At 41.6% G+C, this 288,358-nt stretch overlaps 14 protein-coding genes and 1 long non-coding RNA gene across 28 annotated transcripts in view; 5 read left to right on the top strand and 10 right to left on the bottom strand.

Moving 5' to 3' along the window:
• The window catches only part of grm8a (glutamate receptor, metabotropic 8a), a 224,992-nt gene extending 218,464 nt beyond the window's left edge, over positions 1–6,528 (bottom strand). Inside the window, exons 1-3 of one of the 4 annotated variants that reach the window (XM_058625895.1) lie at positions 6,452–6,515; positions 5,952–6,314; positions 1–505 (exon numbers count right to left, since the gene is read on the bottom strand). The exon at positions 1–505 is cut by the window's left edge and continues 284 nt beyond it. In XM_058625895.1, coding sequence (XP_058481878.1) covers positions 1–256 — 256 coding nt within the window. In that variant the 5' untranslated portion in view covers positions 257–505; positions 5,952–6,314; positions 6,452–6,515. Of the gene's footprint in view, positions 506–5,951 lie in introns of all 4 variants that reach the window. The other 3 variants (XM_058625894.1, XM_058625897.1, XM_058625896.1) reach the window with 3 other exon arrangements.
• Positions 6,529–8,293: 1,765 nt separating this feature from the next.
• On the bottom strand, positions 8,294–32,434 carry znf800b (zinc finger protein 800b). 8 transcript variants are annotated; one of them, XM_058625133.1, is made up of 13 exons: positions 32,024–32,433; positions 24,101–24,194; positions 22,328–22,438; positions 20,735–21,059; positions 16,833–16,928; positions 15,700–15,843; positions 13,820–14,000; positions 13,536–13,719; positions 13,249–13,411; positions 12,673–13,037; positions 11,209–12,450; positions 10,649–10,756; positions 8,294–10,271 (listed from the first exon to the last, which is right to left on the bottom strand). In XM_058625133.1, the coding sequence occupies exons 3-12, from the start codon at positions 22,382–22,384 to the stop codon at positions 10,655–10,657; spliced, it is 2,859 nt and encodes a 952-aa protein (XP_058481116.1). In that variant the 5' UTR covers positions 22,385–22,438; positions 24,101–24,194; positions 32,024–32,433; the 3' UTR covers positions 8,294–10,271; positions 10,649–10,654. The 8 variants fall into 8 exon arrangements, with proteins under 8 accessions (XP_058481116.1, XP_058481118.1, XP_058481121.1 ...); XM_058625135.1 differs by lacking the exon at positions 32,024–32,433 and adding an exon at positions 31,254–31,575; XM_058625138.1 differs by lacking the exon at positions 32,024–32,433 and adding an exon at positions 30,296–31,184.
• A 7,631-nt stretch (positions 32,435–40,065) lies between these two features.
• On the bottom strand, positions 40,066–73,829 carry atxn7l1 (ataxin 7-like 1). Of its 2 annotated transcripts, XM_058625976.1 has the most exons (13): positions 73,673–73,829; positions 73,090–73,158; positions 66,560–66,664; positions 56,957–57,080; positions 55,062–55,251; positions 53,927–54,390; positions 50,201–50,283; positions 48,300–48,538; positions 47,349–47,562; positions 46,148–46,269; positions 44,984–45,523; positions 43,833–44,082; positions 40,066–43,461 (listed from the first exon to the last, which is right to left on the bottom strand). In XM_058625976.1, the coding sequence occupies exons 4-13, from the start codon at positions 56,970–56,972 to the stop codon at positions 43,444–43,446; spliced, it is 2,136 nt and encodes a 711-aa protein (XP_058481959.1). In that variant the 5' UTR covers positions 56,973–57,080; positions 66,560–66,664; positions 73,090–73,158; positions 73,673–73,829; the 3' UTR covers positions 40,066–43,443. The 2 variants fall into 2 exon arrangements, with proteins under 2 accessions (XP_058481959.1, XP_058481960.1); XM_058625977.1 differs by lacking the exon at positions 56,957–57,080.
• Positions 73,830–75,769: 1,940 nt separating this feature from the next.
• Positions 75,770–86,617, bottom strand: sypl1 (synaptophysin-like 1). The gene is made up of 5 exons (XM_058626239.1): positions 85,682–86,617; positions 79,323–79,441; positions 78,819–79,023; positions 78,527–78,718; positions 75,770–77,952 (listed from the first exon to the last, which is right to left on the bottom strand). The coding sequence occupies exons 1-5, from the start codon at positions 85,751–85,753 to the stop codon at positions 77,821–77,823; spliced, it is 720 nt and encodes a 239-aa protein (XP_058482222.1). The 5' UTR covers positions 85,754–86,617; the 3' UTR covers positions 75,770–77,820.
• A 4,728-nt stretch (positions 86,618–91,345) lies between these two features.
• On the bottom strand, positions 91,346–113,676 carry nampt1 (nicotinamide phosphoribosyltransferase 1). The gene is made up of 12 exons (XM_058624045.1): positions 113,594–113,676; positions 112,067–112,208; positions 105,909–106,065; positions 103,103–103,206; positions 101,296–101,424; positions 97,061–97,219; positions 96,575–96,711; positions 94,410–94,635; positions 94,187–94,306; positions 93,963–94,103; positions 92,829–92,963; positions 91,346–92,187 (listed from the first exon to the last, which is right to left on the bottom strand). Exons 2-12 carry the CDS (start codon positions 112,118–112,120, stop codon positions 92,074–92,076), a joined length of 1,476 nt encoding a protein of 491 aa, XP_058480028.1. The 5' UTR covers positions 112,121–112,208; positions 113,594–113,676; the 3' UTR covers positions 91,346–92,073.
• Positions 113,619–146,953, top strand: gsap (gamma-secretase activating protein). The gene is made up of 32 exons (XM_058624046.1): positions 113,619–114,054; positions 114,878–114,948; positions 116,548–116,604; positions 117,704–117,773; positions 118,071–118,118; positions 118,250–118,338; positions 119,389–119,458; positions 119,534–119,583; positions 119,948–120,058; positions 120,493–120,549; positions 120,630–120,676; positions 120,884–120,969; positions 121,476–121,553; positions 121,639–121,725; positions 122,434–122,526; positions 122,647–122,815; positions 123,892–124,021; positions 125,764–125,833; positions 126,505–126,584; positions 126,727–126,807; positions 127,185–127,301; positions 129,057–129,112; positions 130,166–130,197; positions 132,104–132,165; positions 134,306–134,401; positions 138,579–138,649; positions 138,913–139,007; positions 139,987–140,106; positions 142,561–142,622; positions 144,610–144,714; positions 145,270–145,366; positions 146,822–146,953. Exons 1-32 carry the CDS (start codon positions 113,967–113,969, stop codon positions 146,920–146,922), a joined length of 2,646 nt encoding a protein of 881 aa, XP_058480029.1. The 5' UTR covers positions 113,619–113,966; the 3' UTR covers positions 146,923–146,953.
• Positions 146,954–152,834: 5,881 nt separating this feature from the next.
• ccdc146 (coiled-coil domain containing 146) lies at positions 152,835–207,214 on the bottom strand. 2 transcript variants are annotated; one of them, XM_058625202.1, is made up of 24 exons: positions 207,166–207,214; positions 207,028–207,081; positions 205,919–206,121; positions 190,519–190,601; positions 188,920–189,135; positions 186,070–186,127; positions 183,920–184,002; positions 183,647–183,740; positions 183,482–183,555; positions 182,358–182,585; positions 182,145–182,234; positions 181,682–181,778; positions 179,987–180,079; positions 179,353–179,520; positions 178,899–178,987; positions 177,749–177,913; positions 177,546–177,621; positions 176,945–177,093; positions 176,634–176,862; positions 167,049–167,159; positions 166,826–166,963; positions 166,125–166,250; positions 156,343–156,465; positions 152,835–153,483 (listed from the first exon to the last, which is right to left on the bottom strand). In XM_058625202.1, coding segments are annotated over exons 2-24 (2,907 nt in total). In that variant the 5' UTR covers positions 207,029–207,081; positions 207,166–207,214; the 3' UTR covers positions 152,835–153,270. The 2 variants fall into 2 exon arrangements, with proteins under 2 accessions (XP_058481185.1, XP_058481184.1); XM_058625201.1 differs by having other exon boundaries at positions 207,028–207,179.
• Positions 195,879–205,755, top strand: fgl2a (fibrinogen-like 2a). Its single transcript, XM_058625204.1, has 5 exons — positions 195,879–196,683; positions 197,453–197,657; positions 202,043–202,262; positions 203,355–203,525; positions 203,620–205,755. The coding sequence occupies exons 1-5, from the start codon at positions 196,105–196,107 to the stop codon at positions 203,933–203,935; spliced, it is 1,491 nt and encodes a 496-aa protein (XP_058481187.1). The 5' UTR covers positions 195,879–196,104; the 3' UTR covers positions 203,936–205,755.
• Positions 207,215–227,864: 20,650 nt separating the features above from the next.
• On the top strand, positions 227,865–250,492 carry lrrc17 (leucine rich repeat containing 17). 2 transcript variants are annotated; one of them, XM_058624852.1, is made up of 5 exons: positions 227,865–228,188; positions 236,994–237,369; positions 238,560–239,061; positions 246,323–246,478; positions 249,148–250,492. In XM_058624852.1, exons 2-5 carry the CDS (start codon positions 237,100–237,102, stop codon positions 249,582–249,584), a joined length of 1,365 nt encoding a protein of 454 aa, XP_058480835.1. In that variant the 5' UTR covers positions 227,865–228,188; positions 236,994–237,099; the 3' UTR covers positions 249,585–250,492. The 2 variants fall into 2 exon arrangements, with proteins under 2 accessions (XP_058480835.1, XP_058480836.1); XM_058624853.1 differs by lacking the exon at positions 227,865–228,188 and adding an exon at positions 228,202–228,339.
• A 977-nt stretch (positions 250,493–251,469) lies between these two features.
• LOC131456488 (ras-related protein Rab-19-like) lies at positions 251,470–255,355 on the bottom strand. Its single transcript, XM_058624854.1, has 4 exons — positions 254,571–255,355; positions 253,192–253,375; positions 252,031–252,134; positions 251,470–251,939 (listed from the first exon to the last, which is right to left on the bottom strand). Exons 1-4 carry the CDS (start codon positions 254,763–254,765, stop codon positions 251,766–251,768), a joined length of 657 nt encoding a protein of 218 aa, XP_058480837.1. The 5' UTR covers positions 254,766–255,355; the 3' UTR covers positions 251,470–251,765.
• Positions 255,356–256,761: 1,406 nt separating this feature from the next.
• LOC131457232 (tetraspanin-8-like) lies at positions 256,762–263,322 on the top strand. Its single transcript, XM_058626148.1, has 9 exons — positions 256,762–257,054; positions 258,367–258,432; positions 259,430–259,543; positions 259,632–259,706; positions 259,853–259,951; positions 261,427–261,513; positions 261,620–261,679; positions 261,787–261,870; positions 261,946–263,322. The coding sequence occupies exons 1-9, from the start codon at positions 256,971–256,973 to the stop codon at positions 262,048–262,050; spliced, it is 774 nt and encodes a 257-aa protein (XP_058482131.1). The 5' UTR covers positions 256,762–256,970; the 3' UTR covers positions 262,051–263,322.
• Positions 263,323–263,367: 45 nt separating this feature from the next.
• On the bottom strand, positions 263,368–268,328 carry LOC131457233 (tetraspanin-8-like). Its single transcript, XM_058626149.1, has 9 exons — positions 268,066–268,328; positions 266,170–266,235; positions 265,937–266,053; positions 265,785–265,859; positions 265,256–265,351; positions 265,005–265,100; positions 264,866–264,913; positions 264,513–264,596; positions 263,368–263,909 (listed from the first exon to the last, which is right to left on the bottom strand). The coding sequence occupies exons 1-9, from the start codon at positions 268,123–268,125 to the stop codon at positions 263,826–263,828; spliced, it is 726 nt and encodes a 241-aa protein (XP_058482132.1). The 5' UTR covers positions 268,126–268,328; the 3' UTR covers positions 263,368–263,825.
• Positions 268,329–270,573: 2,245 nt separating this feature from the next.
• LOC131457086 (tetraspanin-8-like) lies at positions 270,574–273,710 on the bottom strand. The gene is made up of 7 exons (XM_058625884.1): positions 273,610–273,710; positions 273,459–273,533; positions 273,230–273,322; positions 273,002–273,097; positions 272,864–272,911; positions 271,724–271,807; positions 270,574–271,422 (listed from the first exon to the last, which is right to left on the bottom strand). Exons 2-7 carry the CDS (start codon positions 273,519–273,521, stop codon positions 271,330–271,332), a joined length of 477 nt encoding a protein of 158 aa, XP_058481867.1. The 5' UTR covers positions 273,522–273,533; positions 273,610–273,710; the 3' UTR covers positions 270,574–271,329.
• A 5,251-nt stretch (positions 273,711–278,961) lies between these two features.
• LOC131457277 (uncharacterized) lies at positions 278,962–280,389 on the bottom strand. The gene is made up of 3 exons (XR_009239998.1): positions 280,297–280,389; positions 279,460–279,522; positions 278,962–279,154 (listed from the first exon to the last, which is right to left on the bottom strand). It is a non-coding gene; the product is annotated as an uncharacterized LOC131457277 (long non-coding RNA).
• Positions 280,390–281,333: 944 nt separating this feature from the next.
• On the top strand, positions 281,334–288,143 carry pus7l (pseudouridine synthase 7 like). Its single transcript, XM_058623505.1, has 10 exons — positions 281,334–281,416; positions 282,265–283,102; positions 283,709–283,868; positions 283,956–284,178; positions 284,759–284,857; positions 284,962–285,043; positions 285,190–285,355; positions 286,049–286,175; positions 287,119–287,172; positions 287,520–288,143. The coding sequence occupies exons 2-10, from the start codon at positions 282,298–282,300 to the stop codon at positions 287,853–287,855; spliced, it is 2,052 nt and encodes a 683-aa protein (XP_058479488.1). The 5' UTR covers positions 281,334–281,416; positions 282,265–282,297; the 3' UTR covers positions 287,856–288,143.
• Positions 288,144–288,358: the final 215 nt, after the last annotated feature.

The following is a 288,358-nucleotide window of genomic DNA, read 5'->3' as shown; positions in this document are numbered from 1 at the left end:
AACGGTGGATGCCCTTCTCCTTTTTCAGCTCCCCGCAGGGCGTGCCGCGGTCGCCGCGGGAGTGGACGGGGAATAATCCTCCAAGGATGATGTCCCCGTCGAGACGGATGGAGTGGGCGTACTCGGGTGCCGCCTGCGGGTCTGTGGGGATCCGCTGAGGGGAGGCCAGTTGGAGGCAAGTGGAGAATGCAGCCACAAGCACGAAGATGACCGAGCTAGACTGTCGGGGGGAAGCTGGGTTACACTGAGGCTCCATGATCACAAAAAACAAGAATTACAAAGGTGATCTTGAGGAGGGTTTTTAGATGTAAGAATTCCAAGATGCTAGAGAGTTCCTATTCAAGACCAAATGGAGGGGTAAAGGACCCCGGGCGTGGAGCTGGCCGAGCCCCAAGAGTGAATCATATTCCAGAGATTTTCTTTTGGGCAGAACTAGAAACCGATGATGGAGAAACCTGGTTGGAGCGTAGAACCTGTAATCCACAAGTCACATCCTCGGCAGAGCCTGTTGAAGAAAGACAGAGACGATGTGATGGGTATGCAAGGATGTACGGTCCACCTGACAAACATGTAAAACTAATCGTGGGCGCAGCAGACGTGCAGCCAAGCATGCTAAAGCATAACACGCGTGTTCATTCGTCTGCATGCACTCACATGTGCGTAGTCTTCCCGGGAGACCCTGTCAGAAAACTCGCACTTAAGTCATTTCATAATTGAAAACTCAAAGTCTGTCAGTTTTGTAAACGCCTCGACACGTCTCTTGGCCTATTGACGAGTCGGAACAGCTGTTTAGACGACAGCCCGGGAGCACGGGCGAGCTCCTCGGGATATTCTCACACAAAAAGGTGCAGACGACCTGCTGCAGCGGAGATGTGGAAGAGCAGGAGGGAGGGAGGGAGAAAGGTAGGACGTAGACAGGGGAGCAGGAGGTGAGACGGGAAAGGGAAACAGGCAGCGTGAGGAGGAAACAGAAAGAGCAAAGAAAAGTCAGAGAGCGAGCAAAGCCTCGGAGAAAGTGTGTTGCATCATTTAAACACCTGCTGTTGCTGCTGCAGCCAAGTGAGTACACTTCATCCAGCACACACCTGGAATCCCAACAGGGAGATAGAATGTTAAATGTGGTTTCTTTGCATTAGCATTAATAAAACGGGGGACCAAGCGTAACTTTTCATTGGTCGTCATTTGAGGCCATTCGTTGACTGATTTTCCACATCTATATTGTGAGGCAACAAAAGAGTCTGAGAAAGGATGTTATAATTAACATTTTTAACACTACAGATGTAAATACAACCTTAAAATAAACCCTTAATTAATGAATTAACAGCCAACATTACACAGTCAGATTATAATGCATTCGAAATACTTAACTCTCTCAAAATGTTCCCAAATTTTGGACCTTTTTACCCGACATACTATTTGATAAACCTTGTAGTAAACACTGAAGTGACTTTGCAGCGTGACCACACTTCCTGTGTCAGCCCTTTCAAATTAAAGCCATGCATGGTTCAGCCAAATAAGTAGCCAGTGTAATTTTAACTCCTCTCCTCTGCACACCCTTGTTTTGCTTCCCCTCTGTTCGAGACATTTTTGAGAGGGGTTCTGCTGCTTTTTTTTTTTTAGTTCTGTTAACACACAGCATTTGTGACTCATAGCTGCGGCTCACTGTGTTCGAGTAACTCTGCTGGCTACCCCAGTGTGTGCTACAATGTGCATTATTGAGTCGGTAGCACACACTGGCAACAAACCAATAAATCAAACCAAAACAAACTATTTTTGCAGTCTACAAATGAAAATATAAATTGTTGGCCGCACCAGGGAAGCCAGTATTTCAATTTTCAATGCATATTGCCCCTTAAATATGCGATTACACGCACTGCAGGGAGACTGAGCCTCTCTATCTCTGGTGGTACAGTAAGAATGGCACGCTCTGCTCTGCTCACTGCTGCTTAACGTGCACATTAAGCAGCCACGGCCATGAAGGGTTTGAGCCAGGTTGGAAAATCAGTTGTGACAAACCTCATAGTTCGTATATGATACAAGTGCTAATGTGTTTTCATTAGCCGGGTCCCGGGGGGGATTTTGTTTTTTCCTCATTTGTCTCCCCTGATCCCTGTGTATATTTATTTATTTATTTATGCACAGAGACTTTTCAGAGGTGGGCTCATTGTTGTATGCGGCGTTAACATTTTCCCTCAAATTTGCTTCTTACAAAACACAGCGTGACTACTTTTGTCAGTATGGCGCCTGTACCTTTTAGCATTCAGCTCGCAGTAATCACGTAATGGCTGCTCATCGAAGGTGAATTTGAATGGGGAGAATTACGCCAAATATCGCATAAAGCTCAGCGCCATTAAGTGTTATTCAGGGGTTTTTGGTCGACGTTTATTTCATTATGCTGTTCAGACCATTCTCTGACGTACTGTGGTAAGGTGCCTCAATTTGGCTAATTAGTTACTCTTTCCACCATGTATTTTCCCTTAACAAATAATTTCTTAGTGCATTATAACATTTCCTCTTATAGTGTATTATCCCTTACAAAAAAAAAAACACAAGGCACATGAAAAGTCTGAAAATCTACTGAAAATTGACCCATTAAGGCATGTAACCTACACGTCAGTGAGTCTTGGCTATAATTCAAGTTGCTATAACAACCCACTCATTAAACATCCAGTTTGTGACATTTAAGAGGGTTTAAGAGTAGAAATGTAAGAAGTATGTTTGTATAAGTGTGGAATGGCTTCAAAAGCCTCACAATAAGCATTTTTTGATGTACTGTGAGGCTAATTTAACTACTTGCTAAATGCTAGCTCGTATCAAGCTACGAGCTAGCATTTAGCTTTTATTACTAGAATAGGGGTAGAATTTTTGAAAAATTCTGCTACCCAACCTCAGTTTCCCTGGAGTTGATTAATTAATCTTCATTAAAAACATTTTTTCTTACATGCTCACCAGTGACAGTTGGTCCGAGGCTTGAAACTGAAAGGCTAATTCCGCACTCATAGAGGGACTGGACCTCATTCCCAGAATGTAAACAGTGTCAGCCATCTTTGCTAACAGTTACGCTAACAGGAAGTGTCACTGCTGGGCACGTCACAAAGAAAAGAATGAAGATTTTTCTCAAGTATTCCTTTAAGCGGGTATCCACTGTCACGTGCGAGGTTAGTGAAAGGGTTAGACATTGGAAAGGGCGGTTATGTTATTGGTCAAATTGGATTTAGGATACCAAGAGGCCTGATTTCTGTGCGTGCTTCTTCTCTCCCTCTGTTTATGTGCAAACGCACGGGTCAGAGTGAGGTGAATTTGTTTTTGCATCACTTAAAATGACACTAAAATGATACCTGCATTATTACCTGATCTGTCTTGGAGGAAGAGTTTGCAAACAGAGGCCGCCGGCTTATTACCCCCCCCCAGAGGCTCACTTAATTGGTTAATCCAGCACTGCTGTTATCTCGCCGCATGTGATCATAACCATAATCCTTAGCTGCAACAATTCCATCACATGTAAGACACTTATTCAAAGCACTAAACTCATTACTGTTATATTTTATTTTTAAAGAAGGCAAAAGAAAAGCTGGCTCTCCGTAAAAAGCAAATCACGACATCAAAAACTTTTTAACTTATCTAATTTCACCCACAAGGGCCACTAACAGGTTTCAAGCTCAGATCTCATCACAGCATGAGCCCCCCTCTCGCTCTGTCTCTATCTCCTGCCGAATCCATTTATAATTCGATTCTGTCCCAATTAATTCATCAGTTTTTTCTCCACTTGAAATGGAATTAGGTCAAAACCACTCATTCACAACCAGAGCCACCGCTATGATTAAAACCCCTGCTTTATATAGGTTAGGAAGCCCTGATTCATCTGCTTACAGGCTGCAATATTGTTTATTCAACACTTTTTCCCCCCTCGGAGTCAGGCTCCATTTGGCTCACGCACAGAAGGGGGTTCAAATGAGGCTTGGGGTTCCTGTTATTAAGCCTGACTACATGCAGTTATTGGATTAATATCTGCTTCTTATTATCCGACAAGACTAATTGGGTCCAACTTGACTCCCAGAGTCAGGTTCAGGATCGTCATGTCCCCCAGGGTTTGCCACTTATCTCGTCTTCCCGGCTCGTGATATTTAGCAGAAATTGGATCTCCCGCGCTGATTTAAGCCGACCTAATGGAGATCTTAAATCACATGGGTGCGCGTTGTTTTTTTTACAATTTAAAAGACAATTAAAGGGCTGTTCTCGAGATGTTGCTATGAACGCAAACACCTCAAGAGGGCGGAATAAGAGACGTGTGAACGCGTCGTGACTGGAGTGAGGCCCCCGGGGTTTTTAAAGGTTCAACATCTCATTTATCTGCGCTGATCGGGAATTATCACTTTTTTTCCAGGGGAAATGAAAACGCAGGCGTCCTCGTCGCCTGCACGATCATACACCTGCTCCCGGGGGGGCGTTCTCATTCTTTGTGTTTATCAAAAGGTTAAAAAAAACTGGTGCTCCCATGTGGCAGCATGACGGGAAGTCGGCAGACGTCTCTGAAGAAGAAGAAGAAGAAGAAGAAGAAGGTGGCTCTTTATACTGCAGTGACTGTTGGAGGAGATGATGAAGAGGAGGAGGAAGGCTGGACCCAGGTGGCCGCAGCCACCTCATCGTCAGTCTTTTTAATTCACACCCACGGCTTCTCCTAATTATTACTCCCCGGTTTTACCTCCTCCCCTGCGCTTACACCTGGCCTCCTACGTCCCCCCCCTGCTCTGTCGTCATCTCCTCCCTCGCTCTCTCTCTGTAGTCTACAGGGAGTGTGCTGCTCTTTTCAGAAAGTGATAGGCCCGTTCCCCCACCCTCCTCTTCCCTCTTTAAAAAGGAGGAGTTCCTCCGAGTCCCCCCCCCCCCACCCTGTCAACGATTGCATTCCCCCCCTTTAAGAGTCTCTCTCTTTTTCTCATCTATGATTTTAGCAAAATCACGGTCCAAATACACACTTGAGATGAACTTCCCTCAGTGCAGTCCCTGCTACTCCCTTACCTTAACCATCACAACTAAAAGAATAACCCTTACACCAAGTCTTAACACATGCACAGCTCTTTTAAAAAGGGTGTGACAGAATGTGATGACCCCCGCTTTAGTCTAAAAGGGTCCTCGCAAAGATATACACACACACACACAGAGAGAGTGATACACACATGCAATGCAGATGCCATCATTACTGACACTCATCTCCACTGGAACTTGAAAACAGCACTGAAACTAAAATGGATTTTCTGTCTTTTGGAGCCACGCGACTTTCACTCGTGTCACAAACGCAAAAGAACCTTTTCTCATCGTTTCCATTCATGAACACAGCGTCGTAAAAATCCCACCTGGCAACATCACAGTGACAGATGACACAAATGTGGCTCACCAACATGCGTCTTGAGGAGAAGGGGAAAAAAGAGGCAGCCCACATATAGGACTATCTATGAGATCAAAGTCCTGGGGTGTATATATCAATATATATATATATATATATATATATATATATACACATATATATATGCTCATTATGCAGCTTTAGAGGCTTCTTCTCCGAGCAGCCACAGCACTGGTGGCATCCTGGTTGCACCCTAATTAAGACAGTGCCATCCACAGTGGAAGCACAGAAACACCAGTGATGTCTTTGAGGAGTGGGATGGGGGTGTGGGGGGCGAGGGGGGAAGGGGGGAAGTGGGGAGGCAAATTAAGGACCTTGTTTCCTCACATCACACAGGATCCAAGTTAAAAATACAAAACAAAACAAAGAGAGTTAAAAAAAATCATCGTTTGAATCCCCACAAGAGATGAGGCAAAGTGACACCGTGCTCCAAAAAAATCCATCACCAGAGGAATGTGAGGGCGCCACAAGCAACAGCTATAAGGGTCAGGGTGGATTATTCTTTAGATTAATAATAATAAAGGGATTGAAAGAAGATGAGATTTACCTCACGAGATCAAATCCATCCGGCTGTGTGTGTGTGTGTGTGTGTGTGTGTGTGAAGAAAGGTGAGAAAAAGAAGCTCCGTCTCCAGCCGGAGTCTTCAGTCCGCCTCGGGCAACTTCCTTGCGGAGCTCAGCAGTTTTTATTTTCCTCCTTCTTCTTCTTCTTCTCCTTTCTCTCCCCCCCTACCTCCACAAAAAAAATCTCTGTCCTCCAGGAGTGAGATTGTTTCCCCCCCCTCCCAGGAATATTAGACCATCCGCAACCCGGGGACGTGCGCGGAGAAGAGAGACGTGGAGGCGATGTTTGGAAAGTGCTCCGTCGTGACGAGCGCGGCTGATTTTACTGGTGGAAATATCTCCAAACCCTGCACTTGTTTAAGGAGACAATGGGGAGAGAGAGAGGGAGAGAGAGAGAGAGGAGAGGGGGGAGAGAGAGAGCAGAGGAATTCATCATCACACGCGCACACCATCGGTCATGAGCAGTAACGTTGATTGGACCCACCTGCCGTTCTCACTCACTGCGCTCTCCGCGCTCTTTGCGCATTCTGCGTAGTGCGCTCGAGCTCCTCACGCACGGACGCGCGCGTCCTCTCTCTCTCTCTCTCTCTCTCTCTCTCTCTCTCTCTCTCTCTCTCTCTCTCCCTCACGCAGCAGTAGCAGCTCCTCCGTGTGTCGCTGCTGCCGAAAAAGGGACAACTCCACTCCACTCCACTCCACGGGCCAGTGCCAGATCGTGGCGCGCACACGTGCCAGGAATGAACGCAGCCTCACTCGCCAAATCACTTCCTAATTGCGCCAGCGCGCTGCACCCATTCAATCAAGTTGATTACGAATCGATGTGGATCGATACGGTTTTCACAATAGAGGGTTTTTTGTGTGATTTCAACACGTTAATACAACTCCTCAGAATTTGCCCGCACAGGCGTTGCGCGCCTCTCTCTTAATTGTCTCAACTTCAATCCATTTTTAGTGCGCACATTGATTCCCCTTGTAAAAACCACATCAGCGTGACTTTGTGTGTGTGTGTGTGTGTGTGCGCGCGCGCGTGGAATTAAATAAATGAAGCGCATCCCATCTGCTGTGCAATAACAGTTTGATCAGCTGTGCGGGCTGAGAGAGAAAAAGCAGGCAATCGAAACAGACCCGGGTTGTCCCTCATGTGTCAGAGAGTGTGTGTGGGGGGGGGGGGGGAAGTGAGCGCAACATGTCCCAGTTGTGTGGCTTTGCAGAGAGAGGCCACGGTTCGCTGGCGCGGTGCAATGGCGCCACTTTGTGGCAATTGACGTGTAAGTGCAACTGTGGAGGGGTCAGGAGGCCAAATCATAAGCTTTTTTTAAACTACATGAGAGGATAAGTGGTGCATTAGACTTGATATAAGCTATATATGTATTATGACCAATTTGGATTGTTATTATATGAATATAAGGATTCAATTGAACCCCAAATTACCTGCAATTTCTTTATACATCAAGTACTTTAACAAATACTTTATTTTTCTTATGTATTATGTATATGACAAGTTAATTCTTTGTTTATGTAAAGCCAAGGAACGATAGGGAGACATCATGCAACTATTCCCACCTCTCATATCTAATGTTTAATTAAATTTACTTTATGTACCTTGAGCTATACTGTAACAGCGATCATGCTTATTAGCCGAACACTTAAAAAGGGACACACCACGCTCCATCAAATACAAAGTACTTTTACAAGTTTTGATGTACGACTTTAAAGCTGCAATGCAGTTTTCATACATTACGGTACATTTACGTTAATTGTAGCAGTGCCTTGCTGCATTACTGCTTCCTTCACGTCTGTTTCCGACACTGTTGCTTTTCTAAATCTCTGGGGAAGAGACGGATTACGTCGTAAATGAATGAGCAGAGAGGCCAACGTCACAAAATAATAGCTTCTCTCATTTCGTATATTGTACAAAATAAAAAAGAAACAGACAGCATCATTCTTCAAACAGTATACATTTAGTCAACAGCTGTACAAATATGTGGTTTTAAGCTGTTAATGAATACTTTATTCATATAAAAAAAAATACATATATATATCTATCTATATATATATATAAAAGCTGTGCTTGTCACAACATAAATCCTTGCCTTTCTCTTTGAGACGTCGACGGAGGCAGTGACGTGCCGCGGCGCAGGAGAACGCATGTGGAACGCAGAGTAGAATTCTCGGAGAAAAATAAGTGAATATGTTAATGTCCCAAGGAAGCAATTTGCGTCACGGGCAGATGAAATCCCCTCGTGAAAACACAGTAAACAAACATGACTGATGGAAGTGTCGTGGCTGAGGTGCTGGTGGGAGAACAAAAAGCCAGACTCGTCAGTGAGGTTTGAAGCAGTACATTTTTATTTAAGTGGTTGGGTTCGACATTCTCGTCACATCTCAAAAGGTTCCTCTCGCGTTTCTCTCTAGGATGTGAAGCTAAATAACAGATTACAACTAATGAGGAGGGAAATGGCTACGTTAAATTTGACAAAAACACAAAAATCCTAAAGAGTTTCTTGAGGTTCGATTCGCGTTCTCTTCTCGTCACGTTTCAACAAGGCGTCCTCCTTCAAAAGGAATGAGATACAAAAGAAAAAAAAAACGACAACTAAACTTGCCTCAGTGTTAAACAGTGACCGAGTCGGACATGTTCAAAGCATAATGTCAACCAACGCTTAAGTACAAGCCAGTAACTACTGCGACTAATAGAACTATCATCATTTATACCATCCGTTTTAGGATGAATCCATATGTACATGTTTTTCAAGACTGACACGCTAGCGTTTTCAGTTATAAAAATAAAGTTTGGTCTTTCCTCCGCTCCTCGTTTTTTCCTGCTTTTGTTCCATTTCATGGCTTCCGATCGTTTGAACATTTAAGACATATCTACTGTACATTTGGTCTGCCTCTGGGTTCAGTCCAGCTTCTCTTCATGTGCCAGTGTTTTTTCAAGACTACCTCAGGAGGAACTGATGTTTATAAATTATATTGGTAAAGACAAAGGGGAAAAAGGCTCCTGCAACATGTCATTGTGAATGGAACAAAACACAAAAAAAGTTTAATGTAAACTTTTGAACGGGGAAAAGTGACGCGTTCATAGGCAGGCGGCTTTCTAGTTTCTGATCAGTTGGCACTTAATGATCAATATTAGCACCGTAAATAAACAGATTCCCCCCAAAAGCCACGGTCAAATCAAAACTTGTTGCATCCGCTGCTGCTGCTGCTGCTGCTACGTTAAGTGGAGACAGCCATGTCCAAGTGGTCATTTTAAATTATTACTCCGATTGGGAGACACAGTACAGTTAACACTTTGTGGTCCTTATGCTCTCATATTTGTGATTTTCCAGTTATAATGGTTTCTGATTTCAAAAAGCGACATAGCTGATAAACCAAAGATGACCTCGTCTGCAAATATAAGCTTTCGACCACGGATTACTCCTCACGACGTGTGCCGAGACGTCGTCCCTGCTGACTGAAACACAGTAGATAACACCAGTGGATACTGGGAAAATTAAAAACAGATGTGTAACACCTTGGATTCTCCCTTATTTTGATCAGACCCGATTTAACCATCTAGGCTGATGAGCGCAATAAAGACGAGACAGCAGGTCATTAAATAAGACTCTTAGCATAATGAATGTTTTAAATGCAGACGGAAACTGTGAGGAAACATTTGACGTAGACGTTCAAACTCTAAGGCACGCAGCTACACTGACGGGGGGGGGGGGGGGGGATCACTGTGAGAAAGCAGGACGTGAAAGTGGAGTAATCGATTTTCTGATCATCTAAGCAAAAGGGATTCTGTTTCCTTCATTAATTAATTAATAGACATAACAAATTAAGATTAACTGGTCTGAAATTCTACAAACAGAAGCTGAATGTGGCTTCTGCTCTGATTCACTCACTCTTTCACACACTTCTACACCATCATCTTTTTCTACAGATGGTTTTACAGAGAGCAAAGCGGTTCGCGTTAGTCGCCTGCATACGCATCTATATTTACATACTGTCGAAAGTAAATACGGACATGTGCGACAGTTGCAAGCAAACTCTAAATGGATAGCAGCGCCGCCGTGGATTCACCGTGAAAATGCACAAAAGAAACATCGTTCCCGACAACATATTTGGTTCTTAAACAATAGGAGGAAAACCCTTCACACGTACTTCGGCCCTGTCCTGCTTCATTGTTCCTCTTGTTTGTTTCCTCCATCTCTGGTCTCTGCTACATCCATTCATCCATTGTTTTTTTTTCTCTTTCAGTGTTTTGAATCTTTCCTTCATTGTTGGGGGCTCGGTCGTCCGTTATCGCCAGCAGACTGTGAGTGGAGAGAGAAGAGAACAAGATGAGGGGAAGAAGAAGAAGACAGTACAGTGTGTAAGGGAAGGAAGAGGTAATTAATGAGGAGGGAGACAGGCCGACGAGAGAGGAAGACTTCTAATGAGCAGAATGAAAGATATAAGTGAAAGGAAGAATGGAGTAAACGCACAATGGTTGTGGTTTCCTCATCTCAGCTCGAAGAAATGGACATATGCACAAACACACACAAACACCCGCACACCGGCGTGTCTTTAGGGAGTCTGAATACTCTAAACAAATAAATCCAGTGCAGAGACAGAGGGGGCGGGAACAAACAGTGAGAGGAGAAGTAGACGGCAGTGGTACTGCAGGTAAAAAAAACATCTATATTCTTACACTCTTTCACCAGATCAGAGATTTGGAGCGGGTGCTCACTCCTTTCCTCTTGTTGGCTGCTGCTGTCGTTGCATTGCGATGGCTTCTCTTGTGAGACTCCAGATAGAGCTGACACAAAAAAGAAAAAGAAGAAAATACATATGCGCTCATTATGCAGATACTTGCTCGTCTCTTTAGCAGTTTCACCGTATGTATTATAACAAAGCAATAAAAACGGAGATATTTCAACCATTTACTGATTTCTTAACATATTAAAATGAGCTGTGTTTGTTTGTTTGTTTTCAAATGGCAAAAAAGCCCTCACTCACATGTGGTGGTAGAGGTCTCTCTCTGTTTACAGCATGCTGCGCGCATTCTTTAAAGCAGTTATACCATATTTAGGACTTATTTATCTTTATGCAATATCTGATTCAGTTCTTCTGGCCAGTATCAGACTGATATGAATCTACACATCTCCAATTTAGAAAGAAAATAAGGCAAACAGTATATGGCAGCAGAACATTTGAGGTTTTTGTTTATTATGAAGCAGAAATTGAAATTTCAAATAAATATATAGATACCTTCTTTGCAAAAGCTCGTCCACACTGGTCACACGCATGGAGGGAGAAATTCTTGGTCACCCTGACCTCGGTGGAGGTCGTCCCCGTGTTGCTGCTCTCCGACTGTGCGTCGTGTCGCCGCGTGTGCGGCGCTTGGTTGCTGGGCGATGAGGTGGAGGTGGAGGTGGATGTGGAGGAGGAGGAGTTGCGTAGGTGCGTGTGTTTTTCACTGCGCCGGGTCAGCGGCGGGCTGGTGGGGCGATGCTGGTGGCTCTGCTGTCTCTCCTGCTTGCGGGTGACGGGAGGGGACGGCGTAAGCGGCAGCGGTGGGACGTCTTGCTGTTTTCGGGTGGCTGGGGCGGTAGGGGGTGCGGAGGACGAAGAGGAGGGGGTCGCCGAAGAGGAAGTCGGGGCCGCGGCGGAGCCTTCTTGTTTGCGTGTGACGGGTGGAGAAGGACAGGGGGACGATGAAGAGGTGGGACGTCCGTTGACTTCCTCCTTCACGCTGGCGCTTGTCCTCTTGTTGGGACTCGAGCTGTTGAGCACCGCCTCGGCGAGCCTCTTCACCGCCCGGCTCTCCAGTTTGGGCATGATCTTGGCGAGGTACGTGGACGACTTCTTGTGGACGACGGTCACGTGACGCAGGACGTCGCGCTTGCGCCGCGACTCGTAGCGACAGAGCGGGCAGCGGTAGAACTTGATGAAGATGTCGTTGCCGTCTGTGTGCAGCTCAATGTGCTTTGTCAAGTTCTGCCGTGAGCTGAACTGTCGCTTACACAGCTTACAGAACAGCTGCTTGAAGTCAAAGCCCACCGAGAGCTTGGGGATTTTGGTGGTGACGGCTCCGCTGCACACACCTCCCCCGCGTGAGGAGGACGACGAGGAGGACGACATGGTCTTTGGGCTCTGCGGTGCTTCCTCTTCCTTCACCTTCAAGGAGTTTTGAGCCACAGAAATACCTTTAGTCGTCCCAGTGCTGTCACTCGGAGACGGGGCAGAGCTGCTGTCACTATCCTCCTCCTCGTCATCGTCATCTGAAGGCTCTACTGCCTCCTCCTTCACTCGGATGCTGTTGCTTGGGCCTACGTTGGTGCTGCTGCTGCTGACAGACGGAGCTACTGGAGCCGCTGGAGCTGCTGGAGGTGCTGGAGGTGCTGGAGCCGCTGGAGCCGCTGGAGCAGCAGGGGGTTGTGTGGCAGCAGATCTGTTACTTTTTACACTGTATACTTTGTGGACAATACGCATGTGTCTCTTCAACATGAGCTGAAATACAGAGATAAAATTAAAAATTATAACATCTTTTAAAATGACATAAAGTACATCCATGCAAGTGTGTGCCCACAAATTCTGCTTTTGCATTTGGCTCATTTGAAAACCCAAAGACTAAAGCAACAGTTAACAGTTAAAACAGATAAAATAAAAAAAGTAACTAGAGGATGATGAGCTAGATGAGCTCTGAAATGCAACTAGTGACAAAAAACCAACCTGGGAGCTGTAATTCCTCTTGCAGAGCGTGCAGCGACACGAGACCGGGTTTGCCTGTGGAGTGGCAGGCGGCTGACTCTGAGGTTTGGCTTGGTTTTGGTTTGAAGATGCCGGTTTAGAGTTCAAAGTGGCGGACTTGGAATTTTGGCCACGTGTAGGCGAGGAACTGCTGCTCTTCTTGGGTGGCGTGGCCTCCACGGGCAGGGGCTGGCCCGGCCGCGGGGCCACGCCGGGCGAGTTGGTGTCCCTCCGCAGACCGCGGTGCACCTCGTCAAAGTGACGCCGCACGTTGGCTTTGGTAGCAAAGGATTTGAGGCACACTGGGCAGGATTTTCCGGTCGGTGTGCTGAGAGTCCTCGGCCGACCTTCAACATCAACAAGAATAATTATGATTTTTTTAAGTCAGTATAGTACTGAAAAGCAAAACTCAAACGTTTGTGTACCAGTTCCTCGTGACCAACCATTATATGCGAGTATAAAAGCTCTTTTCAGCATAGTTTCACCATCTTTCTCGTCAGTATGACGACTTATGTGATATCGGGTGTTAGATATGTGTTAGAATGTGTGACCATTTACCTTTGACCATAGAGAGCAGGCTTGTGGGTACTGTGCGTGTCTCGGTGAACTTCCGGAGCTCCTCGAGTTTGGTCTGGTGCATCTTGCGACAGTGACGCCTGATGCTGCGACGCGAGTTGAAGTCCTGACCACACAGACAGCACGAGATTGTCACGTCGTCGACCTGACGGAGGAGAGACAACAACGGATGGGTGAGAGACTGACGGACATCAACGTACGAGGCAATAAAGAAAACAAGGCTGATAAAAAAAGAGAATCGTGCGTCGTTTTCTCGTCCGGTCACCCACCCCGCTCGTGGAGCCCTCATCTTCTGGCTGTGGCGGCTCGTCTTTAGTTTCCTCCTCGCCCTCCCATCTCCTTTGTCCCTGGTTTTGTGCAGGGCTGCCGTGGCTCTCTGTTGCACCTCGCTGGTTCGCCTGGTCCCCGCTCTCCACTGCCTCTCCTTCCCATGCTACTGGACTCTGTCTGGCACTGTAAAGGACATAGATGGTGTATAAGAAGAGTTTGAAAGACAAACGTTTGGCTAAAGCACACTAAACTTCACAAATGATAAGCTCATTATACCACTGACCTGGCTGTGCGTGATGGATATCTTGTTAGCTCATCCTCTGTGCTAAGGTACTGGAACACGGCCTTGGTAGTGGTCTGAATAGGCTCCAATCGGACGACAAAGTCCGGTCGCTCGGCTCTGGGATATATGGCGTCCAGTAAATCCTTCATGGCTGCACTCTGCCTGTCCTCCCCAGAAGAACCTAGTGAAAAATAACAAACAAACAAACATTTTATCTTTCAAAGAAACATAAAGTACCGGTAACCTCAATTATGTTGAGTCCCACATCCAGAAAGCAATATTATATTTTCTGTTCAGTTCATGTTTTGAGTTATCTTTTTGGCTGCTGAGAATTCAGTCCATTTAAACTGGCAAATTCGGTCCAGCTCGCATTTGTATGGATACTTGAACTCTGCATGTTGTCTGAGCTACTCATTGCTACTCAGTGTGTCCTTTGGACTGGATTTGATGACAAAAAAAACCCCTCAGTAAACAGCAATGCAACATCTTAGCAGTCATGTCATAGCGGTTGCCTGTTTTTTTTCCTTTTATCAGTTACTCAGCAGTGGTCTGGGTTTAAGGATTGAAGTTTTCCCTTAAAAGTATGAAATATTTAGAAAATACAAGGTTAATCCTTCTATTAACAGAGCGACAAAACATTTTTCTTCTATTTTTCTGCTCTGGTTCATCACAACATGAGCTTTTTTGACTGTATTTGTCCAATGTTAGGCCTGGTTTGTGAACATTTAGTATTTCAAAAACATGTACGCGTACATTAAAAAAAGACATTTATCAACATCTCAGCCGGTAACTGACTCTTGATTGAGAAAAATGAAGTCACTGACACAAGAAACAACTTAATTAAGACCACAAGCAGATGTGAAGGGGATTGTGATATTGTGCTTTTTCAGAAGCGATCATTACAGAGGATGAAAGTGAGCAGAATATGAAGACATTGATTCCTCCTTTAGTGGTAGGAGAACAAAGGAGAGTCAGGTAACCTAGAATTACAGGACATCTGCTAGCCTTCATCCTCGCAGAGTCCCCGACCATTTCCAAGCAGCAATAAAGACATGAACACATACTGCGACAGATAAAACACAAATGGCCCAAGATCAACAGCAGCTTCCGTTGCAACGTGAGGGAAGAGCAGAGTGGGAAACTGCACTTTCTGTGAGAGGACTGATTGATGGACTGGAGATGTCACAGTGTGCATGTGATTTCATGTGTGAATGTTTTGTGTGAAGGGAAGAATGGGGTCTGCATACAGAGAAAAGAGGTAAGAGGAGAGGAATAAGTAGGAGACAGATGATGTGCAAGATAAAATAGAAACCCCGGAGTGAAAGAATATGAAGTCAAATGGAGAAACACCTCAGGAAGGTTTAGATTAATCAGTGATTCTGTGCAAAGGTCAGCCCCTGCCTGGGTTTTATACTTTCTATATCCACGTGACATAAATGTCTTCATTCCCCCTCATTTCCACAGTGGTTTGCATACACCAGACCCTACAACTCCAGTCACAAAGGCTGTATTATACCATAAGGAGCTGATTATGACACAGTGTAGTTGGTGGCGTGATCTTGTTTTGGTCAAAAGGGACAACAAAGAATATGACAACCGTGCACACTTGCTAGGTTACTGTAACGGAATGTGAAATTGAGCACAAATGTGTGGAACGCTAGACTGACATGAACAGGACCGCAGGCATGTACACACACCTGTGAAAATGTGAAGCAGCTCTCCACCAGTTTTACTTTAGTTTAGTCTACGGGCGTTTGTGTGTTTTGTTTTGTTTTGTTGTTTTTTATCTTTCATGTGTTTCTGCTTTGATTTCAGGACTTTAAAGAGCAGGGCTGTGGTTAGAAACATGTGTGCTGATGCTAGTACGCGGCATTACTGACCGTCTGGATCGGGCAGCCGCGACAGGCAGTAGTACTCTTTGTGCGTGATGAGGTTGGGCAGGCCGCGGAACAGACTGCGGCACATTCTGCACTCAAAAATGGTGTCCACCTCTTTCAGCAGCATGTGCCTCAGCTGACTGGTGCCTGCGGGACAAAGATAAGCAGCGATGATAAGCAAGGACATATAACATGTACCTACAGGATACTGTAAAATGTCATTAAACTCCTCATTATGGAAATGTTACAAAGAAGCCTTGAGAAAGGGAGCGTTTGCATCACCTTGCTGTCATGTTCCACTTAGCAATACTGATGACCTGATGGCTCCAGGCTACCTTGGCTTTTTGAAGGCATGTTCTTTCATTTAAATTAATTTAAATTTCTCACCCTCCGAGGCTTCTCTCCAACATACAAAAGAATCTACAGTACATAACAAATGGTGAGAGATTTGTCATTGCGGGGGTTCAGCAGTGGAGCAGAGCTGATCGTTTAAATCTGCCATAAAGTTGCTCAATCTCAGTAAAGTGTCTTTTAAGTAGAGGCAGCACTCTCACATGTACCACAGAAAAATAGAAAATACCAGTGCACAACATAACATTATGTCCCTGACTGGAGAAGCTCAGCTCGCTGGAGCTCTGGACGTCACGCTAAACTTAACACAGCTGGCTCGACGCGCGTGTAGTCATATATGCAATGAGACCAACGGGAGCAGTTAAAATAGCTGTGGTGCTTTTACATGCCTCCATGGCCACTATAGAACACAGGAATAAACAAATGTGCTGCAGTGTTAAGATAATGTAAATGCAAAGCAAGCATTTCTCCGTATTATTTTACATCTAAATAGCAATCAACCATGGAAGGGCAGTTTTTGTAAATCAGCTAAAAACATGCGATACTAGTGATGGACTGCTACTGACAGGCAATTCAGATTTTTGATAAATATTTTTTTCAATTTCTAACAGAGCAAAGAAAAATGTACACATAGGCAAAACCTTGCGAAATAACTTTTAAAACAAGTCACCGACCAATCCAACAGCCAAGCAGCCGTGAACTCAGTCATCACTTTCAAAAAGAAAGGAACAAAAAGTATGACGGGAAATAAAAAAGACACAGAGGAAAGAGGCACAGACACACACCTGAGCGGAAGCATTCGATTATCTGCTGAATCCCAGACTTTGAGGTGTGCAGAGGCTGCTGGAGCAGTGGAGGATCTCCTGGCTCAGTACAGACACCTAGAGATGGGAAAGAGAGCCGGCATATAATTACATTAGAGCGGGAACATCTCTGAGAAACACAGCATCACATGGGGAATTCCAAGGACCTGCAAAGCTGGGTGCTTAAAGGGGTACGCACAATCAGAGTTGGACAATAAGGTCAGTATGAGACAGGGATTCATGCTGACCTAATTACCTTGTTGCACACGCACACACACAGAGATTCATCGCCTTTTCCTTTTCTTAACTGTATCAAAGATGTGAAGAGAAACAAAATCAAATCTGTGATGTTTCTTCAGGCGACTGAAGCTAAACGGAGGGGTCTGTTGAGCATCACGTCCGGCAAGTGATGCAGTCTGATTCAGTTATGTCGTGTCGTTTTTTTGCATTTGAGATTTACCAGAATAACTGATCCTTACTGTCCCAGTTTTTGGCAGCCTGCTGTTGAGGCGTCTCGCACAGCGGGATCAGCAACTAAACAGGCGGAAATTCTTTAACTGGTCGACAGAGGGACGTCAAACTCTGGGTGACAGCGGGAATCCAGTGGGAAGAACACAAACTGTGGCGTTTTTTTAAAAGATATCGTGCATTACTACAAAGAGAGGACTCAAGGCTGTGTGTTTCTCTTTTTTTAATTAACAATGTTAAAACACAGAAGTGTTTACTGTGTCACACTCTTTTTTTTCCTTTACTGGCAGTCTATGCTGAATCTTGCCACGATGATGACTTCACACTATGACATGACAAAGCTATTGCCATCTGGCCCTACGCGTCCCACGGTGTAGTCCGAGCAGGATTTAGTGTTCCAAACTGTACTACTGTGGTGAGCTGAAGTCGCCCTGTACCACTTTGTGGAAACACAGCTTTGGAAAAGTCACAGTGTGGTGTGACAGAGGCGGGTTGATGGCAGATTGTTGTGCTCAGTCCAACAGTGGTCAGAGCCGGCATCACATCCGATATTTGAGTTTGGGTGTCACAAGGAACTATTTAATCAGGAGTATAGAAGGGAGAAAAAAATGGTGTTGTTTACTTTGATTGTCTTATTTTGGACTAATCTTGTATGTCTAATTTTGTTTTGTATACTGATCTCACGCAAATACTTTAGTTGACCTCAACCACCAAAGGCTGCAGGCTGAGCTGGAAAAGGGCAATCCTGATGACAACAGGGATTTAATGTTGTGTTTGATAAGCCACACCCACTGACACTTTATTTACTTACTTTATTTACTATACGTATATTAAGTCTGAAATAAACAGCACTACTCAGATCGGACTTATACAAAATAAAAAATGGCATCATGTTATTTTCATCCAAACCTTTCACCACTAGGAATAAAATACTGCATATAACAGATTCATAAAGAAAATATATAATAAAAGACCAAAACCCGAAGCACATTTTTTACTTTGAAAATAAAAATATAAGCTAAGTATGCCATTAGGGTGTTCTTTTTATTCATTGATCTCTGCCAAAGACCTTTACTTTTCCTTTGTATAAAACATTAAATATAAAATAACAGGAGGGGTCTTCGGTTCTTACATTATTGATGCAAGCAGAAGATGTGATCTGCCTGCGAGATGAATTGCAGGAAAGTAAAGAGCCCTCATTTTACCCGATTTCTTTTTACTTTAACAACTTGGTTTTTATATCAGCACTGTGAAAAAACACAGCGCATATTTCATAGAAATGGGAATTAAAGAAGAAAGGAGAGGTAGGCAGCCTAAAGAGGGAAGCCAATTGCCCCCACAAACGTCGCCGCACGCCCTGTAATCACCTCAAACTTTTATGTCTGCCATTATACTGATGTGAAAGAAGGTAAGATCATTTCTTTTTTTGTTAAACTCCAAAGAAAACACCGTCAGTGTGACAAAGCTGTGACAAATGCGTATGGTTTGTTCCGCGCTGAGGCGCTCACTTCAATTACAGCCACCGCAAAATACAATTTATTTTATTCAAGATGTAATATTCTCAGAGTAAAATGCCATGTTTTCATAATTTTACGACAACATGTGGTGATCATTGCTTATTTAGTTTTTTAACCAAACACATTTTTGCTTTGCTTTGTTATTCCCAAGTTCTAGTGACGCCTGGTCAGAAAACAAGACGAGAAGTTGAGACCTTGTGTGTTTTAAGCTCCACTGGCCCCAAACATGCTTGAATGCACCATCACAAGAGACACCCTGCTGCACGGTTATCAGTGCAACATTGCCAGTTCGTGTGTGTCTGCGTGAAGGTGAGTGAGAGACAGACGGAAGACAAAATGCTTAGCAGACAGACGGACACACCCAGCGAGAGACAGACAAAAGGGGGGGCTAGACATGTGAATGACACCCGTGTAAGAGGTTTTGACAGAGAGTGAGATTGAGATTACGTTTTAATGTGTGATAGAATCCGTTTTCCTCGTGCCCATCCCCCGACGGCTCTCCCAGGCTAACGGCTACAATCCCAGTAGGGAAAGTCAGTGACCCTCCGACCTTCACACCCTCCCTCGCAAGAGGGGTCAGAGGTCATCCAATCAAAAACGTCAGTCTAAGGCAAACGACTTCTTTTGACTGTGAGTGGTGCTACTATGTTCAAAAGTTAGAAATGAACTGACAACATTGAAATTTTCCAACTTCTTCAGGTCTCTTTTTAAAAGGAGAACGTAGATAGAAGCCACAAAGACCGAAGAGGCAGAGATGAATTTGAGCAGCAGAGTAAATAAGAAAGGTTAGAAAGAGAAAACGCACACAATGGCAGCTTTGTAGTACATTTTAACATCCAATTACAACGACTGCTGGGCTGTCATGTGAGCCGATCTCAACATGTGGTTTCATTAAGGACAGTCATTCAAAACAAAACAGAAATAATCAGAATTTACTTAAAAAATATCTTTGATTTTTTTTTTCTTCTTCTATTGATTTTGTCAATATAATCTGAATCTGAAAAACACCAGTAAGTATAAATCATAAAGGAATTTCTTGAGGTTAGGGGTTAATGATGATTGCCCTTTATTGAATTGAGTCAGTACAAGGGGCAGTTTTCTGAAGACAAATTAAGACCAATTTCCTATTGCATTAATGAGCCTGCTCTAAATTCAATGGTTATACAAAAGTTTGATAGTCTAGACTAACCAGTGAACAAGAGGGCCACATGTGATTGGATCTGGATTTCACCCAGTCTCAAATAAACCAGTTGTCTGTGTGACTTGGTTTGTCTACCACCATTAAAGGGGGAGAGTTTAAACTGCACAGGGTCAGAGGACGTCAGCTCAGAAGGTGACGGTTAATGCGTCCTGAGGAGAGATTGTGTTCATGCATGCCCGGGAATGTGACCACACGCGTCTCTAAACCACCTCCAAATGTGTTGTTTTGGTGATCTTGTGCTGATCTGAGGAAGCATGCAGGATGCACTGGGTGTGTTTCGACCTGGACACAGCACTGTCCACATGTGGTCGGTTTGCCTTAGGATGGAAGATTTGAACGGGGGGGGGGGGCATAATTTAAAGTTCATAAAAAGGCTCTTGCAGTGAAGCTACAACAGAGACCTGACAGCTGGCAGCTGGCAGCTGACGGCTTTAGCCTGTAGGTCTGGACTTGTTTAAATGCACTTATTGTAAGTCGCTTTGGATAAAAGCGTCTGCTAAATGACATGTAATGTAATGTAATGTAATGGACTTTGACCATTTAGTTGTATTTTAGAGACACTGCCTTCAACTTTTGTGCTCATGCTTCTGAAATTTTCAGTAGGAAGCAACTGCTGCAACTGATGGAAAAGTGAAACCCTGCTGTTCGTGGATGAATAAAAACAGCAGGTGGTTCAAAAGGGAGAAATATGTACTGACCTGTGTTATGACTATAGTTGCTGGCACTGGTCTGCTGAAGCTGCTCCTCAGTCTGGCAGCTCTGGTCTCTGGTCTCAGTGGTGGTGCCCCCATGGTGATCGGGCTCAGGTAGCAGAGGGGGAATGGGTTTCCACAGACGCTTGGCCTGGGCTGCAGAGTCTTGAAAGTCCATCGGCATTTCCGTCTGGTCCCCGTTCTCGGACTGAGCAGTTGTCCGGAGTTGGGCTTGGTCTGAGGACTGGTCTCCTCCTTGGGGCTGCTCTTGTGTTGCATGCTGAGTCTCTGAGTGGAACTGGTCATCCTCCATCTCTGCCTGACCACCACTCTGCGGGAGCAAAACCATTAATATAGCATTGGCTACAGAAACAGGACAACAAAACGGCTGCCGGGAAATAAATATCAACATAGGAAAGACATTACTCCGATTGTTATGTAAATGTTATGTTGTGTCATTTAGATGTAGAATTTTTCAATTACCCCCTTTTTTAAGAAAAGGACACAGTTCCCCACTGATAAATAAAAATGTAATGGCTAATAATTATCAATAGAAAGAAAAAAGGTTGCGTCCTCATTTAAAAATAAGGATAATTTCATAAGGGGGCGTGTTGCTGCCATGTCTCCTGAGCATGCAGAGACATTGCAGAGGGACATTAACCTTGTCCAGCGCAGCCACCCTTCAGCAGATACGTGACCCCACATCAGCACTTTAGTGTTTACACTTTTCATCCGTTTGTGCAGAGTGTGATTTGAGAGGACTTGTGTCTCTTGTTCAGACCTATTTGTTTCTCTAAGTCCCCAATCTATTCTCCTCTGCCACCCACCAATATATCCTAATTTGCTCTGTCTATGTCAGACTCACTCCTTGTGTCCCCTCCTGCCCTTGAGGAGGGATAAACGACTTCAGCGCTCAGGACAAGTGGGCCACTTGGAAACCATGTGAGCCCCATCCGTACAACACAAACAAACACGATGCATACCATGGCATAAACAAATATACATGCTCAATGAAGCCGTATGATCAGTGCAACACACATACACATAACCTGTAACAACCAGTGAAATGGTTTTAACTGAAACGAGTGACTAATGGTCCTGTGCGTAACCTCACTGAAAACATGTTTCTTTGTCAAGAAAAGACGCAAAAAATCATTTATAAATCACTGTTAATAAATGACAATTTTTGGAAATCAGTGCAGCTGATGTCGTTTTATTTTTGGTCGATAAATGTGGCCGATTCTGTATATTTCTGCATATTTAAAATAGAAAATAATAAAATAATACTTAAATATTGAATACTCAAATCAAGTAATCAAAAACTAAACGTATGACAGCTTCTTAGAACATGTGTACATTTGTATTATCCAAGAAACAACTAATTTTCACTTAATATAAAGTGGAGTGGCTACAAATTTCAGTTTCATGTGCTCATTGAAAGCATAGTGTATGTTAACCTAGAACAAAGAACAATGGTATGTGGGTGCTGGAGTTCTCACACACACAGAATTGTTTTCCACACTCCGACAGTGAATATGAGACAAACTGGACAACAACATCAAGGCATTCTTGTCTTTTTTGTTGTTTTTTGTTCAGTACCTGTCTGCGGCGACAGTGAGAGCTCTTCCTCCCAGACGACTTCTGGACCTTCACCATGATGCCAAGACTGGCTGCTGCGCCACGCGTTCACTACCAGCTCACACCTGTAACCTGCAACAACAGCCCACATAAGCCTCACACACAGGACTGCACTCACTGTGTTATTAAGACACACAAGGCTTGTTTACATCTGTAGCAAAGCATTGTTTATCAGATTTCATAGACATGAGAAATGACAGAGGTAGAGCATAAGGCACCAGTGCAAGATCCTGCTCTCGGATCCCCTTGATTCAGCCGTTGACATCCGCAAAAGAAAACAAAATGACCCTCGAAAATTGACAAGTAAATGTGCAAGTCAGAGGAAAACCACAAAACAGACAAGTACATTTGCATGTTGGTGAGCAAGTACTTCATATTATTTGGGATAAGCTGATACAAATCACTGGGTAGGGTATCAGTAAAATGTCTGCCACACTGCACAAATTATGTCAGCTCTGTGGAATTATCTTAAGACGCTGAAACGACTTCAATAATAAACAGTGCATCATTTCACTGTGTGATGTTGTGGCTCGTTTATTTTATTATTTGTCTATTTTCCTCTAAGTGGGCTCATTTTCCAAAAGACTCCATTCTATTTAAACTGAATTCTTCTTGCAATCAGCAGAGGGAACCCCTAATGGCTAGTCACTATATTATTATTTCCTGGTTGGCAGGAAAACCCGGGAAAAAATTTATGTTTTCTTTTAAAAATGTCATCTATGATTGATACCCCAGGTTGTGATATGAAAACAAGACAAAAAGGTGCTATCAAGCCATTCCTGATCACAACACTGGCACGCAACACTGTAATTAATGTACAAGTAGGCAATAAGAACATTATTTTTAGATATTTCTTTTACTCTGCTCGCCTCACATGTTTCAATTTACAAATACAAAAAGTAACTAATTAAAAAGATGCTGCTAATTATTCATCACACATCCACTAGAACACTGCCAACATATAAAACCCACAGGACATTTCGACACTGATATTTCTAGTTAAAACATGTATAATGCATTACGAGGCACGCGGCACACATCTCACCCGCTGTGAAGTGCTTAGAAACCATCAGGCCACAAAAGGATATCTAAATATAACACACACAACCACATATTTTAAGGTCATGTAAACGCTTCTCTCAATGTCTAATTTGGTTCCTGGTCCATATTTGCTGGCAGGACAATTCGACTAATGTTAGATGCACTATTATTCTGCATTACACACGCACTGTCTCTGTGTGCATTCATAATGAATACCTTAATGGGTATATAGAGCAGCTTAGAGTGAACAGGAGCACTGTTGTTGCACATACACCACTTTCCATTTTTCTTTTCTCTGGAACTGTATGCAAACAAGTGTTACGGTTAACACACAACACATACAGTATATACACAGCACCAAGTCCATGAAGCTTCCTCATTACAGTTCCACGGACACAGTCTTGATATGATGAGCCAGTGCACATGCATCACTGTTGATGAGGACACTTAACTAAAAGCATGTGCCCTGTCTCATGTTTTATGTATACTATAGCATTGATGATGAAATAACATTTTGTTGGTGCCCTCTAGTGGCCGTCTAAGATAGACATTTTTGATCAGATAGACTGGGCCGCAGCCACCTGACACCTCATCCGAGCACATTTCCACTGGCTTGGCAGAACATGTATGAGCAGAACTGTGGCATGCTGAGCTGCCGTCATTTTTTTTATGATTCCCCGTCTTTTGTGATACCTGTGATTGCAGACTTGTGACAGGTGCCAGAGACAGGTGCTGGGGATGACACGCTGTGGAGATTTGGAGCAAGCACACAGCAAAACAACGGGGACTGAATAAGAGAAAGGGAAATAATTGATTTTTGATTAGAATAAATATAGGAATCAGGAAATTTGACAGAAAAGGAAAGAATGACTCACAATTTCCTTTGCAGAGGTTTAACCTTCACCTTCTGTTAAGTGCTTTAATACTGACAGTGACAAATAAGTGTGACTGTGATCTCAACACCTCCATCATAGCCGTTGCTGTCCTTTGTATTTCGACTAATGCTCCAGCAGAGGGAGACAAAGCTTCCACTCATCAAAGCACATGTTTTTTTAGTTGAAAAGTTGTTGTTGTCTTTTGGGTGATGTCTCCAAACGACAGGTCATGAAATAACAGCAACAAACAAAATAGACAACAGCACACGAGTGGGTTACCCCAACACAACACACGCACTACTGGAACACAAAACCGGGTAATATTTCACAACTTCACCAAATTATCTGCCAGGTCAGACTGCTCTATTGATCGGAAAATGTAGAACTTTGCAATGTGACAGCTGTGTAAATCATGTTATCACACAGGTATGAAACTACACACAAAGCCATCACTGTAATTAGAGGCAGCTTTGAAGGAAATTTAAAGCAAACCCACCTGAATTCTGTGATCCCTGAGTGAGAACTAAACAATGGTGAAGAAGATTTGTTTCATCTAGATGTTTTAATTTCTGGGGCATATTTAAATCACAGTGGCAAATGATTTAACTATCACAACAAATGCACCATATAGCAATATCAATCGTATTGAAACAACAATACGTGTTGCATAGAAAGGAAAGCCAGGTGTAGCCATTTTTCCTAAGTGCATGATAAAACAAATAAAACATGTGAGCCACTATTTTGACATTAAACCATAAAAACAGGACATTATACGATTTAAAGCACCAGATTCGGGTTGCGATCGCACTTTAAAGTGCACAGTTTGTTCCCAGAGATTTTCTGTCTTCTAAAGTCAGATTAACCATGACCCTCATGTGGAGGATAAAGCGGTAGACAATGAACGAATGAATTTGCAAATAAAGTCAGATTAGGGACAATTCTGTCCCTCTTTATTTAGCACAGAGAGGTTAAAGTAGAAGCTAGAGTAGATTTACCTTTGAGGACAGTAACATTATGTCACATGTATTTTACGCAGGCTTCTCTGCGGCCTCCTAACAACAGGTGCAGGAAAAACAGAGAGCATCTATGAATTAGAGGAAGACACAGGTGAGATGCTGCCGGTGCAGTATAAACTGGACCCTTTATAACTCATTTCTTGACTCAGGTGTTGTCTGTTGAGATTAACTGTTTTTACAATAGTTAATTTCAAACAGCGCTGTTAGATTGAACATTATTTATACTCGCGCAAAATTAAAAGCAGGCATAATGATGCATTATGCACCGTCCCAGGTTCTATTTATATCAGAGAGGGGAGATTAACACTAGTCATTACCCATAACAGGAAATCTGGATCCTACCAACAAAGTAATGGAACGGTTTCATTTAAAGACAGTGATTTAATTTTTGTTGATATAATACTTAAAGTCATTAATTATCAAAATCAATTGGACCTTTTTTTTAACTCTTCTGTCGAAGCAAATCTGTCAATTAAGTCTCTCCACAGTCTATACAAATACATAACGGCCATAGCTATGGATGTGAGACTCTGTGAGGCCCTGACGACTTGTTGAATGTGTTTCACCTAATGCATGCTGGGATGCAATCTGGAATTCTGAATGGGAATAAAATGTAATGTGTGGGTGAGTAATTTCAGAAATTAGTTTTACACAGGAAAACTATGAAAAAAATAGCTTTATCTTGAGATTTTGAGACGCATTTAAGTGCACCATGGCATCTAGAAGATTACAAATCACAACTCCAAAAAAAAAAAAACTACCCCTAGTCTAATTACATTGTGAGGAGTGTTTCATTAAAACTTGACAAGCAGCAGTCTGCTGGAGCTGACCCAGGCTTTAAAACCCCTGTGTGGACAATTGTCTGAGAACATATAAGGTACACCACTTCCTTAACTCACTTTTAAAAAGGGTCTCTGTACACTGCCGATGTTTAAAATAAATATTATCCAGCCACAAGTGTGGTTACAATACACTCCCTCACTAACATGAGGGATTCTCCCGTTTCTGTGCAAGTATTGACTCCCATTCTGACTCAGGCAATCATAGAGAAGGTGTCCTGGGAATTCAAGGATAGAAGTTAATAAACAACTGTTGTTGAGAGGAACACTGGAACAATTGATGAATACTGCAGAAAATGAATACAAGCCTCTTTTTAACAAATATAAAGGTGAGGAAACACCAAAATGCCGTGGGGGGCATCTGTGGAAAACAAAATCTGAGAATCCCCAAAACAAATTATTTATGGCTACAACTAAAAAAGTCAGTCATTATCTTCTCCCTCTGATACAGCCCCCGAGGCCACTGCCAGATAACTGAACCAGCTTCATGAAGCCACATTTTACCAGACATACAAATTCTCAAAGTCCTGAAACTATTTTCAAAGACATGTCATTTTCAGTTAAAAAAAAAAAAACAACAAGCTGACATCAATTTCTCAGAAATTTCAAATTTCATCTCACAGAATAATCCACAGTAAACTAATTCTGTTCAGGCAAACCAAAAATAGATTTCATAAAATGTTTCCCATTTGATAACCTGTCTTCTTTAGGAAAATAACTTTTCTTTTAGAGGGAACAAATGTCAGAAATCCAATTCAGAAGAGCTGAACTTTCACTTTTGGGAAACGTCACATTCTTTGCTGTCTATAATAAGTAAACACTCCCTTGTGTATCATCCTATAATAGCGTGAATATGGAGTATTTACAGTATGTATATGTCAAAATGTCTGCATATAATGAGTGACGGCAGTTCCTGCCTCCTCATAGTGATTTCCAATGGCTGCATAGATGCGGTCTGACAGGACTTCCTCTTAATAGAGGGACTCCACACACTAAGATTGTGCTGACTGCTCACGGACAAACCAGCGATGCACTTGACCACATGAGAGGATCAGAACAGAACAATAATGTGGCCTAGTGACAGAGTCCCCAGTTCTTCAAATAAACCTTTTTGTAAGAATTTCCCTGCACAGTATTCTTGGAGATAGAGCTGCATTTGCTGGTGTAGAATGTTACATACTCGACTGAGACGTATACAAAGATGCAGGTGCAAAGTTCGGCTCAACATTTAAAACACATGCTTCAGGCAAACAAAGATCAGGACGTTTAGCTGCAATGTTGCATGTCCATAACTCAATCTCATCTAACCTGCCAGGCAAAATGAAAAGCACCCAATTACGAAAGTTGAGTGTTTGAATAAAAGTTCGTTTAACAGGACTGATGTTTGGCTTCCTGACTCGTGCGAGTGCCAAACACAAGTCAAACAACACTCGAGAATGTTAAACATGCTTGACATACAGTAGCTAATTGGTGCATTTTGGCTGCTGTAAAAATAAATGAAGTATAAATAAAAATGGGGAGGAGCAAATCACGTAAGGAATTTCATTAGTAGCACAACCTGCAACTGTGACGCACCATGTTCTCACATTATTTCACATAGAAATACAACAGCCGGTTCTCAGTGTAACTATGTCATATGACTATACCAGGAAACTCCCAGACTGTTACTCCTTGCAACAACACACAATTCTCTGCAGAGATTTATCTACACATGGGAGAAGACGCACGTGCACACACACACATCCACATTTCTCTAACATACAGAAACAGAGTTCCGTCTCCTTGACAACATCACTTGGGTTTTGTCTATATTTTGTTGCTCATTAAAGTTTACTGTGCTTAAAAAAACAACGTTTTCATAGCTGCAATAAGTGCCGCGTGTTTTATCAACAATCACTTGCATCACCCAGTTAAATCTACACGGTGGGTAAACAAGAGTTGGATGGATGAGTGCCAAAAAAGAAAATTACCATTGAATCTGAAAGTGATGTAGACACAGACAGTGGGCATTTCCAGGCCAAATGTGGAAGTGCAGCATGTGATTATTTAAAATTAAATCTCTAAAATGACATACAACACATAAAAAAAGAGAAAGCAACGGATCACTTCCTGGTTTGCAGGTAGTTATCTAGCTAGTTGACTAAATTATTGACACTGATTTTGTTGCCTTTTTTAACGACTGGCAGGCAGGTTAATGGTTTTGTTGACAGACTTCACTTGCGCATTCACCTGATGAGCTGACGCGGTGACTGAACACAACGATGTGTCATTACACAGACTGTAATAAATATGCTGACTTGAACTGTTGCAACCGCTCTGGTCAGAACTAATAAAAACCTAGGAAAACGTAATCAAGGACAGGAGCGAGGCAGAATTTGAATGTTGTTGTTTTACAAGGGAAATAATATAATAACGTCAGGTTTCTGTAACCCCAATCCACGCGAGAAGAAATAACTAAAAAACTTCAAATAAGAAGATTCGGTCCGCTTCAGTCCACCTCTGTTTTTATTTTAGTTCCTTATAACCTACTTTTTTCCTCTTTTTTTCTATGCTCATGTCCTAGATATCCATTCATATTTCTCCTCAAGGTTGGACTGGCCATTACCACTGTAAGAGTTACTTGTGCAATGAAGGTTGTTAGGGATGGGCTGAACCTGATCTGATTATTTCACTTTCAAAAACACGGGGTGAACCAGGTTCTTGTCAAAACCCAATGAAAAATATGTTTCCAATCAATCACGTACTAAAATAACAAGTTCAAAGCTGCACCAAGCTGTGCAGCAATTTGGGAACCTTAAATGAAGAAAATAAAAAATAATGGTCACAGTAGCCACAGGTCCACCTGCTGCCATCTGGACTAAATTTACACCTTGGGGAAGTCGTTTCCAAAAAGACTGAATCTGGATCCACAGATGGGTCGCCAAATAAATGAGCATAATTTCGCCCCAGTCTTTTAGTTAAAAAGTTAATATATACCAGTATAAACAATCAGATATCTAGTTAATGTCACCAAAAATGATTTATTTAACATGTACATTATGTTTTCAATAACACATTTATCTAATCAATTAATCAAACAAACACACACAACAGTATATCTCTTGAATATAACTGGGTCACTTATTCAAAATAAACATTAGGTGTTTTAATAAAAAAGGCAGTAAAAAGAGTCAGAAACTTTACATTACTGCACAAATTCGGTCATGATTTATACTGTGAATTGTGGTGTGATGGTTTAAAAGAGGGTACCTAATAAAAAAAAGTAAAAAAAAAAGTTTGGGGATAAGAGTCTTTTTTTATCACCGTTCTATTTAAGTACAGGAAGAGGACACACCAAATCCAAATTAAACTAACAAGTATATGATGTGGAGGATAATTTTCCTCAGTATCAACATAACAAATGCTGTATACACTGTGCAAATACACAGTACATAAACACAACATATCATTTTATATTTGCCCTTCAATTTGTTAAATGTGTCTCTGTTTAGTTGTTTTTCTGTCCATAAAAGGTTTAATCTCACAATGAACTGGTTTGTTCAACTTTCCTTCAGGACCAAAAGTCAATCTTTAACTATCTGACATGTTATTGTGATAATTACAGCTATCGACTGTTCATGAAACTGACACTTTTCATCACGTTATCTTTTTGGCAGCATCAACCATGCCCTACATATAACATATATAAGCTAAATACAACTAAGCCGATACATGATTAATCCTCGCGATGTCGCCTCGGACTGATTTTGACGTCTGTAAATATGAGCTTCCTGAACTCCAGTGGGTGAAACTAACCCATGTGCCCAAAAGCGCAACAGCGACAAAATCCAACGTTCGTGGATAAAACGCCCTGTGCTTATCTCCAAACCACAAACGCGTATAGCGCTCTGTCCGTGCAACAAACACGACGCGAGTGTCCAACCAATGTTCGAACCATAATCGTGCCTCACTCTCTGCGCTGTTAATAAAAGCTTTACGGTCACATCATCATCACAGTCCGGTGGAAAGACATTAATCCACGCGTGAGCGACTCCACAGTGGCCACATGGACCGAGCACCATGAGGGACGCCAGGACGGATAAACTCCTCTCCCCGTGGCCTGTAGAGAACCTTCGGCAGGTTTAACCAGACTGTGTGTGTGTGTTCGCATCCACTTACGCATCCCTGGCAGTGAGCTGGAAACGCAACCATCCCGAATAAGCGAGGCGGTCTTCCGCGTTTGACACACGGAATCCCAAGTCGGTGCACTACAGGAGAGTGGAAGCGCACGGCGATTGTTGCCGCCCGAGTCCCTGTCTATTGGTTCCCTTTCAGCTGGGGCAGCGTCAGCACACACACACATACACACAGTCTCCATTTGCAACTCCATCGCCCCCCATGGGCGTGCGAGGCCGCGGGCTGTGACGCAAATGGCACTGGGTGATTTGCAAATGACATATCTACCCAATTCAGTGCCGTCGCGACAGAAACGGGTCCATTTCAGATATTACACACGTAATGATCCATCCGATGGTGGGTGACGGGTAAATAAAGGCTGATGAGCAGTTTGCTCTGCGAGGATGCGGTTGCATAACTCAGGAAACTTAATACAAATGTGCACGGAGTCAGTGATGTGCTGTATCCGTGGCTGATGTTTGTTTGTTGTTTCGATTTGATCGTAACGGCCTGCACCGTGACGCTCGGCGCACCATCGGTGCTCGACTTTTGGCCAAAGGAGGAACCAAACAGAGCGAATGTGCAGCAGGAGCAGAGTGGCCTCGCTGTGGTGGATGTGTGGTGGCCAGTGCTAGGACGCATGCACGTCGCTGACGGGGAGAGACAGGACAGCCAGAGAGAGTGGGACTTAAGGACCGCATTCACAGACCATAAAAGGGCCCACATGAATACTATTGTGCTCTTTTATCCAAGACTCCCCAACTATTTACAAAAGGTTGGCCAACACACACAAAAAAATATCGCGGCGAAATGGTGGCGGCGGTTACAGCAGCTGCCACTGTGCTCTCTGCGCAAAGCAGCAACACAATCATTGCGCAGCGCCGGACTTCCCCAGTTTTGTGCAAACTATGTGGTTCGTCCAAAAGACTTTTGTTTATTATTTTTATCTCATTCAGCCTACCTCGTCTGGCAAAGGCAGCGAACCAGCGCGCAGGGCAGTCGCCGTTCTCATGGCACGATTTGCATCGCCCCCATTATCCCCGAAAATCTCCTTTTACACGGTTATATTGTCAGACTAAAACGCCACTATTTTGAGCAACAAAGGGACAGCTTAACGTGATCAAAGGAAACGCTAAGTATAAAGTGCACCTTTCAAGCTGTAACAGAGAGGCCCCTCGCAACGATTGCAGCGTGGAAGTGGAGTGCGGCGTAAAAACGAGCTAACCCGAATAAAATACACACAAAGACAAGGTGCAGCACACCCATAAATGCGTCCATCACCACTCTGGTAATAACATTAAACCATCCCCGGTCATCTAGATTAGCCTAAAGCCGCGGAAGATGGCATTATTGTGAATGTAAAACGCTGCGTTTTGCGGCTCCGTGCCACCTTTTCCAAGAAGCAGCTTGGCGCACAGGACCGGTGACCCTTCCATCTTTGCGCGTCCTTCTACCGAGCGAAATCGCCAACTATCTCATATTTGGTAATTTACTGTTGAATACAACACGTTGCAGTAAGCGATTTGATCTTAAGGGGCCTAAACGCCACACGGAAAGGCTGCTACAAGTCTCTGAAACTATTCCTCTCCCCACCGCGGCCAAGCAGAAACAAGAGGGCGATGACGCCATTTTCTGCAAAAACAACCATGCTCGTGAAGCCAGAGCGAAGGTGGTTTCGTCCGCTCCGCAGCCATCCAGCCGCACCAAAACGCTTTAAAATCAGGTCCTTACCTTGGATCTCGTTGATGGGTGGTGGAATCGTGTGTTTAAAGGGGCTTAACTGCAAACCCGAGGCTACTTCGTGTCCGGTGATCGTTTATTTCGCCTCCCAGCGTCCCCGGTTCACTCTGAACAAGTTCCTCTGCGAACCGCTGTCTTTGTGCACCCAGAGGAGACTCAGCATTAAACCAGGCTCTGCGCAAAGGTGCACCCGCTATGTCCAATTCTAGCTGAAAATGCCGTCAATCAATGGCGACATCGCGAGAAAGGGATAGAATAAGACCTATTTTAATGAACCAAAGTTTTATATTTATCCAACTTTTATCTACAGGCCACAATTATAGCGCTGTTTTGTCGCCCAAAACGCGCAACTGTGTGAGCACACACAGCTCTCCACGAGTCCACAACGCAAACGCAAAATGAAGCAGGGGTGGTCACACCTTCCCAAAACTTAACGCAGCTGACAAAATACTTTTTATGATGAAATTTATTCAGACGTTTACCTCATCGCCAGAGAAGAGTCAACTATGGGTCGTATTTACTGTGGAGTGTTCGGAAATAAAGATGTGTTTTATTCTGGTTAAAATATTAAGTGGCTGTAGCCTATATTTGTTATCATAATAAATAAAAAAACACACATTTAACTACTGGCTCATACTTGGTAACAGTTTCTCCACATTCTCCTCACACACGAATCTCCTTTTGCGTGATTTATGGAAGAAGTTTATGATATTTAACTGGTCAAACATCACTTCCCACACTATACAAATAAGCACATTGAAATCCATGTGACTCATTTTACTGGTCATTCAATGAAGACCCTCCAGGGAGCCTTAATCGAAACTTTAGACAACTGATTAAGATAAAGTTATCTTTATAAATGCTGCCTCAAGTATTCACAACCCAAAGATAACTTATTGTATGTGAAAGACACAAGTGCAAATGAATCAATGAATATCCGATTAAACCTGAGATATATTGATTATATTGTTAGCTCAATAAATTAGCACATTGTTATACTTTACTTACAGTATGTGTACATGTATACATCATGCACCAAATGAAGTTGTGCTTTATTTATCAAATTATCTACTGGAAATGCCATGTTTACATATTAAAAAGTAACAGTAAACGTCACTAGATTGATAAGAAATGTAAATAGCATGCACACATTTGACAATTTGTTTATCTTACAAAAGTGAGTCCCATATAAAATGTGTGCGAACCACAGTTTAAGTTATGTGCCTTACACTCAAGTTTAAAAAAAATTTAAATAATATTCACGTGTTAAAACGTGTCTAATGCACTTTAATTTACTAGCTATACATTTAGCTAATGGCTAACTTGTTAGCTTAGCAAAATTATTTCATCAAATGTTTAGCCTCACTTACTTTCACTACTACTTTTTCACTACAACGTTTAACATATTTAAAACTAACAAAACAAAGTCAACTATGAAAACACATAGTGTATTGTCGTTTTATGTCATAAAAATTACAGTTGTGGGAATGTTTCTGGCCAACAAATACAACTTTATGCCATTTCTCATCAAAGCTAGTTAGCTTACCTTCAAAGGCCCAGCAACAGCTGCAAGCATAAAACAGCTAGATTAGCATTATTATTATCATTATTATTATTATTATTAGTGTTATAATTATTTTTCACAATGAGGGGTGGCATAACAATTCATCTAATCTACAGTTTTATTGCGTTAAAGCACAGTATACTGTAATGTACAGTCATTGTTTATGAAATTAGTAACTTCAGGTTAAAATATAAACTTAAAAACAACCTTATACAAAGATAGCAAACCCTTACCTTGTTTCCGAATGAATAATCTTAAGTAGACTTAAGTAATGTAAAATAAAGAAACTATAACAACAGCTGAATTAAGCATGAAACAGACTAAAGCTAAATTACCTGACTTACTAACTGATATTAAGGTAATTAGTGCCAGCTGCATAGTTTTTGGGTCTGTGTGACAAAACCAGCACAATATATTTTTTGGTATGTAGTCTGGTAGAATTTGGATTACATTAATTTAATTATATATATGTTAATTATATATGTATATATATATGTATGTATGTATATATATATATATATATATATATATATTTTCCATGTCTATAATGCAGCCAATAGTGGTCCACTCGAGAAGGGACCTTGGATAGGAAAGTGAAAAATAAACTTTGGTAACTAGCTTTTTTATTTATTTATTTTTTCCAATGTTTGTTGTCCTCTTCCCCTCCATCCGACAGTTTAATAATAACAGGTTATGTTACACAACAAAAATAATAATAGTATAAAGTCAGTATTAAACTTTTTGATGAAAATAAATATAGATATTTAGTTATTTAAAGGAAGTTATCAAGTTTTTGGAGAACTCACATTTACAAGTAATAACTGATCAATTGCTTTAAAAAAATAATAATTATGACCCAATGTAGATCAGCGGTTGTCAAACTTTTTATATCAAGAGCAAAGTCAGCTACACTTTTCACAGGAGGGAGATTTATTAGCAATACGATCATTTGCTCTCTCATCATCTTCCTCTTCCTCACATATTCTTCAGACACTGGTAAAGTGAAATATGATTAAGCTGGAGCGAGAGATAAGGTGACTCTCATTGTTATTTGTTTCATTTTCAACGCACTCAAAGCAAAATTCCACATACCCTGGTATATACAGTAGAACAGAATTTAGAATTTCCTCTAAAGTACCACCAGAGGTAGCTTGTGTACCACTGGTGGTACACGTGCCACCGTTTGAGAGCGATGGACGTAGATAATTAAAAAATGATAATTAAAAAAAAAAAAAACATTGGGGCAGAATAATCAGGGCAACCAATTAATCAGTCTACCTCTTATGGGAGCCCCTGGTCCGTAACAGCGTTAGAAGCTTTCTCTGAAGAATGTCACCATTAGTGGGAAAACTGAGGACCTGGCAACCCGAGCGACCCCATACAATGGCACCTGAGAAAGTGAGGAGTTTAAAAAACCCCGGAGGCTGTGGTCAGTAGTGTGAAAGAGAGGAGGAGGCAGAGACGGTGTTATTATTGATGAGAACATGAGGTGCAGGGTTCATGTGTTCAACACTGTGACGTGACTGATTTCTAAGAGTAAAACATGGACTTCAGTGGGATAATAAGCAGCCAAATAATGACATCCAAAAGTATTATGCATTTCTGACCACATTAATAAGGACATGCAGTCCTATGGAGTAACACACAAATAACACACATCGTAGTATTGTTATTCATACTTTTGAAGGCCTGAAAACCATCTACCAAAACAAAAACACAGACTAACAATAAATGATTTCTTTTTATTCATTAACAATTTGTGCTTTTCTTTAAAAAAAAAAAAATGCTTTATCTTAAATCAATTACCCTTGTGGTTATATAGTTGTCCTATATTGTGTGTACACACAGCTCCATGTTTTAGACACTAAAGCATGTGTTGGGAAAACAATATTAGCCAAAAGCCTCTAAATGAAATGAAGTAAATCCAATAGACGTCCCAATGAGACTACTATACTTGTCAGGGTCGAACTCTGTAAGTGTATTTAAGAAGAAAATGTCCCACTTATGCAAAGCCAATAAACAACTTTACGCAGAAGAGGATGACATTTTAATTTGGACGTGTTGACACCTGTTGTATCTTTGGCTTAAAATCTTAAAATCAGTCCAATAATAAGAAAAACACTAAAGTTCCAAATGTTTTGATGGGGAGGAATCTATAATCCCTACCAGTTTTTTTTCTCTCCCTTTGGTCTCACGAGAGCTCCCAACAAAAGGTGCCCACCACTATCGCCTATGCACAATTAACTAAAGCACTAAAGCATTATTCCATTATCATAAGAATGCTGTTTGCAATGGGGGAGAAACTCCTCAGCATTCATGGACGTGACCGAATGGAACCTAGAGCTTTTATCTTCCCTGGGTACATGCGGGCTGCATTTATCACACCGCACGGCACGGTGACACGTATAGGCCACTTTTGTGCATAAATAATTTGTTTACACTGGTAATTTAAAAAGCCTGTTTATAATTATTGCACGGGGGGGGCTACAAGTGGGCCTTGTTTGGAGGGAGGTGTGGTCAAAATTTGACCTCTATTATTATTATTATTATTGTTAGTTGGGACTTTTCAAGAGGGATCCAAATAAAAATAAATTATAAATCTGAAACTTACTTCCCAGTGTTGCCAGGCAGGCTTCTTATTCTGAATTCAGAGGTCGACCTGTGCAGCAATCACAGCTGCTTGTAACTGCTGCTTGATGAGATGATGGGTCGTGTTAGAGGTGTATCTGGCCACAAGGTGTCAATGTTGTAGGGATTTTTTTCTGTTTTACTTTACTTTTTTACATCGCCCTGTCAGTCATTTCATTCAGCTCCATTCATGTAAAGAGCACCACAGAGGGCGATGGGTAGGAAGGAACAGCCTGCTGGATGTCAGGCTCAAATACATCTAATTGGATGCCGTGATTTGTCTGCAGAGTGGTGATATATGGCAGCGGCAGCCATCTGTGCGTGTGACAGCTATAGCCGGTTCGACATAGATGTGTGTAATTTTAGACTGAACACACCGGGTTCCAAGTAAAAGCGCTGTGACTTCCATATCCATGAAAATATAATCAGAATTAGTTTCTTGTGTTCAAGTGAATCACTTTCGATTCAAAATTAGGGCCCACGCACCCTTAGTGGTACTAAAATCTCTTTAAAAAGCAGATCCGTAGCTTTTCCACTGTTCTTAGCCCTCCCTTGGTGACATAATATGCTCTGTGCACAAGCTTCATTTTAAACACAATCAGAGTTATAGCTCCTGTATTGCCTAGACAGAAAGAAGTAAATGTATGTTTTAGGGCTGAACAATTTACTTTTAAAAGAAACAAATGATTGACGCAGCCAACTTTCTTTCACTTTTAGGTTTTTTCTGACTTCAGGTTTTTTCTTAACCTTAGTCCTGTTATCAAGTTATCTTGCCTCTTCCTGTCAGTTTCGAAACCTCCACTCTCTCATAACAAGGCACGATATCAAAAAATGACACGCGCAGCAGTTCTTCATCTCTTGATTATTAATACTAATTGTATTTGCCTCTCTGAGACACCCTCTCTCTGGGGTCTACGGTCACATATAACTCAGTCCTGAGGACAAATTAGGCACGAGCACTTGCATGGACGTTATGAATGACTTGCGCTGTCTGGAAAATGGATGTCAAATTCATTTTGACATCATCATTACTGGAGACAGTTGCCGTTAGTGTCATTACAAAACTGTTAAAAAAACAAAAACAAACCAGGTAATGACAAATCAAAAGCTCAGGAGTAAGTGAATGTGTGTGTTGTGCTTTGGGGCAATTTGTGGACTGACTGGATGAAGCGGTGATGAATTCTCTAAAGCAGGTTCTCCACTGTTAACAACAACAACATAAAACCAGAGCTCTAAAGAGATAAAATGTCCCCGACTATCAAGACACAATCTTTTGCTTTCGGAATCAATATCTTACTTCAAGGTGTTGTATATTTACCACAAGTTTTCGTTGTGTGATTCAAATGCTGCATTACAAGCCATTAAGCTACGTAAATAGATGATAAAGGGTGCAATAAATGGAATCACTTTGTTCTCACAAGCATCGGGGGGGGGGGGGGGGGGGGGGGGGGGGAAGGCTCCCCAAAGCTCGCTTGATTTTTCACCCAATTACATGCTCCACAAAATGTGTTTCTGGCTTCATTTTCTTCCCATCATAGGTAATTTCCTGCGGGCTTCAGGAGTCAAGAGAGCAAATGGTGGGGTTTTTTTTGGTGTATGTTCACAGAAGCTCGAGCTGGACGTTAACCTGGAAAGTCATCCTGCTGTGGAGAAGATGACGCTTTCATAGTCACGGGTCTGTGTTCAAAGTTCGCTAAAAACCACGATCCACAGTCAATCCTGTGCACACACACACTCACACTTTCTGTAGTTTGTACAGAGATCAGCGAGGCTATTCAGGAAGTAAGAATAGAAGGAATAGCCACCTGTGGGCGACTCTAGTGTTGGAAAAAAAGAACTTACGATTGACTGGAAGACTGTGGGAAAATAGTAATACTTTTTGTCCCCTGAGGAGTTAAAGGTTGCGGGTTCAGGTCCTGCCTTACTGTGTTGTGTGTGTGTGTGTGTGTGTGGATTTTCTTCGGGTTCTCCGGTTTCCTCCCACAGTCCAAAAACATGCTGAGGTTTGCCAATCCTGGTCCTCCGGCACCATTGTCCTACATGTTTAAAGCCTGCCCCACACTGGAGGATAACTGGCGGGATTCCGGTCACGATCTGGCACATCCGACAATCGCAGGTGCCTTCCGATTTTCATCTGATTTTAACAGATTATCCGGCCAAATGATCCTGTAGTGTGAGGGATCAACAGACGTGATTTTAACGTCATGGGACGCAGCAGAGTCTTCCCAGTTTCAAATCAATGTAGGTATCGTTTGGGGGGGCATGGGCAGAACCCCCGCAATAACCACTGAGAGCGAGGTGACCCGGGAAATGGACGTTGCATACTCTTGTTAACAGCTATTAACTTAATGGCCCGCCTCCATGTCTGTTTATATTCTGAAATCACATTAAATCACACCAGTTTCTGTGATATCCCAAATCCCTGGAATCTCCAAGTGTGTCGTCCTGTGTCTTGACTGGACCGTCTGGTCTGTGCTTTTTCAGGATTCAAACGTTGAATATCGTACGTTTTATAAAATCAAGTCAGCTTCAAAAAACCCTCTAGCGTGGGACAGGATTTAGATGTTTTCCCCTGCTCTAACACACCAGATTCAAATAGTCAGCTCGTCACCAACAGGGACAAATCTAATACATGTAGGACACGGGTCCGCGAGGGCCAGGGTCGGGGAACACTGGGTTAATTGAACACTCTAACTTGCCCACAGGTGTGACTGCGTTTGTCTCTATATGTTGACCCCTGCGATGGACCGGTGACTTTTGCCCCTACGTCAGCTGGGATCGGCACCAGCAGTCCCGCGAGCCTCATGTGGAGGATAAAACGGTAGACGGCGAATGAATGAATGAATGAATGAATGTTCCAATTTAGAGGCAAATGGATGATAAAGCGTCCACACGGTTGTAGTGGTTGGCACTGTTGCCTTTGCAGCAAGAAGACCCGGTTGGAACAAGGGCCTTTCTGCATGGAGCTTCATCGTCCAAAAACATGCAATATGGGGATTAGGCAAATTGGACACTCTAAATTGAAAGTGAGTGTGAGAGTGGATGGTAGTTTGTCTCTATATGTGGCCCTGGGATGGACTGTGATGGATCTGTCCAGGTTGTACCCCGCCTTTCCACCCTATGTCAGCTGACACTGGCACAACGCCCCTCGTGACCCTCATATGGAGGATAAAACAGTAGAAGATGGATGGATGGATGACAAAGGTAAATCGCCAATCAATTCTTATGTTGCTACTTGATCTAGTACGGTAGAAAGTAGTAATACAGTTGCGGGACTAAATCAACAAGCCAGGGAACCCCTTCTGTGTTCAGGGTTTATCCTCTGTGCACCATGATTAGCTGAAATATTATGGCAATCCATCCAAAAAATGGACACAAACCTTTGGCAAAAGGACTCAGAAGTGTCAACCTGCCTGAGGCTTTAAAGAAAAGGTGTGGAGATTACCACTGTCAGTATGACTGATCCTCTTCATCCACAGGTTCAGCGCAGCAGACCATCCGATATCGCCGTCACTGGAATCGGGCTGCTGAGAAAAAACAAACAAAAGAGTCAAATCTTTTGAACCCCTGTCAGACTTTGGCTTGGAGGCCGTTCTCCAAGCATCCGGTAAAATTTAAGCAGAGAAATGTGTCAACAACACATATACACTGACAACTCATGAAAAAGCTCTGTTCTCTCTCTCTCTCTCTCTCTCCTCTCCGGCAGCAGCAGAAAAACATGTCAGACAGCAACGACGGCTCCTGTCGACAGAACATATTCAGCATGTAGAAATATGACAGAAAACAGACAGTCAACGGTGGGACTTCCCTTCAAACTTAGCAGCGCAACAGCGAGACAACATCCACTTTCAATCATTTAATAAAAGCGTGAATATAAGACCGTTTCTTTTTACAGCAAGTGTTAAAAGTGTTTGGATAGGAAATGTTTTTTTGTTGTTTTTTTCTTGTGATCTGAACGCAGAGAGACTGAATTAAAACCCAACATGTTTACAAAGTATTTGTCAGACATTCAAAAGTCACCACAGTTTTGATCAGATACAGAAAAATAATGATGATAATAATAATAACATTGTGCTGGTTTAGGAACCTTCCCGCCAAGAATATATTTAATGTTTAACTTCTTTTTTTTTACTACTGACGCCATCCTTTAAAAATATAGAGACAGATTCATATCTCAAATATTTATATAAATAGAAATTGATTAAAGTAGCGGGCTTTCTTTGTGACAAAGTGCGACGACAAAAGAGAAAGGGGGAAGGTTTCAAGAAGAGAAGAGTCAATACCTCTATAGTTTCAAAGCGACAACAAAATGTACAAACATCCATGAGCTTCATCTTAGTTTTAGCTGCAACCAACTGTAACTTTCTCATTCCTATTGCTATCAACACTGAGTCAGAGAACGTCTCCTTAGTGCAACGAGATCACAATCTTTGATGTGTCACGCGAACACACCGAGCTGGATTTTCGATTTATTTTCTTTCTGCCTGTAGGGCAATGCGAGAGCCACCTACTCTCAAGGAAATCTGCTGGTCTTTGATGGTCGAGTTTAACATGTGTGAGCGTCCACAGGTGGCAACAAGCTTCAAAACAGAGGGAACGAGTAGGGGGGGGGGGGGAAAGACATTTACACTGTGAAGTACCATGTGCATCAACAGGGGAAAAACAAAGATCACACACTCAGTGTCGCTGAACTGATCCCAAATAACCCAAAACGGTTAGACGTCACCAATCAGGCTCTGAAGACAATTCAGATTTGAATGTTTTAGGGGGGAAAAAAAACAGAGTAGAACCACAAGCAAACAGGAACGTGGGGCCCTTTATAATAAAACCATAGGCTGGTTTCACAAAACCAATTAGATTACATCAGACGCACATTGTATAGGTGGCATGAACTAGAAAGAGCATTCCCTGAATAGTCACTGTGGGAATTCAGATACATCAGTCTTGAATTGAATACGCTTTCAGTACAAAAATTGATTTTCTGTCCAGTGGTTAGTTTTTCTGCCTGACCAGAAAAGAGGAACCGCATAGGGTTCAGAGAGAGGTTACTTTCCAATGTTTTTTATACAGTTAATCTTCCTAACAAAAAATATTCTTTAGAAAGACTTAAACGACGAGAGAGGTCGTAAATATCCCGATCAGCACACGAGCGTCGAGCCCCCGACCTTGTGCTTAAGAGGACGACCTCCACCTTCCGACTTCCTGCAACAAACGACCACTAGAGAGTGCATTAAAAAAATAAATCAGCACGTCAATCGCATTTCTATTAAAGTGTGGCGTCTAATGCACATAGGAACAATTTTAAAAATTGCATAAAGTATTGCAAAATGGCTTCAGAATTAAGTATTTTTTAAATGGTTACTTTGTTTTGGAAAGTCTAAGCAGCAAAAGACACCTGACCGACATGGTTCCCTGCGTTTACGGTACAACTTCCTGTGAAAATAGAACATTCGACAACACTAATCTAGGAGAGCAGCAGCATATAGTACAGAGTAAGTCTGGAGTTGGGACACAGAATGCAGGACGCAGATGGAAGCTCTCGAGAAATGGATGTGGACCTTGAGTGAAGATTTGACTTTTAATTAGAGCTGGGCATAAATATTGGATCATTTTATTACTAATTTGTTTATAAAACAGCTTTTAAGGTGGTGGCAGCAGCAGCAGTAAGCGCTTAGTGAGTGGCATCACATGTGTTTGCAGAAAGGATGAAATTCAAGAGGTTTCTTGAACTAATCTCGGAGCTGCTCTTCTAATTTTAACACAATGTAGATTCCGCAGACTTCATGAAATTTACCAGGGTCTTTGAATGCATCTCGTTAGCGACTTCTATTTTAGAGAGTTTAGAATATTCAACGAATAATCCCTTTTTTTTCTTCTTTCTTTCTTTGTTTCGTTTGAGATACCATCCCTAATTAGAACCACAGGTTGTTGTCATTTAGCCAACACAGTCTATAAAATGACTTAAACAGAAACCACAGTTTGTGTTACAATCAGCCAACGTGTGCGAGTCGAAACACGCTTAATCTCGGAAAGTTTTGAGAAACCAGACCATTCTCATCAGTTTCATTCAACGCAGGCGCAAGAGGTAAAAAAAAAAAAAAAACATTCCCTCTTCTAGTTCATATTCCATAAAAGGGCACACAATATTAATAAATACAAAAATAATAACAGATATGTACACATTGTATCATAATACTTCTTCAAATTGCCAAAGAAATTTGTTTTTTTTTCCTTTGCTCAAAATGACTCAAACCTTAATAGTCCTTTAGAAAACAAACATTTTAAAACATAAATTATCATACAAAAAACATCCAACACCATCGTAAAATCATAATTCCTTTTTGGGTGCAAGTCCTGACACATATTACTAGTTACAAGTTACTTGCAACATTTAAAGCAGATTTAATATATATATATATATATATATATATATATATATATATATATATATATATATATATATGTATATAGATACAAATATATATAAAAAATCTTCGAATCGAGTCACACTTCTTCCTGTTATTGAAATTGCAATGCATGATGATGCGGCTCCGTTTGTTTCCTCCCCCTCCCTCGCGTGAACAGGTCCTCGTGCGGCTGTGGAAACGCTCTGGAGTCAAGGGGTGGTAAGTGCACTTTGAATACAGGCATTCTGGGATGGATATGGAAGGAGAAACAGGAAAAAAAAAAAAAAGGTGGAGAGAAATGCTGTTGTCTCCTCCATCATTGAGGAGGAGATAAAGACAAAAGGGGGTAGCATAGCTGAGATCCGAGTTCTACAGTAGTCGTGTCAGTTAAGTCCTTCAACTATATATCTCCCAGAAAAGAATCAGAATGATTCCAGAACACAGGCAAAACAACCAGAAAAGAGAAAAAAAATCTGATTGTTTTTTTTCTTTAAATTACTCCTCAAAAAATATAGTGACTTGATTTTTTTTTTTATAGGCGATTTTCCCTTTTCATCCGTGAAGTTTCCTTTGGATGCCACTTGTCTTTTATTTTGAAAAAAACACATCGAACACAGCGGCACACGGTAGCATTCCATCAAAGCGATCCACACTCAAGGAAAGGAAGTGACTGCCGCGCCGTGCCGCCCCCGTGAGTGAAAATCTCCAGAGCCCTGATGTCACAGCGATGTTCGCGGAACAGTGGTGAGATTGAAGGTCGCCAACAGTGATGAACCAGCTGCCCAACGTTCTGTCCAGGAAACAGGTTCTTGTCAGTGATGCAACTTGGCCTGTGAAGAAGAGGAGGACAGATTTAATCACTGGCTTTCATTAAATGTGTTTTGTTTTTTTTTGTCACAGTTTTTAATACGGAACAATACATGAAACACTTTTACAAATCCCAACACAAATGAAGAAAAGTTGAAACAAATTAAACAATTAAATTGTGAATGAACTAGTACTTATTTTGAAAAGCGAGGTTGAAAGGAAGTGGTGCTATATCAGATTGATTGCCTATTGTTTATGAATAAGATCGAACCAAAACAGTATCGGTACAATTTGTTTGTTTGTTTGTTTTTGTGGATTTTCACGTTTTATAAAAATAATGGTTTGCGCCTCCAGGCCACTGTAGACACTCCCATACAAAAAAACAAGTACCGACCTGTCGCGGCGATTCAGGTCCATATGTCAGTATGCCCCCAATGTCATTTCCTTTACCAAAGAGGCTCTCCAGATCGCCCGGCTTGCTCAGCTTGCCGGTCTTTCCTCTGTAGGAACTCGGACTCCTCCTCTTCCTCCCCTCCACTCCTCCCCCATAAGCCAGCGGTGCAGAGGGCGGAGCCAGGGGCTGATGGGCTGCGGAGGCAGGCTCTCTGGATGTGTATGGTACACTGGTGCTGCCAAGACTGCGACTGGACCAACAGAGGAGGGAACGTGACGTTAGTGACACGACATCAGCTCAACCTTCAATGTACAGTAGGATAGGACTGAACAATTAATCGAAATTTGAGCGAAACTGCGATACAGCTTACTACAATTTTCAAATTGCAGGAGGCGCAATATTTGTTCTAGCCAAAAGGTGTGTCAAAATATCATTTTAGATGAATTATTGACTTGATCTATACACATCTTATTCTACAGACTGAAGAAATACTTTGTTTCTCACAGAGCAACACAAATATCACACATGAATCCTTTTAAATATGTTTTTTGAATGAAAATAAGAACGTACTGTACATATTTATTCAAAATTGTTCAGCCCTACAGTAGGAGCTAATTTTATAGGAATAAAATTGCCAGATTTAAGCGTGTTTTATATTTTAGGGGAAACACCTGTCTTCATAGCCGAGTACCATCCTCTCTGCTCTCACACACACACACACACACACACACACACACACACACACACACCACTCTCTCCGTCATCTTTCTCTGCACACTGGACTATAGTCGTAATTTCCTTCAAAACCGTAAAAACAGCAGCAATAAAAATGGATTTAGCATTTTAAATGAGCACACTATACTCTTAAATAAACTTTCACAAAACTACTGGAAAAAAAGTGACTTCATCTTGAAGAAGCAAGAAACAGCAACAAAACTTCGACAAAAGGTCCTAGAATTCAAATCTGTGAAGAAAGATGACAATTTAAAAGATATTTAAAAAATAGAGATTAATGTAAAATATTTCATTCAAATGCTCTTAATGAAGCTCTTTTTCCCCATTTTATTGAGTGTATTTTGTCACTATCGATCTGCCGCTGAAAGCAAATTACAACATACTGTGATTCACATTTCTGACAGTCCATGACCCACCTGCTCTGCGAGTTCAGGCTTTGGGATGCGTCAGATCTCGACAGCCAGTCATCTCCGCCGTGCCAAAGCCCGCTTCCTCCGCCGCGCTCCACTCCCTTTTTCTTGAACGGGGAGGCAGCGGCAGCGGCCGCTCCTGAACTTTGTAAAGTAGGATGATAGCTGCTGCCGTTCCTCTTGTGATTATCCACAGTCAAACACAAAGACGGCGGAGGAGAGGAAAGGGAGGAGGAGGAGGAGGAGAAGGAAGAGTTCTTTCTCTTCTTAGATCCTACGTCGGAGTCCTCCTTGTCTTTGGATGGGCGGCTGGTTTTATGGGCGCTGTTACGGGCTTTGCCCGGTGTAGAAAAGGGGGCGTGGGCTTGGACGCACAGCACACCGGCTGTGGACTGGGTGGAGCTGGCGGTACAGGACAGGGAGTCCGAGGGGGAGGCGAGGAGAGGAGAAGCGACAGATGTGGGAGACGAGGTCTGCTGAGGAGGGACGGAGGAGGTACCAGAGGAGGAGAGGGGGAGGAGGCTGTCGGAAGCCAGAGGCACTTTCCTAGAACCCAAAGGAATATTAACAATATAAGTTTATTACTTTATTAATAATCAATGCCCTGTATTCTACTTAAGAGTGCTTTTTTTAAATGAACTATTCCCTATTCACGTCTGCCTTTTTTGGTTTAATTCTTTTTGTGTAATTAAAGATTAAAACCTTCTGTTTTAAGAATTTTCTTTCTTTAATAAAACAAGTTGGCCTACAATAAACATTTATACTCTGATGTAATTTCTTCAATATAACAAAGATCATATACATATATTGATATAGTGTCAAATGACTCATGAAACAAGTGTTTTATGTCCATAAAAAAAAACAACACAATTTGTCCTTCGTTCTTTCTTTCTTTAACTCTTGTTATCTTTGATTATCTGATATTTGACTGTGATAAATATCAATATCAGCTGATTTAAAGCTGAGGAGATTATTTTACTTTTGCTTCTTAAGCATGTAGTATACAAATAAGTAGTTTTGAACAAAAATGACCTAGAGCAGGGGTTTTAAATGCAGGTTGACAAACCATTGGAACCCAAAACACAAATTTTATTGATAAACCAGTTATGCATGATATTTAAAACATTAAAAGGTTGAATAAAAAGCATCTCCTGACCCTGTTTCACTCACCTCCACATCTGTGCATTGAGGTGTTTCTCCACCATGCTCTGCAGCGCCAGCCTCATCCTGTCCCATCGCCTGTCAAACACGTAGTGGCCACGTCCCAGGAGCCGGCTGCTGTATACGCAAAACTGGAGGGAGGAGGAGAAGGAGGAGGAGGAGGAGGAGGAGGAGTGACGAGAGCGGCGGGAAGTGGGAGAGTGATGGAGAGACCGGGAGGACGATGTGGCAGCGGGGAGGTGAAGAGAAAGGAAGTAGAGGTAGACAGAGTGATTAAAGAGGACGAGAAGGGCACAGTGAAAGGATGACGAAAAGACAGGGAGGGAGAGGAGGAGGGCAGGATGTGAAATGAATGAGTTGTCAAATGACAGAAAAAGAGAGAGAGGGAGAGATGAAAGAGAAAGGGAAAATGATGAGATCGTAAATTACACAAAGAATGCTAAAAATCTATGACACCGGTCCGTTCTCTTCGCTGAGGCGAAGTTATATTTATTTCGGCCGAAAACTTGCTCCAAAACAAGAAGTTGCAACCGATTTGTCCGGTGAAGTGACGAAGAGTAATTCAAGTGGTGGACACAAAAAGGAAATCAGACAGCCTTCATTTGAGTATCTTTTGGCCTTGTATGAACAACACGACATGTTTTTCAGAAGCTGTAACTCTGCACTGAGGGGATCAGATTTGACTGAAAACTAAAATCGATGGAAATGTCGAGAAACACGAGAAAACTGGGGCGACTGTGGTTGCATCAGGTGATAAATAAATCATGGACACTCAATTGGAATAGAGTTGCATTTCAGACAATGGGAAATGTTTGGGAAAATTTGGCCAAAATTAGCCACCGGTTGCTTGGCAACCTCTGCGGGTGACAGATAGGCAGATGACACCCACTTTGCTGGTTTCATACATTGTTATTTGTTACTGATTAAACACAATGTGCGACTGATCCAAGCTTTCAATGATTTGAAAGGTGTCAGACGATCCATTTTTCTGAGTTACCTCCGAGACAAAGTAACATCGTCTCCTCTGCTCCTTCTTTGAAATAACAACACTGGATATAAGGAACTGCTGCTGGGGCGGAACACAAACACAACAACTCCTCTTAATGCCGTTTAAAAAGCAAAACCTTGCGAGGCAAAATTGGAAGATACTGCCTGAAGGGCCCTCAGGTTATGGACCATGAAAATGTCTAAAAGCAGACGTGGTATTTACCCCTAAAGGCTGCGGGTGGCGATTAGAGTAGAGAACGGCAGGTCGGTCCGTGTCGTCTGGAGTCTCAGCCTCTCCCTCATCGCTGGAAACCCGACTTTCGTCTCCCGCTGCCGTCACCCAGCTGAGAGGGGATAGCTCGGGGTTAGCGGCCACAGCAGGGGCCGGTGCTGGGGGCACAGAACTGGAGGTGGCGTTGACGTAGCCCCCCGGGACCCTGGAGTGGACATATTAGAAAGATAGCAGGGTGAAGGTGACACATGGTAAGTGCTGATAGAGGTGTAAGGAAACAAACGGGGACGAAGATAGACATAAATGGAGAGGGAGATTGATGTGGAGACACAGAGAAGAAGGATCATGCTGCATGAGAGACGAGCATAAATAAAAGAGAAGTGAAAGAGAAAACAAAAGATTAATGTGGACGACAGGAGGCTGGAGAGGTGTGCGGCGAGGAAATGGAATGAAAAGGAAATGAAAAACAAACAGAGTGGAGAACAAAGACAGAGAATGAGAAACAATGTGACAGAAAACTCGTGTCATATCAGCCCTGTCATATCACTGCGAATGTCCGCCAAGGCCACAGAACCCTAAATAACTTCCTTTCTCAAACAAGGGATCGTATACTAAGTGGAAAGAGGAAATTAGTTTCTCATTTCCTTCCATGTGACAAGGGCAGATTTGACATCCTTCTGCTATTGTTTCTCCCTCCCTGCACGCTTGTTTACAGCACCCCCTGGTGGCAAAACGTCACAATCATGGATGGAGCAGCACTGCCCACGAGTATGTCAGGATGGCACAGTAGGATAATGAGCGTTTGAAAAAAACAGAACTTTCGATACTAAGAACCACAAAATGAGATGGAAATCACCACAGAAAAAGGTTTTACTTTCTAAATGATATCGACTTTAAACGTAAAAACATCCTGTGCAATCCTGTGTCGGTCCGCTCTCCTACCTCGGTATGTGAGCGTTTGCCAGCCGAAGTTTGAGCGTGGACAGAGGGCGACCGTTGGGGCAGCTAGGCTTGCTGGGACTCTCCTGTGTAGCGGTAGTCTGGCCGCAGCGTTCCTTCGCTCCCTGCACGCCTTCCCCGTCCTTCTCCGTCTCTTTCGCTCGTCCCTTGTGTTCCGCCAGGAGGATGTTGAAGTGTTTCCTGCGACCGGGGACGGCTCGTCGGTGGGTTAGCGAGTGAGTCTGTGACGAAAAACGGGAGAAAAAAACAAGGTTCAACAATGTGTTTTGTAAAAAAAAAATATATATATTTTATATATATATATTATATATTTATATATAATATATAAATATATTATAGTATATATAATATTTTTAAATGTAAAACAAAGCGAAAAAGTTCTTGTTGTTTATAGGTTGTTATGCTATTAAGCTATGTTATTTTTACTGGTCCGGCCCACTTGAGATCAAGTTGAAAACCCATAAATGAAAAATTAAATATAGGCAACAAATTGTATAAACAACCAAATACTATATAAATATAATGAACTATCCCAGTTCTATATACTATAAAATATAAGGACTGTTCCCATTCTATGTCACCCATAACAGTTGTTAGAAAACCTCATATAATCATCCATATGCCTCTTCATAAAAGTTAGTTTGTACATCCTTTTAAAACTGTTTATTTATTTTTATTTGGACTGAAACTGTTGCACAAAAAGATTTTGTTTTTGATTTTGTTTACAGATATTTGGTTCTTTCGCGTGAGAGTTTGGAAACAAACGATGGACCTTTGCATCTTTTGCACAGTGTGCGTGTCTTAGGCAGGCAGAACTGCTCGTGGAAAGAAAGCGGCTTGGTTTCCTGCACTCATTTATAGGTTATATTAAGTCTAAGAACCTCTTTGTAAACTTTAAAAAATGAGAATACGCGTCCTATACGGGATTTTTGACGAAACCTGCAAAGCTGAAAAAATGTGACATTTAGATTTTAATGCGTTTTGGCAAATATCTCCAATGATGACATAACAGCACTAGGAATATTACTCGTAGTATGTACATCATCTAAAAATCAAGGACATAATTAAGTAGCTGAAAAAGTGTAAGGCCAGCACTTCCAACTATAACTCACATTTACTCTTGTGTGAGGAAAGTAAGAGAATAAAAATAAGCCACTGAAAGTGCAGCAAAGAGCAGGTGGATGAAAGGAGAGATTACATGGAGCGATATGTCCCGGTATTTAAAAATAACTTCACCCACACCCTGACACGGCCACTGCACACTGTTTTACTCGTATTCTTTTTAAATAGAACATATTTTTATAGAGACAAACTGTGGTAGAGCAAATATTGTTTATATGTTTACAAATATTGAGATTCTGGTGCAAAAGGTGCAAACTTAAATTGTAGCCTTCGCGATACGCAACACTGTGTTGATTCAAATCCAATTTTCTCCTAAACCAATTCACTAACAGAACGGGGTAGGAAGGAACATAGACGCAGCTATTCTCACGGATCACTCTGAAAAACATAAACACACTGGTCTAGAGCATCGCTAAGGACTTAACAACCAGTTTGAAGTAATTAGTAAAGATTGCTTGAGGTAATTAAAGGACAGTAAAATTAAGTATTGCTGCAGGAAGACATTGCAGCCTTGTCGCGCGTCTATAATTACCTCGGTAATACTTGAGCACCAATTGATAAGTGAACAGAAATCACGGGGAGTCATACGGCCGCGATGCCCTTTAATATAATTACTCACATAAACAAACAAAGCTGACTTCCTGGCGAGACGGCCTCAGACAGGAAGCAGGAAGACGGGTCAGAAACTGTTATTGTCGTTGCGGCCGCCGCCACAGAAATAACACGTGGGTGGGCAATGGTGCGTGTGTTTGCTGTCTTACCTTGCAGGTGAGAGACCGCGTGCAGGGTCGTTTGGTCTCTGGATCCTGGACTCCACAGTGCTTGTTGGGATCAAACACTCTCCCTGTGGAATATACACACACAGATATGACTTCACAACAATATTTCCCAGCTGCTACAATGATTATACATATATATATATAATATATTATATTAACCACAGACGTTCCAAAAAAGAACTCCCCTTATGAAGTCTGAAGTTTTGCCATTTGACAGTCGCAATGAGTGGGTGAGAATATCGATTTGGCGATATATCTTCATCCTTTCTCGTGCAATACGGTAATCGATACACTCGTATATGACGTGCTTTATCATCTATTTTCCTACTGAGGAACAGCTAAAATCAGCCACTGACACCATTAGCTCCTAAAGAAAATGTTTACAGATGCTGTAAAACGAGTGAGAAATAGGCTAATTCCCCCCACAGACTTGTGCTTTCTCTGCACCTAGAAGAAATGGCACGACTCTTCATTTCTCAGCGTGACGGAGCACTGCGACGCATTCTCATTTGTTTTAGTTTACTGTTCCGATTTGCTAGTGTTTACTGTTCACTCTCACAGCTCTAATCAGCATAGTTTCCAGACACAGTGAGCAGCTGTTGTCAGTAAAAGTTTAAAAAAAAAAAAAAAAAAAAAAAAAGAAGCTCACTACCTGCACATTAGTAAACAGCAGAGAAACACAGACAGGCAACTGGTGAGCACACAGTGGGGTAATTTCCCTCAGGAGTCTGAATTTAGATACTCACAAGCGTGAATATTGCATCACTCAACATGACTCATGTTGAGAAACATGACAAAGTTGCACACATCATGGATATAGCCGTTTTGTTACAAGTTTACCAGATAAATGAAAACATGAGATTCTCAACTGCCCACCACATTAGTTATTGCAGGTTTCCTGAAAGTAGACAAAGTAATAAAAAGAGACTAAAACAGTGAACATTTAAATAGTAAATGATATGGATTATTTAAAATGGTATTAAACACTTCATGCTGGGTTTTGTTTAAGCAGGTTCGTAAAGTAGTGTCTTCAGATTAGAGTCCTTGAATCCCAGACGTTGGTGAGTAAATCATTGTTATTTTGTAAAGCTCCAGTGCAGAACCTCTATCTCCACCTGTGAATTTGTGGTCTGTGGGCTCAAAGACCTATGACCTAGTTTTCTCTCCCCAGCCCCCACCCTCTCTCTCTCTCACATACATAGAGTGGGTGAGAAAGAGATGAGAAAGTCTTGTGATGTGTGTTTCTACTGTAATTTGGTAAGTAATACGCTGTGCATCCGTCCTTAAAAGCATTATTTCTTCATCCGGGAAAGCGAATTGGAGCTGCATGGAGGTCGGTAACAGCAGCAGCTGTGATTGGCACATGGATTGCTTGATTTAAGTGCAATTTTCAATATCTCGCAATCTTGCAAGAATCTTTCCGTCCCACTATATAAAGCATCATACCAATAAACATAGAGAGTTGTGTGGAGCTGACAAACTCAGGGGCCGTCCACACGGAAACGGCTTTAGGTGAATATGCATACTTGTTTTTGCTGGAGACAGACAGACGTTTTAAGGGACCGGAAAAATCTAAAAAAGCCGTCAGTATTATATTATAGTATATTATACATATCACTAGAACACTTCCTGGCTTTAGAGATTCCACACTCAGGGGTGAAAAAAGTGGCGCCGGAGGTCTGTAAAGTTGCTAAATATTCACACGGAAACGGCACAAATTGTAAACTTAAACAAGCAGACATTATTTCCCTTTCTTCCCCTGGCTCAGTTCATTCTGTGTCGGTTTCTGTTATTATAGCTAATGTTTACAACGTCTTCTTCTCTGTTTGCTTCTCAGCGTTTTAAGTATTTCCTGAAACGATGCCGAACCTTTTGAAGATGGCAAAGAAAAGAGATTGTTTACGTTTTCGTGCCGTTTCCGTCTGGACGTGGCCTTAATCAACACAACAATACATGTTATGCACACGCTGCCTCAACTAATAAATGACAAATCTAAGTGGAGACACCAACGCATTTGAAACCAAAGATGGACCTTTGTTACTTAAACTCCTCCAGCCAACAACAACCTGCAGTCAGCAGGTTATCTTAAACAGTGTTGCTGTCAGAGGGCTGTAATCTTGTGCTGGCCCTTTGCTATAATCCCTGTAATCTTTCTGTGTTTGAGGTACGAGTCCAAAGCTACTGATGGACATGGAGTGGGGCAGGAAGACACAGGCGAATGTGCAACTACTACACAGAACTTGTAGATATAAACAAACTCTCATGCTTCCTAAAAAGTTCACACAGCGACTTAAAAACGGAAGTGGACAGAAGAGAGAGAGTAGGACGGGTTTGTGTGGTGTGTTGTGAAGACACTGATGATAGAGGGGAAATCTAATAAGACAGACCGCAAGAAGAAGATGAGTGAGAAAGACGCTCATGATGAGCAGCGTGAGACCTCCAGACTGAGACATCAGTGCGTGAAGTAAATCAAAGCCGAATATGAGAGTCTGTGTGAGAAAGGGAGAGGAGGAGGTCAGGGCTGGAGGTGGAGAGTGAGAGGATGATAAAAAATAGAGACGCAGGAGGTGGGGGGGAAATCTCTCAAGAAGACGAGCAGCTTCTTGGCAGTGGGAGCGCATGAATTAGAGGGTGTAAATCAGACACTTTGAGCACAGCGAGACGTGGCGCAAACGATGAGACACGGGAGAGGAGGAAAGACGGATTAGAGAGACAGCCATAGCCTTTAGCATTCATCACAACTCTCTGTAACGAGAATGTTATGCATATTCTTAGGTCTGAGTTTGAGATGGTGAGAAAAAAGTTGAAATGTAAGAATGAAGCTGTCAGCAGAGAAACTGTGGGGTTCCTCAAGGCTCATTGATGACGCCACTGCTGTTTTTACCATTCTGTACATTAAACACACATATGGCACTTTTCTACGATACAGTTCTAGCACAACTTGGCATGACACGGCTTGACTCTACCCAATTTTTTTTTTTCCGCTTTTCTTTTCAGGATAGTACCCGGTGATTGTTTTGTAGTACCTGCTCTGGCGTGGTTGGAAGCGACCTAAGCCGATACTTAAATGTGACATCAACGGATTTGCCTTCCACTGTATGGCAGACAGTGTCATCACTGGAAGAGTCATGAGCCCGATGTTCCGACACGGGAATCAAACCGAACAGTGCCGAACTGTAGATCAAGTAAAGAGACTTAAAAAGATCCTGAAAACATGCGTTAATCACCAATATTAAGCGAGGAAATAAAAAAAAATAAAAAAAGTTTGGTGTATTTAGTGAAAGCACTGCCAAATCACAAACCCCTTGCTATGACGACACTGCCCACACTGAGGAGGTACTATGGAATAATGGTAAGCGACGTGCCTGATAACCAAACCGTGTAGAGTCGAGTCGAGCCGAGCCGGGTAGTGCTAGAAGTGTACTGTGGAAAAGCACCGATATTTTCTGACAATACAAACAGTTCAATCCTGTCTGTAGCTGCACATTGAGGCTGTGAAATGTGTGTGTCTACATGAATTTAAAGTAGTTAAATTAAATTAAGTCGGAGGGCTCTGTCTTATACCCGATGCAAAGTTGTGTGCAGCGTCGCCACGGAACACATACAAATCCCTCAGCGACGGGTTCTTGCTGCAACCGCAGATGATCTACAAGCAGGTGCACCTCCACAGAAGAGAATCATTGAGGGATACTATTTCAAAGAACTAACCTGACAGTCTCCTGTGTGACTTGGAGGACGCCTTCGTCCCGTTCTGTTGTTTCTTTTCCAACGGCGAAGACGACAGTATTGACGATAACGACGACGCGGCGCCAGATCGCTGTGAAAGCAAAGTTGACGGGGAGGGTTTCCGGTCGAGCGTGGAAGGAGAAGGCGTGGACGACAGCTGTCTGTCCAGGGGCGACCGCGACGGACTGGGCCTCCTGTCCAGAGAAGACGGAGGCGTGGCGGAGCGCGGTGTGGACGGCCCACTGCTGCTGCTGCTGCCACGGCCATTCGTGAGCTTCTCGCCGGAGCGCTGAGAGGCCGGGGGAGTGAGGGACGCGGGTTTGAGGGAGGACGACGGGGAATAGGAGGAAGACGAGGAGGGAGCGGGGGTGAGGCGCACTTGGGACGTCGGGTCACCTCGACTGAGGCAGGGCATCTTCTTGAGGCTTACTACTGGAAGAGACACGCTGAGGAAGTAAAGAAAGAGAGAAAGTGAGGGTCAGTATTGTGGAGATATTTTAAGAAAAAATATTAGGGATGTTGAACTTTTTACTGATATCCATTTTCATTTTCACATTAAGAACAAGAAAAGACATCGAGCAGCACTGGCCCCCATACTTTAACAGATATAGCGGAAATGTCAATAGTTTGGGTGAAATATCCAAGTGCATTAATCTTTTTTTTTATAAATATTTCGATTTGAGATGTAAACTACACACAAATATGAAGGACAACTTAAAGATATGAACTGTTCATAACTGTTTATGGGTGATTAAAAAAATATCAATTAAATAGTAGTCTTATGACTTGCTAATTGCGGTTTAATTAATTGTTCAGCTCTAATTATCACATAAAATAAATATGCGATGTAGAGGATACTCTGATACAAAAATAGATGAAAACAACTAACAATTAAAAATATAAAAAAATAATTTAAAAAAAGCTTTAAAAAAAAATATGACTAAAGGAGCTTTAAAATAAATATGGAGGTTTATATAAAACCCACATAAATGGAACAAAAATGAGTGCAATAACTATAAAATTACAATAAAACAGTGACACAAAATATCATAAAATGAAATGGTAAAAACATGGATGCTGGAACTGAAAACGAGAACCACCATGCATGTGCACCCACCATGTTTTGTTCCGCGCCCCCTTCGGCGGATAGACGGCGAGCGGTGCCTTGCTGAAGCGGGAGTGAGGGAACTCTTTCGGGACCCTGAAGGCCAGCGTGTCCCCGGGACTGGGGGCCACTGCTGGCGGCGCTTTGGGCTTCATGGGGACCAGCGGGCTGCGGGAGGGGAGGGGGGAGCCATGGCGTTTCTCTGCAACAGATAACACTGTTAGCATATCGCTGTCTACATATGAAAACCTTTAAACCTGTTGATGTTATTTTCAATGTATAGTATATATTATATGAAGCCTTAGGAAGTAATTTACTATAGTTTTTCATTGTTTGATTTCTTGCTCATACAGGTCTCACTGGAAGATTCACTCCCTTTAATAAAAGAAGGTGTCATATAATCTCATGTGGGATGTGGCACAGAAATAAAAATGAACTAACAAACAAAGATTCTTTATCTATTCCTAATTATTTTAAGGAGATGAAAAAAAAAAAAAAATATATATATATATATATATAACAAAGAAGAAGTGTAAAGGGTGTAGGCTGAAGCTTAAGCTTACTCACACCTACTCCTCTTACCTCACTCAATAAGAAGTTTAAAAACAACAACAGAAATGATGTGAGCTTTTGTCAGTGGTAGTTTTAACATAATTATGTCCATAAACTTAAATATTTAATAGTCTATTGCGAGATTAAATCAATGTATTCAGTTCTTTTTAGCATAATCAGTGTAGGAATGCGCAACTAACAGCAAACTAAATGAAAATCACAACACAACTGATTATTTAATAAAGAAAAAAATGTGAGGCAAAACAAGATTTTGCAGGAATTTAAAGGCCCGAAAATATGGCCAACTCTTATGAATGGGATATAATTATTCATGAATAATGAGAGTTGAGTTTTAAAAATGATCAGTCATACAAATTATGAATTATTTCGGAAACGCTAAACTGGTCAAAATAATTGCAATATGATTATTATTAATATTTTCTTAGTCAAAGTAATCCACATTTGACTGACAACTGAAAATGATTTTTAACATTTATATGCACATCTTTGGTTATTTTCCTCTTAGATTATACCAACTTTCCCTCATTTAAACAACCTCGTTAGTTACCGTTAGTTCAATTTAAGTGTGTGTGGTATCATGAATAGCTGACGTAACTAACGAATAGCGAATAGGTAACGTAGTAAGAAAATTGGATTTGCGTTAATTATATGTAAATCATAAATGGAACTTGAGTCACACAGTTTAGCAATAGATTTTGACTTATAATGGATCGTCTATTTTTACACCCAAGCCTTTGTTTTCCAGCACTGTTTCAATTTAATCTAAATTATTTCATATCTTCCTGTGCACAATGTCCTTATAGAATGCATTATATTAAACCAACGCAGTCCTTTCTCTGTACTGAATCCAGGAGGAGATCAGCGAGACGTGCGAGGTCACACAGATGTATGACAGAGACACACAATTAAGAGATTTATTCTTAATCTTAATTATACTCAATCCTGTAGTGCTAGAAGGTCATTTTTGGAGCCCATTGGCATCTTAGCACCTGATTAAAGTTGTGAGTAATGCAGTGTGGTATTTAAACCAACTTTTCTTTCTTTCTTTTCGTTTACCCTGCTTATGTAGGTGCCAGATGGCTGCGTTGTAAAATGGGAAAGAAATTGTGTGCCAGGAAAACAAAGAGGAAGAATGAAGTATTTACAAATCAATGAAATGGACTTTTACTCATTAGCAGCTTCTCTGATAGTGAGTGAAGTGAAAGGATGCTAAGACTCATAAGGAGGGAGGGAGGGAGGAAAAGGTGTGTGTGTGTGCGTGTGGTGGGGCATGTCACAAGGCTGTGGGGGGAGAGTTTTTACGAGGAGAGGAGAGGAGAGGAGCTGACACTTACGGTTCTTGCTATGCATGTCTTTGCAGGGTGCAGGGTGGGGGAGGGAATGGGAGGGGTGGTGGTGGTGTGGTCCAGGACTGTTTGTCTCTCTGTCTGTCTCACAGGGAAACTACACCCCAGCTACCTGGATGGAAAACAGAGGGGTTGAACACGTCATAAACACATAGATAGGAGGCGGGGGAAACACCCAGCGCTCGCATACAGTAAAGGCGGTGTTTTCATGGCAGCTAATAACGGAGCAGACAAAATAGGTGTGTGGCGCTCTCTCTCTAACCAGCAGGTTCAACAGCTCTGATGGAGATTTAGGCGACGGGGGGAAAGCTGGTGACAAGAGCAGCCACTGTGGTTACCCCGAGTTTCCTTTTCCGCTGATAAGAGGGAACGCTGTGAAAAGTCATGTGTGCAATCACGCCGGCCCTTCTAAATTTAAACGCTGCGTCACGTCCGCTGCAAAAACCACACATGCATGCAAGCGCGCTCCTGCAGACTCCTACACCAATTGGTGACAAATATCCAAATATTCCACCGTCTGTCTGTAAACATCTTCCTTTTTTTTTTTCTTCTCAGGCCCTGCCTTAAAATACTTACAAGAGAGTGTGATGTGTTCACGCCAAAGTCTAATTAAAAACAACTCTGTGATTCAACTGCACACACACACACACGCACGCACACACTCAGAGGCAGACACAGAGAGACAGTACATACAAAATCATTAATGGTCATTAAAGTGCTAAAAAAAAAAAGGGTTAAACCACCCTTATGAAGGTGCTTTATTTCTATCTTTATTCAGTAAACAACAAACTAAAGTTCACAGATGTCACCTGCAGTGCTTTCTTGTCTATTTTCCCTTCTAAATGTGAACATAATTAACAAAACTCACACCACGTTATACTGAAGATAACAATGATACATAAAAGTCTACAAATTATAACAACACACACTAAAATAGGAGGGAAAATGTAAAAAAAAGGACAAAGTTTTAAGGGAAAAAAGCTAGAAAATAGCGAGAGCTGCGGCAACATATAGTGTACTTTCTTGAAAATGCATGTTTATTATTTATTTTTATCTTTATCTTTACTGTCTTTGCTGCTCTGACAATGTAAATTTACTACTAATAAAAGACTATCTTATCATATCTTATAAATGACAAAAAAAGAGAGCGATTAGATTAATCCTTTATCTAAATTATACAGAAGTCAAAACTTATCAGGTCCTGCCAGGACTAATAATTTATAAGGCTATTTCATTCAATCAATATATACACAAAAATCCTGATCATCATTAGCAACAATAATTATACTTAAATAATAGTACACTTATAATATTAGCAATATCGTCATACTTATATAATTTACTCAGCTGAAACTGAAAATGTTTACTTTCATTATTAATCAAGTAAAAAGGTAAAAGCCCATCTTTTCCCCATAGACTTCCATTCAAATTGAGTTTTTTTTACAACCAGTAAAGTCGCCCTCTGGTGGTTATTCAATATATTTTTACGAACAGCACTGACGTTCTAGGGAGAACTGGAAAACTATACGTCCACTTTTTTGACGTCCACTAATAGGACATTAAAATAAAAACTATTTTGATTTGAATGAATATGCGCCACTCCTCAGAACATCTGTAATATAATATAATCAAACTACTAATTAAAGTAGTACAAAAATGTGATTCTTTATTCAGAAATTAATTCGATAGTAGGCCTGGGATTAATACGCTTTTGTCCTGATTTGATCATATCATGACACTTGGGTGACGAAAGATTTGTGATGTGATTTATTGAGATGATTGAGATGAGATATGATCTAGAACTGCAATTTTCTTTCCCTCCTTAAACCAAAATTGCTTTAGCTTTAGCAACTCAGTATTAAAACAAAATAAAATAAAAAAGAATAAAATGCAGGGCCGGAATGAGCAGAACCTCTAAAAGTGGACACGGCACGAACTGAAACATGCATGGATCACAGACAACACTAATAAAGACATCTTCCAATACTTTTACATTCTGTTCATCAAGTGAGGAGAAATATCACAATTTTGGAGCTGAAACTGATTTTTAAAAATGTGTTCTGTGTAGAGCTGCAACTAACCAATATGTTTATAATTGATTAATCTGTCGATTATTTTCTCGATTTATTGACTTGTCCATTCAACGTTAAAAAATGCTGATGTTCTCAAATGTCTTGGTTTGTCCACAAATCTTGTTTTAATCATGAAAAAAGCTTCAAACCGATTAATCATTTATCAAAATAGCTGATTAATCGAGTAATTGTTTCAGCTCTAGTTCTGTGCAAAAGGACCACCACAAATACAGTAAATGTTTCAAATCAGTCAACCTGTAATTATTGAGATAAATATAGAGAATTAAAGTTTTTATTTTGTTTTTTTTGCTACCCGAGTGAAAGCTAGGGCTGCAACTAATGATTATTTTCATAATAATCTCTTCTTGTTGACTGATTACTTTATGGAGCAAAAAAAAAAACACATTTAAGAAGCTGAAAGATCTGAAAACTTGCTTTAATTCCTTAATAACAATTAATCGATGATCAAAATAGTTGATGATTCATTTTAATTGATGAATCATTGCAGCTCTAGTGATAGCTGAACAAACCAGTCTCTATAGTGTGGATTTATTCCAGGAAATGAAATTGTCATCGTCACTGACTGACGTGTGTCTCACACTGCAGCTAAACAACTATGTGTGTAAGTGAGTGTAGTGACCGGCTGTTAACAGCAGTATGAAACACAGAGCTGAGCAGAGAACAAACTGATCTACTCCACTGTGTGTTTGCTCAAGACTGCACACGTGCACAACATAAAGTGTGCTGCAGGTGATGGAGGCAGTGTGTGTGTGTGTGTGTGTGTGTGTGTGTGTGTAGTTTGTGTGCACGTTGATGTTGTGCAAATACACAACAGGTGAGTGTGCGTGAGCATCGGTATGGTATGTGGGCGATTGCACGCCCGGTATGTTCACGTAAAGGCTGGAAGTACAGTAAAACGCACGCACAGCAGAGTGCGGACGTCGCTGAACGTCTATGTGCAGAATGTAAAGAAAAATGGCTGCACGCACGCACACACACACACACACACAAAGTATAATTTGCATATGTGAGCATGTGCAGCGGCAGGTGTGTAAATAGGCCAGTGGAAGCAGAGGCAGCTGTATTCACAGGAGTAGGATCAAAGTCCAGTGCCACATTCACAGGTATGCGGCGACAAAGCGCTCACACGTTAAATCACACATTATTTCACAAGTTAACACAAAAGGACCCACATCATTATAATCAACTGCACCGCTCCACGGGGGATGCTGCATGCTGGGGGAATGTCTATATGTAGGACTGAACTGTCAGGGCATTATTTCAGTGCCACAATTCCAGCCAATCAGTGACTGACTGACTCTGTGTGTGTGTGTGTGTGTGTGTGTGTGTGTGTGTATCATCAAGTCAAATCGCTAGATAGACACCGAATGTGCAATTCTCATGAAGTGCATTTTATATATAGGGGTGGGAATCCGTCAGAATCACTGGATTGGATGTCGGACAGATAAAAATGTAAGATCTGAGACAATCCAAAAATCCTATATATCATATTATTCACTATGTACAGACTGTAAAAAAATGTCATTAAAAACGGTTACAGTTGGAGAATTATGTCTTTGTGAGTTCGGTATCGGACACAAAAACCTGGTATCGTCCTGTCACAATATACAACGCGTGCAATTTTAGATTGTTTTTCCCTTAATAGTTGGTGCAATTTTCATTTTTCTGATTTATAATCTGTACTTCTAGTCTTTAACGAGATAAAGCTGCACAAAATGTCATTGTACCTGTGTGTCATGACAATACAATTAATTTGTTCATTCATAGTACTGTGGGAAAGCTATAAAAGACTTTCAGTTTCACCTATTAGGGGTGGGAATCACAATACGATATGTTTACGCAATGCATGGTCCCCGGTACCAATAATATCGCGATTCTGTGAAAATCAATATTGCAAGACATATAGCGATACATCGCGATATCTGTCTAACTGAAGAAAAATGTTAACGTCCGTGAGAAGTTCAAAGTGCAGGATTTCTCTATTTATTTACAACCTAGAGAACAAAGTGCATAAAGTCTATGTATTTAGCGTGGATGGGGCATCTCTTCACATAGCTTTCTCCAGTATTATCCCACTGTAAACTCCCTCTTCTTCTGCCAGGTAACTTCCAGCCCAAGTTCCCCCCCCCCCCCTTCATTCGAGCAGCGCCGCCACGAGGTAGCAATAATGAACTGATTCTATTGATTCAGTTAAACTGAAAACTGGTGGTGACTCCGCCCACCTTGAGGTACTATATTGTAAAGGAAAACAAAACAAACCGTGTTGGCGAGGCGAGCTGGGACCATGTAGTGGAAACACAGCATTAGTAACAAAATGCAGCAAATCATTGATTTAAATAACATATAAATAATGTTAGAGCAGTCAAAATCTAGTCAAAGCTATGCCATTCTGGTAGTCTGGTAGTCATTCGGCAAAATTAAAGCACTAAATCAAACGCTGTATAAATTATTGGCGAGCAAAAAGTATTTATCCATTCACAACACAATAAAATGTAATTTACAACTTGTGTTTTTTCTGAGATATATTGTGTTTTGACAGAGAACTCCTCGTACCGATTTACAGTCCACGGACAACTGCCCAAGGCAAGGTCACTAAACCTCTCAACCACAAGGGCACTACTCTCACTACTAAGCTCTCCTCCTGCCTGTTGTTATGGCGATGCCGAGAGGGCCAAGCCGGCTGCCAATTGGCTGCCGTCTCATCCTGTGGGCGGGGCCGCCGCTCGATGAGGAAGCGGCGGCTCTCAGAAGCTCAGCTGGGTTTGTTTACATTGAGAGAGCACCGGGGGACATGTCGGAGAGGGAGAGAGGAATGTGAGGACGTTTGGAGAAAATGTCTATGAGGAGTCCACAGAGATATTGATTCAGTTAAAGTGAGTCAATAACCACAAAACAGGGAACGGAACAGTACACTGGAAGGAAGGAGGAAAGGAGGCATTCTCGTTTAAGTACTACTGCAAACATGAGGAGTAAAGTGGAGTGCCTTCAGCACGCTTGAGAATTTTCTCACAGGACATGTGTTTGTTGTGTAAAAGTAAGAGGACACATTTACAGGTACTACATTATTTCCTTATGTATCACAATTAGAGTTTTTAGATCATGTCCCCAGTTCATCAAGTACTAGTTTGGTCCGTAAAAAAAATGTGCTCAGTTTCTAAGATTTCTTTGTCAAATGAAGCGACGGAACAGAAAATATTCACATTTAAGAAGCTGAAAAATCAGAAAGCTTGTTGTAATTATATAAAAAAACAACCTCTAAAACAAATAATTGATGATCAAAATAGCTGATGATTGATTTTGTAATAGATGAATCATCAATGAACCGCTGCATCCCTGCAATGATTGTTAAATTCATTGTTAATTTCTCCTGTTTGTGAATCAAAAACTCAATTGTTACTCGATTACTAAATTAATCTACTTAATCTCTTTCGATTATTAAATGAATAAGTTCTGGTTGCTTTTCCAGGTTTGAAAAGCACTGATCCACATTTTTCTGGATCAAGTGATGACTTAATCGATTAATCGATTATGAAAATAATCAGCTAAGGGAGTTGGAGGTTATTTTTAACGTAGATTCATTGTTTCATTGTTTTCTCAATATTTTGTTGTTGTTGTGATTGGTGGTATGAGAGAAGTGGAGATGTAAATGCAGCTGTCACTACAGCCTCCTGTACTATTTTGTGGTGTTACTATCAGATCCTTTAAGTGTCCATTTTACCACATGACAGTACAGCAAAACAAGAGAATGACATCATATATTACTCATAAAAGAAGCTGAAAAATAAACCCCAATTGCAAGACAAACACCTCATAATATGAGCAACAAACACTTGTGGTGTGGAATTACCTCTGAAAAGGGAACACAAAGATTTGCCGACCTCGACTGCGTCAGACCTCGACTAATCCACCACTACAGAGAGGAGTTGCAAGACGAGTCATGAGAGTCTGACAGACACTCCCACACCACAGCAGCAACACGACCCTTTCAGCATGCGCTCCACACTCGCGCACACAGCAGGGAGAGGTTAACAGAAAAGTAAGGAAACCACTTCAGATGAGAGAGCGGGAATAACGTGTGAACATGCCACAGAGACCCTATTAACACAAACAGAAATGCCTTTAAAGCATAACTTATTCACATATACAACTCTAATCAACCCCCTACTCTATCATGTTCAGTGAAAGGAAAATGGCATCAATTACAGCAGCTTTAAAAACAAATGACATGTGAAATCATGCAAGCTTAACTTGTTTTGGGGGGGGGGGGTGTCTTTATAAACACCCTGGTCTGTCAATAATGGGCTTAAATGTGCACCCACAAGCATTTTCTCTCTTTACAAGCTCATTTTAGAAAGTGTGGCACTAATGCTGCAACTATGAGGGATTTATACCACATCCCACTGGGGCCATTTACGCTAAGAATAAACATGTTGGCCTTGATTTAAGTACATTTCAATTAAAAAAAAGTCCTTTAAATGCATCTGATGTGTAAAATCATATGTATATAAAGCGTTTTGATGAGGTTTTGTGGAGCTACTTGCAAGATATGTATAGCAATAATAGAAATGAAGTAATGTTTATTCATGATTTCAACTCAAAAACTCAATCATGCAGATTCAAACACGACAAGGGTAAAAAAATGCTGAATGTTTCTAAACTTAAGAAAGCCTCGCTACACCTCTCAACAATGTCTCGACCAGACAGCAAGAAAAACAAGTGTCTGAAACCGTAGCCAGGGTTGAAACATACGATGGTAGGGCTGAAATGTTTCGATTATGGATTACTAAAACGGGGGCTGTTATTCTGAAAATAATGCTTTTAATTTTGTAACAGTGTCTGACTTCCTGTCCCACTCACCATCCAGCAATGCAGGAAAAATACAACACAGGCACTCGGTGGAATCCAAGGATCAAGCACTCAGCGTGAGTAAAGATGTATACAATAAACAATCATTTGAGGGTTTGTTTTTTTTTTGGTGCAATAAATTCCATTTGTTTCAAGTTATCGCTTGAAATAATCGATTCTATTCAATTTCTATAATGGAGCAGGCTTATTTGGTGGGGCAGTTTGTGTGTTAAGAGCATCTTCAATTTTTTCCAGTGTCAGAAACTGGGTTTGCATAACATGTTTTAAATGTTGAAGGTCGGGGGTTGTCCATATTTTACATATATCCCCTCTATGTGATGACCACTACGGAAAGCTGAGCAGCAAACTTGGACGTGTGTAACTAGTAGCCACTGACCCCTGAGGCTGACACCCCCCCACCACCACCACCACCCTTAAATCCTGTGCATATACATCTATGCAAGTGTCTATATGTAAAGCTCCAGTGCTGATTTGATGTGCATTTCAAGCATGAGTGCAGACGGCGTGATAAGATACGAGCACCGATAGCACAAACGAGGCCAGAGAATAAGACTGTTACAGGGTCAGCAGGGTCACAACTTTTAAAGAACCCTCGTGGAGAAGAATGGCAAACGTACTTAGGCTTGATGGGAGAGTGCAACAATCGGAGGAAATGCATAAATCAACCTAAGAATGTCTTGACGGGGGGGGCAATTCCTGGAGCATCGTTCATGGCGTGATGAAGAGTAATTGGCTATGTCATGCATCAAATTTAAGAATGAAGTCACTGAATCAACCTTAGTAAGTGATTTCTGGCCACTGTGATGCAGTTACAATGCTTGTAAAGTTGTAAAACAAAAAACCAACGCAAAGCAATAACTTTTTTCCAAGTCTGCACCAAGCTTGGCCCGATCGACCACTACAACGGCTGCTTCTAATAATTTCAGGAATTTCGATATGGTGAGCTCTCCAGAATGTTCTACTCTTGAGAGTGTTTGTGTGTGTGTGTGTGTGTGTGTGTTTTAGACCTGTTGTTACCTGACTCGATGTGTGTGTCTGTGTGTTACAGCAAGCAGAAAACGCTGCCAACAAAAGGGGGGGGGGGGCACCAGAGCAGGGACAAAACAACAGGGGCTGCCAAGAATGTATGTGTGTGCGTGTGTGTGTGTGTATTAGACAACACCACTGACCTCTTTCTGCTGAGAAACAGAAAGTGGAAAAAGTGTGTGTGTGTGTGTGTGTGTGTGTGCGTGCATAGATCTCCTCTGGCCTCTCTCCTCTCATGTGTGTGCGTGTGTTCATTAAGCATGACCACGTGTCGTGCACCCTTGCCCCACCCCGGCAGACGGCTGAGGCCAGTGCACGTGCTGCCAACAGACGGAAGCAGCAGCTAGTGGGCAGATGTGAGCGCGCTCAGTGGAGCCATAATCAAAAACAAACGAGACAAAGACTCGGAGGAACGGAAGTTGGATTCTACTCCTGGAGATGAATCCATACTGTAACTATCTCACATTTTCATTTATTGAATCAAACTTTTTTTTGACATCTACAACTCGGGCGACATCTTCACAAGATCATTTCATTGCAGAGTTGAAAATGAGAGACAATCACTCCTTCCATCCTATCAAACTTGCGGGGAACGTTCACATTCAAACCTTAAAAAAACCTTTCAGTTCAAAACACACAGCCTGAACTCCCATCAGAGCATCTGAAATAATTATTGCAACGTCCAGCAGATGATTTTTTTTCTTAAAAGTTGTTTATCGAGACGAGCAGCGCAAGAAGAGTTCAACCTCGCAAGACGAAAGGATTGTTGTCTGGCGGTGCCAACACCCCCGTACAAGAAAATCCAGACTCTCGCACTACCAGATCAGTGGCGTCCCCGTCTATCTCAAATAAGCTCTTGAAAACCAAGCTCTTCCAAGAGCATCTTCTGTCCTAGCGCTTACATTACCCCCCTCCCCTGCCTTCTCACGCTCTGTCAGTCCAGTGTTCCTATCTAGTGGATTTCTTTACAGTTCTAGCACGACTCGGCTTGGCTCATCTTCGCTTTGCTTTTCCATTAGGGATAGCACCTTGTAACTGGTGCTTTTTTTCAGTACCCGCTGTGGCGTGGTTCCAAGCGAGCTGAACCGATACTAAAAAGTGATGTCAACACACTGCTGGCCACTGAGTCCGGCACAAAAATCTAACCGAACAATGCCGAACTGTAGATCAGTTAAAAAGCCTTAAAAAAATCCTGAAAATATGCTCATCTCCAACATTAAGCAAGGACATTTCTAAAAATCTCAATATTTCTCATCTTTTCAGTATAAACTAAAACTCTGTAGGATCAAAATCAGCTGAAGAGTTGCTTGGAAAGAAAAATTCTGCTTGTATTTAAAAAAAAGACCCATAATTGCTTGAGAAAAGCCTCTGCACACAGTGCTACATTTAGTCAATTATTCTGTGAATTATTTAGTGTGTTTCAGCTGCCGTCAGTCTGCTGGATATTTGGGGTCTAAAAAAAAAAAAAAACACACCGTGGTTGTTCATGTGCAGGACGAATGGTGTTGGATGTTTTCAGGTAACTGGACATTGCACAAATTTAACTGACGCCCCAACACACAGTACCGTGCACGACGATGAGCGGACGGTTCATGCCGTGTCTTACCGTAGTGCGTGAGTATGCCCTGAGGGGTGACCACCTTATCGCAGACATGGCACACAACGAGAGAAAAATCGTCCAGTGCTGGAAACTGGCTGTAGACAAACATCTCTGCAACAGACAAGAAGCGAGAAAAAAGACAGAATCATTAATATCAGAAATGAGTTCAACATTTTTTTTCCTTTCAAACTTGGTAGAATTATACATATTTAAAACTGAAAATTGCATTTCAGTGAAATATTTAGGGATTATTTATTTATATACATTATTGGCACGATATCAGCAGATATTGGCTTTAAAATAGATTATCAGATGTCGGCAAACAGACCAAGATGTGCCGATATGACTAATGACTACAACAGTGGGCTAAATAGGCTAACTCCTTGACTCCTTTTATTTTGCTCAGTTAAATAGATGTATATCTACATCTGCTGTTGGATGAATATGCAAAATATTATCAATGAAACTCTCCAAATTCCATAACTCAATCTCGTCTTCACGCGGAAATAACTTTAGTTTATTAAATGTATGTGTATCAGGGATTCTTCGGCACGTTACAAAAATAACCGCAAGGACTGTATGTTAGCGAGTAAGTCACTCACGTGGAACATTATTAATGTTTATCTCCATTCGGGACGATCACAATAAAATAAACGCCATGCGATTACGTCGCGGATGTTGAACAAAAATATGTTCATCTCTGCGAGAGGAAAGATAAACACAGATGCAGTGTTTGTCCAAAAACGCAGGCGAAATCTGAAATGCCGTCTTAAATATTTACATTTCAACAGGTTTCTCGGCAGTAAAAGATGAAAGATGACTTTGTAAAATGAGCCGCCGCTGCTGTGGAACAAAGAGTCTGGAAACACCGTTGGCAGGTCAACAAACGCGTTTTCAAACTCAAAAAGCTGATCAGCATCACCGCAAGTATGTGTGTGTGTGTGTGTTTTTAAAAAAACAACAAACTATGAGCTGCTACAAAAAAAAGACATTTTTTATTTTTTCTGGCAAATTCCAGAGAATAAAATAGAAGTTCAGTGGGAGTATTTAAAAAAAAAAGAAAGAAAGAAGCAAAAAAGAACACAATTTCCTCTGCATCTGCCAATTCTAATGCAAACAAAGTGTGCCGCCTATTTCGTTTGCTTGTGTACGTGTGTCTGTGTGTGTGTGTGTGTGTGTGTCAGGCCAACTGTCAGAGTTTGCCAAAAGACTGACAAGGCGGAAAATGGAACTACAAAAACAATCACTCACTGGTGAATAAGCATGTTAGGAGCTACTAAAAAAAAGTCCATCACTGCACCCTGATTACACCCGGAAAAAACAAATGAACAGCGAATTAGCTTTAGGACGAAGTTGCTTGACAACGTAAAGCGTTTGAAAGTGGCACAGACAGAGACGCGTTGGCCCGAAGTAGCACAGCAACTGTTACAGAGGCACAAAACCAAAAAACAGAGTGAGGAAATGAACCCGCAGTCAATCATCATAGGTGGTATTTAAGAGCTTTTCAGCGACGACTGTGCAAGGGGAGGCACGTTCTGCAAACAACTGCCGCCGAGTTTGGAAGAGAGGCACAACACGAGAGACGGTAAACAAGCTTATCACATCTGGCTGGAGAATCCAGAAACAAACCAGTGTCTTGTTTATTACAAAGAAGCCTCTGATACAAATCTGGCTTAAAATACAAAATGGTACAAATCAGTGCCAGGTTTTTGAGTTGTTTTTTTTTGAAAAGGGGACTGAAACATTTTTTTTCTAACATTTCATCACCAACATCCGTGTTAAAACAACAAGGAAAAACTAACAAGCTTTCCTTTTTTTTGGTCACAATCTAATCTCCCCCAATCATCAGAAAGTGGTTTTGACTACAAGCCAGGGAGAAAACTGAAATCCTTCCAGGGAGACTTTATTATAACAGGCAATAAAATGGCTTCGTTGACAAATCGCAGACGGTGAAACTACAATTACTTGATCGAGCGTCTACAAACGAGTACATTCTCCAGGATCTCGCAAAACATCGCCATGGCAACAGTTAACACACATTCAACCACCGCGGGCAGAATGTGCCTGACGACCAGCTCTGAACATGTGGATAACAAACAGGATGAATCACAAGGACGGATGTTTGCATACATGTGTTGCGAGTGCTGGCATCATCCAGTTAGACTAAATATATATATAGGTACTGATATCGTTAGATTGGAGGACTGAATCGATTTTAAAATATCAGTCTATAAAGCACTTTAGACCAGGGGTGTCAAACATACGGCCCGCAGGCCAGAACCGGCCCACCCGAGGGTCCAATCCGGCCCGCAGGATGAATTTGTGAATCTAATCGTAATGTCATATACTATATTTTTCAGTTCCAGATACCTGACTAAATGTTTTGTTCCACTGTAGATCCACTGTGATCTGTAAGGTGCTATGCACATGTGTAAATGGTAAATTGCCCCAAATATCTAGAACAAACTCCTAGATGAGTTTGTGCGTCAGCTAAATCAATTCAGTCTCTTAAATCTATCGTGAATACCTGCCTGTTTGACACCATGTTGAAATTAAACTGCTGCACCACAGCCATGACTGCAACTGTCTTTCTTTTAATATTTTCTTCCCCTCTTTCTTTTACCTCTCAATTTAAGTGTTTTTATTGTGTTTTATTATGCCTTTTATATCTTTAAGGCTGCGGCCTCTGCTGTATTTCTCCTTCTTTTTATTGCAAAGCTATTTGAAGTGTGCTATATAAATAAACTTGCCTTGCCTTATTTAAACAACAGATCTGTACATGATAAGCTCATTCCAAATCAATAATCACACGTCGTCAATACGTATGTGTATTAACTACGCTAAAGCAAAAAAAGTACACTTTGTGAATAATATATACTTTTATAAAGGAAAGAATTTCATTTTGGCTTCAACTATTTCAGCACAAACAGCATCAGAATGACTAAATTAGCAACGTCTGAGTGGTTTCTTCCTCGATCCCCGGGTCTGTGTGGGTTGGTCCATTGTGGCGCCTGCGTTCCGTCGCCACAATGTCTGATCCGACATTGCAATTTCAGTTGGATAACGACAAGAAAGATCCTTTCCTTGCTTTTTAGTACATTTATCCTCCAAGCATGTTAAATTAAATCATACTTTACAGGGAATTCCTTCTCTGATCTGCCTGTTTTTGTTTAATTTGCGTGTTCTTACCGTGCGTGCGTGCGTTTTCTCCGACTTCCTCCCACAGTCCAAAAACATGCAATATGGGAATTAGGTAAACTTCCAGGGACTACTTTCCAGGGATTCCCATTCTTTATAGAAAGAGGAAACATACAAATAGCAACACTGCTTATTCCTAACGGGATGGGGTGAGAGAAGCAGTCGCTCAAGTCAAGTCAGGAGACAAACACATAGATACAAGACATCACGGTGTACACCGAACAACACTTTCTGCCAAAACGGACTCATGATCAACAGATAATGAGTGCACTTGGCTGCCAAGTGAGTAAACACGTCATAGAAACTCACCCGCCACTTTCTTAATTACACCTGTTCGACTGCTTCTCAACACAAATACCCAATCAGCCGATCATATGGCATCAACGTGGGCTGCTGCTGAAGTTCAAACCGAGCATCAGAATGAGGAAGTCGGTTGATGCGAGTGACTTTGAATGTGGCGTGGGACTACAAAGCACAACCCTCTCCAGGGTTTTCAGAGAAAAGTCCAAAATAAAAAAACAGAGAGAGAAAATATCCACTGAGTGGCAGTTCTCCGACCTCTGGCATCGACAAGACATTGTTTGCCCAGAGCAGACTGACCAGACTGGTTTGAAATAATAGAAAGGCAACAGTAATCTAAATAACGACTCCTTACACTAAAATAGGGCTGAGTGGTATGGGTCAAAAATGATATCCTGGTATCATTTGGCTGCATGGTGATTCACCGTCTATTTTACGTCATATTTAAATAATCGGAATTTGCACATTTGTGAATCGATTCAGAATCGATTGCATTGAAGAATCGATTGCTTTTTCCCCCACCCCAGAAGTCCGCAGTGGGTACAACTCCTGTTATTCTATTAGCTGTCATGTGTACCTAATAAAGTGGACAAGGAGTGTCGGTGCCGGAGAGATCGAGAGCGTAGTCCCAAAAACAACAACAATGTGTGCCAACCTGGCTGCATGCACTGAGCTGTCACGTGAGTAAACACACGTACTGTCTGTGACTTTATTCAGAGCGGATTCTCAGGTTTGTAAAGTGTGAAGACTGAGCGTGTACGTGTGTGTGTGTGTGTGTGTGTGTGTGTACGAGTGTACGTGCATATCACGCTCAGCAGGCTTTAGTGTCGTGTTACGGGCAGATCAGCAATTCTGCAAACACTGTTCCAGTCTGGCTCTGAAAGAGGAAGATGAGGCATGTGAGTGAGAGCGTGCGTGTATGTGTGTGTGTGTGGGGAATGAGGGGGTGAGAGGCTGGTATTCGACCAGTATGAGTGAGAAGACTTTCCCCGGCTCAGTGTGTGCGTCAGTGCGTAGCTACGAGGGCTGTGGCGAAGCTCAGAGTTTTAGTGATGACTCAAGCGCGTTACTGTGCTCCTGTGGGAACCTGAACGTGGTGAGCTGCTGCGGAGGAACTCCACTGGCTCTGTCCCTAGGGACGCCGTGCTGGGGAGGGGTGAAGGAAACCCGCTCACTGCTACCCAATATCTCATTGATATACTGTATACACTTACACATAATGCAAACCTATTATTTTTTTAACAACTATTAACAGTGCAAATAATTAGTATTATAGCTAGGAGTACTAACTTGTTTTTTGGATGAAATGAAAATACATACAGTACAAGCAACTAAATCAAAGTCCTTCTAGTAGTATGCTATAATTAGAAGATGTACCACTTCAATGAAAATAATAGTACAGACACCGATGACGCCCTTGGCTGGGATTCTGTTTTCAGGATAAAAAAAAATGATTTTCTTTCAACAAGTCTGACACTTATGCAGTGCAAAGAAGTGCAGCTTTTAAGAGCCTGCCTGTTTGAATGAAAGCCTTTTATGAAAGCCTCCAGAAGAGGAAAGGAAAAATGAACTTGCTACGAAAGAAAACTACAACCACTAAAGTGGTGTACAAGGGCTGCTGAGTACTTTCATTAGTGATTATTCTGTTGATTCTTGAAGAATTTGTGAGTAGTTTGGTCCATTAAATTGCCATAAAATAAGGCCTTAAAATGTTATTTTCCCCAAAACTCAAAATTGCTCAGTGTTTATGATTTATTTGTTATGTGGGCAAAGAAAGCAGAAAATATTCACATTTAAGAAGCTTGTTAATTGACTGATTGAGGAAGAGAGACCGTGAGCGGCAATAATTACATTTAAGAAGCTTTTTATCATTTAAAAAAAAAGTGATGAAGTTTGCCTAATGTTGGGAGACAGTAAATAGCATTGACTTGTATATTGCTGATTAAAAAATGAAAGTAAAAGTATGTTTTGGGTTTTGATGGTGATGGGGGGTTGTTCTATGTTGGTCTGCTCAAGCCTGATGTAAATCCACCTTCCAGGGTTCTAGGAAATTAAGGCTAACTGTAGGCATTTGTCATTGTTTTCTGCAAATTTCAATTGATTAAAAGAGAGAGAATAATATTTTTCAGCCCTGGGAACAGGGATAAAATAGTTGTATCAACTGAAATGCAAAAAAGAAAACTGTAGATGTAGTCATGGCTGAGCAGACGGAATCAACTTGGCTCACGTTACAGTTGTAAACAAAAGGATGCAACAACTATTTCCCGGTTAAACTTGCTCTCATTGATTATTGTGGGGTTCTGCTCACGGCACCAATTGCTGTTCAGAACCAGGAAGACGCTACAGATGCTACAGGGCCAATTATCCTCTAGTGTGGTGCAGGCTTCAAACATGTAGGACAAGGGTCCCCGAGGACCAGGATTGGGAAACACTGAATTTAACCTCAGCATGTTTTTGGAAACAGGAGAACCAGAAAAAAAGGTGGGAAGGTTGCCGGTTCAAGTCCCCACTAGGTCAAGGACTGGTCATTGTTAATTGAAAACCTAAACTGGCCCCAGCATGGGAGTCCACATCCAGAGTATTCCCATAAACCGAAAGAGGAAAAGAAAATATGGGAAAGGGAACTTGACTTGTAACCGGAAAGTCGCTGGTTCAAATCCCCACCTGGCCAAAAAGGGCTGGGGTACCCCTGAGCAAGGTACCCAACTCCCAATGCTCCCTGGGCGCTACTCAGTGTGGCAGCCCACTGCTCCTAATTCTAGGATGGGTCAAATGCAGAGGAATACTTTCCCTTAAGGGGATTAATAAAATTAAACTTTAAGATAGGTATATTATAAAGTGCCTTTGTAAGCTGTGCTGTTTTTGTATGTTTCTTTCTTGGAGTAGAGTCTGCTGGTTAAATAAAGAGGAACACACTGACCACTCTCATGTGCACAAAAACAACAACATTCAGCCATAACAGCGTGGCTCTGTCAGCCGTAGGTTTCCTCACTACAATGATGATACAGTGATGGTGGTGATGGTGTAAACTTCCTTACCTTGTGTGCTGAGCTGAACGGCTTCTCTGTGGCAGTGGAGCTCTTTATCACCCGAGGACGAGTCTGAGTCTGTGTGAACACGAACAAACACAAACAGCCACTTTAAAAACATCTACAACAACAACAACAAAAACAACCAGCAGGCAGCATTCACTCACAACAACAACAACAACAAACTTTGGGGCCATGCGTGCAGCCATGCTGCAGCACTCTGTTTAGCATTAGCTTGTTAGCGCCTGCGCTGGCTTCCTAAATCAAGTGGAGCTGTCAAAGCTAACAAACTTACAGCTGGACACTTGAGGAGGATTATCGCTGCCGCACGCGTCAAAGGCAGCGAGTCCGTGCTGCGTCGCCTGCGCGCGGCTGTCGAGAGCAACAAGCTCGTGAATGTTTCATATTGTGTGGTAATAGTAATATTTTTTGACAGTTACTCCGCTGCGCTCTGACAGACAGACAGGCGGTCAGACAGACAGACAGGCGGACAACCTGCCTGCTTTCTCAACTCAATCACAGACAGTTGGGACCACGCACTTCCCGACAGTTTGGCCGCGAAAACAACAACGTTAGCGACGTACGAACTTACTGTCAACGGGACGTAATTCACTTGCACGGACGAAGGAAGACCAAGGCTCGCAGATGAAGCTATCCGGACTTGGTATTTGGCGATCCAGTGTCGCCATTGCTCTTCCTTCTCGTAGCTTTGCTGCGAGTCTCTCTCTCTCTCGCAGCGAGCGAAAACCGAAAGAACGAGCTATGGTGACGTCGTTTTCGGCAGTCTTCGAATCGGCTCGGTCGTAGTCGGAGGGTTGAGAGGTTGTTGAGGGAGGGAGGATAGTCTGAAAATGTATTTCCTTCTTTCCTTCAAAACAAATAACTAATTAAATAATATTATTTAATGAATACTTCATATATCTGACACAGATTCTATCTATCTATCTTGGACACTGAGCAAGTGTTCAGGGCTTTTGAAGACATTTTCACTGTCCATTGTTTATTTTTGGTGTCTCTTTGGCCAAATATGGATGACAATTATGTCTAAAGTCTATAAATTATATAAGACTATATAGACTTTATGACATAAAATCCATAAGACTGTATATCAAAATGGAAGATAGAGATGTTTATTGGAATTTGTGGACTTTCCACCTTGAAGTCACTTTAGCAGATGTATCAGTTTGAAATACATTGAAAAAATAAAAATCAAACAGGTACTGTAACAGGTTTTTGGCTGTTAAATGAAAGCCTTTCTTATGTGTCTTTTCTAAAATGACTATTTGTGGGAATAATCAGTCCTTAGTTTAAATAATCCAGTGTATGCATAACATCCAACAAGCCAAGTTGAAGTTGTACAAGTTCGAACACTACAGTAAAGGTAATAAAATACACTAGGCTGGAAAGAAGATGATACAGAACTCCACACAGACTGAAAGGATGAATAGAGAATCCAAATCATTAAATCCACCTGAATTCATCACGTGTTTCATCAGTTGTTTATGTGATGCGAAAATGATCCTCTGACATTTGGCTTCTCCACTTGACTCAAGTCTGGCAAGCACATGGCACCACAATGACCTCTTGTGGCTGGAAAGACGACCTACAGTACACGGTGCAAACTTGATGTCAACTGATCCCTTCAGTCGGCTCTATGGTACACTTGTGTCATAATTATTTGTACGAATCACAACAATGACAACTGAGCGAAACGAAAGGCTGGAGAGATATGTATCACTTTTTGTTTTCCCCCCTCAAAGGTTAACATGTGCATAACAAATATGAAGATAATGAACAAAAGCGCTGTCCAACGAATTACGAGGTAATAAATCATTTGTCTCGTCACAGTGACAAGAAAAATAAACCGATTAAGACGCACGCTTTGGTAAATGTCATACCTTGAAAAAACACATTAAAGATTTCAAAATAACAAAGCAACATTATTACCAGTAATGAAAGTCTTTAAATGCTTAAGCAGCATGGATAAGGTAGAAAATTAAAGTAAATGAAGTCATACGAACTAAAGTATATAAAGAATAGAATAAACTATTTGGGTAGAAATAAAGATTTGTGTATGACCCCAGCACTTCTTCTTCAGCACTTCTTCTTCTTTAGGTGAATCAGGGGAGAAAACCACAGAAGGGAGGAGGAGGAGATTCAGAGGAAGTGACAGCAAAGAAATGATAAGATATGTTTAGCTTGTAGTGATGAATGCAGGTCAAAAACACACAGATGCACATAAGTCACAAACACACCTCAATTTATAACCTGTGCTTAAAACCAGGGCCTCCGTCTTTGACATACAGACACCCATATTTATCATTTTTTTTGTCCTCGCTCTCTCTCTTCTCTTACACACACACACACACACACAGACACACACACACACACACACACACACACAGCGAGAGAGGATGACTCAACCACAATGTTCTATTTGTTCCACACAGAGTGATCACTGGAGTCACAGGACAAATCAGAAAGTCAAAGAAAAATCCAGGAAATCTTTTTGTCATTTCATAACCTCCCTCCTTCACAAACAACAGCCTCTGTTACTCACTTTATATAATATCTGTGCGGTTTGGTATTCAACCAGATCAGTAAACTTCATGGGATTTTAAGAAATCCCATGAAGCTCTTGTGCAGCCACACACAGATTTGCATGTGGACAACATGTTCACAAAGGAGATGAATGGAAAAACAGTTCACTTTTATTGAAAAAACAATGTCACAGAGTGTATGTACTGATGTCTCTCTCAAATAAGACAGGTTTGGCAGGTACATGCATAGGAATCATTGACAAATACACATTTTTAGCTGGGAAATGATTCCAGGAGTGCAGCGGCATAACCAGTACACCACACACACTATTGTTGTTTCATTTATGTTTGTCTTTCAGCCAAAGTTAACACCACCCAACATACAACGAATCATAGTAACATTCTACATAATTGAATATGAAAAATAAAACAGAATAACACCAGCTCAAACTTTGGTAGCCTAGAGAAATGAAAAAGAAAATGTTGCATTGGCAGAAAAGTGTCTGTTTAAATTCATAATTCAAAAGTTACAACAATATTAAACATAATAATATAAAAAAAAGGATACAATCAAGCAAGAATGTATTGTTTCACTGGTACTTTGGTAGACAAAGGCTGAATTAATCACCGCCAATCACGCCTTTGTTGTGGCTTCACACCATCACAGTGCTTCAAACGACACCAGAAAAACTAATTATATAGCATAATGATAGTGTCTTCAAGTTCAAGTCTTCAAGATCTACTCATTGACGTCATCTCTACACTCATTCGATAAATGAATAATCCTAAAGTTGTCACGCGTCGTCATTTCCACGTCTGATCATCACCACTGTAGCAAATGTACTCGATGTCAGAGAGCAAATGACGGAAAACAAGTATTCGAGTGAGTCACGTGTGCTTCATATATCAGGTGCAAAGAATATTAATTTAACTATCTTTCACATGTAGGAAATGTAAAATATTCTAAAAAAGAATAGACTTGCAGTTATGAGTATCAGCCTCTGTATTAACCTGAAAAAAACCTGGTTGCGGAAGAAATTTCAACAACATATATTTTGCTCCAATGTGCATGGGTAAAAACGTGACTTTAAAGTAAAATAATGAGTATGTGTATAACGTATAATGAATGTGACAGACGGTATTTAAAAGTCACAATGCAGCTGAAAAGCTTGTGACATTTGGTCACAGTCTGTGCATTGATCGCTGAACAAAGCATAAGGCACCATCTTGGAATAGTTGTAAAAAGACACATGTGAAAGGATTTCACACAAAATTGCATTAGTGTTGCTGTATTATTATTATTATGTGGTAAAAAAAAAAAAAAGGCACATGTGAGGACATTGAGGGGCTTCATAAAAAATTGCTAGTAGGAACAAGTTCAGCTTCAACTTCAATGGTTGCAAATTAGTTTTATTTGTGAATTTACATCATCACTGCCGGGTCAAATGATGTTGAAGTTGTAAAAGCTAATGTTGATAAGTGCTAATAATTAAACGTGGGTTTTTATTGACTGCGTTTGGCGTTAGTGGGAGTAACACAAGACAAAGGTGAACTCGTCTCCTTCATTTTTCACCAAAGTCTGGCGTCATTTCTGTCGCAAACAACAATAATAACGAGTGCTGTCATCTTTTGGCCGTTAGCATAGCAGTTAGCTATGAAAGCCTTTTAGCAAACATTACGTTTTACAATTTGAGACAGTGCTCAGTATTTTTTTCATCTTACTGCTTCATTCATTCAGTCAGTCATTCATTCATTCATGCTGCAGTTGTGGTCACATTTTTAGTAGAAGAGTAGAATTTAAGTAGAATTACTAAGCGACAATTAGCTTGTCAGCATGCTAATTTCAGTGGAAATCTCTTGAACAAAAGTCAGAATTCTGGGATTCAAGTCAGAATTGTGACACTTTTCTCAGAATTATGATATTTTTAAAAATGTAATCCTCTAGTATGTAATGAATGTGCAAGGAATTATATGAAATATAGTTATTTTGGGTCACACAAACACCACATTATCTCCGTGTCTGACCGGTAGAGCAGCTGCTGTGCTGATAACGTTCAAATAAGTTTTTCAACTGCTCATTGAACAATTTATCCTTCATTTTGTCTGTCTTCATTATGTTTTAGGAGTGTGCGTGTGTGGTATTTGTATGTAATTGTGTATGTGTTTTTTTGTGTGTGTATTATCCTATGTGTGCTATGTGTTAAATGGGTGCAGGGACCTGCTGCCTTCCCGGTCCAGATGGGGAGGAGAACTTTTGGGAGTGCCAGCGAGTCTCCTTGTAAACAAACCAGGCGTTTCCAGCCCACACAAACATGTTGAGGTAGCCAAACACCTGGAGGAACACAGAGAACAAAACATGAGTTTAAGAACACTACAGAACACAATTTATTAAAAGGAGGATGTCAATCAAAGCCCCATTTATCAGTGCCGTGTCCTGTTTGTCTTGTGTTGCATAAAAAAGTGTCGGTCCAATGCCACAATCAGGGGTCCTTATATTATATTTGTCATTCAAATGTTTTTCAATCATATATTGTACATAGAAAAGTGCACTTAACCTTCCCGTTTGCCAGTTAGGGCCAAAAGAATGTAATCTTTATTAATATATATAATAATAACCATCAGGGAGCCACTAAAGATGTCCGTTTGAATGGAAATCTATGGGAAAATTAGCCCACAGACTTCACACTTGACTTATAATGTCAGTTCCTGAGGAGTTAATGGTCTTGACTGCTAGTTTTAGGTCATCTGCGTCAGCATGTGATGTCAATTGTGTAAATTATGTATGATTCTTATGTCATTTTTTTTTAAATCAGTTTATCACACAGCTCACTCAAGAGTCACAGCTAACATGCGTGAAATCAGCGGACTTTCCCTTTACTCATGAAAGAGGTTTCCTTCCGTCTCACCACTGAGATGTTGAGGGTTCGCATGTTGGCGAACTCCGTGACCTCACAGGTGACGTTGCCGCCCTTGCACTGCGGCAGCGCGGCGCTGAGGCCGTCGGTGTTTGTGGCGTCTTTCACGTTCTGCAGACCCTTCGCCCAGGCGGATGAACACACCAGCCACAGGAAGACCAGGACGGCCGTGAGCACAAAGTCCTGCAAAACAACCACACGGAGCTCAGCTTTCCACATAGACACCGTTTAGTTTTTTCGTTGTTTTTTTTTTTTTTTGCTGGAAAATAAGATCAAGACTCACAAAAATAGGTCCAAAGTCAGAGTCCTTGTAGACGTGCATGTAGCCTAAATAAACCAGCAGAGCCACCATGCTGTACAGGAAGCAGACGACAGCGATGCCCACAAAGAACTCAGCTGCCGAGGTGGAGTCTCCAACGATGTGTGTCGTCATGACGGACTGGTTACAAATAGTGGTGTTTCCCTCAATGAGTGGCACTTGGCTTAACCTGGCCACAATACAAGATGGAGGCAGTTAGAATGGTTAATTATTCAATGAAACCCTCGTGATTTCAGAGTCTTGGAAGCTTCTTCTGATAATGATTCCCAACAGGCTGGAAAAAATGTTTCTGTCCGCAGTTCAAAGTGCTTTATCACAGTCCTTTTCATCTCTCCATCTCCTCAGCCTCATCCTTCTTCATCGCAGTTTCAGTAATTATTCAACCCTCCTTCTTCCTCTCTTCATTTCTGACACGCTGTACACTGCGACACGTAACAAAATAAGAACGGAAAGTGTTGAGATTCTCACCTAAATGGATAGTGGAACTCGGCATTAAGAGTTTCATTCTTGCCGTCGCCGCAGAAGATCGATAAAATGTTCCTCCCGGAGAAACCGCCACAGCTTCCGAAAGCGAATATGGCCGTGAGCTGTTTGGACACGGGAGAGAACATGAGAGAGAGACGAGGGAACATTAAGAAGCTTTGTTCAACAGAAAAAACACACTGAATAACATCTTTTTGTAAGTAAAAACCAGAACAGGAACGCTCAATACCATTTTATTGTGTCTGTGTTTATAAAGCATTTATATCATATGGATTTTATTGGATTTTGTCCAGTATTGGAGATTTGGAGAGTTGGAGAGTTTCAGGATCTACAGTTCAGCATTGTTCAGTTTGATTCTTGTGTCGGACGTCGTGCTCGTGACTCTTCCAGTGACGACACTCTCTGACCAATCAGTGGCCGGCAGTCTGTTGATGTCACATTTCGGCTCAGCTTGCTTGGAACCTCGCAAGACCAGGTACTAAATAAAAACCCCACCAGGGACCAGGTACTATCACTAATGAACATTGGGGGTGAGACTGCAGATTCCGACAAACAGAGGTCTCTTCTCTTCAGCTCACCTCTATGTCAAGAAACTATGGTGGCCTTTGGATACCAGAAGGGATGTTGTTGTTTTTTTGCATAATAATCTTCCACTTCAGAATGCAAAACACATGCTCTGGCTGTTTTGTCCTCTTCTGTTGCTATAACACACAAAATGGCAGCCTCTGTTAAGCAAGGTCCTTCCCTAAAATACATAAAAAGGCTTATTTTGGGAGTATGAAAACCCTCCTAATGTTACACACAGGACCTTTAATCCACAAGTTGTAATACTAATATCCACTGATAAGCACTACAGCAATACAAATATAAAACAACACATTCAACATAAATCATCTAACGTGTTTGGATGAGTGTTCTCTGGACTGCTGTCCCGCATGGCTTCACTAACGTCGCCATTCACCTCTCGGAATTCTTTCTCCGCTGCGGCAGGAAAAGCATCTGATTCAGCGTGTAGACCGTGTGACACTAATACTCCCAACACGCACTAAATTCCTTTCGTCAGGGTGACTATGACGAGGCTGAGCCCTCGAACTGCCATCCAAGAAACGCCGATCATATAATCATAATAATTCAGCTGGTGTCTGGCTCCCGGCCCGGACTCTCACTGATATCATCTTACCGGTAAAGATGATATGCCATGGAAATCTCTCTTTTTTTCACACACACACACACACACGGATACGGTCTCTTAACCTCAAAAAACACGACTTTTGAACAGCTGTATTTCACACAGTTGGACGAGGTTCTCGTTAAAACCCTCCGAAAAGCTGACTTTTTGTTTTTTCTGTTGCCCATCGATCAGACACAAAGTTACTTCACTCAGCATCCACTCGCCTTTTAGCCGTTTACCATGTCTTCAGGGAAATGTGTGGCTCTTTAGCTTGCTAATTGCCACAAACAACCCCATCCATATTTGATCAATTATCAATTCTCTGTGAAGAATACACAATTAGAGCTAAAACCAAAATCCGACTGTGTTAAACAGATATCATATTTTCAGTAATTAGTTGTAATTTATTAGTGGTTTGTTTTTACGGTACAATTCAGTATAATAGTTACTTAACTTGAAGATAGAGTGACTAAATTGCAGCCTTGTATCTTTTGCAAATTGACCAATTGTTCAGTTGTTTTTTTTTACAATTAAATATCCCCCATTAATTCATGTAGACTCAATCGCAGTGTTTAGCCTGGTTCTACATCTCAACGTGATTGGATAAGGTCAGCTGCATTGTACATATTTTATTGTAAAATCAATAATAAAAAAGCGATAAATCGCCCGTCCGGTCAAACGAGTTACAGAGAGCAACTCCTCTGTTCAAACCACAACACAGTGAACCAAAAAGACCTGAGAAATTTCTGTTTTTGTCAGCAGAAAAATGCACAAACCGACTTCAAAAAACACGCAACAGAGGCAGCTTTACACGTCGCCTTGGCTCCACATGTGCACACATTACAGTACACTGTACGCCCCCACACACCTTGAGGCATCTCCCCAGATGTCACTAGTTGCAACCACTTCCTGTCGTTCTGGCTACACACACACACACACACACACATACACACACACACACACACACACACACACCACAATAACCTACTTCTGTCACATTCCTGCTAGGAAGGTCACTGTAACGGCCGGCCCGGCACCGAAACGCACCACGTCCACATTGAGATAATAACGTTTTTTACACTCACTGTCAGACGAGGGGTTTTCAGTCCACTCCAGATGCAGTGACTCGCGGAGGCTTCCACTGCTCAGGCCTTTATCTCAGGAATCGCAGACATATCTAAACGTCTGCGTACCAAACATTCCTGACACTGGCAAATTAAATCAAATGCAGTCTCTCTCACAATCTAGCTGTGAGACAGAGTCCTGACTTTGCAAGTACTTGGAATAGGCAAAGGTTAAAGCTAAATAAATTAATTTAACATAATATATGTTTGGTTATGTTATCTGAAAATGGGCTGTGTCAAGCAAAACTATCAGACCTGACTGAGGGAGCGTTTGCGTGTATATGCTGGCAGTACAGGGGTGGGTGGGATAACCCTGTGAACCCTGTTTGCTGATGGTTTGAATGAAGATACAGTTGAGATGCAACAAGGAGGAGAGAAAGTGTTACTGAACAGAGTGTTTGCTTCCAGTTCAGGCTGCGACATCTATTTTGATAATCGGTTAATCAGTTTAGGGTTGTTGTTTTTTCAATCATTAAAACAAGCTATCTGATTTTTCAGCTTCTTAAATGTGAATATTTTCCAGTTTCTTTGCTCCACGTAACAAAGAAATCGTTAAAACTTAATTATTTCGGACATTCTAGAACGGGTTTGAGAAAGTGATCATCGTTTTCGGACAGAAAAAAAAAATCGACAGAATAATCCATTATGAAAGTAACGCTAGTTAGTTGCAGCCCTACTTCCGAGGAGGGAAAGTCCTCCTGTCATCTGACCTCGGCTGTTTCAAGAAAAATAAATATCTGCAACCAATCTAAAATCCTTGCATAGAATCAGACTTATCAGCAGCCTTGACGTCACTTCTTACACTAAGGGCACTGAGTCCAGGTCAGTCTGACCAAACCTCCAAAAACCAGTGGAATGTGCGCTCATTTTAGTCTCCTCCACAATCCTTGCAGATCCGACTCTCCCCGTTTTGACAGCGACATTGTCACAAGTGAAGAAAAAAGGGAAATAAACAATAATATTCAATATAATATAATATAATTATCAGTTGCAGCATTTGTTTTTTTCCAAGCCCTACTTCCTGTTTATTACAGTACATTCTAGATCATATCTAAGGTGTTTTGAGTGTTCGGGCCAAGCCAGTCATGTGCATCGCCATTTATAAAGTCCTAACAGTGAAGCTCCCACACACACAACCTCACATTTTAACTGACCTATAATGTCCATTTAAAATGGAATAAACTGATGTAAAACGTGAACGCTACATTTTTGTGTTGTTATCTGAAGTTTTTGAAATGACATTCTTATCCTCTTCTTTGGTTATCATGTTGTAATTGCATCTTAAATGTTTGTATCTCCAGATGGATTGTTTATTCCTCCTGAAACCTGGACTTAAACCATATACAGTAATATAAGGTAAAACTACAAACCTGTTCATTAAATATTAATACCAACTGAGCTGCATTATTGAAATGACATCATTAATATTGTTAACTCACCTGAAGGAACAGTACGTATGCAATGTACAATTAGGCCTTTGTACAGATTTGATTATGAATTATTATGCGCACGATGAAATTAAATGTTTTTCTTTTAAATCCTCTGTATTTATGCCTGTTTTTGTAATTAGCAAAGTGGTGCAGCTATTGTTCATCAGGCCCCTTATGCAAATGAATCAAAACTTGTGGAGCGATTTAATAATGACGAATGTGGTCATTAGTGCTGCTGTGTGGGTGATGACCCCAGTGTTAAAAGCGAGGGAGAGATTTCTTGTTAAATTAGGGGTTATGGACACTCATGTGCTGCTTTTCCACTACATGGTCCCGGCATGACTAGACTTGCCTCGGCATGGCTCAACTCTACACAGTTTGGTTGGTTTTCCATTACTTTATTACCTCCTCAACGTGGACGGAGTCATCACAGCACGGCTGCGTGAAACTGCCATGACTTCACACAAACTAGTGACTGGTAAAGCAGTTGTTTTTCAATGTAATGAATCATTAGAATCAGTTCATTAAAAAGACTTGTTCAGTACTTCTATCGCCTCGGGCAGCAGTCGCTGAGTTATCGCCATAAAAAAAGGGCTTGTTTTTGCCAAAAAATGGCTTGGATTGTTATTGTAAGAGTCTGGCAACATTACCAAGGGTGTAGGTTTGGTTACAAGACTGGCGGGGACACACTCTGAACAGCACATCTCTCTCTCTCGTCTCCTCTGTTACTCGGGGCTATGTTTCTAATCGGATGTGATGCATTCATCGACGCTCGTAAAATCCTCTCCCTCTCCTCTCGCAGAATTCGTGCACACGTTGCACACATTGCCCCATCTCTAAAATTGATCGGTACAATCTGGCTTTCTCCAAATATTGGTCCCCGCCGTCCATATGCAAACCTACGCCCTTGCATATTGTTAACTACTGGACCAAATATGACACTTTTTGTCAGTACTATTCACACCCACACACCCACATTTACTATAAACACAGAGCCCAGGTCGCAAAGTGCCGGAATTCCCCTTTAACCATTGTAACTAAATTCCTCAAAACCCAAACCGTAACCCTCAAAAACTTCCTTTAAGGTGCGACAGAACGTGAGGACCAGCCCCAAATGTCCTCACTCCCTTAGGTTTATAAGATTGTTTTGGTCCTCACACTGACAGCCAGACAAGAACACACACACAGTCAGATCGCACCATAAGTCATCTGACTCAGAACAAGGCTCTGTGTGTGTGTGTGTGTGTGTGTGTGCGCTTGCATTTGTTACCTCTTAAGGGAGCACTGACCTGGTCGTCCTCACCGAGACTAAAACCTGGTCCTAATGAGGCAGAAGCTCATTGCTGAGGAACTGGTTAAGTTAAGGGCTGAGATTTGAACTGCGGTTATGGTTAAAGTTAGGGATAACGCTTTGTTTATGCTGAATGAATGAATGAATGAATGAATGAGTGTGAATTGGTCCTTGTGTATTTGTAAGGACCGAATATCTTATAAAACACAAGAGGACATTTTGGGAAAGTGAGGACAATTTGACTGCTCCTCAAAGTTCCGTCACATCCTTAAAACAGACTGCTTATGGGTTAAGACGTGGTTTAAGGTTTAGGTCAAAGGTCAGGCATTTAGTAGTGATGGTTAGGGTGAAGGTTGAGGGGTTAGGGGAAAGCGTTACGTCTCACAAAGAATGCTCTACAAGAATGTGTGTTGCAAGAAAATAGAGCAGCTGAGAGAAAGTAACTGAGCTGCTTTTACCACACACTGGATTCCTCTGACCCAGTTTTGAAGAGAGAGAGAGAGAGAGGGAAATAAATTAGCCGGACTTTTCACAAGAGAAACCTCTGAGTCTGTCTGTCTGTCACAAACTGCGAGTGCATGAGTGTCAACATGTGTGCAAGGAGTTATAAAACGTCAAGAGCCAAGAGTGCGGGAGTGAATAATTGGTGAGGGATGCATTAATCTGTAACCGTGTCCTGTGAGGGGCAGCTGCACAGAAGTGGACTCACTGGAGCCGACGCCAAAACCGTAACACTTTATTTACACGTTTAAGATCTTTTTAAATCTAATTTGAGGAGGCAAATGGAAGAAAGCAAATCATTCATTCATTCATTCATTGACGGGTCACATAAGGTGAGCTGTCCCCTGTCCAAAGAAGACAAATCCAGTCAAATGCAACTAATAGTGTTTCACAAACCTTAAAACTTACAAATGAGCAAATAAAACATTTGGGGTTTTTTTAACATTAAAAGAAGCTGAAATCATAGATGTTGTTCATGATTGCAGGACAAGTTATGGAACATTCATACTGAGGCTGAAGGGTGAGGATAAAGGATTTATCCTGCATGTTTTATTCCCTAAATAGAGACTAAATGTGTGCATTTTTATTAATTGTGTAAGATCTGTTAGGCTGTAACTGTAGTAGAGAACTTTATGTGAATGTGAGATGAAGTTATGCTCATAAGTATCTATATTTTTAACTCATTTTATGAAAGAAAAACGCCTCTTTTCCAATGTTCCTCAGTGGTGATAAAGAGAAAATCCAAAAGGACCAAGGAAAGGACTGAACCTCCCTGTCCTCTGGGTATGACACACACACAAACACACACGTATATTTCAATAACGTACCCACTCCACCAGTTTGACGAAGCCCAGCGGCTCCTTCAGCGGCGACAAGTTGAGTCTGAATCCGGTCATCATGGCTGTGCGTCTGATCCACGCAAGAACAAAAAACACCCTAATCCAGTTCTTCCCAAACTGTGGATGTATGGTTGCTCCAGCAAGGAGGAAAGAGAAGGAGCAGGGGGAGGAGGGGGGGGGAGTTGTCTGGTAGAGTGACGTGGGTCTAAACTGCTGCTAACGCTGCAAGAAATGACCACACTGAGATTTTTAAAGTCGGATTACAACACAAACAAATGTGCTGAGTGACTCAAATCTCAACACTAAAGGCAGATTAAACTACTTACCGCTTACTTTACCTACTTACTTAAGTACAGTTTTAGCAGCAAATGGAAAAGGAGGTTAAGAGGTTAGGAGTTTTGTTTTTTTTGCAGTGTAGCTTCTTGAGAGAAGGCTCGAGTTCCTTGTGCGCAATTACGCAGGAAATAAAGCGCGTAAAATGTGCCAAATTACGCGTGAGCGGAGCGGGCGTCATGTACGTGAAGCTGCAAGGGAAGAATTATGGATTCTTTTTTTTTCTTTCTTTTTCAATAAGCTTAATAAGGAAATAAATAAAGCGCTTAAAAAAGTAACATCCGTGCAAATGATGATGTAGCATTTACGGTTAAACCAACTTTTAGACAGCAAACTGGCAACGGAAGTGCCCTGCTGACTTTTCATTGGATCCATCCGTTAGAAAAAAGAAGCAGCTCTGCCTCCTCCTCGCTGAGTTTGCAGTTTCCTGTGTGCGCCGCCGCCTTCCTCCTCCTCCTCCTCTCTCCCCGTTTCTGCTGCTGCTGCTGTTGTTCACGCCACAGTCTCATGACTCTCGATCCGCCGCGTAAACCACGGATTCTCAAGATTCTTTCAGCCAGACAAGGAAAAGAAAGATTTCAGGTTCACCTCAAAGGCCAAACGGATGCAGCCATGAGCCGAAGTTTAACTGCTTTCCTTTGTTCAACAGACTAAAAAAAAAAAAACTGTCTCTTGCTCATTTGATTCATGCTCATTTGACAGAGCAGAGGTTAAAGGGGCAGAAACTCTGGTTTGGTTTGTCAAGTTAAAAAAGAAAAGAAAAGGAAAAAGACTTTAAAACAAGAATATTATGATGATATTTCACATAATTTCAAAAATAAAAGTATTTTGTGAACTCCTAACTTTATATTAAGTGGTGAGTTTAAGATTTAAACAGTACAACCTACCAATTAAGATATATTTTAGGTTGCTATAATTATTATTTTTAGTCCTTTAAAAAGGTAGTGTGTGTAGCAGTGAGGAAAACTTATCAACAGAAATTCATTTTATAAAACCATTAGGTTTTTTCCTATATGTATGTAATTGCTGTAAAATAAGATTCATTTTGGTTTCCATTGCTTTAAAATCAGATATATTTTTGTGCTGATCTTTTGCAAGGACCTTGTTTTACCGTCATCTTGTGCTGCCACCGTTCAGGCCACCATGGTTCCCTGATGTGCATGGAAAAGGAGGCGGTGAGCGAATGAGTCCCCACTTTGTCATAGTCTGCAGCCTCACCAGCAGGTGTCACTAATTCTTACAAACTGGACCTTTAATGTTTTAGCTAATTATTTATTATAGAAACTCTTACAACTAAAAAACAAGAAAACATTCACATGTAAGAAGCTGAAAAATCAAAGAAACTGGAAAATATTCCCATTTAAGAAGCAGAAAAAGGGAACAATAATATGTACCAGGCAATACGTTAAAATAACTCTTTAAAATAACTCTCTTTACGAGCTATATTCATAATATGAGAAAAGTGGTGGATAGCATTTAAAAAGCTGAAAAAGCATAGAAACTAGAAAATATTCCCATTTAAGAAGCAGAAAAACATAAGAAACATTTCTAGCATTTCTACTTCTTTTTTAGGTTTTAAGAGTTTCCTGGATAGAGACACAGTGTGCAAACAAGTGTACAATTAGAAGTTCATACTCACCCTGTAACGTCTTAACAGGAAACTTTTAAAGAAATCACACTTCCACAGACGTAAGTGTTACGGGTATTTAATTTTTGGATACATGTTTTTTTTTTTTTTTTTAAATGAGTACTGGACGTTTACCTGGTCAAATAGAGACACAATATTTCCATCATTTAAATAAAAAATACAACACTTTTAAACTGAGAGGGTGTCTCTTTAATCAGTGTATCGTCGACAACTATAGCAAGTTTTGTTAGTTCAAATATCAGTTGTTGTTGGGAGAGAATTTGGGGGATAACCGACATATACATACAAGTGAAAGAACAACAATAACGGGCGGGGGGGGGAGTATGCACTAACACTTTCATCCATAATGCATGCATGCATTCATTCACTCTCTCTCTCACACACACATACACACACACACAGAAGCTTTACAATCACAAAAACAGTCACACTGCCAATTCAGTCGAGCAGATTTGGATATTTTCTGTTGGTACAAAAATGGTAATTTAGACAATGATAATAATAATAATAATAATAATCATAATAATAATAATAGTAGTAGTAGTAGTATCTGGTGTGGTGGTCTTCCCCGCCCTTGACCCTCTACTTTCAGTCCGACGAGTTGCTTTATGTACAAGTGAGAAGGCAGTAAATGCCGCACTGGTTTGTGTAAAATAAGGATATTTTTCTGGCATCATTTTTCGTTTTCTCCGTTTGTCATACAATATGAAAAACCTCTGAGGTAAGAACTGAGAAAGTATCAAAACTGTAAAATCAAGCACCCCCGCCACCGTTTGGAAAACAAAAACAATTTTTTTTAAAAAGAAAAAAAGAGGACAACTGCGTTTACTGGAAATGAGAGAGAAACAGAAAAGGAAAATATAAAACCGGAGGCGTTCACCCGCTTGGTTTGAGTTAGAGCAGGTCAGTCTGAGTCAGTGTCGTCACATTTGTCATCAAAAATAATTAAAAATCACACAAAGCCAACATGGGTGAGGAGGGAAAGGAACAAAGTCACCGTCACTAAAAATGGACGCAGCAAAGCGTGGAGTGAGGCGACAGAGGGTAAGGCTGACCAAATAATCAAAACCACAATATGGCCAAGTGTAAAAAGACACTGCGATTATACGATTCACGATAAAGACGCGCGACAAAAACAGCCTTGTGGTGAAATTCTGAGATGAGAAACTTGTGTTTTGTTCGCCAACAAAACTCCGAACGTAGATTTTTGTGAAAATGACAATTAAGGCAAATATGATGAGCTTTACGAATAGGAATTGTATCACAATTCGCGTTGGGTGACGTCGAGGGGCAGGTGCAACGCCTACATAAATGTGAATGTTTATGTGTTTATGCTAAGGTCATCTCTAGTGGAGGCGGCAGAGGCATCCACGAACAAAGGGGTTTCCAATTTGGACGCTAAATATCGGGATCACCGATATTGACATTCATTGCTTAGGGGATCTGGACAGTTTTCATAATCGATCAATCGGTCGATTATTTTCTCCACTAATCCTACTACTTAGTTTTGGTCCGTGAAAATGTCAGATCTGCATTTACCAAACCTGGAAATGATGACGTCCTCAGACGTCTCGTTTTGTCCTCAACCCAAAATTATAGTGATAGTGATTGGGATTGTTGTACAAAATCTGACGGATTAAAAACCAAATGTGTTGCATTACCTACTGCCTCTTTAGTTTGCCAAAGCGCAGCCCAGCCATGATTGTTTTCTCCTCAAGAGGTTTTTGCTTTTTTTGTGATGTCACCAAGTCCTCGCTCTGCTTAAGTCCCTCCACGTTCTGCAAGAGAAAAAGAAGACAAACGCGGCAGTGCGACTGAACTCCGTTTACACCTGCAGCGTGGATCCTGTGCCGTCACCGCGCACGGCCACACTCCCACAGTCACATCTGTTTAAATGTGTTTTCTGCTTTGCTTGTAAATTAAAGGCAGTGATTATTTAGCGACTGCCGCAAAAGCGCAGCTGGAACACGGCGTCGTCATTGTCACTGCCGCGAGGGAGGAAAACCCACGACGTCTGCGTCCTTTTAAGGGAAGAAAAGGCCGGTAAAGTCAAAAAGGGAAGATTCACTTATTCAACAAGAACATTACGACACAATCCTTTAAAAAAAGAAAAAGAAAAGGACACAACAGTTAACACACTTCATCCGAGGAGGAGCGACGTACAGTGCTGTGCAAGAGTCTCGGGGAAAGCCACACCAGCTTTGTTGATTTTATGTCAAATTCAGTGATCGTTGGCATGTATGTTGAAATGATGCGACTGAAAGTTGGTCTTGTATATATCAAAAAGCGAGTTCATCTACAAGCGGTAATAGACCTGTTTTTTCACAGCAGATGTTTTTCCAACATGAAATAGTAGGACAAACCCCCCATTTCCCCAACTTGTTTCGATAGAGTGATGAGCAACAATTACACTGCATGGTCATTGTAGTTGATAAAACATAAAATCTGACTTCTGCACAGCACTGTATGCAGTCTTCAGTGAAACACACACAAATTAAGGTTTCAAGAGAATTCGCCATCATGACAACACAATCCAAAACTTTCACTCTCCCCCGTCAACTAGGAACAATTTAACTGTATTTTCATTGTGACTTTGACAGAAATTGATTAAAAAGTAAAAAAAAAAAAAGAAAAAAAAAAAGGTCTCCTTTATTATTCCGGAGCATCTCATCGATAAATTACACCTACATGCATATGAACACATTTTAAAATTTAGTATAAGTAGAATCAATCACTGAGGTCCCTCTGTGAGCGTGTTTAGGGATTTCTGTCGTTTACAGAATCATTTAACCGGATCGTTTACAGAACTGCAGAAATGCACGAATGACTAGGGCTGCACGATAATATCGTCGAACGACAGTTGAACTGCGATCGTCATTTTCCCCCAACATTCTGAACATTCACATGTTTCCTCCACCATTTATTTGGAGCAACACTTTTTTCTTTCAGGTCAGTGTGTTTTCAGCACGCCTCTCCGTCCTTTCTTTCCTCTCCTTTCTCCCTGCCCAGTTCGGTATCTCGTGTGTGAACGGCGGTCACTTGGACATTGTTTACCTCAAGTCGGGTAAACGACAAGTTAAACACGTCTCAAATTGTAAAAACCAGGACTGTGGGGACATCCTTTATTATACATGACATACTTCTCTCTTTCTCTCTCTCTAGGTGCCATATCCAAAAGGCCACCTGATGGTGAAGTGGGATACTACAGGACCCTGACACGCGAGTATACCAGGGTCCGAGATATTCGACGCACAATGCTGAAGTTTACCAAGGCCTTAAGACGTGGGCGATCACGGTGTGCCACAACTCTCTGTCCTTAGCCCTAACATAAAAGTACCAAAAAAATGTTTTAATGTACTTTTTGTTATATTTCAATAGGTAACAAAACCGTCCATCCATTCATCTTCTACCGCTTTATCCTCCACATGAGGGTCCCAGCTTGACATAGGACGCCAGTCCATCACAGGGCCACATGGAGACAAACAACCACCCACTCTCACACCTACGGTCAATTTCCCTAATTGGCTCAAACACTCTTAATTTAGTCCAGAGTGATATCGTCATCGCGTGGTTCCCTAATATCGTGCAGCCCTACTCATATCATCTCATGTACCGGAGTACGAGTAAAAACATACTCCTCTAATACTTATTTGTACTCTGGCCATAGAGAATGAATTCCTTCATAAGAACATCTTAAAAGTTTCTGTGTCACCATGATATCACCCCCCCTCCCCTGCATCCTTCACATACAAAACAAAAAAGGTATGTAGATTCAGACATGATTTTTTTTTTCTTCTTTTCTTAACAGCTCTGTACACAATAGATGGGCATATTTTTTTATTCCCCCATATCTCTCATTAAGTCTAACCGTGTGTTCACGCCTCATGCAGCTGCCAGGGGGAAAGAAAATATATCTATATAATCACACCTACAATCATATTTCATTGGCTTTTGTGTCGGCATGAGAAAGTCGGCTGACACACACTGCACATCAGCAGCCACTCCTCTTTATGTCGCAATATGTCCAGCTTTATCAGTGCAACATGCCGCACTTCAATTAAGGGGCAGCGGCGTGGAGGCGTGAACTCGCGGTTAATCCAATTCGGAAATCAAATCATCGCACTCTTCCTCTCTCTTCATTCGCTCACACATTTCAACCCCTCCCATGCTTGTTAACATTTACAAACTCCTACCCCTTTGCTGGAAACCGACCGAAGAGTGAAGATTGTTCCATTTTTCTCAGGCTGTTGGGGGACATTTCAGACTTTAAGAGTGAGGTTGTAATAGCGGTGCACGCTACCTTCATTTTCTGGGGACGACGTCAGAGGTCAAAAAAGTGAAGGGAGGAGAAAGGGAAGGGGGGATGGGGGGGTGTTGGAGGCTTAGCAGTGCTATACACTCACTGCAGAAGCTCCTCAAGCTCGTTCTCTTTGAGCTTAGCATTGTCTCTGACTTCATCAAATGTGTACGTCTTCACAATTTTGCCGTTCTGAAAGACTGTGTGCAACAGGTCCTGGGGTGGGGTGGAGGTGGGGGAGCAAAACAAGGACAGAAATGGGGGGAAAAAAACAGAAGATGTTTAATCTCACAAAACAGACATAGTGTAAATGTTGCAGAGCTCCGGATTAACTTTTTCATTTGGGTTCAACCAGTTAAGAAGGGTTGCTATTTCTCATATACATTAATAAATGATTGCAAACAATCCGCGTGTTCGTCATGCAAAAGTATCGGTGGAAGCCGTTCTCATCCACACAGAGCTCCCGAAGTAAACGTTGAAACTCACAAAGTTGTGTCCGGCTCAACACAATAGATGATGTGAACACAGCATAAGATGCTTCCCTGCTCCAACACACCTGATTCCAATAGTCAGCTAAAAGCATGTCAATGACCCATTTATTCGAATAACGTGTGTTGGAGCAGGGAAACGCCTACAAACATGCAGGGCAGTGGGTCCCGAGGACCATGATTGAGAGACACTGCTCTAAAGCGTCTGTATATTCAGGGGCAGGCTGTTGACAGCACTCAAAAAGAGTCACTTGCTTCATTTTTATTCTTCAGTTGTGTGATTATAACTGTGATGAATTATCATGCTGATTGTTTCCGACTTAAAGACACTTCTAGAAACTAAGGCATCCACTAGGCTGCCAAACTCACCTCGCCGTACTCCTCCAGGTCTCCCTTGCCTTCCTCCAGAGTGACAAAGTCTCCACTCTGCGTCCGGTGAAGAGACAGGCGTCCTTTCTTTGACCGCTTGTTGGGGTCTGCCACCGGATCCTTGAACACGTTCACCTTTAAAACACAGATGACCAATGAAACAACTGGCCAATGACACATAGCGCCTGCATTCTTCGACATAGGGAGCAACAGGCAGATGTGGTTGCTGTAAATTAAGAATGCTTTCACAAATGGCTCACTCTGTATATTGATAAAAACAAACTATTAGATTTCTAACAAGAAAAATCAATATTTGGCATGACCACACTTTGCCTTCAAAACAGCATAAATTCATGCATTACTATATTAAGGTCAATTATACCAAACAGGTGCTAATAATCATCATTCTCATATGTACTGTAGGTTAAAACTCAGGCATTATGTGAAACAGAAGCAGCTGTGTAGGAGGCTTAAAAGAGGATGCAGAACAGTCAGACCCTGCTACCAAGGTGAGGGTGTGGAAGAGAGCCAAAAAACAACAACAAAAAAAAAACATGCCGCCATCAGCTGCTATTGTGGACTACAGGAATTAGTAATGTCTGTAGCAGAGGAGAAACATGTTTAAAAAATATCCTCCGTGTCTGGGAATACGTTGCTACACAACTTGCTGACCATCGTTAGCTTTATGACAGTAACAGTAAATTCCAATCTCTTCCAAAATCTCATAGTTTAAGTGTGCCCTTGAAACATCTCCGTTTGAAGGGCAACTCTTACATCTTACTCCTCTCCCTAGACAAGAATCGTCACAAAACTACAGCTACACATGAATATGCAAAAATGGAAGCGGGGGGCTGAGTTGAAAACACTGATGAAAAATGTGCAAGTGAAAGGTGAGAACGCTTTTGCTAAGCTTTACTTGTTATTCTTAATGTGTTCTCCAGTTTTGTAATTTTGCCTTTCGCCGTATGTCAGTAGAGATTGGCACAGCACCCCCCCCCCCCCGAGACCCTCATGTGGAGGATAAAGCGGTGACAGATAGATGGATAGATGGATTGGCTCCATCTTGATCACATTTCCCTTAAAAAAGAGATTTTGCTCTCAAGGGACTCAAGGGAAACAAAATACAGTGCTCACCCCCAGTCCATTTGTGACCACATAGCTGCATTTAAAGGAACAGTTGAGCAGATCTCTGGTCAGTTTCTGCAGCAAAGCCCCTCCAGAGCCGAAGGCAATGTTCTCAATGGACCACTTGTGTTCTTTCATGCCTTCCACTATCTGTAAAAGAGATGGACACAAACAAAACCCATCAACGTGCGTACGGGTCACTTGTGGTGACCGGTGTAAACCGCAGCTCATACCTCTTGCAGCGTGTTGATATCAACTCCGTCTCCTTGTATGACTCTGATGTACGGAGGGAGAACCTTAAAACCTTTGGCGTTCTCCGCTGGAATAAACTTCTTACCCAAGATCTCCAAAACCTGAAGGAAGAACAAAAAGGGGGGAACAAAGAGACAGGGGAGAATGAGTTTTAGCTAGTTTGCCGAATTTGTCTTGAGATATTTCGTTAAAAGGAAAGCTCACCTTCAAAACTGTATCGAGGGGGTTTCCCGAGTCTGGTCGAACGACTAGCGGCGCATCAGCACTGCGCTTCTCTATGAGCGCCCGTAGGTCTTCTCCCCAGATCTTCTCGCAGGCGTTGTAGATGTCATAGCTGTCGCTGACTATGGACACAGGCACGTTGGGAAACTGCTTGATGATGTGCTCAAAGGCGTCTTTTTCATGGTCCTTTCCCCACGCTGTGATAGTACTGTGGAGAGAGTTATCGATTCATTTGTGCGAAAATTGTGTGAATTCAAAATAAACAACAGAGGAAACAGAAGTGGAACAAAATACTGGGTAAAAAAAAAAAAGAGGGAAGAAAGAAGAAGACACCAAGAAACAGGAAGACAAAGTGAATAGAAGCAAAGGCTGGTTAAAGGTCAAATCCATCCATTTATCTGTCCTGCTAATCCTGGACAGGTCAAGTAAGGTAAAAGTAAATTTCCACAACATTCATCCAAGCATAATGCTACAGACTGTCCAGAAGAGGGCAGTGCACTCCTAGTTTTCCATACAGTGGCTGGGATTTACTCTTGGACATGCAACATAGAGGCAATTATTTGCAATTATTTAAAAAAAGTTTTAATGGAACCTAATTAGAAACAAGTTATATCAGGATGCGGAGTAGTATATATCAACAACACTGTGCCGTACAACCTGTTTGAAGCTACCAACTAATGGGCTTGGTTAAAATACTATTGAACACAAACAGACACAGATGCTGCTGGGTTTGTTTTTAAAGGAGATACAGATTTAACCATTTACTTGGAACTAAATGGAGTTTTTAAATGCCCATTTATAATCATCAAATCTGTACATGTTTATACAAGTTGTCATTTTCCCTTAACGGGCATTTGTGCTGCACCAGACGTGTACGGATTCAAAAGTTTTCCACACAAGAACTTTGAAGGTGACACACCTCGACTCATCCTTCCCTTTACCCTTTTTTTTCCCCTACATCAAAAAATCAAAGAGGAATTTCACTGCGGCTCCTCCCTTTGAAGGTGGAAACCAAAGGGGGGGGCTGTTACATAATCGTTACTATAACAACTACTACCATCATCCCATAATGCATTGGTGCGGGAGAAAGAAGGGTGCACTAGTGCAGCAGTAATGGCCCTGGTGGCGAGGAAAAGGCGGCTGTGTACATTAGAGCATAACAGAAAGGGAGAGATTGTGTGTGTGTGTGAGTGAGAGAGAGGGCAGGATAAAGGCATCCGGGAAATTAAAAAAAAAAAAGAATATGAGAGGGGACATGCACGTCAAGGCAGTGGCCAATGAAAACACTCTCTTCTGGCCAATCACACATTCACAAACCGAGTTCTGAACCAGTTAGAGTGAGAGTGAACAAGCTCTAATCAGAGCAGCAGATTACCAGCAATGTCAGACAAATGCCTGGTGCGTCCAGCCATTATTTGCAGAGAGTTTTCTATTCTGGAGCTCAGTTTTGGTTCGTAGATGAACACAGCTACTTTCAGGGCTGCCTCTTAGACAAAATGGCAAAAACACGAGCAATGAATACAGGTCGTCCTATGCTCATTACTTGTGCTGTTCACAAAAAAAAAATCAGCAGCAGCCCAAACATTGTATACCACAGTGATGAGCACTCTGGCAGACTTCCAAATTCACTTGGAGGTTTTTACGTGAATGATGGTGTCATAATTAAACTCTCATCTGATGCCATAAATCATTTAACTGGCTTGGATACAGCACCACTTTTATGAACTGCTCCATACTAAATTATGTATGAATTGTTGTATCACGTGAATTGCATTGTATTTTGTGTCATGTTGTCTGTGCGGTCATAAGTAATTGTACTGTATTGTCTGCTAACCTGCCAAGGGACTACAGCAGCTATTAGCAGCGTCTTCTAACTCTGGCATATTTACATGTGTACTGTATACTGATCTTCGTCAATATGCTCTGCCCCTTTTAAATAGCATTAAATACATTTAAGTGGGTAGTGAACCACTGCCCTAGATCGTACTGAAAACAGTATCATTACATCTTCTACAAAGCCAGGAAACACTGCATGGCTGAAGGAAAAATATGCTAAATGGGGGGATGTTCAGTCTCTGATCAAGGACAAAACTTCCATAAGCGGAGTGGAATAAATCAAATATTAAGAACAGTGTGTGTGTGTGTACCTGTGTTCCGCTGCAGGCACTGAGAAGCCCGGCACTGGGTCCTTGGTGCCGTAGTACTTCTTAATGACTCCGATGCCTGCAACTGTGTCGGTGCCCTTGAAGTTGACCAGATGGGCGGAGGCCCCGATGCCTGCAGTCTGGCGGTTACAGGAGACACAAAGATGCATTTACACATTTTGCATGTCATTTACGGAGACTAAACTAAACTTGAAGTCCTCTTAAAAGCCTTTTATCTGAGCGGTAACTGAAAATCCATCATGTAATTTGGTTAAAAAAGGTCCAGGGAAAGAGAGTAAGTGCTCAATGAGTAAGGATTGGTCTGCCAAAATACAATTTCCAAGGTCCTAGAAGTAGCGTGAGAAATGTTTTATAGAAAGCTCAGGAAAGGCTGAGTTGAAGTAAAAAAATGAATTTTAAAAGCTGGTTTGCTTCAAAAAACATCCACTATATTCACAATATATTGTGTAAGTATATAAATAAAGACACCTCTTGTGAAGAGACGCCCCTGTAGCCAAAGTCGTGGAGTTTATACTCCAATCCGTCTAAGATCCCAGCTGTCTCTAAGAGGTACTTGGCAAGGATCTTCTTCTGCTCTCTGGAGTTTGTCGCCACGGTTATGGGGTACCAGATCTGAACCAGGATGGTCTGAAGGGGAAAAATAAAAACAAAAAGCATCGTTCAGTTCATTGCATTTTTTATGTTCATTTTAGAGATAAAGTTATGTGTATGCAACAACAAAACTTGGAATCAAAGTTCGAGTCCAGTAAAGATCAGACCAGTGAATGTCTGGTCTAATGTTCTGCTTATCCTGGTACTAAAGCCCTAAACCAACAGACTCACAGGGATGAAAGAAAAGCTGCTCTCCAACTCTGGGAAAAATACATTCCTCAATAGCTGCATGTCCACTGTGGACCAGACTCATACATCTCAAAATGAAAACAAGTGGCTTATCTGTACTAACCACCGCCATGTGGGAAGATTTATGAAAATACTCATTCCATAACGTGAAGTGTACAGAACTTATGCATTTGGTTCCAGAGCCATGTCAATGTTTAAATGAACAATTTGGTAGCCGATACGGAGACAGATGTTTTATATGTTTTATTTTGTGGTAGAGACAAAAACAAAATCTAGAAGATAATTTAATCAAATCATCATGTTTGTTATTTATCATCTTCTTTGTTGACGATTGGCTGATAATCAGCAAGTGAATATAGGCCAATAAAAATATGCAGCTCCAGTGGCATGAAAGCTAGTGAGAGCCATGCGGGTTTCACAGTGTGTTGAGCAGCTAACGAGATGCATTTTAAGACCGTAGTAAATGCCATCGCTTCTGCATTGTCCACAACATGTTGAGGTTAGAGGAGTGGCTTCAAGATGCATTCAAGAAACCTCATAAATTTCACCAAGTCACTTTGGTTTCTTTTCAATGGAGCCATGAATAGCTGCCTTAACTGATCAACTTTTAATAATCAAACTGATAATTAAATATTCATGCCCATCCCTTGTGGATACTGGTCACACTTGGTTGTGCTGGCCGACATTTTGTTATTTACCTAACACCACCTGAATGTATTACATTTCCTGCAGTACAAAGTCAGGTACTGTTAAGCCGGGGTAAGCATGGAGAACGTGTTTGGTGTTTACTTAGGCCCGTTCGGGTTTGGACAGAAAAATGTGGGCCTATTTCCTAAACAAAATTTTGCATTTAAATCATAATGCCATCAATGGATTACATCCAAAGAAAGGACTATGAAGCAACAGTGTCTGAAAAATGTCATGAGACATATACTCAATGTACACACCCTGAGCTTCATAACAGCCAAGTCTTTGAGTAACAAACCTGGTTTACAGTCCATTAAGACAAGCATGACAAACATTCAAAACAGCAGGATGTACAGCCATGTTATCATCCCCCTAGAGTTAAAAGAGTAGCTCAGAAATAGCCTTATAATACTACGCAGTGAGTGTTTTAATGTTGTAACCCTGAGCAGGTCACATGCCCCCCCTTAGACTAATCATAATCTAAACCACAATAGAACTCGTGACTGCCAGAGCAAGGCCAGTGTCCACAAGAAACAAGGTCATGTGGTCTTCACCTTATCTGCATGTTGACCTTTCTACAGAGTTAATGTAATAATATTGAACTACAGTGTACAACTACTATAAAATGATTCAACCTGCATTCATTTTTTTTTCTCTTGAAGTGCTATTAAGTCAGTTTTATTGAAATTATTATGGAATTTAAAAGGCAATATGATCATGACACTGTGGGGGAAATGGGACAGGACGATAAAGGCAACACAGAGGACTAACAGTGCACACACACACACGCACGCACGCACGCACGCACGCACGCACGCACGCCAGCATAACTCCTAGGTCAATGTCCCAGAACAAAATGGAGGGAGATGAGGAACAACAAAGAAAATAAAGGGGAACACATCGTATGAAAAGAATGGGGTGAGGTACAGGTGGAAAAAAAGGAGAATATGATCATGAAAAAGAAATGCTACTGACTGACAGCGGGGGAAAAAAAGGGAAGAATGAGATACAGCGAAAGAGAAATGAGATTGACCTTATGACGCAGTCCAAGGACACCAGGCTAATTTTAAATCAGCCATGAAGAATGACTGTGCATGCGTGTGTGTGTGTTTACAAGTGTATTTATATCAGCCGTGGAATGAAGTGAAGTGTGTATGTGTGGTGTACATGCAAATCCACCAGGGCATGGTGAGTGTATGTGTTTGTGATATCAAAGTGTTCTTGTCTGCTCTATGTCCCAACAGTTTCTTTTAATGAAGGGTAATATTGTTTAATAACCATCAAAGTTGAGAGTGAGTGCATCACATTATTCATCCAAAATCAATTTAAAGGCAGTGAACATTAGGCTAATACAGTGAGATGAGACGGCAAGTTACTGGGCACAGTAAATTAATTTAGTTTTGCCGAGTCACTGCCGTCAGTCTGTTAATGCAGTAATAAGTTCATGAGGTGTTTCTGATCTCAAGGATGTCTCACACTATGCAAAAGGATCAGTGCTGGAGAGGGACAACTGCAGAACTGCTTTCTGCACGTTATAAAAATCCACTTAACCTTCCCATTTGTGGGTTTTCAGTGTATATTGACATGGCAATCAGAGTTTTTGCCTTCAACTGACAGTTGGGCATAGTTTTAAAAAACACCTATTTGCATTCTTGGCCAACGTTACAGTGGATGAGCTCCATATCACTCTGGCTGGCCGGTGTGGAGAATATGAAGCTGGAGCCAGCAGAAGCTTAGCTTAGCATAGCAACAACGACAAAATGTGTCAGGTAATTTACAACATGAGCAACACATTAAGCAAGTTGGTTTTTTTTCAACGGTTTTAACCGCCTTCTAATAGAACTCTGATCTCATGGTGATGATATGGAAGGCATGGACAAGACATGCTTGGCATTCGAGTGGTTAAATCATGAGAACCCTGGTGCTAAAGGCCACAGAGGCTAACACATTTGCAAACTAGCATGCAAATTAAGCCAACACATCAGTGCCTGATCCGTTTTCTCCTAAATGGTCAATGGGTGTTGAGAAGAAGTCATTTGCGTGCAACTTTATGACACAATGCCCTTCTCCCTTGAGTAACATCTGTAAACATTTTTTCTGAGGAGTTTAGGGTCTCAATCACTAGTTATAGGTCTTCACAATTAACTGATTATTCAATTAAACAAGAATGATTTTGATATGTATGTGTACATTTTAAAAGGGCAAAAAACAACAATAACAAATCATTAAAATGGGAAAATAATCGACAGATTACATAATGAAGATAATTATTAGTTGCAGCACGTCTTGAATGGAGCATTTAGTGAATTATAGACCTATATAGAGGAGTAAAATAGTTGAAGCACGGTACAAATTTGCTTAATGTGTGTATGTTTTAAATAACAAAAACATGCATAAATGGGGAGGGTTGGATCAGGAAGGGCATCTGGCGTAAAAACCTTTTCCAAAACAATATAATAATGATCCACTGTGGCAGCCTCAAAAGGGAGAAGTGAAAGAAGACAACGAAGAAGATATGGCTGTAAATGACTCATTAAATTATGCACACATTTGCGATTTGGGTCATAATAGTTTAAAAAGTGTGTCCCTCTTCTGTTTAAAAAAACAAACAAAAACCAAGATGGCGCTGGCCAATGTGTCAAATTGTGACATTTACCCTGCTACAGTTTTAAAGCGAATCAAAATGCACGGAGAATGAATTTGAGACGCATTCTTAATTGCTTCAATAAAAGTGATTATAGACCAGATAGATACACCTCGGGACAGCATTCAAACAACAGTGACAGCAGCGAGCCGTGCATCTCTCCGCACCGATCGAGAAACAAGTCGTGACATGAACGTAGCTTGCAGAGATTTAAAAGAGAGATAAGAGGCATCATTGGGCCTGCTGCCAAGCTTAATAGTTTACGGCTCACATAAACCTGTGAGGTCTCCATTGTCATAAAAAGAGCATAAATGTAGATTAGATTTTTGTCTTTAATCAATAATCAAATAAAACAAACCATTAAATCTCTCTGGTACACTTAGCGATGCTATTGTAGTAGAAATATGAGCAGGACATCCAATTTTTAATTATGAGGAAAACTACAATGGCCTCACAAACTCCATGCCCAATGATTGTAACTCAATACTAGAAAAAGAAATCAGCATTTGCTAAAATAAGAAGGAAAACTCACCTCCACCCAGTTTGTGAGCCAGTAGCATTCAGGGTCTGTGCTCTCCACAGTAAATAAAACATTACCCCGAGGAATGACACTGCCCTCTGGCACTGCCTTGATTTCAATGGGCAGGTGTCCGTTGTATTTCTGGAAAGACAAGAGACACACATCGACAACTATTACAGCTATACAATGTCATTGTTTCTACCGACATGACAAACTTCACCCGTCATCGGGAATGTGTTTCAGACCCAATGAGAACACATAGGACCTCTTGCATTTGGAAACCTCTATTCGAGAAAAACGTGACGACTGGATTAAAGAAAGCAAATTTTCATGTAGGAGATAACACCTGCAAAACTGATGAGCACATGCATGCTGGATGTGAGCTGCAAGCGTGTTGGTTTGCATATTTTTACAAAAAACAAAGCTGACAGATTGACGACTGAAAGGTTTATCGACACTTGTCCTCACTTGGCAAAATCCTTTCGTCAGAACAGAGCGCTGTGCTCTCTCCAAGGTGCTGAAACAGCACCTCTCAATAATCCATTACGATGAGGTTCATGAATCGGACTTGTACCAAATATGTTTCCAAGTTAGGCAATTCTGTCCTCCGATGTAAAAAAACCCACCGCATAGCGAATGTGGTTTAGATTTTTCTCATTAATTCAAGCAGGTTGTCAGGTGTGTGTGTTGTAATGACAGGGATTGCATCACAGGAAGCACTTGCGAGCCGTCGCGATCATTGTGACACAGCGGTTACACTCTCACATCCATCGCAAAGTCACCGCAAAAAAGAAAAAAAAGTTAAGATAAGAAAGCTTATCCTTCAGACCCTTTGTTGCTTTTGAGTGATTTCACAGACAATAATCATTTATAAAGAAGAGGCTCAGCTGCTTAAGCTTAGACTTTGCGTTTCTCTGCACCAGAGTCTCTGTCATTCTTAACTTCATGATTTAATTTGAACTTTAAAAAGCAGACAGGTCTGAAGGGACAGGAAGTATTCTGACTTGTTTCTCCCTGCACATCACTGTAAAGCACAGGCAAGAACGGCTCATCAGTTTAAAATCTGGTTCTGTGTCAAGTTGGCTGAGCTTTTTTATTTTAAATTGCCGTTTATTTACGGTCATTAACAGTGTGTGAGGGAAACAAAGTGCAGCTTGTACTAACTGGTTATTATCACAGCAGTATCAACGTTTTTTACAAATTTAAATAGTTACTTTTGGTTGATTGGTTCTCAGCTCTTGCTACCATGCAACACACTCCCTTGTATAGGAGGAGATTGGAGGCATGAAGTGGATTGGAGCCATCAGATTGCAGAATGAAACTTCCCTCTTCACAGGCCGACTGCACTACACTGGGATATCTTCATGACTAACGACTCTACACGCACAAAACAAATATTTGCCTAGATTTTTTTTCACCTCCGACAAAGTCAAAAATGTTGGAATGTGATTTTTAAAATGATTTGTGTCACACATTCATGAGTGTGAAACAAACACCCTAACTTTGTTTTGTACCGTTCATGTTTGGGTTTTGAAACTTTCCCTTCAGGGCTGTATATTCTACACCTTTAACTATCCGTACACATTCCTTTGTTAATGTGGACAAAGGTTTTGTCTTACTCATGTTAAGCATCTAATAGATGCTTAACATGAGCAGGTCCTGGCAACTGCATACCTGGTTATTATACCTTTTAAGCTTCTTCCACAATAACTACAGTACTCTGTGTGACCCTCCCTTGTGACAATCGTTAAATTTTTCAGAACAGTAGAATGTCACCGTAAAAAAATAAGGGTTCCGTGCACTCTCAGCGGTCCCTTACCTCCAAAATGTAAGTCCAGCCTTTCACGTTGAAGACATCATCCTGGAAGTGTTCTCTGTATACTTCCTTCGCCTCCTGGATCTTCTCTGGAGTCACGACCTTTCCTGTAGTGGAGAACAATGGAAAGGAGTTACAAAAAAGAAATGTTGCCGTATAACACACCGAAAAGGCACTGGAATGTGTTTCGACTGTCCAGTGTGGTAATTAAATTAGAGACATCCTGTGCATGCTGACAAGGCACACACATATTTGTTTCTTTTCAGGTTTTCCTAGTTTCTAGAAACAGGGTAAACCACAAAATGAAAACTGGAGTTTTCTGAAAACGCATGTGTTTCAGACCCGATGAGAACGAGCTTCACACAACACTGAAAAAAGATGACATCTTACTCGTTACAAGAGATTATTTTTAATTGAGAGTATTTTATACAGTCACTCATCCTTCAAAGAATTTGGTAAGTCTCGTATAATCTGCAGAGGGCCAGCATAACATCTCCTGCAGTCGCACAAGGAATAAATTCACGATGGCAGAGTTGTTAGCTTCTCCTGACATCTTTATTGCCAAAATGAATCACGGGAGGAAAAACCTGTCAAATGCAGACAGGTTTTTGTTCAAACGAAAGAAAGTAATTCACTACAGTGTCTCAGTCATATGAGTAGTGGACACGGCACAGTGTCAAAGGACATTCAACTAACAAAGACTGGATGTCAAATAGTTTTGGGAAACTATGAGAAAATGGTAGTTAATAACTGTTCACTGGTAGTTGGTGGATATATATATATATATATATATATATATATATATATATATATATGCTCCAAAAGAGCAAGAACAATAACAACTTTTCTGTAAATGTCCATGTTTTCTTTACTACTCCTCAACTGAACTGTGATCAACTAGGAGGTGATATCACTCCCAGTCCCAGTCTCCAATGTTTTGAACTGCTTCAGGTTGCTGGTGTACATATTTTACATGTATCATGTTTAATGTAAGACTATCCAGGTGACACTCCGGTTATTGTGAGGTCTCTTTTTATATCTCGTGTGGAGAGTTTATGTCAACAGAGGCTCAGCAGCTCGCTTTCACTATGACTCTTTATATAAGAAAACATCATAATGTTCTCCACTACACTTCCTCTTTAACTAAGTTAGAGCCGTTTTTGAAAGTCCCAAAAGAATCGAGCTGCACACTTTTGGTTCCCTACGTTCAAGGATGCATCTCTAATAGTTGGCCTTATCGTTGAGCTCAGAGGGACGCTCGGTGCAGACAGCTTGCGTTGCCTCCCCCAAGAGGGTGAAAGAGCAGCTGTGCTTTTGTCTTCTCTCCCTCTGTCTTACCCTTGGTTCTCCATCTCCCCGGCACCTCTGCTACTGCACCATGAAATCCTCTTAAGGGACAGGAGAGAGAAGCATTCTTCCTTTCTTTTGCCTCCTCATTCTCTCACTTTTTTCTCATGCTCCTCTGAATCGCACCGACTTCAACGTTCACCTTTGCTAACTTGAGTTACTTGGGAGCATCTAATATATATATTGCAGGCGTTGTACTTTGCCTCATTTCAGACTTTTCCCATATTATTTCTTTTCTTTATAACCTTTGACACCCGGCTACGCTCCGTTAAGTCTAATCAATATAAAGCACATTTCCACCTTGTTTCTTTAAGGGAGTAAAAGGACTGTTGCTGTGGGCCACAAAAGTGTGCACCTTCCCTACTGAAGAGTCCTTGAGCAACACACTAAATCACTGGGCAGGTGACCCTGTGCTCCGACCTTCCTCTGAAAGAGGGGGGGAATAAAAAGCGGAATATCAGTACCGCAAGGTTTCCACAAAGCTCGTACTGTCAACTTTCTATCTACGCTTGGTAATATATCAAATGGGTATATGTCCCGATTATAAACTTAAACCCACTGGACACAAATAAAGACAGATTAAAATGTTCACTGCCCACAGTATGATATAATCCAAGCATCATTTTAGTCACAGGGTTGAGTCAAAACACATTATTTACTCAACAGCCCCGAGGAGCTTGTATCAGAACGGGTGGCTTCATAGTATCAAAGACTACAAACTGCCAAGTCATTCAGTCTTGGCAGCAAGTGGAGCTCGTACTGGGTTGAAGGTCAAAGCATCAGCTTTCTGATAAAGGCTTTCATTAACTGCTCACATGGCACATTACAAACTACTGAACAGTTATACAATTTCTAAATTTAAAATTGTATCACTGAGGAAGGCTTTTTTTTGGCAGAAATGGAACATACAGTAGTACCCATAACTAAGTGTGTACATGTGTAAAATCACTTTTGTGGGTTTTTGCATTCATGAAATAAGCCTTTTATTTGTTCTTGAAGCAAGGGCGTTGCTTAACGTAGGCTGTCTACAACAGCCTGAATGGACAAACACATTTTACATAGGAATTAAAATATTTCAAATAGGTCAATATTGCAAAATATTCAACAAAAAAAAGCCAGCTAATTATAGATTAAATTGTTCTCTGAGCGTAAGTAGTTGAAACCAGTGTTAAAACATTGAGTTTTTGGTTTTTTTGGCCATAGTAAGTGTGTTTGGACAGTGTTTGACATTATATCAATACATTTTACCGGTTTGTTAAATTGATATTGAAGTACTACAATATACTCTATATTGTTATTCAATTATTGCTCAGCACAATTTTCATCTTTTTGACGCAGAAGCTTCAAAAAGGAGTGAGCAGACATTTCTCAACTATTTGTTAGTTCCTCCTCTTCTGCAGGCTCACCATTACATGGCACAAATTCGTACACACCGGTCCTTTAAATCGGAGACAGTACTTACCTTTTAGGTACTTGTGGAGGATGTACTGTAGGCCGTAGAAGACGGTTTTGTCATATTTGACTTTTCTGCTTTTGGTGGGGTCTGTCCTGTTCTCGCGGCACTCAAAGTAGGAGTAGACTTTACTCGTATTGGGCGGATACTGTTTGTAATGTGTTACCTGGAGAAACAAGGGAGACATTGAAACACTTTAAAATGCTGGCCTGGGAATTTATTTAAAATGAACAACCAGATATGGGTAATAAGAGACATCCACAAACTAAAGCAACTTGATATAAATTCCTAATCGTCCTTTGCTCTCAGTGAACTGGTCTTAACAATGTCAATGTATTAAAAGAAATAAGCTTTTGCGTTCACCTTCATTTTTCTGCATGTGAAAAAGGGTGCGTCCATTTCCTGCATAAGCTTTGTTTGATGTGCAGGATTACGTGAGGTTTAACCGTTCATACCTTTTCAGTCAACCAGGTTTTGTGGTTGGATTAGCATTGCAAAACCCCTGGATCTCTTTTGTAAATGGTGACATTCCTCTAAGATTATATTAAAAATTTGTTTATAACACAGAGAAGCATAAACAGCAAATTTCCCTCTTTGTTTTTGAGCCGTTTTGTGAGTCACAAAAGTAATGACAAGACAGTTTTATTGTGAAAATCAAATCAAAAGAGTCTAAGGCTCCAGTCGCTCACTGCTTACCCATTCAGTCCAGACAGCTATTCAATAAATTTTTAAAAGACATGCCATTGTAGGATTTTATCTTTGATAAAAGCAAACATTGAGAGTTCAGCAAAGGACACAACAATCAATCTATTGCGTACAATAAAATACTAAAAACGTCACAATAGGACTGTTCTGCTCACTCAGACATGTTCTTTATTGTCCGTCTACTGTGTCGTTATTGAAAAAAAAAAACGTGAACAGAAACGCTGACAGATAATCAGAGTGACAGAAACCTGTCGAGGCAGGTTTGACACAAGCACAGAGATTACACTGGTGGTGTTGGAGAGACTACACTTTAAAGACACAAACCCAAAAGGAAAAAAGAGACAGCGTCCACTCAACTGTGGCCATCCGGCCATCAATTAAACCCCAAATGAACCCAAGGATTGTCACACTTGGGGGAATTTAAGACTTTAACCCCCATCACAGGGCCACTTTCATCCACTGAACATGTCCGTTTTGGCATTAAAAGACTGGACTAGGCAACTAATGACTGTGTGGCTACGTGTGTTTGTTTGTTAGGTGAGCAACCAAGCTGCCAATCAAGTCACATGATATAATGTAATGCTAAAAACATACAGCAGTAACACAGTTCCTTATTTAATTTTATTGCAGTTTGTGATAATTCAGTTTCAATAGCAATTTTGTGTGGATATGAGAGAGATTATCAAGGAATTTAAAGCTTTTCTCCATCTACATATTTTTAAAATCAGAAATGAAAAAGATTGGTGGTGCTTTCAGTGCAGGAACTCCCTGTGATCGTGCCATATTTTCCTGTTCATTATTCTTTTATACATCTCATGAGACTAACAGACTTACACACAGGATACACTAGATATTAAAAGACTGATCTTGCCATTTCATTCAAATTCAAATGAAGACTGACCCGGCCCGAAACGTTATCCACCATTAAGAATTCTGGCCCTACAAGAGCTTAAAACGGGTAATAAGGTTGATGAGATAATGATAAACGTTCAATAATGACACTGTAATCTAATAAGTACTCTCTCTTTCGCTTTCAACAGATGAGTAATAGATAAAGAATGAAAGGGTCAAAAGGATCCCACAAGAGACAAGTTTACTGTAATAAATACAAAGCATTAATTGGGGCAGAAAAATAGGACAGGGGCTCCTCTTTCAGGTAAATGTCACACCATTGTAGAAGAGAAGAGAAGAGAAGAGAAGAGAAGAGAAGAGAACACAAATGTCATTGAACGTCTCAGTTTCTTTGACCCGTCCTCTGTCCTTTCCTCTGGGCTTTCGTGGACTCAAAATAGAGACACACACAACATGACACTAGGCCAGACTAAGTGTGTGTACACATTCATTGGTGCACATGCTGATGTTCACTAAAAGCTTATGTATGACATCCTCCCTACTCTCGAACATAATCACATACAAGACCAGTCATAGAAACCACATTGAGACCTGGTATCAACATCCGTTCAGAGAGATCCGATCCTATGCAGTATCAATATAATTTATGGATCATTATGTATACACACATACATATATATATATATATATACACACACATATATATATATACACACACACACACACACACACACACACATATACACATATACACATATATATATATATATATATATATATATATATATATATATATATATATATATATATACACACACACACACACACATACACACAATATATAATATGATATAATTTTTGCTCTCCACTAAAATATTAAACCTAAATCCTCTGCACGATAAAAGCATGATGGTGGTGAACTGATTTAGATAACACCTACAATTTTATTAGACAATAACGCACTGCACATACTGTATGAGTGGAGACCAGTGTAACTGAAAGCTGGTATCACCCAGCAGGTGCCTGGTGACACCTGTAAATTTCCACTTGCATAAACAGGTTGCGTCTCATTAATATACAGCAGAGTCTATAAAACAGCAGTAATGCTCATTCTTTCACCATCCAGCCTTCAAGTTTTTACTTTTGTGCCTCAGACAGGAGATTGTTGTGGAAGCCAATTCAAGACCAACATAAAGAAATTCTTATGTGGCCACAGACATAGATCATTTCCAGGTGCCGTCTCTCTTTCCAAGCAGACCAAAATCTGGAGTATGCAACAGCTGTTAGTGTAGCAACCTCCTTAATGGGTCAATCTCATTTCATAAATGTCACAGGACCAACCCTCAATCCTCCACATTCTGCTCTTTAAGAGTAACCACTTCCAATAAAATGGACCTGGACCTCTGCCTATTTGCTCACTGTAATTTCCTCTGGATTCTGGTCAGGAAATATTAAATTTTATGGCAACATACTTATGTTGCTTTAGCACCTGTGCGTGCAATGACATGCTGTACACCTCTGCCCTGTATTTCCACATAATAGTCATGCTCAGCTTATTTCTTTTTGTGTCAAACAGACAAAAACATGAAAACACACAAACACACAGGTGCAGCATGATTTTAATAATGGCCTGCAAACAAAAGTGTGTGCCTCTGGCTGGTCTGCAAGTCAGTCCCCCTTCTTTGCTTTCATCATTCCTATTCTCTTTGCTAAAAGGTTATCACTCACTCATGAATGGTTAAGATAAAACAGTCTGTTCTTAGTGAAGTCACCAAACACAGCAAACAAAGAGCGAATGACATAGGAACAACTGATCTTGCATAACTCACTAGTCTAGTTGACCATTTGTGTCCAAAGAGACAATAACAGCAACTTCAGCCTGGCATAGCAACACAGGTGCACTTCGCCTGACAAAAACATGATATGAAATTTGATCACAGTCAGTTAAAATATACTTTGTCCTCTTTACCCTCATTTAACTGAGCTTTGTTGTGAGCTGACTTGACTACTGCTATACTTCTGCATAAAAAGAAAAATCAAAACAAAAACTAAACACAGACATCTTCCAATTGTCACCGAGTACATCTAATGTACCATAATGGAGGAAGTTGTTTTTGAGTAATTATGAAACTCATTTCCCTCAAAAAAATCTTTCCCTATTACCACAAAGTCTGCATCATATGACTATGACCAAGTGCAAATAAAAAAGCCTTAGCTTAATATATTGGTATTTTTTTTAAAGCTTAGTGTTAGATTGTTCCACAAAAATCCACATTGTTTAAAAGCTACAGCTATGGAAGTTCCACACTGGCACTTTCAACAACATTACTGAAATAAATTAAAAGGCAAATGCAAACAAAATACGTATAATTAGCTGCGTCATAACTATATTAAATACGTATACATATGGTTTGGGTGCAAATGTCTCACTTAGCGACAGGCAACATATTTTTACATATATTTACTTAGATTTTTCCAGGCAGGTAATAGTCATCGACATCTACATTCTGCATGCAACTGTATTACAATGACATTACCTATATCAGAAAACCAGTGTGTAACCAAAGTGACACAACGTCATTCCAGTTATTTTAATTGAGCCATGGATACACACCACGAGTGGGCTAAAGCCCTTTTCCTTAACCACCTTGTGACCACCCAAGGCTAATAAACAGTGACCACTCGCAATCAATACTGTGTGCAGTGCGTGTAAAGCTGAGGTCTTCACAAAAACTCAAAATCTCAAAACTCAAATCCCTCCCAGCACAAGAGAGCATGATAGTAGATGCAGTTTCATTACAATAGAACACATCAACCCAATGGTTGATGGGTTATTAAAAGGTTAGTAACCCATCAACCCAATACATATATAGTATGATCTGTAGAAGTTCAACCCCCTATTTCCAGTATTACTGTTATTTTATGAATGACTTGATGCCACTGCTCTGTGTCTAATACCCTCATTCACATTCTGGTGAAATGATATCAGCGGCGCATGTCTCTCTTTCTCTTTCTCTTTCACAAAGCACATGTCTGTGCTTTGTGAAGCACTGACTGTATGCGATATTGGGAGTTTTCAGATTGTATTGGATATTACATTTTTTCCTAAATCCAATCCTGTGATTTTGACCAATATTGGACCAACACTGATCATATCTTCACATTCATAGCAATGAGAGCTGCCATGCTTAAAACAGCATTCTGTCATGTCATGAAAGAGATTTAGAATCACTGGCCACTTAATTAAGCAAACCTATTCAACTACTTGTCAATGCAAATAACTATTCAGCCAGTCACATGGCAGCAGGCATGGTGAAGTTTAAACCGAGCATCACAATGGGGTAGAAAGGCCATTTCAATGATTTTGAATGTGGCATGGTTGTTGCCGACAGATGGTCTGAGATTTTCAGAAACAGCTACCGTACTGGGATTTTCTCAAACAACTATCTCTTGGGGGTGACACAGAATGGTCAAAAAAGACACTATCCAGTGAGCAGCAGTCCTCTATGTGAAAATGACCAGACAAGTTACAGATGATAAAAATGTGACCCAAATAACCAGGTATGGGATAAATAGCACTTCTTTGTCCTAAGTGATACCAATATCCCCACCTTGACTATCTACTGACACTGATTTGATATTCATATTTCAATCTGCACAGCTGTTAAAAAGACATTATTGCTAATAACACATATTCTACCCAAGCCAGTGATGTTCACAATTATCTGACCAATACATCATTCTCATCCCTACAAGTACTGGAACAACTGATAACATCAAACGTGCAGAAAACCATCTGAGTGCACAACAAAACCCGTGTACCTAATAAAGTGACCGGTGGTTAAAAATGCAGTACAAAATACAACTCAATGCTCTTGCAATAATTAAGTGACATGCAAATGTTAATTCACCATTTGCATCAGGTAATAACTCTCTACGGTCCTTTTCCCATCATTACATCAGTGCTCTACACTATGGCTATGGGATGTTTTCATCGCTAACTGCCTATAGTCAATTGTTAAATGTCCTGTAAAGGCCCTCGGTGAGATCATTCAAGAGGAGGGAACCTAACGCTGTAACTTTCGGTTTTGATTCACTCTCAACGTGATGCATGGACTCCAGTAGCAGCTAGCTCAGAACCGGCTAACGTGTCGCCTGATAGGGCTTTTGAATGAGACTTGTCCCCGTGTGCGGTTTACGGGGCTGCCAGCACAGGACTTGCTAACTAGTGGCTAATATTAGCTTTTTCATATCATTTCCCTCCGCGCCTCTTATGCGCGGACCTATGAGCTAGCAAGCTAGCCGTTTTAGTTAGCCCGGTTACCAGTAACAACGGTAAAGGACTGGTTCCTGTGAGAGCCAGCGGCCCCGGCTCTGTTTGACGTTTCAGAGCGGGGAAGCTGGGTTTCTGAATGTGGTACCCGGCTTTATTTCTCCCTCAGCCCATTTGGCCTGATGTGCAGCGACAGCTACCCGTCACAGAGAGCAGTGTGTTGGCCTTGGGACCGATAATGAAACCACCTTGACTTTACCCATTTTTATCCATTAGCCGTTCCCCTCCACCCCGCCTCCCACCCTCCCTCCATTTTCAGCCACCATTCGTACGGTACCTTGTATGAGTCGGTCGCTAACAATATGTTGAAGCCGGCGTCTACATGCTCCATCTTCCACCCCTTGGTAGTGAGTCAGTCGCAGCTGTCAGAGTGTTGTGTTGCGCGCCGTGCCGCCGGAGAGTCAAGCCTAGTAGTGTAGCTGGTCAGGGGGAAGGACAAGAGGAGAACACCGGGCGGGGAAAGAGGCGTGCTTTATGTCGTCACAAAAAATTCGGCGGCCCTCGACTACATTCGGTTCTGCTCGGGGTAGTTGCACATTTAGCCAATCAGCGACGCTGCTTTGATCAAAGATTGTATATATTTATGGAGATGAATCACTACACAATAAAGCGGCGATAACATTTTTCAAGTCCTTATGAGGGCCTTATGAACAACATCGCCCACGAATAACTACTATAAAACTTACTATCTTATCAAAAGGAAGCTGATAATCTCGAACGTTTTTTTCCCCATAATACTCCAGTATTGTCTGTAAAGTTTTTACTCGGTCATATATATTCAGGTCATCAGCGAAGCTGGTTTCATCAAAGATTGTATACATTGAGGAAGATGAATCACTCAACAATGTGGATAGGAGATTCATTTTCATCTCAATGGATCTCACAATTCCTATTTGCGATCTCATTAACACTCTTATAAATATATATATATGTACACATTTTTATAGGAAATTCTATATAAACCTTTAAGTTAGTTAGTTAGTAAGTTATACATATATAAATAGACATACTTTATTGACACCAGACTGTTTTGAAACTAAACAGTGTATATATAACATTGATTATCATATACGTACTTGTGAAAGTGTATTAATAACAAATAAGGCCATGCACACAAATATGTTAATAAAAGGCAAAACAATTATAGCCCTCTCATAACCACATTTATCTGCACTTTCCAGATTCAACAGAAGAGGGCAGTATTGTTCATCAAATGCTGTTACAGCATAATAACATAAACTTCTACGGTCACTGAAGTGAAAGTGATTAGTGTTAGCTGAAATTACTCATAACTATGAGAGTCAGAGGAACATTGTCTATTTGTCGATTGCCTGTATAAGCTAATTGAGATGGGTGCTTTCATTATTTCATTTATCATAGTCGATTACGACTGTAGTATTTACTGAGGTCACTTCAGTCCATGCACCATCACTAATACAAATAAACAACAAGTGCAGCACGGCAAGACTGAAAAATGAGAGCAATCCCATTTTCCTCGAGCAAACAATTAATAATTTATAACCATTACTAGAGTTTGAAGCAATCATACGTATTACCATCACCTACCCCTGCCAATAGTACAAAGAGTGTTTTGAAAAATAATGATTATTTATAATTAAGAGTAAAGAGGAACAGGTGGCTCTAACAACTGACAGTAGGGATGACACATGAACACACTTGTGTCATATGCAATAGTTTCAGCAACACGTATCACTGTTAATAAGACAAATGTGGGATATCAGAGCAGACTGAACGACACTCTCCTGACAAGTTCCAGACGGAGTCTGGATGATGGTGGACTCACTCAGCGGGGCGGTGTGAGATTCCAAGGCGCTGGAGTGATGCCTTCCCCGGCCTATAGCAGTGATTTCTTTCTCGGCTGTGTGCGTGTGGGAGGAGCCAACACGGAGGTGCAAAGTTACATTTCCGCATGTCAATAAAAACAAGTTTCTATATTCAAGAACGAAGAGGAGCACAGGGTAACGCGCACCTGTTTTCTGCACTGCCTTCAAGTTTACACGTAAAGCTCACTTGTCTAGGTCACATGATCCCAGTCCCGGCAGGCAGACCGTCACCAGCGGTAAGGCGCTGCCTTCAAATCCACCTCGGAGTTTTTTCAACCAGGAGATTTTTTTTGTGGTTTAAAATCAAGAAGCAGAGCAGACAGACGTGTACACATGTTGCAGTTAGAGCAACAGTTTGACCTGCACACTGATGTGGAGTCTGAAATCTTCAGGAAGGAGGCGTCTGCCTGCAGGGTGACAGGTGAGACGTTCAGGTGTCTGCTGTCAGTGCCTGTTTTACATGTCAAAAAAGCTCTTTCCATCTTTATTAAATTGCTTTGATTAGCAGGGAGCTAAATGTACTAGCTAAAGTTATCACGTTTAAGTCGTCAGCATTTTTGTTTGTAAACTGAATTCAGATTTAATTTACTTCTATTTAGCGTTTTTGTACACATTAGATATCTTTAGTGCATGGCAATAGGAAGAATATGAAGAAAATGTAAGTAAATGGCATGGACATCATGCTAACAGGGTCCTTTAGTCTTAGCTTCCTGTGTTAAACTATAGTATTTTCTATGAAAATATTTAAGGATTTGACTTGTCGAACACTAGATGGCGCTATTTCACCTCCCAATTTCTCTAAATATTATTAAAAACATCCCTTTCCAAACTCTTAAAGGCATTGTACATTCCATTATAAACCCCACAGAAAATGAAGCAATTAAACAGAACAATATAATAACAGTTTATTGAATGGAAACCCAAAAGTTTATTATCACAGCGTCTGAGGGAAACATGATTTAGAAGGCCTCACATTTGTGAATTACACTTGTTTTTGCAAAGAAAAGAAAGACTTTGATTGCTTTTGCCGGATCACAACAACATCACAGCGGGACTGTCAAATATTTATATCGCTTCTTGCCAAACAAACACCAAGAAATTAAAAAAGTGTATGTAATAACAGTATTGTGTCATCAGCATGAGCTGTTGCACTGGATACTGGAGTAAAACCTGTTTGTCAGTGCACACTGTTGTTTAAAAGTGATGAGCTGTATGGGTTCATAATAATGATGCTGTGTCTGCAGAATACTCCGGTGCAGTGGATGCTCGTATCCTGAACATTGAGAGTGATGGGGGCATCCTGTACTCTTGGAAGGTAAGTCCACAGCACAGTGAAGGCAATGCATTTCATGTGCTTCTCACACTGTATACATAGATATATAGTCAAGAAGTGGATGTGATGTTTCTAGTACATATTCATTTAGAGTCACAAGTGGAGATGGGACAATTGGATTAAAATTGGGCTGAAACAATTACTCAACCAATCGATTATTTACCTGATTACTACATTTTAAAAGAATTAAAACATATTTTCTGATTTTTCTGCCTCTTAAATGTGAATATTTTCTGTTTTCTTTGCTCCATGTAACAAAGAAATCATTCAAACTGAACAAAACAAGACATTTGAGAACATCGTCATTTTTCACGTTTACTTTCACAAGTACTCGATTAATCGAGAAAGTAATCAACAGATTAGTCAATAATGAAAATAATCGTTATCATTTTGGCTGAGTCATGTTTGGGCTGTTTACGTCTTCTTTTTGGGAGAACGATATTTGTTACGCAGTTGGAGAATTTTGCCTTTGAAATGACTTAGCATAAAGTGTTGTTAACAGCTTCATAGTTCATAAATGCACTTAAATGACTGTATAGGGCTTATATCGGTATTGGTACATACTTGAGTTTGTGATATCTGTATCACAAAAAAATTGTATCGCTTTATCCCCTCAAGCATATTTTTACAATTATCGCAAAAAATATTGTCAGTCGCAACTATATCGGTCAGTATGATCAGAATCAGAATCAGAATCAGAATCAGAAGAGCTTTATTGCCAAGTACGATTTGCACATACAAGGAATTTTTCCTGGTGTCATTGGTGCAAAACAAGCATACACAATTTTAAAAAAGTTAAGTGGACAGTATACGTATATATACACAGTATATAAATGTTTTTTGTTGTTTTTTTTTTTTTTTTTAAAGATGAAAAGAGCACTACAGAAGAGATCGTGACATACTGAGAATATGACACTTTATTACAAACCCAAAACTCCCATAATTCCATATTAAATGGACTCGCTTTAGTCGTCTACCATATCGCACCAAGAGGGTTATATTTATATGGAAATATTCAATTGATACTCTTATCCGAATTCCGCACCACATACATATCTCATATTTTTGGAAACTCTGGGATGCTTTAGAAGAATTTAAAAATAATGTTGTGTGTTTTGAATCCTGGGTTTTTTTTGCACAACATGAATTTTTAATGATAAACCTGCCAAAGATTGTGTGGGTTTGGGAGGTTAAAGACAGTGTGCAGCCTGCAAAAAAAAAAAAGAAATCCTTTTTTTCCCCTGCAACATTTACAATTTCATGCATGCCTGGTTGTGCCCTGGGTTTCAGTGTTGACCTTGCTTGTTATTTTTAAGTCCTCTGAATTGAAAATTTGGCAAATTGCTGGTTCGAAGTGAGGCAGGGTTAGTGAGGGGTGATCTGTGAGGTCGGCCGAGGTAATGAAGAGGTCAAGCGTGGCGTTCCACACAGGTCACAGAGGTGGAATACACCAGTGGGAAAGCAGGTCTACGAGTCAGCACAGGTTATGATTATCCATCTGTGCAGGTGGATTGATGTAATGACACATGAGTGAACTAGAGGATTTCATTAATTCATTCTATTCAACTCTTGTTTGGACAGGGAGCAACAGGGACCACCAGGATTGGGAAATACAACTCCAACACCAAACAGAACAAGGTACTGCACGAGTGTGTGTTTTCTCAGCTGGGGAATATTATACATTTTGAGTATGTTACGAAGTAGGACTCAATGAATCGTTTTTCATATTGAAATCGCAATTAGCAACTTCTTTGTTTCATTTTCCAGGTTAAAAAGTGTGGCACATACAGTACATGTTGGACACAATTCATATCTTTGAATTCTAATCCCGTCATTGCACAATAAATGTGGCCATGCTCATTGTGATCTAAATCTCGAACAAATACAATGAAATTAAACATAAACTTAGGACATTTGTCGATTATTTATTTGTTGTAACAAAACTTCTTGGCAATAAATCTTATACCGTTAGAAAGCCTGTTTATTTCCCTTTTTAAATGGTGCCACATTTGTAAGCAAAAATGAATGCATTTGTGACTTGTGCCCCATGAACAACTTGCCAAGTCTGCCAATGCCAAACAACTCATTCTGCTATTGCCTCTTGTTTGGTGTCGTTTATTGGATTGGAAGATATAGGTCTGAAGAAACAAGATATAGGCACTGATACGACACATTTTCAACTTTCCAACTTTTTGGTGCTAAGTTTGTGTTGCACATGGAATTGCAGTCACAATATCTGTCAGGAAGATTGCACTTTGATATTTTTCACAAAATCACTCAGCCCGATTTCTAAGCTTTTCCCATTATTTGGGACATATTTATAGATAAGAAGACAGCTTGATGACTGTACTTAAAAATAAAATAAAAATGAGCAAGTTGATGTCTCCATCGTACAACTGAAGGATATGGCAACAGAATGTGTCCCATTTCTCCTCAGTGCTGCAGATATTGTACATTTCTAGCACGTTATTCACCTACTGTGGCTGTATTTTCTGCTTTTCTTACCGCCCTATTGCCCAACACAGCTTCACGCACATTTATAGATATATATAAAGACGGTCTGAGGGCTGTGCTTACATAAAGAAATCCACAAATCGGCACAATAATGGTCAAAAGAAAATGTGTCCCACTTCTCCTGAATGCTGCAGATTGTGCACGAGTGTGTTTGTCTGCGAGTGTGTCGCTGTATCGCCTCACACTCATTTACATGTTGCTGCATTTGTGTTCCCTGCAACAGCTCCTGTACTCGTTTGACAAGCAGGTGTGCGTCAGCAGCTGTTCCCTGAACATGGAGGAGACGCTGTTGGGTGAGCGTCTCTCTAATGTGCAGATAATGAGTTATCAGCGATAGGCTAGTGTTCGCCGTGCTGCATTCTGGGCCCAGACTCAAACTGAAGTGACCGGAGAGTGCGGTAGATCCTGCAACGTCATAGTACTGTGCAAAAAAAAAATGAAAAAGGGTGCAGATTAATCGCTGCAGAGGTGACAAACCGATGATAGGAAAAACGGATATAGCGGAATGGGTGTTATCTGTTGAAAAGGTGTGTATATTAAGCCATGTATTCACCTTCTTTTCTCTTTTTTTTTTTTTCCCTTTCTCTCAGCTGTCAGCTTGGCACAAAATGCCCCACCAGAAGAGCGCCTCAGACCAAGTAACGCCCGAGATCTCAATTTCTCTCCCTTTCATTTCCAGACTATGACATTAAAGTGTTTAGAGCTCTGTAAAAGCGTCTTAAATCCACCAGTAGCATCTTCAGTCTGTAATTGTGTCTGGTCTCTGTAGTGTCAAAGTGTCTCACTCTCCTGATTGAGATCCATCCCATCAACAACACCAAAGTCCTCAAGGCGGTTGACTGCAGGGTCAAAGTGCAGGTTTGTGTGTATGCGTGTGTTTGTGTGTGTGTGTGTGTGTGTGTGTGTGTGTGTGTGTCTTGCCTTGGCTGCTTTCTTTCAGGTTTTACTGCAGCCACAAGCTGACATTGCAGTTATGGAGCATCAGAGCTTACAGAGTCGAAGTGCCATAGACTATTTATTTTATAAGCTTGCCTGGAGTGCACTGAGCTGTAGTCTCTATTCTTTCCCCTTTTCTTATTCCCTCAATCTTTTTTTTTTTATTTCTCTCTCAGCCACAACATTAAAACCACTTACCTGTTTTAATGTTATGGCTGTATGTGTCACTTTATCAGCAGTGGAATATTGCGCATCGTAGATACCGTGGCTGTATTCCCCTTGCTTTTCTCACTCATCTGTCGCCCATCACATCTATACACGTGTAAACAATGTGCGAGAATGTACTTGGAACTGTCGTGCATCGGGTTTAAATGTAAACGAGTGTCTTTTACATTCATTATCTTCTCTGACGTTCATTATTTTCAGTTAACATGAGTTCACACATCTCAGATTAGCTCGTTAGCGGTGAATCGGTGATCGATTGTCGTGTCATCTGGTGACATTTCCACCCCGCACACAGGAACTGATTTGTTTTATATGAAAACAGATTGAGGCGACGGCGACATTGTTCTAATAAAGTGAGACGACAGCAAACAGGTTGGAATATGACTGAGGATAAGAAAAGAAGTGCCCACGTAAAAGTCTAAGAGTGAATGCTACTGCTTTCTGACCCCACCTGCCCCCTGCACTGCTGCTGTATGCACACAAACGCTCCCCCAGTCAGGTGTGATAGTATTGCTCGATGACGCAGCATACACATAACATGACATCGTTTCTGTCCACAAAAACCAAACGATATGGAAGAATTTTGCAAAAAAAACCCAACATTTTTGACATGTTTTGGAGTTTGTCAAAACACAATCTTCTTCTTCAATCATCCCACATTTTTATCTTTATCAAATAATTGCCTCTTCTTTCGACGTGGATGTTGTCAAATTGACGTGTGTTTTTAAGCGGTGCGTCTCTCCCTAGTTCCTCCACCAGGACACTACCAGGAAGTCGGTGCTGGAGAGTCACCTGCTCCTGCTGACAGAAGATGGATGTGAGTGTGCTCTGCTGAAATCTCTCAGGTTATTTGCAGTTGTCGTGAGACGTTGTAATCCTCTGTATGTTCCAGATGTGGATCTGTACCATGTTCTGCTGACCAAACAGGAGGGTTACAGAGTGGTAAGTTGTACTTCCTCTAATTCTTTTTGTTTGAGGAAGTGTCTGTAGACATTTTTGCTTTAACTGGACAATAAATTAAAAGAAGATGGATTTTTTTTTTCCATTGCCAGTGGGTTGGTGCAATTTCAGAGGCATAAATTCTTCTTTTTTTTTCCCGGAGTTTTCATATCAAGCAATTAATAAGTAAAACAGTTTGAATGTATTTACATAACGCAGTCCAAATGATATATTGTGTCGACCTCATTCTCAGGCTATAAACTATACTGCGTCTCCTGTCCTCCTGGGGTGCTCTGCATTAAGAATTCAGAGTGTGCTTTGCTGAATATGAAATATATATTTGTGTGTCTGTGTATGTGTGAACCAGGTGATGGCGAATCCCGAGCGCTTGTCCAAAACTGTGGAGAGGATAGTGGAGGATTTAAGTTGGGTCCAGTGGGACGGACACACACAAAGACTTTACTATCTCACACACAAGGTAACAAACACACACACACACAATTTTGGCTGCAGCGACTAATTAATTAGTAATCGACGGCTAAAATTTTCAGTTTCAGCGTTTGTTTGTTTTTTTGCAATTTCAGCTTTTTAAATGCTTTGCCTTGAACTAATTCATCGTCTTCCACATTTTACATTTATGTGATTTATATGTCGCTATTCTTTCAAAGTGTTTTTGTTTTTGTAATCTGCTGAACTTGTTTCTGTACATGAGACACCTCCCCGGGAGGTTTGCAGATTGCAAAGCCCTTTGAGGCAAACTGTGTTTGTGATGTTGGGCTGTATAAATAAAAGTGACTCGACTTGACTCCTCCATCTTTGTTTTCGTGGACAAAGTATGTTTAGTATCCCCTCTCTCACGTCACACACGACACATTATAACATGTCAATGAAACGTTTTCATGTCCGTCACAGGACAAGTTCATCATGCGGTGCGTTCAGTTCTACTCGCAACACAGCTGCGAAACAATGGTAAGTCTTTCTTTTATTTATTTACATACATTCTTCTGCTTTTGCTGCTGCCACCATCCATGCATTTGCTTCTGTTGCAGATGGAGCTCCCGTTAGATTTGCCTGCCAATGCTTTCCCCACCGTCAAGTAAGCCAACACCTCACACTCTGCATTTAATTGTATGTTATCTGAATGTGCGATTACGGAGACAAAAATATGAATTCCCCTTCGCGTCCCATGCTGCGGAACTCATTAATTTAGCGTACGCCCTCGTAATTTCATACATTTCTTTTGTACTTGTTTGAATGTGTGTATACTTAATTAAAATTAATTAACTGGCGTCTTTTTTTACAGATTTGTAAGCCTGGGCTTTGATCATTATCATGTGGAGAGACCAGAGGAGGAGCCCTTGCGCATGATAGTGTTCACAAACAGAATAGGTAATAAATACACACACGCACATAAGACCTTTGCATGAATAATGTACTCCCACATATATTTTTTTTCTCACTCAGACATGAACAAAGTCATCGTACGTGACTAATATCTTCACTGTATATGTGTGTGTGTGTGTGTGTTGTTGTTTTTTCCTTTTGCAAAAACAAGAAAGTAAGTCCATGTAAGAAGTTGTGAACTACCATCTGGAAATCGTTGGCGGTGGTCAGACAATATGACACAATGAGAGCACAAGAGAATCGAGACTGTGATTTACAATTTCACAAGTGACATAATGATGATGTGATTAGTTTTGATTACCTTGTTTCCCCAAATATCTGAATTTACACTTTTTTTTTTACATTAAAATTGATTCAGTTGCTTAATCTATGAACTCCACCATCAACACCTACAATGAGTTTGATTCATTGACTCTCAATGACTGATTTATCTGTTAAAAAAAAGTTGAATTTAAGGTGATAGAATCTCAATAGTCTTGCTCTGTTTTCAGGGAGCATGTGCATCTGCTACAGCCAGCCTCTCCAAGACAAACAGGAAGTGCTATACACTGTGGTTTTAGTCCACAAAGGTGGGTATGAGATCTGCCGTTAAATGCTTTTTTTTTTTTTTTATCTTGAGCACACGGTGACGGACTTTCTCTCGCTTTCTTGCAGACTGCAGCAAGATGTTCAGAGTTTCTCTGGGCAGCGAGCAGCCGCGGCAGGAAGTCACACACCTTCATCCGCTTTTCATCCCTATGGGTCAGTGTATGCATACACATAAACAGATCCTTTAAAAGTCTGACATTACGTTGTCCAAACGAAGGCCTTAATTAATTATCCTTGAAGAAAACATTGGATAAACTCGAATATTTGTAGTGTTTTGGCAAAGATTGGAATTAGTGTTGCATTTGCATTCTCTCACAACGAGAACTATGGCATCACGAGAGCGCACGCAGAATACAAACAAGCACGGGGATTGAGAGTATTAAAACAAAAACAGAGGGGTAAAGATAATCTTAATTATTGCAGCCGAAGCTGGGTGCACTTTGTCCAATGAAAAAACATTGATAACAGGGTGAACAACCTTTTCTGAGAGCTCAGTTTGGGCCATATAGTGTTAACGAAGCTACTATGACGCCAAATTTGAGGGGTTTGACGACGTGAATGAGAAGCACTAAAGCCTCCACCACATACATGTGCATCCCCTTGTAAAGGGGTGCATATTTTGTGTATTTAAGGTCTGGTATTTGATTTAAGTTGCCCTGAAAAAGCTCTCAAATTACCTGCAGATACCCTGACACACACACACACACACACACACACACACACACGCATTATAACACTGTGCCAAACCCCTGCTGCTGCAGTGTCCGTGTCTTTGTGTAGCCTGCTAAATGTCTGCTGTGCATGCAGCACACTGACATAACCTAAAGCCTGGCAGTGACGCTGTGTTATTTTCATATGTAGGTTACTACACACTGGTATATCTGCAGGGTCATTTCCTCCACTGTATCAACACCAGGCAGGAGGAGAAGCTCTGTCACTCCCTCTTCTTCTCCGGTAAGATGAGAGTTGTGTACAAATCGTTGCGAGTCGTGGATGATGTGTAACTGTTTTTTTTCAAAATATATAAATATAACCTGTATTCTCTTCTCTCTCGTCGGCCTGTGTGTGTGTCAGGTCACGATGTGGACCTGGGCCTGCAGTGTCTGGCAGCTGAAGTCACAGTGTTGCATTCAGAGGAAGAGTCATGTGGGCAACTGCTGGACCTGGTCAGTGGGAAGATCCACTCGGCTGAGCTCAGTTCTGCCTACCTGTTGCAGATCCTGCGATCAGAGACACCTTCGAGGTGAGCTCCTGAAGTGAAGTACACATATCCACTCACTGGCCACTTTATTAGGCACACCTGTACACAAAGTGATTGTTTTGGCCCCCTTTGTAATTGGGTTTGATGCCCCCGCATTATAGGTATTGACTAAATCCTGATTAGTTGAGCTGTTGTCTCAATTTTCTTTGCCAACACTGAATTCAAATCACCCAATATCAAAGTGCTGTATTGGTAAGACTGATTTGCTTTAACGTCGTAATTTAACAGGCACTTGCCGGTCACTTTATTAGGTACACCTCTTCAACAACGTGTCAATTCAAATATCTAATCAGCAACTCAGTGAATTTAGGTATGTACACAAGGTGAAAGATGTCCGAATGCTGAAGAAAGGTGATTCAAGCGACTTTAAAGGTGGCGTGGTTGTTGGCGCCAGATGGGCTGGTGTGAGTATTTCAGAAACTGCTGATATACTAGATTCACACACACACGCACAATCATCCCTAGAGTTTGCTAGAGAATGGTCCAAAATAGACGAGCGAGTACCCAGCATCTCCAAACGTGGCATGTTAATGTCCACAGGTCAGAGGAGAATGACCAGACTGGTTCAAAATGATAAAAGGGCAACAGTAACTAAAATAAGACAAGTAAATAACGGCACTATATATATACCTCTACTAACAATAATAGCTCACACAACCACTCATTAAAACCAAGGTCTGCAGAAGACCTTGAAAACTTGAAGTGCAACGCCACTGTTGTCCTCTGTACCCAATAAATTGGCTCGTGAGTACGTATTTGGAATTGTTAAATATGTTACCAGACGAGTGGAAGGTTATTTTTTTGAAAGTTGATTTTCCTGTGTGTACATCTGCTGCTTGAAAAGTCTACTCTTCACCAAATCTCAGTTATCTTTTGTGCTATTCCTTTTAAAATGCTCTAATTCGTTTTTAAGCTGCGTTTGACTTAGTAATAAAAAACAGCACACGCATCACTGTGCAGTCCCTGACTGTTGGCTGTCTGCCTCTGCATCTGCTTCCCTGTGTGTATACGCTTATGTGGCATAAAGCTAAATTTGTGCTATATCACATCCATCCAAGGTGTCGCAGTAGCAGCAGCAGCAGCAGCAGCAGCAGCAGCAGAAGCAGCAGCAATGTTCACCCTCAGCACCTGGCCGCCCTCCACTGCCTGCTGGTTTACATGGGAAACGACCCAAGCCTGGAGCTGCAGGTACAGAAGGAGCAAGGAAAGGAGCGGGGGAGGGCAGAAATATTGACTTTTAATGCAAATGCAGTGAAATATTCAAGGTTGTGTGCCAAACTTCAATATTATATCCCCCCCTATATGAAGCCATCACTCATTATTTTGGCCCCCAAAAAAAACATACACAACTTTATTATACGTACAACAAAATATCTTTATTTCACACACAACATAAAATCGATAGAAGAGGAACGGCAGGATGAACTGCTCACAAAATTTGAGAATCCTACTAGGAGCAAGTAACCAGATAACAGCAGAGACGAGAGCGTTTCTTTCTCTCCCGTCTAAATTTGGTCGACGTCAACGTTGAGTTGGCAGAGAGCAGATGGGGGGGGGGGGGGGGTATTAAACACGCGCACGAAGAGGGGACGGATATTTTGTTTTGGGCTTGATGCTGACTGTGACTCAGACTCTCTTAGTAATACACGGAAATTAAGATGTTCCAGCTGCTTTGATAGTTTCTAATAAAATCTTTCTTTAGAGGTTAAATGAGTCACCAGCTTCATTACTGCAGCTAGCGCTGGGAAATTAGACACCGCACTTAACTTGTATTCTTCATAGAGTCTGTTAATGGGGCCAGCAGCACAAAAAGTAGTGGCTTTAATAAAAGGTGATTGCCTCTTAAAGTTCCCCTTTGTTTGAATGTGGTAGAAACCAACTCCTTTCTTGGCTTCTCTTCGTTCCCTTCCATGCAATAGTTATTGTTATGCAAAAGGCGCTGAACTCAAACCGACCCTGGACAGCGCCGTGCCGCGTGTTTCTGCTCGCTGCAATGAAACTGGCAGCAAAGGACGAGATTCCATTTCCGATACGCTCCGGCTGTAGTAATATACGCAGGTTCCTTCTTTGACAAATTCATTAATATTTCATGTTTCTTTACTTTAAATAGTGCACAGTACACCGCTGCGGCAATATCGTCCAAGAAAAGAGAATTTTTATTAGATTCCACCGTCCAGCCTTTGCGATCATATCAGTGTTCTCCTCTCACTGAAACAGCAAATATTTCTATCCACATATTTGGTGTCGGTTTTTTTCTGTGGCTGATGCCAATACTGATTTTTAGAAATCAGTGCAGCCATTGGCTGATAATTTATACCAATATATTGAGCTGATTTGCTTTTTTTAATCCATCGAATAATATGTAACAAATAATACGGAAAAAAATCAATTGCTTAACTTCCGTAATCAGGTATTAAACAACACTTATGGTCTGTCTCTTCAAACTTCATTTTATGCGATTATATACAGTATTTCCAGTAAAATACATATTAGCAACAATAATCACGTTTTCGAGCCCAAAAATGAATAATAACATTAATGAATGGCAGCACCCAAATGGCTGCACATTGGAAATTCTTCTTTTTATGCAAAGGCAGACAAAGAAGCATCCAAGAAAAGTTTTAGAAGTTCATTTTTTGTTCTAAAAATCAAGTCTTTCAGCTGTCTGATGGAATAAACACCTGCATACACACAAACGCTCCCTCAGTCAGGTCTGATAGTTTTTTACTTGACAGCACAGAACCTGTTTCCAAATAAAGGATGCGGCTTACAGTACAGTTACGGACCAAACAGAACCAGAACAATCACACTGCAGCTTGAAGCTGAAGTCATTTCATTTGTCCCGAATTAATGTAAATGTGCAAATTAAGATGCAGTGCAGCTCGAGCTGTGACCGTTGTCTCCTGTGTGTTTGTGTGTCATGCCACTAGATTATTGAATGGCTGTGTGACAACGTGATTGCCTTCGAGTCCTTCGATCAGATCCAGGAGTTCATTCTAGGTCAGTGGCAGTCAATCAGTCCTTCACGGTCCAGCACTTTTCTCTGCCATTTTAAGGCCTCTGCCTCCTCCTCCTCCTCCTCCTCCTCCTCCTCCTCCTCTGCGGTTTCTCGACTGCATACATCTTATCTCCACACAGCCGAATTGTTTTATCAACTCCATTAGTTTGGCTTTTGAATTTCTTTTCCGCGTACTTGTGCCAGGTGTCCCATGTGGGTCTGAGGAGTTGGCAAATATATGTGGTTATTTTGAGAGAGCCTGGAGACTCAGAAGAGCAGAACAGTAAAAAAAAAAATGTGGTTAAGTCCTCGCAGTCCTTGTGTTGTCCCATTGTGTTTGTCTAGAATTCTTTTACTTACTTACAATGTGGGCAAAACAGTCATTATTCAGAGATATTAGATGTTAGAGCACCTTGCAGCATAAATTTGCATTGTTTTTGGTGCTACAACATTATCCCTATGTACAGACGATATTCATTTCCTTGTTTTCCTACGACGTCTACAGTGTTGACCTCATTTTTGACGCATTTGGAACCCGTACTCGTGATTTATAACAACAATGCTGTTCAAGTTTGTCTTATTGTCTTGTCTGTTTGTATAAAACATTTAGAATAAGTGTATTTTAAGGTCATGTGCTTCCTCCTGATTATTCACATCTCACACACTCTCCCAGCATCTTTGTACAGAATAAGCTACAACAAGTCTGTCAGCCTGGATAAAGTCCTGCCTTACTCCTCTGTATTCGACATGAAGGTACTTATACACATATTTTCTCATGCATAAAGCACTGGAAATATCTATATATAACCAGATGAGAATGCAGAAAGAGGACACATGCAGTCACATTTTGTTCCTAAGTCCCCTCAGCTCTTGAGTCTGCTTCCCTGTGTTTTAGGACGTACCGGTGTGTTTGCTGGAAATCCCTGGTGTCTTGTGTAGCACTGAGCTGCATATTAAGGCTGCGCTGAAAGGAAAGGTAACAACATGTTCGCCAATGTTCAAACCGTATTTAGGTGTGTACCGTACACGCGTTGAATATCCTTCTTATGACGCTGTGTCCTGCTACTGTTTTTGTGAACGCAGTAAATAAAACTCAAGCCCGCAGAAAGGACACGTTACATTATAACCTACATACTGTATGTTCTCTCAGTTTGTTTGTGATGCAGTGTTGGCAAATTAATGAAGCGCGTTGCCTTCAGACATTAAAAGGGCACTTTCATGTGGAACTGTGTGATTTTTTATATGTATTGGGTCTGCGTGAGCGCATTTCTGACGCAAGAATTCTCAGTTGTTTCAGGCGATGTCCTTGTTTTGTCACTTTGGTGTTGTGTGTGTGTGTGTGTGTGTCTCCAGGGTCTCCATGGTTTCTGGACAGAGCTGCAGTGGAACACAGAGAGGACAAAATATCTGGATGCTGTTCCCAACCCCAGATACAGAACATCACACATAAAGGCTGACTGGGACAAACTGGTGAGTGTGTAAATATTGTTTATCTACTATCGCTTTAACCTCCACATAAGGGTCGGGGGGGCGCACTGGTGCCCAATCCCAACTGACATAGGGCCAAAGGCTGGGTCACACCCTGGACAGGTCGCAGGTCCATCACAGGGCCACATAGAGATAAACAGCCATCCACTCAACTTTATTTTCCACTGGGAATTTAATTGTTTGAAAGCAGCAGTGTTTGTCTTACACATTACATTAAAAGGTAAGGTTAGAGATCCTGGATCCTGGTTTTGTTTCTTCAGATTTCCCTCCGAAGCTCCGCCTCCAGAGCGCAGGAACGCGCAATGCTTGTTCGTGTATATTCACGCTTTTTGGTCACGCTAACTTTTTGGGACACAAATGACAACGTGATGCCAAAAAAATAACAACAAATACTCTCAAAAGATCACAAAGACATAAAGTTAACGGTCCAGTAGAAACAGAGCCACCGTGGCATCACTTTGCAGCCCTTTCTGGGCTTTTAGTGGTCGCTACCGCTCAAACGCAGCACCGATGTTCACTCTGGTCTTGGATCGCTCTGCATCAGCCTTTTTCTTTTCCCAAAAACCGGCTTTCGTTTGCGACCAACACCTGTTGTTGGCACCTCTGACGTTGTCTTCTGAGCATGAGAGGAGTCAGAAGGCAGTTTGATTGATTACAATCGGGGTGTGAAGAGGATTTTAAGCAATACAGTAAAAAAAAATGCTCCAGAAAATTATCTCCCACCCTACATTCAACATACTACACATCATGGCACACATCACATAAGCATACAGCGCTTCCTATCATCACTCCAACAGTACCAATCTCAATGCATCATCTGTTAAAAATCAATGAATGAAGCAATAAACAGCCCTTGACCTTGACATGGCTAAGAGGAAAGAAAAAAAAAAAACCTGATACATATAAAAAATATATACTTTTAAGACATAATCATCCCAGCTATCAAGCGCTCGATAAAAGAGTTGCTCATCAGAAGCCTCCTTGCCAAGTTCAGCAAAACCAGGCTTAATAAGAGGGAGCATCTGGCTTTTTCCAAGCTGTCATTAAAATCCGTCTGCCGTTCAACAGTTTGAATAAATTCTCAATTTATACAATCATTTACAGCGATTGGGTCAGCCAGCACGAATAGCCTGGAGGAAAAGTCAAACCTGTCAACAGTGAGCGTCCTAATACAATTTTGCACAAGACCAAAACAAGTTGAATTTAAGGGCATTACCAGAGCAAATGGAATAATGTTTTTTGGGGGGGAGGATTTTGACATTTTTAACAAATTGGCTGCAGATTTGAGGCCGACTTTTAGTTTTAGTCTAGACCAGTGGTTCTCAAACTTTTTATGCTAAGTACTGCCTGAGAAAGTATTGAGCTCTCCAACGAACATCATTCTCACCAATGGTAAAATACAGTGGTGTAAATAGGCCCATGCAATGTCAGCTATGGACATTTCTCTATAGGCAGATTTAATCATCACTCAAATTACTATTATTTACTTTATTATTATTTTTCTACACACAAGTCATCATTGAAGAGGTTATTTTATTAAATAACCTCAGTTTCTGTCTAAAACAGAAGCAGATTTCGCGGCAGTGGAATTAAAAAAAGAATCCTGGTTGCTTGTTGATGTGAGACAACAAACAAAAATGTGTGTGTGTTTTGTGAATATTCTCATTGGTATACCTGTGTGTACACCTGGCCAACCGGAGCACCTGAATTCCCCTCTCATGGTGTTGTTTGTTCCAGAGGTCTGAAAGGAAACCGTCCAGCCACATGAATCACATTGAGGAGAACACAAAGAAGTAAGTCTGCCTTCCCACTGGAGATTTTGTGAGGAAAAGTAAAATGACCTGACACTGGGGGGGGGGGAACAAAGGCATGACTGCAACTTTGTACTGTGTTCCTGTCTTCATAAAACTTATATAATGTCCTCTAATTAGCACTTCAAGCCATGGTTTTAAACCTTGAAAGGCCTGGAAGTGCAACACTGCGGGTTCACTCACAGAGGTTTAGTTAGGGGCCAGTTAACTTATATCCAGCAACATTAAAAACATTTAATCCTCCAACGACAACCAATGTCATCAGTGCATTGGCCCTTATTTGCATCCAAATAGCCGATATTATATTTTGAGATTGGTTTTAGTGTCGTTGATGAGATGGAATAAGAAACTCAGTGAATATTTCAAAGAGAAGAAAAAAAAGAAAATATATATATATATATAGTTATTTGATTTCCTTCATATTGGCACTTTATAATGTTCACCCCATAATGTTCCTTGTGATGTGAGCGGATGTGAGCCACTGTAGAAAACACTGATTTCAAGAGTTCTCCCATCTGCTTGTGATGTTAATGTCACAGTCGGGTGACATAAGCGTTTACCTCCAGTGCCGATGCTTTTTCTCTCCTTGAAATTGACTCGCACTCCTTTTTTTTTTTGTATTCCTCACTCTTCAAACTCGAGAAACCTCCTCAGAATCTTCTTCTTTTATTGACTTACATAAAGCCTTTTGCAGCTTCTCTGTGTCATAAACATAAAATATCTACTTGAGAGTACAGCGACAACGTCCTGAGCTGCTAATGATAAGTGACGTGATGACAGGCTCGTGTAAAAACCTGCTGCCAATTGAAAATAACTCTGTTTTGTTTATGTGAGGGACAATAATGAACTTTTCTTCCTTCGGGCCAAACTCACGCACCTGCTTACAAACTGTTTTGCTTTTATAGTTTTGATATTCCCCGTGTATCATTATGCAGCCTCAGCCTACTACATAAAAAGTAAGAGTCTGAGTATAATACTGGCTTAAGGGTTTTGTTTTTTAATGCAAACCTCTTTTTCTTTTTCTTTTTGTTGCAGAGTTCTGTCGATGGTGGATACCTGGTGTCTCGGTAAGACGGCACATTAACATGCAGACGCACGCAGACAGAATGTAAAGCCATAGATGCATCACGCACGTATCGCTGTACGTGAATAAATAAGGAAAACCTTGAGCTGTAATGGAAACGGAAACTGTGTGTGAAAGTGTTTGTGTGTTCGTCTGAGGTCGCATTCTTCATGCCCACTGGAGAATTCAGCTGAATTGAACCACTGCGCTAATTTATCTTTGAAGGAGAAGCTGAGGAAAAAAACAGTAGAGGACAGGATATAGAGGCATGGAAAAAAAATGAGAGAGAGAGAGAAAGCAGAATGGAAAAAAGAGAAGATGATGAAAAATGCTACAATTATATAACAGTGGGGAGTTAGGTACTTCCTTTCCCGTCTGTTTTCATGCCTGTCTTTCTCTCTCCTGACTCGAGTGCAGCTGTTTTGTGTCGACCGTAACACGGGGACGTTCCCTCGTTAATGCACTTGGATGATCTCAAGTGTCCACACCCGCTCCCACTGATTTCACTTGTAAAACATGACAGTTTGATCACTTTTCCTAAGAATTTAAAGCAGCCCCCTCGAGCAAAATAATGTAGTATCATGTTCCGAGCAGGGTTTGAGGGAAAACATGGTCGTGATAAACCCATTATTATTTGTATTTAACCCTTGAAAACCGGGCGTTTGCACAAGCGCACTCTGCGCCGCTGTAGTGACGCGACAGTTTGTGCTATCGGGACAATTCCAACTGTTTCCCGCGCTGTTCAGGAAGCCGGAGAATGAGCGTCAATCACCGGTGTACATAAGTATCCATTTTTTTGGCCTGTTTTCGTACCTTTAGAGACAAAGAAAGCGTTGTGAGACTCAAAAAATGTCAAATTTAACACGCAAAAACTGTTGTGAAGTGTTTTTCTTCATTTTAACAGTATTTTAACATGCAGTAAATCCTGTCCAGATGGACATTTTGAGGGATACGTGTAAAGTGTAGTGACTTGGCTCATGATTAACTTATTAATTTTTTCTAGTATTTTTCTTGTTACACATACAGTCTCTCATTCAAATTTATACATATATATATATATATTAGCAGTCAAATCTGCTAATTTACATATATATACACATATATGTATAAAAAAGGCCTTGTTTGATGATGTCAGGAAGCATCATGGGAATTATTGTCTTGTTTGCTTTACGGGGAGAGATTTGACTGCTAATCACACAGCAATGGGTCGTTGTGTGACAAAAATACACAATGAAATGGGGGGGAAAGAGAAAAAAGACAACACTGTTCCTCACGCTGACATTTCACAGGAGGTTTGCAGTGGCGACGCTAAAGCAGATGATGTCACAGATACGTAGGTGACTGAAAATGAAACAGTCCATTACCGTTGAATAGAAATACTGGTTTCTATGGATTTAAAAGAAAAAAAAAAGTGTAGTAGGACAAAGGATGTGATCAAAAGATCATGTCGTGTGTATGTGTGCGTGAGTGTGTAATAATTCATCTAAAGTAGTGGAGTAGTGGAGTGTGCTGCACAATTCTATGACTGACAAAAGAACTGCAACCTGCATGTACACACACAGATATACTGTATGCACACACACACACACACACACACACACAGCAGGATTGCAGTGTCAAACCCCCAAGCTTTGGCATGTATTTTTCAAATAAGCACCCCCCCTCCCAAAAGAATCCATAAATGTCCTAGATCAGCCCTCCTTCCCCCCCCCCCCCCGTTTTATTAAAGTCGTAAACAAGTCGCAGTTTTTTGGTTTCTTCCATTTCGCCCGATGGCCCGTTCCTTTGATTGTTCCTGACACACCAGAGGCTACCTGTGCTTCTTACTCCGAGTGGGGGAGAGGTGCAGCACAGCATCAAGCGTTTCTTCATACGTCTCTTTTATGTCTCTATTGCCTGGTGTCCTCTAGATAAGAAGCTGGTGCCACTTTTCCAGGAGGAGGACCATCAACAGAGGGTGCTCATAGGCCTGGTGAGTGCCGGCTGCGATACATTCACACAGACACACGCGTTATAGTCAGATGTCTGTTTTCTGAGATGGGAGTGTGGATATATCGTAGAGATGGGGGGGAAAAAACAGTACTCTCAGACATTAAACTGGTCACATTTGAATTGAATTAACTCCTGCAACATTTATTTGTTTGGTTTTCAGTTTAGATTATGTTTTACAGCTTAGAATCTGATAGATTCTCACCAAGCTGCTGATCACGGAGACAGTGATATGTGATGGAAAAACTCACACAAATGTGACTTTAAATATGTTACATACCGTTCAAATTTGAAATTGAACAAACAAAAGCTGGTGTTCATGTACAACTACAGTTTGTTTTAGTCTTCATTTTAAATTGTTAATACACTATTTTAACACGTAGTTAATTGTAAATAACTAATAGCGTTGAGAAATATCAATATTCACTCTTTTCTTTGTTACGTGCCCACCAGCTACACTTGGTCCTGTTAGCGTAACTGTTAGCAAAGATGGCGGACACTGTTTACATTCTGGGATTGAGGTCCCGCCCCCTTTGAGTGGGTCTAAAAAGTGCGGAATTAGCGTTGCAGTTTCAAGGCTCGGACCAAGTACTATCCATATTCTAGTAATACAAAGCTTAATCCTTGAGAATTATTTTAGTTTAAATTTACGTCCACTTGAAAACCCTGAGAAGCCACTAGGGCTTTGTCAATGAAAACAAAAACAGCGGACCTAGTTTGATGACGTCATGAAGCACTGTGGAATCATGGGAAGTGTTGTCATTGTAGAGCTTCGTTGGCAGAAGGCGCAGCACAAAGAGAGCTGCCATACAAATGTGGTCGCACGTTCACTAACCAGAAGCCCTACAGCTAGTGCTGGGTGTTATAACACAGGAAGTGGACACCTCGTGGCCAAGTGGAAAGAAATTGGGTTTGTACACAGGGGGTTGCCAGTTCAAATCCCGAGATGGGAGCAGGGCTTGTGTGTGTTTACTACTCATGTGTAATAAGGATGGGTTCAATCAGGGGTGTCAAATGTATGGCCCACGGGCCAGAACCAGCCCACCAGTGGGTCCAATCCGGCCCCCAAAATGGATTTGTGAAAATTTTAAATACGATATTTTTCAGTTGCAGGTACCTGTAAATGGTGAGATGATACTGATACTCAAAATCAAACGGCAGGAGCTGAACATGGTTGAAAATAATCAAACTCATCAGCCACAGCGTAGATTGTTCCTCAATAGCTCTGAGATTGGATGCTCACTTTGATGTCTCGGAGCGCACCGCGTGTTTGTGTGTACGCGTTCCTATTTTCCCTCCGCCGACTCGTGGAATGGGCATAATAATGAGAAAATGATGGGTGCCTCTCAGACCTTTGATGTACAACAGTGTTGGCTCGGCGGGAGGCGGATCCATCTTTGAACACGGGCTGAAACACAGACTACTAAACATCCATCGCGAGATGCTGACGGCAGATTATTCCCCCTCCCATTGTCATCTTTTAAGGCGAAGCTCCCGTGACGCTTCAGATGAGTCGACAATTTACAGGAAGGGGCACGTTAAGGTCCTTGCCCTGCTTCTTTTTTTTTCCTTTCTTTTTTTTTGGATGCCGTTTGATGGACAATTTCATATCCTCCACTTTCCCCTGTGCTCAGCAGAGTTCTTAAAGAGTTTAATGGAGTTCAGTTTAAATGGTAACAGTCGCCCCGGCTATTATTAGAATTACCCTCTCCTCTTTCTTCATCACTTCTTCCTTCCTTCCACTTTATTTCCACCCCTCTTCCTCGCTCTGATCTTTCTTGTATTTGTCATTCCCTTCTTCCCCCCTGAAGGATATCAGTTCACACTCTTAAATCTACACTGTTTGTAGCTCTTCACTCATTTGCTGCTACCACCTCTCACTTACTCCCGGACTCTCCTCCTCTTTTCCTCTCCTCCTTTCCGCTCTGCTCCTCCATGGTTTAATCAATTTTTTGGGACACTGTAGTCAGGGGGGGAAAAGTGGAGGTGAACTCAATTTGACCCTGCCGAGTGCACTGCAAAGTATTCTCAAACACACACACACACGTAAACACACAGAGTAGATTCACAGAAAATAATCAGTGTGTTTTTCTGTTGTTTTTATTTTTTTGCTTTGCATGCAGACGGTTGACAAGCTGCGAGAGCATCTCAACAGGCACCTGCCTCGACTGGGAAAGAAGAAGACTGACTCACTGGTTGTCTGCTATGTAGCCAAACTGGTTGGTACAGTGTGTGTTTGTTTGTTTGTGTTGTCGAGCACAGGAGCTCTGTACACAACCCCCCCCCCCAAGATGATTATATAAAAGTGACGGTGCAGCTCTTAGTGTTTTTTATTTATTTAATATTTGCCCTCCGTCTTTTTCGGGGGAAGGTTAAGTGGCACTCACAGCGGCGATCAGTCAATTGGAAACGGTGGCGACGTGTTTTTTTTTTCCCACTGTGGCGAACAGATGGATGTGTGCCCTTCACTTCAGGGAAGTTGCCCTTTCCGCCATCTCTTTAAACAGACTCCTCCTTTTTTTTTTTTTGGAAGATTTTCATGCTCAGTCTTAGCCACGTGTGTCCGTGCAGGAAGTGGTTAACTGCAGCCGGAGACGGGGTATTGCCATGCCCACTATTTTTAGTTTCAGGTTTTTATTTTCTTCTGACATGATCATCATCATGATGTCTGACACCATACAGTAACCCACGGGCTCCACAGAGTTATTTCTTATAACTTAGTGTCAAATTCACATTTAGTTGATGTATTCCCATTTCCTTAGATCCGGTATAAATATTGAATGTTGATGCTTCCACATAACGCATTACAAAAGCCATTTAAGTTGAAACCTGTTTTATTTATGTTCACATTTAGTTGCTTTTTTTCACCCCCCCCCCGTGTTTCTCTGCTCATTATGACACCATACAGCTCTGGCAGGACTGTGCATCATGCTGTCTAACGTGTGGGTGTGCGGCGAACTAAACTTGTGCTGCATTCTCCTTCCACACTCTACTTTTTACATTGTTATCATGGTTCTCTTAAGAAAACTGGACCGTTTTAATTTCAGTAAATACACTTACTGAAGTATTATTGTTCCACACTGGAACTTTAAGTCGTAAAAAAAAAAAAGCAAACATAAAATATTAAGGAAACGTGTTAAATAGAAATACTGGCTTCACTGACAACAATTGTACCACCCGTTTTATCACGATTTTAAACGTTATTTACTGCCTGCGAATGTAGTTTTTGCTTATGTTGTGGAAAAGTGTAAGTGTAGCTCGTCTGGATTCTTATTCTCTGGAGTGTCTGAGGCGGAACACACTCTCCAATACCTTTAATTTGGATTGCTGTACCCATTTTAAACTCGGGTTGCACATTTTATGTATTGAATTGTGCTTGGCCCACACTTCAAAACCAAATATGTGCCTTCGGTTTGCCCCCGCAGAGAGGCAGGTGACATCTATGTAAACCAAGTAGAGCAATCTCTCTCTCTCTCAGCACCATATAGAGTCAACTCAGTGTAGTAAAGTCACTCTTTAGTATTCCTGGGAGGTAAATCCCTTCACAGCTATGGGGCCACTGAAAGCAGACATAGCAAATGTCAACACAACTGTATCAAATCAGGTCAAGGGTAAGGCCGGAATCGAATAGAAAAACGTTCTGGGACTTGCTATGGAATTGCAAATGAAAATCCCAGCTCACAGCTGGATCAGTTGACGGCTCGGCTCAGTACGACACAGACTCATGAGTTTTAACCTGCGCCTCCAGACTCACAGTGAAGGAAGCGGAGGCCCGGCGAGTCTGTAATAATTTTGGCTTCATGGTGCGACAGACAAATGTGGTCGATCACTGAATTTATTCCACTCGGCGAGAGTGAGAAACTTTCTTATCCTGGGAGCTGGACTTATTAGAACATACTGACACAAAGACTCATAGGATAGAGCCTTAGGGGGAGTTTTACTTCAAGAATAGTACTAACTCGCCACCCAGGTGACGTGAACTCACATAAAGTTGACTCATACTTCACACAGTCAGTGTTTCAAAGAGGGACGACTTCTCCTCCGCTAATAAAGAACATCTCCCTCTCTTGTTGCTGCTTATTGAGACTAAGTGCAGTGATTGATTACAGCGCCATACTTTCATTATTGTCATACCTTTTTTTAATTTACTTCCTATCCCTATTGTGACGGAGAACTAACACATTCATTCTCACCAACAGCAAGTGTCATTGCGTGAGCCAGTAGTTCACGCAACGCTGTTTAAGGCAATTAGCTTCACGCGACTCACTCTGGGACACTCTCTGCGTTTCTCAGTACAGCCGTGTTTGTATGTCACATTACCACACTAATGCAAACACAATGCTGCGTTTTACATCACAACTGATGGAGGCAAGCACACGGCAACATAGCTGTCGTAAAGCAGTAAAGCTAAAAACGTCCATGAAAGGTCTTACAAGTGGATTTTCCAGCTGAAAATATACCTGGACAATTTGATGTCAAAAATGCAGTGTGCTGCTGTTCCTGCACTGTGCAGCTCCAAATTACCTGGATACAGTGATGCTGGATGAGGAATGCTACAGATATACATACAAAACATAACATACCAAAGAACTAGCCTTAGAGACACAAAAGAAGGTCCATATCACAATAAAAGCCCAATATGAATGATTTAAAACGGGGAATTTATTATACATATACAGTATAATTGATGAGTAATGCATATTAAAAGTCTTGCTATGTCGTGGCATAGACTGGAATTGCAATCATTATGAAGCAGAAAAGTTATTCTTTACCCACGATTATCAAACTTTTATGTTTTGTTATTTTTGCACCAAATAAATCCAGAGGCTCATTAAGACAAATCGCTGATTCCAGATTTTATTCTAATAAAAAGCCACACCGGGTAAACTGCTATGAATCACGAGTTGCTGTAAACCGCAAAAAAAAAACATCCCTGCTAAATATTTTTTATCCTATTTACTGATTGTCAAGGGCCTGCATTACATCAGCAACAAGCACAACAGATGCTAGTTGTTGAAGAAAGAAATTAAACTCTGAATAATTTATTTTATGCCATTAACAACTTCAGCGGCAGGAATGTTTGCTAATAAACAGCAGTTGTCGATGTGGGGTTTTTTTTTTTGCAGTAGAATAATTACAGAAATATCTGTGTTTACAAAGCAGCTAATATGCACCACTCGGCTGATTAATACCACTGTCAGCTTTGGCGTTACATAAAATAGAAATATATACATGGGCGAGAGAAAGTAGTTAACGGGTGTCCGCGAGAGAACAAATGGATTCTCATTACATTCGAGGCACAACACTTTGTTAAAACACACAAGTTCAAGTAGGAAGTTACAAAGCCTGTACTGATTTATTGTGACTGCCTGATTAAAAAGACTAGAGGGTATTGACTGAACAGCGGTTTCCTCAGGGTCAAACCATTACACACAGACAAGTGAAGGCTGTAATACGCCGACGTGAGAAGCTTCTCAACCACGCCGACCGTCCCTCATCGCAGGCGGAGAAGATGAATAAAAATGTAAACATGTGGGCGGTTCTTCGACGAGACCACGGATAAAAAAAATGATGTAAAAATGTAAAATTAAAACATAACAAATACCTCTAACATAGGGTAATAAAATATTGTGATGGAAAATGGATATAAGTAAGGAAAAGAGGCAAGAACAATCAGCAATGTGTGACCCCCCCTCAAGATCCACTCGTGCACGTGTAGACACACAAAATACCGTTTACATTAAACATATAGATAAATGAATAAAGAGGTGGGGGAAAACAAAGGTTAAATAAAGCAAACACCGACATCAGAGAAGCTTATTATCCCATTTGTCCTCCAACCCCTCTAGTGCGCTTACATGAGCGTTAAGTGGAAGCATGTTAATTGAAATTCCCACCCTGAGGTCACTGTCGAGGGTTTCCCACTGGTGTACAGGATGTGAGTGAGGTAGACGAGCCTTCCTGTTATTCAACAGCATGCGAGCGAGAGGTCATTCGTGGAAATAGGGGGGGGGGGGGGCGTGTTCTTCAGCACGCAGCGGGCACGCTCCACACGGGCCCAGTGCATTCCACCGATTACAGTCATTCTGTCACATGTGTGGGGGGAAATGACGCGGTCAGGCATGACGGTGTTGGAACCATGTGTTCCCACTTTTGTTTTGTGGAGTGAGGAAACAGATCATAGGACAAGTGAACCTTTCCTCAGAGGAAATGAAATGTAACGGTGGATGTCTGAATTGCATGTTTTTCCCGACAAGATGCTTGTGTAGTGCAAAATTTCCAGGCCTCTGACTCAAGCTGCCTGTCGAAGAGAATGTTTCATTTGAATCTAATGGAGCGTTTCCTACCGTAAGCACTAATGTGTGTGTGTGTGTGTCTGTGTGTGTGTGTTTTTAGCTGGAACTCATCAGACACATGGTGGAGTCAGTCTGGCTGAAGTATGAACTTGGCCCTCGTGCTCTGTGCTTGTGAGTAATCCACTGTCCTTCGTCAGTGCGTCTCCTCAAAATCTCTGTGGCATCAAACCACAGTCACTTTTCAGCCCCACACTCTCCATGTTTCTCAGTATTGCCGTGTTCATTCTCTTACACACACACACGTACTTAAATCACCAATAGTTACTCATTGCAGAGAGAATGCATGTGCTCCAGATCGTTATTATGTAACATTGCCATTTAGATTTGTGTGTGTGTGTGTGTGTGTGTGTGTGTGTCATGCGTGCATTCTCCAGGAAACAGCAGGCCAGTTCAGCCGAATGGTCCGTGTTTCACTTCATGTTTCGGATCCTGGAGGCCACGAGGGGTCTCTGCCTGCCATTCCCACCTGGTACGACACGCACACGCTGGTTTCCATGACCTCAGAGGACACTGCATCGACTTGCCTATTCCTAACCCTGACCTCAGCCTAATGTTAAAAAACATGTCTTCACTTAAAAATGTAGTCATTATGTTATGGGGACTTGATTTTTGTCCCCATAAGGAAGACAAGCCCCCATAATGTGAGTGTGTAAACAGATTTAGGTCCCCACAACATAAGGAATACCAGGTACAAACACACACGTTTGAGCAGCAGTCGTAGTGAGGACTCATGTAGATATATCACATTCCCTAGCCTAACTTAAACCCAATTCTAACAATAACTCTAAAACCAGGAATTAACCCTCAAAAAGCCATTTTAAGGGAAGTGAGGACCAGACAAAATCTTCATACTAAACTCAACTAGTTCCTCAGAAATGAGGTTCTGCCACATGAGGACCAGGTTTTGGTCCTACTAGTCCTGTCAAGATCAGTGTTTATGTCAGGAGGTAACACATACAAGTACACACACACACACACACACACACACACTCTCTAAATTGTCATAATCCGCTTGTGTGTCTCCACCTCACCGCCATGTCACCGCGCCGAGACTGACTCCGCTGCACTAATATAACCAAAATTATGAGGAACATTAGCATAGAGCCGACAATGGGTAAAAGCTGTGGGTGAATGCATTTTCAGTCATTTTGAATTCATTCCCCAGTGTTTGTGGCATTTTAATCTCCCCCCCCAGTTACATAATCCCATGATTTCACTACTCATGAGTAAACAGTTGGTTTGAAACCCAAACTGTCTGTGAGAGTGAAAGGAGGAAAGAAAAATACCCTGAAGCAAGGCAGCATGCATTTAACATCTAGGCTGCAGGTGCAATATAAATATATAAGTATATAAATATATGTATTTGTATATATATGTATATATATATATATGTTTTTAGTTCCAGTAAAAAACATATTAAAAGTGTTCCTCTTCTTTTCTGTCTCCAGGTTTCCACACGCTCGTGGCAGTGTTTGCCGTGCGCTGCCTCCCTCATCACATCTTCCTGCAGTACATTGATCACGGCTTCCTCCAGCTCACTGAAACATTTTTGTCTCGGCTCATGACGGGTACGTAAACACACAAACAAAAGTGTATGTTTATGCACATGCACGCAAACCTGGGGACACAACTGTCACCGTCGTTACAGAGTTTGAAAAGACTTGGAGTACACACAAACCCAAAAAGGCTGGTTTTTGCCAGATTTTATTTATGTTCGTGTACGACAGAAAGACCAGGCATCACACATTTAACGGCTGCGTCTGATGAGGCATCACAGGCTACATGATTCGGTCAAACCAACTGAATGCATTAAACTCTCGGGACTACCAGAGCGACAGTTTAAGGGGTAAACAAACATCGCCTACAGATTTCTGTGCCAAGTCCCCATATTGCATGTTTTTGGACCGTGGGAGGAAACGGAGAACCCGGCGAAAAAACCCATGCACACGCGGGGGACAACGTGCAAACAAATCGCGGGTAAAAATCAAGCCATAAAATCTTGTCCCCAAACAGAAGTGCTTGGTTGTTCAGCATTGTAATTGCAAGAATGTTCATATTTAGCTCAAAGCAGTGTAAGTGTAAATCCAAACCAGCACAGCTCTTTGTTGATCGTGATAAAGAATTGCTGAAAAGAACAATAAAGTGGCGAAGCATGTTTCGTGTTTGTAGCTACGGGATAATTGATTCTTGTTTAAAACAAAGTGTACATGGTCAGGGGTCAGACGTGGCACTGATGATGTTTATTTGTTAGTCTTGGCGTGGATTTCTAAAAGCACAAGGATCAACATCGCCAAAAATGTCTGGCTTCACTCATTGCCCTTGATCTCAGCGTTTACATGCTTCTCTTTCTCATGAAGTGAACAAACCAAACAAAGGGCTTCAAAAGATGAGAAGATTATTTAAAGAACCAAATCCAAATGGTTTCTGGAGAAAAACCATGTATCGTGAAGAGGGAGGGTCCATGTGTCTCTTCTCACCACGGATGAATCGAAAATAAATAAATATCCTCTTTCTTCTTCATCTTTCTTTGTTTAGTGTAATTTGCTGGACATGTGCGCACTTGCTTGTTGCCTCGTTTCAAAAACACACACCCACACACACACACACACACCCTTGAGCCTAACCGTGAAAGTCAAAACAAAGCTAATTGCTAGCATCTGCATTGCTAACATGTGACTATGTTTATCTTTAGCATGTTAGCATACAAACATGCTTGTGCTGATCATGCTGTTGTCACGTTTTGTATTGTGTTCAATACTTTTGAGAAGGCGGGACTTAGAGAGTTTATACTTGTGATTATGAGGCGTAATGTATTATGTGTTATTACACACAATTGAAGTAAAAACTAGAAATAAAACCTTTCTGTGTCGCAAAACGCAGTTTTAAGATCATTTGACGCGAGAAATTTGTCGTTTACAATTTAAAAATGTGGTTTATGTGTCAAGATATGACATATTTTATAGCTTGGCCTCGATTGGTTTTTGTGTTATTCGATTGGTCCACTTTCTAAGCCCCGCCTCTGAGATCCACCTCCCTTGTGTGGCTTGGTGTGATTTGATTGGTCCATTCTGTCTCTGAGATACAACCCTGATACAACCCGTCTGCTTCCTGCATACGAAAACATCTGATTTGAATCGAACGATTGTCACGGCAACACAACACACAACTTCCACCAAAACCTTGATTGCTTTAAGGTTGTTTAGTAATTAAACGAAACACAACACATATAATAAACTTAACACACTTTACACATAAAACAGCTCTGATCACACTCGGGCTTCTTCCAAAGCGAGCCCTCCTGCACCTCCTGTGTGAAGTCCTGTTTTATTGAAAATTGCGATGCGTGTAATGACCTTTTTAAGTTTAATGAGGTCGAGTGTGGGAAGACCTTTTACTTTTTGCAGCAGTGTTGGTCTGGTCCAATTTCTGACACAGAGAGTGTGTATTGAAAAAGCAGGTGGAACAAAACAATAGAATTGGCTGAATGATGCTTTGAGTGTAGCAACATGAAGTCCTTTGAGTTGACGGATGACTGGCAGTCTTTGGTGGCTTGTTTTCTGAGTTAGAAGGAAGTGTGTTGTCTTTTGTCACTGTCCACTATTTCAACTGTTGTGTAGTGGGAGGAATTTGAACCCACTGCCACTTGGCGTAGGGGATTTAACCACGCGGTCACGCGGCACCCTTGGTACATCGTGGTTGTGTTTATAGGTCACATCTTCAGGCTTCTTTTATTTGTGTTCGTAAAAACGAGCCAAGTGAACTTTGAACTGTGACATATTTCCAAATGTCATTAATTCAATCCGATTTTTTTTTTAGGAATTTTTGCTCAGGTTTGTTTATATAGTTGGTGAAAATGAAAAAAAAAAGATTACCTAGGTTGTGCTGAAAAAGAGGACATAAGAAACAATCTTATAAGTCATGGAAAAAAGCAGCCTAGTGCTCCGTGCTCTAAGGGTTAATAAGTGTATTTGCATTCTTTTCAAGCAAATAACATTTTTTTTCCCCCCCATGTTTGTGTTTAGATTTGGACAACAGCGATGCCAATGAGAGACTCAAGTTCAGCATACTGAAGAGACTACCTGAGGTACTTCACAATGTGCGTGTGTGTGTGTGTATATGCAGTTTTTATGGGAGGTGAAAATATGCAGTTTGAGCCACCTAAAAAGACAACATGTACAAATAATCCAGCTTGGAGTACGGATTGTGAGTGAAACAATGCATGCTGCTAATATAAAGTGTGTGTGTGTGTGTGTTGGGGGGGGGTTCATCTTCTCTTGAACAGTTCTCTCCCCGAAACTTCCCATTCTGGTCCAATTAAGAGTTTGATGGTATTTTTAGTCTCATCTCGCTAAAGCTAATCACAAAGCGTGTGTGTAATTGGCTCATAAGTGTGTGTGTGTGTGTGTCTCTTCCTGAGCGCGCCGCCTGTGTATGTGTGTGTGTTTATGCTCCAACTCTTGTGTAACTTCACGAGTGGATCCAGTATATTTTATGGCTCTGCTTTGTGTTGCGATGAGAGGAATGTTGAGTGTCCCATTTCCTACCCTACAAATTTTTGTTTGGTGACTCTGTCAGGCTGTAGATATTTAGCAGGTACATCTCTCTCTCACACACACACACACACACACAGCTTTACTTGTTAGGACTCTGCATTCACTTCCATTCATTTACCTACCAAAGCCTCACCCCTAACCTTAACCATAACAGTTAATACCTGACCACAATCTAAGAGCCTCAAGCATGTATATTGTGTAAAATGAGGTAAAAACCTCATTATGGCCCAGGATTTTGGTCTCCATGAGGACTACTAGTCCTGACAAGGTCAGTCTTTATACCACAAAAGATCCTAAAGAAGTTCACCTCAGTAATTCTCATTATTGTGAGTTTTTATTGTGAAAACATACAATTTATCACTGAAATATAATTTTAAAGATGCATCCTTTAGGTTTAGAATATGTTTATTCGTTAAAACCTAAGCCTCAAAATGTCCGTCTGGACTTTGTTTTTGCTTATTTAACCATAAAATTGGCAGAGAATGTCCTTTTGCCAGAATAACTTCCAATATCTGGCAGTTATTTACAATTTACTGCATGTCAAAATAGATTGTGTGTGTTAAATTCAAAATATGAACAGTATAAAACATATTTAAAATAAAAAATTCAAATAAAAATGTCGCAATGTCAAAACAGGCCAAAAAAATGGCTGCAAGTGAAATTACTCCACATTTTTCCGATGGCACAAACCGTCGTGTAATTACGGTAATGCAGAGTGCATCTGCGCTAATGTGTTGTCTGCAATACGCTCGGTGTTAAAGGGTTAAGGGTCGTGTCACAGCCTGTATGGTTGAATTCTTTCTGATTTAAGTGTTACAGTTTCATGAAAACATCATTATATAAACAAATTGACTTTGAAGATTTAACTAATACTTTTTTTTGTTATTCCCTTCCCCTTTGAATAAGTAATTATTACAAAAAAGGTGAATCTGGGTAAAGTAATGTCTAAATAAACTATTTTCAGGGATCGCTGGAGAGGTGAAGAGTGATTGTATCACTTATCGCGTAATTTGTATTATTTGTCCTGAAATGACACAATATTTACCAGGCGGCGTTCTTTTCTTCTTATTTTATGATGAAATGGTTACTAGATTTAACCACTGGAGGGAGAAATAAATTAAAAACTACACTATATCATTCAAATAAAATCTCATTAACTGTGACAGAAGATTGGATCTATATTGCCAACTCTTTTTTTTTTTTATACGACTAATAGTGATTAATTTTAAAAAGCTGCCAGCCAGCTTGGCTTTGTTTTGTCCCCTCTGATATAAACACAACCTTTGAAGTTCTTTAGCAGCTCCGTAATGACGGCGCATTTCACAACATTGAAGAATAGGATTTTATGGAATTCCTCATTAGCAGTCAGCTCGAGAGAAATGGATTTTTAGTTCCACTTGGCAACGTATAGAGCGCCACAGATGTTCTCCGTTCCCCGGAGGGAGGATTTTTTTTATCATGACATGAGCTACATGTGTAAAATGTAAAATCTATTCTGTGTGTGTGTGTGTGTTGAAGCCCATGGAGCAGAGGATCTATCATATGTGGGACCATCCCGTCAGTTCAGCTTCAATCTCCAGAGAGTACGTCAGGAACCTGCTGGAGAAACACGACAAAAACAAGGTAACGCGGCGCACGACATTTTTAAAACGTAGTTCAGCTCGACGAGATACGGGTTTTGGAACGACAAAACCCTGCGAGAAATGTCTTCATCCTTTTTTTTTGTTACGTACACGTAAAGCTTGAAACTGCAGCGCTAATTCCGCGTAAACAGTGTCCGCCATCTTTGCTAACCGTTATGCTAACAGGGGAAAAGTGAGATTGGGAAGCACCATTTTTCAAAAATACTACCCCCTATTCTAGTAATACAAAGCTAAATGCAAATCAGTGAAGTATTCCTTTAACGGTGAGTCGAAATTCCAGAAAAATAAAACTGCATTTCTAATCTGAGCATCCATCGACCTAGCGAAGCTGCGGGTCAATGTCTCTCGGCTAATTGGCTCTTAGCATACGGCGCCGGCGTGGAGAGCCAGGGGCGTTTTATGTGATGACAAGAAAATACAATTTGAAGTCAACTTTTAAAGTTTGTTAAGCTCTTCTGGATTTGCTGCAGCAGATTTGTCTCGAGTGTGAGAATTCTGGAGAAAACTTGTTTTTTTTTTTTTTTTCCCTCCTCAGGGATTTGCATTCACTGGCAGAGACAAGTCCAGCTTCAGACCGGAGTTTCTGCCTCTCTCCTACCTGGCAAAAGTACTCTCAGATATAGAAGAACAAGGTAAAACATTTATGTCCGTATCCTTCCTGATCCACATACAGCGGCGTTGTTTGTTTTCTGTTTTCCTCAATGTCACTTTAATAATAAAAGGTTGAGACACAACACAGCTTGCTTAAAAGACGTTTAAAACCACAATCACAAATTGCTGTGATGATGTGTTTGGCCCCCGTCGCTCTTGGCTGTTGGGTTTTCCCCCCCAAGAGAGCAGTGGGAATAAAACTCCCACACTACTAATAATAATAATAATTACTTCACAAAAAGAAAATCTTGATGAGGTAAGAGTCACCGGACAGAGCGATTACACAATATAAGAAAACAACACATTTTCAAAACACAGACAAGGCAAGAGAAAGTCCACTGGAGGTGTTGACCCTCTGGAGAAGAAAGAGCAACTGAGCAGCGAGGCTTCAGCTCCTCCTTTAAAACCTCCCTGCTGCTCTGATTGCCCTCAGCTGTGGGAGAATCACAGGTGCAACCAATCGCTCCTGATTAACTAACAAAGTGTGTGGCGTCTGCTGCTGCATACACACTAATGCAAAAATTTAGTGTTTATACAACATTCGTCTCAAATTTAAGAGCCCAACAAATTGAGAGGTTTAAAAGAATTTTAGAATAAATTTTTATGCACACACACACAAATTAGACCTCTGTATATAACCCATTCTAATTACACACCAGTGGTGAACACGAGCCTGATTGGCTCTTAAAATTGAGAAAACTAGGAAAAAACAAACACCTTTTTGATCAAAATACAACATTTATTAGTTTTGTTAGTGAAAATCACACAGAAACTCTTTGTACTTGATTCAAGCGCCCCTTATTGACGTGTTATCTCGCATAATAATGAATAATTGACATAGATTTCGGTCTCCATCTGATCCTTCCGACAATCGTTAGGTGCCTTCGGATGTTAGGCAGATTTGAACAGATTATCCGGCCAAATTATCCTGTCGTGTCGACTTCATCCACAGTTTATTTGCGGTTCAGGGCACAAAACATCGCGCACACACAACAGCTACTAACTGACGACGGCAACAGTCCGCAGTCCTGAAGTCACGTTAAATCACGCAGGTTTCTGTGAGATCCCTAGAGTCTCCTCCCTGAAATGGTTCGATCATGGTCTAATCTGTGCTTTCTCAGGATTAAAACATAAAGAGATCAGGTTACAGAGTTTTTCTTTGTGTCTTTGATCTCCCATGTTTTTAAAAATCATGTCAGATTTGAAAATCCTTCTAGCACGAGACAAGCTTAAGTCGATTGACGGAACTCTAGCATTCGCTTGGCGTGAACGCTCAAACGAAGGTGGAGGTTGGATTCTGGTTCTCCATAACATCAGTTTCCACCATGAAGCACAGAAGGAAGTGTGTGTGTGTGTATAGTGTGTGTGTGTGTGTGTGTGCCCTCTGTGATATAAACCCACTCATCACTCTAACTCGTCCTCCTCCTGCATTCCAGCCCTGAACCCTTTCGAGGAGCAGGAGAACGTGGACGCCAGCTTCGTGGAGGAGACGGCCCTGAAGCAGACGCTGATCCTGCTGGGCTTCGAGGAGAAATGAAGAATGTGTGGAGGAAGGCAGGCGGGCGGGCGGGCGGGCGGGCGAACAGCGGATGGATTTATCGCGGGGCAGAAATAGATGAGGACGCGAAATGTGTTTGCGAGCACAGTCATCATTGACTGAGCCTTGAAGACATTTGACAGATGAGTGGACGGCGGAGGGCCAGAAGTAGAAAGATGAATAGCGGGATTGAAAGGCTAGAGCGATCATAAACAGGCTTCTTGCTGGTTGATGACAAATTAGGGCGGAGCAGAGAGATGGATGGATGGATGGAGAAGCCTGGTGAGGAAGAATAGAGTATAGACAACAGAGCGTGTATAAGTAAATCCTGAGGCTTTGTAAGGACAGCGTGAAAACTACCAAAGAATGATAACACAGTCAAATATTTACGTTGTTTTTGGATATATCAATTTTGGAAAACATGCTATTCTATATACTCATTGAAAATCAGCTTATTCTTTTGAGTGAATATCTGTCGCGGCAGCTATTCTCTCTCTCTCGCTCTCCTCCGCCCTCTCAACTTCTTCTCCGCCGCGTCTCGTACGATTTATGGACGTCGGCGTCAAATCCTTTCAAACGGCTTTGCTCATAAATCAAGGCGCACTTGTTTTTTGTCCCGCCGTGCTTCCTGTAACGCCGCCGCATCCAATCAGCTTGATTACACAGCGACAAAAGCCTGGACGTGGTCAGTCACTAAGTCAGTCAGTCACTGCGCGACTTTAAATCTGAGGGGGGGGGGGGGGAGTGACAGACGACCGCGGCGTGTGCGATATATAAAGGGAAATACACCAAATGTTTACTTTATATCACATCTAAATGAAGGGAATTATGACAAGAGAGGCAGATTCAGGGACATTTTTTGTGACAAGAGGTGGATTTTCTTCCTGAAATACTGTATTTGCAGTTGTATGGCTGTGAGGTTTGGCCATAATTCTAAACATGTGATCTTAAAATTGACTCTGTTATAGTAACTTTTATATTTCAGTGCATGGTAATATTATGCAAATTCCAGCTTGGTAATAATAATAATAATAATGTAATGTTGTGGTAATAAAGACATAATATTACTGTACACACTATCATCAGTGTTTTATGAATCAAAATTAACAAATGACCATATTATAACTCTATTATAAGTGGTAATTCATCCTCCCGTTTGTCCCCCACTCATCTTTCCATCGTTGTTACCTAGCTTGCACTTGGCGACTACTTCAGAAACAAGTTAATAATTGATAATATTACTTAAATAAATGTGTTTTCCCCTCACTAATTCAGCTCTGACAATGTTGTCCAAACACAGCCAGACTTTTAGAGTTTCTAACTTACACAAATACATTTTTTCACACTGTTAAATAAAAAAAAAAAAAAACTGCATTGGAATAAAACACAAATTGCTGTGATGATGTGTTTGGCCCCTGTCGCTCTTGGCTGTTGGGTTTTCCCCCAAGAGAGCAGTGGGAATAAAACGCCCACACTAATAATAATCTGGAAAATCTGGACCCAGAACTCTTGATGAGGTTAGAGTCACCAGACAGACGGATTACACATTAAAAGAAAACAACACATTTTCAAAACACAGACAAGGCAAGAGAAAGTCAACTGGAGGTGTTGACCCTCTGGAGAAGAAAGAGCAACTGAGCAGCGAGGCTTCAGCTCCTCCTTTAAAACCTCCCTGCTGCTCTGATTGCCCTCAGCTGTGGGAGAATCACAGGTGCAACCAATCGCTCCTGATTAACAAACAAAGTGTGTGGCTTCTACTGCTGCATACACACTAATGCAAAAATGTAGTGTTTAAACAACATTCGTCGCAAATTTAAGAGCCCAACAAATTGAGAGGTTTAAAAGAATTTTAGAATACATTTTTATGCACACACACACACGAATTAGACCCTATTTATTTAACCCATCCTAATTACACACCAGTGGTGAACACACACAAGCCGGGCACAAGTTTGTTGCCCAAGCGGTAACTTGTGTCGGCCCCCCGGATAAGTTTGATCGTTTGTTTGCGGCTCATTGAACAGCAGCAATGAGCCGCCCCCTGTTTATGTGTGTGTCCACTTATAATTTGGGCCTGTGTGTCATCGTTATTGTCATTTAAATGTGGTGTTTAATACACTGCGCCATTACTGTCGATACTCGGCCCTGATTAAAAACGCATTCTACTCAGGGACGTCAGCGTTAACGCGCTGATAGCAATTAATTTAGGGCAGTCCTTAACGTGGTATTTATATATATATATATATTGTTTAGTCACATTAATCATATGTAGCCTGGAAAAAGCTGCAGCTGCTGAGCGACAGTGAGGAATAATTGTGCTTTTTTTTCACTCCTGCAAAGGTTTATTGCACTTATTTAGATTCCAAATAGTCAAATAAATCAACTTTCTTTGCATTCCAAGATACACTATAGCGAGAGTTACTTTCCATTGTCGGTATGGACTGAAACAGCAAAATAATTGAGAAGAAATGGGATTACATGAAGTTGGATTACTTACTACGAGATGAAAACAACAAGACTTTAAACAGGAGATGACATGGTAAAGGGGTGAAATAATCTTAAAAAAGAAAAAAAAGAAAAAAAACCTTTTACATCATTCCCCCCGTCTGCACACACACGTCGAAACATCTGCTCCGCGTTTAAAAAAACGCATACCCATCAATCACGGCGGGAGCTCTTCAGTGTAAGTGGAGGAATTCCTTGGTAGCGGTTGTAAAGCATGAGTGTGTGGTGTGTTTCGTAATCCACGTGACGGGGTTGGAAGACGACCCACGCTTGCACGGCTTACATACTGGACATTGTTTACGCGTCACGTCATGCTGGGATTTTGAGTGTAAATTACATAAGATTTTGGTGGAAAACAAAGGATTCCTTTGCGGTTGCTGTGACAAAAAAAAAGGAAATGTGAATAAAAAGTTGCTGTTTTCAAGCTCATTGACTTTTTTTGCTTTTGTGTGAGTAGTAGTGTTGTTAATGTAACAAAGTACAAATACTTTGTTAGTGTACTGAGGTACGAAATTCACGTATCTGTAATTTCTAGCAACTTTCACTTTACTCCACTACATTTCCTCTTACTATGTCACTCTTTACTACCAAATCAATCAAAAAAATAAGTCTGCTTTACACTATAGTTTTCACCCATTCACACATCGTTCATATGCTCTTTTCCCACCCTGCAACTGTGAACTTTTACATTGTGTGTTCAATAAAAACATGAAAAAATATAATTGGTTGTGGGGCATTAGTTTAAGAGTGTATTTGTTTAATTTCAAAGGGTTTACATACCTTTTCTTGCCACTGTAAACTAGTAGAGCCAGGAATCAAACCCACAACCTTGCATTTGAAAGACAACTCACCCTACCACTGAGCCACCTGGATAAAGCCTTACTCCTCACATTTTATACCAGAAAATTACTTTTGATACTCAAGTACAGTAAATGTCATAGACTTTTAAGACTTTTACTTAAGTAATATTATAAATAAGTGACTTTCAAGTCATTTTCTGTTAAGATACTTGTACTTTTACTCAAGTATCCCTTTTAGGTACTTTATACAAGACTGGAGAAAAGTACACACCAAACACACAGAGAAGCTTGTTAGTATTTTCCTCTCCTAGATAATCCACGATATTCCTGAATATCACCAACATAATAGAGGACAAGTATTTCTTTGTATTACAATTGATTATGTTACATTTTTCTGAAACACACACAGTTTAGATCCATCACAAGGTTACTTCCTTGCCAGTGAATTTCCATTAAAGCCTAAATTCTCTGTGGATCCTGGAGTTAAAGGGCCACTTCACCCAAAAATATACCCTTTTTTTACTCATTTCCAGAGAAAAGTGTGTTATTTGAACATCAGACAGTGGATCCGAGATACATGTCTCATTCCCACAAGCACAGAAAAAAGTCTCTTCCTTCGAAGCAAATAAAAGCCTTACCCGGCTCTTTACTGTGTTTCTGTCAAGTTTTATGAGTCAAAGATGTGAAAAAAGACTTGAACTCGCAGTCAAATCGTCTTGAACGGGAAACGCGCTGCAAAGATGGAAGTGATCTCACATTTATGAGCAGATTTAGCCTTTTGGACAGACTCAGCTGAGTTCCACTGAAGTCAGGAAATAATCTCAGCATCAGTCATCACACAACCGTCACCACTCGTTTGTATGATCTTCTACTTTTAAAAAACTAAGGGGAAAAACTCCTTTCCTTTAAGGTATTTCCAAACAAATTGCTTACCCTCCACTGCCTCCTCCTACGCTCTTTGGTATGCAGTCAGTGTTATGTAGCTGGCTAATAAGCACAGACTGGGGGCTAACTTAATCTGACAGCTCTCACTGTCAGCCGGACATGGATCATCACACGCACATCACACCGCTGGGTGGACAAGGTTGTGTCAAAAACCAGACTCTAACTCAAACCCTGCTGCCTTCACTTCAACTCCGAGGAAGTCGAGTCAAACAAGTCTAAAAAATGTAAAGTCCTGTGGGGGTTTATTGGCAGAAATTTAACTCTTATAAGTACGCTTGTAAAAGTGTATATAAATATATGTTTTCATAGCCAGTGGCGTGCACAGACATTTGGAGGGGCAGGGGTGTAAATTAAAAAGGTTTACAAAGACATCCTTAGTACCAGAACGTGATGCTGTACTGCAGTGATGGACATTTTCTTGACAATACTGAATATAGTTTGGGAAAGATTGCATTTTTACAGGCACTAAGTGTTTGTGACTGTGGCCAAAAATTGTCACGTGACTCAGAACTAGCGAAAAAAAATTGTGAACCAAAGGTCATTACGTAAAAGTGGTTCAAAATGGGTCATTAGCACCCCCAAAGGTGAAACCCGGCAGGACAAAGACGTAACTTAAGTTGCACCAAATTTCACGAGACTTGGTAGAGACGCGTCTCAGCCCGAGACGAACAAAAAAGTCTATCGGGACCACGGCCTCAACTCAACAGGAAGTCGACCATTTTGAATATGGCGTCCATCTTGGCTATTAGCACGTTTCGTAAAAATAAACATACATGCTGAGCACGTTTATCGTACAAACTTAAAAAAAAAACCCACGTAAATTCAAAGATGAAAAGTTACCAAAAGGTATTCTGAAGGGGCGTGGCCACGGCAACCATAAGAATTTTGACAAAGTGCGACCATTCGCCACAAAACAGGAAGTGCCCTGTAACACTGCCGTACATTTTACCGATCGGCTCGAAACTGCCAACGTGACTTGGACGTTGGAGACCGACCCTGAACGTGAACCTCAGCCAACAGGAAGTCAGCCATTTTGCATCGCCAAGTTTCTACGGCAGCCTGAATGTCCAAAGCAGCCAAAAGCTTGACACGCCAAACAAAGAACATACGTCCGAAAAAGAAGAAGGAAGCAGGCAAAGTGGAAACAGTCGCGAAGCGGTGTTTACATCCTTTCTGGTACGTGAATATACAATATACTCAGAACAAACGTTCACGGAAGTGGTAAAAATGCCAAATGTAAAAGTCGTTAAAGTTGTGGCTAACGTGATGATAAAGACCTTGCGCACCGACTGTCAGTGCAAATCCGGCGTTACTGTCTACGTACATGCACAGTGGTGGCGTGTGCATATAAAATGCTACTGAAACAGGCGCACACATGCTGACAATCTGCAGACGCTTACAGTAAATGTTTAAAGCTTTGTTTTGCAGTCTTTTGTAGGCAGCGCTGAACCCTCCACCCCATTTAGAACTCCCCCCCGCCCTCCTGTCCATTCTCCTCCATTTGAATTCCTCTCCGTCGCTCTTTTATAGTTGGTGTGTTCCTCTCCATATTTACATTGCAGACATTACGCGGGGACTCTTAGCTCTGCATCGAGCTGAAGAACCGCCGCAATTCATTCATAAGTTGCACACGGGGAGGGGGGGGGGAATCAAGACAACAAGCCTGAAGGATACGGAGGAATAACCTGTAATGAATCCACGAGAGGGAAACCTCAGCGAGGTGATGATAATAAGTGGCTCAGATAAGGAGATGAATGTAAAACGTCGTCACTGACAGGCTTCGCGCAGCAATAATCACAAATTGTCATCTCGCCGCTGACCCGCTTTGCACTCTTGTTGTTACCGTGAGCTGACTGTAAACAAACTCTTGCCAGTAAATGCAAGAAAAAGAAAAAAAAGAAGCAAAGAAAACGAAAACCACATGTCTACAAATACACACACAACAAAACATTAGTGGTACGCTGCGTGGTGAGGACACAAATATACACACAAAACAAAAAAGAAGAAGCAGAAGCAGCAGCAGCAGCAGCAGCAGCAGCCGAGAGGCGGGTGATGGATTTCGGTTTGCACCCACGTCATCGCGACGGCACACACGTATTTACATTGTCTGCTGTATCTCTAAGGGTTTGAGCGTTGGCTTGCGGAAGTGCCTCATGTTGGCTCCCGGTGGGGGAGGTTTGAACGGGGTCTGAGCGCCGTAAGGTTTGGGCAGAGGGAGCGCGTCGGTCCGGGGGATGTACGCATTAGGACGGGATTCAGCCGTGGTGTATTCTCCGTTTGGCAACTGGTTCCACTCGTCTTCTTCAGCGAGCTGCACACACACACACAGAGAGAGAGAGAGAGGCAGTTTAAATATTTAATGTCAGACTACACGACCTTGGACTTAATAGTTAAAAATTCCATTTGCTTGAATTTTAATCATGGAAATGGAATAATTAATTTTTTTTTTCTTGAAATTTAAAGACAAACGCAAGGGCAGTTGAGCTCTTGGCGGTTTCAGATCTGATCCGTGGACTTTTTCTTTTTTTCCATCTGAAACTTCCATAAATGAACAAACACTTTAGAGCCAGTGCTGGATGGAGCGATAGAGTGGTGGTTTTTTGGACCACCAGAGGAAGCTTGTGTACCTGACTTTTACGACTTTCCTGATTACAGAGACACTGCATTGAAGTGCACTGAACTTTGAGAGTAACACAATCATAACAAGACAGACTACGCTGGCGTTCTTATTTATCTGATGGAGAAGATTACATGGCCATGTGTGTGTGTGTGGGTGTTTATCAGAATTAGAAGACTATAGTCTAAACTAGGGTTTCTCAATCCTGGTCCTCAGCTCATCAACAAGCTCTACAGAAGCCTGGTAATGACCCTTTTTTTTTTAGTCAGGTGTTGTTGGAGCAGGGAAACATCTAAAACAGAGGTGTCAGAGGCAGCCCCACAATCGATTACATACAGCCCCACCACTTGAAAAACATGGCCCGCAACCTCCTTGTTTAGTGTTTCATGGTTGTCCACATGTTACTAAGGTAACTTAAATGAGGCAACTGTCTGTTTTTGCCATGAATAGATTTATCTTGCGTCATAAATATGTCTCTATTGTGAAGTATATACACGTGATTCCATGTCAGAGCACACACTTTTGCTTTGATTGAATTGTAAAACGCTGTATACCATGTACGCAATCATTTTTTTTTATTGGAAAACTAGTTAAATATAATAAAATTTGCTATGTGCGTTCTGTTTTTATTGATAGTGGCACTGTTGGTCGGATCTTTTCTTTTCTGTGATGGAGGTAGAGTGGGCTGGAGTTGACACACTCACACCGTAGCACTTTACTAGCACGGCGTGCTAATGCATCGCAGTCATTAGCATCTAGGTGGAATGAAACGGAGGCAAGCGGCACTTGAGCGCTTTGATAAACAGGATGTCCCTAAGTCTACAACCACTTTGGAGGAGAATGAGAGAAAAAAAACTCCTATAAAAACCAAAAAAACACTGCTGCAACTACAAGATGTTAGCCTGATGCTAACGTTACTCCCACTGGCAACTGAAAGTTTCACAAGAGTCAGCAGATATTACAGTAAAAGCTTGGGTTTATGTGTATTGATTTTTTATGGGAATGTTGTAGTCGATGTCCGCGTATGCAGAGCAGTGCACCTGGACAGTCGTTACTTTTACGATGTTCAGGTTTTTTTTCTTTACGAATATCTTGGTTTGCAAGGTCGGTAGACCTTTATTCATCTGCCCCTGCCAATGGAAAAAAACCCTTATGTATAAGGCAATTCTTAGTCGACTGCCCACCTTTACTTGTGACCTGATTGCACTTCAAAGTACTGGCCGTTACTCTTTGCGTTCGCAGGATTATCTGTTGCTCTCTGTTCCTTATGCCAGCACTGACATAGGTGCACCATGACAGAACTGATTTCATCGAGTGCTTTTAAATCCATATTAAGGATGATTCCATTACCTGTACTTGTTTTCAGTAATCCACTTGTCATTTTTTAACATCCCTTGTTTATTTATACGTCATTATTTTAATTCTATGTTTTAATTATGTGTGTTTTTGCCCATCTTGGCCAGGTCTCCCTTGGAAAAGAGGTTTTAAATCTCAGTTGGATTCGTCTGGTTAAAGGTTAATACATAAATAAATAAATATTGGACAAAGTGCTCCCAACAATGAAGGACAGCGGCCCATTTATACTCAATTTTCGTCCGTCTGTCCCAGACGACCCTTGATTTATTGTGCTCGATCCGAAAATAGACTGCAGATTTGGTGGCGGTGGAATGTAAGCTCACTTCATGTGAGTTGCCCCATTAATATTACTCATTGGTGTTGTGAGAGACTTGTGCGACTTCTCATGTCAACAAAAACTAAAATATCTAAACTATCTCAAGCAACAGTGACTGTGGCCAACGAGGGGGATGGAGCAGTTTCCCACTCCTGCCGAGGAGGGTAAAGATAATTCCTCTGTGTACGTGCGTCCTCATAATTAAGTCCTCTCCCAACGTCCCACTGCAGCGTGTGAATCCACTGTGCCTAAATGTCACACTTTTTTGTACGAGTATGAAAAGTTTATCCGCTGGGAGGTGAAAGAAAGAGAGTAATAGCTTTAGGAGAGAGGAAGAAACAAGTAAGATACCAGCTGGCAATAAGAATATGAAAAATACCAGCTTCATAAAATGACACCAAATTTAAATTAGCCTACATTTGATAACACACTGGTGTTTTAGTGTTCTGCACTTCCTCTCGTCTCTGTCTGGCGACTGAAAGCCCGAATAAACCTCGTGATAAAATACAGATTTCTGCTGCAGACAGCTGGACTGGTGTCAGACACCACTGATCCCTGTAAATGTGCCTCTCTTGTGTCGACACCCTTTTACGGTTTGTCAGCAGTTGTCTTGTTCTTGTCCTGTGCTCGTGCATGTGGTGAAAGAAAGACTGTTGCAGTCTCGTCTCTTGTGTGTGTGTGTGTGGGGTCAGGTACTCAGCTGCCCCAGCCCCCCCCCCCCCCTTTGTTCCTCAGAATCTTGATCGATTCTTGCCTCCGAGTGTGTCCCCAACTCCACTTCTTTTTCCTTTGTCACTCTGTCTATTTCTGCTGCCTCCCGGCGCTTTGTTCGCTCTCTGACTCGGGTGATCTTTGTGTATGCGTGCTTGTGTTTCCTTTACCCTGTCTTTCTCCGCTTTGTCTCTCTGTCTCCTTCTCTTGTCCCGGAGCATCTTCCTCCACGTCTCCTCCATTTCAGGACAAGGTGGCAGGCCCTGCTCCAGCCGCCGCTGGCACATGTCCATCTGGGAACACAGCGGCAATGTGAGAAACAATCACTTTGTATTCCTATCGCTGTGTCCACCCTGCACTCTGCTGGCATGACTCAATTCTGTCTGCGACCGAAAACAGATGGTCGTATTAGTGTCAGAACGGGAAATAGTTATGCCTTTGCGTCTTCTTCTTCTGCGTCTGCAGGCACACATCAGCTCGGCTGCAGGGACTCCTCAGGTTATTAATAAATGTCTCTTGAAACATTTACAAGGCACGTGGGGAAATCAATTCGTTTTTTTTTTTTTTAATTAGTTTAAATAGTTCGAGACAGAAAGCAGCGAGGCTTTCTGCTGAAACCAGTGCCATGTGTTAAAAACAAGGGCTTTTTGTTTTCCCTTAACTTCGCAAAATCCATTGTTTATGGCTATTTATATATTCACAATTTTACAACAGGAATATGAAAATAATCATGACAGATGAGAGCACAAGTTAAATCAGTGAAATATTGTTGTTAAAGGTCCAGTGTGTGAGAAGAAGAGACTGCAGACTGTTACAAACCTCTGCGACAAACGGTTGCATGAAGGTTGTGAGAAAAGTGGCCGCGGGAACGTTCTGGGAACCTTTGGTGAACGTTCTCTAAAGGTTGTACGAAGGGTGTGACAAAGTAATGTTCTGGGAACCTTTAGTCAATGTTCTCTAAATGTTGTACGGAGGGTGTGACAAAGTAACGTTCTGGGAAAGGTTAGAGAATGTTCTCTAAAGGTTGTACGAAGGGTGTGACAAAGTGACGTTCTGGAAGCCGAATGTGCAACCAAAAACTAACGTATGGGGAACGTTAGGAAAACTTTCCATATCAACCACAGGACAACCTCATGGGGAACCTTCAGGGAATGTTCCTGCAACCAAAAGGTAACCTTCCCAGAACGTTCTGGGAACCAAAAATTGTGTCTAAAGTACATAAGGGAGTTATTCTTAGGGTTTGAAAAACCAAAACCGCTTTCATACACTTACTGACAAGTCATACATTCAGGTTTTTGCCAATAAGCCTTACTAAATGTTACACACTGGACCTTTAAGGCAAGATGCTGCAGCTGATTTGACAGTTTCTGTACAGCCTGATGAACTCTTGCCATCAGTAGATCTTTTAGAGGATCAGATAATTGTTAAAACACATTTAAGCAATCATGCAGACCAACACATTTTTACAATACAGTTCCCTTAGCTCCAAAGGACTATTTTGCACATTTTAGCTCATTGTTCTGGTTGTACAGTCCAGTTTTTTGGGTTTTTTTTTAAGACCCAAATACAATTGCACACTTCCTGCCAAGCACCAAACATCAAAGTGTTAGTTTAACAAAGATTATTTTCCTGCAAACACGGCACTTCTCTTTTGACACAGGTTAGGACAGGAAGGAACAGTCGAAAGGCTGCTCTACTAAAAGGCTAACCACTATAGATGGGGTCACTATAGTCTGCCTTTCCCCCCTTTGTTTTTGGCAAGTGTATTTCAACGTCATGGTTTCCCACACTTGATAAGGGAAGAAAATAGACCAGACTCAGGATTTCACTCTCTTTCTTGAGTTTATTGACCAGTAACGAAGTGGTGGTCGTTGTAGGTGAAAAACCTTTAAACATACAAAATAAACAATTTCATTAAATAAATAAAGTTGTATTGAAGTACAGTATTTAAATAAATTCAAATGAATATTCCCACATTTAATTCAAACATTTAAATTAGGCAAATACTGTATAAACAAATTAAATAAACTAGTTCCACTTTTTAGAACCATTGCCCTTAATCAACCTGACATTTTATATTTTAACCAAGATTATTGTACATATTTATCATGACATTTTCAATTACCATTAACCGAAATTAAAACAATCCAGGCGATTTTAATATAAACATAATTATTTCTTTTTTATACAAACAATAGGCGCACAGCGCATCAACATCAGTCCATCTCTGTCCGGAAAAGAGCTGCGAGCTTACCGGTAGCCTCCTTGATCCTTTCTGCTTCCATGCGTGTTTTACTCCTGTGGTTATTCAGCTTTCGTTTCTTCTGCTGCTGTTTCTTCTGCTGCCGTTTGTTGCGTTGCAAGCTACTGACTGAATGCTCACTCCTTATTTTGTTCCGGGGTTTCTGCCGTGCGTTCCTAATGAGTGCGATTGTGATCACCTGTTGATGCGCTGCGGAGCCGTGCGCTGCGGAGCCGTGCGCTCGCTGTTGCGCGCATGCAGTTGCGAGCCCGTCGTCACATGCACCCGCTCGTAGGCAATACCCGGCAGATCGGCGAAACACCTCCCACTCGATCTTTGCGTCATGGCGTGACATGGAAAGATCGCACTTCTCAGGCGAGCTGGTGCTAGTCGACTTGATCCTCTGTTGGGATGAGGACGATGAGACGCCGCACGTCCCGATGCAGTATGGTACCCTGGCAATCCTTTTCCTTCGATCCGGACACAGGTTTCGGAGTCTTTACCTGGACACACCCACTCGGAGAGACCTTCACGTGGACATCCCGGACGATGCCTTTGGGATCTGCATTCACACTGATGACTCTTGCTAGCTTGAATTGCCCTCTCAGTGCATTCTGGTCGCAGAGCCAGACAATGTCTCCAATGGCAACGTTCCTTTTTTCAGTATGCCACTTGTTGCGGATGAACAGGTTGGGACCTGCAAGTTGGCTCCAGGACTTCCAAAAGTGGCTCACTTGCATTTGCATTTCTTGTAGCCTTTTGAAGGGGTAAGTGGTGTAGTCAAATGCCTTGAAATCTCCACTCTGTGTGGCTCGACCAAGCAACAGGGTGTTCGGAGTGATGTATCGTACACGGTCTTCACGGCTCTGGACTCTGGCATCGATGGGCCTTTCGTTGGCAAGGTTGGCAGCTAGCTTGAGCACTGTCAGGAATTCACTGAAGGTAAGGCCTTCTCCTTTACCAAGACTTTGGAGAGCTCGTTTAGTGATCTTTACAGCAGCTTCAGCAGCGCCATTTCGGTGAGGTGAATCGGCTGGAAGGATTCTCCACGTCCAGTCGGTACCATTCTTGCCAGCATATTCTTCAAGTGAGTCGTTGTTTTGTTGTCTCAGGTAAGTATACATCTCTTCCAGGACAGGTTTTGCTCCAATAAAGTTCGTACCTGGATCGGACCAGATCTTTTGAGGATGCCCTCGGACAGAAGTGAACCTCTGGTAAGCAAGAAGAAAGCTCTCTGTTGATAGCGTGTTTGCCAGTTCGACATGGATGGCTCGACTCGACATACAGCAGAAGAGTACGCCCCATACTTTCATGCTCACTCTCCTCTTGACATCATCTTTTACTAGGTATGGTCCGAACAGGTCGACAGACGTGAATTGAAATGGTGCAGCCGGATTCGTCCTCTCTTCAGGTAAGTCTCCCATTATTTGCTGACAGGTTCTTGCTTTAGCTTTCTTGCAAACGATACACTTGTCAACGACTTTTTGGGCAATAATTCTTCCTCTGATGACCCATGCTTTGTTTCGCATCCGCAGCAAAGTTCCTGCCACTCCTTCATGCCCCTCACTGTGTGCTTCTCGGGCTAGGAGAGTGGAGATCCAGGCCTGGAAAGGTAACAGGGGAACAGCTCTATCGTCCTCTTTGAATGTCTGGATCCTGCCACCACACATCAGGAGTCCGCTTGCTTGGTCCTTGTAAACGACCAGTCTGTCAGTTGTTGTGTTTGGAAAGTGTACGCCCTCTTGTGCTGCAAGGCATAGAGTCCGGAAGACATCTTCTCTTTCCTTGGCTGTGATGACGCCAGATGAATGTTCTGCCTCCCACTTTTCTTGATCTCCAACCTTTGCACACAGGAACCTCTCCACTGCTCTCCAAGTCCATGCTATTGCCCCGACCAGCTGCCTTAGACTGCTGAAGCGCTTTTCATCCAATAGCTTTTGGACTGCTGCTACTGCCGTTGGTCTTCTGGACTTGGACTCTGTCTCCTGGATTGTGATTTGATCTTGTGCTTTCAGTTGACTTCGGGTGAGTGCTGCGACAAAAGTTTTCTTCTGTATTTTTGTGATATTGTCTCTTGCTTGTGCGGCAACATCTCTTGCTGATTTTTTCGGCCACTCACTCTCAGGAAGCTGAAGGAACTTCGGACCCGACTGCCACTCGGATTCCTCAGTTAGGTCATCAGGACTGGCCCCTCTGGTGATGATGTCTGCAATGTTCACCGACCCTGGGATCCACCACCAATCTCGAACGTCAGTGCTGCTCTGGATTTCGCCAACTCGGTTTGCGAAGAAGGTCTGGTAGCCATAACTTTCTCGCTGTATTGCGCCCAAGATGGTTTGGCTGTCGACAAGATGGTACCACCTCTCCACATCGATTCGGCAGTGTTTCTGGAAGTAGTTCTTCAGCCGAGCTGCAAAGACCGCTCCACACATCTCTGCCTTCACAGGGTCACCCTTGTGGTCAAGAGGAGTCAGCTTGGCCTTAGACTCAACTAGCCTCACGACGACATCATGGTTGCGACTCCATCTTAGGTACAGCACAGCGCCATAAGCATGCTCACTGCCGTCAGAGAATGTGATGGCACATGGTCTTCCTCCTGGATCTGGTGGCGTGAGAGCTCTGGTGAATCGGAGTAGGCTCAGATCAGCATACTCTTGGAGGAGCTTTATGGCATCTTCTCTGAGTTCTTTGGACAAGGCAGCATCCCAGGTGTCTTCTATGTTGTACATCACTTTTGCTTCTTGAAAAGCTCTTCGGATCAGGATGGCTCCCTTCTGTTTCGCTGGAGCCACAAGGCCGAGTGGATCATAAAGACCAGAGACTTGGCTTAACAGTTCTCTTCTAGTGAGTGGGTCTGGGGTTTGTTCTCTCACTTCTTCTCTCAGTAAGTCCTGGCCGAGGCGCATTTTTCTCCTCCTCTTGGAGAAGTTCACTGCAACCATGACATGTAGCTTGTCGTCTTCAATGGTATAACCGAGGCCTAGGGCTTTGTTATCCTCTTCGGTGAGCTGGTTCGGCAGAATCATGGTCTTTGACTCCATTTTCTCACCTCTTCTCCCTTTCCTCCCACTTTGATCCGAGTAGACCCAGGGCTTCATGAAAAATCCTCCTGCTTTAAGGATCTGCTCAATGTTGGATGTGAGACGCTTCAGGTGGTTGAGGTCATTGTGAGAAGTCAGAAGATCATCGACATAGGCGTCTTCCTCCAGCACACGTTTCTCCTCTTTGAAATGGCTGAACGAAGGCAAGTTGGCGGTCTCTCGCATGGCGACTTGGGCTATACAACCAGCAGGCTTGTCTCCAATGTTGACTCTTGTTATGGCAAAATCTTCGATCTCAGCATCTTCAGTGTCACGCCACAGAAACCGGTGCAGGTGGACCTCTCTTTCCTCCAGCCAGACAGAGTTGTACATCTTGCGGATGTCACCAAGGGCAGCAAAGATACCAGTTCGGAACCTCAGCAGGACACCTCTGATCGGATTCAGGACGTCGGGACCTTTGATCAGCATATCGTTCAAGCTCAGGCCTCTGTACTTCTGGCTGCTGTTCCATACTAGCCTCACTGGGGTGGAGACTGAATGTGGATTTGGTGCGACCAGGTGACTTATGTACCACACTGGCCCAGTCCAGCTTTGCAGAACTTCTTGGGACAGCTTCACTGCTGCTTTGCGATTCAGCATTTCATGGACTTGTGAAGCGTAGGCCATCTTCCATTCTGGCTCCTTCGCCAGCTGCTTCTCCATTCTGTAGAATGTGGCTTCGACCGCTCTCTTATTGTTCGGTATAGATGCTGGATCTTCAGTCCATGGATACTTAGTGTGCCAGTGTGGTTCAGAGCTGTGATGGTCTCCGTTCACGTATGTCAAGCCATCTCTCACCATCTCCATCTCTCTTTCTTCCGCCAGTGTCATTTCTTTCCCTCCGGGTTGGCAATTTCCGCAACGACATCCTCCGCATCTCGGCTCACAAGCGGCTCCAATGCTTTCCCATTTCCACCACTTCAGGAAGTCTCTGCTGCTAGTGGCTGTATTGGACTGGGTCAGATGTTTGGGAGACTGACAGGAGACTGGATCCTTAAAGGTGAATTCAGTATATTTGACTGCTGCAGTTCTCATGGATCTTGCAAAGTGCGTCTTTGACGTATGGGCCATTAGGGTGACTTTTTCAAAGAGGTCCGGGTGCGTGCCTCCAACGGTCTTGCCAAGCGGGCCGTCCCAGAGCACCAGGTCACCGACAGAACAAACTTTCTGGGGTACCAGCTTCCCTTCTTTGTGGCTGATCAGAAGTTGTATTTCCCTCGGTCTTGCAAGGTCTTGGAGAGCAACATCTGGGAAGATTTTTTGCAACTTGGCAGCTGGAACATGTCTGTGAACTTCAGCAATTGTATCAAGTCCATAGCAGATTAGTTGATGTGACTTGAGGGTCCCTCTTGGTGTGCTGACACGTATCCTGAGGAGGTAGCGCTTTGTTGCAACCGACACCTTCATCCCTCCAACACCGTAAACCACCAGCGTCACGTCTTCATTTCTCAGGTTCAGCTTGCTCGCAGCTTTGTGTGTTATGTAGTTCGTGTCTGATGCCAGGTCAATGAGGGTCCCGATCTTTTGTCCATCGTTGGCAGTGACGTCGAGGAGCATTAGGATTACTGGGTACTCGCTTAAGAAGTTCTCCTCCAGAAGGCCTCGCTCTGCTGCAGTGGAGTTGTATGCCCTGGACGCTATATTGCAGAAGGCGTCTTGACACTGCTGCGCCAGCTCTGGTGTAAGTTTGGAGAGGAACTTTTCTTGAGTCTCTGTGTATCTTTTGCCCTCGGCTCTCACTGGACTTGATTTGGGTGTTCGTTGGAGCTGGGATCTGGCAACTGGACAGAGAAGGTAATGGTGTTGGTCTTTGCACTCAGAATTCCCACACAGGTAAGTTGTTTTCTTGCAGTAGTCGTCGTTGTGGACTTCAAGGCATCGCTTGCAAGCACCGGTTTGTTGTGCTGCGTCCCTCTTCTCCGATGGCTTGAGGTTGGTCCTAAACTTTCTGCAGAAGTATAATTTCTTTCTGTGCTTTGGGTCACCACAAATGATGCAGCCTACTGTTTCATTGCTGGACTTGGTAGCTTTTGTTCTGGCGTGCTTTAGGAACTTGGTCTTCTCCTTGGCGGGTTCGACGACATCTTTTAACTGATCTAATTGTTCATATATGGACTTCTGTGATTTCAGATACGTGATAAGCTTGTCAAAGCGGTTGTGGCGGTTAACACCATTTCCTTCAACAGCAGCATAGGTGAGCCAGTCTTTTTTTAAAGTCTCTGGGAGCTTGCCCTCAATGGATTTGGTCACCATCGGGTTCTTTATGGCATCTGCATTGTCCAGTTCACTTAGATCATAAAGGGCTTTTTCCACAGTTTGGATGAGCTCTATGACCTTTCTTGGCTGACCACTCCTGACTGACGGGGTTGCTTGAAGCTCTTCAACAATCTCGAGAGCGATGTTGGCTTGATTCCCAAACCGGTTCTCCAGGATTTGGAAGATATCGTCTGATGAGTTGTATGTTGACAGGCATAGATCTTTGGTCATCTTCTCATCGAGGCTATCAAGCAGTTGAAATTTCTTCACTTCTTTAGAGCCAGTCGGTTCACCTTGCTTCTGTAGAGCCTCCCATTCTTGCCTCCATCTGTAGTAGCTTCGCTGGTTGCCAGCAAACTTCGGTAGGGCTGTGGCTTTTAGCTTTATTGCTGCAACTGCACGGCGGCCTGGGGGTTCCTCTTCAGTGTCCACTTTTATCTTTGCTGCTTTGATGAAGGCGGCCTTCCGCGACACCAGCTGGGGAAGGTGCACCTCAAGCTCTCTTAGACGGGCATTAAAGTCTCTCTGCTCTGCAGACGGAGCCCAGCGGTTCCAGTTTTGGTGCGCTTCTTTTGCCTTCTGCACCAACTTTTCAAAGTGAGTCAGCATGAACTCATATGCTTCCAAAGTCACATCTAGCTGGGTGGAGGAGACATTCTTGCACTCAACTTCAGCAACATGTAGAGCTAAGGACAGTTCTTTTTCTCCATAAATATCCCAGAGTGTCTTTTGAATGAGGAGTTTAACTTCCTTCGTCTTCTGCTCACAAAGCTGCTCCGTTTGTTCCAGGTCGGCTTTCAATGGGTCGCTCAGCTCCTGTGCAGTAGTTACATCGGACTCTGCTATGTAGGCCGCCTCCATTTCTTCATTCGCCTCCATGACTCTGGAGCTCTCCAATGTGAGCTTCTTGAAGTTTTCTTTTAACTCCTCCATGGACATCTCTGCGTGGTTCCTCGTAATGCTGTTAGCAAGACGGGAGAAAAGTCTCTTAGCTGTGGTCCTCTCCACTTTCAGATCATCTAGTGACTTTGCCATTTTGTTTCCTTCAGCTGACAGACAGCAGGCTCGATCCTCCAGGCCCCTAGGTGGAGTATTTTCCCTCTCGGTTGTGGCCGCAGGTGGAGTCTTCACTGGTCACTGGTCACAGGCGGTTTTTCACTGGCAAGTGTATTTCAACGTCATGGTTTCCCACACTTGATAAGGGAAGAAAATAGACCAGACTCAGGATTTCACTCTCTTTCTTGAGTTTATTGACCAGTAACGAAGTGGTGGTCGTTGTAGGTGAAAAACCTTTAAACATACAAAATAAACAATTTCATTAAATAAATAAAGTTGTATTGAAGTACAGTATTTAAATAAATTCAAATGAATATTCCCACATTTAATTCAAACATTTAAATTAGGCAAATACTGTATAAACAAATTAAATAAACTAGTTCCACTTTTTAGAACCATTGCCCTTAATCAACCTGACATTTTATATTTTAACCAAGATTATTGTACATATTTATCATGACATTTTCAATTACCATTAACCGAAATTAAAACAATCCAGGCGATTTTAATATAAACATAATTATTTCTTTTTTATACAAACAATAGGCGCACAGCGCATCAACATCAGTCCATCTCTGTCCGGAAAAGAGCTGCGAGCTTACCGGTAGCCTCCTTGATCCTTTCTGCTTCCATGCGTGTTTTACTCCTGTGGTTATTCAGCTTTCGTTTCTTCTGCTGCTGTTTCTTCTGCTGCCGTTTGTTGCGTTGCAAGCTACTGACTGAATGCTCACTCCTTATTTTGTTCCGGGGTTTCTGCCGTGCGTTCCTAATGAGTGCGATTGTGATCACCTGTTGATGCGCTGCGGAGCCGTGCGCTGCGGAGCCGTGCGCTCGCTGTTGCGCGCATGCAGTTGCGAGCCCGTCGTCACATGCACCCGCTCGTAGGCAATACCCGGCAGATCGGCGAAACAGTTTTCAAAATATGAATGAATGAAAAAAAGAAAAAGAAATAAGCTGTAGATATATTGCAATCTTGCAGGCCGGTGGTTCTTAGCATCACAAATCAATGTTTAACGTTTGTTCTTGCATTTACTTTTACCACCATTTCATTTCTGTGTTCCTCTGCATTGTCTTTGGATTTCATTTATGATTGAATATTATTTTTGTCTCTGTGTGTTTACGTCTCTTTTTTCTTTGTTTGGGTTATTCAAATAAGCAAAAATAGATAACTTTGAGTTGAAAGATGGTTGTAGACACAGAGAGAGTGCTATTTCACCTTTGATATTGAAATAAATAAATTGACAAAACAGCGACAGATTCTCTTCCCTCAGATTGGAGACTCAGAATCCCTCAGATTCCCATTGGCACCGTCTCTGACCTGGAGCTCTCGCTCTTTGATCCCTTGTTGTTGAGACAAAGCGACAGCCTGCTTCACGGAAAGCTCTGCAGAAACAGCCATCAGGCGGCGGTTGGCGTTGATTATATGGGTTCGGAGATCGTTCAGCTGCAGGCGGAAAACAAAGGAGCAACTATTTAGACTTTTGTTAAAGAGTATGGCTCGTGTGTTTGAAAGAGAAAGAGACAGTGCGTGTCCAAGTGCAAATTTGAGGACGTTAATGCACCTCAAACAAGGTGTCAACGTCTCCTTGAGTGACACAAAAAGAGGCAAAATACAAGACTGTAAATAAAACAGGTGAACGATAAACAAGTGTTATCAGTGTTTTAAAACTGTTATCAGCTCCACAAGACTCTCTCTGCAATTCTCAGTATAAGGTGCTTTGATCTTGTGCTTGGATCTCTGTGCTGCATACAGGAAGTGATTGCACAAAGCGCAAAGAAGTGAGATCTTCTGCTCAAAAAAACATTTTGATTCGATAAATGCTTCTTGCCCCCACCCGCCCATGTGCTGCTGCAAATTCTCCCTCAGTCAGGTCTGATAGTATTGCTTGACAGAGTCTGTTATTAGATAAAGGATGCAGATTAAGCACCGCAGCTTTAATCTGTACTTTTTGTGCGGGAGCTTGTTAGATTAGCTTGAAAGCGTACTCGGCGTCATCTCTGTCTGATCTTGTCGTGTACCTTCTTTCTCACGGAGAGTCTGTCCTCCCGGCAGTTCTCAGCTTGCTCGCTGAGCGGCTTTGACAGTCGGGTCACCTGGTCCACGAGCAGCTGTTTCTCCAGCAGCTGCCTCTCTCGTTCGGCGAGAATCAACTCGAGCTACAGAACATGTGCACACACAGTGGCACAGATTAGGAATAAAAAAGACAACAAACAAAAAGAAAATTGCAACGCTGTAGGGTACCTGCTCAATTTTCTGGACCAATTCCACAGTCGATGGGTCGTTGCCTTTTATCTCTTTGTAATCCATGGTTCGATCCAGACATTCAACCGTCTTGTCTCTGGCTTCTGAAAGCTGAGCAACGGAGGGAATTAGAGGCAACAACAAAGACTACAAGTCAATACACTTACCAGCAGAGGTGGAAAGTCGTGAAGTACATTTACTCACGTTACTGTAATTGAGTAGGTTTTATGTGTACTTGTACTTTTTTACTTTGGCAGTGAATGATGAGGACAGGTGAACGATGAGGACAGGTGAACGATGAGGACAGGTGAACAATGAGGACAGGTGAACAATGAGGACAGGTGAATGAGGGCAGGTGAACGATGAGGACAGGTGAACGATGAGGACAGGTGAATGATGAAGACAGGTGAACAATGAGGACAGGTGAATGAGGGCAGGTGAACGATGAGGACTAGTGAATGAGGGCAGGTGAACGATGAGGACAGGTGAACAATGAGGACAGGTGAACGATGAGGACAGGTGAACAATGAGGACAGGTGAATTGGCACTAATTAGGTCCCTGAGTGAGTGAGAAAGTTAAAGCATTTGTGACCTTTGACCCATTTTGACTGATACATTATGTGTTTACATATTTTATTTTGTTAGCACTTTAATTTGTAAAGGTTTGCCTTTAATTAAAAATGATTAATGTGATATGTGTGTACCTTTTTAACTTGAGTACATTTTTAGACCAGTACTTTTACTTGTACTTAAGTAACATGTTGTCAAAATAGTGGTACTTTTACTTAGAATAGTAGAATATTCCAGTACTCTTTCCACCTCTGCTTACCAGCCACTTTATTAGGTACACCAGTACTGCTCATTTACACAAATGATCGAATCCGCCAATGACATGGTAGCAACTCAAGGCACATACAGAAACACAGTCTTGACTACCTGCTGAAGTTGAAACAAAAGCATCACAATGGGGAAGAAAGGTGATTTATGTGACTTTGAAGACGGCATGGTTGTTTGTACCAGACAGGCTGTTCTGAGTTTTTCAGAAACTGCTGATCTACTGGGATTTTCACACACAACTCTCTCTAGAGTTTACAAATAATGGTCTGGAAATATCCACCAAGCAAAAGTTCTCTGGGCAAAAGTGCCTCGCTGATGCTTGAGGTCAGAGAAGAATGGCCAGACTGGCAAAAAATGAAAGAAAGCAGCAGAGGACAAAGCCGGGTGCCAATACTCCCTGCCACCTTATTAGTGTCTCATGTATGTAATTTATGTAATAAAGTGGCTGGTGAGCAGATGTCTCTTTATCAAGTCTCTGTTTTTTGTTCTTTCAGGATGAAAATGACACAGCCATTTAGCACAGAACACAAAAGAATATGTGTGCAACATCAAAGTGGAAAAGTAACAAAATATGGATTTAGTCTGCTACTGTCTCTGTTTCAATTTCCCTTTTTTTCTCTCTAGGCTTTTTCAGACGCTCATTTCACAAGGGATTTTTACAACAACAAAAAAATAAATGCCTTTTCTCAGCTGAACGTGGCGCCAATACGGCTGTGACTCCCCGCTATGTTACAAGTCCCTGGCAAAGTCTGATAAGAGGGAAAGCCAAAATTCAAAACACCGCCAGATCCCTCCAATTGACTGCATATTGTTGACTTTCCTTAAGACAGTGGCAAAGAGGGGAGGTGAGGGTGTGAACTATAAAGCACAAAAGAATATGATTTACAAGAGTGAAGAGACAAAAAAAAATGCTGCCAGGAGGACGAGAGAAGACGGTGCAGGTCGTTTTAGATTCACGCCTGTAGCTGACACTAAAATACTGCAGCAGCAAGTGACTGAGGCGTTTAGAGAGTCGCTAAAGTGAAATAAAAAAAATGAGACGCCGACATGATTTATTGAGTAACAGTTTGGATAAACCGAATTAAAATGTAAAACATTAATTCAAGACACTCTGAGGTGTGATGCGGAGGCACGAACGTGCGCAGGAAAATGCAGTACAAATGGTTTCCTCACTTTTACACGAGCAGGTAATGACACGTGACGACATGCAAACACTGCGGCGCCATTAAACTTGGATTAAAACCAAAAATGTTTCAGCCGGAAAGAGATGCATTCAGGGTATCAGTAAAATGTCAAACCTGCAGACAATGTGTGATGGTGATGCAGAATGTAAACTCAATTCCAAACTTTACAGTGTTTCCAGCTTCACATGCATTTTACATTAATGTAATTTTAGTGTTGTTTGTTGAGGGTTTTTTCTAAAACAAAGTGATTATAGAGATTTTATTGTGTGGAAATGTTACTAAAAAGAAGGACTTGTAACTAGTACAGGTCATATAAAGTAGCTATTATTAAGAGTTGGGAGATAGAAAGTGTATATTTTACACTTTATTAGGCACACAAGACACAAATAATTAAGTAACCCATAGTTTTAGTGTTGAAAGCAGTTTACGTGTGTACTGTTGCAGCACTGCCTCCTTTAACCTTTACATTTCAACATAAACAAAGCAGAAAAAGATAGGTTATATCTCCTCTCCGAGACTCAAACTTTACTCCCAAGAAACAACATTTCTTTCCACAGATAATTAAAAAAAGGGAAAAAAAAAATACAACCAAAACCCTTCTGTTCTGCTTCATTTATCCCCTTTCATAGCTTAACCCCATCATCTACAATTCGAGACTCTCCTATCTTTAGCTTGGTCAAAGAAAGCCGTCTTAAAAAAAAGAAGCACACACACACAAAAAAACGCTTAGCTAAATTAAGTGCTCTACGAAAAATAGATTAAAAAAAGGGAAAAATCTGGAATCTACGACTGAAAAAAAACGACTCATATTCATCATGTAATGTCGATTTTTAGAGACAAAGATAAATACAAAGTCAGGTGCAGTGAGCACGGCTGAGAAATGAGCAATTAAAGTAGCGACAGCATCTCAACAGGGAAATTAATGCAAATGCCCACCCGACCCAAAGGCAGTCTACATATATATATATATATATATATATATATATATATATATATATATGAAGCTGAGATGATCAAGGAGCCATGTCAGGGGCCATAAAAGGAACATAAGCAGAAAATAGGAAGAAGGAAAAAAAAAACATAAATCAGATGACAGGAGAGAAAAAAGAAGAGGAGGGAACACTTGAGGAAATATTAATAGATTCCTTGGAAGAGCAGCGGGGAAACGGAAGTGAGATGGAGCACGGGGAAAGACAGGAGTGGGGGTAAAATGTGGTACAGTCACTCTGACCTGACAGGATCTATGTTTGGATACCTGTGAATGTTTGCCTGTAATGTAAAAGTGTCTGTGTGAGTGTGAGTGTGAGAGGATTTCCCTCTCTTCCTGTATGACCTTAATGAAGCCTCTCTAACGCAAACAGACAGCGAAGCTGATTAAAGGTGTTTCCAGCCTGTTTTTTTTTTTTTTTTTTTTTCTTAAAGATTCTTCTGCGTCAGAGATCATTCCACTCCAGTTTTAACTTAACAGTCTGCCTGTCGTGTGATTAGCTGAGGCTAAAAGTCACAGATGCTTCAGACGGAATGATGAAAAGAGGCAGAGGAACGCTGAACTCACAAGACTCCAAGAGACTCGAAACAGAGGCTGACAAGAGACTAACAGCGTGGGGAAGATAAAGGAAAACATTAAAGTGCAAAGGAAAGAAGACACAAAAAGAAATGAAGGCAACTCTGAGGAAAAAGGAATGAGAGATTGCATGTAAAAAAACTGAACGCACAATTTGGTCGTTTTAAAAGCCAAAATAAATCTACAAAGCAGGAATTTTTTTTAACACCTATCGAAATTTTATGCCGAATGTAAAACCGGAGGCCATCAAATTCTAAAATATGACGCCATATTATTACACTGGCGTTGCGTTTTGAATTTTTTTTACTCCCGTTATGTCAGGGACTATAAATTAAAATGATACTACTGCTGCTGCAGTAAGCCACAAAGTTGATATAAAGGCGTCAAGGCAGAGATGAGACAAGGCAACGGGATTGCCACGGTACAGCAGCAGCAGAATAAACAGACTTCAGTGAGATACTGCCCACGACAGATTATCTTCACGGACCCGGGGTCGTGCCAAATAAATGACTGTCTTCACTTTGACTGCACTGATTTTTCAATAATTACATTTGAAGCCAATCAAAGTCAAAGACGGTTTTAATACTCTGCAAAAATCTGCAAATGTTATAAACGTGTGCCGAGTGCTAACTTCCAAACCGAGTTAGATTGATCCGTGTTCCAGCCTCATTCAAAGCCACGCTGAGTCATTCAAACGCGACATGATGGATGGAGTTACAGCACTCTGTCACTCTCCTCCTCGGCTCCCTTTCTCCCTCTCTCTCTCTTTGTCGCCATGACTTGTAAGTAACAGTCGTCTACGCGCACTCGTCTGTTCCCTTTGAATTCATCCGTCTGTGTCAGTGTCCCTGTTCTGCCTGCCTGCATCTTTGTCTCGTTCTTCCCAGAGTCACAAAGAATAGCCGCTTTCTCGCCTCATAAATGTTGGATTGTACATATGACAGCGTGCAGGCAACAGAACACTTTGCATAGCATTTGCATAATTTCAGCTCAATTAGCAGTCAACATGATGGCTTAAAGAGCCACATAATAAACACAGTAAAAAACGAAGATAAATAATGGCCTTATTTATGACAGCACTTGCTCAAAAAGGGTTGTAAACTAAAGGCACACATAAAATTATGATTATTTTAACCATGAAAGGGCCAGAAAATGTTCTGTAACTAAGCGCTTTAGCCCATTTTTCCAGAATAACTTTCAATATCTGGCAGTTATTTACAATTTACTGCATGTTAAAGTAGTGTATTAACAATTTTAAATGAAAAAAAACACTGTAGTTGTACACAAACACCAGTTATTAACAGTTATAAAACATATTTAAAGTAGCATTTGTTTGAGTCTTTGTCTCAATTTGCAAAAAGAGGCCAAAGTAGAAACTATTGTATGTACAGTTTTTCCAATTTTCTCCTCTCTGGTGACAAAGACGCCAATTTACTAGCTTCGTGCTCGAGCAAGAGTGAAATTACCGTAATAAACACATGTTGTTGGTTTTGACATGCAACTCTTCAGCTTTCAGAAGCTTTTCCGATCGCGTAATTGCAGTAATGTCGTACGCGATACGCTCTGTGTTAAAAGGTTAAGCGAAATATGAGCTAAGTAGTTTGACTGAGGCAAAAAGGAATCCATTATAGTTAGATACAGGACTAGGCAATAATTCAATAACAATACATTAGGAAGTACTTGACCTATATAACACTCTAGATTAAAAGGAAAATACATATATATCCTCTTTAGATCACGATAAAGACGATGATACTTTTTTTTTTGACTGACTTAAGTCACTCACATTCAGGGCACACACTCCCCCATATCCACACACACGCTGTGCATCAGTCCACGATTCACAGCAGGTTTCCCCTCCATGGTAATAAGTTCCAGACAGGTCGGACAAAGATTTAAGAGACAGACTGACAAGTAATATGACTCACCACCGTAGGGACACAGCAGTTTGTCAACAGCACCACCCCCCGTTATAAATCTCAATCCATGACTGACTGAGCATATATTCTATAAATATACAGTATCTGTCTGTTACTCTGTGATATTTGCACACGAACAGCTCGTCATTAGAGGCCTGTTCGACAACATTCTGATGTAGCCGCGAGGGCAATATTGTAACTTGACTGATCCTGGTGTGTATGAGTGTGCAGATGCACGTCTACCTGTATTAGTGTTTGTCACATCACTGTGCCATAAAAAAAGCAGTAAATCCAGAATCCACCATGAGCGTCTGTTTATTCTGCATCAATTAAAATTCTTCAGAGCAAATGAAAGCCTCAGAGTATATTGAACTTCAATAGTCTCACAGATGGACCGATCTATCTTTGTCAAAATTTCCCATCAAAGGGGGGTTGGGGTGGGGGGGGTTCATCTACAATGAGCAGATAAACTGATCACAGATGAATACAAATACACAATATATATGATAAATCAACGGTGAGGTGGTTGCTTGGGGATTGAATTCACACGGAGAATGAATTGAGCTGGCAAGACTCCCGCGATTCACTTTTTTTGTACCCCGGGGGAAGTTCGATGGCTGGGGGGGGGGAAACTGTGATTTAGAGAGTGATTTGCAATCTACACACAGAAGCGGGAAAGGAATGGAATGACTGGACGGATGAGCGAGCGCGTGAATAATGACAAATGGGCTCTAATACACTAATCAGGGATGTGCTGTGAGTACATCCGTGAACTTTCCAACCACTCCACTTTAAGTGTAAGAAAGTTCCAAATGTTGTGCGCCCATCAAACCCAAGACAAATACAAGCCTTAAACTCTGCAGAGCGAACAGTGCGAAGAATCATTTTCCCACCCAGTGCATGCCCGTGTTGTTTAGACTGCAGATGTACTCGCACCCATCTGTGCACCCATGGGTGTGTTAGTCTGAAAATGAGGCACGATTAAGTGTATTGACGAGCTGCCATTTTGAGGCAACGGAAAGCGGCTGCACTTGGCACCGACATAAATCTGCTCTGAAGTTAGTGTCACATTATTTCAGGATGGAGAAAAATTAAGACGCAAAAGGCAGAACATACGATTGTGGCACATCATCGAAGCAAAAATACACCTTTTCTGATGAGGCTCTCTCTTATATTAGCAATCTGTTAGCAAGTGCAAGCACATTTGGGTTCTCACAAAGCATGTGGGGAATGGCACGAACGTGCTTTGACTTACGTATAGTTAACTTCAACATACTCACAGGTTTGGAGTGAAAATACGAACGTGCTACTACTGCAGGAACAGTATTGTTTGTCATGTTGGCTGTCTTAGCTTAGCGTGCTAGCGTGGACATGGTAGCGGGAAAGACAGACAATTGTCTGAGGCCCCAAGCTGAGGGGAGAACATCCTGCCTGTGTTAATTTACAGCTGCAACAATTTTAAGAGGATGTCCTTGAATTTTATGACGAGCAGTGTACAGCTGACTGGCGGATGATGGGGATGGTAAATCCCCAAACTATAGGCACAATACTGTGCGGTGAAAGTTTCAGTTTCACAAGAGAAAGCTTATTGACAAGGGGACTGCTTATTATTAACTGTATCTCAACTATCAGTGATCAAAAAACAGCTAAGAACAAGAACATTACTAAAAATGTGCCAAATAACATGTATGATGTCTGAAAATGGGGATGGGACGATACCACTTTTTTTGTGTCCGATACCAATATCCCAAACTCGAGTATCTACCAAGACCGATATTAGTCTGATGTCTAAAGTCTTAAATGGTTTAGCTGATTTTTATTTACATTTTTACAGTCTGTGCCTAGTGAAGCATGTGATATTTAGGATTATATTTTAGATTTTAACTGTCCGATCCAGTGATTTTGACCAGTATTGGACCAATACCGATACCCATCCCTAACTAAAAGCAAATAATCCAAAACATGCAGGCAAATTCTGCCCATAATCCTGCCCCAAAACACTACAATACCATTAGCTTGCTTTGGTTTGGGTTGATTTCAATGTAGGACCTCCTAGCTCCTTTCGCCTCGGGCCCCCAAAGTCTCTTGAAATGCACTTGATGGCACTGACATTTGCTCCAGGGAAGGTTGATAGCAATTCGTTTTGTGAATGTTGAACAAATAACATTTTAAACTGACAACGGTGTGAAATAAAAGTCATGTGATCTGCACAGAATTCAGCCTTGGATTTAAATTCAAACAGGTAGTTAATGGCAGGTGATCAAAGTCACACGATCACACCTATTCCAGTCCAAACGCAAAGCTAAGAACAGCAAAGCTGGTCGTGCCATGAGACTTTTGCACAGTACTGTATATACTGTATAATGTACTGTATATATATGGGAAAGTTGATACTTTGACCTGCTCGTGACTGTGATTGAAAACCCAAAGTATTGGTCAGTTGGCTTCATCCTCTGGGGAGCACAAAGGTCTGAAAAATATGACAACGATCAAATTGAGATATTTCGTTCTGACCCAAAGTGGTAAACCGAGGAATGAACAAAATCTATGCGACGTACAAACAAACGCAACGCCAGTCAGAACAGGGAAAGAATAAAAGAATAAAAGGGGGGATAGACGAAAGAAAATGTGGTCAGGACAAAAAGAAGGGTGAGGAGGTACAGATAAGAAAGTAACGATCAGTGAAACAGCAGAAAACAAGAAAAATGGCAACCGCTGTAGCGATTCATAAACAGCAGAAGGAGTAAACAGATGGAGAGAAGGGACAGGGGCGGATTTTAAAAACCGCAGCACATGGTGAAGTCTGTTCCAACACTGCGCTCATCCAAAAGAGCACAAGACTCAAATGAGAGCGTCCAGCAGCAAGTCAAACCCAGTCGCTCTGATCCAGAGCAGCAACACACCCAATCCCCAGACGCAGCCACTGGCAGGAAACTTTGCGTTCCCCTTCTCTCAAATCTCTCTCCTTCTATGTGTCATTCCTTGTGGATTGCAGAGTTGCTTGAACACGTTTGTGTTTTCATGTTATTTATTCATGTGTCTGAGACGGTTTCTGGGAAAAAAAAAAAACCCCAAAACAACTTCTTGTTCAGTGTATGGAGGTTTGGGTGTTTTCCCCCACTTGGCTTATATCGTCATCTTCTCTGTGCATGCCTGTCTGCGGGAGCTCTGGGAGCAAAAAACACGATTTATACACACTGTTCAACTGTGGTCAGTTCACAACAACATGGCAAGAGGGGAGGAGTCCTGAAAACCAGGCTCACAAACCGACTAAAACTGTCGGAGTAAACTTGTAGATGATTATAATAATGACGACGAACAAATACAAATGATCAAAGATTAAAATAAACGTTAACTCTGTTAATTATAGAGCGAAAAGAAAGCTTTTGACGAAGCTTTGAAAATCAAAGTTCTGAGTGAATATTTGCATTGTTTGGAGCTTGTAATTAACGTTGTCAAGGTCCAAAACATGTTAATTTAAACATGCATATATGTATAATCATCTGCTTCCTTAGACCATATGAGTATTCTCTACCATCATAGAAATAACATGAAGGTCTAAAAGTGTTTGTTTTTCTAGATATGGAACAAACACTTCTAACTGGACCCTGGCCTGAGGCAATGTTGGATAAATTTACCTGACGATTCTGAGAAAAGATTTTTCATTCACACACACACACACACATACACACAGCTGTCTCTGCAGGGCAAATTTCATCATGCGGGGAAAACACTAAATGACACGTCTTACTGCTTGCAGGCAGGATTTGAAGCCAAGGATCTGAGCCAAATCCTGATGTAATCGTGCTAAGATTTGGTCCATTAAGGGAATGTGGACAGCAGAGTACTATAGGCTCATTCTGCATAGATTAGTGGCAATATGAACAGAGTCACTAAAGTGCATAGTGTGTAAAAAAAAAAAAGTGTCTTCATCTATAAATGCAGGGAACATCTGTCTGTTAATCGCTCTTAGTGGCTTACTAAAGGCACCAGTGTGTGCACTGCCACGATCACCTGACCACAGCTACTGTCTCTGTGTGGGATGTGCACGAGGGTGAACATAAATGTTTATTTCTCCTACCTCTATCTGCAACACGGTGATCTCTTCTTCCAGCTTTCTGCTGACAGGCACCTCCTTCTTCTTCACATCTATCTGTCTCCTCTCCTCATTAATGGCTGACTGCAAGTCTTTCATCTCCTTCTCCATCGACTCCAGCTCAATGTTGCCCTTGGTGATCGCTGCCTCTTGGACATTCACCTTCTCGTGGTAGCTGCACAACACCTCCTCATGCTCCAGTAGCTGAATGCCTCTGTAGGTGACCCACAAACAGTCACCGAGGTCAGGCACAAACATCATTTGACAGCGTGTAGTGTAGTCTGTGTTTAACCTACAGGAAATTGCGACGCTGTACGGCCGTCTCGTGATTCTTGTTCATCTCCAGCAGCGCCTGCTCCTGGAGGTTGATCATTTTTGTGAGTTTCACCAAATCCAGTTTGTTGTCCTCAGTCTGCTCACCGATCTGACGGTGCTTCCACGCAACCTGGAGGACGTTGGGTTACAAAGAAACGACATCCTGATGCACGTCCAGGTTTTTAAATCAGACGATCTCCATTTTGATCGCGCTAAATAATGAATTCTAGTAGACAACAGAAAAGTTCACAATCTGATGTAACATCTGAGCGTGCCTGACGAAAGAAAAACAAACATTACACATGAGGGAAACTGAGCCCTTGTTTGGACTCGACAGCTGTAGAAAACATGGTTTTAGGGCACTGCAAGAATGTTTTAAACTAACTCAAAACAGTTCAACCACAGCTTTGATTCTCTATCTCAACTAGTCCCTCCGAATTTTAGTACCCTCTGTTACACATTTAATCTGTTTACTGAAACTGCTAAATGTGTCATACTGGCTTATGGCAAAGAAGACGCTCAGTGTGTTTGCCACAGCGTGTTTTGTTGGATCACGTCATGTGTTTGCCTGTCTGTTTGGACCTTGGAGATGTCGTTGCGCAGCTTGTCCCTCGTTTTGGAGCTGTTGGAGAGCTTCATACGAGCCTTTGTGAGCAATCTGGAATGGAGACACACAGTAAACACAATTGATGAAAAAGGAATAGTGACTCATGCCAACTTTCCTTAATTACTTCACTAAATGTCATTGTCGCCAAACCTGGAATTGAGGAAACACATTCACACACCTGTCCTTGTTGACAGCAATTGCGCGTTGGATGTCCATCTCGTTTTCCAGGACCCTAAGCTGCTCCTTCATCTCTCTGATCCTTTCTGAGGCAATCTGCCTCAGCTTCATGTACTTGATCTTCTCCTCCACGATCATGTCACACAGTTTAGAATACTGTAATATTCTGAGGGAGAAAACACTGATAAGCTGTTTTTAATCCGCATTACAACGTCTGGCTGGTAGATTATACTGTAGGTAGCGTACAGTTACATACATAAACTAAAAAATATCCACTTGGTAATATAGCAACGTGCTTCCTCGTGAAGTACAACAATCAATTTGCGGGGGCTAACACTAGCCTAGCGTCGCTACTTCACGTCTTCCCATGATGGTGCTACTCAAATAAATGAGGGAAACTTGGGCAGAAGTTACCTGGAGTTTACAGCAGGAGAGACTTTATGACTTTATGACAGAATTATTGTATTGTGATATTATTGGTATCGTGGACCACGTATCGCGATATCATACATGTACGCTAAGTATAAGTTAGCATTAGCTCAAACTTGGTGTGACCCATGTGTTGTGCATTGTTGTGCACACGCCATACTCATCTAAAATAAGCTCCTTGTCCTGTTTTGTACAGTTTTGCAGATTCTGTGTCAACAGCAGCCACATCCGTCTGGTCTGTGGTCGTGAGTTCAGTCACTGGATTGCACAACTCTTATGTGCTGGGTGGTGCCAGCTGCATTAGTCTCAACACTGGAGTATGACCAATTAGTAAGTTATGCTGTTCTACCCAGACAACATGTGCAGATGTCTTATCAGAGCAGCAGCCAGGATCACAATTAATTCAAAAGGAGCCTAAAACAACAAGCGCAGAATCAATTTTCTGTCGAGGAGCCGGTTACATCAATTTACTGCATAATGCGACTCCATTCCTGCTGCCTTTCCTGCTTAATGCTACATAATAATATATAAGGATGAAGTTGATGGGCAAATAAATATTATACAATCAGGATACAAAAAAATAAAGTAAAGAGAGATTATAGTTTGTTCCCTCTGTGACAAAAATCCTCTTTTACCACACACACACACACACACCTTCTGATTTAACGATTAAGAAATATTGATTTTGAATATTGATATGAAAAGAAAAAGAGCAGTGACACCTGCGCTGCAGCATCGTGCTCAGTTTGTTTTGGTCCATGACGATCAGGTCTTTCTCTAGCAGCTCGTGCTGGGTGAGCTGGTGCAGTCGCTGTGGACACAAGAGTTTCACAAGTCAAACAAGAGTTTCATCACTTATGCGTGTTCCCACAAACATCGCGTGTCGGTTGCTGTTGTCGAGATTTTATAAAAAAGAATGTTGTAGCACCTTCTTCTGTGACTGATCTGTACTGAGCATACAGTCCCAGTTTAGTAAAGACATTCCAGTTTATTAATAATTCATTCAAGAGCTAGAAATTGTCAAGTCTGTGTTTATTTTTCTCTTTCTTTCCAATTGGGTTAATCTCATGTTACAGCGACATCGAACTAGACCCACATTGTCTCCCTTTTGATATGTGTGTGTAAAATATCTATGTCCGTCATGTCAAATAGATGCTGATCCGCGCGTGCTTGCACCTCAGCGCGGAGCAGGTCACGGTGCTTCTGCCCCCTCTCCTCGGCTTTGATCTTGGTGAGAGATCTGAGGTTGTGGAGTTCCTCTCTGAGCTGGTTCGACTCCCTCAGCAGCTCCTGAATCACCCCGTACTGCTGCTTCTTCTGGCTCTCCTCCTCTGCCACCAACAGCTGGTTGGGCAAACAAATGCAAACAGGATGTTTAGATTTAAATAAATCTGAATATATTGTGATGCAATTGAAGAGCCCTTTAAACCAGGAAGAGAGAAAAGTGCCCTTTTGATAAGGAGTATAGACAGAAGATGACTCTCTGTGGAAATTGTGGCTTTTTCCCCCCAAAGAGGATAATGAGAGCTTTGTATATCAATGAGACAAGAAGAGGAATTATGCAACAGATAATGTCATCTTGTCTGTACGATAAAGTTAATAAAACTTTAAAATATCAAAAAAAAAGGGCATGAACGTAAAATAAAAGAGGACATGAAACATAATTAACACTTGATTTCAAATAATAAAATAAATAAACTACAAGCTTTTCAAGGACATACTTGTTGGCTGATGGCTACTTCAGTAGACTGCATTAAATTTTGGAGTTGTTGATGGTTTTATGTCCACCCACAACCTGCTCTCTTCCCACCTGTTTTTCAAAGCCGACTTTAAGAGCATCCACTTCTCTCTGAAGCTCCATCCTCTGTTGAATACTGGTGTCTCTTCTGGGAACAGCGTGCAACTGGAAATTCAAGAATTCAAAAAAAGAAAAAATACATTATAAGCCTCTTCTATTTTTCTCTATGTGTGCACACATAGCTGCTGTGGTAACTTCCTGAACCTTCAATAAAATGTCATAAATCACAATTTTTTCTTTTCAAACGTTTCCCTGATTATATGTGTCCTTTCAACTTTACATGTTGAGGACGGACAGCCTGTGAGGATTCAGTACAAAGATGACCAAACTTCATAATAAATTCAGTCAGTGCATATTCAATCCCACATTAAACAGAGACTGCAAAAATAATTAATACTATATATCAGAGTTTCCCTGAGGCCTCTCTGATAGCCTTTACTTCCAGTGACAGTGAATATGTTCACTGAAGCTTATAAAATATGAATGCCTTCAGGCGTTGCACCTCTCTGCAGGGTTGCCAGGCCTTGCGCTCCACATTTAAAGATTGCTAATCCATGGAAAAAAGAAGAAACTTCATCAACAGGCTTAAGGGTTTTGTCAAGATAATGTATTTCTAATGTATTTCATAGGTTTGGCGGATAATTATGAGAATTATTTGGCCAAATGTCAGGTACTGTTATAAAAGCTTCACTATGGAACCTCAACCGCCCACTTTAGATTTCTGATTAATTACCACGTCTGCTCTCCGTGACCCGACAGTCTATTATCTAGTTTTCTCTCCCTTGCTCCTACCCACTCTCTCCCACACATACACACATGCCACCTAATTGGAGCTGCATGGCGAAGGAAACAGCAGCAGCATGAGGTCAGGCAGCTATTCAGGGAGCGCTTGATTACTACTAGCGAAGCTTGCATTTTAAGTAAGTGGCTGCTTGTAGCTTCTCTCTTTCCTTTCCCTCTCCCTCTCGTGATTGTGATAAAAACTAGGGATGGGAATCTGTATCATCTGTACTGTATCGGTATCGATACTGGTCAAAATCACTGGATCGGATATCGGACAGATAAAAATGTCTTATCCAATACAATCTGAAAAATCCTTTAGCCATAGTGCTATTGTGTAAAGATGTCTCCATTTAGTGACGCTTTAGTAGCACACTTAGCTTCTCTTCTCTCTTGCTCAATAGTGACGTAAAATAAGCCGCAGAGACAAAAAAAAAACCAAAAATAAACTGCTATTCCAAGAAACAGAGAGAGTCGCGTGGTATAGGGCTTAATCAGCATTCTGGGAACTCATTTTTGACGATGGTTTGAATGTAACAGACATTTGTTTACACTCAAACGTTACACATCACAGCTTTAACGATAACGACCTCTTTTGATTTAAATTGTCAGATGAGTGGGACTGGCAGATTCGTCAATGAGTGAATCTAATTGTGCAATTCCCCGATGAGTTGTAACAATATGCTTCCATGCTGTTCTGTGCTTGTGTGACAAGTGCAGATGTGCTTTTCCATGACTCTCTCTGGGTTTCACTTTCTCTTTAAAAACTTGGAACATCAGTCAAATTACGGGAAACTCAATTACCAAGCAGCAATCGGCTTTTATGTGTACAAAACCACTTTGACACTACTTGAAAACATTCCTGGGAACATAAATAGTAAAAACCAGTCGTTGGGCAAACACTGAGAGTATCATGCCACAGTTCACCTGTGCCTGAAGCTCATTGTAGATAGTATGCGTGTGTTCTTGCTGCTCAGTGGCGATGGCCAACGCATGCTCCATCCTCTTCAGGGCTTGCATCTGCCTAAAGAGGAAGAATCATAGCTTTTTAAATATTTATCAACATCATACTCCAGCTACAGCCATTGTCTCAAATTTGTCTCATTAAATAGAACAGCAACCGACATCCATCATGACATTATGAGGGATTTAAACTGTGTCTGGAATGCAGTTTCAAAAGATGCACTGAACAACAGAACCACAAAAAAAACAGGCATATACCTGTGAGGAAAGTAACAGCAAGCACATATAATTTGTGGTTGATCACAACCACAAGCTCTTTGTCTCACTGTCTCTCAAAACAATGTATTATAATGTTTTTTCCTTTTTTTTTTAACTGTCTTAAAGGAAATGTGAGTATGTGGAGACTCATTTACATGCAGCTCTGTACCTATTTTTTTCTCTGAGTTGCACAGATTGCCTCTCGTACAGGTGCTTCCTGTCACACGTGATGTTCTGCAGCTTCATTTCCAGGATACCTCTGGTGTAGACCAAAAAAAAAAGCAAAAAAAACAACAACACATGGGCATTAAAACCGCAGGGCAACAGCCTCTTGAACAAATATCGTATTTCTATCCAAGTACATTTATGTTCAGTTCAGTACCTGGTGCCAATGATTTCATTCTGCTCCTCCTTGTTGACCTCCTGCTCTTTGAGTAGCTGCCTGCTCAGCACCTGACTGGCTTCTACTCGGGCCTGGAGAGCCTGCAGCTTCTGCGTGGCCTCCTCCTTCTGCGCCCCGAGGGAGCGGTTACACACCTCCACCTTCTTCAGCTGCTGCTCCATTTCCGAAATCTCGGAGTTTAGCGCTTCTACCGTCTTCGCTGCCGCCCTGATGATGCGTTCGCATCAGAGGGAGATATCAGAGAGTCAGAGGAGCTTAGTTTAGAATGCGTACCACCATGAGAACGCTGTCAGGGTGCAGATCTTGTGAAAGGATAGCAATTTCAAACCACAAGTGTTGCTCATGCAGACGGCTCCACTGTATCACATGCAAGCCAAATATTAATTTGGAATAAAGATAAAGAAAACTGAAGTGATGGTGCAAGTGAAACTATTCTCTCCGGTGATTAAGAGGCTTTCGACGGCAGCTGCACTTATATATGAAAATGAATACACATGGTTTCCATTTTTTAACGATCGCAGCCGTCCAACTCTTGAGAATAAATTCGACTGTCGACTATAAACGGTGCCTTATTTTTCTCATTACTGGACCTAATGTGCATCTTTCCGCAGGACTGCAGCGGCGACTGCGCATTGCGAGGAGTGTGTCTGGAAAGATATGCTACAGGGAGGAAAAACCAAATAACAAATTAATCTGGAAAATTATGTTTACCGCAGAAAAATAATAAGAAAAAAAAACCTGACTTCTAATATCAAGCTATAGTTCTGCTCCGTTTGCTTTTCTGGTTCATATTGGATCACGTATGATATATTACTTTTTTATTACTTATATTAATTTTTTTTGTTTTTGTTGAATGTCAGACTATTGTGCTGTCGTTTATTTGTTTACAGTACAGTACTGCACCTGCAGTCAGGGTTCACTGCACAAGCATTTCCTGCACTTTTACATTATCCCTTTGATTAACATTTGCACTTCATGCATGCTGTACCTCCTAAGCCCTGCAGAAAAGCCATTTCCTCTCACCATGTACAGTGTATATATGGCTTACTCTTAGTGTTTGAAACATGAACTCTCTATATAAAGATAACATTGAATACACTTACTCATTTTTACAGCGTTTCCTTTCAATCTTCTGTAGAATCTGGCCTGGTACGCCAATGAGCTGCGCTTTCTCGGCCTTATGACACACATGCACACACACGTTATTTTATTTATGGTTTGCTGTAAGCTACGGTCAGTAAGTTACACGCAGACTAGTGCACACAGACCTCTTTGAGCTCTATGATCTCCTTCTGGTCCTCCAGTTCCTTCTGTTCTTCCAGTATATGAATTTCATGGGCTTCCACATCTTCAGTGAGACTCCTGTGCAGAGTGGGAGAAACGTGCGCACAGAAGTTCATGTAACCGTAAACAAAATTGGTGATTGCAGGCACTTGAGGGCTTTAGCTGAAGTGCTTCTCCGGATATTTGGCAGACGAGACACAAAAAGTAAACAAACAAAAGCAAACTCCACAACTATATAGAAGTGTAGTGACAGTGACCTGACTTCCAGATGTCTATGGGCCACCTCTTTCCTCAAATCCTCATATTTGTCTTGTAGGGCTTTTGTTCTGCTCTCCAGCTCCTGCAGGACCCAATGACAAAAACACACACAAATCAACATTTTCATGTCAGTAATGAGAATTTAATCAAGCTCAGGCTGCTCCACAGTCAAAATTCTATTGTTTTTTTTTTCCCTCATTTTATGATGCGTCTGAACTCATCTCTCAGGCTTTGGTTTTGCACACCAAGTTTGTCGTTAAATCATAAACACTTGAAACCGACTGCATTTCTTCTGTTAGAGTGAGGTTTTAGCTTTTTTTTTTTTTTTTTCGGGTCACACATTAAACATTTAATTTCATGGAGCCAAATTAAAGCCTCCATTTTTTTTTTAACTACCAGAGGTAAGCACTTTCGCCGTGCTGCAAATGATTTAAATCCCTTTAACAGCGCTCGTATGAATATAGAAGCGATCGGATGCGACAGTAGCAGCTGTTATCAATTTACACTTGTCAAACGTCATAAACTTAAACAAAAAATAGTTTCGGCTGGGTTTTGCGGCTAAACAATTTCAAACCTCTGCACTTCGTTTATTAATCGTGTCTGAGAAGTATGTGTGTGAAGGAAGAATGTAACCACACCCCTTTGTGGTTACACTACTAGTTACCTACTACTGAACACGAGGATTTAACTGGAGAGTCTGGGAATAATTCTCTATAATGTTTACGCTGTGAAAGTCTCCTGTGCACTCCGTGTTAAGTAAACAGTATCCTTCGACTCTTCCCTAAAGAGCAGCTAAACAAGTGTCACTTCTTCTGGAAGTATTTTGTTTATGTCCTTTAAGCAACACACATGTGCCTCATGGAAAAAAAAAAGAAATTTTTATGGCTATTGGATGCCATTCCTAATTTCTTTAATATGACATTCATTTATGCTTATGGGAGCACGATGATGATGTATTTTAAAAACACCACCGTTCGGTCTTTTAACCCTTTTAACACAGAGCGCAGCGCAGATGACGCGCTTGCACAAGCACACTTTGCAATATCGTAATTACGCACTATAGGAAAAATCCAATGGTTTCTGAAAGCTGAGAAGCTGCACGTCAAACACAACATGTGGTTATTACGGTAATTTCACTCGCGCTGTTGCAGGAAGCTGGCGAATCAGTGTCTTTTTGTCACCAGGGAGGAGAGAGTTGGAAAAACACTTGTACTGTACATAGCTTCCATTTGTTGGCCTGTTTTTGTGTCACTTTAAATATGTTTTATACTGTTCGAATTTCAAATTTAATGTACAACTTCTTGTTTTTCCTTCATTTTAAATGATTAATGCACTATTTTAACTGCCAGATATTGAATGTTATTCTGGAAAAATGGGCAAAACCACTTAACTCAAAGGATATTTTCTGGCCCTTTTTGTGGTTAAAACAAGCAAAAATGTCCAGATGGACATTTTGAGGCTTAGGTGTTAAAGGGTTAAATGTTACTTGATTTGCACCATTAAATATTCTCCTTATTTTGTTGTTGCAGTCGGTAATTCAACAATAACTGGCAACTGCTACAGGGTTTTTGCTAAAGTTCTAAGTTTAAAGATTCGTTTATGGCGATTCATGTTGGCACACACACTTTTGTCTTATCGGATCGATCCTTTATCGTTTTTTTTGCTGATGTGTGAACAGCTACTGGAGATTTTCTCGCCCCAACCATTGAGGCAGACGTCTGATACACTGAATAATATAAGTGATACACTATTAATATGACCTGCAGCATTATACGATGGACTGGGGTGTACAACTTTTTTTAAAAAGGACGTGTGAATGTATAAAAATGATTTAGTTCCTACTGGAAATGTGTTCCTTTAATTGCCACGCACAGCATCATTATTTAGTGTGATGTTTGCATGTGTGATTACCAGCAACTAGCAACTTGGTTTGCCTGCTTTAACAAGGGGAGAAACCTTGTTAACATATTTTCTCCGAATGGAAGACTTCACGATTCTTTATAAAAGAGCTAAGTCTTTATATTGGGAGGGGGAGGGGATTAAGCCTGAATGGTGGCTTAAAATTAAACTCATATCTATCCTCTCTGAAGACAGTCATTGCAGTAGTAATCCACATCTTTGAAACTTTGAGCAGCATGGTGCAACTTACAGCAGGTGGAGGCTGTATCTCATTCTCTTTCTCCAGGTACTGCTTCTCTTCCCAGAGACTGCATAGCACCAGGGTGAGGTGAGGTAACGTGAGGTGAGGCGATGAGGAGAGTTGGGGGGTGGGGGGGGAAGCGGGATATGAAAGAGAAAGAAAAGCATCAACAGATTATTAGAATAAGGAAATTACACGTTTCACTTCCCGATTCAAAAGAAAGCCTCTGCAGTGGCATTATAAATACATTGACGTACAGTTTGCAGTTAATCACTCATGCTGAAATCATTCTTCGTTTAGCATGGGACAGCATAAAAGCACAAGGATCCGAGTCTGTATTCTTTTAAAGATATCTTGGAAGATTTGAACACATTTTCTTCAAACTAAAAGACACAGCATGAAAAGAACCAGTGTGTATATAATGTCTCTTTAGTCTCATATGGGGAACATTTTATACACACACACAGTACACAAAAATACAAAACCTTTCTCACACACAAACACATAAATAACCAAACACAGCTCAAGTGTGCATGATATGAAACCTAATTTCTATGAATTTCTTATTTCCCTGTGGCACAGGCGTCCCGGGGAGCTCCAGCAAGTTTGTGTGAAAAATCATTTCAAGTCAGCTCCATCATTGTGAAAAACCACACAACAGCACACAGCAGCACTGCTCATAAAGTAAATGATATTAATCTTTCTGATACTAAATGATATACACTGTATAAAGAGAGAGAGAGAGAGAGAGAGAGGGGAAAAACCTGCAGTACTGCTGCAAGTGTGTGACTTAGAAGAAGAGCTGAATTCCTGTGCGTCTGTTTGGCTGAAGATAAAGGACACACAAAAAAACAGCATATTTGAAATGGTGAACATCTGCTTGGCACATGCGGAGACAACTCGCCATGCGGACAAGAGACGGAGAGGTGTTTTGGACCGCAGGAAGAGGCTGGAGAGGCTGAGGAGCTCGCCACCCATAACTATCCCTGATAATATGCCCACTCAGTGTCTAATACTGCCGCATCCATAGGGAACACTCCCCAAAAAGTGTTTTCATTTAATATTTTATTTACTCCTGGGCAGACACAGCTCTGCCTCAGTATGTGACTAATCACCATATCCCATAGATGGATAATTCCTTTGCAACACAGTGGGGGAATTTATGTGACGTGACCGTTTTTAATAATGACTTTAAAAACGACTCTGTGTGAATTTATCTTTAATCAAATTATGATTCCTCACTTTTTTTTTTTTTTTTACGTAACCTTTGGTGATTTTTCTTATCGCTGTTGCCTCTTCGTGAGAGAAATAATGTTGAAATGGGCTTCCACCGCGCAGTGCTGTCAGACCTGACTGAGGGAGCGTTTGTGGGTATGCACCTGAAGCGCGGGAATGGGGCGGGGCCTAAAAGAGCATTTATCCTGTCAAACTGCTGAGCAACAGCGTGTTTTTCGTGCTTTTCGTGGACGCCGCTTTGTGTTTTCAGCCGTCACGCTTCGTGAGAGCAACGTTGCTGTTGACTCCGTCTGTCGTCTGTCTTGACACAACACAAATCACTTCCTGTGTGCAGTTCGGGAACGAGAAACAGAGAGAGAGAGAGAGTCTTGTGAAGTCATTGGACAGTGGTTTGAACGCAAGTGGCAAAACAGTCGTGTCGCCATTCATACGATAGACCATGTTTTATTGTCTATACATTATGCTATTGATGAAAACATGCAACTAGCATTTGAGACCATTAAACCTTCAGGATGATGTTTACCAACATTATAAATCAAGGGCTCATTTTCTCATAGTCAACCATTAGTCGGCCCCTAGTGTCTATTCAGTATATTCTCATTTCCTGGTTAGCTTCAGCAGAAAACCTGAAAGCCTGCATTCACTTTTTTGTTAACATTTAAAAGTTACACACCAAATTATTAGGACATTGTATTTAATTTGGATATTTAAACCCTCATTATAACTTCTTACCCCTGATATTTTCATCTGTAAACTTCTTTTTCTTTTTTTTAAACCTCCCATAAATTCTCATCGTCTCCTCAGACATTTTCCCATTGCCGTTTACTGCGTTTGAGAATTGGAATGAACTTGGGAACCCTAACTATTCAAATGTACAACAATTTATAAACTGCGCCCATCAATTCATATGACACTTGAAGCGACTGCCTTAAGAGCTTTGTTTTTGCACTTACTCCAGTGTGTGTGTGTTGCCACGTTGCTAAGCAATGTTCCAATAACCTCCCTTTGGCCTTTTGATGAAGTCAAGTTTGTGTACAGAGAGGAGAGAGAAAGATGATCGAGCGAGTGCGCTATTTTCTTTGTCGGTGGGCGTGTTTGACCCTTCGGACCTACTCGCGGGGTTGATGACTGAGTTGGGGGAAAACCTGCAGCAGAAAATAGGAAAACTGACAAAAAAAAAAAAGAAATGAGAGGAAGGAGGGAGAACGAAAGGAAAGAGTTGGAGAAAGAGGAAAAGGTTACAGGACAGACGTCAAAATGGGAACAAGAGTGGGTTCACACACGTCCATGGGAAACATAACAAATCCACCTGAAACTGGTATTTTCCACACTAACTGTGTGTATCCATCTATCACCCATTGTGATATATAAAAAATGTAATTCTTGGGAGAGAAAAGGGGGAGATATCAGTTTTTATTATTGTCTGTGCACACAATGAGTATCTGTGGAGCAGAGAAATAGGTCGAAGCCAAGTACTAGCAGTAGTGTGTGTGTGTGTGTGTGTGTGTGTGTGTGTGTCTCACTGGACACAACTTCTGCCTTCAGCTCTCCACTCTCACTTCTGTGTTTTTTTGTGTGCGTTTGACATCTCGGCGCCATTGCGAACGTGTGCACGCGACTCACCACTTGACTCGGTGTTGCGTCTCGTACGCCGCGTTGTCTGCGGCTTTCAGTTCATTGTATGCCTGAAGGAGCTGTCGCCTCAGTTCTTTGACCTCACTTTCAGGCTCGTCTGAAGCGCTCTGCTCCTCTGCTCCCTCCAGCTCGGTGTGCAGCCGCTCCAGCTCAGCACGACACCTCTTTGCCTCACCCAAACACCGGAGCTCGGAGTCCTGACTTCTGTAAGGTGGAGCAACGATTTAATGTGTCAGTGAGTGTGGTCAGCGGTACATCACCGAGTATACTAAGTGATTGTCACATCTATAGATATGGACTAAATACTGATTAAGACAGTTCTCTTAGACCTTTTCATCTTCTCTCCGTTTTTGCCGACAGTGAATTTAAATACCCCTATTTTTAATATGCTCTACAGTTAATAGTAGTTTCAACACAGTAAATGAAGACCTATTCAACTGCTTCCATCCCTCTATCGATTTTCTACCGCTGTGTCCTCGACATGAGGGTCATGGCCCAACAAATAAAGACTCAAGTTTGAACCAAAACATTGGCGAGTGGCTTTGAATTGTTGTTTTCAAACTTAACTCAAGCAAAGTCTGGTTGCCCACGGCACACTACAAAAACTATCCAGTAAACAGCAGTTCTCTGGGTGAAAATGCCCCGTTGATGGCAGAGGTCAGAAGAAAAATGGACACACTGCCTGGTTTGAAATGATAGAAAGGCAACAGTATCTCAAATAACCCCCTCATCACAACCAAAGTAATGCAGAATATAATCTCTGAGCAAAATGTTGGACCTTGAAGCAGATGGGCAACAGCAGCAGGAGACAACTCCTGCCACCTTATTAGGTGTCATGTGTACCTAATTAAGTGGCCGATGAATGTATTACATTATTCTGGCGAGGAAACCGACCAGTAACAAAGATAAATGCATAAAAAAAAAAAAAATCACGTCATTAGTCTGAATACATATTTTACACCTTTTAAAAACAATGTGGTACAATATGCACGTAGGCAGACTCAAGCCCCTGATTTTCAAGATATACCTCTAAGCAATGAGCCAATTAAATTTAATATGCACAGATTCTTTTCCACCATCACGCCTTCACAAGAAACTGGAGGTGTCAAAAGTTAATTCCACTTCCCTCTTATGTGGCTTGGCAGGGATTATGAGAATCATTGTTCGTGGATTTAATCGGGCTTAAAAAGAAGTGTGCTTTGGGTCATGTCTTGGGCGGCTTCCTCCGCCCTATTTCAGTCAATGGCAGTGGTTCCACCTTCATCGTGCTGCCTCCACTACACACGGCAGCGACTGTGCCTCTTTGTTCAAATCATTATTTTTGCTTTGTCTCTTTAGGCATCAGTGGGTCGGTGTCACAGATGATACTTCGATGTATTTTTAACTGCGTGCACGAGCAGCAAAACTAGATCTGATACTCACGTTTAAGTATTTTTCAAGGACACTTTACTTCGGGGTTCACTCTGGCTTGAACACAGGTCTGATGGCTCCTCATTTATTCCTCTAATGTGCAATTCTTTCTGCGTCTCTGCAGTCACAAACACGAGTATAAACTTCTTTGGTCGGAGGGAAAATGAGGACACGTACCGCTTCAGACGGTCAAGCAGCAGTTTGTAGTTTGCTTTCAGTCTGGCTGCCTTAGTCTGGTCGATCTTGCCCAGCAACAACAACTGAGGGACACAAAAACAAGATATTACAGACAGAAGACAGACGTGAGGAACTGTCCGTGTTTTTTTTTTTTAACAATTCAAAATGTAAAACAACTTCAAAAACAGGAATAAAAACATTTCTTATTGGCATATACAGTAAATGGCAGCTTGGATGTAGACATTATCCTTGTGTCAATCACCCACATTTGGATAATCCGGCTAAAGCCAGACATTAGAGCGGCTTAAACTGCTTGACTTCATTGACACAGGTCGGCTAAAGATTCTCCTGCATTTGTTTGGCAGTGCAGGAGAATCACTTGATTTAGAGTCTCCGGTCTGACTCAGAGCTGTCTGCATAAAAGCCATATATTGATAAAATATCACATTCCGAGGAAACCTCTTGTTGCTATTTTTTCCCTCCCAGATAAAATAATGCAATTGGGCAGCGCAGCGAGGAACAAGCGCGTTTTCTGACCCGTAAGCAGTTTTGCGTGTTATTGTTTCATGATAAAATTAAGTTCCAGCAGGTGAAAAAGCTGAATCAAAAGAGACCCCAAAAGAGCTTTGGGTTTTACAAGTTAAAACATTTGTGCTGTAATATGCTGACTTACAGAGAAAGAAAATTCCATATCCATCTGGACCCACCGACACTTGGTGCGATCGACCACAGCAGCCTCCCAGAAAGGGATTTAAACCAAGTTGGGCTGAATAGACATTAATCATCACAGTATCAGAACACATTATCATGATCAGCATAAAACAAGCCTCCAACTATCTGCAATCTCAAAGGGAGAGGACAAATTATTGAAAATAGCTCATATATAATGATAAGAAACACTTCTATTTTCTTTAGAAAAAGGCACCATTAGGGTTCCGAGTGATTCGGAAAGTCGATATAGAGAAATTCACAGCTGCGAAACCTTGGCGAAAACAAAAACAAAAGAAAGATAGCGAGTGAAAAGTTTTGCACAAAGAGGGGAAAATTATCTGCTGGAGTTGTTGTGAATTTCTCTCTGTGGTGAAACAGTGATAGAAACAGAGGACAGGTGCTGTTCCCCCCCTCTTATCTTGAGAGCCAGGTTGGTGAAGTTGGGGGTAATGAAGGATAGCTGTGTCTGTATCAAAGAGCTGCAGGACTAAGTATATCTCAGACCAGACTGTGTAGCAGGTAATCTAACAGCAACGAACACACACAAACAACCCGGCTGATATCAGCCCCCCCCCCCCGACTTCAAACATTAGCCGATGATATGTTTTTTTATTCACTGCATTTTAATGTTATCTCGCCGCTGTTAAAAAGACCACGTACCAAGGGGCTGAAAGGACGGGGGATTTATACTATTATGAGTGACATAGATAATGGATCTTATTAATATGATTTATTCTGATGTTTTTCACTCACTTTGTTTGAATTTATCAGTCAGCAAAGGTCACGTCACTACAAGGAAAAACAACCAAACAGCATTACCCGCGAGCTGCGGCGTTAAATCTGTCGTCTTCACATCTTGAAGCGTTAAGGGAGTCTCATCTGGTCCTACTTCAGTGAAGGACGACTTCAGTCATGCCATTTTATATTCTCCAAAGAAAAAGGGCCAATTACAGGAACCTTTGAAATGATCTCACTGCAGTGGGATAAAAGCAGCACTTTAAAGCTCTAGAGGGTCGTTTGTCAAGACAAACAACACCACAAATGTTACATCCATTGTCAAACAAGAGCCCTAAACACTTTGTCACCCATGTCTTTACAAACCGACACCTGCATTATTTTACATTTTGATCCACTGGATCCAGACGACTTTACCGAGTTCATAGCTACTACCATCTCATATAAGTGTGACACAATTCATCCTGATCTGTTGAGACGTCCCTCAGATATGCATCTGAACCATGTTCAATTTAATTTGTAGTCTGGATCGGATCCGTATTAAGCCGATGTTGAGTCTGACGGCCTAGTGTCTGAGCCTGCATACACATATCAAATGTTATTCAAACCAGATGAGTTTTGACAGCGATACCACTCTTTTTTTTGTAGGTTTGTCCTAAAACTGCGCTAGTAAAGCGAGACAGCTGCAAGCAGCTTGGTGTATGACTGAAAACGACACAGAAGTACCCACAAAAACTTTCATTCTACTGCCCAGCAAGCAGTTCCACAGGATAAATGCTTCTTTCCCCCACCTGCCCCTGTGGGGGAGGTTTGATTTAAAAAACTGCCTGTTTTTAAATCAAAACCTCAAAACGCACTTTTACTCCTTGGCTTTTGGCTAAGCATGAGAGTTGCCTATTTTAATCCATCTTTCCTCTCCTAATGGTCTTAATGCTTTTATTATTTTAATGTTTCTGGTTGTAAGTTGGTCTTAGTGTTTTCTTATGTTGTTTTTATGTCTAACTGTACAGCACTTTGGTCAACTCTGTTGTTTTTAAATGTGCTTTATAAATAAATTTGGATTGGATTGTGCTGCTGTATACACACAATAATGCTCCTTCACTCAGGTCTGATAGTTTTGCTTGACAAAGCCCGTTTCTGAGGCAGAATAATCAACAATAACAAAAAAAAAACCATCACTAAAAATGATGTGCTACAGCTTTAAGTGCAACTTTCTTTATGCCATTTCATATTGTCATATAAATAAGACTAATTATAGGAACAGTTGAAAATGATCTCAGGGCAGTGAAACAAAAATAGCAGTTCAAGACACAGAGTCAGGCTAAATAACACTTTAAAAAGAGGTCAGGTTTGTGTTGTGCGCAGTGCATATGGCATATCAGTGACACGACAGACATCCCAGCCAAAGAGTGGGAATTTATCTGAGAGAAGCAGCCTGAAGGGGTTTAAGGCAGACTCTCTAAATGCTGGTGCCAAGACTTATCTTCGGCAGTTTAGAATATTGAAGGCTTTTGCAGGGTGGCTGCATGAGGCTCACATGTGGCAGCGCATCTTTGAAGTGAGATGAAGACAAACAGTGGAAGATATTTAGGCAGGCACATGGACACGCATACCTGTCAGTTCACCCCGCTAAAGTCCTCCAATGTACAAGTGTGTGTGTGTGAAAAAAAAAAGAAGCTGTGAGCTTTAATAGTCTGCACCTTGGGGAGAAAAGTAATGACCATCACCACGACGCTCCCGTTCCACCATGTGGTGGAGAAAACCATCTTTCTGTGTGTGCATCTCTGCCTTCATCTTCTCATTTTTTGGGTCTCTGAAGTGGTGTTGAGCTTTCAGCCAGGCTGAATCTCTTTGTTACAAGCGTGTTCTTTTACTGTAATATTTCCCCCTCTCCTCCAACAGGGCTGAGAGCCACCGCTGGAAATGAAATCAATTACGGAAAAGTGTGTCACTTATCTGGAAAACCGACACGTGCATGAGGCATGTCTTGTTGGAATGTTGGGGGGGGGGAGAGACAATAGCTACAGCCCACACAAGCACATCATGTGTTTATGAAGTTTATAAAAAGACCAGGTGACGTCTTGAGTGGGAAGTATTTCGGGTTGAAGTGACGCTAGTTTTCATCGTAAAAACACTGCTCACTCATTTCTATAAGCTCTTCCAGTTTCACAACACTGGAGGGGATGAAAGTTGCAGTACGTCAATCTAAAAACCACCGAAAATGATCACAACATCATGGTATTAACAAGTCTGTTTGGTGCCAAAAATGTAAAGGCCCAAAAAATCCAGCCCAACATATCCTGATACAACACAAGCTCCAAGCTGACTCATGCCCCAAACTTAGGGCAATATAATCTGCGACGTACGCTCGATTTTTTTGGAATGAAGTACGACCTCAGCTTTAATTTTAATGTGAAGTCAACACCGCAGGTGTATTTGGTTAGAAAATATAAATCAGATCAGGGCAGGAGTATCGGCACACACTTAGTATTCTAGGATGTGGATCAGGATTCGGGGGAAAACTAATTCATTACACGACTCCAATGAATCTTATTCTGAGCTAACCTCGTGCATTCAGAGATCTCGAAGTGGGACCACAACGGCTAAAACGCAAAAAAAGGACGCTTGGGGTCTTTGCTAAATGATCAGATGGTTACTCCGTACTTATGGGTTTAACGGGGCCTCTATTGGAAGATATTAATTGTCAATTACACTGGTGTGCACTCATATGCACACTAAACAGGAACATACTGTAATTATTAAACATGAAAAAAAGACCATTAACTCCCAAGAAAATGTTTACTGATGTTGTAAATCAAGTGGAAATTTTCCCATAGACCACCATCCAGTTATTTTAGCCACCCGTGGGATCGCCCCCCGGTGGTAATTCAGTTTATTCTTACTTCCCGGTTGGCTTCAGGGAGGAAGTAAGTACATACTCTGTGATTTTAACTCAGCCATCATTTCGATCTCGACTACACACTTGTTTCATAGCTGCATATTGCACATATGGCAGAGTAAAAATCAGGCTCCATCTCGAGCACATGCTGAAATGTCTCTCAGAGACAGACACTTAACCCCAAATTGCTGCTGTGTGGTTATATCAGTGTGAATATCTGGTTTTGTGGATGAGAGCATGGCAAAACTGCGGCGTGAAGTGCTTTGGAGTGGTCAACATGACTCGCTCTGTATACACTCTAACACAGAAACACAAACTTCCATATAAGCTGCCACTGCGGTTGTTCCGAAACTTAAGCAGTAACACATTTTCTACAGTCAAAACAATACCTGTCCGGCTGCTGCGGTCAGTAAGGAGTCGTTTGTGAAAGATGGAAACCTGTCCAGCTTTTACAGTAATTGTGCCCACCTGGTCATAGTTTGGACATGAAGAGTAACTGGTGTGGGTTGGAGTGGGGGGGCGGGGGTTGATTGCGTGGGGTGAGGCAGTCATTTTCAGTAAGAATTTAGAATCTGATTCGGGTGAAGACAAGGACTCCAGAAAAAAAAAAAACAATCATCACTCAAAACACATTTTGAGCGGACTGTTCCAATGCAATGAGTCATTTAGTTTTTTCAGGGCAATGACCTGACTTCAGAGTGAGGCATTATGGCACCGCACACCGACTGCAGGCAAAAGAACCGACTGTACCTTTTCTCTCTTCACCTCCCACCCATGCTCGATTTTCTCCCCTCCATCTCCTCTCTACCACCACCACCAACCCCCCCCCACCTCTGTGGTTTTTTCACATTGCTGCTGATATGGTGTTTTACATTACGCAATAAAGCCACCCCTCCCTGCATCTCAAACTCAGCACTCTCCCATCTCGCTCTGCCCCCCTCTTTCTCTCTCTCTCTCTCTCTCTCCCCCTCCCTCCCTCACTCGTCCTGATATTAATGACACAGCTATCTGAGGCAGCGGCAGTTTCTCTGCGCTCTCTCCCTCCTGCACACTGCGCTCATACACACTCACGCTCTTAAACCAATAGGATACTGGACACATATTCACATACTTCTAAAAAACTGCAGCTGCTCTATTATATATGCACTCACACTAGAGGGTCTTTTTTTTAAAAAGAAAATCAGAGCTAGCTGCTCACACTTTAACTTTGCACAGACTTGTTTCTCCTTTTACGCAGAAGAATGAGGACAACTGCGCTTCTCGTTTGTGCCAGCCTGCTTCTCACAGCCACCAGCCAGGCGGCGGACTTCCCTGTCAACTCACACCAGAGATGGGACGCTAAAGGACCTTTCACTTTGGGATCTGAGTCCAGTCCCCCTGCCTCCTGCCCCATGAAACTAAGACCCTTAGGCCAGTGTGGGAGCTCTGGGGCTGGGGCAGAGGACAGCGAGGAATGCCCATACCAGCTCACCTTACCCCCTCTCACCATCCAGCTTCCCAAGCAGTTCAGGCTGCTGGAAAAGACCATGAAGGAACTGCAGAGTCTGAAGGAGGTGGTGAACAAGCTACGAGGTGGGTGCCAGGAGTGCAGTGGGACACGAGGCAGTGGACCTCTTGGACATCAGCAAGCTGACCAAGGACAGAAGGATGCTGGGGAAGGAGTGAGGCTGGACCCGATGGGGCAGGAGGTGCTGGATGGGTCCAGTCAAGAGAAGAGGGGAGATGGGATAATTCCAGGAGCAGGATCTTCTCTGGACGGTACTGGACGGTCTGTTTTTGGGAAGATTACACCGAGTCCAAGCAATATGCAGGAGATGCAGGTAAGAAGCAGTTAAGTCAAGATTTTAAAAAAAGAATGGAGGCTGTTTTTGCAAAGACACTTGATTCAGAGCAAAAGATGAAACCAGTATTAATAAGCAATATTTTGGAAGTATTCTGACTCTGGTTATGTTGATTTTTTTGTCCACTTAATCCAAATTAGGATACTTTATACTTTGAATCTGCTATTGTTCAAACCATAAAATCCACATTCTGTAAACACAATGGATGTGCAAACATTGCAATAGTAGTACTGGCTTTATATTTCTATCAATACCATTAAATTCCTCTTAAGCCAGTGTCATTAGCGGCCCTGTGAAGATCCCAGTGATACCGATCTACACCAACTAAACTCAGAATGTGCCCGTTCTGTGTATAAAGTCGTCTAAACATGCCCATTCAAAGTAACCCAGCTGGAATGTAAACAGGACAAAATGTTAAAAGGAGGTTTTAAGTCTTACTTGGCACCGGTTCACCAGGGAAAATTCCTGGTACTGTAAACAGGGCTTCAGACACCAGCCAAAGGGCAGTAAATTTTGCTTTGTCTGGTAAGCTTGTTGACTTTCACGGCCACTTTGGCAGACGGCCAATCATCACGCCGTCGTGGACTTGTTTCTGTTAAAATACAAATTGTCTGGTAAAACAATGAGGGGGATTGGTGACTTCAGTAATCCACCTGCTTCGTATTCTGCTCACATAGAAATAAAACCCCCTCCCTCCTCCTCCTTCTCCTCCTTCTCCTCTCCTCCGTCTCTCTCTGACACTTCCCAGGTGAAGCTGAATAGGATGTCAGCCAGCTTGCGCAACGCCAGGAGCCAGATCTCTGCTCTGCAGGGTCGCATGGAGGGGCTCAACCTGCTCAACATGGACAACGTGCAGGACATGGTGGACAGACGGGTGGAGAACCTCACCGGAGTGGTCAACAAGCTCAGCTCCACCTGCACCACCCAGTGTGCAGTACAGAACACCCCTCAGTGTAAGTCTGGTTTCAAATCATTTCTTTTCATTTTATTTTTCCTAATATCCAATTCCTTTTCTCACATTTTTTTTTATTCCATCTTACAAACCAGATTTTCTATTTCAAAAGAACCTCTCTCTCCCTGCTCCTAGTTTTATGAACGTTTCTGTAGCTTCTCTGAACAGGGTTAAAAAACAAAAAAACAAAAAAAAAAAAACCTGTTATCTCTTCTCTTCTATATCCACAAATTCACCACAGATGTTGTTGTGGTAATGAAATTCCGGAACACACCAGACACATCCAGCAGCTCGGGGCTGCTGAGAGGTAACATTTTCTGCCATCAGAGTCAATACAGTCATGCCCGGGGGGACATGTTGACATGTAATTACTACGAATATCCCAACGCTGGGTGATCACCTTCACCCACTGAGGCCCATTGTTCTGGGAAATGGGAAAGGAAATGTTCCAGACTGACAACAAACTCAACACACACACAAGAGGCCTGTTGTGACGTGCCCTCGCCATAACCCATAATAATATCACTTATTTCGATGGGATTTGTACAATCATGAGCAAAAGACGATGCTGTTGTAAAGGATCCATGCCTACATGGAGTTACCAGGGTTTTCACTATGATTCTCCATATGGAGAAACTCAAAATGGAGGGGGGAGAAAAGAGTAAGAGTTGCACTGCATTGCATTAACATAAAAATATAGCTTAAAAAGAGTGTAATCCCTTGTCGGAGACAACCATCCAAACCTATCAGCAGAGATTGCACACTGGCTAAGCTTAAGCGATGCTCCACTTTACATTAAAGCCGATTGGACGCTGAAATGTCAGCCACTTTTCAGACTGAAATGGAACAATATCCTGACACTGCACAAGTGAATGTCGCACTGTATTATGGCTTTTTATGTGGAAACAGATGTGAGCTCATTTCTCAAAAATGATTAGCTGGGACAGCGGTGTGAAGGGAATACACGCATTTTCACTTCTCGGTGTCTCAAACTCGTCTCTTTCTCCTTCAAACTCTCCTTAGATTTATAGTCCTTCCCTTTCATGGATTTATCCGAAGCACATCTGCGATCCATCTCTCCATTTCACTTATTGCAGTTTTCATTCATCTCCCCTCTAAAGTAAATTCTTGACTCTTTAATCCCCCTCTCTTTCCTCTTCCTCTCCTCTGACCCATCTTGCTTTGGAGGTCATGCACTTCCATGCTCATTCCTGCATAAAACAACCAACTCTCATTATCTCTTGCCAGAAACATTAGTAGTAATGTAGGCAGCTTCCCCGACATTAGTCACGGATGGCACGCAGGGTCTGGAACACTCATCTTTGTACACCAATCAGTCATGGTAAGATCAAGCAACAACAGATTTTTGCTGGCAATCATGCTTGATGGTGTTTGAATTTAATCTGAGAGGAGACAGCTGCTGGTAATCGGGAAATAAACATGACTAGACAAGACCTGTGCACTTTCACAGCCATTTTCTATAAATATTTTGCCTTGTGCGCTAAAGTTCCACTTTAGCCAACAAAGTGAATATCCTTAATTCCTCGTTTTTTAAAATGAAAATACATAAATGCTGATTTAATACACCTCTCTACTTGTCATTAATACTGGAGTGGACGAAGGCCTTTCATGCAAAATGTTTACCACAATTTCAAAAGCGCTTAGTACAGCACTTCATGCTTAAATGGTTTCCCTGAATCATGAGTAAACTGCCCAGATGCTAAATTGAAATCATTAACAATCAAACAGAAATTTACAAAAAAAATTTTTTTTTAAATCTGCTTTTGTTATAAAAAGACAGACAAATGGATTTGGAAGAGCGCTGATGAGACAGATGTGTGTTTATATCTTTGATGTAGGAGTTGCGGTGATGGATCATTGGCGAGTAAATGATAACCACTCACATGTGAAGGGAACTAGAAAACAGTCAACACTGTATACAGCTCATTAAGCCATGCAACATTCACACACAACAGGGATTAGAAAGGGCATTTGAGGACACTCCAATGTTTTCCAACTTTCCAATCCCTTATCGACATTACTCTGCTACAAGCCAGAAAATACAAGAGCTAATGAGGAACGTGAAGCTAATAAAACACCAGTATATAAGCAATTTCAACATCAAGACGGAATTGTCAAGGTGCATTTATCTCAGCCGGCTCACAACGCTAAAAGGTATTTATTTCGCTCCTTGCTGGAAGCACTAATCTTCACTTTCACGCCCATTAGACTCTAACGTGGGGGCCTTGAGGTTGAATTGACAGCAATTCATGTTCGGCTACACCGTCTTCTTTAGGGGGAAAGAACCTTGTCTGCTTTGTCAGGAACTGCTCGACTTCCTATAGGAAGGGTGTCGTTTTTGGGTGAAAGTTTCAGTGCATCAAAAGTGACAGTAGCATTCGCGGTTGAGCTGGTTTTTGTTGGCGAAGATTGCGCTATCACTTTGGGTGCACATTTCCTTCGATTACAAATGTGCTAATCTCACAAGGAGTACTTCCTTAAAAGAAACACAGTCGGGTTCCCTTTCTGTCAAGAGTCACATAAGCAACGTCGTATTAAAATGGTCAGTTGGTTAAAAAAAAGAGTCTTTAAAAAGCACGTCAGTCAGTCAGTCATCCAAGAAATCAGCTTTTAAAAAGAGAGAGCAGGGGCGACATGTACAAAGTTATGGAAAGTTAATAAGCGCAGAAGCACACAAAGCAATCAGCTGGCTAATTTGACTGGGCCATCTGAACAGTCAAGACAGCCAATCAGCTAACAGTCATTTGGGCATCAGTAAGTGGCTGATATTAGAGTTATTTAGGTCAGGCAGAGTGCCAGAGGGAGTGAGATGAGGTTGGCTCATGTCCGTCTTGGGACAGTGACAGCCAACGGTCAGACAGACGGAGACAAATGAAGAGAGAGAGAGGTGGAGATGTGAAATAAAAGAAAACCACAGTCAGACACTAAACGAAATTACAGGTCAGTGCAGACAGAGCTGTTAACATGATGCATTTCAGCCTCTTACTGAACTCCCAGACCGCTCATGGAGTGATCTTCCCTCTGTGGCTACTTTGCACCTCAAGTATTTTTGTGTAATTTGACATAAGAAAAACAAAACCAACCCCTCTTTATTTAAAAAAAAAACTGTAAGTGCGTAAACAAAATGTCTTTTACACTCAAACCGTTGTCCAATGGTTTGAGTGTGGCTGAAAACACCAAAGAGGCACCCACCAAAAGTTTTAAAAAGGAGTGATTTCTGCAGAGAACTTGCTCTTTAAAAAGCAGCTTGACAGGATAAATGCCTCTCGTTCCCCAAATTCTGGATTGTGGGGAGGAAACCAGAGAAGCCGGAGTTGAAGGATGCAGCATACAAATAATACTACATGGTTTCTGTCCAAACAAACAGAGGACAGAGAACAACAACAACAACAACAACAACAACAACAACAACAAAACCACATACTTGAGTTTCAATCACGCGGAATGAAAACAATAACCCGGCACCCCCGCACTTTACAATCCAGACTTTTCTCTCCACACCTCTTGAAAGCTAACGTACATAATATGACCGACCGCCACCCGCTCTCTGTGCTATTGTAATCTACTTAACCACTAAACAGATTTCACAGTATGACAAAACTGTAATAGCAGCCGAGAGAGTGAAACTCAGGAGGAGGCCACATACGGCCTTGCCCAATGTCAGGATGATTCAGGCCCCGGGTGCCGAGTTTGCACAGGGAGGAAGAACGCTTCTCTAATCCAGTTTTACACTTTCCCACGACTTGACAGGTCGGGCTCCTTTCTGTTGCCAAATCCTATCTGACAGGGGCTTTTGGACCTCGGTTTTGGGTTGGGTCAGTGGCCTGCAGTGCAGCATAAGGGGTGGGACACAAACGTAGAAGAATAAGAGGGGAAAGATATAAAAAGAAATAGGAGACCAGAGCTCAGTTGTACAAAAAGAGCCTGTGGCGCAGCACAAGGGGGGTTTTCGCAAGACTTTTGTCCTGCGACAGCAGACTCTGTCCTTTCACTTATTTTGCTTTCATGTTTGAGTGTTCCCCATTCTGGACAAGATTTTTAGGATAAGGAGTGCCATATTAAGCAGGACGGGAACAGACTGGAATACGACAGCATTCAGTGGAACGCTTATGCTCTGCAGCATGCTGAAATTTAGTTTGAATCACACAAGCAATTGTTGTTAAGTCAAGGGGAACAGTCTGAGACAAAATAGACATCTCATTCCATTTTCTTTTTTTTTTTGTCCTTCCAAGCCTCGGGGGGACATTTCTATTGCAGTCTCTTGGTCGGTCAGAAAATGCCAGAGCCAAGTAAAAGATTATCAAATGTCTTCTTGTAAAATCACATTAAACCTGCCCTCTCTTTTTCCCCCCCATGTTCATGCAGTCATCTTAGCCCCCCGGGACTGTTCAGACTACAACGTGCTGGAGCTGAGGAAGAACGGCGTGTACCGCGTGACCCCCGATCCCCGCAACGGGACATTTGAGGTCTTTTGTGACATGGAGTCATTCGGAGGTGGATGGACCGTGATACAGCAGCGGCTCAACGGCTCCGTCAGCTTTAACCGTACCTGGGTCGAGTACAAAAAGGGCTTCGGCAACCACAGGTATTGCACGTCAATCCTTTTTTACATTACATTACATTACTCTGAGTTTGACGTGTTAAATCGTGTTCAGCAGCGTGGTTAAGATCCATCTACCAAAGCAAAGTCAGGTCGACGACGTGAAGTCGCTGACTTTCATGCAGTGAGTCTGCAGTAGTGCAACCCCACAGGACAATTCATATTGAGTGGCAGAAGAAAACCTAGTTACTGCAGAGGATGTTTTGGGGATATAGCAATATAGCATGACAAGCAGTTTTTAGTGCAGAAACCCCAAACAAACAAACAAAGTCAACTAAAGCTACTTGAGATGTAAAACACAATAAATTAAAAACCAACAGCTCTCCCCCCACATACACACAGCACAAGAACAAACTCTGTGTCCAACTCACTGGCTTTAAACCTCTCTTAGCCGGGATGTTCCATTTCCTCAGGTAGTCATAGGGGTGTCCTTGATTGGTGCAACGCTTCCAAACAATACACATGAAACAAAATTCATTGTAGATTCCGATATAAGTTCAGAAAATCAGAATTTATACAAATTATTTATAGGTACCAATTAGTGTCCCGCATGTAACAGTAACTATATAATCAGTTACAGACCAGCCCCCCCTTACCACAACATGGGACTGCCCAGTCAATGGCAGCCTAATGAGGCACACCTGTGCCCACTATCACTGATTGTTCGCCACCTGTTTTCTCCGTCACTGATGGATTATCGTGTGTAAAACAACACAAACATATTGCCAGAGTCTTTAACAGCGTATGAATCCGTGAAGTGAAATTCAGACTGTATCACATTTAGAACAGCTGTCATTTCATTATATTCTGTTTATATGTAGTACTTTTATTTTAACCTCCGCTCATTTCACCTCTCCCCTTCTGCAATATGGACTTTTATTTCACAAATAACTCTGGTTTCATCACCAACAAACATAGGGCTACCTCTCGCGAAATGAAAAACAACTTGTTTTGGTCTTCTTTCCTCCTTTTTAACTGTCAGAATTCTCTTTATGGTTAATTCTCTTTGAGTAACTGCATGCAGCTTCAAATCTTGTTTATATTACCTAGCCCTCATTTTGTTCTCCCCCCATGCAGAGGTGAGTTCTGGTTGGGCAATGACCACATCCACTTGCTCACAAAGGCCAAAGACATGGTCCTGCGCATCGAGCTGGAAGACTTTGAGGGTGTCCGAGAATATGCAAAGTACGACCAGTTCTACGTGGCCAACGAGTTCCTTCGCTACCGGCTGTCTTTAAGCGGATACAGGTAGAACCTTTGATACTGTGCCTGCTTGCATTCGAGTGTGATCAAAATATCAAAAAAAGGACAACGTCTAATAGTTGCCGCTGTGTCATTGTAGTGGAACGGCTGGTAACGCCATGAGCTTCAACAAGCACTTCAACCACGACCAGAAGTTCTTCACCACGCCCGACCGCGACAACGACATGTACCACTCGGGAAACTGTGGCGCCTACTACAGCTCCGGCTGGTGGTTCGATGCCTGCATGTCGGCCAACCTCAATGGGAAGTACTACCACAAGAGGTACAAAGGAGTCCGGAACGGCATCTTCTGGGGAACGTGGCACAACATGTCGACAGAGTACTACCCTACCAACTACAGGCAGGCCTTCAAAACTGTCAAAATGATGATGCGGCCCAAGAACTATGCTCCTTAAGTGGACAGGTAAATATATATACTATAGTATAGTCACAAGGACTGACACAAACAGGAACAAGAACACGGACGAAGAAGTAGAAACTTGCATATATTCATGCACTCCCACCCGTTCACACATGCATACTTGTACAGTGAAAAAGTCTGCAAGCCCCATAGAAGTTTGAATGCAGTAGTAATGAAAATAACTGTGGAAAGAAAGAAAAAAAAATAATTAAGTGTCGCATTACTTTTTTTTCCCCCCCACTGTCGTGTGTGTGTGCGGCCTTCAAAAATGTTGGAATAAAATCATAATAATAATAAAGCAGAATGGACTATTAACGATGATAGACTAATAAAAAAGCCACACAGTGTAAAGGGCAGGCTCCTGCAGGGGCCGTAATATTATATGGAGGGTTACCATAAGAGATTTTTCACTTCCTCTCTGACATTTCCAGTTCCTGTTGTGCTGCCTCTCACTATAAACCCAGCCAGGACACAGAGCACACAGCACACAGTAGTAGTAAAAACTAATGAGCTATCATTTTTCTCCACTCCAAATGGTTTTATAATTAACAGCAACCACTCAAGTGAGGTATACGAGAGCTGATGATACAGTTCTGAGTGGGTCTGAAAATCCTGTTCGCCGGGGTCAGATTTAAACTGATCTAAGAAAAAATAAAAATCTACAGGCAATGATACACAGCCGTCTCTGAGCCGCGGCGAACAAGTTAATGGCTTCCATGTTGTTTATTTAATTACGGTGAGACACTCTTCTAATGTATCATCATTCATGACTATATTAAAAACATCCCAGTAAGAATATGTAGCCTGAGATAAATTTATGTTGGGTCATTCCAAAGTACGTTCTGCACGATGGATGCTTTTGCAAATTGGGCTTGACAGCAGCCACACTGCTGCCAGAAATAAAAAATAAAAAATAAAAAAGGAAGAAAATATTCAAATTATTTCTCCTCCATAGCCGCGAGTGCACTTAACAACTGCACAACTCTTGACGATGATACACCAATTTTCATGTGTGAAAAAAAAAGAAAATAATTCCACTTTCCACTTGTACAATACTGCTACCTAATGTTAGAAAACTGTATAGCATCATTTAATCCATTTTATATACACTGTGAATGGACAAGAAAGAGGTTGTTTTTTTCAGTGTGTTTCACTTTAAGGAACGTGTACAGTATTTAATTTATTTTGTGAGGTAACGATGGCTTTTATATAATACGTAGGTCATGCCGTGCAAAGTGTCTCACGACTGTTGACGCCTGGGCGGCGATAAGGTCTGAGCATCATTGTGACCATTCATAGTGAATATATGTGTATTTGAAGCTTTGTTTTTTTTGTATAATATTGATCTTTTCTATCACTCATAATAAGCTGTCATGCCAAAAGAAATGCACTTTTATATGTAAAAAAACAAACAAAAAAAACCAAATCATATGATTACAATTTACGAGGCTCTGTATATTGCAGTGTTTGGCAGTTTTGAATAATACCGATGCCTAGTGCTTATTTTCAAGCATCTTCTGTGTTAAAGTCACCCCCTTTTTTCAATGTAGACAAAAAAAGTACATGTGTATAGCATGAGTATCCATGAGTTGAGTGTCTGCCTTCCTGTTTTAGGGACATTTTGATGCCTGTAAAAATGGAGGGATGAGGTGCCGCATGCCCATTCTGAATGGGTGTATGAGATGATGATTCAATAAAGCAACACTCCAACATGACAGGGAGGTATACGATTACATTGTGGGCCAGTCACATTAATGTCTGTACACTGTATGTGATGATCAAGCTAATAAAAAAAAGTATTGTGCTCTTCCATGCCACGGTTTCCCGTTCCAAGTATTTTAAAACACCATTTTTACAATATCCACAATTCAGGTAGTTACCGTCCCTACATCTGCCGTGTGTGATGTTTATCTTCCCTATCAAACCTCCAAACGACCGTTCACGCAAAACAAGCTGAACAACGTTTATGAGACGTTACCTCATCTAGGCACTGGGAAACAGGACTCGCAGAGACATCAGTGCTGGCGGCAGAAGGCTGCACTTCTGGAAGTGAAGCATCAGGTGCAAGGGCCAATAAAGGGAGGTCCTCTTCCATTCTCCGCTCTGCATCCTCCTCTTCCTCTCTGACCTCCACTTCACCTCTGCTGGGTGGCCTGCTACCATCCTGCTCACGTAGGCTCACTAATCACCCGTCATTTCATTAATAGGCAAACACAGAGAGAGGTTGAGTGATTGCAGGGAGGGAGGGGGAGAGAGAGAAATGCAGATTTAAAACAGGATACATGGTGGTAGATACGGACTCGTACTGTTAATATTATTGTGCATCATTTCAATTTTAAGAATTTCTTCTTTGAGTCTAATTATGCAAGTAGTTATTGTATGGACATTAACTCACCGAACCTGGCTGTCCATGACAACAGCAGTGTTTTTTATTTTTATTTTCAAACCAAACTTTTAGTCCATTCTAGCAACATAATCTAGTCAATTCAGCTTTTACTTCCAAACAAATCCATACAAATGATTCCCAACTCTGAAATTACAAAACAACACATTTAAACTTACAATTGGAAACAACAGTGAATTAAAAATGTTTTTATGTCGTTGTAAAATTGCTGACTTTGGTGTGGGGAGTCAGGCGTTTACAAACCCCAGCTTACAGTTGGAAACTGGACATGACTGAAAGAAAAAGTGCCAAATTCTTAAGGTATTGTAGACCTACTTATCATAGACAAACATAGATTTTATAAGGTGAGCTCTGCTATTTTTAAATGTGTCAGCACCTCATAAAACCTGCACTTTGATGAGTCATGTTTAGTTCTTGTGACTGTTGCTGACATACTGTGAACCAAAACAGAGTTTCTCATGTCTCAAATTCAATCAAGTTAATGACTAATTGAGCACTTGCTGTTGTTTTCTGTCGCCACATAGTTTAAAAGTTCACTAAAACACTTAAAGTTTCCCTGTGTCCACTTAAAACCTAAACAAACCCAAACGAGCTAGCAAGTGAAGCTTAGTTAGCTTAATGTTCTTTAAGTTGCTGTTTGCGAAACAAATAAGAAACAATAAACACTTCAACAAAAGTCTTACTTTTAAGTAGTTTCCGTTTGCGTCTTCAAAACTCCGTGTTTTGGTCCCCTACAGCTGCAAGAACATTAAAGTCTTAAATAGTTAAATAAATTGAACTTTACAGCGCAAGTTAGCAAAAAACACAATCACTGGTCTCACTCTGGTTTAGCTGAATGTCGTGTCCTGGTTACCGTAGCAACGACTCAACACATCGCCCTGTGTTGTCTGGGGAAAATCACGTTGATATATTTTATTAAAACTTTAGGTTGGGTGTTCATTTGTGGACTTTATTTTTTATTTTTTGAAGACGAAAAGTTTGTTTTTATGCAGATGTACTCACTGAATCATGTTGCACTTGCAGTGACTGGCCAGCAGATGGCGGTAAATATTAATTTACACTCTTCCTATATCACTTTTCAAAACACAAGGAAACTCAGGAACAGAAAGAGAGAGAAAACACGGAAACATAAGTCAATATCAACAAAAACAAGAAGACATTGTCACACAGGAGCAAATAAAAGCAGTAAACACAATTAAATTCAGGAATATAAAGTAGTAATAATGGATAAAATGACACATTTTATTCATTTTTTACAACAAATTTACCGTTGACTACCAATCATTCAGTACGTAATGCACTGGCCGCACAGTGCAGCGTTAAAGGTCAGCTGGCTCGACACCCTGAATCACTGAGCAGTGAAAGCGGAGTCAGCTGACCTGAATCCAAGGTGACAAGTGACGGTGGTGATGCTGCTGTTCTCATGTCACCCTCTGCCCCACAATGCACTCTGGCCCATAACTCCCAACAACAGCTGCATGCAGACATCTGGGCGATGTACAGTACGTGCATGCATATAATGGCTATGATGGGGGTAGAGCATGTTGTGTCATAGACATGACATAACTGCTAAAATATGCTGTGGGACACCAAACAATAAGTCTCCTTAACCCCTGTCTCCCATATAGTATAGCCAGCCTTGAGTCTTTGTCAGTGATGTATCGTGGGTGAAGGGTTCAGACTTTTTTTTTTTTCCCAATGAGGTATGTTCCTCATTACCCCCACGTGTGCGAGCTGTTGCCGACATCGCCGTCATCTTCCCAGGCTGTTTCCAGTGTCAAAAAATCACAACTCCATATGTTTCAAGTATCTGCTGTTGGGGTTAAGACATGGCGAAAAATGCACACATGTTCATGTTTATTTAATTCAGAATGCTTTGAAATCTAACTGCTATTATTACTGTGAACATATTGCTTTATGTAACTATATCTGACCAAGTGACCTTCTTTAGTGTGCTCCGGTACAAGAGCTAAAACAATAATCATAATTAGAACTAGAACAAATTAGAGCTGCAACGATTATTTTTTGCAATCCATTAATCGGTCGATCATTTTCACAATTAATCCAGTAATCGTTTGGTCCATAAAATATCAGAAAACGTTAAAAAATGGTGATCAAACCTGGAAATGATGACGTTCTCGAATGTCTTGTTTTGCCCACAAACCAAAATGATTCACTTTTATTGATTTATTTGTTATATTAAGCAAAGATTTAAGAATCAGAAAGCTTGTTTTAATCACAAAAAAAAAATTGTAATAGACTCGTTTGTCCATTTGCAAAGCGTGCAAATCGCCAAGATGGACACCAAATTCAAAATAGCTATAGTGGCGCTATAGAACCCTGGGGCAACGCATAGGCCTGAGCATCATGCTAATATCACATTTCCAGAGATTTTATGTAGGTTAACCTATCCAAAAATGATATTATAACAATAATAACAATAATAATAATAATAATAATCTTTTGCATTTCAATAGGGTTCTACGCACTTTGTGCTCAAACCCTAATAATCATAATCTGAAGGAAAACAATAGGTTCCTCGCACTGCGTCTTTCATGCTTGGGCTCTAATGATAAGAATTTTCCCACCAAAGTGGGTAAAAATGTCTAAAAGGTTTATTTAGCATTTGCAGTTTGGCTCTTCAACATGACTGATTCTACTTTAGATGTACAGTAGATCATAAACTTCTATGATGTTGTTTTTCGGTCTGAAAGAAAAGAGGAAGAAGATGAAGGGGAATAAAAGAGGATGCTTTACTTCACTCAAAGCAACTCTCTAATTAAACCTGTTAATGATGTTGCCCTAATTTTCCCCACGCCTCGTTTAATTTGAACTAATTACCTGCCATTTCATGATGTCATCTTGTCTTGGGGGGTTTCCTAAATAACCTTCAATCTTCCCTGGTCGCCTGGACAATCTTAACTGTTTTGTATTTATTTTCTGCTCAAAAATAGCCTCTATTATTAGTGTGTGTGTGGGTGTCTAGGGTTACCATTTTTGGATAAAATCAGTTTTGCAGCTATTGTTGGGCTCCAGATTAGACCTGCATACGTATGTGGAAACAATAAAAAAAAAAGTCTGAAAGTTAAAATAAAGTTTGTATAAGACGCTGTATTATCTGGTGTGATTACAAAAACAAAGATGGCAAATCAAATGAGATAATGATGTCAAAACAGCTTCAACTGCACAATTTCTACAAAAGATCATGTGCAGACAATGATGGAGGAGAGTCCAACAGTCTCCATACAGTCGATGTTTTGAGTGGGTTAATATCAGGTGACTGTAAAAAGGCCGACGCATAAGATTTACATCAGCTTCACTCAGTGACCACTTGTGTCTTTTGGACATCCTGTTCCTCTCCACTTATTTTTCACTTGTTGTTTTTTTCCCCCCTTTAATTTTTCACCCATGTGTCTCCTAAGACATGTCTCACCATGTTTTCCCATAAACTCCGCCAAAATTGCTGGTCTTCACAGTTTCACAGTTAAAAAAAAAAGAAGTCTAACCTATAATCCATGACAGATGTTGACGACGTCTGTGGAATCAGTCACCGGGACAGTTCGCTGGGCTCTAAACTGGTGTTACACCACTGTGTGTGTGTGTGTGTGCACGGTCCATGTACAAGTGATGAGGATTTATCACTTGATGAAAAATGGTGAGGTGCTGAATAAGATGTGCATGTGTTTGTTTGCTTACTCGTCACACCGTAAATCAGGCTTTTTTAAGGAAAAAGTGACTGCAAACCCAGGAGGCAGAGTCCAGCGCTCTGTTTTAATGCTGCATTGTAGTCACAACAAACGCACCCTGGGGGTTGTGGGTGATTTTACAACCACTCCTGCTTCAGATCCTCTCTTTCATGTGCGACAAAGCGATGGGGGACTGTTTTAAAGGTCCTAATTAACACACACTCACATGTTTTTTTCCCTTTAAAGTCTCTCAAATCTTTGTAACCAACTTTTATAGCTGCTCATATCGCGTGTGCACGTCTAGAATAAGAGGTGTATGCGTTCTTTTCCTTTTTTTACGGCTTTCACATTTATGAAAAGAGTAGATCTGGTTCACTCGACAGATGGGTATGACACTCAATCAAACTCATCCTCTTTGTTGGATAAATATTTCATTGGCTTTCGTGCACCAAAAACATAAATCAGCGGCGAATGCATCGTTTACGGCGCATTTGGGGAAACTGCGGTTCCTGATGTCATTCTTCAGAGACAGCAGTGGATCTCTGTGTACAGTCCAAGGGCATTGTTCCGCAGTGTGTCATTGTCCCCCCCCCCCCCCGAGGCAACTCACTGGCTTACTGCAGGCTGACCTCCCGCAGCCTAAACTTCCACAAAAAAAAACCATATGCAGCCGACAGTGTAGCCTGTGTTTTCAGTATCTAATGTCTTCAGCTTGAACCATGTGTGTGTGCGTCAGCAGCGACTGTACACATTTACTGGAAAAACACCGTGACTCATATGGAACCAATGTGATAGTTGGAAAGTAACTTATACATTATGTGTTGCACTGTTATGAATCCAAGGTGAAAACCAGCTAAAATCATTGAACATCCCAGTACATAGTGTCATTTTGCACCCACAGAATTGGACCTGGTCTTCCAGTTTCCTTTGCTGAAGCAAACCGGGAAGTAGTAGTAGAAGCGCCACTAGGGGGCAACTCCATTGTTTGGAGTTGACACTGCTGGTATCGTCCACTCGTTCACTTGTTAAGGCAGGAGACAAGCGACAAGTACACAATATGAGTCCAATATAAAAGTAAAAGTAAGAATATCAAAATACAAAATGGAAATAAGCAATAAAAAGGACTATAAAACATATGGAAGTATTTAAAAAGTGACAGCATTATGAAAACACCTGGTCTAAATTTAGTGTACGTGTGTGTATTTCACGGAGCAATCGACTTGGCTGACGTTTGATATGTGAAGCGCCGGCCTCTGGAGTGAAGTAATGCTGTCATATCGTCATCTCATTCATGATGTCAACAAATGTAGGGAGCAAAAACGCAAATATATTGATTTTACAGTCTCTTTTATACCATCATATCGTCATCATCATCATTGTTTGAGTAGGAAGTAGAAACACGAGGATTCACAACAGTATCAGTTTTACCCAAGTGCTGTGTATTTGTCCTCATGTGGAAACTCTCTCTCCTCTTTGTAGCCTGTGATGTGGTCTGTTACACTGTTATTGAACGGAGCTGCAGCCTGAGCCTCACAAAGCCTTACACTCTTGAGACGGAAGCACATGCACTGCTGCTGCTCTTATAACAGCTAACTAATCGTGTGTGTGTTTGTGTGTGTGTGTGTGTCGCCTTTTTCACAGAGTTCATGTTCAATCACACCAGACAAATTGCAAAAAGCTGAGAGTAAGTGGATGCTTACTTCATGTGTTGAGCTACAGCTTTTAATCCGCCTCAAAATCTCTGTCTGAACTTATTTTTTTTTTTATTTTAACCAGTAAAAAAAAGGGCCAGAAAGTGCTTTTTCCCATTTTTCCAGAACAACTTTCAATATCAGTATGGCAGTTATTTACAATTTACTGCACGTTAAAATAGTGTATTAACAATTTAAAATAAAGAAAAACTAAAAGTTTTATTGAGAAAAAACACTGTAGTTGTACGTGAACACCAGATTTTGCGTGTTAAATTTGAAATTTGAACATTTATTTGAGTCTTTGTCCAAAAACAGGCCAAAATAATGGAAACTGGGCGTTTCGCCAACTCCCTCCTCCCTAGTGACAAAGACGCTGATTCGCCAGCTTCCTGCAACAGCGCAAGTGAAATTACCTCAATGACCACATGTTGGCTTTGACGTGTTTGTTCTCAGCTATTCAGAAACTGTTGGAATCTTTCCAATAGCACAAACCGTCGTGTAATTACAATAATGCTAAGTGCGCTTGCGCAAACGACATCTGCATCTGCGATACGCCCAGTGTTAAAGGATTAAGTCCCGTTACTGATGCACTTATTATCACAGTATGTAATTTCTGTTTCCCAATCAAAACAAAAACAAAAGACACGGTTTGACGATGTCGGGGAGCAGTGTGGGTTCATGGGAATCGCTATCTTGTTTAGTTCCCTTTACGGCAGCAGCTTCGGTGCCTGACCGGTGCAATTACAGGTCAATAGTGAAATATCTTTAATTTTATGTTTGGGTTAACAGAAAAGGCAATCTTAAATTCCACATTAAAACCTGAATCAACATTAGATAATGATCTGATTATAGTTTACTGGAACCCTCAGAATTACTGTCTTTGATTGCATGACTGATTTTTAGCATGTAAGGCTCATGCAATTTTCCCTCTCCTTACAGACAAAGAAGAAGAAGAAGACGCTGTTATCGAAGAGAATCTTGTAGCAAACACCAAATAGTGTTCAGAAAAAGAAAGACACACAGTTGAAAAGACAGAAAATAAGTTAATTGATTGCAGATCTGTGACCCCACGTGACCCGTGGCGTGGAATTTATCCCAGGACACCCTGCAAACGTCCAGAGGGATTAGAGTGAAATCACCACCAGCGCATTGTTTCCACTGAGGAAATGAGGAATTGTCCTCTTGTATGTATTTTATTGCTTTCCACAAAACTCTGGTGGATTTCATGGGCAAGGATCGGGAGGATTACAAGACCACAGAGAGGTCACACCGGGTCCCCGTCAGCTTAATGGAAATTTGAACGTCGAGTCCAAATAAACAGAGCGGGTCAGACTGTGTCCGTCACAGGAGACGAGTCACGTTGACTTCATTCTCACGGAGACCGAATCAAGTTACAGAAACATTTTTCACTTTGGTCGAAACTCAAACTGAGTTACTATAGGTGCCACGTTTTGTCCTTGTCCCCTAAGGAAAAACTGGTTTTCAGCAGCAATCACCAGGTGTTTCCACTATGGTTGCATTTAAAATGATATGATAATATTTATCTTTATTCAAAAGATGATGTGATGTTGAATCACAAAAGCCTTAGTTTGGTCATTTAATAAATGCCCTTTCATGCATCTTCTGCACAAATCTTGCGCAACACGACATAATCGACCATGACACATGCCAACAACGTGATTGTCCACTTAAAAAGGACAGTTTTGTGTCCTCCATTGTCACCACTAAACAAGAGAACATCACTGTTGTTGTTTTTTCCCCTAAGCAAAGAAGGCATGGCCAGTCTGTGCTCACAGTGCCCTCTGCTGGACAATTTGGCAATTACTTCAAACTGTCTAATGTGCTTCTAGGCTGTATATCAAAAATCTTGAACATACTTTTAAGGTTTGAGTTGAATAAAACTGTATTGTAGTGTTTCACTTTGGGGTTGAATAGAAAATGCGTTAATTTAACTACTTAAAGGTCATTTATAATGCAAATATCAATATTCCAACGATGTACCAGGATAGAGAGATCCAGATTTTGGAATGTATTGTTTTGTTTTTTGTTTTTGTTCTTGAAACCCCATTTAATGTTTAACATACCCTCAGAAGAGGACTAAACGCTGGTGACCACAGGACTTAAGCATTTTTATATTGTTCTATTGGTACCATCTGAATATTTATTTTTTTTACCCCCATCCTGAGTGAAAGAAACTCAAACTTTTGAGGAAAAAGTCCTTAGTGTCCCCACTAAGACTGCTGTACAAGAATGTGTGTGTGTATAAACTTGTATGCGTTACCTCTTGAGGACCTTTCCTGGTATTGTGGTTAGGTTAAGGTTAGGCATTAAGTGGGTTTTGTAAAGGTTAAGGATAAGGCCGTCCAAAACTGAATGGAAGTAAATGCAAGTCTTAAAATGGATAGAAATATGAGAATATATATATGTGTGTGTGTGTGTGTGTGTGTGTGTGTCTAATCTGACTTTGCTTGTTGAAGGATGGAAACAATTAACTTCATCTGTTTGCCAGATCTCGAGGATAGCCTCTCATTTACATACATGCTTGCTTTGTGAGCATGTGAGCATGTGTGTGTGTGTGTGTGTGTGTATTCGTGCTTGTGTGTTCATTCATGCGCGTGTCTGTCTTAATGTCCGTGGTTCCCCATAGATCCAGGGAAGGATCCTCCGGGGGGCCCGGCCTGGCTTCCTCCCCTTTCATCCCAGCCTCAGGCATCCACACACAGCCACATCCTTCCAGAGCCTTCTTGCTCACGACAGAACAGTACTTTTTGTAGTTTGCTCTTTTATTTTTTTTACACACACACACATACACACACACACACACATACACAGACCTACACCTGGTAGACGCCATCACTCGTCACCACTAATAAATGGTGAATAAAAGAATCTCTGAGGGAAAATAACACATTTGTTGTTCCTGGAGAGGCTGTTTAACTCTCATTAAAAAGCCATGTTGTCTGGTGTTTCCTATTGGAAAATCTGTGTTAAGTGTTTTAGAAAATATGTGTGTGTGTGTGTGTGTGTGTGTGTGTTCACCACTCAGCGATACCGAGTAATAGCTCTTAAAAAATGAAATCATATAGTTTGATTATAGGGTATCCAGCAGGGTGGTATTCATTAGCCCTCAGATATCAGATTTGAACTGCATCAAATCGGTTTTTTAAAGGTACTTTAAGGGTACACTAAGTGAGTTTCCATTCTGTTTTGCGGAGTGACGTGCAAATAAGACGCGTAAATGTTGTTTGATCTTTATGATCATTGTTCCAGCTCAACAACTATAAAAGTGCCAAGTAAAGTCACTTAAAACTGCATTTCACCCCTCCTTTATTTCAGTTTCTATTTGACTAAATGCAAACCACAGAATTTAGACTTAAATTTTCCATGGTTGCTGGTATCACGTCAAAGAAGGCACATCAATTTTATTGCATGATATGCTACATCCCCAACTGTGTGGTATGTGTGTGTTTCCCTGTCTGTGGTGAGAAACTGGCTGGGAGAGGATGGAGAGAGTTTTTTTGTTTGCTCCTCAGGGAGTAGCCTACACCCCAAAACCAAAATTACAGACTAGAGAGCTGTGGCTGAGGTGGAGGGAGGAGATGCACAACTATGAACAATGATGCAAATGCCTGTCTCTTATAGAGGGGGGGAAAAGTGGGCTCCTTTTAAAACATTTTACATTTGTGAGAGATGCAATTTGATTCTATATCGAGGCATTTATGATGAAACTGAAAGTAGAACAAACACCTCATGACTCACTTGGTCTCAGTGAAGCCATTAGACGCCTAGAGCTAAAAAAGGCAGCCCCCCCCCCAAAGAACAGCCGCGCCATTCCTGCTGCTGTTATTCACATTCCCAAATCCTCCAGACTGTGTGAATCAGTGGCAGGTTTAATGAGCGTTGAAAAGCCCTCAAAAGGGATAAAGTTTGGCAACACAGACATTAGTTTTAAGTTTTTATTTAGTTTTGATTTTTTTTGTCAAAATCAAAAGCGCTTTAATTCATTTTTAGAGTGCGTTTGTTGATTTTTAATGACTAGTTTCAGTGTTCGTTGCTTGTAATTGTAATTTGCCAGGTGCAAAACGGTCAGAATGAGAATCATGTCATAAAAAATGTATTAGGACAGATGAACCACCATGCCTGAATCCAATATAACAGTAACACATGAAGACACACATGAACATAAACAATAAGAAATAAGACATGACATACAGTGTAGCTTGTGAGCCAGGAGTCTCACGGAGCTCAATCTGAGGCGAAACATGAGCAAAATTTGAAATAAAACAACACAATCAACCCCTAGACGAGAGGTTTGATTCACTTAGATGAAGCAACTCAACCCAAATGATATGTTTAACTTAGCATAGCCTTATGTCCCACATTGTAAACACAAACAAATCAAACACAGCCTTTCAAAATTGGCGGCCGAGGAAAAAAGAAATTGAGCACTTAATATGAACCCAAAAGGGGTTCAATTGTAGTTAGTTTTGTAAACACCAAATTCAGTTTCACTTAGTTTTCCTTCCTTTATTTTTATTTCAGTTATCATTAATACTTATTTATAACTATATTATAGTAAATAACCTTGCACTGGGCCAGATGACACGATGGTCAGCAGGGTTTAAAGCAGAGTAATGTAAGAAAGGAAGAAACATGCTGAAAAGAAAGAAAGAAATGCAGCTTTGACACATTTGTTTTATGAGTGAGGGGGAGCAGACGCTGAGAAAAAGTAGTAGCTCCGGGGGCCTCGGTCACCTTTGAACCCTCATTAAGCCTTTTGGTATGTCAGCCAGTGTCTCAACATGTATGCAGACAATGCAAAACTTTGTCTGCAAAATATATCAGAGTGAGTGTTTGCAGCAGGACAATTCACTTTGAGGACACATCTTTGTGTGTTTAGTTCTACTCCAACCTGTTTGCAGCTGTCTCACTTTACTAGCGCAATGGTGCTGTTGCCCCAGTTTGTCTGTCGGAGATCTAAACACTCTAAACTCCACTGAGAAACACACAGAGAGAGTTGTGTGGAGCGTTGTGTACACTCATTAGATAATGGTTTCAATGTCATGGACATTTGTTTTTATTTAAAGTTACGCAATGCTGTTGTAACAGGGCTGCATATGGAAGTAAACTATTAGATTTAGATTAGATTAGATTTGACTTCATTAATCCCAGGCCATGGCAGCAAGAATGTCAGGGTTTGACATGTGGCATAAATGCTATAATAAGATAAAAATGACAATATAAAATAGAAACATATCTTTATAATGGAAATAAACGTGGAAAAAGTGCAGTGGCACAGGATTATTGCTTCAGGCTGAAAATGTGTACACTGAAATAAATGGAAAAAACATCTTTTATAGTTTTACATTCTAAGAAAACCTTCTTTTGAGGGCCAAAATAGTCAGTCATTCATCATCTACCGCTTCGTCCTCCACCAGAGGGTCGCGGGGGCCAAAATAGTCTGAAAACTTAATTACACATACATTACAAAAATAGTATTGTGGAGTATTTGTGTGTTTTTGTTTGTGTGTGTGTTTCTAACTCAATTAAAACAGTCTGATTGTGGATATAGTGTGGAGACGAAAAAAAAACCTCTTGAAACCCGTGAGACTCCGTTTCTGATCTGTGTAAAACTTTTCTTTTTTTCCCTTTTATACTGCAGATCTTCAGTTCAAACACATGGCGTCTTTAATGCAGAGTCCAACTTTTCAATCAGAGGGACTTTTTATTGGGCTTTTCTTCAGCTCTTTTCTTTTTGGCTTGTATTCTTGGATAATGAACTTTATAGAAAAAAAAAAAACTTTGTCGTTGCAGTCTTACGAAACTGAACATTTCTGTGTGTCCAGTCCCTCTGCGGAGGTGGAGACATGTCATGAAGTACATTTTTTTTTAAAACCCTGTTTATTTAGCTACTGCACAACTGTTGTTGTTGGTGACGAGCCCTACTGTAATTCAGATTTTTGCCAATTCAATGTGCAGTTTTTCATTTTGTGACTCAGATCAACAAACCGAGACAAGACAAAAGCCTTTTTGTTCAATCATGTTATGCAAAAAAATGAGTGCTGTCTCTGTTTCTCCTGTGTCTTTCCTGCTCAGGAAAGCATGTCCTCTGACATCATCACATCCACTGACCTGATCACCTTCTCTCCTGCAGTGGTGTCTTTGATGTGGAGGCATTTGACTGTATGAAGGACACTGTGAGCTATCTGACCCATCGATCTAGTTCCTGTTCTCCTGCTGTTTTGTGCTCTCCACCTGGAGCTGACCACAGAAAATGCAGCAGATTGACTGAGTTCAGGCCCTGGTATACTTCCGCACACATGCTGCGTGCGCCGACTGAGTTTAGACCCTGGTATACTCGTGTGTCAGGGTCCTGTAGTATTTGACTTCACCATCGGGTGGCGGTACAAGTCTGGACCCAGGGAATAGGACGCATTCCTACCAAAGAAGAAGAATGTCTGGTTCACAGTTGAATGGTCCATCGGGCAGGGGAGTCGGGGTGTCGGGCCGGTTCGAGGGTTGCCAGGTCGAGGCTCGGATGACTGTCCTTGGCGACTGCTTCTTCTGCTGTCAAAATGTTTTTTCTGCTTGGTGTGCCAAGTGAACAAGGACTTGGACCCAGTTGCAGGAAGTAAAAAATAAACAATCTTTTGTTTTGACAGTGCAATGAAAAACCACTCATAAGAGGGAAAAACTACGAGCAAAAACAAGGACTAAAGCTAACAAACAAAACCAGTTTTTAGAGGGAAAAACTACTAGCAAAAACAAGGGTTAAAGCTAACAAACAAAACCACTCTTTCGAGGGAAAACTACTCACAAAAACAAGGGCTAAAGCAGCAAAGATTTCAAACTAGTTGACTTTTTTTGTATGTCCATGTATTTCCATGAGTGAGAAGTTGTACATTTGTACTCTCTTCTTTGTTATCCTTTTGACCAAAATGATGGCATCTCACCAGCCTGACTGGAAAGTGTCAGGGGAACATGCAGAGTCGGCATGTGGCGCCGACACAACACACTAATGCGGAAATGGGCGGATAATGAAATTTACATTACGCTGACCCAAGCGACCTCTGCAGAAATGCAGAAGCGGAAAGTATGACCTTAATCCCTGAATTTTTGCTTTTTTAAAATGACTCTAGTATTATAACACGGTGCCTTTACTTACAGTCGCTTGCCGCTGCATTGCCAATATTTCTCACTGTGACAGAGAGGATTAAACAGCAGAGGAAGCATGAGCGAGATGTTTTTCAAAACAGACAGCTAGCGGTGAAGCTGCATGGTGCCTCTTCAGGGTCAACCACGTGCACACATCCATATCATTATCGCACATAGTAAGTCAGTGGTGGTGAGCACACGTTCCAGTCATGGCAACTTATCTTTAGACACACTGACATGCACCATAAATCACCGAGATTTACACCAAAAAGTGAAGAGGTAAGGCTTTTTTTAAGATTAATAACATGACCAGATGATATTCCGATCATAAGTCAGTCTGAAAATTAGACAAAGGATAGGACAGGAAATTCTCCATTTATCCTCCATGAGAACGTAAATGCAGTATGAGCTGCATCCATTTGAGATAATGAGGCTACACAGAGATCCAGAAGAGGCTGAAGAGGGGAAGAGGAAGTCTCAGTGAACTGAATAAAGTCCTTGATGTGAAGACACATGGTGCCGGAGGCCTGGAGAGCAAAATAAAGAAGCGCTTCACTAATTCAGAGGATGGGAAACAAAGGCTGAAGAGGAGCCGATCTAAAGACTGATCTTTAGATCGGGTCAGAGCATCTGCTGAGGGGAGGAGGAGAAACATTCAGAACTCCCAAAATTCTGTCAGTTCTGGAACGGAGGCATGAGCTTCTCCATGAATATATGTCAAAGCAGAATAATATGCACAAAAGATAAGGAAACCAAAAGCTGGTGGAGGTTGAGGGGGAGCTGGAGGAAGACTTGGCTCTCAGCAGACAGAGAAGAATTCTATAAGTCGAGATAAAGAAGAGTAGAACTCTTTCCCGGGCCAAGAGAGAGATTCTGCACATTTTTTTTTTCACATGCAGGAGTTGGGCATTTTTTAATGGACACACAGATAATTCCAAAACTATGAGCGGATTGCTCGTGTCCCTTTAAACACCATTGTTCCGCAGTATCATCTGCCCGAGTGGATTAGCAATTGGGCAGAAACACCACTCAGAGACAGCATAATTCCCAAGTCCCTGAAAGCTAAAGTTATTTTATTTTTGGAGGGAATATGCAGCGCTAAAGCATAAGTAATGGCATGAAATCCGCTTTAATGTGGGTCCCTTGTCATTAAATTAAATGAAACTGAATTAATTTAAGCCTGGAGCTTTAATCCAATACGCAGTTTGGTTCGATACTAAGGCTCACATAAAATAGGATCAATCTGCTTCTCTGAGTAAGCAGCTCACACCATTAAGGACACACATTCAGCTCTGTTAATAAGCTCCACATAATTTAATGCCCCTATTCGCGGGCCCTGTTGAAATATTTTGCAGATTGTGTCACGTAATTCGCAAAAATAGCCTTCTTTTCTGGCTTTCGCAGCACTGTTTATAGCCATGCGCCAAACAGAATGTCGATGCTATATATTGCATCTGGTTGCTGCACAGGAAATATTCAAGTTGCATATAAACCTTTGTTTATGTGTGTTGATGCACCGTTGTGTGACAACTGCTATAAAAGGCTGATGATATTAATAAATGGCCCACAGCAGAGTGGCACGGCATCAGAGCACCGAGACACACCACAGACTCCATTAGTGGTTGAAGTTTCTGGTGATGTTGCCCTATTAAAATCACAGATTGCAGCACATGAGAGAAAACTTGACTTCATAAACGACCAAATTAAACATCCAATTTAAGAAGCATGCAGTTAAAAACCATCCGGAGACGCTGGTGTCTGTTTGCAGAGCAGGTTAAAGATTGACCACGTCTCAGTCTGTGACTCAGAAAAAGGGCAAAAATAAAGCAGACACACGATGAAACCACCTCGCCCTTTAATCATAGTGTAAGGGTAGATGGCGAATATCTTTTTTTTTTTGCATTTAAAACACTCACCCGAGATACTCACAAGATACAGAGAGGACGGTGCAGCAGAGCTTGAGCAACATGACTTCCATTTTGGGTTGGAAAATGGGGCAAACCAAACCCGATAGTGGTTAGGACAGTAAAGTACGTGGAAAAGTGCTGCTAATGGTGACAGTGGCTTGCACAGCTCTTACTCCATTATTTCCAACTGCCAGCAATCAGTGAAAGTATAGCACATGCTCATTTTTCAGTCAAAAATAGAATTCAATGATATAATATAATGCCAGTTTTGAAAATAAATAGCTTTTGCATCTAAAAGGCCTCGGCAACATGACAGTCTTTAGTCAGAATACAAGCTTTAAGGATGACCAGATGGTTCATGCAGCAGAAAATGGCAAATACAGAGAAAAGCAGCATGAGATCTTTTGTTTCCTGGTCCAAAATAAATAAGAAACTGCGAGATGTGAAACATATTTGGGACCTTAACTGTCTTTATTTGTGAAGTCATCTAGAGGGAAATGGCCAATTTCAGCAAACTGTTGTAACCGGAGGTAAGGAGAATTGGACTAACATCAATTAATAAACATATAAAATAATAAGTCTTCAGTCCTAATATTCAATAAAGAGCTATAAAGTAGGGATTAAAAAGACACACTGAAACCCCTCCCAAAAAAACTTTATACACCGGGCCCAGTATTGATCCCTGAGGAACTATCAAACAGACTTTTATTGCGTTATGTTCGGGTGTCTTCTTCAAACTCCGCTCTCTGTCCACCAGTGGCAGAAATATTGTGATGAGAAAGGACAGATGTGTCTTTGTGTCATAATCTGACTAAACAGATGGTTGTGAATGTTATATAAAATGCTTTGTTGGAAGAAAAAAAAAACCAGGTGCTTTCAAAAATTATTTGGCAGGTGATTGGATGAACCATCTGTCTATTGTTAGTCCAGAGTGGAAACACCTTTTTGTTAGAGAAAAAGCCTTCAGTGCTGTTTTTTTTGTGTTATTTAAGTGAAAAACTATATTGTAAATCCACGTGACGTGTCAGATGTGTCTTGTTGGTGTCACAGCTACGACACATCCGTAGTTCCTCCCTTTTAGGATGGTTATTGGTACAGCCCGTTGTGATTTGTACCAAATGTAAGATGTCGAGACCTTAAATCCACCCTTGTGTTCTGTTTGACGGTGATTGGATGAGTCGTCAAAAAAAGACAAGCATTTGTAATATGAACACTGAAAAAAAAGAAAAGAAAATGGTTTTCATTGTTTCATTGAAAGATCACATCCAGGGGTAAACATTCCTCTGTCAAACTCCAATGCACTTGGAAGAAATTGCCAAAATGCTAATTTCACTTTTTCCCCTCTTTCCAGCATTTTGTCATATGTGATAATGAAGCAACACCAGCGATCACACAAACATAAGACAGACCACATGTCGACACCAAATCCCTCAGATCCATATGTGTTGTTGCTGGGCAAACTCTAAAAGGCTTTAGTCTTTGTTATGGATGTGTGAGCGATAAAGACTTTGGAACATGACTTAGTCGTTTGGGTCGAGGAAAATCTGGAGTCAGTCGTTTGTTTCCTTTGCGACGATGACGGCATTCTTTTCTTATGCCCTTAACGTTTCCATTACCGAAATCACATGCTGAACATTGCAACCTCACCGTAACACATTATGTTCTTCGTTGCAACCAAGCTTGACATTAACTGCATGTTAAAGTGTTGATGGCACTTGAGCTTCACTTACATAACGATCAAGCAATTTGTCTTAGTGTCATTTGGTCTGATGTGGAATATGAAATGACCAGCCAGCATTTTCTACACTTTTCAAACAACAGGGAACAAATGTAATAAACACCGATTCCAATAAAGAGACACATTTGCAATTAATTGCTGTGATTTTACTGCTTTTTGTTTCTACATCATTTGTTCTCTGTGTTCCCAGACTTCATCCAGGATGGGAAAAGACACAGCAAGTATAGATACAAAATATGTGAAATCTATTGCTTATTACACACTCCTCCACGTACCATATTCATGGTAGCCACACGTCGTCGATTAAATCAATCCCCTGCAGATTAGGCAGCTGAACACAAGCTGGCGGAGGCAGCCAGACTGTCTATGCAAATGAGTTTTACATGAGTTCATGTTCATTTTTTTCCAGGCACTGAAAACATTGCACTTCCCTGGACTAATGTTTGCTTGGCAGAGGAAATTTCCGGTGTTGGATAAGTTGTCCTGGTGACCCTGCAGTGCACTCCTCACAGGGAGAACAGCTATGTAGCCTATGGGCTAAAATGGCTTTAACTCAAGCTTTTTGATGGACCGGTCCACTCACGGGTTACACACGTGTAAGCTAGGGCTTTGGCCTATATTGTCCTTGGTTGGTTCAAGTGGAGAATCCACATGAAAAATTCATGAGGATTTACCGCGAAGCTCAGCAGTGTTGTGGTGTTTTCTTTCTTTTTTTTTTTTCTGGGTAACATTTGGGAACAGTTAAAGCGCTCTACCCCCACTGCTTCCCAAAGCTGGAGCTGTAATAAAAGTGAGTTCAGTGTAATTTTATCCATTAGGAACCCGAGAGAGAGAGAGAGAAGAGTCTCTCCACATTTGCTATAACCTATTATTTTATCACATTTGAGAGAGGAGCTTTGCGGAAACGGTTCTGAGACCACCCTCAGAAATATGGTAGCGTTTACAGTTTTTAAAGCTATGCCGTGGAACACTTCTGACGATATATCATTTGTTGAGTAGTGTACTTACATTAGCCAAAATTCGCTTTACCGTCTCTGCTATAACTTCCAGGGAAAGCCCCCAACAAACTGTCAGAGTGAGGAAGGAAATATTTGGCATGACTAATTAGCCTGTGTGTTCTCTTTTGTTTTATCGTGTGCGTTTATATTTAAAGCCGCGTTACCATCGTGGTACAGTTCGGTTTTGGGACGGTAAAGCCCTCGGTCAGGCTTGTGTTTCGACTGAGAACAGCACCTTTACTCGGTGGTCAGCAAGATACTGGGCGACACTGAACGCGACACAGTGGACAGCAAAGGAGGACGTTCCAGCAGCTCACTACAGACTGTACCATTATTCACACAATTACAGCCGTTTTCCCACCATGTTCTTTTTTAGCTTCCAGTTGTCTGGTGAACGTAAACTCATTATTACACTGTGTTGCACAACAGTTATATGATGGATTAGGATGACAAATTAGAACAGAGGCAGAGGATAAAAACTTGTCCAAACAATCTCCCGTCCAAACGTGCCCTTAGCTCAGATTAATGACGGTCATTAATATGACGACAAAAGTGCAATTAAGTCATTTTGCAGTAATGGTACTGGAGCATAAAGGGAATACACACGGCCGTGTTATGATCCTCTTTGACACTCGTGGTGTCTCTAGAACACTCAAATGCCTCTTTTTGTTTATTATTTCGTCTCCCAGTCGTTCTTTGTCTTTGCTGTTGTGATCCTTGATTTCACCATGGCAACCAGTGACAGATCGCAACACTCAGTTCATGACATGACACATTATTCATCTGGCAAAAACAAAGATGACAAATTAGGGGGTTGTGTTTGTTCATTTTTCTGGTGAAATGCACAATTAGTTCCTCTTCTCCTTCCCCTCTTCTTTTTAATCACTGTTCTCTCCATCATCCTTCTGCTCTTTAACCTCCTTCCCAATCTCTGTCATCCCCTTCTCCCTTTTCTCCGCTTCCTTCCTCTCATTCTCCCTTTTCCTTGTGCTCTACAGCAGTTGGCTCGCATAATTACTTGTCCCCTTCTCCTTATCTCCTCACATCTTCCAGAAAACCTTTATTCCACTCTTCCAATATCCTTCATTTCTCCCCCTTTTCTGGCGAAGAAAAGGAAATGAGAAGGGGGGGGGGGGCGTTGATGAAGAAAGAAATTATGCAAAGCAAATAAATCACCAAGTGAAGTGGAAAGAGGGTGGAAAAGATGGACACACACACACACAAGATTAAAAAATGTGAACGTTAGAGTGAGAGGAAAAGTGACAGTTCCTTATATAACACTAATAAAACTGTTATTGAAGTGAGCAGTTGCCTTCAGAGCGTGGCCCGGACCAGTTTTGCAGACTTTATTGGAAAAGGGCTTCAAGCGTATGGCGCTTTGATTAAGTCGAGTTCAGGTTTATAGCCGTCGCAGACGGGACATACAGTATGGGTCCATCTGGTTTGTCTAAATATTCCGTTTTCCGGGGGCCGCGTCGGCCGTGTACATGTGTTGCTCCGATGTGTTTCCACTCTGTCATGGATTGTGGCCAGCGGGCGAAGCATGGGACGCTGACTTGAGACGCACGGGGAGTCAGACAGACCTTGACGAAGAAGCCGAAATTGAGACAGGAAATGGAAAAAACAACACACACACACACTTAACTGATGATACATGTTTGCTCCAATTTGAATCAGACGTTTTAAGATAATACAAAACATGCCCTTCCACTTCCATTCCGACAACTTTTACACTTTAAGTCTGACTCATAGATTCAAGTGTGTCTGGATTAACGTAACTCTTAATAATCCCATCACTTCTACATTACACATTGCTTTCACCACCAGACTGGAGAGACACGTTGGCTGTACATTCAAAAAGGTAAATTCGAAATATCTTGCTCTTCATCTGCTAAATATTCCTCTATGTCACTTCTCTCATGTCATTGGCCTTGACAGCTGAGGCACGGCGAGACGCGTGCAGTGTATCTAACAGGATTTAGGGAGTTGTTGTTCAAATCTGCGGCCAGGAAGTCAGTGCACCCACCAATCACAATATATTTTCCCTTTGGCGAAGGCCGTGAGTTGGAGGAAATGCAGCTTTAGCCTAATTAGAGGGAAGTGTGTGTGTGTGTGTTTACATTCCATAACGGCCTCCCTGTCTCCGAAGAGGAGAATACATTATATAGACAGTTTGATGAATGTCACGATGCCTCCGTCAGGAAATCACTGGCTTACTTTCACACCAGTGCGGCAACTCGGCCCGGGACTTAAAAAAAACTGTGCTTCAGACGGAGCTCGGATCTTTGCCAGCAAAGAGTGTTTTGATGTTATCCAGTGAGGACACTAGATCATCACAGGCGCATGAAAACGCCCATAAACTGCTTTGTCTCACAAAAGTTAATATATGTTCACACGCTTTCGCTCTAATCATTTCTTTTTATTAAAGACTTATGAAGACGTTTATATCGAGCAGAGCCGCTATGAAAATCTGCTCAAATATTGCACGGGGGTAAAAAGAATTTGACCGGCTGCTTTGAAGTGAAGCCTTTTAACAAGGTGCACGTCCTTCATCTCCCACTGCTGGCACTGCTGCAGGCCTGGTTACATGAATCACAGGCCTTCTCATCTCTGGACATAAACACACACACACACACACACACACGTTCTGCAGGCGCTGGTTTAAGTATCCAGCATGTGTTTTTGCAGATGCAGGAAGTGCTTCCACGGTTGGGGCGGGGCCAACTGTGTGTCCACAGCGTGCTGGTCAACTATGTTGTTGCATAATCTCCTCCCACATGCATTGGGACAGTTACTCTGGTGCCCTCAAGCAAGTGTTTGACAGTAAACAAGCCATTAAAGACGCTGCGGAGTGGCGTTCCTAATAAGGAGCTGCGCGTCTCGCAGTGTTGATCCAGAAGAATGACCAAGCAGACCACAGGAAGACTGTCTGCTGGCACCCACCGAGTCATCACCGAATGCCCCCCCCCACACACACACTTAGACAAGTCTATTCCTGTGAGAGCTATTTTTTCCGAGAGAGGCCGACTGTCTCACATTAACAGCAGCAAAGCGATAAGGAGTGTGGGATATACACAGATATTTTCTTTTGTCTTAAACTTGACATAATGATGTTATGATCTCCTCATTTTTGACTCATTTGTCACGGTACGATGATTAACGGCACGAACGGAACTGTGCATCCTTCGTAGGAGGAACACTTATTATGATAGAACAGCGACATTTGAATTAATCTGAAAACCTTATACCTTATATTTTTATTAATTTTTTTGTCTGTTGGCTAATTTCCTCCAAATCTTGAACCGATTTTCATGAAATTGTGGAGGGACGGAGCACGGCGTGGATCAGATTGAAGGTTCAGCCCATGGAGTGCTTTGTATACAAGGAGGAGGAGCTTAAAATCAACTTGCAGGGAGCCAGTGCAGGGCAGCTAAGACTCGACTAATATGCTCCCTCTTCCTGGTTCTGGTTAATAAACAGGCAGATATGTCATTGAGACAAGGAGCTTCCTTTTCAGAGACCACCGCTGTCCTGTGCCAGCCATGTAACTACGGCAGCCCCGAGTGGACAAACAAGCCAAAGTTGTTATAGACGGGAGGCAGTTTAAGAGTTTATTACTTTATAAAAGATGAAATTAACAGGCAATAAATAACTAGACACTTAGAATGAGACGTTTGCCACACAGACGTCATTGTGACAATCTGGCGACGGGTGACTGCAGAACTGGGAAATAAGTAGAGAGGTGCTTGATGAAGGGATTGGGAGCAGGTGTGGCTCACGCCGCAGGTGAACTGATTGTATGCAGGAGAAGGAGGAGGAGGAGTAGGCGGAGAAGAAGGCGGAGCATGACAAAGGTGTTATTTTCGCATTTTTGAAACACAACGATGGAAAGGACGGAAATAAAAGACTAATGAAAATGGTCGCCATTCACAACTGGAAGTGAATCAAATACAAAACAAACTGTCGGGCGCAACGTGCGAGAAATCAAGTCCTCCAAGTTCTTTAACAACAAACGAGAGACGTCTCAAAGGCAGATGTTGGAAGTGGACTCGGGCTATTTTGGAACTAAAAGCTGCCCTCCCCTGAGGTGGGAGCTGGACACACAAGTGCACGGTGACACCACAGAAAACATATTGGCATTTGCAAACGAGCGAGAGACTGCTTTAACTCTGATAGCCCATGAGCACAGGAATATTACAGAGGAATTTTACAAGGTTGCAGCCCTTGTGGAATTCCTCTAACCTCTTTGGAAGTCATTTGAGTGTCCTAAGAAGAACAGCTGTGCAAACCTGTGTGTTTGTGTGTGTAATGCTAAACCAATCGTAGGCTTGTGGCTCCTTTGAGATTCAGTTCTTTTGCTCACAAACTCTTTCTGTCTCTTTCTCTCCTCACACTCTCACTGCAATCCAGCTGAGTGGGTGAAAATCAAGGGAGTGAGTGAGTGAGTGAGAGAGAGAGAGAGGGAGGGAGTGAGAGAGAGAGAGAGAGGCTGGAGAAGCAACCAGTCATTTGTGCCTCACTCCAGGCTCTAAGTTTACAGGCAGCCAGGCAGGATTTTCTTGGCTTGGACGCAGCGCCCATGACAGGATTAGGAGCTGGGGACGCGGGACCAACCGGAGATCTGCAGGTCGTAGTGGAGGACCCCGAGCCAGACTCTCTCTCTGCACAGGTAGGACTGGGATCATAAAACATTGTTCCTCTCTCAGATCCATGATTCTGCAAGAGATTAAGCTGCAGCTGAAAGAAGAACTCCAATTCCCATCTGATACAGCACTCCACACGCAGGAGGAGTTGAGTTTGGCACAGGATTTTAATTCCAGGTGATAAAATCTCAAGACCCTTTAAGGCAAAGGGGGGGGGGGGGGAGCACTGCATGTAATTGTAATCTTAATGAAATGATTGTAAGGGTTTAAAATATGTAATTGAATTAGCCTCCCTTTTACTAGGAGTGTGACTCCCCTCTTTGTTTCTCATAATGCAGTCATGCTGAAAACTCACTCGTCTTTATTTTTTTTTTTTAATGACACATAATTAGAGCAACTGCAGCAAACAAAGCATCACAACACGTGTCCCGTGTCACATCTTGAATTTGCTGCTCAGAATAGGCAGAGTCGAGTAAACCACCTGCATGTTTTGGCTTATCTTTGCCAGATAAGACACAAACTTAACGTCTCCAAACAATCATTGCTTGTTGTAGAGCGTTGCCACCATGACATTGGAGCTGCATCGTCTACCAAACTCTTGGAAGGTTCAAATTAGTTGTAGTTACTAAACTTGCACTACAGTGATTACGGTGCCTTTCATGCATTTCTCATGTAACTAGCTGGTGATCTCACCGGACACTGTAACCTGAAGACACCGAACACAGCGCATAGAGCTCCGAGGAGCACTTCTGGAGGAGTGACGGGTTAATTTCACCCACTTGGACCCACTCTGTACTGTAACAAACTCAGCCGTGATGACTCATGTCCATTACAAGCTGCTATAAAAAAAAGAAGAAAAAATAAATACAGTAGGGTTTGCAGAATCCAGTGTCAGCTGCGAGATGTGGTCTGATACACACACCACACACACACACACACACACACACACATATAAAAGTGATATGGCTAAGATTACACAACACACACACACACACTGTGTGTGTATATGCAGCTTTACAAGGACTTACATGCCCTTGTGTAAGTTTTCAGCAAAATTCCAGCCCCATGCAGCGCAGAGCGGAGCACGAGCAGCGTGTGGTTTCACTCTCTCGAGCTCTGCAATGAAAGAAAAGAGGGAGGGGGAGAAGAAGAAGAAGAAGGAGAGGAAGAAGTAGGAACAAAAAAAAAAAAGCTTGACTTGCAAGTTGACTGATTGCCCGAGTCTTTCCCTGAGATTTCTGCTGTTTCAGCTTGCCACAGTTATGTTTAAGTGGAAGAGCAACAATTCACTGTGTGTATGTGTGTGTGATGAGTCTGGCGGTGGATCAAACCAATCAACATCGCTGTTTGGAAGGGGGGGGGGGTGTGTTGTGTGTTTGTGTCAGTGTTTGAGCTCTGTTAAGCATCTCATGACAGCTTTTGAACTCCCTGGTTTTAGCGAGGTCGGCTTGCAGAGACCAAGATCGAGATGTCCACCCAGAACAGAGCAGGAAAGCACAGTGGGGTTGTTGTTGTTGTTGCATGAATACGTTTTCCCCTAACTCAAGCATTGATTTATAAACCCGACACTTTTCAGCTGTGCAGTAATCCTGGGTTTGATGCTTTTACGATGGAGCGTACGGCTGAATGTTTCAGCACGTGATTAGGCACAGCCAAGAAAGCGGGAGAGACCACACCACTGCCTGATCTGAGATCTGCATGAGACAATGACCTTGTCTCAGGGCGAGCATGTTGCTATTCTTGTGGGTTTGGACTCTGGAGAAAAGGCATAAGTAGAGTTTGTTTCCCCCTTGGGTTTAATTTGTTAGAAACACACACAAAGATCACTATTTTGGTTGCTCCATATCTGACCTGGGTCATTTTTCTGTCCTTCTCACCTCTCTTTTTCTTGCAGAAATGAACATTATGTACATGTGGTTTCACTTAGGCTCCAGGGGAAGAGTAAACGCCTCGTATAGGTCTGTCTCCGTGGCTTAAGACGGAGGGTTAGCGGTTTGGATACTTATTTTTCCATCCTCTTCTCTTTACATTCTCGTCGTTTATCATTCCTTCCTTTGCCCTCTTTCCTCTCAGCTGGATGGCGAGGCTGCTACATGGTAGTAAGCCACAGACGTTGGGGCAAACACACACACAAAGGAAACTCAGCCCAAAGGAAACAAAGTGCAGGCGGCTCAGTGGGAGGTTCACTGGCAGAAAGTTCCTCCTCATTCCAGCTCTCCACTTGGTCCTTTCTGTAATTAACTGTCTGAGTTACTTTGGGCCCCGTCACACCGCTCTGTAAACATTGCGCAGTTCTGAGCGGGAGCAGACGAAAAAAAGACGCCAGGATGTGGTGCCCATGTCGTCCGTGAGAGAGATTCGAAGACAGACGCCGTCGCGGCCTTGCCACCAAAGATAGATTTGCCAAATTTTGTCAGAGATTCATTCCGAAACACAAATACAACGGAGGCACAAACCTGCAGTTGAACGCTTGCATGTGGGATCTGCTGCAGCTGTTTACCACTGTCAAACGCTAAAGACACTGTCAACTTGTGTCACGGCCGATATAAGGTCTGTCTGTGTCATTCTTGATGTCTTAGTCGGGATTATTAGATCCATGTCACAAAGTAAGACGTCTAATGCTCCTGTTTGATTGCTGAAGTCATAGAGTCTGTAGGATGGATGGAAGTCTCTTGGTCTCACGTTCTCTCTGTGGACCTTGTGTTTCTGAAAAGTTAACTCTGGAAATCTGAGCTTCAATCCACCCCCCCAATAGTCCTGTCAAGTGTTACCAGGGAAATGGAGGAACTCTGAGGGAACTTGGAGACTGTGCAGCCTCAAGGATTTGTAGGTAGGAGGCAATGACATGGATAAGATTTCTTCGAGGCAGATGTTGCTTAAGCCTCAGCCTGCAAATCAGTTTTGCAGAGCTTTATAAAGTGTTTTAGTCTGGATGCATGACCAGATGCAACCAAAATTGTCTTCTCGAGCATTTATTTCCGACGGCATCTGCACAAAATGTAAAAAGGAAACGCTCGGAGATAGAGTCCAGCAGACTCACGTGTGCCTGCAAATTTACAATCTTACATTTGGGAATATGTGCAGTTGTCTCTTCTCCTCAGTTAAATGTCTTCTCATGTGTTTGTGGATTTTACAGAAGCACATCATGTGCTGTGCCAAAACAACGCCTTTGCCAAGGGGACTTTCCCTTGAGCTGACATCATGATATTTTCTATTCTCCCCCCCCCGCAACTTTCACCTCTGACATGAATCACGATTGTGTTGATCCTGGTGTTCCTGTCCTCCTTCTGTCTTGGATAGAAAATGTTTTTTTGAATTCATAAGCTGCCTCCATCTGTATTTCTCTTTCCCACCTCCTCTTCCTGGTGTAGGTGGTAAAGAGGCCAACCAGCCTGTGTTGTCTCTGGTCTGCTGAAGCCAAATGAACCGTTTGAGCCTAGAGAGACTGTTCGGAAAAGGCAGACACACCACGAGCTGGGTGGCGGGTGTCTCCCGTGTGTGTTTTATCTCCATGAACTGTCTCGGTCGGTTGGGTTGCCTGCAGGACATGTGTCTCCCTTTGTGCTTGAAGAAATGTCCACCTCTGACCTCTGGTTCTTTGACGGAGTGGTATAATGTACTCTTAACCCCCACTGAAGTCCTCAAAGTGACCTGGCTAATTTGTATACATTCCAATTCATTGTCCGACACTCTCCAGCCGGCATTATGTCATTTTAATGCATAAGGTGTCCTAGTGTACCGCTTTAACTTCTTCTTCACTGCGCTCAGTGACGTCAACGGCGTATAAGAAGTATGTGAATCGAAAGAGTGGGTTGTTTTAAAGCTGCAGGGTACTACTTTTGGTGATTTTTGTTGTTGTCGATATGTATCTTGTATTAAGTACTTGAAAGCGATACTTGAGCAAGTATCTTACCAGAAAATGACTTTGGTAGAAGTTAAAGTCACCTTTTAGAATATTACTTACTTGAGTAAAAGTCCTTAAAGTACCTGACATGTACTGTACTTAAGTATCAAAAGTCATTTTCTGATATAAAATGTACTAAAGTATTGGTAGTAAAAGTATTGGTTGGCCGCTCAGCTGACAGCTGATAGCTGAAACCCGGCGTCCAGAGTGTACAAAAGAAACCCGTAGACCAGAGCCTCAGTGTCGGACACGGTAAACAACGAGCCGCTGGTGTGTTTTAAGTCCACTTGGAGTCGAAATCTGTGGCTAACAGCTAGTGCCGCTAAAAACAACTAGCGACAACAAACATCGCGGTGTTACGTCACCAACTCAACTTTTATTTTGTAGTAACGAGTCACAAAGATGGTAAAAGTACACATTTTATTTAGGAAACGTCGTGGAGTAAAAGTAAAAGTTACAGATATGTACAGATATGTGAAAATTCTACTTAAGTACAGTAACAAAGTATTTGTACTTTGTTACATTACAACACTGACACAAGCTGTAAGGTTTACCCGGCATTTTGCAATCTTATTTGACGCCAGTTTGAATACAACGGACATTTGTTGAGATTTAAGACAAAGGCTTTTCAGTCGGCGGTGAGTTGCACGTCTACACCCTCCGACACGAAGTTCCCAAAAACTAATTCCACACAGACTTCAGCATTTATTCAGCGGTTTGTTTTGATTGAGAGCACACTGTTGCACACCACTGAACTCTTAATGTTCCCGACTTTGCTAAATTGTTTTGGTTTTAAAAGTCTAATTTGACAGATTTAAGGTAAATGACCAAGTAATGATTTTTCCCCATTTGTTCTGCATCTCAAGCCACAAGTTAACGTCTGTTCTGTACACACCGAGGGGAACTCGAGCCAGAGCACAAAAACTGGTCATTTTTCCAATTGCGGTCGGCCCTCAATAAAACACCTTAAGTGGTTTAGAAAATGGGAAATTATTGAATGTTCAGTGAGGGCTGTTAAAAAGAAAATCAGACGACCAAACAAGTGTTAACAGGGTGACCCCGAGGCATTTTAACTGCAGTGTTGTGAGCAAAGTGATAAAACTGTCAGCCGAACATATCAAAACATGACATTCAAATATGACTTGTGAGATATTTTTCAAATTTACAGGCTGGGAGACTGTTTTATTACCCCCGCAACAGAGGTTCTGTTTTCGCACATGTCTGTCTGTTGGTTAGTTTGACTGTGAGCAAGATTACAGAACAAACTATTGGATTTTAAAATGCAACAAACAAACGGCAAAGTCTGCAATGACATTCTTCGAATATTATCGGTCTATGCCATTTAAAAAAAAAAATTCATATTTTCAACTTCTAATCTTTGCATTCTAGAGTATTGTAGTTGAAATTTTGATGGTATTTCACATGGTAAAGTCTAAATATTGGTAAATATTGGACTATAAAGCTTGATTAAAAAGTTATAGCGCAAATCCAATCCGATTCAACTTTATTTATAGAGCACTTTAGACACAAACACTGAAACAAAGTGCTGTACAAGATAGCGAGCAACTGCAGGGCAAGACCAGGATTTAAAAACAAATAAAAAATCTTTCAAAAAGAATTTTAAAATACTCTAAAGTAAAAGAGTTAGGGTTAGTTCATGAGGCCAAAACGGGTGTTATGTGTTCTTTCTTACATGCTCTGGTTAAAAGACATGTTTTGAACAAGCCAGAGACGCGAGAGGAAAGAGTGGCTGTCTCCAAAATAAAGTGCACTGCAGTAATCTGAGCCAAGATGTAACATAGGCATGGATTACCGTCTCAAAGCACTGCAGTGAAAGCATAGGTTTTACCTTTTGCTAGCTGCCTTAAATGAAAAAAAGCTGGACCACTGCACCAATGTGAATTTTCACCTTCCATCTTAAAACCCAGATTTGTGGCTGTATGCTAATCACTCACTTCCGTCTTCCTGTCATTAAATCCAAAATTTTAATCGAGCACAGCAATAAACCAAAACCGTTCCACCTTACTTCAGGGTGCCACTTAGTTTGGTTTCGCTGTGTATACACAATACGTTACATTATAGGGACCGTGTTAAAATAGGCAGTAACAGTAATAGAATTTTGTAATATCTGGCTCGACTGGAGCTCTTAAAAGAGCAAATCCATAGTCTGCAGTAGCGCTAACACAGCTGTGAAGCCAGAATAGCATTCGAATTTTGCTTAGCAAGCAGATAACGAGCATGTGTAATGAGATCACCACACTTACTGGAATATTTATAGCACAACAGTTGATTACAGCTTTGAAAAGCCCAGGCGTTAGAAGCATTAGCTTCTTACGACTCACTACAGTTATTAGAAAAGTAAGTCAAAAATATTAGTGCGATGGGAATTGGTGCTGAATTAAAATTGGAAACCCATCCCAGAATTGTCTTTCAAGTCTGGACCAAGCCACTGGCAGTTCCCTCCCTGAAACCGCGCCATGAACTTCGTCAAGGCCTAACCACGGAGTCGGGACAATTTATTTTCTGACCATTATGTAATAAAATTGTTTGCATTGCTTAAAATCATACTCACATATTGGTCTTCGACCACTCATCATATGTCATACACATAACGGATAAATCAAGCTCGTTGAAGCACGTCGTCGCTGCCACATCCGTCTTTATTCTGGTTCGGGTCACCCGACAGTGGCAGCAGTAACTGGACTTTTTAGTGCCACGGAGGAAATAGCTGCCTGAAACCCAGAGTCCGTTTTTCTTTGAGTTGGCATGGACGTCACCAGCAGGAGCAGGGGGGAGGGAAATAAATAATACTAGACTTGAAGGGCTAAATTGGACTGGTATGGGCATGAGGTGAACCACTGAGTTGGGTTTGGCTGAGTGGACTTGTTTTGGTCCCAGCTGGAATGTGAGTTGGGACATTGTGGACGGACCATGGCTCTAAAAAGTGACTTTTCCTGTTCAACAGCTGTGATGTGGAAAAGATCTGAGATCGGCACCAATAACGGGTCCAAAAGGCTTGGAGATAGTTCATTAATTATAAAAGGAAAGTGGAGGAAAAGGATGAGAAGATGAGGGGAATCTTTTTTTTTTACCATCAAACTGTATCATTTTCTAATTCATATTTTTAAATGCGCTCTGTTGTTTCGTCCTTTTTCTGTGTGGTTCGCTGTGACCGATCGAAAAAGGTTGGAGCGACACGCGCTTGATATTCCAGAAGATAGTCAAATCTAAGCTATTTTTTGGAGGATGTGGTTTCGCGACTGAATATTAGATTTGCTCTCGACTCGAACGACGTCGATGACGCGGTTTACCCGCCGTGACTTTTCCCACGCCTGGACCAGACCTGCACCAGATCCAGTGACGTGTAGAGCCGGGAGTCTTGAGAGAGTGCGTCTGGATCTTCTCAAGACTTCTTTGCCCATGTTTTCCACCCCCAGTCTGGTCAGATCTGTTGTTTGGAACCACACAAGGCAGACGCCAGAACATATTTGCACTTGGAGATGAAATGCAGACTCAATCGTAGACGCGCCGGCGATCGGTAGCCGGGAAAAAACCCCGTTTCGTTGACTTTCTGTTTTGTTTTTGGAGCAGCAGCTCACTGGAGTTATATCTCGGAACTCTGATTCTCAATGTGAGACAATTCATCGTTTGGGACGTGTACGATGAGCTCAATGGACATTCTCAGCTGTTACCGCCTGTTGCTGCGCTAACGTGCCCGGTCTATTATTCACGACGGAGTGAACTACATCTGCACTGACAAGCTTGTTCCACTGTATTTAAGACTGGAAGACTGTCAGTGAGCTGCGGTTTGGTACAGTTGGAATCAGTCCGTGTGCGTATCTCTATGTGTGTGTGTGTGTGTGTTTCTTGGCTCTACCTTTTTTTCTCTCCGATCACACAAGGGATACATGACTCATTCATTTTTTTTTTCTCTTACAATTTGTGCGCACACATTTATTCCCACTATCAGTGGGAACAGGGAGAGCAGAGCAAGTAGCGATGTGGCAGAAAAAAAGAGGGGCCATTCCATTATTATTGAGCTATAAATATGATTATTTCCAGCCTTGGTGTTTTTTTAATTTAGTAGTTTCACACTCTGGCAGAACAAATGGTAAATCTTGGCTGTGATTAAGCGAGAGTGTGTGAGAGAGAGAGAGAGAGAGAATGATGCAAAAGCAGCAAGGATGGAAGGAATAGCCAGATATTGATTTCAGAGCACTGGCCACTTTATTAGGCACACTTGTTCAACTGCTTGTTTTTATTTTAAGATGTCTTTTCTTTTGGTTTTTAAGTCTCCCGATAAAAATGTTGTTGTCTCTTATGTCATTTCTGTTTCTGGCAAGTGTTTTTGCTCCACCGAGTGCCACCTGGTTAGTTTTTCCGACGATATCATTGGATAAACCGCTATATCTTTGAAGATAAGTTTGATTATGACTTGATGGAGAAGGTCTAAAAATCATCTAAACCATGCAGGGCGGGATATATTGAGAAACACTGGGTTGTAGAGGCAACAGTCGAGCCAACAGATCATACCAACAGCTGGGAAGTTAAATCCTTAAACACACTCAGGGATGCTCATCATTTCAGTGAAAAGAAAAGTTACTGAAAATCTTATAAAAGACGGGAGTGTGTGTGTGTGTGTGTCGGTATGAAATGAAATGGAAACTCATCCCGTACTTGTTGAGATATTTATATCTAGTACTTTTCCTTTCTGTTCAACATAAATGTGTCTATCTGCTGAGCTAATTTCGTAGTAGTTTCATTTGTTTTCTTCTTCTTTTTTGGCAGCGCAGCAACTCAAGTGTCATTTACGATATTTAAAAAACCTAAAAAGATAACATAGTGTGTGAGCTCGCCACTGCAGACCTTTGAAAATTCACCTCCCTCTCCCTCTTCTCTTTGTTTTCCCCCCTCTCCATCGACACAGCTGTGACCGGCCTCCCGTGTCCCATCGCGCAAATCATCCAGCAACAGTCCTTCAACGCTGACCCGATTACCAAGAGGCCTCCCTTCCTCTTCTCTTGTCTCCCACCATGCGTCTCCTCACCACCCTCCTCCTCCTGCTGCTCCTGCGGTCGGCCGAGCCCCGGAGAGGCCCTCGCTCGGGGACGGAGAGAGGCGGCGGTGGCCACGTGCGAGGCAGGGTCAGGGCGGGAGTCACGAGGCGCCAAATTCAGGAGTGTAAGGAATATATGGAGGCGGGGGAGAAGTACCTGGACTGCCAGGACAGGCAGCTGACCGCGGTGATGCAGCACTGGCCCAAAGATATTCACCACCTGCTGCTGGCGAGGAACAAGATTCAGGTGCGTACTGGCAGCGTTGCACTGGCTCAGAGGGAAATATAAAAGCCCCACCTGCTGCAGTCAGACGTAAACACCACTACCACTGATTAACCGATTCTGAGAACACGTCCAGAAGTTTTATGTAGCGGTCTCAGCGAAAGCATCTCACTCTGAAACAAAACCAGGCAGCTTGTTGATACCACGAGCATCTGTGCACCATTCGCTTGGTCCCGAGATCAAAGAGTGCTGTGAGCTATGAGTGTGTGTGCGCGTGTGTGTTTATGTGTGCGCGCGTTTCTGCACGTCCGTTTGTTTGAGTACACAGGATGTGTGTCACAGGTGCTGAGGGGGGAAATAAACGAGAGGGAGCGAGATCTCGACTCGGATGTGATCGAATCAATGAAAAAGTGTAATTAAGCTGGTTCCAGTTCAAAGAAAATAAGCGGATGATTAATGAGTGGAAGGGAATAAATGGATTTTTAGTTCTTTATTACGTGATTACTGAACGGAAGTACAGATGACATTAAATGAAGGTTTGTACTTACTAAACATACAATTATGAGGCTGCAGTCTAGACCTTTTTTGTGGATTTTTGCTTTGTTGCCTCCATTTGGTCTCCAGACATAGTACTCAGCTGTCAAGCAAAACTATCAGACCTGACCATACGCAGGCACTGCAGAGGCACTGCCTGCTGAACACCAGGGGTTTTTGGAAACTTTTCCGGACCCTTTCTTTGTGTTTTCAGGAATACTCAAACCTGTTTGCAGCTTCGTTGGCGCCTCCATCTGCCTTGACATAAAATGACACAAGATCAATCCACCCCTGTACTGTGATACCGAGAGCGAGTGGCTTGGAGCTGATAGTTGTGTGAACTCATTTAGTTTTAGACAAGTAATTATACTAAAATTTTCATTTAAAAAGTTACAATACAGCCAGGCTTCTCAGCTCTGACTATTTTTATGGAGACAGGAACAAGTAATAGTTTTTTTTGGGACTATTTTTAGGTGTGGCCCAATATACATTTGGTGCATGACTTAGGTTTTGCAGTAGCAGAAAATCTAAATATCCACAGGCATCACTATAAATGACATTCAGACAGTCATTGTCAGTGGATTTGAAAGGAAAATATTACAAGGAACAGTCAAGGATGTTGGCAAAGTATTAGCACTGAAACCAAACAAATCCTTCTTTCTATGTCTTTTTCTATTTAGGTTTTGAGGGACAACATGTTCTCACAGTTCACCCAGCTGAAGAGCCTGGACCTGCAGCAGAACGACATCTCCATGGTGGAGGACGGCGCGTTCAGCGGCCTCTCGCAGCTCACCACCCTGCTCCTGCAGCACAACAGTCTGAAAACTGCTTCCGAGGAGATCCTGCTCCCCCTGCCCCGCCTCACCTACCTCCGTCTCTATGACAACCCGTGGAGCTGCCGCTGCTCTCTGGACAGCCTGATCAGGAAGCTGCAGGTACCGAGCAACCGCAACCTGGGCAACTACGCCAAGTGTGCCGAGCCCCATTCGCTCTCGGGCCAGAAGCTGAAGAAGGTCGATGTAGACTCGCTGTGTGAGGGTGACAACCAGGTGGACCGGAGGCCGGGGGACAGGGAGGGCGGGGACCGGAGACCTCCACCATTCAAGCCAGTAAAGTCAGAGGCCACATCCATGTGTCACACCTACATGTTCCCTAAACCTCTGCTGGACTGCAGCAAAAAAGGTAAGAGAACATCAAGTCCTAAACGTTGTGGGTGATCCAGCTGTTAAAGATCCAGTGTGGAGGTTTTATCACGGCAGAAATTAAGTATTCTACCCATATTATGTTTTTATAAGGGCTGTGGTCACATTTCCACATAGGCATACATGCCTGCAGGTCTTTTCATGCATCTGTGCAATCGATTTGCATTCCACATGCTCACATTCCATTTTAGTGTTAGGGTTAGGTCAATTTCTCCCCACGAGTTTGTCCTCCCTCGCGTTTCCTTGTTTCCTTTAAGGGCCGAGTTTCACGCGTGTTGGTAGCTTTACTGGTTTGTCGAAGGCCACCGCATGTAGTTCTTGACGGGAAGGGAGGATGAGCGGAGGATTCCTTACAATCTGCAGGGTCCACCATGCGATTTCACTAGTTCATACGCACTGGACGTTGAATCTGGCAATAAAAAGACTAGCCTTTTGTTTGTAGTGACCAGGGAAGCGAGAAATCGAGTAGCCACGTCCACACAAAGGGGTCAACTTGACACAAACTGAATATAATGGCATGTTTCCACCAAGTGGAATGGTTCGGTATGTGTTTTTTTTTTCTTTCATTTCCATTAGGAATACTACCAAAATAGCTGTTCCTAACTTTTCCTTTTTTGGTACCCTTCCCTTGGGGTACCAGAGCAATGGTACGGTACGAGTGGAGCTAGACCCACGCCAGTCATCTGATTGGGCGACAGAAAAGTGTCACAACCTCGCAGCATATTCCCATACAAAGCTTGACGTCTTGTTGACAAAAACAGCCACTCATTCACTCAACGTCTATCACTTCATCCTCCACGTGAGGATTACGGGGGCACCAGTGCCAATCCCAGCTGATGGTAAAGGGCAGGGTTTGCCAGTCCAGGGCCACATATACACAACCAACAATCCACTCTCACACTCATGGTCAATTTAGAGTGTCCAATTTGCCTAATCCCTGTTCCAAACTGTACCAAACTGAACTGTACCATGAGGGAAACACACCATTAGCGATGGCAGCAACTCACACAAGGGATCAATTCACGTCCCCTGCATCAGAAACTTTTCATTTGCAGCCAAGCCCGTTTGAAAACAGTCGCTGCTGTGTCGTTAGCGGAGGCTCCGCTATACTTTTTCGATGGTTATCATGCAGTTTTCCTGGCAAACATACTGTGCCTCTTGTCTGGCAGAGGAGTATCCAGTGTACAAGGTGCATTTGTTAGGTTTGTGCAGCACTCTCCAGTTGTCTCATGTTTTGGTTTCAACCAGGCTGAGCGAGCAGAGTTGTGTTTGTTTTATCAGGTTTTTTCCACGTGGAGCATCGCGACCTATTTCGGGCAGCTGAGCCGAGCGAGCTGCATTTTCACGTGTTTGTCTTCCTGTGTGGTCTTTTTGCCGCGCTCAGCACATTTCTTTTGCAAATGCAGCAGCATTTTTTTTTCTCCCCCCCCTCAACTTGAATCATCTATTCAATAACTTCCTGCAGTTTTGTGTAGGATAGGAACAGTCACTGCGTTTGTGCCTATGTGTTTTCAATTGGAGCAGTAAGTCAGCGTAGGCAGAACGCTGCAGAAACTGGCAGACGTCTGCCAAATTTCTATTAACTCCTTCAGTTTTCACATCTGGTTCTCCCAGTGTGTTAAAATGCCACTTTGAGGTCAAATCACTCTTATGAGCTTATGCTCTTTTTTTTTTATTATGATCAACGACTCTCTCTCAGCCTTCGTCCTTTTCATCCTCACTTCTGTGTCCATTGAACTTCCTTCATTTCTGTCTTGCTCAGCGCCTCTGATGCCTCCGTCAATGAAAGATCGTCTCTGTCCGTGATTCAAATCAAAGTCAGCTCCCAGATTGGAATAAGCAGTTGAATGCGCCTATAAATGGCGAGCGACGGCAATGCCTCGCCGAGAGAAAGCCATCTTTCAAAGAGACTCGACAAGCCAAAGCCACACAAAGCAGCGTCTGTGTCATGTAAATGCTTGAGAAAGCTTTTTGCATATTTTCCTAATTATTATTATTTTTTTCCCCTCCAGCATGACTTTTGAATCGATTCTTTATCTGAACCACTACAAGGTCCCTCTGTACTTCTCTGGGTGGCTTATGTCTCCCATTCATCTCTCTGCACCACGGTAATAACTCTCTCCATCCTCCCGTCCTTCTCAACCAATCCCAGCCACGAAAGCAAATGTGTGATGTGTGGATGCTGCGTCATTTAGCACAGCTGCCGTTCGCGACGCTCGGCGGCGCGCGCGAGTTCCGTGCTTTTAATTTGGAAGGAGGACGCCAGTCGTTGTTCTCATTAACTGCAACAGCTGTCAATCATGCGTAGACCGTATAACTACATATATTATTTTAGCCTCTCTAAACACTTACAGATGTGTCATGGCCTCAAAAACACGGGGGCCAACAAATGCGATTTGATAATGAGACATTATTTGAGTCAAAGCTCTGTTAACCCTTTAACACGTAAGCCTCAAAATGTCCATATTGTGCTGATTTGAACCACAAACGGGCCAGAAAATGTCCTGTGAGTAAGTGCTTTTGCCCATTTTTTTCCAGAATAACTTGGAAAAATGTACTGCACGTTAAAAAAGCGTATTAACAATTTAAAATGAAGAAAAACACGTGTATTTGAACAGTATGAAACATATTGAGAATAAAAAAAATTTGAATCTTTGTCTCAATATCCAAAAACAGGCCAAAAAAATGTGCTAGGCTTTTTTCCCGATGGCACAGAACGTTGCGTCATTACAGTTACGCAATGTGCGCTCTGCGGTATACGCTCGGTGTTGAGGCTGCAGTCTCTCTCAGAAAAATCGGATCACCGTGGTCACAACAACAAACATGTGAAGGGTCCTTCAGACGATTTATTTACTTTTCAACCACCCAACTAAGGCCCTCTGTGTAATGTCAATGTAGTCCGCACTGTTGCTTCCAAGTTCTTACTCACCTTACACTCTTATGCTGGAAAAGTTGTGAGTATTGATTACATACAATTGAATGGGGAAGTATGTATAGAATAAACACAATATAAATGAAAAATGACAGGGGCGTGTAGACAAATACAAAAAGAGATGACAATAGTCTTAAAAGTATAAAAGTTTAGGTCTACTCTGAACGAGTGTTGGGAGGTTTTCTTATTCAGAGGGAAGCAGACGGCAGGAAAGAAACACAGAGCAGAGTGGAAACATGCTCTGATCTCTCGGTCTGTGAACCCTATATTTTCCTCTTGTTGATTTTTCATTTTCTTTTCTTCTTCCACTCCATGTCTCCCTTTCATATGGTTGGGAGGACCGTTTCTTTGAGGTGAGCCACAGCAGATCTCAGGCTCCACGTTGTGCTCACTGGAGGATCAATGCTTCCCTCGGTGGTCAAAGCTCAAATATTGGAGCGCCCTGAGGCTGCTTCTCTGACTTCTCGATATATCACCGAGTTAAACGCCGAGAAGATTTTCAGGGTTTTTTTTCATAGCGATCTTCCTTTGATTTATTGGCACACGTCGCACAGCGTTGCCCAGAAACCCATCAGTATAATCCTACTTTGGCTCACTTTTAAACAAGACTGCGCTCATGAGGTAGAAAAAAAAATGTTTTATAAGTAACTCAAACCCCTTATAAATTTAAGGCCATTTGTGCAGGCTGCCAAATGTACAGTATATAGTGTTTTGGCTGCTTCCCAGACCCTCTCATGCCTTTACACATGAAGTTACATGTTGGCCAGACTCTCCGTGGAACGTCCTGGTGCACAGAAAAGTGTTAGTTAGTCATTTAAGCGGAGAAGCAGCGGGTGTAAAGAGAGTCAAAATGAAGAACAGGACACGACTGTTGACTGATAAGGAGGATTAAACTGCGGAATCTGTTCGGTCAAGTCCTGTTTATGCAGATGTTTGACTTTAGACTCACTCACTCCAAACAATGTAAGAACAAATTACAAGCTACTCAGCATGACCAATAAAACCACTTGTTAAGTCGTTGCTTCCACTAAATTTGAAAGGATGACAAAAGGTTAAAAAAAAGGTTTTTTTTTCTTCCCACCTTAGGAAAAAGAGGCTATTTCATGCAATTACTTCTTTATGTTGTTATTCATTATATTCAATATAAGTAGAGTTTTGCACAGAACATTTAAAGACTCACTCGAGAAGTTTGTGCTTTGAACTAAAAAAGATACATCTTTTGTACAATTTCCTGTGTGTATATGGTGCCATTGAAACCATGGAAACGACAAGCCTAAATTGGGATTCCATTGTCTGCAGTAACCATGGATGTACTGTATTATAAGAGCGGGATAGAGCTCCTCCCCCTTTGGCGCTGTTCATTCCTATGAAGCTATATTTATAATTTTTTTTACATTATCGTCCAAGAAAATAACGACAAAAGGCAAAAAACAAAATTCTATTGCATGTTAACCATGAATAGATTTGTTTTGTTGTTGTATCATTACTATGCCTTTTCCTCTGCTTAGTATTTTTGGTTACGATGTAAAAACAAAGATCATAATTATAAGGATCCTTTTTTTTTGACATAATTGATTATAAAATATTAAAACTCAACTCCTGCTTCAACTCTTATTAATGTGTTTATCACATGATTTTTGTTTTTGTTGCAGTACCACCAGTGGCCACTGGGAAAAGCTCTTATAATACATCCATGGTGCTAACTGTCTGCTGGTGGTATTTATGGACTGTGAGCAGAAGCAGTGAAGGCATTTCCATTATTTTTTGTTTTGTTTTGTTTCTTAAAGCAGCACAACTTAATCCCACCAGCATATCAGTGTAAGGAGTTTATGACAACTCGTGCTATTCTGGTCGTCGCAACAGTGATATCATATAAACAAAGATGTCGGCGTGTTTAGAGAACCCTCTCGCTTCTACGTCTTCTGCTACAATGATGACAGAGAGTGTACATTACGTAAAGCCCAAACAAAACCCAGAGCCAAGCACCACGGCGGCCTACTGTACCTTCTTTAGCTTAGCATTCAGTATGTTTGAGAGTATTTTAAGTTGCCCGCTTGATCCTATTTCAGTTATTTTTCATGCATTTCACTGCGGTAATTGTGAGGCATGTTAATAATGGAACCTCTGTGCCCACAAAGCTGCACATACCATCATATTTGACCAGAAACTAAGCTGTGTATGGAGGTTAACAACCGGTGCAACTGACCTACATACGGGAGGCCCAGGTTATATACATGCACGCTCTACATAAAATGCACTGCAAAAATCCCTCGACTCCTGTCAAGTGTGCTGCATGGTTTCCAAACCACAAAATCCACTGCAACGCACACACGAGCAGACCCTGAAGTAATCATGTTGGTGCTGTAAAAAAACATTAACTGCGACTCTTCTCCTCTCTGTCCAAAGATCATCAAACTTATTGCACCACCTGCTCCGAAACACATTCAGGATTAATACTCGGAAGATATACATGCCGCGCTGATGCAGCTGTATATTTGACCTTATGCAAAAATGAGAAATATTACAGTTCATACACATCACGGGTAAGATGACCAGAGGGGGATGCAGCATCTAAATCACGGAGAGGGCTTTGCTTTATGTGAACACTGCAGTGCGGGATGATCCGGGGGTCCCAGGTCGGGTGTTTTTGGCAGGTGACTAACTAAATAGCTCCCCCCCCCCCCCCCCGAGAGTGACAGATGCTGCAACCCATGCTGACATGCACACCAAAGTAATGACCTCAACAGATTGTGCAGAAACCAGGTCCAAGGCCCAGTTATGAATGGATGACTTTCACTTTTGCTGACATGTTCATCCTCCTTCACGCTCTCTCTCTCTGTACATTTCTTCGCCGTGCACTTGACACATTCAGCAGATGCTAAAGTCGGAAAGAGCCAAATTTGTTATCTCGATTTTAGGTGTAAGAGGACACTTTTCAACACAAAACGACAAGATAATAGCCCTTGTTCTTCTCTTTGGCTCGGGTTCTCTTACTTTTTCACCCACTGGAACATTCTGCAGTGCTAACTCACTGCTGCTGCTGCTGGACACACAGTGGGACATTATCCTCATTAGGCTGTAAAACCTAAAAGACCACAGATGTATCCGTGTTGGACAGAGAGGACTTGTTTTTGGTTTTTAAAAAGTTAAGAGTCTGATATGTCAAGAGGGAGCCTGGGAGTTGGAGTCTGGTGTAAGCAACCAGTGTTTTAACAGCAGTCACATTGACACCTGAGGTAGGCCCGGGATTCTCTTTTAGACCTCTGAGACGTTCTCACTGTGGAGAAAAGGACGGCTGGCTTGTAACATGCCGCGTAACAGCCTCCAAATGTGTTCCTGCCTTTGCTTAATGTCTCTGCCTGCTGCTCACTCCTCAGCCATCGCTACATCACATCGCCGAACGGCAATAATTACATTTCCTGAGCGCTCGCACTCGCCCCTGTGCGTATGCGCGTGCGCGTGCGCGTGCGCGTGCGCGCGGATTGTGTTTATCAAAGTCAGTGATGATTTACGACAACATGCCTTTTAGGATAACTGGCTGCAACATCTGTGGGCGGTTCAGTGCAAAAAAAAAAGAAAAGACTGCGACATCTGCACCATAAAAGCGCCCATGAGCATTCTTCTGCACGAATCAAAGTCATTGTAAATAAGTATACAAGTATTTTGTATTTTGTAATATACAATAAAAAGTCAACATTTCTTTGGTTTGTGCGACCACAGCGACACTCGCTTTTTGGTCACTTTTAAAAATCCAGATCGCGTCAATCGTGCTAATTCAATTATGTGAACGATAATTCATGCTCCGTTGGAAGTAGAACGGTCTGAACATGAATCCAGATCTGTTTACCGACTGTGGAGAAGCTCCCACATATCGAGATTCAAGCTTCTGCTCTTTAGTTACTGCTTGTTGGCAGCTGTGGCAGATCTGCCCCCCCCCCCCACTCCCAGCACTTGAACGTTGGGATGATACAGAGATTGCCTCAGCGTGGGACTTTGATTTAAAACTCAAGACAAGGTCAGCTATGGGGATATGTGGAGTAAATCACTGTTTCATGCATTAGAGTCTTCAAAGACACTGTTACCGGGGGGAAAATCCGGCACAGAGCGGGAAAACAGCGTTAAACACACTGTCACACTCAGGACTCCATCTTGAAAAGGTTAATATGTTGCACACAGCCCACACAACATCTTGAAAATCTATAAAGATGCAGACAGATTTGGTTCCCATCTTCCTTGAAGGCTACGCGCTCTGTTCCACGCAGTATACATTACTTCTTTCTCTTTCTGTCCACGCCCTCTCCCTCTGCAGATTTGAACCACATCCCGTCTGACCTGCCATCCGACATCGTGAAGATGGATCTGTCCGGCAACAGTATCAAACATCTCAGGCCCAAGCAGTTCCTGCTGTCCAAAGACCTCAAACTGCTCAACCTTAGCAGCAACAGTCTGCACCGTATAGACACAGGTAACGCCGCGTCCGCCGCCTTCATGTCCTCACATGCTCCTGTTGTCTTGCTTTTCATTTGACATCGTTTTCACTGCATAATAAATCAGTACCATTAAAAAAAAAAAAAAAAAAAAAAAAAGAAGTGCAGACTCATTACTCTTCTCGCACTAATGATGTTTGGGTTCATGTTTTCCTGTCCAAGAGGGAATCCTTTACAGAAAGCTTACAGATTCAGTCATTACTCTGCAACACATGTAAACAATCTCCTGTAGCTCCACCCCCCCCCCCCAGCGCATCCAAAACTATTTGGAAACTATTTGAAAACTTTTGGAACGGAGGAAACTGTGTTTCTCTGAACATTTATGATTGCCAGTGACATATTGTCTCAATCACGCTCGTTCCTTTTTATCGTGTTGCGAAATAAAAATATAGGATTTAGGAGGGTATATTTTTTTTAAGGCTTGTGTGTAAAGAAATCCAGATGAAAGCCACTTGGAATATTTATTGAAAGATTAGACACACTTTAAAAGCTCACTCTTGTGCCAGTTGTTTGTGGGTTGGGTTTTTTTAGTAGTACCAATAGTTTAAGCCTGTTACAGGAAACATACACTGTATCTGAAGTTCATTCCGCTGCATATTCCTGTAACTAATTACTTCACATTTGTGGAATTGTCTCAATGTGGGGACTCCACCTATATCTGTAACTCCAACTCAGCATAAGAATATTTCTTAATACTCCTTCTTGGTGCTTGCAAATCTTGTCTGTATTTCCTTTTGTTACTATGTAACCTCTAGTTATGATGACTTAATCCTTAATAGTCTTCATTTTTTATGGAGATTTACAGGAAAGATCGGCCCACACTGGGAGAAGCCTGGGGAGCATATTGTCTCAGTTTATCACCTCTGTGGTCACAAGTCGTGTTCGCTTCCAAGTATTTGAATGCGTGTACTGTACATTTAAGCTGGCAAAAAATGAATGAAACATTTTACGGAGCATGAAATACTTTGAAGTACAATTATTTTCAGGTACTTCCTACTGAGATATCACTGTGATTACTGCAATAAATGATTCACTTTAGCAGGTTATTAGAGCCATCGAACCAGAAGCACATTTTTATGACTTGAAATCATATAGTGGTTAACAGCTGAATATTCTGGATGTTGTTTGCTTTGGTCACAGCTGTATTGTGATTGTTGTTTTTTGTCCAGTGCATTATTACGGCCCAGAATAATAATTTCCGAGAGTACGCTATGGGATGTTCGCCCGTTCCTGCTCGTATTTTAATGTTAAACAAGAACAGTATCCATTGGAAGTGTTTAAAAAATGTTCAGTCATTATTCACCGATTGGTTCTTGCCGCATTTGTGTCCTGGAGGAACAGTATAATCACAGGACACGAGATAAAATGGGCCGTGTGCTTGAAGTTTAAATCATTGTTGGAAATGTTAAGGATAATTTAATGTTTAATGTGGAAGAAGTTTTTACTTATTTCAGTATTGAACTAAATATTCAAACAAACAGAGACACCAGCCCGTTAGCTTAGCCGAGCTTAGCTTATCGTATCTTAGCGCAGTGCAGCTCAACTTAGGTTCGCTTATTTTAGTGTAGTGCAGCTCAACTTACTGTAGGTTAACTTATTTTAGCGTAGTGCAGCTCAACTTACTGTAGGTTAACTTATTTTAGCGTAGTGCAGCTCAACTTACTGTAGGTTAACTTATTTTAGCGTAGTGCAGCTCAACTTAGTTTAGCGTAGTGCAGCTCAACTTAGGTTCGCTTATTTTAGCGTAGTGCAGCTCAACTTACTGTAGGTTAACTTATTTTAGCGTAGTGCAGCTCAATTTAGGTTAGCTTATTTTAGCGTAGTGCAGCTCAACTTAGGTTAGCCTATTTTAGAGTAGCCTAGCTTAGCTTATCGTATCTTAGTGTAGTTCAGCTCAACTTAGGTTAGCTTATTTTAGCTTAACTTGGCTCAAAAGCAGAAAAACAGCCAGATACCAACAACACAAAACACAAAAGTGTTTATTATTAACTGTTATTTTATCATTCTTTAGATATTATCAAACCTGCTTCAGAGGTACTTGAACTATTGAAGATTCAGGTGTGAGGAGGCATTTTAATGTGAGTCCAAGAGTGACAATGTGAACTTTATTCCACCAAGCATACAGTTTGGTACTAAAACAGCTACTTAAAGACATTGTTAAAGTTTTTGAGCAATATCGGAAGCTTTATTCACTCACATTTCCTTACAAAGTCCAAGTTTTCCCTTTACGAGCTTATATTTTATCCGATACAACACAAACACGATACACACAGTGATTTGTGTTCGGCCGACACATTTTTAGGACGGAGCTTATGAGTCAGTTTTCTTATTCTTTATCTCAGCAATGTCCTTTTTTTTTCTTCTTCTTACAATTGTTGCTACATTCTGCCCACTCTACTCCCACTCTCTCTTCCCTCCTGTCTTCCGCTCTTACAGATAAAAGCTTGGCTCAAGGTTAGTGGACAGTGTGAAAAACACACCACTCTGTCTCATTACTCATACTCAAACACAGACATGGATACAGTGCTTGGAAAACTTTTACAGATGCCACCAAAAGTTGTTATATTTGTTTAAATCACACATATGCATCCAAACTGGAGGTTACCAGGGTGTCCAGCTCATGTTATTTTTTACTCCCCCCCCACAGCTGCATTTGCAGGCCTGCTGTACCTCCGTGAGCTTGACCTGTCCAACAACAGCCTCCAGTACTTCCAGTACGGTGTACTAGAGGACCTCTACTTCCTACGGAAGCTCTCACTGGCCAACAACCCCTGGATCTGCGACTACAACATCCACTACCTGATGTATTGGCTGAAACACCACCCTGGCGTCGCTTTCACCGGCCTGATCTGCGCCGAGCCGCAGGAGTTCAGGGGCTGGCGCGTCGAGGACTACGTCAAGACCTACAACGGGGAGTGTCCGAAGGACAGACAAACAGGAGGGGTCGACACGGGACAGGGCGGACAGGGAGGGTCGGACAATGAAGCACAGGAAGTGGTGGTGGAGACGAGCAATGGGCAGGTTCTGCCTCGGCCCCTGAAAGAAAAGAAGCTCAACAGGTTTGAGATCATCAGGCTGAGTTAGAATGGAGGCGGATCAGTGGACTGGTGTGGTTTAGTCACTTGGTGGCCTGTGGACAGGCTGGAGTTTGGATCAACGAGATGATGTTGAAGTTGAAATGTCAGGAGCAGAGTTACAAATAGCGATAAAAATCCGTTCTTTGGGCTTTTTTGTTTTTGTTTTCTTTTAAAAGGTTTTCCTCTTTCTGTGGATCACAACAACAGAACTCATCCTGGAACATTTTCTTAAAAGATCATACGTCTGTGTTTACCTTTTCAAATACGGAAAACACTGTTTTTTTGCAGTCACATTCAGGTCGAAATAACCCGCCCAACAAAAATGTCTCTCAGTTTACCCACAGAATGAAACTGCAGGTGCTCTCTTCTCTTCTCTTTTGTCTTTCATAAAGTACTCTTTCTTAATGTATGACATTGTTTTCCTGTTTTTGGTTTCTTTTTGGAAATAAAATTGGTTTTATTTTTTCTGAAAACGACAGTTTACTACAAGTCGTTCACCTATAGCAGTGACATCTGTGCCGCCGTATATGCTGGGAAGAAGTCAGGCGTCTCGTGCGTCGTAATACATCGACTCGCTGCTTTCATAGGGACGTGAACTCGTTGTTAACGTGTGAAATCAGACCTCATAATCCAGAAATGACATGAAACGATGAGTCTGTCACTGCCAAGCTTCTGTTTTCTTTTTTTTTCTTTCTTTTCTTGATGGGAAACACAGTCTGACGAGCGTCTGTCACGCCGATGAGACGAGTTGTCCTTCTGTGGCGCTCATATTTTAGTTTCAGTTTTACGACATGGCACCCAATTTCCTGCTGTCACTGAAGAAATAAAAGCCAGTTTAGCAGAACTCACTGGCACTCCATGTGAGCGTGTAAGTGAACAGAAATAAAGTGGGTTTATAGTCAGTGATTGATCATATGCAGCTTTGCCAAGTGCTGTTTTTACTTTTGGATTAAGGCTACACCTGGATTCTGGATTGTTCCACTAATGACGACGTGGATGAAAACCAAGGCTAAAAATTATCCGTCAGTAACAAGTCCTGTTCCTTCGCTTCCAGGTTGGCGTTTCTAAATAAAACCGTCCAACTTGGCAGTGGACACAAACACAGATTAAATCCTGGATGAAAGCCTTTTTACAATCTACTTTAGTCTGGATGTTTTGTTTGCAGGAAGTGACCTTGGCATAATTCAGCCTAGAGGGTGATTTTTTTTTAAAAAATGTCTCCATCCTAAAGGGATGCACATAAACTCTGTGCAGTCCCATGTGTTTTAAATGAACTGGATCTTTACGGTTGATGGCAGTGAGCCCTCGGCCTACAGCTACAAAGTCATGCGTAAATGCACAGTGCCATCTAGTGGTCATACTTTGAAGACAAACCTGAATAAACGACAACAAATGCAGGCACTGAATGGTTTTATTGGTGGGAGCATGTTGCAGACCAGCACATTCCACCACAGTTTAACACACACACACAATTAGAGAAATATGGAAATATAGAGGTTGTATCTGTGGCTTACTTGGTCCCATAAACACTAGATTTCTGCTTGATCCTGATTTGTCATCCATGCGTCTGTGACACATGAAACCAAGTCATGTGAAGTGATCAGAAGTGACAAGGTTGCAATTTAAAGTCGTATTGGCCAAGTGAAGCACTGAGAGACATTTTGACAAAAACAACACAACATAAAACCCGTAAGGAATAACAATTTGAACGTAAATGCAGACATCCGATATGGAATTAATTGTGCTTTAGTGGAATAGGTTTGTTGAAGAGGAAGTTGGTGAACAGGTCTAGAAAAGGCTTGGGTTCTTAAATTAAAACGAAGATTTTTGTACACTAGAGTGCAGACCTGAAACCAAGTGGGTACCAGTCCCACTGCATTTGTTTTCGCACATAATATGACAAACCCAGCGAGACACAGTCGATTATCAAAGAGATCGACTCTCTGTGACTTTACGACAACACTGAATTGACTTTCTTTTTTCCCTTTGCAGCACCAGCTGAACAATTCTGTCTTTCTCGTCGCGTCAAGAAAGCAATAGCAAAGCAAATTCCATCGATCTTTCCATGAAATCGCCTAAATATCATCAAAGCGGACATTCTTTGGTTCTCGAGGGCCTCGATCGCAGTAATCCACATCATGCACGTTCATGATTTAAAAAAGGTGTCCTTCACTTGCCAGTTGCTGCATCAACAGCAGGACTTCTTCTCTGGCGGCGCATAGGTACCAACGGTGCCGTTGACCGGCCGGGAGTTGGCGCGGAGGAGAACTCGCGGTGTGTCCCCCTGCTGGACGGTGTGGCCGTTGCGATAGAGCAGCTCTTTGGCCATCATGATGAAGGCTTCCTCCACGTTCTGGCTCTCCTGGAAGATTGAAAAAAAAAACATTCACCGACTCTCAGACGTTCCTCCTCCTCCTCCTCTGCGTCTCGTACACATTGTGAACTCTCGTTACCTTTGCTGATGTTTCCAGCGCAGCTAGGATTCCCCTCTCGTTCGCCAGGTTGCACGCCTCCTCAAACAGAACCTGACGCTCCTCCTCCAGGTCACTTTTGTTACCTGGAGGAATAGTTCCACAAAGTGTACATTCAGTGTTTGCACGAGCGAATTTCACATTAGACTTTGATGTATTATTGTTGACCGTATGAAAATGGGTGCAGTGTCTGAGTCGTATTTGTGTTGGCCTTAAAAACCCCTATGGAAAGTTTTTCCTGCAGTTCTGTGCATATTTACAATCTGTGCTCAATGTATATACGTATTTGCTGTCAGCCTGTATTCTTTGTTGTCTCTGTGTTGGACTAAAGGAGCCACACCTTGACAATGAGGTTCAAAATGATCACCTGTAACTGTCATGAAAGTCTGCGAGTAATTGCTAACAACTGTGACGGGAACATTATGCCCTTTGTTTTCTTAAGATGGTAGGGAATAATTAAAATAATTCAGTTAAGGCGTTTTAATGAGCGGGCTACATAAGGATTAACAAAATAAAAGAAAAAGGTTTGCAATAGACGGTAAAACTCTTGACAGCAATTTGTCAGATATAGCATGTAGTCTTGCCGTAATGTATTGCTGTAATTGTTATTCTGAGAGTTGCCGCGTGTAACTGTCTGCATTATTCTGCCTCTGATTGGTTTTTAGGAACAGCAATAATGTTTGAATTATTTATAATGTTGGTTCCTTCAAAATGTTCTGTGAGAAAAGCGCTTTTGTCCATTTTCCCCAGAATAAATTGTATTCACAATTTAAAATGAGAAAAAAACCCACTTGTAGTTGAACATAAACACGAGATTTTGCGCGTTCAATTCAACATTTTGAACAGTGTAATACATATTTTAAATCACATTTTCTTTGTTTAAATGTCCAAAAACAGGCCAAAATCAATCACCTTAATTACCACAACTTTTCGGCTTTCAGAAACAGTTGGAATTTTTTTTTTGGTCTTGATATAAAAAAAAAATCACTTCCTGTGTGCAGCACAGTAATGTACACAATATTTAATCAGCATTGTGTCAACTTGTTTGAGTGTAATAGACATTTGTTGTTTAAAAAATGTTATGCACTACACCTTTAAATGTTCTATGTCAGCACACACACTCACACACACACACTCACTCACCTATGAGCACCAGCACCACATTGGTTGCTCCGTACAGCTCCACCTCCTTGATCCAGTGGGACACGGAGTCAAAGGTCGCGCGGCGCGTGATGTCGTAGGCGATCATGGCGCCGTGAGCGCTGCGGTAATAGCTCTGGGTGATGGTGCGAAACCTCTCCTGACCTGCTGTGTCCCACACCTGGATCTGATACAAACACACGTATACAGATGTAAAGACAGTGAATGAGCCCACACACACACACACACACACATACACACTGTGCAGAGAACTCCCCAAGCATCTGACAGACCATGTTAACATGGCAACAGCTGTCATAGCAACCAATGCCAACTCAACCCAACTGTTTTCAGTCCCACTCTAAAAGATTTTCTTCTCCGCTTTGCTATACCTGGACACACAAAATAATGTTTTTAAAGACTTTTTTTTTTTTACCTGTGGTTTATTAGTACTATCATAACTAGTCCAGTTTAATAGGGAATAGTAACCGCAGTTACTAACTAACAAAAAGGTGTCATTGACATGAAAATAAAAGAAGAAAGATGACCTTTGTGACGTGCTCTCAGTATCAGGCAGCTCAGTTTTTGCAGCCTCGGGCATGAAACACTAGTTCATCAGCTCTTTCTTTGCAGTTCATGTCAACGTTTTACTTCAACAAATTTTGCTTTGACGATATGGGCTTTTCCTCCTTTCATTTCAGCCGATGACACGATTGCGCGGAAGAGAACGCATGCCACGCATTTTCATCTCCCACTCACCAAACTGGCTCATCCACACTACAGTGCTGTCGCTGTAGGTGTGTGTGCCTGTGTGTGTGTGTGTGTGTGTGTGTGTGTGTGTGTAAAACCCTGTGGCCATGACAAATTGACAAATTCGCTTTGGAACAGAGAGAGAGAGGGAGAGAGGGAGAAACGTTCTCATCCTTCCACACCTGACACGATACAGTGACATCCTACAGTGTACACGATCACTTGATGCACGTGGAACGTCACAGAGAGCGAGAGAGACACACACAGAGTCATCGCATTGTTATTTTTAACTTCTTAAAAACTTGAGCAGAGAAACTTGAAGGACAGGTTCTTTTTGTGAGCACCTCGTCAGGGTTGTTTTGGACTCAGGTGACTCCTGTCAGCAAAAGGACAAATGTATTTTCATCTTGTTTTGATCCACATTGAACTGGTTTTTCTTTTCTTTTTTTAAATTTGACCAAAACGCCTGCCACTCTGCACCACAGGCTGTTACCGTCAGATCCAGCTGACTCCACGGCTGTCGTGATAAGTATAGGGGACGCATGTAGCTTGTGTGTTGCGGCAGAATATAATCTGTATTCCTGTATTTTATTTCCTTAAATTCACCGCACCCCCCCGGGGGACTGACTGACCTTCACCCTCTTCCCCTCGATGTCCACAGTGCGCACAGTGAAGTCCACCCCGATGGTGTTCTGCTGTCTCTCTGCGAAGACGCCCGACTTGAAATTCTGGACAACACAGGTCTTCCCCACGTTAGAGTCTCCGATCAGGATGATCTTGAACAGGAAATCAAAGGAGTCGTCGTGCTCGGGTGTTGGGGTCTGCATGGTGGAGGCGAACTGGAGGAAAACGGTGAACGTCCACTGGCTGTGTCGTCCTTTATGCTTTAAAAAGGAAGAACAATGAACTAATAAAACTCCACTTCTCTTCCTTAGTTCACATGCAGCCTGTTGAACCAGTTACAGTTTGTTTGACAACATGCAAAAATGGTCCCGTTTACAAGTTAAACAGGGCCCGGCAGTCCATCTACTGTATGTAACAGTCCTTGAGTGAAAGTCAAAAAAGGTGAGTAAGTGTCCCAGTGGTCAGTGACTGGTTCTGCATTCTGTCTCAGTTCTGCAGCTCCTGCTCAAATGTTGACCCACTAAATGACCCCACAGCAAAACAAGGCATCCTTCATGTCCCTCCAGGAGAAGTCTGCTTAGCTGGCTGCCAAAAAAAAATGGAAGAAAAAAAACAACAACCTGTATCTTCCTTTAGATAAAACAGCAATTTAAAAACAAGAAGCTTTCCTGCGCCTGCTGTCCAATCCACCTGGTGCTCACACGTGTCGCTTTATCTCCCGTCCTCTCTATTTTCTGTCCTCCTCTCATCAGCCTTTTCCTGTTCGTACTGACTTACAGCCTCCGGTCTCTCACTCCCTCCCCACAGCACCTGCGTGGTAACAAAAGAAACCCGCCCTACCTGTCTTCCAAGTGGCCCAACCCCACCAGCACAGGTGTATCTTGGGTAACGCAGTCCAACTACAGGGTGTTAAAAGTCATCGTCTGTGATATTCAGGAGCAATAAAACAGGGCACGACAAATGCAGCACAACTGATGCACAAAATAATAAGCAACCGTCAAAGTTGCGTAGCTTCCTCTCAGTTTATTTGAAATGAGGAAGACAGCAGTGGCTTCCTATCAGGGGCTGAATGAGTCGTCTGTGAATTTATCACAAATGGAGTGGAGTAACGTGAAAGAACGAGACATATTTTCCTCAGAAAAGACCATAAAAAACAGCGTTACATTTAAGGGCTAGTGTGTAAAATCTAGGCAGGTTTATCAGCAGATATTAAACATATTCCTCATTCAAATGAATAGTTATTTCTTTTCCTGGTATATGAAGACCACTATAGTTTTTAGCTGATAAATACCATTAAATGGTAAACATAAGCATAATATTGTTGAAATTGACATTATATTATAAAAATGTGCATGACAACTTACAGATCACAGTAGATCTACAAAGGCTCAAACATCTAGAACTGAAAAATGTAGTATTTTAATCTAATCATAATGTGAACATTTCAACAAATTCATCCTGCAGGCTAGATTAGACCCTCTGGTGGGCCGGTTCTGGCTTGCGGGCCATACGTTTGACACCCCTGGACTAGAGGTTTGATTCACTTAGATCAGGAGATTCAAACTGAAACGACCTTGGGGCCAATAAGTGTCCAGAAAAACATAGATATATACATAATACATAAAGGTGTGATTCATATAACCTTAGGTATTATTATTATTATTATGTAATAAAAATATTGATCACTGTTCATGACAATAGCTAACAATCAAATTTAGCATTATATTCTATCTAAAAATTTAGCTACAGGTCGTGGGTCAGTTGTCATTATGACTTGATATTAAGGGGCCGCATAAAATCGAGTGGGGGGCCACAAGTTTGGGCCCTCTGACGTAGAATAAAAACATTTTGTTATGAATTAAAATACAACCTTTCGAAATTGCCAGCAGAGAAACCCAAAAACCTTCCCTACAACTTTTAAAAATCTACTTTTAGTTTACTTTGTAAACACACAATTGAGTTTCAGTTAGGTATCTGGCTTTTTTTAGCTGTAGTTTTTGTTTGTATTTCAGTTCAAGAAAATTATATAGTTTTCGTTATTTTGCTTTAACTATAATAACCTTGCCTGTGACCTCTGTCCATAACGGACACAACCACAGCACCATGGGTTGGACGCTGTGATTTCCTACTGCACGTGAAGGCAGCAGCACAGGCTCCTGGATGTGGGCGGAGTCGGCCGTCCCGCAGGTCGCAGGCGTTACTTGTGTGTGTGTGTCGCTGTACTACATCACAGTGACGTCCTGTGCGGTCATTCACGCCACAGAAGCCCTAACTGTTAAAATCCAACAATCAGCTGTGATCACACCCGCTGTATGTGACAGCTTTTAGGCTGAGCGAGAGAGAGAGACACGGGAGAAGAGAAGAGAAACGGCATCATCACCACCACCATCATCATCTTCACCATCATCATGCAGCGGAGCAGTGCAGTGGTGGTGGTGGCGGATAAAACCACCATGAAAAGGCCGTTTATCTTTGCAAACGCTATGCATATGGTGAGTGGAACGCCGCCTGCTCTCCGTGTGGAGGCAGCAGGAGCCACGAGGCTTTATTGATTTATATGAATCATCTTTGTTTGCATGACTGCTGTTGTTTGTTTTGACCTAAATCACGAGTCAGTCTATAAATATCCCCCAAACAGCAGGAACAACTGTGTGTGTGTGTGTGTGTGTGTGTCACAGAGATGCTGCAGCGATGACTCCATTCCATCACAGGGACGTGCAGCAGTGCAACGTCTGCACCACATTTAAATGACCAAAGGTTATGAAGAAAACCACAACCAATACAAAAAGTCATTTATATAAATGAACAACAGTCACTTAAATCACATTTATATAAATAATATAATTATAATTTTGGGGAGTTTGCAGTAAATCCCTGTGTGTTTGGATGCTTTAAACATAAATACATGTATCAGCTGCTGCTTATGAGTGACAATGAAAAGGCAACACAAAGTTAATTGTTTTTAAAAAAGTTGAATTAAAATTTTTGAACTGCAACTAACGATTATTTTCTTAGTCGATTATTTTCCACAATTAATCGAGTAATGGTTTGGTCCATAAAATGTCAGAAAATGCTGAAAAATCTTGATCAGTGTTTGTCAAACCCGCAAATGATGATGTTCTTGAATGTCTTGTTTTGTCCATAAACCAAAATGAACCCAGAAAATATCACATTTAAAAAGCTAAAACTGTCTTGAGATCTTGTTTTAATTATGTAAAAAAGCTTCAAAACGATGAATCGATTATCAAAATAGTTGACAATTGATTTAGTAATCAATTAATAATCGAGTAATTGTTTCAACTCTATATCAAAAGTGAAAGATTTTCAAGTCGATGTTCACGATTACCGTGATAAATATTTGGGGAAACCAAAGTTGTGGTTTTAATCATCTTGTGCCCAGAAAACAACAAGTCGTCCAGATGTGTCAAATTCAAATGATCTGTGATGTAACAGTGTTTTGTTTATGTGACCATATTTATTTCTTTTATTACTATTTACTATTATTTATTACTATGCAGAATGTCTTTAACCTTGTTTTATTTTGCATATTTCACTTGCAGTGTCCATACTTCTATTGTAAACTTCACTGTTGACCGTGTACAATACAGTACATACTCTTTTATTAATGTGTTAGTCTCATTGTGGTCCTGTGGTGTCTGACATTCATATACATGTTTCATTGTGAGATAAGATACAAAACACTATTTTTGTACAGTATAGTACAATTTCTTTTCAGGAAAAACTGCTTCCACTGGCTAAAGTCAAGTATTTTGTGAAACTTTACTTTATTTCTCTCCCCAAAAGGCGCTGTGCTCCTTCATGCTGACGATGACGGTCGCTTGGCACCGAGACCTGGTACAAACTGGCAAAGTAAGACCATCTTCAGATGTTCTTCTCCTTCTTCTGACTGGATGAAAACTATTCTCCGTTGCATATACTGTTATTTACTTGAGACAGAAATAACTCTGTCGAGTCAGATTTTTAAAAGGTGCAAAAACAATAGCTGCAGTACCCAAGTGCAGCTATAGAATTATTAATGTTTCCTCGCCCATCAATACTGCCTGAACACACTTCAGCATCTTTTTTTTTTTAATGTTGTTATTACTATGGAGGAGCAGAGTTCAAGCCCTCACGTCCACAAGCATCTGCCTATTTAAGTGTCCTTGAGCCAGACAGTGAATTATCTCCACATGCTGCACAGGGTACTGCTCTGTAGCAAACCCTGACCTCTGACACCTTTTGAAGCAGTGCTGTGTCAGCAGTTCATCCGTGACAACAAAATAATGGGTTTAAAGTAAAGTTTATTTGAGTAGAACCAAATGCCTGTTGGAATAAAAATTTATTTATTTTTTTTTTTTTGGGGGGGGGGGGGGAAAGAACCATAAGTGTGTTTTAGGGGGAGCATTCCATAACCTGATGTACAGCTGAATGTCATCCGCATAGACGCGGGATGAAATGCCACTGTAACAGCTAATAATCTGTCAAAGAGGCATCATATATAATGAAAATAAATCGGGACCAAAGTAGAGCCCTGGGGGACACCCCATGCCAGCAACAGAGAAAATTCTACCAGTAAGATAAAAACAATCAGGTCAAAGGCAGGTCAAGTAAAACAAATGCAGACAAACATTTCCCATTATCAGCAGCCTTCATTGTGTCGTTTTTGTTTAATGAATTTACAAAAACCAGAATATAGAGAGTAATATGTGCTGTGAGTTTCTAAAACAGACGCGACCTGTGTTAGCAGTTTGGACACAAAAGGCAGCTTGGAAATAGGGATGGGATCTAAATCTTAACACACACACCTGAACAATAATTATTGTCCCCTTTAACACAACTGTATTTATTTATTTTTTTTGCTCCACAGCTGGTGTCCAATGTCTCCGTGGTATTAATGTACGTCATAGAGATCGGCTGCCTGCTGCTCTCAGTGCTCGGTGTGTTTGGAGCTTGTAAAGGAAAAAGATGGTGCTTAATTCTGGTAAAAACCAAAACCTGCTCTGTGTTTTTCTGAATGTTGTGTGCGTTACTTCTGCGTCTCGTACTAATGTTGATTTGTGTGTTTGCAGTATGCAACTGGGATGGCGGCAGCCAGTCAAACAATAATCGTTAGGACGGCGCTAAGTTACCAAGAAATTTACGAGGTACGGTACTTGAATGCCCCATTTTGTTTGTTTTTTACAAACCAATTTTTGTACATTATGTCTTATTAAACCAGGGCTGTTTAAATTGCTGTTTTAACTAGTGTACGTCCATAAAAAAAGTATTCAGTGTGATTCTGTCTGTTCAGAAACGTGTGATACGTGAAGAGTCCAAGCTGCGGGCCATGATGCCGCTCACTGGAACCAGCAAAGCCAACAGGACCCTGTTGTACAGTATTCAAGAAGAAGTAAGCACTGACTGTTTTTGATAATTGCAGCTTGACGCGACTGTAAATTGACTCTGGTTGGTTTTTATAATGCAAAATACAAAGCGTACATCCCTCACTGCCTGTCTTTAAAAGTGCAGTGGAAAAATAACCACTTGTTTTCTCATATTGGAACTAATTTTCATTATGTAATTTAGTAGACACACCTGTCCACAGACACTCACTTTTACTCCTGTGTCTTAATTTGGAATGATTATAATGTGCTCACTTGTGCAGCTACGTTGTCCATTATGCATTGGGAGAAATAGAATGGAGCCACCTTTGGTCTTTAAGGCATATTGGGCCCAGTTTTTAGTATCATTTAAAGACCCAAATGGTTGATGCAACTGGTGTCTGGTGTATTTAATACCAGAGAAGCAGCAGCGTACACAGTGTTTAAGTTGCAGCAAGGTCACAGAATTAAGTATTAGTTTACATCTTGAGGATTCTCAAGAAAATATACAAGTCACATTGTGTTGCACAGGGTTATTTTCAGCTCCTACAATTGTTATAAGACAGAAAAGACACTGGAAGTAGACAACACACACTTTCACTACACTTCCCCAAAGATTGAAACCCCAAATGTGCACACACACACATCACTTTCTAGACAGGTGGCAATCAGTCCTGATTAGACACACCTGCAGTTAACATAGCCTTCAGGGTGTGGCCAAAACGGTGGGCATGTCATTTCTTAAAGAGACATGACTGTGGCAGAACTGATACAGACACAAAATCATAGGATCTCAAAAGATATGATGCATTGTTTATGTGCTAGTTTGGTATATAAGCATTTAAAAGACCCACATGGATCACGCAAATGGTGTCATAAAAGGGAAACAATACAAATGTTTGTAGTGTGACAATGTTGTAGAGAAATGGAGTGGAAACTGGCTTTGCAGACATCAAATATGGACAAAATTAATGTATCTTTATGTTTTTAAAGATCAACCAGACTTTTAAGACAACTGTAAAATAGCTGGAATAGTGACATTGATGCGACACAGAGGATGCAAACTGCTCTTAAATACCAGAGAAGCAGCAGCGTACACAGCGTTTAAGTTGCAGCAAGGTCACAGAATTAGCTGTTAGTTTAAATCTAAACATTTTCAACTGAACACTGGACACTGGAACACACACTTTCCCCAAAGACTGAAACCCCAAAAAAGCAAGCGCACACACACATCACTTTGTAGACTCAGTTGGCAATCAGTCCTGATGAGACACACCTGCCATTAATCGCCTTAAGGGTGTGGCCCAAAATGTGGGCGTGTCAGTTCTTAAGGAGACATGACTGTGGCAGGACTGATACCGACTCAAAATCATAGAATCTCAAAAGACGGGACGCATTGTTCGTGGTTAAAGACATTGTTTATGTGCTAGTTTGGTATAATGTTAGGTTTATTTATTTTGTTGGCATTTATTATACCTGGCTTCTGTGTGTGTGTCACCTCCAGTTCGAGTGCTGCGGTCTTATTGACGGCTATAAAGACTGGGGCTCTTTCATCCCGGCCTCCTGTAACTGTCAGTATCCAGGGAAATGTGTGAGTATCTCACGTTCTATGATGGTGGTGAGTCATCAGGGTCTATGCACCTGGAGTCAAATGTACACATTTATTTTGCACTTTGTGTTTTTTGTCATATTACCAGATTCGATTACGGGGCAGCGCCACACTCGGGGCTCCAAAGAATCACTATGTTTATCGAGAGGTAAAAAAATAAATAAACAAGCTTAAAAATAATCTGCTTCGTTGATTGATATTTTGCCACCACATTTAGAACAAACCTGCAATTTTTTCTTTTCCCCGCCCCCACAGCCTTGTCTGCCGATCTATGTCTCGGAGTTAAAGCTTGCATTTTCCCTGGCGATGGCGATACAGTTCGGAAGCGGAGTGTTTTGGGTAGGTTTTCTTCTGCGTTCACGTACACTGATCTGTTGCGCTCTAACCTGTGCTTGCTATTTCCTTATTTCACAGATGGTTTTACTTGTGATGAGCATCAAGCTGATGGGCCAGATCAAAAGGAAAGAGGAGTTCATGGCTCTCCTCCATTCAAACAGATATGTCCCCGGTGCCTTCTAGTAAACCTCGTACCTTTTTAATACATAAATATTTAAAATGATGATCAAGTGTACCTGTTTGAATTTGCACATGTAAACACATTATGCTGTATGCCATAACCTAGCTATATTTTGTGCTATAGCAACATGTTATGTTTTCTTTGTGTGTGTGTGTGTGTGTGTGTGTGTTAATGCATGTAATTAATGCTGAAAAATAATCGACATGCATAGATTCATTTTAAATGAATTTTTATTCGCACATGCTTTTGGCAAGGTTCTTCCAGATTAAATATATAACCAAGAATTAAAATAAATATACATATATACTTTTTGTTATTTACAGGAAGTGTAATCTGACATGATTTATCTCCCTTGCCTTCACATCTGTGACTATTAATCCAACAATCTCGGACGCTATGCACGCTAAAAAACGCGCTCGACTTCTTTTGAACAAATAGTTGCGAATATTTCTACTCGTCCAAAAGCACACTCTTTGAATTGTCAGCACTACGAGCAGTATTAATAACCTCCATGTAGCGTCTTTCTTAAACGGTGTTTACAAAGTGCTCGGAAAAAAACACACGCGATTATTTATTTACTTACCTTAACGTGGCGACGCATTTTTCTTGGGTTAATGATCAGGTTAGACGTGTAGGAATGAGTTCCCCTGAGCTCTCGCTGGCGATTCCAGAATGTCTTGATGCCTTGTTATTATGCACATTGTATACCTGAAACTTAATCACTCCATTTTGTTTTTGTTTGTTTGTTGTTTTTTTTCCTTGAAGCACATTAACGACGTACGCGACATGTCCATTCAGAGGAGACGGGGGATTCTGTTTGGTTGCACAATCGGTAGACACGGCAGTAAATCCTTAGTGAATTCTCGTCTTGAATGTGATTTTTTTTTAATTTTTTTGGCGAGGCCACTGCAGACGAGACAGGCGGTGGGGGAGTGTTTTTAGCAGAGGTCGTACTGTCCCACCTGATGCCACTCATGACATCCAAGAAGCCTTTTTCCAAGCCATCGTTCACTGCACGAGCTGCCTGCCGTTAAAATGTCTTTTTTTTTTTTTGACAAAATGTACTATCAGAGGAGTTCATCACACGAAACAGCAGGTCCGATGTCTACCTGTGCACTTTAGCCATTAATGCCTAAATTACAGTACATGTTCTGTGTAGTATGGGATTTTCATGTGTCATGTGCATTTTTTTTTTTTCCTAATCTATGGAATGGAAGTGTCATGTAAAATTTTGTAAATATCAGGAATAAACGACGCAATTCTTCTATCACTGACGTCTTTTGAGTTCATGCAGAGCATTCAAAACTTGACGCTTGACGGCCAGTATGGACACTTTATTTGAATATTTTTTTTTTTCCACCATTGTACAATAAGTGCATCAATTACATTTCTTTCTTATTTTTTAGTTAGTTCGTTAGTTAGCCAGTTACCTCGCTAGACATAGGATAATCACATATGTTAGTCACTTTTTAATTCACTGATTAAAATGACACTGAAATGTTGGAATAAAACCATGCGGACCATAAAAATACTGCATTATTGACGATCTACAAATATAAAACAAAATAAAACTTCATATGTGTGTGACGTGAAAAACAGAAGCTATAAACACACAGTGTACAGTACAAGGCGACAGTCTCAAGATATCACCAGCTTTTAGCAGTGTATATAGGTTTTAGATATGCAGTGCAGTAAATGCTGTTAAAGCTAGTCCATATAGAAGAGAGAGAGATTTTCCAGGTTCTGCAGCAACAGTGTTACCGTTACTTCAGTTTTTTCATGAACGGTAGACCACCCCTGGAGAATGTTCCTTCTCGAAGAACTTGCACAAGACGACAATGGACAACACCACCGACAGAATCTAAAAGGACAGCGAAACACACACGAGTCTGTACTCTGTGCCACAGATTTTAATCACAGAGAGCTGCAATTTCAGAACGAGACAGAAGGGGGCAGAAAAGGCAAAGCAAGCAAAGTGATGGGTTTGCGCCGCACTCTTCTTCTCATTGTCGAGAGGACAATGCACTTTCGATTCACCGCCTGAGAAGCAAATCCTAGCATTTCTTATGCAGTGTGTCAGTGAGGAGATATTTTGATCGGCTCGTTTGCAGCGATTAGGAGGTTTTTAACCATGAAAACAAGTTAATATATGTAAGTAGACCTCCATAACTAACATATATGTGTGATACAAGCATTCTATGTCGCCTTTAAAACACTCAATGTCAACATGGTTATAAATGCCCTAATTTGTATGCAAAATGTTCAATAAAAATTTGAGTGATTAAAAAAAAACACTCAATGTCACTGTTGTACATACTTTGAGGTACGAGTCTGCCTGAAAACTATAAAAGTTGAAGGGAACATACGGTGACGTACGCCGGGCAAATATTAGCATTCAAGCAGTTCAAGCTAAACAATAGGAGTACACGTGAGCCATGCAATCCTACAGAGCAACGGTACATACCCAGAGCATTGAGAGGGCAATCGTCACTCCAAGCGTGACGTTGGCATAATGCATATCTTCTTCCAGCAAGTACGGAAGACACGGCTGCGAGAGAAAAGCAGTCATCAATCCAACATTTAACTGTCACGCTTGTCACTCAAGTCAGACTTTGACACGGGTGCGTTGGTTGCATTAGCTGACTACACTCGCCAGTCACTTCATTATCTGCGCCTGTCTTCCATTTGCCTTACGGTTCTGCTGCTGACCTCGTAACAAGCCGGGCGTCTGTCACGACCTCTGGTGAGTATTCACTGAATGCAGACCAACATAATCTTTGATTAAAGTTTACACCAACGCCGGAATGTTGCCATTACCTTTTCATAAACCATAAAGACCTTGTTGTCTGGTGTTTGGAGTTCCACCTATAATGCACAGGGGGGGGGATCTTTATTTGGAACAGGTGATGCTGCAACAACATTACACCTGTAGACGAGTGTAGACCGTGTCACTCACACATGGATTAGTCACTGGATGGCCAGTGCATTCACAAGATGATGGGATTTCGTCGCCCCAGTCCATGTAGCCATGAGCTAATCCGCAGCACTGAAACTGTGACGTAGGAGAAAAATACAGTCACAGTAGAGAAGCCTTTTTCTTTTTCTTTTTATCACCGTGATTGTGAAAATTTGTGACATAGATTGATCTCTCACATGTCAGTTAGGGACACATGCATTTGTGTTATTACATGTTTTTTTTGTACCTACTTGTGCCTGTTGCTCTGAAAATTGTTCTTGAAATTCCTTACTGGTTTCAGACAGTGGACCAAGATCCTGGTAATCCTTTCTGAATTCGTTAGCCATCTGAACAGAAAGCCAAGAAAAAAAAAGATTAGAAACTAATTTTTTTTTGGTTTTTTTTTTTAAACAAATTTTGTGATTGTGATTAATAAAAGTATTTATTCAATGATCTACTGTTTCATTCAAATGTTCCCATTACTTTGTTAAAACATATATAGAGGCGATAAGAATGTGCAGTTTTTTCACCAACTACATAGACGAAAAAAAAGCATTTTGTAAAGCCTGAAAATGGGATGTCCAAATAAGGACGTGTGTGTTATTCCCCGTGCCAATTTACCAAGGAATAATTTGCTCATCTTTTTCTGGGAAAGCAGAGTTTTTTGTGGAATCATTCAGCACAATTTATGGAAAACTCCACCATTATAACTGAGCTAAACGTCAGATTGTTCCTGTAAAAAAAAAAAAGACACCTTTGTAATAGTTTGTGTAATAATACCTCAGACTTACTACCCAATGCGACGATTGAAACGAGGAACAAAATCAGGCTCATCAGGATCATTCCAGCTGTGAACTGAGACACAAAGAGGCATTAGCAAGCGAACCCTGCGAAAGGCATTTGAACGACGTCACTCACTTAAAATTACCCACCACTATTACAGCCCATTTCTTCTTTTTGCAGACACCAACCAAACCAAAGACGACCAAGACCAGCGGTATGACGAGGACGACATACACGTAATGTATGTCTTTAAGCTGTGAAGCAAGCTGAAGGAGAGGTCATGTGAGGCTTTGTAAACACTGACAAATACCGGCGCTAAATGAGCATGATCGTGACTGTGCGTGGGAATTGTATTAACGTAGGAACAGCTGGTAGATGTTACCTCTGGACTATTGACGAAGAGTCCATGAACAATCAGGACACATGCGAGCAGTAAGACATTGACGATCTGCAAAAAAAAACAGCAACATCCATGACTTTTCCAGGGAAACACAGAGCAATTTGACATGATTGATCTGAAATGGGGCTCAATAATGGGGTGTGTCTCCACCGGCTCGCCTCGGTGTGGTTACATTGTGTTTCCACTCATAGGACTTCAGGCACAAGAGTCAAGCTGAACAATGCCGATACTGCATATCAGTTAAAAAGACTTAACAATCCTAAAAATGTGTGTTAATCTCGAGGGCGATGACTCATAATCTGCAGAATGAATTCCTCGCATGCAGCGGAGTGTATTTTTGCTAGTGGAGAAGCTTGAGTCTATAGTCTTTAAATAAGACTATTTAGTATGCAGTTAAAGTCTCTGCCCACAATGGTGATGACGCCAGTTGTAAAGTTAGAACCGTGCGCAGGAGGACAGCAATAACTGTACATTGTAAGACACACTTACCAACAACAGATCAGGGACTTTTATCTTTAATACAGTATATATATATATACATACATACATATCTATATGTATATATATATACATATCTATATATGTATATATATATCTATATATATATATAGATATATATATAGAGATATGTACATATATATAATTTAATCTAATATACCCATTCCTCTACTTCTTGAGGTAAATGAAGAAAAATAAGACACTTAATGGGATGTTCTTCATCATCCAAGTATTATTTAAGCTGATTTAAATGTCTACTACACACAGATGCTGGTGCACATGCTTAAATGTACAGTATATTGGACTTAAAAGACACTTCGCTCATAAATGTATGAAGTTCAGGGGCCTCCGCTTGAGGGAATTGTCTTTATTGGGGGCCTTTTGGGATTTTCAATGATTTCCCCCCTGATCTAAAATCAGGTAAAGCTCAAGCTCAATTCAAGATCAAGTGGATCAATCTATTTGGGGACAGTGGAAGGCGTGGCCACATTCTGACTGCAGCTGCTTTACCCATATAAAGAATGTAGTATTTGACCCACCCACCAAGCGAGTGAACACAACCTCCACTGTTCCATAATACTAGTGAAGTCCAGCCCTTTTGGCCCTTTTGGCTCGGCTCTTCTTACAGCTCCCTAAACGGTTATTAACTGAGGCATGCCCTCACTGAACATTTTATTGGCACATACTTCTACCATAAAATCAATATAAATAAAAGAGGATGAACTGAACAACTGAACACAGAACCCGCACCAGGTTTTTTTATTATTGTATTTTGATTTTCATTTCAGTTAGAGCTGAAACAATTAATCGATGAATCAATTAATAATCGATTACTAAATTAATAGACAACTATTTTGATAATCGATTAATCGGTTTGAAGCCTTTTTTCATGATTAAAACAAGATTTCCGTTTGTTTAAGCTTCTTAAGGTTTTCTTATATTTTATGGACCAAACGATTAATCGAGAAAATAATCGACAGATTAATCGATTATGATTAATCTTTTAAAATAATGGCATCAGGCATGCTTTGGGCGTGTCTTTGTGGTGATATGCGGTAACTGCATAACACCACTGGGCTATAAAACCACAGTGTGGTAATAGCTCGATCTAATGTTAGCGCCGGTGCAGAAAGATGTGTGGCAGATGTCGGTTACACGACATCTGCGCAGAGCAGACACCCACACTCCAGGGGTTTATTCGTCCCGCGACTGGAAATTATACATAAAACAAAAACACACGAAAGTGAAGTTAGTTAACACGTGTTTACAGCACACGTGCAAACCAACAACTAGGCTGGTTTGTTGGTTTGCAATTCAAAACCCTTTTGACGACGTCGTCCGAAAGACGAAGAGAAAAAAACAAAACCAAGAAAAACTTACCATAATCACACTTGCCACGGCAATGAAACTCCGTTTCAAACAGATGTGCACTTTCCCCATTTTATGTTCCTGATTGAGTATACCTACGAATATTCGATCTGCAATAAAATAACTGTAAGATAGAGGGACAGTTATCTCGTAGTGTTCAAAAATAGACGTGGAAGGGAGGAGTCCTTGGGCGATGAGGTAGGTGGGTTTTATCCCGCCCTCCCTTCAGCTACTGCTGCGGTCAAGCTGCCGAGTATGACCACACTCGTTTCTCTGTTGTCAAACTATCTGACGCCGAATTCTGACGCACTCCTTACAATGGCTTTTCAGGCTGAGTTGTGAGGACGTCGACATCCGGTTTTCAAAATAAAAAAGACCGGGTGTGTCCCCGAGTGCACGTTTGAAAGCACATATCCTTTATTTGGAAAACACTGAAACGTTTCGAGACCTTATAATTGGACTTTGAACAACTGTATAAAGAGGGTTCTCTATGAGACTGACTTAAAGAGGTTGTGTTCAGGACATCTATGACCAGGGGCGTCACTAGGTTTTAAGGACAGGGGGGGCTTAGCCCCCAGGAGATGCACAGAATGTGAGCGAACGTTTAATTTCACAAACAGCTAACAAAAACTGAGAAATGGCACGTTTTGGACAGATTTAACAGAGATACTTTACTGTGCAAATGTTTTAGGCCACCATTACATTTTTAACACAGTACAACAACAAACACAGGAAGTACTGTATGTTTACAGCATTAACAACAACAACAAAAAGAAAAAAATCCACATAGTTACAGTGCCGTATTTAACCAATGCTTCTTATTCATTAAGAGCCCACATGTATTAGCCAAAACTGTATGCAAAAAAAAGAGCACTGTGTTCTCAGAAAGTACACCATTTTAAAATAACATGGCTACAATTGGCAGCTACTTGGTGGGTGGAAGCATCAAAGAATGTCGTCTGTTTTTAAGGGTGGCAAAGGCGTCTATCACTCTATTGTGATTTAGGTGCTGAAGCTCCTCTTTTTCAATTGACATGACTGCAAGACTGTGAATGCCATGACTTTCACTCACAACACAATAATTGTTTACTCCCAAATATTTTGAAGTCACACAGAATATATTTTGGGCACATATGTGACTAAAATGGTTGTAATTTTAAGCCCTGAAAAAATATAACTTAATTACATAAATTACAGTTATATTAAGGTACTCTTGAAAATATTTGGGCCAGGCTAATTTGGCTTATACATCACTCTCTTGTAGGGATGCACGATATATCGTCATTAATATTGGTATCGGCCGATGTTCGTCATTTTTTAACATATCGGCATCGGTCCAATGAGTAAAACTGCGCCGATTTTAACAACCGATGTTAATACCCGTCTATTTGCTGTTTGTGTATGTGTGTCGGGAAGGGGAGGCCATGCTGCATTTCTTTGAACATGTTACAGTGACGCAAGTGCAGCACAAGGTGTGTGTGTGTGTGTGTGTGTGTTGAGGAGAGATAATGTCAGCGGTGTGGGCGTTTTTTCAGGGTGTCGATAGAAGATACGCGAAAAGCATTATGCAACACTTGCAAAGTTGAGATAGGCCTGCAGTCATAGGCCTAATGACGCCACTGACTCTCCTAAATAAAAGCTCAAGTTAAATAAGTCTTGTATGGTGCACTTGGACTGAAATGTTTCATATTTCATATTCATATTGAGTTCCATAAAATTCCAGGACTGTCTGCATCACAAATGACTCTATCCTGTGAAATCCTTTAGACTCACCTTTCCAGTAGAGGTTTCTCCCCTCTCACTCTCTCTGCTCCTCTGCCCTGACTCCTTCAGGTCAATAGGGGTGGTGGAGTGATGATTATTATTACTACCGTATTATCATTATTATTATTATTATCCACATAATCATACGTGAATGAGCTGTTTCACGGTGTGCATCTGATGCTGGAGCTGATGCTCCAGAAGGAAGTCACCCCAAAGATAATATGAAGAGTGCACACCTAACTCTATAAACAACCAGGACCTTCACATTGCATTTCGGACTAACTAGCTAGCTTCTGTAAGTAGCAGAGTTCTTTTGGAGCTGAAATGTAACTTTTGACCGCAAACAATAAAGGTAAGACGTGCACAGAGATATACAGCACGCATCTCATGCTGCCTCCTGTACAGGGGGCTCTCGGCTACAGAGTGTGTAAGCCAGGTTTTTATTTGTCAAACAGGGAGCATTTGGCAATTACGTGGGACTTTCTGCTGTTAGCTGGGGGGCTGCAGCTAACTTATTGTTACTATCAGCAGTGATACTTACTCTCTTGAAAAAATGTCGTATATCCATTCTTGTTCACGTTCTTCTCCTAATGCTGCTCTAGTCGGTTCTGTGTGCTCCGCTCCCGGTACGCTTTAGCCCCCCTAAAATAGGCCTAATGACGCCACTGTCTATGACTACTAGCATACTGTGCATCAGACAGTTTTACTGTATGTCTTTAGAGAAATGTCAAGTTAAAAGTCCCGCACATTGGCACTTTTTCATCGAAAACACTTTAATTAAAACAAAAAATTCCATACGTTCAGGTAAAGATTGCTAAAGTTGTGTTCAGGACATCTACAGTAGCCTATGACTACTAGCCATGCTACTAGCATACTAGAAATGAGTTTTATGGAAATTTCAAGTTAAAAGTCCCATATTGGCACTTTTTAATTGAAATAATTCTCAAGTTTGAGATGTAAATCAGTTCAGGAAAAGACCGAAAGTTGTGTTCAGGACATCTATGTATGACAACTAGCATACTGTGAATCAGACTTTTACTGTACATCTTTAGAGGAAATTTCAAGTGAAAAATCCCACACATTGGCACTTTTTAATCGAAAACATTTTCAAATTTGATATGTCATTAAAACAAACATTTCCAAACGTACTTTACAGTTTTAGAGAAATGTCAAGTGAAAAGTCCCATACATACAGGACTTCTTGTCTTAATGTCCTGAAACAGCACATTAAAAGTTTTAATGAGGTGTGGAATAGAAAAGGCACTGATAAATTGCAAAGCTGTGTTGTGTTTGTATACACATACACTGTACATACAATACTATGCAAAAGTCTCAGGGCACCACCAGCTTTGTGTTACTGTATAGATAGGCTTTAGACATGAAAAATAAAAAAATGCACTGATACATTTGAGTGCAAAAGCCACAATATATACAGTGGAAGAGAGAGAAAAAAAAATACATAGCAGTGCAGCCAAAAAAGGAAAGGAAAGAAATTTTAAAAAGAAAGTTACTTCAGTTTTCTCCTGTGTGGTAGACCACTGCTGGAGCATCTTCCTTCTGGCACAACTTACACAAGATGACGATACTCAACACCACAGACAGCATCTGAAGGACAGCGAAACACACGTGATTCTTCACTTTGAGTTCATCATCGATTTACTTTTTTTGTTTAGAAGACAATTCACTTGACTGACGTGAGAGTATCAATCTGTATCCTTTTTTACATTTGCATTTTGGAAGTTGGACTCCATAAACTAAATATAAAAGTTGAAAGGAACATACAGTTACATATACTGGGCAAACATGTCATTCATGTCACTATAATGTCAGCGTTTCTGAAGTCAAGTGGTTCAGGCAGGTAGTTGGGTACATGAGCCATGCAATCCTACAGAGCAACAGTACATACCCAGAGTAACACGAATGCCATCGCTATCCCTCCAAATACAGTGACGAACCATTCATAGTCTTCCATCAAGTATGGAAGACATGGCTGCAAGAGAAAAGCAGTTTCCAATCTTACTTTGAATTGTCAAGTTTGACATTCAGTCAGACTTTGACACTAATTTGGCTGCATTGACTGTCTATACTCACTGGTCACTTTATCATGCACACAGGTCAGGACACCTATTAAAATGACCCTCAGTGTAGTTATTTGCTTCTGTCGTCCATTTGACTTAAGTTTTGATGTGAAGTTCTGCTGCTTACCATGTAACAACCTGGATTTCTGTCATGACCTCTGGAATCTACAAAGTGTTTTCCTTTCTTGTACAATTCTCTGTGGACCCTCAGGATGATTGTGCATGAAAGTCCTGGTAGATCTGCCGCCAAATTCACTTAAAACTGTAGCACGTCCGTTTAAAATATCAACAATCGTCTTAAATCATCATAGAGCTGTTTAAGCTCCACACAACTCTTTCTGAGTTTCTCCATTTAGCAGCAGCAGCAACATTGCATGAGTAAATGAGACAGGTGCGGGTTTGAATATGACTGACAACACAAAGCATGGCTCACTAAAGGTTTCAGAATTAGGTTGAATTAATTGCATTATAAATCAGTCAAACACAGTATAAGAATGTGCAATATAGAGTGTCTTATATCCTTTTTTTCAGCACAACCCAGGCAATTTTTAAACACAACTGAGCAAAAAGTACTAAAAAATTTTAAAGTTGGATTGACTTTGTGAAATTTTCACTAAGCTGAAAAAACGGTCTATTTTGTGACTTCTGCACAATTATCACTACATTATATCGCTAATAAAATAATCATCATAACATTGATTCAATAACACAAAAGACGAAAAAAACACACATTTTTAAGGCCTGAATATGTTACCTATGAACAACCCCCCAGGATGTCCATATAAGGAGTTGTGTAGGGTTAAGCTGTGTACCAAATAAAGTGATAAAGTGGCTTGTTGGTATACACCCACACACACACACACACACACACACACATATATGTATATCCCTGAATGCAGACAACCATTTTCTTCGATTAGGCAAAGATTAACACAGTTCATGCAGCAACACTGTGATGCTATCATTACCTTTTCATAAACCATTCTGACGCTGTTGGATTTGGTGTTGAGCTCCACCTATAAGACACAGGGGAATCTTTAGCTGGAACAGGTGATGCTACAACAACAACATTACATGCATGGGCAAGTGTAAACAGTGCAGCTCACACATGGATTACTAGTTGCGCTGCCAGTGCATTCGCAAGTGTCTGGGATGTCGTGGCCCCAGTCCATGTAGCCCTGAGCTAATCCACAGCATTGAAACTGTGATGTAGGAGAAAAACACAATTGATAAAGAAGCAATTTATCTCTATGTATTTCTGAAATACATTAATTTCTCACGTCAGTTCAGGACAAATGCATTTGTGTTATTAGACGTAGCCCATTTTTACCTACTTTTTTCTGTTGTTCTAATAAATTTTGTTGAAATTCCCGACTTTCAGACAGTGGTCCAACGTCCCTGTATTGATTCCCAAACTCTTCAATGAGCTGAACAACAAAACAAGTATTGTTCAAGAATCCCCACCAGACATGTTTTGGAATGATCAACACATACAGCAACTGTGGTGGGTATAATTATAAAGGCACATTGGGACAATAGAGTTTGTGATTAACTTTGTATTACCTGAGACTTACCAGCCAATACAAAGACTGCGGAAGGGAACAGAATCAGGCTCATCAGGATCATTCCAACTGTAAACTGAGACACAGAAAGGTATGAGCAACCAAATCCTGTGAAAGGCATTTCCTGTAGTCTCTAACTTAAAATGACCCACCACTATGAGAGCCCACTTCTTCTTTTTACAGACACCAAACACACCAAGGATGACCAAAACCAGAGGTGTGATGGTGAATCCAAACAGTGCACCTATGTGTTCAATCTGTGAAGAAAATTGTAGGAGATGTCCCGTTAGGCTTTGAAACACTTGAAATACTGGTGTGTACACACACTCTTAGCAAGTCCATGGTTCTGTCTGTATTTACTGCAGCATTAAGTGATTCAGTGTGACTTTTTTTTGTCAAAGCTGCAATTGGATCACTGGAAATACTGAGGTGGGTTTAAACACTTAATGTACAAAGAGGAGAAATCCTTACTGTGCTTTTTCCGAAGAAATAAAAATATTGTACAAAATTCTCTTTGTCTCTGTCGTAGCCAAGTGTTTGTTTTATTACAGTAGTAACAGATGTTACCTCTTTACCATCAGGGAGGTGTCCATTAGCAATCAGATCTCCAAACATTATGGCATTGAGGATCTGCAAAAACCAACAATACCACAACATTAATGACTTTCAGGAAAACAAACAGCAATTTAACACGATTGATCTACAATTAGGGACCACGAGGGCCAATTTTACCTTGGCTATCAACAGGATGATTGAGTATGCAGTTAAAGTGCCTGCCCACAATGGCAATATCTGACCACACCAGCTGTAAAGTCAGAGTGTGCATGAGCGCAGTACACACGGGTGTCATCAGATCGGGTATAGATAATCAGAGTTCAAAACTGTGTCATTAAAAATTCAAAATATTACATTTTAGGTGGTGCTAAAAATCTGTTATTTACAGTGAATAATACTGTAAATGAACAAATCCTGCACTTTACCTCTTTAGGTGCATTTTTGGTTTTTCATCATTCACTTAGATCAGGGGTCCGCAACCTGTGGCTCTTTGTAGCTTTGAAAAGAAAAATGTATTTTCATTTTTTTTCTGTCCAAGTGAACGCCTCTTATTTAGAGATCAAGGCTGTGTTTGTAAAGTGTTAGTAGTAACACGCCGTGCGTCACATTCAATGTCTACATCAAATGCAATATTAAAAAGCATTGACAAAGTTGTGTGTGAAATACCCATTACATTACATGTCATTAAGCAGACACTTCTATCCAAAGTAACTTACAATGGAATCAAGTACAATTAGCTAGGGGTGGAATCGAACTTGCGACCACGATGTCTTGCATACACAAGGTAGGGTCTTAACCACTGAGCCACTCCACCCCCAACTTTGTCAAGTGTAAATGAAGAAGTACACATTTGGACAGCTTATAATTTACAGTACTAGAACAAACAAAGGTACAAAAAAACAAATCACATTTATTGTGCGTTTACAGTCAAGCTTAGTTGTTGAACATGTGTGTGTGCACATTTTCCTCCGTTTGCAACATCAGTAAAACATTATGACATTTAAGCAAGTGTTGTAGAAAAGACTTACCGCAATCACATTTATCACGCCAATGAAACTCCGTTTCAAACAGATGTGCACTTTCCCCATCTTCTTTTCTTGAATGCAGAGTTAGTGGATGTAGGATTATTAAATCTGCTATAAAATCACTCCAACTGCAAACCCATGGAGAGAAGGGGAGGTTATGTCTGAGTGGTGGAGGGGAGGAGCCCAAACAAGGATGGGTGGGTTGTGTCTCCCACCCCCTCCCTTCCCTTCATCTGTTGTTTCACTGTCCGTGTAAGTGCCCTGGGCGAGATTGGGATTCTGTTTAATTCATTTTAATTTGACAGGTCTGTACGGTGGCCTAGAAGTGCAAATCACCAACACAAATAGAAAAACACAACAACATTAACTGAAACACAATGACATTAACTGCAACGGAAACGGTGCTGTCAAACAATGATCATCACTGGGCCACATAGAGACTAGAGACTAGACTAGAGACCATTCACTCTCACTCTCAGCTGTGGGACTGGCCTGTTCCCCGCAATGTTGGTGAGTTGCGGAGCTTCCTGGGCCTGGCGTCCTACTACCGGCATTTCGTCAGGGATTCATCACCATCACCAGCCCCCTGCATCAGTTGACCCAGAAAGGACAGGCATTCTAGTGGGGTGAGGACTGTGCACATGCTTTCTCCCAGCTCTGGTTGGCGCTCATCGAGGTCCCTGTATTGCTTACCCCGACTCCCAGCGACCATTCATCGTAGCATGACCAAAGCAATGACATTGTGGGGGCTCCCATGGAATGTGGGGCTGTTGACATCTTGGGCCCCTTCCCAGTCACAGAACGGGGCAACTGCTACACCCTTGTAGCTATCGATTATTTGATCAAGTGGCCTGAAGCCTATACAGTCCCTGACCAGAGCTCTGTTACCACTGCGGAATGCCTGCTTTGGAGTTCCGGTGGAGCTGCACAGCAACCAAGGGCGGAACTTCGAGGCCTAGGTGTTCAACGAGGTCTGCCAACGGCTGGGCATGAAGAAAACCCGGACAACACCCCCACAATATCTTTGTATAGTAATTTCACTGTGTTTAATAAAATTAAAATGAACTCCCCATGTTCATGTACTAGTGTTCATTAAATTATTACAATATTTAATTCATTGTGTTATTTATTTAAGCCATTTTACTCATTAACCCATCTTCCACTCGTCTCACTAAATTACATTTTTAGACATATCTCCAGTCATGAAGGTTTTCTCTGAAGCATTAAGAACTTTATTAAAGACTTTGTTGTGACTGAGATAGACATTAGTGGACAGCAGGTGAACAAAGCAATGACAGCAGCAGTTCTAGCACATACCCCAGCTAGTGCCTCTACATATAAAATGAATGAGACCACCGCTAAATGTAGACAGAACAACAACTTCTCTGTCTCAAACAGTGTGTATGTCACTGCTGATTGTGTTGCCCTGTCGAGTCCAGACAGGTTTGATTTGGGGCGTGATTTTAGGCCAGGAAAAAAGAAACAAGTATATACAGGTTTTGACTTATTTATTTATTAATTTATTAATCACATGAAAAAGTAGGAATTAAAAAAAAAAACAGACCATAAAAATGTTGCATTGCATACTGTATGTATTTGTGTGGCACTGGCACCTATGATCTTGAAATATAAAACAACAAATTAAAAGTTTTCATGAGGTGTGGAATAGAAAAGGCACTGATAAATTGCAAAAAAAACTGTGTTGTGTTTGTATATATACACATACACCGTACATACAATACTATGCAAAAGTGTCAGGGCAGCTTTGTGTTGTATATACTGTATATATAGGCTTTAGACATGACAAATAGAAAATGCACTGATACATTTGAGTGCAAAAGCCACAGTACATACAGTAGAAGAGAGGGAGAGAAAGAGACATTTTGCAGTGCAGCCAAAAAAGGAAAGTAAAGAAATGAAAAGTTAGTTTTCTTCTGCATGGTAGACCACTGCTGGAGCATCTTCCTTCTGGCACAACTTAGACAAGATGACGATACTCAACACCACAGACAGCACCTGAAGGACAGCGAAACACACGTGATTCTTGACCGACGTGGGAGTATCTATCTGTATCCTTTTTTACATTTGTATTTTGGAAGTTGGGCTCAATAAACTAAATACAAAAGTTGAAGGGAACATACAGTTACATATACTGGGCAAACATGTCATTCATGTCACTATAATGTCAGCGTTTCTAAAGTCAAGCGGTTCAAACCTAATTTTGACGACACAGGGAGGCAGGTAGTTGGGTACATGAGCCATGCAATCCTACAGAGCAACAGTACATACCCAGAGTAACGAGAGTGCCGTCATCATCGCTGCAATTCCATATGATGTCTCTTCCTTCGCTTCTTCCATCAAGTATGGAAGACATGGCTGCAAGAGAGAAGCAGTTTCCAATCTTACTTTGTATTGTCATGTTTGACATTCAGTCAGACTTTGACACTACTTTGGCTGCATTGAGTGTCTATACTCACCGGTCACTTTATCATGCACACAGGTCAGGACACCTATTAAAATGACCCTCAGTGTAGTTATTTGCTTCTGTCGTCCATTTGCCTTAAGTGTCGATGTGAAGTTCTGCTGCTTACCATGTAACAACGTGGGTTTCTGTCATGACCTCTGGAATCTACAAAGTGTTTTCCTTTCTTGTACAATTCTCTGTGGACCCTCAGGATGATTGTGCATGAAAGTCCTGGTAGATCTGCCGCCAAAGTCACTTAAAACTGTAGCACGTCCGTTTAAAGTATCAACAGTCGTCTTAAATCATCATAGCGCCGATTAAGCTCCACACAACTCTTTCTGAGTTTCTCCGTTTAGCAGCAGCAATGCAGACCATCATTTTCTTCGATTAGGCAAAGATTAACACAGTTCATGCAGCAACACTGTAATGCTATCATTACCTTTTCATAAACCATTCTGACGCTGTTGTTGGTGTAGAGCTCCACCTATAAGACACAGGGGAATCTTTAGCTGGAACAGGTGATGCTACAACAACAACAACAACATTACATCCATGGGCAAGTGTAAACAGTGCAGCTCACACATGGATTACTAGTTGCGCTGCCAGTGCAGTTGCAAGAGTCTGGGATGTCGTGGCCCCAGTCCATGTAGCCCTGAGCTAATCCACAGCATTGAAACTGCGACGTAGGAGAAAAACACAATTGATAAAGAAGCAATTTATCTCAATGTATTTCTTAAATACATTGATTTCTCACATGTCAGTTCGGGACAAATGTATTTGTGTTATTAGACGTAGCCCATTTTTACCTACTTTTATCTGTAGAGCTGAAAATGCTTGTTGAATATCCTGGCTAGTTTCAGACAGTGGTCCAATGTCCAGGTATTGATTCCCAGGCTGTTCAGCCTTCTGAACAACAAAACAAGTATTGTTCAAGAATCCCCACCAGACATGTTTTGGAATGATTAACATTGTTTCATTCAAGTTATTTATAACCTACATTTGAAAAGATGTTTATGTGCTTGAGACAAATCTTGACCATTAGTGTCACTAATAAGTGTCGGTAGATTAAAGGGTAATTATTAAAAAAAACTTAAGTGGAGAAGGAAAGAGTGGGAGTTTAACGAGGTGCTTCAAATGTTTGTGTATTAGAAGCTAACTCGCTTATGTACAAACAGCTAGACGTAAGTCTCCATGAGAAATCAACCGCCAGTTGTTTGAAAATGTCAGGAATTTTAAATGTGTCACTATTATACCTGCGAGAGGCGGAGCTAATAGTCAGCTTGTCTTTGTTCCTGTTACAAATTCGTGTGGTTTGTGGTTTTAATGACGAAAACTGTGGTGGGTATAATTATAAAGGCACATCGGGACAGTGGAGTTTGAGGTTAACGTTGTAATACCTTAGAAATAAAAGCCAATACACTGGCTGTGAAAAGGAACATAATCAGGCTCGTCAGGATCATTCCAACTGTAAACTGAGACACAAAAAGATATGAGCAACCAAATTCTGTGAAAGGCATTTCCTGTAGTCACTAACTTAAAATGACCCACCACTACGAGAGCCCACTTCTTCTTTTTGTAGACACCAAACACACCAACGATGATCAAAACCAGATTTGTCATGGTCAAGTAAAACGGAATATGCATGAGTTCAATCTGTGAAGAAAATTGAAGGAGATGTCGTGTTAGGCTTTGTAAACACTTGAAATACTGGAGCTAAATGCTCGCTCTTAGCATGTCCATGTTTCTGTCTTTATTTCCTGCAGTGCGATTGTTTTCAGTCAAAACTGCAATCGGGTCACTGGAAATACTGAGGTGGGTTTAAACACTTAACGTGCAAAGAGGAGAAATCATTATTGTGCTTTATCTGACGAAATTAAAAAATTGTACAAAATTGTCTTCGTCTCTGTCGTAGCCAAGTGTTGGGTTTTATTAAAGTAATAACAGACAACAGATGTTACCTTTGTAGCATAAGAGAGGTGTCCATTAGCAATCAGAAGTCCCACCAGTATGACATCGAGGATCTGCAAAAACCAGCGATACCACAACATTAATGACTTTCAGGAAAACAACACGACTGATCTAAAATCAGGGATCACTAAATAGCCGACTCTTGCAAGATAGATGTATACCCTTCACGGAGAAGTCCAATATCACCTTGGCATGGTCACAAATCAAAACAGACAAAACTCTGCAGAAAACTCTGTGCAGAGAAAGCCCTGAGTAAAAACAAGTAATCACTTCTAGTGTGTTAACCATGAGGTGCAGAAGTGTATGCTTTATCTGCAGAACTGAAGAAGCCTCTTGGATAAGAGGTAAAATGTTGTCAAACTTCAGCAAGTCCAGTAGCCCACAGTCAACTATTGAAGAGGATCTGGATAACTGAGAGCCTTCACAGATTCTATCTGGTGTAGGAATTGTCCCCCGAACATCACCAAATCCTAATTCAAGCTCCAGATTAATTTTATTTGGGTGCGGAGGTGGCAAAAATGGCTTTTTCCATCCTAAAAGGTTGCAGACCCCTGTTATCATATTGCATTGCTATTCCATCCCCAATTGTGGAATGTTGAAGAATGCCAGTACTTACCTCCCATATACATGTTTGCATACAATTGAGTTAAGTACATTGTGTTTGCATGCAGCAAGACAAAAGGTGATGAGATGTAAAGTCTAGCGATGCCCCTGATAGGACACATGCAGTGTATAGTAGTAACTGTAACCTTGTAAGACACCCTTAACAATATCAACCACTTTATCTTTACAATGACATTTAAGCAAGGATTGTAAAAAAGACTTACCACAATCACAGTTGTCACGCCAATGAAACTCCGTTTCAAAGGGATGGACACTTCCCCCATCTTCTTTTCTTGATTGCAGAGTTAGTGGATGTAGGATTATTAAATCTGCTATAAAATCACTCCAACTGCAAACCCATGGAGCGAAGGAGAGGTTTTGTCTGAGTGGTGGCGGGGAGGAGCCCAAACAAAGATGGGTAGGCTGTGTCTTCCGCCCCCTCCCTTCCCTTCATCTGTTGTTTCACTCTCCCTGTGTGCCCTTTAAGTTTGACCAATCCCCAACACAGATAGGAAAACACAACGACATTAACTGCAGCGGAAAAGATAGGTACATGCTGTCAAACAAGGATCATCACTGATTGGCCTTTAACTGAAGGTAAAGCGCTGGTTTCAGGGAAATTAGTTTGACATTCACCTGATATTCGCGGTCCACCTCCAACAGCGGCTCACCGTCCGCTTTACCCGCCGTTCGTGGGGGTTTAGACACTTGTTACCCAGCGTTTCATCAATGTAAAACATATTTTTTCAATCAGAGACTAGTAAACCATCCATTTGTAGGGGTAGCAGCTTGAGCAGAGAAGCCGACTTACTAACAAGCGTATAACAAAACACTCAGCAGTTATAAAGCAAACTAAACTCCATCTGTTTGATTTATCTTCTTCTACAAGATGTTAAGTGATCTTGAGTGTTGAAAGACACTCACAAATACAATGTATTATTAGCTCGCTTGGAACTTTAAGGACAGGGAAAACTATCGCTTGGACAAAAGTTCAGTCAAAAACATTTCCCACCATGACCCTACCCGGGCTCTGGGGAACCTGCACCAGGTACTATCCCTAATCCGAGTCAAGTCGAGCCGAGCCAAACTAGAACTGTATAATGGTAAAGACCCAATACACTTCATACTCTAATGCAGACAGGCACGCTTGACTGACAGTGCTGGCAAAGGAGGCAGTGGACAAGGTCAAGATAGTGTTATAAAGAACTGTTACCCGACAAAAAAAAAGGTTCACTTTCCCTTTAAGAGCAGTCACGTGACAGTCACATGGTGCGGAAGTAGTCGGGATTGTTTCGGCGTGGTTGTGTTTACATCAACAGCTCCTGGTTTACTCACCACACACAGGTTCGTTGAATAAACACCTTTTATTCCTTCATGAGACACTTTTATTCCCGTTTTAAGACAAAAATGTGCTCTGCTGTCTTTGTTGCATTAGGCACAGCGCTCGCTGTCTCCAAATGTCGAGGTACAGGTATTTAGAACGGTTCAATCACTGCAAACAGACATAAATAAGCACTATTAAAAGCAACTGTCACATTTTAAATAATGCATATATTATCTTAAAAGTGTCTCCCAGCTCTGACTATATCTAAGAGCAGTTTAAATATTCTCTGCTGCCTACTATTGGTATGTCTGTAAATCTATACTTGCATCATATTTCCCATGTCTCTTTCGACACGTTTGTATCCTTTTGTTGCCTCAAGTGTGTGAATTGTGCTGTAATACTATAAACCTGCAACTAACAATTATTTTCACCATCGCTTAATCTTGCGATTCTGGGGACATATATAGTTAGAAAACTAGTTCAAATGGTCATGCAGTATCCTAAACCTCATACTCCCAAAAACATTCACTTTTCTGGTTTCTTTGTTATGAAACAGTACAGGAAAAAAACAATTATGAAGCTTCTTATGAGAACTTGTTATTAACATATTAATAACAGATGAATCCATTAAAAAATATATATGTTCTGGTTTTATTATGTTTTCCCTCTTATGTGTGTTTCTAGTATATCTTGTTGTATGCTAATGACTAGTCTTGTTTGCCTCCAGACAAATTTCCCCAATGAGGACAACAGACATCTCTCTGTCTAATATATTGTATCATCACCTGTTCTTGGATATGTAGCCTATTGCCCTACTTTAAACACATTTCTTTTTGTTTATCCAACCTTTCAACTCTGTCCTTTTCAGGTTTGAGTGGAGGATCTGCAAAGTTCGGATTAAATGACCATGAAGCAGGACATTGATGGCGTGAACATCCCTGTATGCTTCATCTCCAGTCATGAAGGTTTTCTCGGAAGCATTAAGAACTTTATCAAAGACTTTGTTGTGACTGAGATAGACATTAGTGGACAGCAGGTGAACAAAGAGGTGACGGCAGCAGCAGCACATACCCCAGCTTGTGCCTCCACATATAAAATGAACGAGACCACTGCTAAATGTAAACAGAATAACAATTTCTCTGTCTCAGACAGTGTGTACGTGTCTGCTGATTGTGGGGTAGATGTTGCCCTGCCGAGTCCAGGCAGTTTTGATTTGGGCGTGATTTTAGGCCAGTCAGTCAGTGATGAGCTTGAACAGTTTGTGTTGACCCTCAAAGATGAAAAACCAACCCAGCAAGAGTTATCGCTGGGATCCTTTGCTGACAAACACCACAGAGCCAACGTCCACCGGGCTGTCAGACACCGTTTTCCCTTCCTCATGACTGTCACCATTCAGCCTGAGATCAGGGTGAGGGAGGACCCGGACTACAGAGAGCTGTCCCAGCTGGTCACAGAGGACGAGGCGGAGGACTTCTTCAGGTTCATAGATGCCAAAGTGCGCGGCTCATCCTACACGTTCGGCCCTGATGACGATAAGGATCACAGGACAGCAGTCCACCACTTCTTGAGCCGCAGGTTCGGGAAACTAGTGGAGACAAAAAGCTTCAGCGATGAGGGGAGTACAGCGATTTCGGTGAGGCTGAGGGAGCGAGGGAGGCCGAAAAAGAGAAGTGCAGATGAGCGAAAGGAAGAAGACGTTTACACTGGTAGGGAGTAACCATGAAACTTAAGTTATTACTTTCTCAAATAAAAGTCAAGTGTGTAAATATGTAGGAGAATGCATTGGCAACATTTGAACGTACTACCATAAGTATGTTTATAATCATTATCTTATCATCATAAGCTTTTTATATGCACTTTAGGCAAGGGGGTTGCTGTTTGGAGACGTGATTCTACACCAAACCGAACCTACAGTACAATACATAAATCTGATGCATAAAGTAACAAAAGAGGGGAAAACCACTGAGAGTAGGAAAGAGGAAGAGCGGATAATGTTGTGCAATAGTGTTTCCAGTAAACGCATTAAATTTGTTAAAATTGTTGTTGTTCTCTGTGGTATCACAATTACGCGTCATTAATTATTAAACACAAGATCTTTAATTGATCAAATTGATCAGAGAGGCGAGGTGTTTAGCAAAGTACAAGGTTTTCGAGACAACTAACAAATATCAAGTATTAAACGTGTGTCCACTATCACCAAGTCATCCAGTCTGAAAAATCAAAATACTCGGAAGGCCCCCCAGTTAGCGCGCTTATCATTAAAACACTAACTCACTCATAGGGATATGTGTTTTTGTGATTTGTGTGTCCAGCGTTCACTCTGTGTAAGGAGAACCTTGAGACTCTGGAGGCCATCAGCTACATGGCAGCAGCTCTTGGCGTCTTACCATCAGATTTCACCTATGCTGGAATCAAGGATAAGAGAGCCATCACCTACCAGTCCATGGTGGTCAAGAAGGTCTCACCACTACGGTAGGGCTCCTCTGTTTTGTTTTGTTTTTATACATTTTACAGATTTGTTTGCTTTTACGGCCACACCATTTGTATTTATTTCATCAGGTTGAATGACAAGCGAGCAGAGTTTGAGAAGAGAGGGATGCACCTGTCTCAAGTCCGCTCCGTCAGCGAGCCTTTGAGGATAGGGCGACTGCAGGGGAACCACTTTGACCTGGTGGTCCGTGACCTACGGCCTCACACGGCCAGTAGTGACACACACTTCTCGGATGCAGACAGACACACTCGACTGGCAGCACTGATAAAGGAGGCTGTGGAGAATGTGAAGGTGTGATTATTATTCTATATTTTTTTTTTATTGCACTAAAATAAACCAAACGTTTACTCAGAACGGTTTGAATTAGGGCTGACGCGAGTATTTTTGACTGAAATTGCAGTATGAGAGGGAACGGTCATTTTTACATAATTATTCCCAATTATTTTCATTTGAATAACCTATTTAAAACGATTACTGTGTGATTTCTGTGTAGATTTGTGGGAAACAAAATTCAATTTGTTGATCACATTTCGACGAATTGTTCCGCCTTTGAATAATAGTATTATTTTTAAAAACACAATTACAAAGTGCCTTTACATAGGTTAGCATCAATGTAATACCTTCAAATACAAACGTTTGTGAGTTATATTGTAAGTTTACTTTCCTGTATGTCCCTCACACTTTGTCAACTGTTAATTGCCATATTATTACCATGATAAAACGTCTATTCTATTATCATCTTTTACCATCGTTTTTATTACCATATTGTTCCTGCTCTGTAAAGTGCTACCTAAACATACTCATGGGACAGAAACAGACCGACAACACAATGGCAAAGTTGAATAGACTGCAATACTTTTTGTCGTTGCAGGCCAGAGGTTTTGTCAACTACTATGGACCACAGAGGTTTGGGAGTGGACAGAGCGTTCAGTCCGACAGAGTGGGACTGGCTTTACTCAAAGAAGACATGGTGAGTGATCAGATCGCTGGCGACGTGAATCATGCATTCACCCTCTGTCATATGTCACTCTCACATCGTACACATCTTGTGTTGCTGTGGGTCACGTGTGTTAGGTGAGTGCGGTGCGCCTCTTCTTTACTCCGGGGGAAGGTGACGATCCTCAGAGTCACGCAAAGAGACACTTCCTCCAAACAGGTAAGCAGTTTGTTTTTTTAATCCAACATTTTACACACTGCAGCTATAACACTATAGAGTGTGACTATGAGTGTCAACAGTCGCACGCTTGGATGTTTTTAAAGCCTTTTTCCGTGCTGACCGTCCGTCCTGCTACTTTGTACCAGATAACGCCAAGGAGTCTCTGGCTCTGATGCCACTGTCAAAGGCCAGAGAGCGGCTGATGCTGCGAGCCTTGAACCGCTACGGAACAAGTGCCGACGGTTGCGCCCAGGCTTGGCTCAGCCTGCCCCACAGCATGAGAGTCTTCTACCCACACGCCTACTGTAGCAGGTCAGCTGAAATTCTTTATGTATTCACCCATTTAAACCAAGTGGCGGCTGGTTTTGACATCAGCTTGTCTCAAAATGGGGACATAACAAAGATCGAGACCATTACCTCATCTGGGAAATGTTGCTTTTGAGTTATAAGGCTCCTTTTCCAATAAAGTCTTTAAAAAATTGTTTAAAATGTACAAATATACTGTAAATACAGGACATGGACAATTAACATGACAAGAGCAAGAGGATGCGATAAAGTAAACGGAGACAACATGAAAAAACAAAAAAAAGTTTTTTCATTCCATTGACACTTCCTGTGGTTTGCCTCAGAAACGTCATGAGATGCGTTTGCTTCCTGTTTTTCTGCAGTTGTGGTCTGAACTTGATGAACTAAGAAAAAAAAAATAAAACAAATCAGAAAAACAATCACTACCTACAGTAAATAAGGATTTTGGTTCAACGCATTAAGCTGAAACTAGAACTGCAGCTAACGATTAATTTGGTGTATATTATTATATGTATATTATTATTATTATTATATACAATATATCACATACATTGAGATGTTTATTTGACTGATTGTATTAGTTCATGAATAAATGAACTCATCCCCGCCCTCGGTAAGTGCTCTATTTTCTCTCCTAAGCACATAACATTCAGGACGACTCTCAGCTCTTATCGTAACTGACGACTTTGTGGTTGGCAGGGTGTGGAACGAGGCGGCGGCTCACAGGTTGGCGACACTGGGCCACAGAGCCAGGGAGGGAGACCTGGTGTGGACGCAGGCGGGCCAGAGCAAAGCAGAGGACGGCGGAGACAGTTGCTGCGCTCAGGTAGTAACAGTAGGGCCTGGAAATAAACAACACTTTACACCACAATTCAGGAAATATGTCCTCATTTGATATCGCAGTTTGGTACATACGCAAGTTTGACTAGGATCTGAATGAATGAAGGTTTGTTGGGATCTAAAGTGAATGAAACTCTTATATTTGACTGCAAGATGGCGACTGGGCCAGCTCCAACTGAAACTTGCAAATTATACTGCAATGTGAAATGTAGATTTGCCAAAACAACAACAACAACTACTACTACGATGAATAATACAACCTCTATTGAGAAAAGTATCATTCAGGGATCCGTATTGAGGTCCAAATATAGATAATGTACTAAAAGTTTTATATCAGTTCCCCGCACAGAAAATGGAACAAAGGAAAAATACTGTAGATCTTGTCTTTAATAATCATTTACGTTAAAAAATGGAAGGTTTTCACAGCAGCGTATTGAATACACACTTGTACAATGTTGTGTCGAGAATTATAAAAACCCCAAATGCATAAAATAAAACTGACGTGGTATCTCTTGGAATTGCCTTGGCTATTTTTCTCATGATGTGAAAAGTAGGTCCCCTCATGAGAGAGAGGGAGAGATTGTATTCATGAGTGGGTGACGTTCTTGTAACAAGAGGATCATTCAGACAGTTTTATAATTCAGTGGAACAGAGGAATGACAGCAGCGCTGCAAACATGTGGCCTGATTTCTATCTGTAGTGTTTCATTGTGCGCTGGAGACATGATGTTGCTTTCAGTTCTGCCCGAGTGCTAGAATTCCATGAATATGAAAAAACATGTTTTGATATGAGGTGGTTATTGTGGTTCTAACACTCTCACTTTTCACAAACTTCACATTTGTTCATAGATTTACTTTAATGCATTTTAGCGGACCTGTGGGACGTAGGGATTGTATGCTTTCAAAGCTCATTCTATTCACCTTTTCCAGATCCATGTGGTGACGGACCAAGAGGAGCAAAGGGGAGTCTATGCACTTGAACAAGTATGTACTTTGTTTTTTAAACTGTGTTAGTTTGTCCGTCTGGAGCAGCAGAACTCAAGAAAAGAGATGGATTAAGATGACGCTTTGTTATGGGCGGGGATGTAGGTTATCGCTCAAGGGAGAACTGCTTTGTGTCTGTATCCGTATAATCAAGGAAATCTGAGGAGCCTCGGTGGGGGTTTGCACTCTGTGACGTCACACGTAGAAATTTGAGGCGCCACCTGCAACCAGGACATGAACATCATGCGTTTAGAGCAGTAACTCTCTCAGAAAGAGGAAAAAACCGAAAGCCTGCGGTCCATTTTTATCATGTATGTTCTGATTTGTGTCGCTCACTGCATCACCAGGTGTTGCTGCCGATGCCAGGAAACACGGTGAAGTATCCGGAAAACGCCTTGGGGACCTGGTACCAGGAGAGACTGGCCAGAGATGGGCTGGATAACTGTCGCTTCAGAGTGGGCAGCCTCAAACTCAACATACCTGGCTGCTATCGCCCCCTGCTGGCCAAGCCGCACAGCCTCAGCCACCAGCTCCAAGGGGCGGCTTGCAGGGAGGGCGGAGGAGGCGGAGAGGTCACGGGAGAAAGGAAGCAGGACTCGCTTGCTCTCACTTTAAACTTCGACCTGGACTCTTCTTGCTATGCTACCATCTGCCTCAGAGAGATCATGAAGTGCGACCTGTAGAGGTGGAGTCTTTGTTCCTGTCGTGTTTGTGTGTCCATGTGCGGGGAAAAAGAGGCAGCTTTTTGTATCATGCCAACGTGGGTTTTTTTGTAACTCCACTTGACCCTCATGTCTAACATGTATTGGTAGTCCTTTAGTTTGTTCTTGTACTGAGCAAAACATGGTAGCTACACATAATTAAGAAAAAGAAAAAAGTAAAAAAAAAAAATCACCAAAATGTTAATGAATCTAAATGTAAGAGCATGTTAAACAGTATTTGTGTTTTGTGCCTTGAATAAACAAGTGTAAATTAAACTTTGTGTGTTTTTAACTGTGTGTGATAAGTGGTTTCGTCACCACTTGTCGCCACTAGATGGCGACACAGGATTAGAAGTAGGATCGCACATGTTCCAAGGGTCACATCATTAATCTGGCGAGTAGGTTTCCACCATTTTCCTCTTAGTCATGCTGGAATGACATGAAGCTTGATGCTCCTGCATCATGTGACGTAAAAGTGAAAGAGT

This window comes from Solea solea, chromosome 3 (assembly GCF_958295425.1).
Source record: "Solea solea chromosome 3, fSolSol10.1, whole genome shotgun sequence".
In the NCBI taxonomy this organism is placed as follows: Eukaryota; Metazoa; Chordata; class Actinopteri; order Pleuronectiformes; family Soleidae; genus Solea; species Solea solea.
Note: the sequence above shows the minus strand (reverse complement) of the source record. Positions and strands in the feature narration are given on the sequence as shown.

Coding starts and splice junctions, on each gene's coding strand:
- atxn7l1 (XM_058625977.1), bottom strand. CDS start 73,769: ATGGCGACACTGGATCGCCAAATACCAAGTCCGGATAGCTTCATCTGC. Junction 54,391..55,061: donor GGGGCGCGGAACAAAACATG/GTGGGTGCACAT, acceptor TTACTTCCTCAG/CGTGTCTCTTCCAGTAGTAA. Junction 48,539..50,200: donor CGCGGTCTCTCACCTGCAAG/GTAAGACAGCAA, acceptor TTTTCGTCACAG/ACTCACTCGCTAACCCACCG.
- LOC131457233 (XM_058626149.1), bottom strand. CDS start 268,125: ATGGGGAAAGTGCACATCTGTTTGAAACGGAGTTTCATTGCCGTGGCA. Junction 265,860..265,936: donor AGAAATGGGCTGTAATAGTG/GTGGGTAATTTT, acceptor TTTGTGTCTCAG/TTCACAGCTGGAATGATCCT. Junction 265,352..265,784: donor CATTGGGTAGTAAGTCTGAG/GTATTATTACAC, acceptor CTTTCTGTTCAG/ATGGCTAACGAATTCAGAAA.
- znf800b (XM_058625133.1), bottom strand. CDS start 22,384: ATGGTGAAGGTCCAGAAGTCGTCTGGGAGGAAGAGCTCTCACTGTCGC. Junction 14,001..15,699: donor GCGGCTGCCCGATCCAGACG/GTCAGTAATGCC, acceptor ATTTTTCACTAG/GTTCTTCTGGGGAGGACAGG. Junction 10,757..11,208: donor GACGAGCTTTTGCAAAGAAG/GTATCTATATAT, acceptor TTTTTGTGTCAG/CTCTATCTGGAGTCTCACAA.
- ccdc146 (XM_058625202.1), bottom strand. Junction 184,003..186,069: donor AGATACAGCCTCCACCTGCT/GTAAGTTGCACC, acceptor TGGGTCCTGCAG/GAGCTGGAGAGCAGAACAAA. Junction 177,622..177,748: donor ATTGCTGTCAACAAGGACAG/GTGTGTGAATGT, acceptor TCTCCATTCCAG/ATTGCTCACAAAGGCTCGTA.
- gsap (XM_058624046.1), top strand. CDS start 113,967: ATGTTGCAGTTAGAGCAACAGTTTGACCTGCACACTGATGTGGAGTCT. Junction 138,650..138,912: donor GGCCCTCGTGCTCTGTGCTT/GTGAGTAATCCA, acceptor TGCATTCTCCAG/GAAACAGCAGGCCAGTTCAG. Junction 144,715..145,269: donor AGAAACACGACAAAAACAAG/GTAACGCGGCGC, acceptor TTCCCTCCTCAG/GGATTTGCATTCACTGGCAG.
- nampt1 (XM_058624045.1), bottom strand. CDS start 112,120: ATGGAGCATGTAGACGCCGGCTTCAACATATTGTTAGCGACCGACTCA. Junction 94,104..94,186: donor ATATCAACACGCTGCAAGAG/GTATGAGCTGCG, acceptor TCTCTTTTACAG/ATAGTGGAAGGCATGAAAGA. Junction 92,188..92,828: donor ACCTGGAGGAGTACGGCGAG/GTGAGTTTGGCA, acceptor ACCCCACCCCAG/GACCTGTTGCACACAGTCTT.
- lrrc17 (XM_058624852.1), top strand. CDS start 237,100: ATGCGTCTCCTCACCACCCTCCTCCTCCTGCTGCTCCTGCGGTCGGCC. Junction 237,370..238,559: donor TGGCGAGGAACAAGATTCAG/GTGCGTACTGGC, acceptor TTTTCTATTTAG/GTTTTGAGGGACAACATGTT. Junction 246,479..249,147: donor TCTGCACCGTATAGACACAG/GTAACGCCGCGT, acceptor CCCCCCCCACAG/CTGCATTTGCAGGCCTGCTG.
- pus7l (XM_058623505.1), top strand. CDS start 282,298: ATGACCATGAAGCAGGACATTGATGGCGTGAACATCCCTGTATGCTTC. Junction 284,858..284,961: donor CTTTACTCAAAGAAGACATG/GTGAGTGATCAG, acceptor CACGTGTGTTAG/GTGAGTGCGGTGCGCCTCTT. Junction 285,044..285,189: donor GAGACACTTCCTCCAAACAG/GTAAGCAGTTTG, acceptor ACTTTGTACCAG/ATAACGCCAAGGAGTCTCTG.
- LOC131456488 (XM_058624854.1), bottom strand. CDS start 254,765: ATGCAGACCCCAACACCCGAGCACGACGACTCCTTTGATTTCCTGTTC. Junction 253,376..254,570: donor TCGAGGGGAAGAGGGTGAAG/GTCAGTCAGTCC, acceptor TGTTTGTATCAG/ATCCAGGTGTGGGACACAGC. Junction 252,135..253,191: donor TGTGGTGCTGGTGCTCATAG/GTGAGTGAGTGT, acceptor CTATTCCTCCAG/GTAACAAAAGTGACCTGGAG.
- LOC131457232 (XM_058626148.1), top strand. CDS start 256,971: ATGCAGCGGAGCAGTGCAGTGGTGGTGGTGGCGGATAAAACCACCATG. Junction 257,055..258,366: donor TTGCAAACGCTATGCATATG/GTGAGTGGAACG, acceptor TCTCCCCAAAAG/GCGCTGTGCTCCTTCATGCT. Junction 258,433..259,429: donor ACCTGGTACAAACTGGCAAA/GTAAGACCATCT, acceptor TTTGCTCCACAG/CTGGTGTCCAATGTCTCCGT.
- LOC131457086 (XM_058625884.1), bottom strand. CDS start 273,521: ATGATCCTGATGAGCCTGATTCTGTTCCCTTCCGCAGTCTTTGTATTG. Junction 273,323..273,458: donor TATTGGCTGGTAAGTCTCAG/GTAATACAAAGT, acceptor TTTGTTGTTCAG/CTCATTGAAGAGTTTGGGAA. Junction 271,808..272,863: donor TCAGAATGGTTTATGAAAAG/GTAATGATAGCA, acceptor TTTCTCTTGCAG/CCATGTCTTCCATACTTGAT.
- sypl1 (XM_058626239.1), bottom strand. CDS start 85,753: ATGATGACCGGATTCAGACTCAACTTGTCGCCGCTGAAGGAGCCGCTG. Junction 78,719..78,818: donor CTGACTTTGGACCTATTTTT/GTGAGTCTTGAT, acceptor GTTGTTTTGCAG/GACTTTGTGCTCACGGCCGT. Junction 77,953..78,526: donor GAACCCTCAACATCTCAGTG/GTGAGACGGAAG, acceptor GTGTTCCTCCAG/GTGTTTGGCTACCTCAACAT.
- fgl2a (XM_058625204.1), top strand. CDS start 196,105: ATGAGGACAACTGCGCTTCTCGTTTGTGCCAGCCTGCTTCTCACAGCC. Junction 197,658..202,042: donor AGTACAGAACACCCCTCAGT/GTAAGTCTGGTT, acceptor ATGTTCATGCAG/TCATCTTAGCCCCCCGGGAC. Junction 202,263..203,354: donor AAGGGCTTCGGCAACCACAG/GTATTGCACGTC, acceptor CCCCCCATGCAG/AGGTGAGTTCTGGTTGGGCA.